General features: G+C 39.3%; 2 protein-coding genes across 6 annotated transcripts in view; one reads left to right on the top strand and one right to left on the bottom strand.

Moving 5' to 3' along the window:
* The first annotated feature begins 60,857 nt into the window (after positions 1–60,857).
* Positions 60,858–248,400, top strand: JPH3 (junctophilin 3). Of its 2 annotated transcripts, XM_074286253.1 has the most exons (6): positions 60,864–62,010; positions 115,528–116,305; positions 222,151–222,275; positions 230,042–230,955; positions 232,720–232,846; positions 246,851–247,060. In XM_074286253.1, the coding sequence occupies exons 1-6, from the start codon at positions 61,629–61,631 to the stop codon at positions 246,916–246,918; spliced, it is 2,394 nt and encodes a 797-aa protein (XP_074142354.1). In that variant the 5' UTR covers positions 60,864–61,628; the 3' UTR covers positions 246,919–247,060. The 2 variants fall into 2 exon arrangements, with proteins under 2 accessions (XP_074142355.1, XP_074142354.1); XM_074286254.1 differs by lacking the exon at positions 232,720–232,846 and having other exon boundaries at positions 60,858–62,010; positions 246,851–248,400.
* A 14,065-nt stretch (positions 248,401–262,465) lies between these two features.
* Positions 262,466–288,358, bottom strand: part of KLHDC4 (kelch domain containing 4) — an 88,377-nt gene continuing 62,484 nt past the window's right edge. For all 4 annotated transcript variants that reach the window (XM_074286255.1, XM_074286256.1, XM_074286257.1 and 1 more), the window contains 5 exons: positions 275,655–275,733; positions 270,758–270,966; positions 266,976–267,378; positions 264,420–264,539; positions 262,466–263,130 (listed from right to left, as the gene is read on the bottom strand). In XM_074286255.1, coding sequence (XP_074142356.1) covers positions 262,955–263,130; positions 264,420–264,539; positions 266,976–267,378; positions 270,758–270,966; positions 275,655–275,733 — 987 coding nt within the window. In that variant the 3' untranslated portion in view covers positions 262,466–262,954. The remainder of the gene's footprint in view (positions 263,131–264,419; positions 264,540–266,975; positions 267,379–270,757; positions 270,967–275,654; positions 275,734–288,358) is intronic.

Raw genomic sequence — 288,358 nt, 5'->3', positions numbered from 1 at the left:
AGAGAGGTAACTTTCCCAAAGTCACACAATTAGTAAGAATCTGAGGATAGATTTTAACTTAGATGTTCTTGACTACAAGTCAGGTCTCTATCTACTTTAATTCCTGCCAACCTTATGCATTATATGCATGCAATTTTAATTTGATCCTTACACTGTCAATTATGCAGGTGTTATGACCTCCCCCTCAGCCCCTTTGTTTTTTGGGTGGGGATAATGGAGAACAGATTTGTGATTTCACTGGTGAGGGAACAAAACATTCTCTCAACTAAAAATTTTCTTTATTTGCTTTGCAGCAGATTAGTTTTAGAATTGCCTGAGGGTGCCAGGGGTTCTTCCCTGGATCACTGCTTTTGCCATGATGGAGGGACCTCTGGAGCTCAATGAAACAATGAGCTAAGTCATTTAAAGTTATCCAAGATGGACAAATCATAGTGGAGAGTTCTGACAAAACATGATCCACCAGATGAGGAAATGCCAGACTTATTTCAATGTCTTTACCAAGAAAATCCCATGGACAATACTAAAATATTAAAAGAGACGAGAACAAAAGATGATCCCTTCAGATCAGAATCAAAAGGAAGCTCAATTGTGGATATATCTGGTGATGACAGGAAAGTCTGATGATGTAAAAACATCAATATGCATAGGAATGCAAGATCTATGATCTAAGATAAGCTGGATATGGTCAAATAGGAAAGATTAAACATAGACATCTTGGGTGTCAGTGGGGTGTCAGTGAACTTCAAATGAATGGGAATGGGCTATATTAATTCAGATAATCAATATAGATATATATATTTCTCATTGTGGGCAAGAATTCCTTAGAAGAAATGGAGTCGCTTTCACAGTCAATTAAAAAAGTGAGAAAAGTAGTACTAGGACATAATTTAAAAAATGAATCCAATTCTTTTTGTACAGTAAAACAACTGTTTGGACATATATACATATATTGTATTTAATTTATATTTTAATATATTTAACATGTATTGGTCAACCTGCCATCTGGGGGGGGGAGGAGGGGAAAAATTAGAACAAAAGGTTTGGAAATTGTCAATGTTGTAAAATTACCCATGCATATATCTGGTAAATAAAAACCATATATATATATGAAGTTACCCATGCATATATCTAGTAAATAAAAACCATATATATATATATATATATATATATATATATATATATATATATATATATATATATATATATATATATATATATATGAAGTTACCCATACATATATCTGGTAAATAAAAACTATATATATATATATATATATATATATATATATAGTTTTAAATCCAAGGCAAGCCATTCAACATTACAGTAATAATATGCTGCAATCACCGAAGTAAAAAAGGTAAAAATTGACCAGTTCTATGTACAGCTACAACATCTTCTAGAAGTAACACACACAAAACAATCTGACTTTCATCACTGGGGATTGGCATGGTAAAGTAGGAAATCAAAAGATAATTGAAACAATAGGGGCAGCTAGGCAGTGCAGTGGATAGAGCATCAGCCCTGAATTCAGGAGGACCAAAGTTCAAATCTGGTCTCAGACACTTAACACTTCCTGGCTGTGTGACCCTGGGCAAGTCACTTAACCCCAGCCTTGGGGGGGGGGGGGAGAAACAATAGGCAAGTTTGACCTTAAATTACAAAATGAAGCAGGGCAGAGATTAATAGGGTTTTGTCAAGATAATGTACTGGTGATAACAAACATCTTTTGACAACCCAAAGGCAACTCTACACAAAGACATCAGCAAATAATCAGAATAGAAATCAGATTGATTATATATTTTGCAGCCAAATATAGAGAAGCTCTAAACAATCAGTTAAAATAAGACCTGGAGCTGACTATGGCTCAGATATTGAGCTTCTTATTGGAAAAAATCAGACTTAAATTAAAGAAAGTATAGACCATATAGTTAAAACCTAAATAACATCCTTTATGAATATGAAGTATGTCACATAGATTTATGGAATTAGATCTGGTAATAATAATAATATATTGGATAGAGGTTCACAATAATGTAGAGGAGGCAGAAACAAACAAACAAAAAAACCCAAAGAAAAAGGGAGCAAAAAAGAAATGGTTGTTTTATGAGGCTTTACAGATAACTCAGGAAAGAAGGAAAGCAAAAGGGAAATGAGAGAGGGAAAGATATTCAACTAACTGAATGCAGAATTCTAGAGAATAGCTAGGAGAGAGAAGATCTCTTTTTTTTCTTACATAAACAATGCAATGAAATCGAGAAAAACAATAGAATAGGTAAGATAATATATGTCTTCAGGAAAATTAAAGATATCAAAGGAACATTTTATGCAAAAATGAGCATGGTAAAAAAATAAAAATGATAGGGATTTAATTAAAACTGAAGAGATTAATAGGTGGCAAAAATATACAAATAACATCACTGACCACAGCCACAATGGTTACTGATTTAGAGCCAGACATTCTGGAGAATGAAGTGAAGTAAGCATTAGGTTTTGTTAACAATATTTCGCTAATACATTAATAACAATACTAAAACATTGCTAACAATAAGGCAGCAAATATGGTGGAATTCTAGCTGAATTATTCAACATCTTAAAAGATGATGCTTTTAAAGTGCTGCACTCAATTTGCCAGCAAATTTGAAAAATACAACAGTGACCAAAATTGGATTGGAATAGTTCAAGTTGTGTCCTAATACTAATGAAGGGCAATGTCAAGAAGTATTCAAATTATTGAATGATTGCATTCATTTTAGACACCAGCAAGGTTATGCTTAAGATTATTCAAGCTAGGCTTCAACAATGTGATTTACAAGTAACTAGAAGCTGATTTTTGAAGAGGCAGAGGAATTAGAGACCAAATTGCCAACATTCACTAGATTATGGAGAAAGCAAGGGAATTCCAGAAAAAGCAAACAGTTAGAACCAAACATGGAACAACTGATTGGTTTAAGATTGGAAAAGGAGTACAACAAGGCTGTATATTGTCATTTATTTAATTTATATGCAGAGCACATAATATGAAATGTTGGGCTGAATAAATAAAAAATATTGACAACTTCAGATATACAAACAATGCCACTTTGATGGCAGAAAGTGAAGAATTAAGAAACCCCTTGTGAGAACTATGTAAATGATGACTTGAAGGTTAACATTAAAAACAACAACAAATCTAAGATCTTGGCAACTGAGCCCATCACTTCCTCGCAAATAGAGGAAGAAGAAATAAAAGTAATGTTAGATTTCATATTCTTGGACTCAAAGATCATTGCAGATTGGAACTACAGCCATAAAATTAAAAGACACTTGATCCTTGGAAAGAAAGCTATGAAAAATCTGGACAGCAAACTACAAAGCAGAGATATCACCTTGCTAACAAAAGTCCGCATAATCAAAGTTATGGTTTTTCCAGTAGCAATGAATGACTATGAGACCTGAACTATAAAGAAAGTTGAGCCTTTTAGAATCGGCATTTTAAAATTATAGTTCTGGAGAAGACTTTTGAGATTCTCTTGAACAATAAAGATATCAAATCAATTATAATTTAGAGAAATTAATTCAACAACTCATTGGGAGGTCGAATACTGAAACTAAAATTTAAATATTTTAACTACAAAATAAGAAGACAGGACTCATTGGAAAAGACTGGGAAAAATTGAAGGCAACCTTGTAATTCCAATTCTCTTGTTAGGTAAATGACTCCCAATCTCTTACCCTTCTCATTCTCTTTCCTTGTCTCCCTTCAGGACCCCATCTAGTCCCCACTTGGTCTGCCTATATTCACTGTGACTTTTGCTCTATACTCTCTGTGGCTTATTAAATTGTGTTTGAAGTATCAAAAAAAAAAAGATTGAAGGCAAAAAGAAAAAGGAATGGCCAAGGTTCAGATGGGTAGGTAACAACATAGAAATGATAAACACAAATTTGGAGAGACTTCAAGAGAGAGTGGAGGATAGAAGGGTCTGGTATACTATAGTCATGAGGTCATGAAGAAACAAGACTTAATGATAATAAAATTGAGGGGTTGAGTGATGTGTAGATTACACTTCCAATACATGTCTGAGCCCAAATTTGAGCACAGATCATCCTGACTGTGATATCACATCTTTATCCACTGCCTTATTAAGCCTCTATTCCCATTTTTGTAGTAAAAAGGACTCAGATTTTGGCTAAAATCACACACAATGTGTAATAAGAACAATTTTACATGGCAGAACTAGACTGATTCTGTGGTCATGGGAACACAACGACTCCAGAGTTCTTTACAAAGAGGATCACGGGATTTTAAGAGTGGAACAAAGTCTTAGATACCATCTGGCCCAATTCCTTTATTTCATAAATGAGGAATCTGAAGCCTAGAGAGAGGAAATGATTTATCCAAGTTAAATAAAAGAAAATGATAAAGACAGATTCCCAACTCACAATTTGAATGCACCTTTTCTCCCTCTAAATCCCATCCACAGCTGGAGAAATGGAAGCAACAGAAAGGGAAGGAATTATTCTAAGATTCCATTAGTAACTGAGCGGGGAAAAAAAATCCAGGACCTCCATGCCTTCTCCAAGACCTTTTCAGCCCCCTTTTCTCCTCTCTATATGGCTTAGTTTTGATGAGGATATCTCAGCTTTGGTTTCCATCAATCCTCATCCACAAAAAGCAAAGCATTTGTAAGTAGCATTTTACTTCAAAGCTGATGGTTAATGTTTGATTTGTTTCTTTCTTTTTAAAAACATTTTTATGACCATTGGAATGGTTCCAGCCAGGAAAATTGCCTCAAGGGCCAGGAGTAAGAGCAGCATGTGCTACAAGCCAATTAAATAGGGGTGAGGCTTGTTGGCTTGGAAAGGAAGTTGTGTCCAATCCTAGGGAAGAGAAAGACAGATGGAGAAATGAGAGCCTTAAGGAATGGCACTGTGGGGGAGCTGGGGTGGAGTCTCATACCAGACCAAGATGAGGAGAGATGATTAAAAAATGCTCTTGCCCAGAGGGTGAGATTGTCAACCTGTTTCTAGCTGCCTGCCTTACCCAGTCTACACCTGCACCAGAGCTTGGAGAGTTTCTCTACATCCTTAAGCAAAGTACTGGAGGAGTTAGTACTGACCAGGGACCTGAAACTAGATGCCTTCTTCCTAAGCTCTCTTACAGTTGGTCTTACTTAGCTCAGGAGATATTTCCAGCCTTGTCTTTCTATGGAGGAAGTTAACCATTTGTCTATAAGGCCTATAAAAGGGTGTCTACTGGACAAGCCAAGCAAAAAGTAGGAGGCAGGGGCCTTGGGTATGATAGAATGAGTTGGGTTGTTGACTTTTGTGTCTTTGTGTTTTGTCAAGAGAAGCCAAAAGGCTAAATCTGTCTCAATGAGACCTTTCAGGCAGTGGGAGAGTGAGATAGACAGACAGAGATGGAGGGAAGAAGAGGAAAAGAGACAGACATAAATAGACTGAGAGAAGGAAAGGAGAGAGAGAAGGAGAAAGAGAGAGAGGAGTAAGAGAGAGAAATAGAGAGACACACAGAGAGAGACAGAGAGAGAAGGGAGAGAGAAGAGAGGCAGAAAGGGAGGGAAGGAGGGAGGGAGGGGAAGAAAAAAGGAGGGAGGGAAAGAGACAGAGAGGGAGAAGGATGGAGACAGAGAGAGACACAGAGAAAGAGAGAGACACTGAGACAAAAGGCAGAGAAAGACAGACAAGAGACAGAGATATCGAATCACATACAGAAAGACAGAGATAGACACACACAGAGATGCAGAAAGACAAAAGGCAGAGAGAAAGAAACATACAGAAAGACAGAGATGGAGATAAAGAGAGACAGAGACAGACATACCCAGAGAAAGACAGACAGACAGACAGACACACACACACACACACACACACACACACACACCACACACACACACACACACACACACACACACACACACACACACACACACACAGGGAGAGATGCTGGGAGGGAGGAGATGATGGCAGGAAGGAGGGAGGGACAAGCTTTGGCCCACATGGGCAGCCCTGCCTCATTTGCGCGTCCCCAGTGAGGACTGGAGGTTCAGCGTGCACAGGCTGCCTGGAAGTCATTACCGCTCCATTAGATTCCAAAGAGCAGCAAGGCCCCGAGCCGCCTTTCCATTAGAGGGCCCGGAGCCCGCTCTCCTGGCTTTCTGCTCCGGAGCGAGCGCTGGCCCACGCCCAGGCCCGGGCTGGCAGCAGGTACCCGGAGGGCCGCGGAAGGCTGTTTCCTTTCAGGAGAAGCTGTCCCTCCCCTTCCTCTTCGGCCGTCTGGGCTTTAATCACGGAGCTCAGCTGTCTCCGCCACCCCGAGCAGCTTTTAGCCTTTGGATTTGGGACAGAGCAGCTCTTTTCCGACACAAAGAAGCGCGGCTTTGGAACCGCAAGGGAGGCCCATGGTTCTGAAATCCAGTGCCGCAACCCTGCCTTTTTTTTTTTTTTTTTTTTTTTTTTTTTTTTAATAGATGAAGAAATTGAGAGATCAAACACAGAGCTCAAGGTGACACAGGCAGGATTCAAAGGCAGATGCTTTGATTCCCAATCCAGGGCCTGTTATTTAGTCACTCCATCAGCATTTATTAAGCACCTACTTTGTACGAAGTACTATGCTAAACTCTACAGATTAAAAAATGTGTTTTTAATCCACAAAAGATGACTAATGGAGGCACCAAATGCATGCAACTATTTCTATTGTTCCATCATTTTAGTCATGTCTGCCTTCTGTGACTCCAATAGGAGTTTGCTTGGTAGACGCTGAAGCGTTTTGCCATTTCCTCCTCTAGCTTTTTATAGGTGTTTTTATAGATTGAGGAGTGTTGCTGTAGAACAGGTAGGTAGTGTCAGAGTCCAGAGTTGAACTCAGAAAGATTATTCCTGATTCCAGGTCCGCCACCCTATCCACTGGGACATCAGCTATTCCTATTATTACCTACGCAACAAAAAGACATCAATAGGATGGATGAGAGCTAGTCACAAAGGGAAGGCACTAATATTAAGGAGCGTCTGGGAACATTTCTTGAAGGGGAGCCAGGAATCAAAGATGAGGAAGAGAATTCCTGATATGAGTGACAGCAAATGAAAATGCCCAGAACTAAGAGGCTGCAAGTCTTGTTTTAGTGTTACTAAAACAAGATTACTGGGGCTCAGTAAGGTGTAAGTAGATGGGAAAGGTAGGAAGGAGCCAGATTATAAATCATACTATCATAGTGGTCTATTCACTGTTCTGCCGTTTTTTATACTCATAGTTAATATCTTGTAAATAGTTAACAACCAGCTCTCACTTTAAAGTTTAATCTGCATTATTACCATTTTCGACATCACTTTCTGAAGATTAAACAATCTACAAAACAATAAATCAAGTCCTTATTTGCAGTGTCTGCCTATTTTTAAGGTATAATTGCTTGTGTTGAAAATTTAATAAGCAACTTTGGTTTACCAAGGGATAAATTTCAGAAGGGAGGAGAATATTGCTAGTGTGGGGGTTATGGTTTGGGAAATAACTGAGAAGTGGAGGGATTGGAGGTCACAATGAAGACAAACAATGGGGGTGGGGGGCTATAAGAAATGGGAAAGATGGAACGATAAAATATTATGATGCCCTAAAGGAATTTCAGAGGTCATATATATGAAAATAGAACTATTTGGATCATGGTGAGATCAAAGGTATGACTATCTCTTTTGTGATTAAGGTAGAGTAGAGGTCATGGGAAATGAGTAAATCCAGGGACAAAGAAATAGTATATTGGAGGAGGCATCATTATGTATGTTGAAGTCATGTGGTATGAAGGAGAAAGAGCTTGGAGTTGACTTCAAGAGAAGGAAGGAGAATGTCTTGGAGGCAAGTAGATAAGAGTCGTTGGATTCTGGATTGAATCCTCTTCAAAGAAGGAGAAGCTACTGAAAGATGGCAGAAAAGGGAAAGGCTGGAAGAGTCAAATTAGCCCATAGAGATATCTTAAGAACGTACTCAAATTAAAGCCAAAGAGGGACAGAGAATGCTCTAAGAGCACAGTGGAGGCAAAAGTGGGAAAAATAACTCTTCATTATACTGTTCTATACCAGGTACCTCTGTCCACTGCTGGTCATATTTGGCAGTCTCAGAGGGAGGAAATAATTTTGAAAGGCCACACAGGCAAACTGTAATCCTTAAATGAATGGTTCTTCCTTATGTCAGCAGTCAAGCAGTATAATATATTTGAGGAAGCTGAGTTAGCAGGGATCTTGGAAGTGGGGGAGTGGTTGGATTAACAAAAAAATAAGAGGGAATTCCAACTCATAAAGTCAGAGGGGGCTGCCCTCTTCACAATCACAAAGCCAAAGGGGACGTTTGATCAAATTTTCACAGTGGACCAACTTTATTGCCGAGCTTAGATCCCCATGGTTGTTATTTCAGTGAAGCCTATCCTAGCACCTTAGAATACCTTGCTAATTAAATCCTAAATCTAGATCACACTTACCAGATGCTTTCTCTGGTACCTCTCTTGGGCTGCCAAGCTGTACTGAAGAAAATCAGCCCACCATGTAGGATTCACACTATGGAATCTCACAGTTATGTATCCAGTGCACTCACATCCTTGTTTATTAGTTCTTTTATTCATTTCTTTTTGGCTCATAATGACTATTTCAAATCCCTTTCATTCTCCTCAAGAGCCCGGAACATTCTACTCTCAACAGAAGATCTTGCCTCCTACTTTTTCCCTTTCTTTTTAGGTTTCCTGGAATCTTTTTTGTTTTAAATTCAATTTTCTTTTATGTTCAGCTTCAAAATCTCCCCCTCCTCATTCTTTCACTCATCGAGAATGCAAGAAAAATAAAGCCCATTACAAATATGTAATCATGGAAAACAAATTCCTATATTAAACATGTTTTTTTTTTTTTAAATTGGAATAAAAGAAAATATGCTTTGATCTGTATTTCTGAGTGTATAACTTCTCTATCTGGAGGAGGAGAGAATGTTTCATCATGAGTCTTTTGGAATTGTGGTTAATCATTATGTTGATCAGAGTTCTTGAGCCTTGCAGAATTGTTTTGTGACAAAATTGTTGTTATTATATAAATTCTTCTCCTGGTTCTCCTCAATTTACTTTGTTCACATAAGCTTTCTCAGGTTTTTTTTTAAATCTTTCCCTTCATTACTTCTTACAGCACAAAAGTATTCTATCACATTCACATACCATAACTAGTTCAATCATTTTCTATATGATGAGCATTTCCTCGCTTTCCATTTCTTTGGTACCACAAAAAGAATTGTTATAAATATTTTTGTACATATTGATTTTCTTCTTTCTTTGATGTCTTTGAGTTGTAGACTTAGTGGCTGCATTGCTATATCAAAGGTATACATGGTTTACTAGTTTTTTGGACATGGTTCCAAATTGCTTTCCAGAATAATTGAACCAGTTCATAGCTCAACTCATTTTATACTTGTTTTTCCATAGCCTCTCCAGTTTTGTCATTTTCCTTTTTTGTTGTTAACCCAGCCAATCTAGTGTGTGTGTAGTGGTACCTCAGAATTGTTTTAATTTTTATTTTGTTAATTATTAATGATTTAGAGCATTTAGAAAATGTGGCTATTGATGGTCTGGCTTTCTTTTTTTGAAAATTGCCTATTCATATCTTTTGACAATTTATTAATTATTATTATGTAAATCAATAAATTATTATATAAATAATAAATAACTAAATAAATGTGTGAATTGAATTATTATTGTTATAAATTTGGTTCCATTTCCTACATATTTTAGAAAACAGAGCTTTGTTAGAGAAATGATACATTCCCCATTTCCTATTTCTCTTTTCATTTTAGCTGCATTGCTTTTGTTTGTACAAAAACTTAAATTATTTTTTTATAATAAAACTGTCCATTTTCCTCTTATAAACCTCTCTATTTCTTGTTTAGTCATGACTTCTAACCCTATCTATAGATATGACAGGTAACATCAATGTTACTTTAATTTGCTTGTGCTATCACCCTTTATGTCTAAATCACATTAAAGCTTATGTTAATACACATTTGTAAGCTATTGGTCTATACCTAGTTTCAGCCAGATTTTTTTCTAGTTTTCCCATTTTGTTGAACAGTGAATTCTTTCTCCAGTACCTGGGATCTTTGTTGCTTCCTACTTTCTAAGTTCTTTCAGTTTTCTTCCTTTCTGCCTCAAAATTCCTCTATACCTTTAACTCATCATCTTTTAATATTACCACCTCATAGTATATAACTTTCTTTCTTTCTTTCTAGGTTTAACATTCAACTTGTACTCTAATTATATTTTCCTTCATCTTATCCCTCTCTTTAATAGCTTTATTCAATATAATACATGATCTTCAGTAACCTTTATGCTATATGAGGATACATAGGCTTCTCTCTCTTGCCTAGATGAAGCTCAATATTTTATCTCTCTTTCTAGATATCCCAGCATTTCCCCATATATCTGAATGCTGGTCCCTTCTTGTATATGCTCTCTGAGAGCCTTCTGTGAATGAAGAAATAGCTTACTTGGGGAAGAAGCTTACATGAATTGCTGCTATAAGAAATGTGATAGAAAAGGAAGATGAAAATTAAGAAGGCAGCCTAAGAAGATTTTTAAAATTGGGTGAAGGCTTTTAAAAATATTTCTTTTTATTTATTTATTATTTCTTTTTCTGAGCATGTTTGTAGATGAAGGAAGGGAAAAATTACTACTGTTAGAAGTGATTGTACTCATGTATATATGTGTATCTATATGGATTGTCTAAATGTGGCTCATGAGTGGCAGGAAGAGATATTATCTGAAATCTAACCTGCCTCTGAAGAGATCCTGGAGCAGAATTTGATCTGCCACCAGGATGCTTGCTGATGAGGACAGGAGCAGCCAGTCTTTAGGAATCCCTCAAGTCTGGGCATTCTTTCCCCTAGTCTCTGAGAGGGATATTATACTAAAATTATATCTATCATCTACTTTAGATATTGCTGGGTTAGAAGTACAATAGGTTCATAGAAAAAGCTATTTTCCTAGTTGCTTTTAAAGGAGAGGACATCCCTAAGTTTATCCCTATTGTTTGGTACCTTCTCAAATGAATTCATTTATCCAAATGAAACAGCAAACACAAATTGGAAAAGTTCTACAAATTAGAATATACCAGAAAACACATGAGTAAACAAATTCTTTTCTCGAAGTGAACTGAGAAGATCTCAGCTCAAACCAAGAATATGACTTTGGTCTCAAAAGGAAAGTATCCAAAGTCAATAGGGAGGAAAGCTGGAAATCAGGGGCCAATTGAGGAGTTGGATTTCCCTACATGTCTGTAGCTTCCAAAGTCTTTTACATCCATCTCACTCACAGAAGGTCTGCTACCATGAGTGTCTCTTTCACCAACTCCATCCCTTACTTAGTTACTCAGAATTCTCTACACCAATATGGAGTCTCTTTTTTCTGATTATGAAGCAGCATTTAAAATTCCTCAGGCTGGGGTGGAATTCTGGTTACACTAGAGTGGTCAACCAATATGGATCCATATACATGGAAGAGCAATGAAGCACAGAACCATGAAAACCTTTCATTAGTACCATGAATCTTGTGGATTGTGTGGGTTCTGAGGGGAGTAAAGACTCACCAGAAGGGAGGGTTGTCTGATGCCTTCCAGGAAGTAGTATATTCTTGATAGTCAAAGGGCTCACACACACAAACTCTCTCTCTCTCTCTCTTTCTCTCTCTCTCTCTATCTCTTTCTCTCCCCCCATAGGTATATGCGTATATATATGTGTATATATGGATGTATATGTTTATATATACATATATAGAGTATATTTGGAAAGCATATATTGGTTTTCGGAACTGGGGCCATGATTAAGAGGGATGGCCGGGGGCATTCCTATTGTGCCGTTAGAGGTGAAATTCTTGGACTGGCGCAAGACGGACCAGAGTGAAAGCATTTGCCAAGAATTGCAAAGGTTTCTTAGGGTGAAGGTACAAGCCAGAGTTCCAAGACTCCAGTTGAGTTTATATCTCAGCAATCACCTTCTCTCTACACTATCCCAATTGTAGTCTACATCCATTTCCTCATGACTCCCACCCACTGTAATGCCTCTAGATGAGAACATAGATTTGGAATTGAGAAATGATCTAATACAAACCCTTCATTTCATAGCTGAGGACATTGAAACCTAGGAAATTATAAGTACCTGAACCAGGGATCCAAACCCAGACTCTGTCAATATTCCTTCTTCTATCATACTGCCATTTTTCCTTCTTTTGGATGTCTCCAACAAAATTATTTTCTTGAAGGTTATCAGTGGCTATCTAATCCCCCCCAAGAAATGATCTTTCTCTTCAGTTATTATCTTTCTTGACATGTTGCTGTTTGACTCTGATAACCAATGATTATTTCTCAAAACTTTCATGGTCCTTGACTTTCATGATACTATAGTCACAACTATAACCCTTTAAAGTTACAACTGAGAAAAATGTAACTCAGTTTTCCTTGGCCAAGAGAGAGGCCTAGCACATAATTTGACAAGGATAGAAACTAGAAATTATTTTTTAACTATAAATTTTATTGATATCTTTTGTTATTTATATTATCATAGTTTCCCCCAGTAATCTTCCCTCTCCTTCCCCCAATGAGTCATTCCATGTGACAAATAATATTTTTTAAAGAAAAAAAAATAGCACAACTGATTGATGCATTGAAAAAGTCCAAAAGCATGTGTGATATGTAACATGTGTGGACCTTCTACCTCCAAAGGAGATGGGTTGAGTATATCTTCTTATATCTCTTCATTCAAGTACTGTTTGACTTTTATAATTTTACTATATTTATTTTTGTTTATTTGGTGTGCAGTTATTTTTTCCATTTACCGTAACCTAGTTATTGTGTATATTATTTTCTTTGCTGTTTACTTTCCTCTGTATCAGTTTATATAGATCTTTCCATGCTTTTTAATATTCATCTAGCACATTTTTTTTTTACAAAGCAGCAATATTCCATTTCGTTCATAAACTGCAATTTGTTTAGCTATTGCCCAATTAATGAACATCTACTTTATTTCCAATTCTGTGCTATCACAAGAAGTGCTGCTATAAATATTTTAGTGTATATGGCAACTTTCTTTTCAGAGCTATAAATCCAATAATTAAGTTTCTAGTTCAAAGGTTATGAACATTTTAGTAACTTTATTTGCATAATTACAATTTTTTCCCCAAATAGTTGTACCATTTCACAGCTCCATCAAAATATATTTCTGTGCCTATTATTTCACAACCTCTCCAACATTGACTGCTGCCATTTTTTTTTTGCCAGTTTGTAGGATATGAGGTATTTTTGGAGAACTGTTTTTTACATCATTTGACTACTTATTTATTCTTTTCTTTTTTCTTTTTTGCTGAAGAATTTGGGGTTAAGAGACTTGCCCAGGGTCATACAGCTAGGAAGTGTTAAGTGTCTAAGACCAGGCTTGAACTCAGGTCCTCCTCACTTCAGGAATGGTGCTTTATCCACTGAACTACCTAGCTGCCCCTGAACATTTATTCATTGAGGAACAATTAATATATATATATATGTATGTATATATATATATACATACATATATATACACACACATATTTATATATACAATACATAGATACATTCACAATATGTGTATATATATTCATATAATTTGACCATTTATTTATTGAGGAATGATTAACAAATAAATTTATATATACACACACACACACATAGATACATGTATTATATAGTTTATGTATCTTAGATAACAAAGTCTCATAAGAGAAAATTTCAAAACCTTTTTTCCCCATTCAACAACTTCCTTTCTTATCCTAGATGCATTGATGTTGTCTATACAGAAAATTTTTAGTTTTCAATAATCAAAGTTATTATTTTATCATTTATAATTATAATAATCCTTGCTTGATTATGAATATATCTCTTGTTCCTAGCTGTGAAAAATCTGTTTCTCTTCTAGTTTTTTTTAATAGAATGATTTTTAATATAAAATCAGGCATTAATTTAGAATCTATTGTGGAATATGATATAAGGTGTCAGTCTAGTTTCTGTCACAGTTTTCTGGTTTTTCTCAGAAGTAAAGCTAGAAATTCTAAAAGAGTTTGCCATATGCCTTTTAACCAGAAAAAATAAGAACTTGGCTCTTGTGTCTAAAGTTTAATGAGAAGCAGGCAGCTATGCTGATAGACTTTACTTGTCCTCTGAAATCTCTTTGGTAAAAATGCTCTGAAAACTCAAAAGTGTTTGAATAAAATTCTGACTTTGTTGCTTGGGGACTGACACATATTCAGTGAGCTTGGTGACAAAAGATGCAGAAGAAATTAAAATCCAAAAAGAGCTAGCACTTATATAGCTCCTCCAATGTACTTATGTACTGTCCAAAGCACTTTACAAATTTCATCTCATTTGATCCTCACAACAGACTTGGGAGGTAGATTTGGCAAAATAAGACTCATGCATAATTCAGGTGCCATTGTTTCCATGAAACCTTCTTTGATTTTTATAGATGAAAATCATTTCCCTTCCCTAAGTTTTCCTAGAATGCTTTGACTTCCTTTTTGCCTTTCTCATGTTATCTTATATTAATCAATGTATCTATATCTATATCTATAGATAAATACATAGCTACATAGATACTCCTCTGCCCCTGTGGAATGAATGCTTTTATTTTTCATATTTGTTTGCCTAGGCTCTAGCACAGTATTCTCTGTACATAGTGGGTAGTTAGTTAATATTAATTGAATAAATAAACAAATTTGTCCTGATTTTAGTGTGGTTGCCAATAAGAAGAGAATATTGAACAACTTCAATTTACAGAGAACAGGAATCTGTTTTGGGACTTATAATTAATTACATTGCCCTATAGATGATAATGGACTTTTCCTTTGGCACTCCTAGAGGTGGGTTCATTGATAAGAATTGCCCCTAAAATGAATTCAATTGGTTGCAGAGGTAAATGTTTAACAACTAGCTTTCTGTGGTATACACATGGCAAACTTTTAAATTTCATTTGCTTTATTAACATTTTTCTCCATCACCTTCTTAAGTCTGGACAATCAACAAAATCATAATTCAGGTCCAGATTTGGAGTTTTTGCTGATTTCTGAAGTGTAAATGTTCATGCTGAAAATTTAGCAATCATCTCTCATGAGCCAGCATGAGCTGGCTCCAAAACACCTCTACTTGGCTCCCATTTTTCTGGGACAAGCTGTCATTGAAGCAGCTCTCCCTTTATGCTCACAGATCTTCCTAATCCTGCTTTCAAAAAATCTACTTCTGCCTTTCTTTTAGAGACACAGTGCAATAGGTCAGAGAAAAGAGTTTTCCTACCCTACTCTATTTATAGCATCTCCGGGATAGATGCATATATAGTTATCTATCTATCTATCTATCTATCTATCTATCTATCTATCTATCTATCTACATCTTTCTCTCTTTATCTCTCTCTCTGTATATATATACTTGCCTGTGTGGTCCAATAAGAGAGGATCTGACTGCTGTCAAGCTCTTGACCTCAGCCTTGCAGACAGTGCCACATGTGGAACTCTGTGTCTCAACTATGTGGCTATGTGGAGAGAAGAGCTATGTGAAAAATTAGGAAGTGATATCACGAAGGGATTGCTTTTCTAACAGACCTAAGTTTGAGGGTCCTATTATTTGGCCTTCCAGACACAGAAGAGGGATTTACTAAGAAGTGCAATATCAGGTTTGAAAGTTCAGAAACATGGCCTTCTATGTGGGGAAAGTGCCTTGGAAATATGTCTCAGTGATGGAAGGAGTCTAAAGTTACCATATGAAACAGAAAGATTTCTGGACTTTTTCTTGTTATTCAGTCATTTTCAGTCTTATATAGTCCTTTGTTACCCCCCATTTGGGGTTTCTTGGTGAAGAAACTGAAGTGGCTTGCTATTTCCTTTTCCAACTCATTTTACAGATGAGGAAACTGAGGTCAACAGGGTTAAGTGTCTGAGGCCAGATTTGAACTCAGGCTCTTCATTCTATCCACTTCACTATCTAGTTGTCCCTAGTGATGTTTTGTTAACTGGGTCTTCAAATTCCTAATTTAGCCATTTTGAGACTGGGTTAAGGGAGGAGCACCTTGCTCCACTAAATCAGTATGTTATCACTTAATAAAAAATGTTTAATTTTCCATTCTAATGAATTTCACTATGATTTTTTTTTTGCTTAGGCAATTGGGGTTAAGTGACTTGCCCAGGGTCATATAGGTAGGAAGTATTAAGTATCAGAGGCCAGATTTGAACTCAGCTCTACCTGACTTCAGGGCCCGTACTCTATCTACCATGTCATCTAGTTGCTCTCTCTATAAATTTCTTTAGACCAATTAGCTTTCCTTTTGTTTTTGACTTGCTTTTTTATTTTATTTCGAACTTCAGAAATAAAACAAGCGTTCCCTTAATATAGTAGAAGAGGGGGAAAAAAGATAATTGCACATGGAACTATAAATCTATTATGTACAACTTATTATTCTTTTAAGACAAATAATAAAATTATCGTGTAACTTCTCCCCTCCTTTTTTTTCTTCTGTACCACCCTAAAGATGGCTATTATTAGACACAAATATGTGTCTATGTATGTAAAATAAATACTTTTGTTTATCATCATTTCTTTCTCTGGATGCAGATAGCATCTTCCTTCATGCATGCTTTGTGATTTATTTTGATATTTATTATTTATTTGGCTTCTGATTTGGACAGTGCCTCCCCTTTCCATCAGTAGGCATTTTCCTTCAGCAATCTTGGTGTTCCCTTCATCATCCACACATGTAGGACCTATGCTGGAGGGATGGACAGGATCACTTTAGGGTATCCTGGCTTATCATGTCTTATCACTTGGGTGGCAGGAACTCAAGTGGGTAGCTGTGAAGATCTTCCTGGGGATAGGGAAGCAGAATCATTACCATTTTGTGCAGTAGATAAAGTCTTAAGGTCAGAGAAGACTCCAGGATGCTCAAAGTACAGGACAATGTTATCAGCCATATTATGAAGATCAATGCTGAAGTCTTTCTGAGAAATGAAGTTGAGAATAATGAGCTGGAGGAGGTCATTGGGAATGGATGGGAGAAGTACCAAAGACTGTCTGAAAGGGTCAAGCAGAGTTAGGACCTAAGGAGGAGTGGAGACCAGAGGTCAGTGGGGCCAGAACAAGTATAAAAACAGTTCATAGAGGTTCAAGAAAGTGTGTCTGTTGCTGTACATCTGCTGTTATATATAATTCTTGTCCTTGCCGTCTTGGTGTGGTGGAGAAAATACTAGTTCAGGAGTCAAAGGACCTGGGTCTGAAACCTGGTTCTGTTATTGATAGTGTAACCTTGGGAAAAGTCATGTCACCTATCTGGACCTCAGTTGACTTATTTGTAAAATGTGATGTTTGGACTCTGCCAGCTAGAAACCCATCATTCTGGTGTGTCAGTAAGGAGCTTATGCATTGTGGTCATGCTGCTCTGACCTCTTCATAGGTCTGGCAGGTTGCCAAGAGGAAGCTGAACTTGGCTATTTGGAAAACTCCACAGGAAACTCATGAGGGCCATGAAAGAACAACTGAACCCCATCAAAAGCCCATGCAGAGTCTTCCAATGGCTCCACTCTATTCTGCAGTGACAAATGATCCCCTGACTGACAATGGGGGCAAAGGGCTTGGGCATAAACAACTGGTTTAAATGATGACAGGCAAGGGGCATTCATTTCATAGGACAAGAAAATAAAGCTCTTGCCTTCTGTGCCTCTGGAGAACCAAAAGGAAGCTTCTTTTTGTTTCTTTTCTTTTTTTTAACAAAATGACAGCATTCTTAGTTTGAGATACTATTTTAATAAAATCTATGCAGATGTATCTAGGAATGCTAAGGCATCTTTAATCAAATAATGATAATAAAATAAAAGAATCAGGGAAGTTTCATGGAATTTTACTCAGGTTTGAAATTCAGGGAAGAATATATACAATCTATAATTTAGAATGTATAGTAAGGAAGGACCTTAGAGATACCTGAATTCTTCTCGCTCCCTCCCTCCCTCCCTCCCTCCCTCCGTTCCTTCCTTCCTTCCTTCCTTCCTTCCTTCCCTTCTTCTCTTCCTCCCTCCCTTCCTTCCTTCCTTCCTTCCTCCCTTCCTCCATCCCTTCCTTCCTTCCTTCCTTCCTTCCTTCCTTCCTTCCTTCCTTCCTTACTTCCTTCCTTCCTTCCTTTTTTCCTCCCTTCCTTCCTTCCTTCCTTTTTTCCTCCCTTCCTTCCTTTTTTCCTCCCTTCCTCCCTCCCTTCCTTCTTTCCTCCATCCCTTCCTTCCTTCCTTCCTCCATCCCTTCCTTCCTCCCTTCCTCCATCCCTTCCTTCCTCCCTTCCTCCATCCCTTCCTTCCTTCCTTCCTTCCTGCCTTCCTGCCTTCCTGCCTTCCTACCTTCCTGCTTGCCTTCCTGCCTTCTTTCCTTTCTGCCTTCCTGCCTTCCTGCCTTCCCTCCTGCCTTTCTTCTTTCTTTCTCTTATAGTCCCAATTCTAGCATTAGCTAGCTATGTGACTTAGAACAAGCCATGTTTTTTTATCTGGGCCTGGGTTTTTTCCATATATAATGAGTGAGTTGGACCAGATAATATCTAAGGCCTCCTTCAGCTGGAGTATTCTAATTCCAGTAGCTCATGTTGGGGGCACCATACTGCAGTAGAAAGGGCAACAAATTTGGAGTCAGAGGACCTGGGTTCAGAATCTACCTTTGATATTGCTTGTGTCATCTTGGAAAAGTAATTTATTCTTTCTGTGCCTCAGTTTCCTCATCTGTAAAATGCATATGTATAGTGATGTTGGACTCCATACCCTCTAAGATCTCTTTAAATTGGGGATCCTAAGATGGCACAGACTCAGATTAGATGTCCCCTGGGGTCCCTTTCCGTTCTAAATGCATGCTTTCTGATGATCCTCTGGCTGCTAAATAAATAATAGCACTGCTCTGTGGGCAACTCCTCGAAACTCCATTGGTCGAGTCTGTCTGTGGTTCATGAGGCTCTGTGGAGTGTGTTTATGTTCCAAGCCAAAAGAATGCATCGGCCCATCTCTTCTTCCTAAGAGTGTGGCTGAGCCAGAGGCTGTGACCACACAGTCTAGACATGGAACCAGCAGGCTGCAGAGGCGGTGGAAGCAGGCCTCCCAGTGGTGGAGAGGGAGAAAGGACGCTCATTTGAAGAAAAAAAAAGACTGCTGTGGCGAGTTAAATTTTCCATCGAGTTGTAAAATTTTCCAGTTGGAAAGGACCTCAGAAACACTTAGTTCAACCCATACCTGAGAAGGAATCCCTTTTACAACAGACCTGACAGGTTTGTATCTGACTTTTACTTGAAGATGTTTGTCTCTGGGGATATATTTGAGTCACTCCAGCTGTTTATATCAAGCCTCGGTTTGCCCCCTCTCAATTTCTACCCATTACTCTTCATTATACTCTCTAGGGACAAGTAGAGTCAAGGAATTGATCAACCAACCAATCAATCAGCAAAGTGGTACAGAACTGAGTAAAAATTCTTATTAATTTTTTTAATGAAAACTTTATTTTCAAAACTTACATATAATTTTCTTTTTTAATTAAAACTTTTTATTTTCAAACATACGTTTAGATAATTTTCAACATGCACCCTTGCAAAACTTTGTGTTCCAAATTTTTTCTCCTCCCTTCTCCTCACCCCCACCCCTAGATGGCAAGTAATCCAGTATAGGTTAAACATGCAATTCTTCTGTTTCCACAATTTTCCACATTTTCCCATGATTATCATGCTGCACTAGAAAAATCAGATCAAAAAGGAAAAAAAAAGAAAAAGGAAAAAAAAAGAAAACAACAAAAAGAGTGAAAATGCGATGTTGTGATCCACACTCAGTTCCCACAGGCCTCTCTCTGGGTGTAGATGGCTCTCTTCACCGTAAGACCAGTGGAATTGGCCCAAATCATCTTGCTGTCAAAAAAGAGCCTTCAGAAATGCTCATTGTATAATCTTGCTGTTGCTGTGCACAGTGTTCTCTTGATTCTACTCACTTCACTGAGTAAGAACTCTTGAGTTCAAGTCTAGCTCCGGATGCTTGCTAGCAGCGTGACCTGGGGCAAGTTACTTAATACCTGCCTCAGTTTATTTCAGTTTATAAAATGAGGATGATAATAATAGCACCTATTTCCCAGAGTCGTTGTGAGGATCAATGGGATAATACTTGTAAAGCATTTAGCACAGTACTTGGCACATGGTAAATTCTAGATTAATATTATTGATGAGATGCAATTAAAATAATTTATTAAGTGTTTATTGGGTGGCAGGCACTCTTTTTTTCTCTCTTTTTTTTTTTTTATTATTATAGCTTTTTATTTACCAGATATATGCATGGGTAATTTTTCAGCAATGACAATTGCAAAACCTTTTGTATCAATTTTTCCCCTCCTTTCCCCCACCCCTTCCCCCAGATGGCAGGTTGACTAATACATGTTAAATATGTTAAAGAATAAGTTAAATACAATATATGTATACTTTTATACAGTTGTTTTAGACAACAGTTTAAAAAACAGTTGTTTTTCTGTACAAAAAGAATCGGACTTTGAAATAGTGTACAATTAGCCTGTGAAGGAAATAAAAATGCAGGCAGACAAACATAGAGGGTTTGAGAATTCTATGTAGTGGTTCATAGTCATCTCCCAGAGTTCTTTCTCTGGGTGTAGCTGTTTCAGTTCATTACTGCTCTACTGGAACTGATTTGGTTCATCTCATTGTAGAAGATGGCCACATCCATCAGAATTACTCATCATACAGTATCATTGTTGAAGTGTTTAATGATCTCCTGGTTCTGCTCATTTCACTCAGCATCAGTTCATGTAAGTCCCTCCAGGCCTTTCTGAAATCATCCTGCTGGTCATTTATTATTATTATTATTATTATTATTATTATAGCAGATAACTGGATAGTATATGAAGCATGATATGTTATAGTCAAGCATTAGTAGAGTGGTGACTCACTTCCTGAGCCATCAATCAGGACAGCACAACCCAAAGGCAGGGTCCTAAAGCTTAGTGGATTTTTTTCTTGCAGGATAGGGAGACCTGGTCTGGTGCCAAATGTCTGGAGAAATATTCTAGATGAGATAGCAGAAAGTCAATTGACAAGAAGCTAAGGGATGGGGGGGTAGGACCTGGTTTCCTTGTGGATGTATAGACAGAAAGCACTACATATGTTGTATACAAATATATTAATGAAATAGTCCCTGCCCTCAAAGAGCAGACTTTCTATTAGGGGAAACTATATAAAATAAACACAAGGTGATTGTGATGGAAGGCAATAGTGGCTTTCTGTAGGAACTAGGTCTTAAGGGAAACCATGGATTCTACTGGATAAAAGTAAAGAGGGAGGGCATTTCAAACTTGGGAGAGGTACAGTTTGGTCAAAGACCTTGTGATAGGAGATTTTAGTATGAAAAATAGCAAATAGATCAGATTAAAAAAATTGATCCTAAAATTTACAAAGCTTAAATGAAATGAGAATTTCCACAAACACAGTAAAATGAAAAAGAGGATTGTAGATAAAACTAAATCTCAATTATGTACAGTTTGATTTTCTTTTTAAATATCTAATAAATGCAATATATGACTTTCCTGTTTATTATTTTTTTTATTGAATGGAAGAGTGGAAAAATATCATGTAGCAATAACAATCATGATTATATTAGATGAAATAGCCAAAAGTTAATTTTTATGTAGCACTTACTATATGCCAGTTACTGTGCTAAGTGCTTTACAATTATTTCATTTGAACCTTATAATTATCTCAATCTTATAGAAGAGAAAACTGAGGTAAATAGAAGTTAAGTAATTTATCCAGAGTTACAGCTAGTAAGCATCAGGAGATGTTTTTGAATTCAGGTTTTGCTGGCTCCAGGCTTAGTGCTCTATATTAAAACATAGTACTCAATTATGTTTAAAGAAACCCTCAAAAACATAGACATAAAAGAGCCTCCTCTAAAATAATTTTTAAAACTTCCTAATCTAAAAGAAAAGCTAGCATTACTTGTAATGGACAAATCTTGGGGCTTTCCAAATGTGTTTAGTGATTAAACAAGACTTTTCCTTTTCCTTTTTTTTTTTTTTAAAGACAATAAGGGTAAAGTGACTTGCCCACTTATCTTATTTATATTATTTGTACATAATGCATAATTATTTGCATATTGTCTCCTCATTAGACTGAGAGCTCCTTGAGAAAAACCATTCCTCCCTCCCTTTTCTTTGCAATATCAACATTTAGCACTGTAGGTGATTAATAAATGCTTGATGGCCTGACCTGATTTTTCTCTACTAAAAGTGTAGTGGGCAACTTGAAAGAGTTAAGTGTCTGAGGCTGGATTTGAACTCAGATCCTCTTGACTCCAATTCTGGTGCTTTATCCATTTCACCTCCAGCTGTCCCAAACAAACCTTTTCCCAGGTCGTTTACAGCTAGCTTAGTGACTGAATGCTTCAGGGCCTGGAGTCAGAAAGACTCAATTTAAATGTTAACTTTAAATACTCACTAATAGTGAATTCTGGGCAAGTCGATTAACCACTGTTTGCCTCAGTTTCCTTAACATAAAATAGGGATAAGAATAGCACCTACCTTCCAGAGTTGTTGTGAAGAATAAAGAGATAATAATTGAAAAGTGCTCAGCACAGTGCCTTGCAGATAGTTGGAGTTGTATTATAATAATAATAATAATAATAATAATAATAATAATAATAATAATAATAATAATAATAATAATAGTTATTATTATTATTATACCAGCTTCCTTCAAATTCCTCTTTCTATCAGAATCCTTTCCCAATCTATCTTAATGCTAGAGCCTTTCTTCTATTGATGATCTCCAACTTATCCTGGATCTATCTTATTTGTACGTAGTGCATATTGTCTCCTCATTAGACTGAGAGTTCCTTGAGAAAAGCCATTCCTCCCCTCCCCTCTCTTTGCAGTGTCAGCACTTAGCACTGGTGTTTAATAAATGCTTAATGATTTGACCTGATTTTTCTGTATCTGTATTTGACATAGTGAGCAGCTAGGTGGCACCATAGTGCATAGAGTGCCAAGCCTAAAGTCAGGAAGATTCATCAACCTGAATTCAAATCTCAATTTACTCTCTGTGTGATCCTGGGTAAGGCTCTGTCTCCGTTTCCCCATCTATAAAATGAGATGCAGAAGGAAATGGCAAGAAATTTCAATTTCTTTGCCAAGAAAACCCCAAAGAGAGTTGTGGAGAATGAGACACAACCGAAATGACTGAACAACAAAACTCTCATGGTACTAGAAATTCTAGCTATAGCAATAAGACAGGAGAACGTTATTAAGGAATCGTGCACTGTCGAGAAGCCCCAAGTATCCCCATACTCAGGTTACCTGATTGTTTACTAGAAAACCAGTGAATAAACTAGTCAAGACAATTAATAGCTTCAGCAAAGTAACAGGATGTAAAATAATTCTACAAGAATCATCAACATCTGTGTATGGCACTAAGAAATATTATAATGAAAAAGGAGAAATTCCATTCAAAATTACTACAAGGTAATTAAAATATCTGAATGTTAATATACCAAGACACATCAACTACAAAACAATCTTTAGATGAATTAATGAAAATTCCAATCTCTAGAAGGGATTTTCAATATCCATATTCAGGCAGCGTCAATGTAATTAAAATGAAAATACTACCTAAACTAATAGGCAGGTTTAAATCAATCCCATTCCAAGGGATTGATTTGAAGAACCAGACAAAATGATATCACAGTTCACCTGAAAGAACAAAAAGTGAAATAAATTTAAAAGGAAATAATAGGGAAAAAAGGAAGAAGTCAAGTATTATTGAGTTTCATATTATAAAGCAGTGATCACAAAAATGAACTTGGTACTAGTTAAAACTAGAGGAAAGCAAGTGAATGAAATAGACTAGATAAGGACTAGGCAATCTATCTAGTCTAAAGAAGTCCTAAAGAAGCAGAGAACTGACAAAAACCAAAGCACAAATCACAACAAACTCAGGAATACAAACTGCTTAGAGAGGGACTCTTTATTGGATAAGAGCTATTGAGTAAACTGGAAAGCAATTTAATCCCTCTTTCATATAACAATCCTTCAAATACTTGAATACCTGAATACTTGTTTATAAGAGAGAAATACATACTTTCCAATCCCAAATGGAAAAAAAAAGATTAAGTAGATATTGCTACTGAGGGAAAAGAAGCATAACAATGTGTGGGCAGTTAGATGGCACCATAATGCATGAGTGCTGGGTCTGAAGTCAGGAAGACTCAGATTTCTGAGTTGGAGTCTAACTCAGACACTCACTAGCTGTATACCCTTGGAGAGTCATTTAACCCTGTTTGCCTCAGTTTCCTCATCTGTCAAATGAACTGGAGAAGGAAATGACAAAGCCCTCCAATATCTTTACCAAGAAAATTCCAAATGGGGTTATAAAGAGTGAGACACAACTGGATAAAAACAACTTCAGAAACACTGGAATGTTTATAGCCTGGACATACCATAAGTGGACCGTGGTTGCAGGAATACTAATTTGCTAAACAATATAAAATTCTTAATTTTTTTAAAAGTGTGTTTGCTCAAACATGAGATTGTGTATTGCAGTGGTTACCAAAATAGAATAATAATAATAGCTAACATTTATATAGAGCTTATTGTATGCCAGGCACATTTATCATAATTTATCTCATTTGATCCCCACAACATCCCTGGGAGGTAGAGTCTATCACGATCTCCATTTTCTAGTTGGAGAGAAACTGAGACAAAATAGGGAAAGTTTCAAAGTAACTTGCCCAGAATCATATAAATAGTTAGTGTTTGGGGCTGAATTTGAACTTGTCTCCATGCTGTGGCTGTACCCACAGCTACCATCTATCTTCCCTGAATAATTAAAAAAGCATTTATTAAGCACTTATCAAGTGATAATAATATAAGTGTGATGAGCATGGGGGATGGAAATAAAAAGGTAAGACAGAATCTGGTTTTTAAGGAATTTACATTCTTATAGGGGGAGATACCATATATAGGCTTTAGTTTCAAGGCATATGGAAAGGCCTGCTGGCCCTAAGGGCAGATGGCATGGTAGTTTAAAAAAAGACCTGTTCATTTTGAGCCCTTCCCTGGTTTTTCTTGATGACTACTCCTTCAGTCTGTTCTTGTGCAATTTAAAAGTATATAATATAAAGTACCCTTTCTGGTACTTGCCTATATGGATTAGGTTTCCAGTAGAACAACTGCTTTTACAGATTCAAAATAGAATTACTTACTCTTAAATCTATGTAGTTCATCAGCCCCTGCCAGTGAGTCCACCTTTAATTGTTAGCTAAGAGACACAATTTAATTAAAAGCAAGACATTCACTAAGATGGGTAGAGGAAAAAGAGATGGACGTGTGGGTAAAATGTTGAAAGAATGGCCTGAAGATTTCATAGAGAAGCCTGGTTCTGATCAAGATAAACTGTAAACTTACCTTAAAGAGTTAAGTAATCTAGGTGCACAGTCCAGGCTGGTACTAAGGGGAAGAGAGATGAGGATTATATCTGTATGGCTATTTAAAGTTTTCAAAGTTCTGTATGTCTTATTTGATGTTCACAACAGTTTTATGAGCTAGATCAATTAGTCAATCAAAATATTTATTAAATGCTTTATGAAATAATTTATTAAAATGCTTTATTAAATAATAAATATTTCTGGCACTATGATAAATCCTAGAGATACAAAGAAAGGCAAAAATGAATCCCTGTCTTCAAGAAACTCACATTTTAACAGAGGAGATAAACTTGAAATAATTATAAAAATATTAATAGAGTAAAACTGGGAAAGTTCTCCAGGAGGAGATGAAATTTGAGATGAGACATGAAGGGACATAAAAATGGAGAGATGAGGAGTGGGTATATTAAGTATGGGGAACAGTTACAATAAAGGCTTGGAGATGGGAGAGGAGGGTTATGTGTGTAGGTCAATGTGACTAGATAATAGAAGGCACAGAAAGCCTTAAAGTAGAAGAAAATTGTGTGAAGAGTTTTAGGTGACCAACAGAGGACTTTATATTTGATCCTGCAAGTAATAGGAAGTCAATGAACTTTATTGCTGAGAATGGGAAGGGAAAGTAATGTGATTGAAAAGTAGACAAATGCTTTAGGGAAAATAATTTTGGCAACTGATTGGAAGATGGATTTAAATGGGGGAGAGACATGAGGTAAAGTAACTAGAAAACTTCCTCGGTAGTCTTGAAAAGGGCTTGAATGTCAGAGAAGAGAAGGGCATTTATACAAGAGATTTTGTAGGGATAAAAATGATAAGATATGGCAATGGATTGGAAAAATGGGTATATGAGAGTGAAGAGAGGAATTGAGGGTAACACCTAGTCTGTGAGCCAGGATGCCTAGCACAGTGACACCCTAAATAATATCAAGGGATTTTGGAAAATGGAAAGGCTTGAGGGAAAAGATGAGTTCTGTTTTGTGTATGTTGAGTTTAAGAAGGCCAAGTCAGTCAATAAAATTAATAATATAATAATAACCAGCATTGATATAGCATCTTAAACTTTGTAAATTACTTGATAAGTGTCTTCTCATCTGATCCTCATAATAACTGGGAAGTAGATACCATAAATCCCCATTTTACAGGTAAGGAAACTGAGGCAGCAATTAAGTGATTTGTCTAGGGTCACTCACCTAAGGAAATATCTGAAACAGGATTTGAACTCAGGTCTTTTGGACTACAGGTATGGTATTCTTTCTTAACTGCATCTAACTGCAGGATGACAGCTATGAGGGATGGCTGAATCAAATGAGACTTTTTTCTTAATTATGGGAGTAGTATGTGTGTGTTTGAGGGCAGCAGAGAAAGAGTAGGGTAAGGAGAAATTTAGAATTAGAGAGAGGGAGAATGTCAGTGAGTCATTTGATGGATAAGATGAATGGATATAGAATTAAATCTGTACAGATTGGTGTTTGCCTTAGAAAAAAAGGTTATCCTTCATATAACAGAAGTGAGGGAAGATGCCAGAGAGGTGTGAAATGAGGAGAGAAAAGGTAAATGTCCTCAGTTTTTCAGTAAAATGTGGATTGAGGTCTTTTGTACAGAAAGAGGGAAATGGAGTACTGATGGAGGCTCATAAGAAAGTTTGGACTTGTCACTGTGAGGAATAAGAGAGTGAATTGATTAGGAAGAAGTAGAATTATGCTTTCCTGCAATGAGGACCTAGTTGAAAATATGAAACATAAATTTGTAGTAGACTCAATCAATCATGTTTTTATGATTTTCTCTCATTCTATTCAACAGCATGTGAGTAGGAGTGAAGGATGGGGATGGTGGAAAAAATTTAGGGCTTAGATTTTGAAGGGCAAGATTGGCAATAGATCAAGGAGGCAGGAGATTCAGGAGTAGAGGTTACTGTTAGTTGAATTGATTCATTAAGGGGTAGAGATAGGGAATACAGAGATAATTGATGGGCTTTGAGTGCATATTGAAGTATATATATATTTTGGCTGGGGCAATTGGGGTTAAGTGACTTGCCCAGGGTCACACAGCTAGGAAGTGTCTGAGGTCAGATTTGAACTCAGGTCCTCCTGACTTTGGGGCTGGTGCTCTACTGTTCCACCTAGCTCCTCTCAGATTGAAGCATATTTTTAAACTTTATTTTTCTTGCTTTTAAAAAATTTTACAATATGGTTAATATGGAAATATATTTTACATGACTTAACATGTATAATGCATATCATATTGCTTTTCTTCTCATGGGTTGGAAAAGATTTAGAGAGAGGGAGAAAATTTGTAACTGGAAATTTTAAAAATGTATGTAAAAAGATTGTGATAAGAAAAATAAATTTTGGAATTTATGAAAATGAAAGTGATGTATTTGTGAGTGATAGCAAGATCAAGTGTATGGCCATCCTTATTTCTTAGTCATATCCTCAATCCCATAAAAAAAGTCTTTTTGGCAAACGTACATTTGGCCTTTGAACAACATGGCCAGCCCAGCAGAGTTATGTTCTTTACAGTAGAGTTGGAATGCTTGGCAGTTTAATTGAAGAAAGGACTTCAGTGTCTGGTACCTTCTCCTGCCAGGTGATCTTCAGCATCTTCCTGAGACAATTGAGATGGAAGCACTTTAGTTTCCTGGCATGGCGCTGGCATACTGTCCAAGTTTCGTAAGCATACAGCAACGAGACCGGCACAATGGCTCTGTAGATCTTCAGTTTGGCAGTCCATCTAATACTTCTTTTTTCCCATACTTCCCCTCAGCACCTGCCAAACATCGAGCTAGCGCTCAATGCAGCCTCTAAAGCCTAGATACAATAGAATATGGATCAGTTCTCTGCTGCTTATGCTAGTTTTGGTCTAATAATTAACACCAAGACAACACAGGTACTACATCAGGCAGCACCACACCATCCATATTAGAACCCACAGCAAATGGAGAAGTTTTAAATGCAGTAGATAGGTTCACTTACCTTGGCAATATATTTTTCAGGGATGTCCACATTGATAATGAGATCCTCAATCCCTAAGGCTGATTGGAGGCGTAGGTCTTAGGAACTTAACAGACTTAGAATCTGCAAAGTTATGGTATTTGAGGAAACATTAGCGTTTATTTTGAATTCCTATAGCAGAAGAACAGGAGAAATGGAGAAGAGAAAGATTATGATCCAGAAACTAAACATCAGTCAGGAGCCAAGAGGGAATGATCAGTCTGATCCTTGTGTAATTCAGTTGGGCTGAACTGGAGAAGTCTCTGGGGACTCATATGATAGCTAGGAGATGCATGATGGAAGTATTGTCCCTGAGACAAGGGCAGCCTTAAAAAGTCTCTTGGACCCACATGTGCAAAAATGTCTGGAGCAATCCTTTTTGTAATGGAAAAAAACTGGAAACTGAGTGGATGCCCGTCAATTGGAGAAAGGCTGAATAAGTTATGGTACATGAAGGTTGTGGAATATTATTGTTCTATAAGAAATGACCAGCAGGATGATTTCAGAGAGGCCTAGAGAGACTTACATGAACTGATGCTGAGTGAAATGAGCAGAACCAGGAGATCATTATATATGGCATTAACAAGATTATATGATTATCAATTCTGATGGATGTTACACTTCTCAATAATGAGATTTGATTCAGATCAGTTCCAATGATCTTGTGATGAAGACATCCATCTGCACCCAGAGAGAGAACTGTGGGAATTGAATATAGATCATAACATAGAATTTTCATTTTTGTTGTTGTTGTTTGCTTGCATTTTATTTTCTTTTTCATTTTTTTCCTTTTTGGTTTGATTTTTCTTGTGCAGTAAGATAAATATAAATATGTATGCATATGTTGGACTTAACATAAATTTTTTTATCATGTTTAACATATATTGGATTGCTTGCTATATAAGGGAGGGGGTGCAGATAAGGGAGAAATTGGAACACAAGGTTTTGCAAGGGTTAATGTTGAAAAATTATCAATGCATATCTTTTGAAAATTAAAAAGCTTTAATAAAAAAGTCCCTTGAGCCCAAGACAGAAGTCAAGAAGCATTCCCTAGGGATTAAGATGGAAATTCTGATATTGCTGGTCATTTCTGATCTCTGAGTGTTATTGATTCCCATTTTTATAAATGAGGAAACTAAGCCTTAGATAACACTCACCTGCAAGACTCCACTGTTAGCTGGAAGGGATATGAGGAAAAAGAAATCCCTGTCCCCGTGCTGCCCTCTAGTAGAGGTGGAGAGATTACACTCTACAAAGCTCCTTACCTGGAATCTTAACTCTCCAGAACGGGCAGGCTTATCTTTTGAAAGGCTACCAGTATTATGTCCAATCTTTAATGAGTTCTTCCAGTTCTATCTGGGAAACTTTTCACATATCTCTGTCTGTTAGCACATCAATACTTCCTTTTCTCTATTATCTGTCCCTTTTATTCTGTGATTACATCTACTGAACAAGATATAAGTGTATGAATCAAATAATACAACAGAATCCATCACTACAAATAATACAACAGAATCTGTCCTGAAGTTTCTGAAATAATTTAATTACTTGCATATGTGCTGTTTGCCCTTAGAAAAAAGCAATATTTATATACTTTCCTTAAATCAGTCTGTATTCTTTTCACAAAATGGTGCAGAGAAAAGCCCACTAGATTTTTTGTATGGGGAAGGAAGTTTTGGTATATGGGCAGAAAGTTAGACCTGGCTTCTATTTCTGATTCTTCTCCAGATTTCAACTGTGTGGCTACAAGAAACCAGAATAAAGTTGAGAAACTGGAACCTTGAACTAGGGACAAGATTAAAGAGCTCTCTACTGCCCCCCAGTGCTGATGTACTCTGGTATATCATTGTTAGTGAGGAAGTCAATTATAGCTATGCCTCTAAGAAGCTCTAAGATTAAGCTCTGACTTTTCTTCTCTGGTCTCCTCTGGTATTGATATGAATGGCTCTTGCTATGTCATCTCTAGGAAGGACACTCAAGCACTCATGTGGCATCTGTAATTTTGGGAAGGTCTTGCGTTGAGTCCTGTAATGTCTGGGAGGCAGGACATAAGAATCTTCAAAAAGGAACCTGAGAAATGATGACACATTCAGCTGATTTGGTCCAAAAGCCCTGTGCTGATTTTTCAAGACTGGCCTCAATCTCCCCAAACCAGGGAGGATTCTCCATAGGTTAGCATCTACAAACCAGGATGTAATTCACTGTGGTTATCTGAACCTCAGTTTCTTCATCTATACTAGGAGGGATCTGAACAACAAGGTTGTTCTCTAATTAATTCTAAGGTTGTTAACTCTAATTCTCTATGACTTTATGATTCTGTACATAAACTCATGTTTCTGCTTTCTCAAAGATTACAACCTTATTGGAGAGATAAGGCATAAATGGAAAGTTAAATAACAATCCAATTTAAATAAAAGAGCATCTATGAAGTGTTCCTATATGTGAGATACTTTGCAGGTGATGGAGATGCAAGGACAAAAACTGCGTCTTTCTGGGACTTGCTGTATATACAGAGCTAAGTAAAAGTGATAAGACAAAAACAACAGTAGCAAAAAAAATCAAAAAAAGAGTTGGGGGGGGGTGGGCCTTGGAGGGACTCTGGATAAACTTCATGAGGGAGGCAGAACTTTACTGAGACAAAGGAAGATAAGGATTTTAAGAAGCAGAGATGAAGAAAGATTGAATTCCAGGCATGGGAGCCAGGCTGGAGGATGTCAAGGAAATGATAAGTTTAGGGAATAGCTATTAGTCCAGACAGACTAAAATGCATGACCTATGCCAACTTGAGATAATAATGAGATATGGTGCAATATAAATGCAGTAGTGAAATATAACCTCCAGGGGGAAAAATCCTTTGTCTTCCGGGGAACCAGATGGTGAAATGGATAGAGTACTGCTTCTGGAGTCCGGAGGACCTGAACTCAAATTTAATCCCAAACTTTTACTAAATGTGTGATCCTGGGCAAGTCACTTAACCCTAATTGTCTCCACAGTAAACAAACAAATAAATAAAACAAAATCCCCATGTTTTCTTATACCCTCCACCTTGGTGACACCTTCCTTCTTGCTTGAATCTCACATATAACATTCTGTCTCCAGACTGGGCATTTTCACCGGCTGTTGTTCATTCCTCTTATTCATTTCCTTTTCCTGGATTCTCTCAAGTCTTAGCCAATGTTATACTTTCTTTGAGAAGTCTCCCCTGAGACTGCTCCCAACCTATCTATTCTCTCTCTCCTCTCTCTCTCTCTCTCTCTCTCTCTCTCTCTCTCTCTCTCTCTCTCTCTCTCTCTCTCTCTCTCTCTCTCTCTCTCTCTCTCTCTCTCTCTCTGTTTCTCTCTCTGTTTTTCTCCATCTCTGTCTCTCTCTCTGCCTCTGTCTTTCTGTCTCTGTCTCTGTCTCCTCTCTCTCTCTCTCTCTCTCTCTCTCTCTCTCTCTCTCTCTCTCTCTCTCTCTCTCTCTCTCTCTCTGGATTAAGTGACTTGCCCAGAGTCACACAATTAATAAATATTAAGCATCTCAAGTTGGAGTCAGGTCCTTCTGTTTTCAGGACTGGTTTTCTATCTACTGGGCCATCTAGCTATCCCCAATCTATATTCTTTATATCTTGTCTTTACGTTGTGTTTGCAAGCACACAATTAGATTATGAACTCCTTCACGGTAGAGATTGTTCCCCCTCCCCACTTCTTTACACTCCCAGTGCTGAGCACAGTGCTTGGCACACAGTAGGTACTTAATAAATGCTAGTTGATTGATTGGAGGAAGTCACATTCCTTTTTTGGACCTCAGTCTTTTCATCTGTAAAATGAGATAACTTCTGAAGTACTTGATATCTCTAATATAATATAATTCTTTGAGTGTATATATATTATTTTGGTTGGGATCCACAATTTCATTAGTGCAAGAATCTCTTCCTCTAGATAGGCTGGAACCAGCTCAAATTAGCTCTTAAGAGCTCATTGTTAATTTTCAGAGTGAACATTTACATTTTGGAAATCGGCAAACATCAGAAATTAGGGCTTGAGTTATCATTTTTCCAAACTTAAGAAAATGATGAAGTTAATACTAACAATGAACAATTAGCTTATGCATTTTTGGAGGGATAATTGTTAAATATTTACCAGATTTCTCCTAAATCTCCCAATCTTGAAACTATCTTTCCAAGGCAGATAAGGAACATGGCTATAATTTTTAATTTTAGAAAGTTACCTGTGGCCTCAAGACTAACTAAATTGGCCACAATCACACAGTTAATATGTGTCAGATTTATAATTTAAATCCTTCCTTCTGACTCCAGAGGCTAGCCCTATGTATCTAGATTCAAGTTGCCTCTATTTCATACCATTGAAAGGAAGTTTCTTAAGATTTTTTTTAAGGATGTAGGTGCATTGAATTGTGGGAGTCAGTTTATAAAAATGATTCATTCCAAATAGTGATGAAAACATCACTTGGGAAAATAAAGCCAGGGTGGAAGATCATTCACTTTGTGCTTCTGAATTCAGCTTATAACTCACTTCTGATGGCAGTTTCATTACTTTTACATGCATACATTCTTGAGTCCTATCATATTTCATTTATTACTAAGGCATTAAGTGACTTGAAGAAATACCAAAGGCATTAGGAAGGATCTAGGCAAGTTTTTCCAAACTCTCAGACCTAGGATTATTTTGGAACCATTGAATCCAGGGACTGGGTCTCAAAAGATATGATTAATGAGACTGGAGCTTAAAGAGGGAATTTAGAGGAACTGAATTACTCACCTATTGTAGTAAAGCTTGGGTCATTTCTTTGCCAGATATCAAAGGGGCTCAACCTTGGGAAAGAAAACAAATGTGATTTCCTATCAATATTGATATAATTTCTATAAATAATGTTGATATTGTTGATATATTTCCTATTGATACTATTGATATATTTCCTACTGTTATTGTTGATATATTTCCTATCAATAATGTAGATATTATTGATATATTTTCTATCAATGTAATTGATATATTTTCTATTAATATTGTTGATATATTTTCTATCAATGTTGTTGATATATTTCCAATCAATAATCTTGATATTATTGATGTATTTCCTGTCAATATTGTTGATATTTTTTAAATAGCACTGTAGCATTTGTGAAACATTTGTCCTACATCTCTGAGAGGCAATTAGTATAGAAATTCTTTCCACTTCTACTTTCCTACTGAAGAACCCAGAGCTCAGACAGCTAAAGTAATTTGCTCAGGGTCCCACAACTAATAAATGTTGGAACTAGAATTTGAACCCGGTTCCTCTGATCCCAAAGTCCTACAGTCACTCCACTATAACATGTGCCTCTCCTGTTGATGTTTCCCTTCTGGATTAAAATTCTAAGACCTTGAATTCTGAAATTTCCCTTCCACTACAATTCAATCCAACTTGATAAACACATTTTTCATACTTGTTATGTGAATGAATAGCCCTGATCTAAGCTCTGAGAACTCAAAGACAAAGATGAAATAATCTCTGTCTTCAAGCAGTTTATAATACAAGCTTGTAATACAATGTGTTTATCAGTAAGTGAATACAAAGGATTTTCAAGGAGGGAGATCCATAACTTGAATAATAAAGCACCTGAACTGTACTTGGAAGAAAGGTAGGGTTATTATGAGGCACAGAACTTTATTATGTACCTACTATGTGTCAGGCACTGTGCTAAACATTTTTACAAATGTTATCTCATTTCATTCTCACAATAACCTCAGGACGTAGATGCTATTATTCTTCTTCTCCAAGTGACACAGTGGATAGAATGCTAGGCCTGAAGTCAGAAAGATTCATCCTCTTGAGTTCAAATCCAGTCTGAGATGTCTATTGGGTGATTTCCAGGAAGTCATTCACCCTGTTTGTTTCAGTTTTTTCATCTGTAAAATGAGCTGAAGAAGGAAATGGTAAACTACTCCAGTATCTTTACCAAGACAACCCCAAATAAGGTCATAAAAGTGTTGGACACAATTGAAAATTACTGAACAATACCAGTTGAGGAAATTAAAGTAGACAGATTATGTCTTACCCAGAGTCACACAGCTAAGTATTTATCTGAGACTAGATTTGAATTCATAAAGATGAATCTTCCTGGTTTCTGTACCACTTAGCTGCCCCCAATACTAGCTAAGGCTAAAAGACTTCTTTAGATTTGTTTGGAAAGTGCTTTCTCACATAAATTCTGTGAATCAGGAAGACCAAGTATTTGAATAGGTGGGAGTATTTTTACATTTTACAAATGAGGATATGTAGGCCATAAGAAATGAAAAGATTTTTTGCCCATCATCACACAGCTTGTAAGTATTGGAGCCAGCAATCCCATCTCCTGAGTTCTTTTTATTAGAGAAAGAACTCTATTTTAACTGATGTAATCAAAAGCATCTGTGCTCCCTGTACATTCCTCCAATCTACCAAAGGAGACCATTTCCAAAGACTGATTGTCTGATCTTGTCTCCTTTTGCTGAGTAAAATGGACATTTATTTTATGCTAATAAAAATAATGAAAACAAGGGGAAAAAAAAACAAGGAATAGTTTTCATGGGATTGAATAATTCCTCCTTCTTCTTTACTATTCTCAATAACTTGACATGTTTGAGTCTGATGTGTTTGAGTACACATTAGATTGGGTCCTAGAAGACATGTCCAGGTCAGGTGTGAATGTTTCTTTTTCCCCCCTCTCTTACAAACCCTCATTTGTTTTATGTTCGTATCTGAGTCTTAAAAAGATTTAGTTCACTAAAAAGCAGGAGAATTCTAGGTCACTGGAATTTATTTAAAAATTAGATGTGTGTGGAGGGAACACCTCCTGACTTGGGTGAATTCTCTGGATAAATTCTCTCCTTGAAATGGAAACTCTTGATTGATTTTCCTTGCTCCAGTTCTGTAATACAAATAGTAAGTCAAACATTAATCCATTTGGATTTTCCTTCCAGTTTGGGTGGGTCTGTGAAGAAGGTTGAATCTAATGGTCCATCAAATAAGTTTTATTTTCTCCTGGTGAAATTTTGGTTCATTTGAGGACATACCCATAAAAGGTATAGGCAGGATCATGTGCCAAATGGGCATCTGACTGTAGGAAGCAAGTAAGCATGTGTGAAGAAAGAGAGATTATCTTATTTCACACAATTAATACCTTATAATAATAATGTATTTCTCTAAAAAGAGGAAAAACGCATAATATAACCCCTTGAAAGTCAAAAGTGAGCCTTGGTCAATTATCCATTGATTAATGCTGATTAAATGGATGTATTAATCCATGCAAATAGCTGTGAAGGTGTTCATTTATTCATTCACAAAATAGATTAAATGCCTACAATGTATAATATATGGCATTCAGGAAACATAGGAGGGGTGGAGAGGGGAAGGGAAGATACAGAGATAAATAAAACAGGTGATTATCTTTGAAGAGTTTTTGAGATATACAAGCATATACACATAGAGGAATATAAGTTACAACGTCATAAGTGCCTAAGAATACAAAGAACTATAAGATAGTAGTATTATTTGGCATTCAACAATCTTTTATTATAATAATAGCTAGCATTTATAACAGTGCTTTAATGTTTGCAAAATTTATCTCATTTTATCTTCATAATAACTCTGTGATATAGGGTCTATTATTACTCACATTTTACAGATGTAAATAAATAGTTCCATACACTATGTAGTTATTCATTCTCAAAGGGGACAATGACATTAGGAAGGTGATCCCATGGCTTGCAAGTGAATTGGATTTAAGAGAGGGAAGGCTAGGTGGTCATTAGCTTCACTCTCTCCTCTGGAACCATTTGGATCTAGTGGCAAGATATATATCAGAAAGAGTAGAGATGGCTCTGGATGCAGCAGAAGACTGGCTTTATATATATAGATATAGATATAGATATAGATATAGATAGATAGATAGATAGATAGATAGATAGATAGATAGATAGATAGATAGATAGATAGATAGATATTGCACCCTTAGCTGTGGGTTGTCTGTCTAAAGGAATATAAATTTTGAATGCTGAAACCTTGGGCAAACAAGATATCTTGGGCCTTAAGGATTCAGTTTCTTTCTTAAGGACTATGATAGACAGAGAGCAGTGAATTGTAAGGAGAATGGGAATATAAGAAGGGCCTTGTTTATGAAAAGCTCTAAATGCCATGGAGAGAAATTTATACTGGATCCTGGAATTTATTCAGTGTGTTGGTGGTAAGGTGACATGAATATCCCTAAACTTGAGAAAAATCACTTTTGGGGGCTGAAAAAAACAGGAAATGATCTATATCTAGGAACTGGATTGAATTACTGAAAAAAAAATTATGGCGTATGGATGAAATGGAATGTCATTGTATCATAAGAAAGTACTGAGAAACCTGGGAAGATTTATATGAAAGGCTTTGGTGTAAAGGAAAACTGATTATGTGAATAATAATAATAACAGCAAAAAATCTGGAAAAATGCAGGGAATAAAAGGAGTTAAGAAGGGGACATGGAAACAATCAGAACAGTTCAAATCTTGCCTCAAACACTTACCAGCTGTGTAATTCTGGGCAAGTCACTTAAGCCTCTTTGTCTCAATTTCCTCATCTATAAAATGAGCTGGAGAAGGAAATACCATTATCTTTGCCAAAAAATATCCCAAATGGGGTCATGAAGATTCAAACACAATTGACTAACAAAAATATTAACTTTAACAAGATAATAATAAAATTGTCCTGATTTTTCCCACCAACACCCTGAATAAATTCCTCTCCAATACTCCTCTATCAAGTGGGGCTTATAAACATGATATGCCTTAGGATCAGTCTAGAGACCAAAGAGTTATTACTGGTGAAATGGGAAGACAGATATTCAGAACTTATTATAAGTATCTGATACAGTACAGTAGAAAATAACAATGAGCATTTTTATAGCTAAGTACTTTACGAATAGCATCTATTTGTATCTAGGAAGTATCTGAGGCTGAACTTAGATTTTCCTGACTGCAGGCCCTGGTGCACCAGCTGCCTTGAAGAATCTGTTTCTTTGGAGACTGTTAGTTTTATATCATCTCCTCTTGTTAGGCATATTGATTTTTTTCCCCTCAAGCACTTTAATTTCTGTTATTTTCTCTCTTCTCTTAATTATCACATTGTTCTTCTGGATGATTATAGAAGTTTTTGGAATTGCTCCATTATCATTTCTGGGGGCTTGGTAGGATTTATTACAATACTTTTATTTTCCTCAGAGGCTTTTGACTCAATTTCCTTCATCACAAAATCCTTGTTCATTGCATTGGCTCTTTCCCTAGGTTATTTTCTCATTTTTCTCTTTTATCAGCTTGTACTGCCCTTGATAATTTCTCTGCTAGTTTTTTTTTTTTTATGGCATGCTTCTAATTATTAGACTTCTTAACTGGTAATCCTTTTTAGTATGTATTATACAGTGTCGAAACAGACTCAAAACTTTTGTTTTCTACATCCATACTGCCTGGTCTCCATTCTATCTAAACTATCAACATTTAATGGAACTGTGGAACTGCACAATGGGGGAAGATTACCAAATGGATCAGTGCTGCAAAGTCTCCAAGAAACCACTTTCCTGGGGCTCTTTTTCATATTTCACAAATCCTATAATTCTGGGTTTCACCTTTCAATGTTCTTCTATCTCTACTCTGATTTTCCTTCAGTTGTTGTTCAGTCACTTGAATTGGATTTGATTCTTTGTGATGTTATTTGGGGTTTTCTTGGCAGAAACTCTGGAGTGGTACACCATTTCCTTCTCCCTCTGATTTGACAGATGGGGAAACTGAAGGAAACAGGATTTGCTCAGAATCACAGCTAGTAAGTGTCTGAGGCTGGATTTGAACTCAGAAAGCTGAATCCTCCTGACTCAAGACCTGGTGCTTTATGAACAGTGGCGCCACCTAACTGTCCCAGTCTTATTTCCTAGGTACAGTCAGATTCACAAAGACAGTGTTAAGAAGAGATTTCTTGCTCCCAGGGGCATTGTTAGGGGCAACCTATGGAAAGCCTTTACCATTGAATTTTTTCACACCTTTATTTCAATTTTCTGGTTGGTTATTTTCTAAACAGAAAAAAAACCCTTTATATCTACATATATATATGTATTATATAATTATATATTAATTTTAATAAGATTAAAAATACCTACTTAACATGGCTATCGTCAACAATGAAATGATTCAGGCCAGTTCCAATGGCCTTGTGGTGAAGAAAACCATCTGCACCCAGAGAGAGGACAGTGGGAATTAAATGGGGACCACAACATAATATTTTCACTCTTTTTGTTGCTGTTTGCTTGCATTTTGTTTTCTTTCTAATTTTTTTTCCTTTTTGATCTGATTTTTCTTGTGCAGCATATTTGTAGAAATATGTATAGAAGAACTGCACATGTTAATATATATTGAATCACTTGCTGCCTAGGGAAGGGGGTAGAGGGAAGGAAGGGAAAAAATTAAAACACAAGATTTTGTAAGAGTGAATGTTGAAAATTATCCATGTATATATTTTGAAAATAAAAAGCTTTAAATTAAACAAAGAAACAAATAAAGACCAAACAAACAAAAAAACCTACTTACATTGTTTGAAAGAAACCCTAGAGAAAAGATATCATATGTCCCTGGATCATAAAATCACAGAATTTTAGAGTTGGAAAGGGCATGAATAGCATTTGTTTGTATAGAGTGCCACCTCCTTCATCTTTAAATTAGTAAATCAATATTTTTGGTGAAAGGAAAGAAACAAGGATTTATTAAGCATCTACTATGTACCAGAAATCGTGCTTGGTGCTTTACAGATATTATCTCATTTGGCCCTCACAATATCCCTAGTAAGGGAAGTGCTATTGTTATTCCTATTTTACAGTTGAGGAAACTGATATAGAGTGAAGTGACTTGCCCAAAGTCACACAACTTAGTAAGAGTCTCTGGAGAGATTTAATCTCAGACTCCAGGCTAAGAGTTCTAAGCACCATACTTTCTGCATTGGAAGCTATAGTTGGATAGCAAATATTCTCTCCCCCCCCCATTAATAATAGCTTTTTATTTTCAAAATACATGCAAAGATAATTTTCAACACTCACTCTTCAAAACCTTTTGTTTCAAATTGTTCTCTCTCCCTTCTCTCCCCCCTCCCCTAGATAGCAAATAATCCCATATGGGTTAAACATGTGCAATTCTTCTATACATATTTTCATATTTATCATGGATTGCAAATATTCTGTAAAATATCTGGGGATTTTTGTGGATTACTAGTTTAATCTGATTCAATAGTGTTATGGGGCCTCTAAGAAAGCTTATGTGATCTTAGACTATAACTCCAACTATATAACTATAACAGAATCTCCTTGGATCTCTTGGTGGGGTCTTTACAGCCTTTCACAAACTAGTCTCAATCTGTCCAGCTTCGGTATCAGGCTTCTTCTCGAGTAGTCCCTTCTTGATTCCTCAAGTTCTAGATCTCTCCTTCTTTAAACTCCCTTTTAATATAGTTTAAGTATTCTCAGGAAAGCAGCTATTTCATTGTCTTTGTATCTTTATCAGCTGGCTCTTTGTATGCACTTAATAAATGCTTAATTTGACTTGATTGATTGATTGACTCCAGGTATGAGTGACAGCCTGTGGAAAAAAAAAACCGGTAGACAGGAGAACATTGATGAAGTAGGCAGCTAGATGATACAGAGGGCAGAGTTTGGAATCTAGAAGACTTGAGTTATAGTCCTACCTCAGAAACTTAAAAATTGTGTAATTCTGGGCAAGTCACCATTATGAGCCTCAGTTTCCTCATGTAGGATGGAGAAATAATAGCCCCTAACTCACAAGGTTCTTGTGAGGAGCAAAGCTAATAACATCTATATCTATATCTATATCTATATCTATATCTATATCTATATCTATATCTATATCTATATCTATATCTATAAACTTTTTTAGGCAATGGGGAGTTAAGTAACTTGTTCAGAGTCACACTGCTAATAAATATCTGAGGTTGGGAACTCAGGTCCTCCTGACTTCATATTTGAAAGAGATCTTGAAGGTTAGATAACTAATTAGATGTATGAGTTTAAACAAGTATCTCCCCAGTGGGGCCTCAGTCTCCTGCTTTGTATAATGAGAGTATGTTAAACTATAACTTTCCACCTCTAAAATACTATGTATATACAGTGTATGAATTTTTTTCCCCAGAGGCAATTGGGATTAAGTGACTTGCTCAGGGTCACACAGCTAGGAATTATTAAGTGTTCGAGGTTGGATTTGAACTCAGGTCCTCCTGATTTTAGGGTCATACTCTATCCACTGTGCCATCTAGCTGCCCCCTCCTTTTTAACTGTTCTTAAAAGCCTAGGATGGCAATAACTTAAAAATTTTATGAATAAGGAATAGAAAGGAAGGAAATAATTATTAAGTACCTATTATGTGCCAAGCCCTATGCTAAGCCCTTCACAAATATTGTCACATTTTATCTTCACAACTCTGGTGCTATTATTATCCCCCTTTTACAGATAAGAAAACTGAGGCAAACAGAGATTATGTAATATAGCCAAAATTAGACAGCTGGTAAGTCTCTGAAGCCACATTTGAATTCATGCTCTATCTACTGAGCCATTCAGCAGTAAAGGAAAAACAAAACAGTAATGAGGTCTAACAATTGAGGAGACTTGTTCAGTTGTTTTTTAGTTGTATCTAACTCTATAACTCCATTTGAGGTTTTTTTTGGCAAAAATACTTAGAGTGGGTTGCTATTTCCTTCTCCAGCTTGTTTTACAGATGAGGAAACTGAGGCAAACAGGGTTAAATGACTTGTCCAGAGACATAAAGCTACTAAGTGTCTGAGGCTGGATTTGAACTCAGGAAGGTGAGTTTTTCTGACTCTTAACTCAGGCTCTCGGTACACTGTGAAGCACTTAGCCAGATATTTGTAAAGATTGTAGAGGGTCTTGTCTGCAGGACCCTCTCTAGAATCATCCTCTTTCCCACTTCCATCTTTTCAATTTCTTAGGAGATTTAAAAACAAAATAATTCATGGTTTATAAGTGCAAAGTCTCAGAATGCTGCTGCTTTTGTATCACCAAGGTAAATTGGGTGGAACTATCCACACATACTCCTCAAGACCATGTGGTCCCTTTGGGACATCTTTTCATCATCAAGACTGTGTATGATGATTATTTTAACTTATAATACGAAAGAAAAACACAATAAAGATGATGGAAGAAGCACTATATTCAAAGTCAGAAGATGCAGTCAAATTCAACTAAAAAATTGAATTCAATGAGCAAAGGATTGTGTTAGACATTATAAATAAAAATCAAACACCCCCTCTTTTATAGGCGCTTTCCTGGGGAGAGGGCATACAACCTACACACAAATAAGTAAAGGCATAGTCCATGCAACATAAAGTCACAAGATTTCAAGAAAGAAAGTTAATGGGTCTGTACAAGAATGTGATGCACATGGAGAATGCCTCAGGTGGAGCTACCTGGAGGAGGAGAATGATCATGTATAAGGACTACATCTTGGAGAGACTATAAAGAGTGGACATTCTGTAAATGGTTCTGGTTGGCCAGCCTTGTGGGTGTCAGGAGCCTTTTCTGATTGACTATAGTGTGGGACTCTTCTCCAAAAAGATCCACATTATTTTTGTCTTTATTTTTATGGCATGATCTTTGGCACACATTCATGTTGGGCTATAAGAATCCATACTGTGAGGGAAAGACCAGGGAGTCTTCACCTCCATATAGTTCCTGAGAAATAGGACCATTTTGATTGCTTTTTTCCTTTCTAGATGCAAAGAGAGCAGTCTTGGATCCGGCTAGGGAGAGTTAGCTATAGGAATCCAGAAAGGAGGAGAGGAACAAGCATTTGTGAAGTACCTACTATGTGTTAGACATCACGCTAAGAGCTTTATTCATATATTTTTACTTGATCCTCATAGGGCTAGTAAGTGTCCAAGGCTGGATTTGAATTAAGTTCTTCCAGACTCTTAATCCAGTGTTCTATCCATTACAACACGTGGCTGTCAGGAGACCTAGAAACTAGGTCAGATGTGGTAGTCATCACAGCATTAATAGATCAAGGGGTCTTTGGAAGTGCTCTTCAGGATCCCAGCCCATGGAAGAGTTAAGTGCTGTAACTTTTGAATATGAATTGGATAGCTATGTAAGAACTGAGCTAAGGTTTGAGCCTATTCTCCCAGAAAATAAAGTAGTATAGGGAGAATATATACTCTAAGCATTGGGAGAAATATTTGTCCACTTCTTGCTTTATCTTTAAATTAAAACCCTTTTATAAAAGCTACTGGTTTTAAGTGGATAAATGGAACGGGGGAAACACAGCTAGGGGGCTTGAACTCTTGACAGATACAGGAGATACCTACTCACACCTCAGGGAATCTAAGAATGCTGAGGGGCAAGGTAGGTGGGGGATCAAGAAGAGTCTCATGGAGGAGGAGATAGCTGAGCTGTGCTTTACAAATGTGAGGAATGTGGATTGAGTACCAGCCCTGAAGTCAGCAGGACCTGAGTTAAAATCTGGCCTCAGACACTTAACATTTCCTGGCTGTGTGACCCTGGGCAAGTCACTTAACCACAATTGCCTCAGCAAAAAAAAAAAAAAATGTGAGAACAAGTATTTTCCAAAGGTCCACGAGTAAAAAGAAGTATAGAGCAAAAAATGAGGATTGTTGGGTGAAAAACAGTTAGCAGCAGAGCAGTTTAATTGGAATATGGGGAAAGAGAAAGAGAAAGAAAGAGAGAGAGAAGTAGACAGAGACACAGAGACAGATACAGAAAGAGATTGAAAGAGAAACAGAGAGAGTTAGAGATAGTGACACACACAGAGAAACAGAAACAGAGAAGAGACAGAGAAGAGGGAGAGAGACAAAGAGACACAGAAACACAGAGAGACAAAGACCAAAAGACAGAGAGACAGAGGCAGAGACAGAGACTGAGAGAGAGAGACAGAGAAAGAGAAAGAGACAAAGAGACAAAGATAGAGAAAGAGACAGAGACAGATTGAAAGAGAAACAGTCAGAGACAGAAAGAGACAGAGAGACACAGGAGAGATAGAGAAGAGGTAGAGAGGCAGAGAGAAATAGAGAGACTGAGACACAGAAACAGAAAAAGGGAGAAGACAGAGACAGGGAGAGAGACAAAGAAAGAAACACACCCAGAGAGACATACACACAGACACATAGAGAGAGATAAAGAGACAAAGTGAAGCACAGAGACAGAAAGACAGATATGAGCACACACAAAGACAGAGACAGACCAAAATAGAGGAGGGAAGGAAAGAAGCAGAGAGATAGAGATGGAGAGACAGATTATGAGAGACATAGAGAGGAGATTATGTAATCTAGCAGGCAATGAGAATGTAGAGCTGGAAAGTTTATGTTCTACTCTTTTAGCTTCTCACCATTAAGACTCAGAACTAGGAAATCAGGATTATTCACTAAGAGGAAGGAAGATTCATTCCAGTTGATGCTTTCCAAAGAACAAAGGATGTGATTTGCCCTCTGCTTCCACTTCTATCTGATAATGGCCAAATGTGGAGTCATCTCATGGAAACAATCTTATCCCAGGCCCCACATTTCCAAAAGCCAAGTCTGATGAAGGCTGGCTCATTTAATTAAAAGAAGCAGCAGCAACCTTAGTTGTGCACAAAATACCCATGTCCAGATGGGGTCTCCCTCGTTCTTCATTCTCTCCCTGGATTCTCTGATTCATACAGAAACTGGTGCCTCCTTACAGAAGACGTTGGAAGAAAAACCCCTTATTTTACTTTATTTCAGAGCATTCAGATCTTTTTCAATAGTAAAAATCTGAAGCTTTCTCTCCCTGCACTTTGCTGTTTCCTCTTATTGCTCTTCGTCAGCCTCTTGATCTCTATTAGGACCTGGGTCTATTTTTAATTCAGTTTGGAGCTGATCAGATTTGCAGTAATTGGCTGGATAAACAGACAGGCTGTATGAAGCAACTTAATGGGATACATTCAGTGACCATTTGGTGAATGCATTAGCCAGTTCCTAGGACAGAGACAATAATCAGATTATTTTACCTCCCCATATCATGAGTGCCACATGCCTGCAGCATGACTAACCAATGAGGGCCGTGCCCCCGGGTAAATAAGTCCATACGGGATTTGCGTCCAATTGAAAATAAATTCATAGCACAATTCTCTACTGATATGTTTGCTTTTACTTGTCAGCCAGAAGAGATAATTCCTTAGTCTAACTAATTAGACACAAAGGCATTTGTTGAAAGAGTATTGTAACAAAAGTTGTAATAAGAGTATTTCCTCCATGAATTTGGAGTTCATGTTTAATGTGTGTGTGTGTGTGTGTGTGTGTGTGTGTGTGTGTGTGTGTGTGTGTGTGTGTAGGTATGTATAAATGCATAAGCCACTAATGGGAAGAGTGGAGATGAGAATGGAACACATTTGGCCAGGTCACATTCATGGAGGACTAACTCCCAACTGAGACACTTTCAGCATGCTCTGCTGATGCCATCATGTTATTCCTGTTTGCTCTCTGATGATCTTGTGGAGCAGATCATCGACAAGACAATGTTCTGCTTGAGCTAGACTTTTCATTTCAGGTGTTCTTTCTTCCCAATAAGAAAAAGAGTATTATCCAGCTTTTAGTTTAGAACTCAGAGATCTAAGCTTCAGTTCTAGGGAGGTGGGTTTTCCCTCTTCTCAGTAGCAGCCAAAGGGAAAAAAAAATACTTCAGCTGCTTTTGTCTCTATGGGTTTGACTTTCCAGAACCTTATCTGTAGGTGGCTTTTTACCCCAGGAAGAAAAATATTTCTTTATAGGAGCCAAGTTCATTTGGAAAACAATTGCCAACCAGTAGCACCGAACAGATATTTATTTAATCTCTCTCTGAATTTGACCTTCCTACTTATCAGTGTCAGAGTCTCTGTAACAAACTTGTTTTTGACTTAGAGTTAGAAAAGCCTTATCAAATTCTGCCTAATTGCTTGATGATGATCCTGTGCCACCAAACCCTTTTCAAGGGAGATGGGAAATTGACTTGACCAAAGAAGCCCAAAGAGAGTTTTACCTTAGCCCATTTGAGTCTCATACAAATGGACAAGAGAGGTAAAAAAGCAAGCTATGAAATTCCTTTAGTTGGAGCCAAGTAAATTGTAGTGAAGGGGTGACTTCTACCTCAATTTCCCCTTTCATGTCTTTATCTGTAATAACTCTCATGGCTTTGACTTGACCGCCACAATATGCTAGAGTAGTTTTTTCTGCTCTGCCAGATGATGTCACAAAGTTCCCTGAAAAGACAAATGTATAGTTAGAGGAGGCCTGCCATCTTAGGAGGAAGGGCTACTTTGTATTTCCCTAAAGTTATGAGACTCTAGAGCTGGGGAAGGAATACAACATAGAATAGATATTGGGCTCTAAGATTCACCATACATTTTTCCTATGTTATTTCATTTTGTCTCCACAACTCTGTGAGATGGGTACTATTATTACTTGCATTTTACAGATAAGGAAACTGAGGCTGGTGATAATTGAGTGACTTGCCCAACTTCATACAACTAGTATCAGAGACAGGATTCAAATTAGGGCTTCCTGATTCCAAATCAAGTACTCTATCTGCTCCACCACTTAAGGATGTCTAAAGATAAGTATAAGAGGTAAGGGATGGTAAGTGCTGATAGTAAAGCTTCTTAGCAAATTGGGAGGAGTCCAAGGAACAGATGCCATCCTCATCAGCTTGACCAAAATCTCCTCACAGCTCTTGATGTTGAATAGTCAATGTCTAATTCAAATAGAAATGGGGCCACTAAACTATACATAAGGATCTCTGCAGGCTGCACATTGATTTAGAAAACCACATAGTAACATTATCTATATTTTACTGTATTTTTATTTTGTTAAATATTTCCCAATTACATTTTAATCAGGTTGGGCTCCACTAAGGACCATATGGTAGTGCGTTTGTAGATTTCCCAGGAGCCTTGGAAATAGCCCAAAGCCCCTACAGCCATGAGAGCTTCTCAGAGATGCAGCCTGGCACCTGCAGGGGCTACAGTCACAGCTACTGAAGGTGCAGAAGAAAGAATTCTTGAATAGAATCAGAAAATATCACAAAAGATCAGAGAACGAGATGCTTTTATCAGGAGAAATGACATCAAAGAAGAGGCATTATCATTTGCTTCACTCTACAGCCTAAGGACATGGGACCTTTCCATTTTACAATTCCTCAATATTCTTGTCTCCCCCATAAAATTGGGGTCTCCCTAAATTTAGGAGGGAACTGGCTCCCTTTTCTGTTTGCATTCCCAGCACTTAGCATAGTGCTTGACACATAGTAAACACTTAATAATTGCTTCATTCATTCATTCATCACCCAGTGTCAATGTAATTCAGTTCAATTTAACAAGAACTTATTGTCTGTTGTGGGTAGAGAGCTGGGATAGGCAATGGAGGGAGATACAGTATTCAATTGAGAGATACAGTGTATCAAAGATACAGTAATAAATGCCTCATTCATTCATTTAGTGATAGCCAACTTCAATTTAATTCTGTTCAATTCAATAAGCATTTATTGTGTGTGGAGAGCTGTGAAAGGAGCTGGAGGGAGATACAATATTCAGAGATACAGTATTTCCGTTCTTCTAGGAATTTATAATCTAGTGGGGGAAGTAGAAACATAGAGACAAAAATCATAGTATATAATATTATAACATATAATATGATACATAATATAAAGTATATATAATATTATGTAACATATAATGTTTCACATTTCCTTTTCATTTGTAAAACAAAGTAACAGATGACCAAGTATCTGTTTGTGTGCATGTGTGTGTGTGTGTCCATTTCCCAGGAAAACAGAGAAAGCTTTCTGGGAGAAGTAGCAATTGATTTGATGAGGTAAGAAACAGAGCAGTATAGTGGGAAGAGCACCTACCATGTTATTAGGAAAACTTGGGCTTGAGTCCCCTTCCAATAATTGACTAGACTACTGTGCGATCTTAGGCAAATCATTTAACTTCTCTTGGATTTTGGACAACTCCTTGGGCTTGAAAGTTCACGTTGATCTCAGGGAAAAGGCGCTGGAAAGTAGAGCATCCTTGGAGTGGGAAGCATTGATTTTGAGTCCCATTTGGTTCTCTTTTTTATCACAAACTCAGAGCTACAAAGAAGGGTTGTCCCAATCGCTTCAGTTACAGATAGACACTGAAGCCCAGAGAAATTAGGTGATGTGCCTAAAGTCACAAAGTTATTACAATGAAGTCAAGATGTAAACTTCTACTTGCAAATCCAGCCACTTTCCACTGTATTTATTAAATGCTTTGTAACCCTAGGCAAGTCATTCTATCTCTCTCCACCTCATCTAGAAAGTAGGAACAATAATTCTCCCCTTGCCAACCTCATGAGATTGTTGTCAGGATCAAATGAGATGATGTCTGGGAATTGATTTGGACACTCTGAGGAGCCATTCACATAAGATAGATGGTTGTTATTGGGTGCTCCTCTAAGCCAGTCTCTGGGATCCTAGCCTTGGGATGACTGCCTATTATCTTATTGCTCATTAGTATGTCACGTGAATTCATAGTTTTGACCTCATTCAAATAATATGATTTCCCAAGTATCAATGACTTTCATAATCTTTAATGCACCAGAAGATTAGAAATCCTTTTTTCCTATAATAGTCGCTCTGTAATCTTCTTTGAGGATAGATTAGTTGGCTATACTGTGGATAAGGAAAAGCTCCAGGAATCCACTAGCTGACATCTTATGAGAGCTAACAAAACTTATTAGCCCTAGGAGGCAGAAAAGGGGGAAAAATAAATAAGGGACTAGGAAGGTGGTTTGAGATGTCTTTGTCTGACTGACATGCTGTCTGCTTAGAGAAACATGAGTAAGTTTCTCCTCCCTAATTTGGAAATACTTTTTCTGTAGTATCTGCCTGTCTAGTAAATGCTTAGTAAGACTTCAAGTCAGTCAGCCAATAAACGCTTCTTCTGTATCTATTATATGCCAGGTACTTTGCTAAGCCCTGGGAATACAGATAGGAAAAAAGAAAGAGAATCTCTGCCCTCAAGGAGTTTATTTTCTAATGGGGAAGACAATATCCAAAAGGAAGTTGAAAAGGAAGGGAGAGGAAGATATGTGGAGTGGGGGCATGTTGCAGAAGTAAGGATGCAACTGGTTGGGAAATAAAGAGATGGCTACCACAAATTCACTCCAGTCAGAGGGCAGAGGGTATTCAGAGGGCAGAGGGTACTGATGAGGAATGGGTACCAAGGTTGTTGCAAATTTGTAGAATCATGGTATTCCTGTAAGGTTGAATAATAGGGAAATCCAAAGGAATAAATGCAAATATGAGCCTATTGATCAATACTAATATTCTTTCCCTGTGGGTTCTATCTCTTGACTAGATTGAGAGACAAGAGACTCTACTCACTGGTCTTTGTGTTCATGGTGAAGTCACATCTTTTTATGAGCTTCCATTTCCCTCCTTGTAAAATAAGAAGGTTGGATGACATTATCTCCAAGATCTCTCTAATGTCTGATGTTTTATGATTCTAGTTATAATTGGACCAAAGAAGCCCTAAATAATAACAAAATGATAATAACAGAAGTACAAAATAATAATAACAAAGAAGTGCAAAATAATAACACTTAACATATCCCTTTACAACTTGCAAAATATTTTACATGTGTTATTTGATTTTATCCCTATAGCAATCCAACATCTCTAGTAACTAATTACTAATGATTATCTAACTAATAACATCTCTACTTTACAAAGGAAGAAACTGAGGACAAAAGAGAGTAAGTGGCTTATTCAAGGTAACACTGGTAGTATCTGAAGCAGAAGGTCTTCCTAACTCCAAATCCAGTGCTCCAACCACTTTGTCACCCAGAAACAGATATATAAAAGTGACTCCTTACTCTTTCATTCACTCATTTAAAAAAAAGTTTTATTTTGATACCTTTTGCTTTTGCACACTCTCACTCAATGAACTTTTCCATGTAAAAAAGAAATTGCAAATTTACTTTATGCTTAAAAAGAAAAGCAAGCTCTACATCAGGGATTCTCAAACTACGGCCTGTGGGCCAGATGCAGCCACTGAGGACGTTTATGCAGCCTGCTGGATTATGGCTGAGGGGCAGAGACAGAGTATGAGTTTTTGTTTTTACTGTAGTCTGACCCTCCAACAGTCTGAGGGACAGTGAACTGGCCCCCTATTTAAAAAGTTTGAGGACCACTGCTCTACATAATATAATCTCACTGTTTCATGTATATCTCCTGTTCTGCAGCATCTAAGGAATTCTTATTGTATTCAATGTTTATTAAGTTCAGAGCTTTAAAAAAACACAAAATCCATCAACTCATTGACTAATTGCTTATGATGTATAATCTGTTTTATACTTCTAATTTCTCACTTTACACATAAGGAAATGAAAGAGGACCATTTCTTCTCTGGTTTTTACTTGCTCATCATTTATTTTTGTTCTAGGTGTATTTTTGTCTATTATTATACAATAATCTACAATTTTTTTTCCCTGAGGCTGGGGTTAAGTGACTTGCCCAGGGTCACACAGGTAGGAAGTGTTAGTTAAGTGTCTGAGACCATATTTGAACTTGGGTCCTCCTGAATTCAGGGCTGGTGCTCTATCCACTGCGCCACCTAGCTGCCCCCAATAATCTACAATTTACTTTTACAATTATCTACAATTTACTTAAGGAACAATCTTTTTTCAGGACTCAGTTTTTTTAAACTTCAAGGACATATAGAGAATCATAGAATCATAGATGTATAGATCTTAGAGATGAGTTAGGTCAATTCCTCATTTTATGGAGGAAGAAACTTTTTTTTTAATGGAGGTAGTCCTCAAACAAGGAAAATTACTTGCCCAAGGTCAAAATACTAGTAAATGGCAGAAATGAAACCTGAACTTGGGCCTTTTGACTGTAAATCTTACTTTCTTTCCAGATATTATCATTATCACCATCAACAATATTTAGAAAGCACCTACTCTGTGCCAGGTACTGTTCAAAGTATTTTACAAATATTATTTGATCCTTATAACAACCCTGGGAAGTAATCACCTTCCCAGGCTCATATAGCTAGTAAGTATTTGAGGTTGCATTTGAACAGAACTCTAGACCTGATGTTCTATCTATTGAATGACCTAGTTGTCTCTGGTTAGACTGATCTAATATTCAGCTTGTCATCATTATAGATCTGGAACTCTGATGGTTAGTTAATCCCAGGCTAATCATGCCCTGGAAAATGGGCTTGTGCTACTCAAACTCACACAAGATAGATAAGTATCAGAAGGCCAATTAATTTACTAATTTACAACCAGAACACTTGTTTCAGTCAGTAGTTTCTATCTCTTCCTGATAGGGACATTTACTTGGGAAACTGAATTAAAATCAGAATATTGAATACTGAACCAGAGCAAGGATGTCCTTAAGGGATAATTCTATCAAACAAGAGTAACTTGACATGTCATCCTTCTTCACTACAGGGATAAACTTGCCAACAGATTAGAATGAATAGTAGTGCTGCTATGGAAGGGTTGAAGACACACATCAATTTTTTTTAATAATATTTTTTTTATTTTTCAAAATACATGCAAATATAGTTTTCAATATTCACCCTTGCAAAACCTTGTGTTCCAAATTTTTTTCTCTCCTTTCCCACCTCCCTCCTCTCCTAAACAGCAAATAATCCAATGTAGATTAAACATGGGCAATTCTTATAAATGTATTTCCATATTTATAACGCTGCATAAGAAAAATAAGATCAAAAAGGGAAAAAATAAGAGAAAGGAAACAAGCAAGCTAACAATAACAACAGCAAAGATGAAAATACTATATTGTGATCCACATTTAGTCCTTATAATCCTCTCTCTGGATGCAGATGGCTCTCTCCATCACAAGTCTACTGGAATTGGTCTGAAGCACCTCATTGTTGAAAAGAGCCAAGTTCATTAGAGTTGATCATCACATAATCTTGTTGTTGCTGTGTTCTCTGGTTCTACTCACTTCACTCAGCATCAGTTCATGCAAGTCTTTCTAAGCTTTTCTGCAATCATCCTGCTAATCATTTCTTACAGAACAATAATGTTCTGTTACTTTCATATACCATAACTAATTTAGCCATTCCCCAACTGATGGGCATCCATTCCATTTCCAGTTCTTTACCACTACAAAAAGGGCTGTTCCAAACATTTTTGCATATAGGTCCTTTTCCCATTTATATGATCTCTTTGGTATATAGATCCAGTAGAAATACAGCTGAATCAAAGGATATGCCCATTTTGATAGCCTTTTGGGCATAGTTCTAAATTGCTTTCCAGAATGATGGAGTTGACACACAACTCCAACAATTTATTAGTACCCCAGTCTTCCCCCACCCTCTCCAGAATTTATCATTATCTTTCCTGTCATTTTAGCCAATCTGAGAGGAGTGAAGTGGTACCTTGGAGTTGTTTTAATTTGTATTTCTCTAATCAGTAGTGATTTTGAGCACTTTTTCCCATGACTAGAAATGGCTTTAATCTCTTCATCTGAAAATTTTCTGTGCATATCTTTTGATCATTTATCAGTTGGGGAATGGCTTGAATTCTTATAAATTTGAGTCAAATCTCTATATATTTTAGAAATGAGGCCTTTATCAGAAGCCTTAGATGTAAGAACTTTTTCTTAGTTTTCTGCTTCCCTTCTAATCTTGACTGCATTGAGTTTGTTTGTACAAAATCTTTAATTTAATATATTATAAAATTTAATTTAATATGATCAAAATTATCCATTTTGTGATTTTTTAGTTCTTCTTTGGCCGTAAATTCCTTCTTTCTCCACAGATCTGAGATGTAAACTATCCCTTCTTCTCCTAATTTGTTTATACTTATGCTTAAACATAAAGGGCAATCTTTATGTTTAAGTCATGAACTCATTTTGACTTTATTTTAGTATAGGACATTAGGTGTTGGTCAGTGCTTAGTTTCTGACATTATTTTTCAATTTTCCTTGCAATTTTTGTCAAATAATGAGTTCTTATCCCAGAAGCTGGAATCTTTGGGTTTATTAAACACTAGATTACTATAGTCATTGACCATTGTATCCTTTGAACCTAACCTATTCCACTGATCGACTACTCTATTTCTTAGTCAGCACCAAATAGTTTTGATGACCATTACTTTATAATATAATTTTAGGTCTAGTACAGATAAGCTACATTCGTTTGCATTTTTTAATTTATTCCCTTAAAATTCTTGACCTTTTATTCTTCCAGATTAATTTTGATATTATTTTTTCTAACTTCACACAGATATTCTTCCTCTGGATCCTTAGTCAGGATCTGTTGACAAGGAGACTTAGAATCAAATTAAGTGAATGACAGGACCCTGTCCTTGTAATGATCAACCTCCATCAAAGTTCAATAGATTTTGAAGAATTTTTAAAATAGGTTTTTTGAAGACTTTAAAGCCTCTCTTAATATTGCTAAAATTATTTCCATTCCATTTTACAGATGAGGAAAACTGAGGCCACAAATAAATAAATAAATGGTGCTGCAATATCAAGAACTTGCTACTTGTGGAAAGCATTTCCAATTTTTGGCAACCCACTCCCTCCTTCACCTAAATTTCTTTATTAGCAAAGTGAAGGAAGTGGATTACATCATTAATAAGATCTCTTCTAGTGCTACTATGGTATAGTCTTGTATCACATAGTAAATTAGGTCTGATTGAGCACCCTACATATAATTCATGTTATAATAAACATTTATTGAAAAGGTATTTGACTGAGAGCTATGAGATGTGAATTCTAATTCTGGCAGACTCTGGCAACTCATTTGTTCAATCAGTACAATACAGTATAAAGAACATAGGCTTTGGTGTCAAGGGTTCAAAGGGTTCAAATTCTAGCTCTGTCACTTACTGTGTGTGAGTTTTGAACAAGTCATTTAATCTTGTTAGACCTCAATTTCCTTATACACAAAATGATGAGGTTGAACTAGGATCCTCTTCCAGCTCTAAATCTATGATCCTATTTAATCTCCTTGGCCTTACGTTTCCTTCTCTGTAAAATTAGGACTTTGGATAATAATAGCTCAAATGTCCTGAGCAAAGAATAGTTTGACAATGAAGAAATCATTTTACTCAGATTTTCCAACAGACTTTCTCATCATCATACCAGAAGACTGATAGGAAATGGGACTATTGGCCCCCCCTCCAGAGCTCATCTGCTACATCACATTTTTCTAGAGTGTTGACAAGATGCCTTTAAACTCTAAAGTTCTCATGCTATCTTTAACAATTGAAGACTGTTTCTAGATTCAAGATACATTGATATAGCAATCTCTTCTCCGATAAGGAGCCCCTTTGCTCTGAACTCATTTGTGTAATTTAACTTGAATTCGTTTTTTTTTAATTATAGCTTTTTATTTACAAAATATATGCATAGGTACTTTTTCAGCATTGACAATTACAAAACCTTTTTTTCTAACTTTTCCTCTCCTTCCCCTTACCCCTTCCCCCAGATGGCAAGTAGTTCAATACATGTTAAATATGTTAAAGTATAAATTAAATGCAATATATGTATACATGTTGGATTCGGTCTTAAGAGAACCTGACCACCTAAAAAGAAAAGTCTGACATATCTTTTACTCTTTGGTTTGTTACATCTTCAGTTTCCCTGGAGAAAATCACTTAAAGATTACATTTTGGTTCATGTCTGGTGTCTCCCCAAAAAAGGAGAATAGAAAGGTACTTAATGTATAATATGAATCAGTTATAAGAACAGTTATTTATTTCCTACATACTAAAAAAATACAGCCCAAAGACCCATGAGCTTACAGAAAACTTTAACAAGAGGCAAGTAACAATTATTATTATGCTTTTCTGGGATTTGAGACTTAAGCAACACACCATGAGGCAGTATCTAAGACTGCTGAATAGATACTGTCACATTGCAGCTTACCTCTGCACTATAACTCTTAAAGTCCATTTGTTCTGGCTACTCAGACCAGTTGTTGGGTTCCTGGCTTCTGGGTGGTATTTTCTTCAGTTCAATGACTTTTCCAGTAACCAATTAGCTCTAACTAAACAACTCAGGTTTTCAAATTTGACAAATTCACAAAATTGCTTCCCAGACTAGACATTTATTTTGGAATCACTCTTCTGTCAATCCATAGTCAGGAAGGAAAACACAGAAGAAAAAAAAAAGACAGCTGTGGGGCTCAAGGCCTAGATTCAGCTCACCTAGCTAAGTCTACTTTAGCTTCCATATGCTAACAGTTTGTCATTTCTCAGGGGTAAAGTGAAGGAAACCTCTCCCCCAACACCAACTCTCTACAGATAGCTGGGTATGGTCCAGATATAATCTGCAAATGAAAAAAGGAGAAAAAACTGAGAGAAGTTAATTTTCTTTTAAAGAACTACTGAGTCAGCAGCTTTTCCTGTTCAGGGGCCAATAAGGAGATTGCTTCATATCCCTAAAGCATCAGTGCTGAGCATTTTAATACACATAGTCAGCCTGAAGTAGGCAGGGAAGCTTTATGCCAACACTATTACAGTGGTTTGAATGATTGATTAATTGATGAGGAGTCTTAATCTTTTGTTTAATAGCATATTTTGTAGCCTACTCATCCATAACATCTTTTGTTTATAGTTTATTTTTTTCTTGATTCTATCTTTCATTCAGCTGCTAAAATAATCTTTCTAATGAATATCTGACCATATTATTCCCATGCTCTCTTGCCTTCATCAACTTCCCATTGCTTGTAGAACACATGATAATTCTTTGGCTAGCTCATTCCAGGTATGCACACCCTCTTTTCTTCTATTTTTTAGAATCCCTAGTTTCCTTTAAAGATCAGCTTATTTGCTGAGTTCTAGAGTAACTGCTGCCATTCCATATGCTCTTCCTCTTCAGGTAATTATATATGTATATATGTATATACATCTCTGTTGTATCTCCCCAGGAAAAGGCGAGCTCCTCAGAGGGAGATACTACTTTCATTTTGCTGAGTACCCTTATCAGCCTAGCACAATACCTTATACATAAGAAAAAAGTTAATAAATACCTGCTAGAATGATAAATCCTATTGTGCCATCTATGCCTATAACTATGAAGTGAATTAATTATGGAAGATATACTTTAATATGAATTTCCATATTTCACAAATAGTCCCTAAAATTTCTGCTTTGATTTTATTGTGTTATTTGAGGACTACGTGGGAGTTTGGGAGGGAGACTTACATGGGTTGGGTGGGTCAGTTTGTATTATGGACAAGGCATCTGTCCCCCAAAATCAGCAGGAGCTGATGTGAAAGTGACATGGGTTGGGCTAGTGGTCCCTATTAGCCAATCACCCCTCCCCAACAGCATCTCTGCTAAAATCCAATGGTAGTATAAGAAGCATTGCTGAATCAGCGAAATGGAGGACGGAAATAAAATGGAGAAAAATGCAGACAGCACAAAAGTATTGAAATGTTTATTCCAGAACTGTGGGCAGTGAGCGATTGATTGCTGTACTGGGAAGCTATCATCACTGCTCTGGGACTGGTCCTGAGAGAATCCACAATCCACCTGCTTTCCTAGAAGTACTGAGGAATGGGAACTACCCCAGCTAGAACAGTCTTGGGGGAGGCTCTCTTGTACTCTTAGGGCCAATAGGGGAGGTCTTGAGGACCTAGCAAACTTTCATTCTTACTCCCTAATTTTTCTATGCCAGAAATTCTTTCGACTTTCTTTTTAAGGGAGTGAGGCTGGAGAGAAGCTGAAATAGATTCATGAAGGTGGAAGAAACTTCCAGAGTCAGACAGCTAATAAATATTTACTAAGCACCTACTATGTGCTAGGTACTATGCCAAGTGCTGAGATACAAAGAAAGGCAAAAGAGAGTCTTTCTCAAAGGTCAAAGTCTAATAGGGAGAGAGAACATGCAAATAACTATATACAGATAAATCTCAGACAGGATAAACTGGAGATAATCATCAGGTGGGATATTAGAATTATGGGGGATGGAGAAAGGCTTCCCTTAGAAAGTGGGGTTTTAGATGGGACTTGAAGAAATCCAGGAGACAGAAGGAAGAAGGGAGGGCATTTCATGAATGGAGCGACAATCAGGGTAAATATCTGGAGTCTGGAGGGTCTTATCTAAAGAATATAAAGGAGGTTGATGTCACTGGATCACATCGTACAATATTGAATGGAGTTGGATGCTTTATTCTGATTTTCTTATTTTTTAGATGAAGAGGCTTGCCTAAGATTACACAGAGAGTAAATGGCAAAAAACAATATGTTTTGTGGTCCTTAAACTCCAAATCTTGTGCTCTTTCCCCTATACCAAGGTCGTATTACACAAGGGGAAACTGAGGCTCACAGAGAGAATGTGACTTGACCAAATTCTTAAAGCTGGTTATGGCAGTGTTGTGATTAAACTGTAGGTCTGCTGACCAAGGCCCTTCATAAAACAAAGCTTCCTTTTTTTATAGATTGTAAGCAATTTGAGGGGGCAACTAGATGGCACCATAGTTCCATAGAGCAACAGTCCTGCAGTCTGAGTTCCAATCTGATGTTACATATTTACTAGCTATGTGACTTTGGGCAAGTTAATTAACCCCGTTTGCCTCACTTTCCTCATCTGTCACACGAATTAGAGAAGGAAATGGCAAATCACTCCAGTATCTTTACTAAGAAAACCCCAAGGGGGATCATGAAGAGTTGGACATGACTGAACAACAACAAATGTTTGGGGGGAAGGAAGGATCTCCTCTTTATTTTATTGCCACCCATGAAGTGGATCTTCCTGCATGCAATAGCTGTGCAGTAAATATTGCTAATGATTATAGAGGAGGAAACAGTCACTTATTCAAGGTTCCCTTCATAAACACCTCTTTGTCACCACACCCAACTAGTTTGAAATTCTACCATTAGATACTCATAACTTTGTATCTTAAAATCTTTGAGACTTTTATGAATATCCTATTACATTATCGATATCTCTTGGAGAGATAAACACTTTACTTAGGTAGCTGACAAAAGAAGAGAAACTGAAAATGTATGAGGTGAGAGATCTTCCAAGACAGTACTGGCTAGTAGGCTCTGCCCAAGGATATACCAGATTGTTGGCTGTCCCAATCTTGTTCACCTTTGGCACTTAGAATCCAAAACCTAAACCTAAATGGGATTTTAGATGAATTACTTCATCTAGCTAATTTTATTGGATAAATGGGAAATCTAAGTCACTGAGAAATGGAGGAACTTGTTCCAGTTGAACTGGATGTGGAACTTAGGCCTTCTGATGACAAATCTACTCTTTCCACTGTAGGAAAGAACAGTCTATTGGAGGCTCATGGATGGTTGTTTCTACAAAGTTCACTCAACATAGGATGGTTCCTTTTGCTCTCCATCTCCATCTAGTAACAGGTTGTGCTTATGTAAGTGCAAATCATCTGGGAGAGAAAAAAAAATGGAAATTTTCAGGGCAGAATGGTATAGCAGATAGAGCACTGGTGTTTTCTCCTGAAGATCTAGGTTTGAGCAGGCAATAAGATTTGTTTCTTCATCTGTAAAATGGATCAGACCTTTCCTGACCTTCCTATATAATGGCTGTTGGGAGGTGCTAATGAGAGAATGTATGTGAATGTTCTTGTTAAGTACTAAATACTATGGGGGAGGTATCAGTCTGAGGTTTCCAAATATCCAGATATTTTGCATTGTGGAAACAAAATGATGTGGATGATCATCTTTTTCACTGTTTTGCTTCACATACACATTGTCTAAGCAAGTGCAGAAGTGTAGACCCAAGTTTAGAAGTAAGACGCAGGTTTCTCCTGAGTTGCTTAGTTCTGGGACTCTTAAGCTTTTTATTTAATTTGTGTATGTGTATCATGGTCTTTATAAGCAGCCTGGTGAATTCTAGTGGCTTTTAAGAATGATGACTTAAAAAAAACTTTTTAAATAGTACATATGCATGGGTAATTTTTTACAACATTATCCCTTGCACTCACTTCTGTTCTGACTTTTCCTTTTCCTCCTTCCACCTCCTCCCCTAGATGCAGGCAGTCTTATATATGTTAAATATGTTATAGTATATCCTAGATACAATATATGTGTGCAGAACCGAATTTCTTGTTGCACAGGAAGAATTGGATTCAGAAAGTAAAAATAACCTGGGAAGAAAAACAAAAGTGCAAACAGTTTACATTCATTTCCCAGTGTTCCTTTTCTGGGTGTAGCTGATTCTGTCCATCATTGATCAAATGGAACTGAATTAGATCTTCACTTTGTTGAAGATATCCACTTCCATCAGAATACATCCTCATACACTATTGTTGTTGAAGTGTACAATATTCTCCTGGTTCTGCTCATTTCACTCATCATCAGTTCATGTAAGTCTCTCCAGGCCTTTCTGAAATCATCCTGCTGGCCATTTCTTACAGAACAATAATATTCCATAACATTCATATACCATAATTTACCCAACCATTCTCCAATTGATGGGCATCCAGAATGATGCCTTTAAATGCACAAAATAAAATATAGAGGATTGCAGAGGAAAAATCATTCCAAAATAAAGATGTAATTTTTGTAAATAGTATCCAAGTTCACAGACACCCTGAAATGTATACAGGGGCCAGACCCCAGGATAAATATCCTCAGTATGGATAAACTTGAGTAGCTTGATGCACAGTTGTACACATTCCTACTAGAAAGAAAACTTGCCTGGGTGCCATGGAATATTCCATTAGTCACCAGAGGGTGGAAGCTTGTCGGAGAGCAGGAGTTCGTGGAGTTAAGATGGGCTCTCCAGGGACTTAGTGGAGGTCTTCTTCATTGTTAAATAAATAATGTATAAAAAGGATTAGGAAGAACGGTGACTGATCTGGCTGAGAAGAAGTGAGGGAAGGATGAGTTGTTAATTGGATGCTTGGGGCTCCTTCTCCTTCATTGGATCAGGCTTATCTGGGTTTCAAAAACCTAAGATCAGGGAACTGGCTTGCAAGAGCTTTTGAAATCCTAATAGAACCCTTCTGTTGCAGCTGCAAATCACAAAGCTCATCTTCTCATCCCCGAAATACAAGACAATTTTCATCCTTTAATTGGCATAGGTTTCCCGAAGAGCTGACTTCTGGGGCTTCCCTGGGATTTATGATCCAGGAAATTCATGTTAAATTGGTCCCCAGATGACCTGATCCAGCCATTGTGTGCAATCTCTTTAGGGGTTTGGGAAAGAGCAAACAGCCCTGTCTAATGCTTGTTGGATTTTCTTTCCAAAGGTGGATGGCATTACTTGTTGTCAGTCTTGGGCCCCTGAATTCAGCGGGAAAATTCTTGGACGACATCTATTATGATGATGATGATGATGATGATGATGATGATGATGATGATGATGATGATGATTGAATTGGGGCAGTACGTTCCCAAAGACCGGGACAGGGTGGGAAATGCCTTCCTCTCGACAAAACTACTTGGATATAAAGTAACCAGGGTTCTCTGTTTTTGTCTCCTGAGAGCCCACTAACGTGGCTTCGCACATAGTGGAGGGAGCTTAATAAAAATGTTCGCTATATTTAACTGAAATTAGTTGAAGACAAAAAAAGATGGATCGCTCGGTGTTCGAAGCCACCCGTAATATTCGAAGTAGGAATCACTCATTGACTGGCAGTGCAGCCAGCCACTCCTGGGAGGTAAATAAGTCTGTGGGAGCTGAACTAAAGGGAATGTAAGGTGTATGTTGGCAATCTTCGGGTCCCTTTTTTATGTAGGAAGTCCCGCTCATTCTGCTGAGACTTTTAGCGCGTCCTTATATGCTTTGTGCCGAAAGCAAACCCCATGGCCTGTTTGTCTGAGATCAGCCTCCAAGTCTCCAAGGCCCGGGTGGAGAGATCTCGCTTTGGGGAGGCTCCTTGTTCCTCAGTTCCTGTCTCTTTAAATCCGAGTGGAGAGAAAGGGGGATGAGAGCGCTTTGGATCTGGCCCTCTCCAGAGAGAGGATTTTCATAAATATTAGGGAGGCAGGGACTAGAGGGAACGGGGGTCCCACTTCCAGGCTCCACAGAAAACGGGAGCCCCCACTTTCCTGAGAGATCTTCCCACTCTCCTTCCCTACCCAACCTCAGGCACGCCTGAGCAGAGCCCGAGTGCCGGAGCGCATTCAAGCCAGCGACGGGAGCTGGGACGGCAGGCAGGCAGGCCACGAGTGAGCTTTGCAGCGGGGCGAGGCGAGGCGGGGCGGGGCGAAGCGGGGGGAGAGGGAGGCAGCTCCCACACTCGCTGTTCTTGTAGGGTGAGGGGCGTGAGTGTCCGTGTGTGTCCGTGTGTGTGCGTGTGTTGTGTGTGTGCGCGCGCGCCCGTGTGCCAATGGGGCTGCGTGTGCGTGTGTGCGCCCTCGCGGGAGTGAGTGCGTGAGAGCGCGCGGCGGGCAGGCGGGCGGGCAGAGGGAGAGACACCCAGCCACCGACTGCTGCATTGCTGCTGAGCCACGACTCGCTCAGCCCCCAATATGCGGCCGCTGCTGCCGCTGCCCCCACCGCCGCCGCCGCCGCCGCTGCTGCCGCTGAGGGGCCCGCGATCTGGTGGAGATCAGCAGCAGAGCGGCGGCTGCAGGTGGAGAGCAGCGCGGTGGGCTTGAGTCGGGTCGGGCTCTCTTCTCCCTCCCCTCCCCTACTTCCCCTCCCCCTCCCCGACCCCCCTCCCCGTCCGCCCGCCCGTTCGCCCGCCGCGGGTCCGCGCCAGGGATTGGCACCGGCTTCTCCCCGACCCTTATTTATGATGCTTTTTTCCTTGGGTGCTCTGCCTGTGATGGTTTTTAGGCGGAGCCGTTTGCACCAAAAACTGTAGCAACTGCTCCCCCTTCTCTCCCCCTCCCCCCATCCCTTCCCTTCCCCTTCCCTCCTCCCCTCCGATACTGGATCAACAGCAGAAGAGGGACTGGTCGGGATCCGCGCAGATAGACAATGAATAATCGCAAGAAATTGACTTGAATTCCCCCGAAGCCGGCGCCGCCGCAGCTGAAGACGGCTCTCTTTTTGCTTTTTTCCCTTCTATTTTCTTCTTTAAAGACAGAGGGAGCGCAAACAAACAATTTGTTTCTTGTACCTTGTTCCTTTTCCCCCCTTTTTTCTTTTTCACCTTTTGGGGGATTTGCAAACCGAATTACATGCATGTCCAGTGGGGGTAGGTTTAATTTTGATGATGGAGGGTCCTACTGTGGAGGCTGGGAGGACGGCAAAGCGCACGGCCATGGGATCTGCACTGGCCCCAAGGGCCAAGGAGAATACACCGGCTCCTGGAGTCACGGCTTCGAGGTGCTGGGGGTCTACACCTGGCCCAGTGGCAACACGTACCAGGGCACCTGGGCTCAGGGCAAGCGTCATGGCATCGGCCTGGAGAGCAAGGGGAAGTGGCTGTACAAGGGAGAGTGGACTCACGGCTTTAAGGGACGCTACGGGGTCCGGGAGTGCACCGGCAACGGGGCCAAGTACGAAGGCACCTGGAGCAATGGATTACAGGACGGCTATGGGACCGAGACCTACTCGGATGGAGGTGGGTGCTGCGCCAGCCCGGAGTGCTCGGGGAGCGGGAGGGAGGTGGGCGAGCAGGGAGGCGGGAGTGGCGCTCTCCGCACAGCCTCTTGCCTCTGGTTTGTTTTATTTGCCCGTGTTTTTCTGGGTTCTTGTTGCTACTTGGGCTCTCGGTGCCCGGTGTCTCGGCAGCGGTGCTGTAGAGGCCCAGAGCTAGCTCCGGGAGGCTCCTGGCCCTCTCGCCACAGGTTGCTCGCTCCATATGTTCAGTGGGGGGTGCAGTGCAGTGGTGCTGCCTGGTGCCCCTCTCGGACCGTGGCCAGGAAGCCCCGGGGAGGGGGAGGGGGGCTCTCACCTCGTGCCTTAGAATTGATCGGAGGTGGAAGAGACGCCGGTGTTCACTGCACCATCATAAACTAGAAGGCAAAGTGGCAGGCAGAGGAGGGTGGAGAGGGCCTACCCCCAGAACCACCGGCCTGGGCTTTGGGCTTGTGTTCTCCCAAGTTGGGGGGGGGGCTCCTGGTGGGTCCCACTGACTGCTGAGTGATGCTCTTGGGGCCCCTGGTCCTTTTTCTTCTCCACCATCCCTTCCTCCCAGACTCCCTGGTTTCAGGCCTGGGCTCAGCGTCCCAATATCTGGGCTCAGGGATTGGATTCTTGGTTTCCTCTGTTTCCAAGGGCCATTGCGGGCTTGGGATCTAACCTGAAAAAAATGCCAGGGAGAATTTTAGAATGCTGTAGTGGAGACTGGGGTGGGGGGGTGAGGCAAGGGAGCAATCCCAGAAAATAACCCAGGCCAATAAACTTCTAGGGGGTTGGACCTAGGCTGATACTGCCAGACCAGGCAGCCTGGGAGGCCCATCTGTTTCCTGGATGCTCCTGGAGCTCTGATTGAAGTGCTTGCATTAATTTTCATCAGGAGTTTGGGAATCTTTTCTTGATCTTATTTCAAAGATGCTACCCCAGTCAGGAGGAGTTCTAAGAGCTCCAAGCAGTGGAGGCTGTTAATGGCTGTTGGTGTCTGTGATACTGCGTACACTTTTTGCATGTCTTCATGCCCTGACACTCTTAATATTCCCCATAAGTAGCACCCGAGACGTACTGAGTGTTGATTGTTTGGGACACAATAAATCTTGGAAGCGAGTTCTCAACCCCCTGTCTCAGTTTTTAAGCTAAGATGAGGTACAGGTAGTAGTTTGGTGGAAAGAGCATGTTTATTTTCTAGGCAGGAGAAAAGCAATTGCAGTGATTTTATGTTTCTTTCTTGGAGTGATGGAGGGAATGGAACACATTTAGATTTGCTTTGGTCCCTTTTGTTCTGGCCAAGTGAAAAAAGCTTTAAACACCTGCTTGACAGTCACATATACAGAGGTGAGGTAGGGCCGGGAAGTGATGATTATTTTGGCTTATGCAACCAAAAGGAAGGGCTCATTATTAAACAAAGAGGAGGAGTCTGGTGCACTTAATTATATAATTCTCCTGCCTATCAAATCCTGCCAAACCCTGATCATGGACCTTGCTTTTGGGGGTGGGTTTGAAAAAATTAACAAAGATGGGGCAAGCTGTACCGATGGTGGGATTGTGAGGGAAAAGGAGATGGGTCGTGGATTGCAAAAGCTTCCCCCGGTTCCTGGGCTCTGTGCATGTGTGTGTGTGGGGGTGATGGGGCTTCAGCAGCAGATGTATGTGGACGGGGGAAGCAGGCAGCTTGCACTTCCCAGCTGGCATGTACCCTGTGCAGAGGGAGGAGTTGTAACCCACGGGGCACCGACTGGAGCCCCATGGGGACCCTTCCCCCAAACAGAAAGCTTAGGAGTGCTACCGAGGCAACATAGGCCGGAAGTTCCCAACAGGCTTCGAGAAAAACTAACCTCCTCCTTAACTCTTCATGGGTCAGCTTGAGATGTGAGGTGAGGGAGAGAGGGAGAGATAGGTAAAGATCCAGACCTTTTATTTGATCAAGGGTCTCTAGAGTCCATCAGGACGAATGATGTAACTCTAGGAGTGAGGCATTATCTCGAGATAACCCACAACTGGGGAAGAAAGGGAGGGTTTTGTAGGTAATCTATCCTTTTAGGAAAAATCAACCCAGATATAAATGACTGGTCTATGTTTGTTAGATACTGCTCAGGAAGTTTGGGGTGCAAAGTGTTAACACGAGAGATGTTTCTTTCCTGTGGGATCGCATAGGATATATTGTTCACACATTACCCAAAGCCCTACATATCTGACCTGGATGTAGCTGAGCCTAGCTCAGGGAGTGGGTCAATGATTTGCACTATAAATCCTAAGGTAGAAAAGCATAAGAAAACTACAGAATTTGGAGTAAAAAATACTTTGAATCCCAGTCCTGTTACTCATTACCTGTGACTTTGGACAAGTTAGTTATTTCTTCTTTGGGATCTCAGTTTCCCTCCCTGACAAAATGCACAAAATGATCATTAAGATTCTCTATGGCTCTCAAAGTATATGAGCCTTTGCACTTTTCAGTTCTGCCCAATAAAAGCAGATGTAGTTGCTAGGGCACCTGGTCTGGGCAGCTTTGTTTTTTCCAAAGGAAAAAAAAATCTTTATAATATATAAAATTTAAAACTGCCAAATCCAGTTGACAGGATTCATACAGCTGTCAATTCAAACTTTGATAATATATATTTCTTACATCCTTTTTTTCGCAATATGATTTAATTTTTCCAAATATATGTAAAGGTAGTTTTCAACATTCATTTCTATAAGACTTTCTGTTCCAAATTTTTCTTCCTCCCTTTCCTCCTCCCTCCCCAAGATGGCAAGCAATCTGACACAGGTTAAATTATGGGCAGCTTTTCTCCCTTTCAATCTAATTCCAGTGTGTGCATCTCCTTGGACTTCCTGTTCTGCAACAATAACCTCCAGATGTGTGGGTCATTCAGCTGGAGAATGTAATTCTCCCCCTCTCATTAGGAAGGATGTATCTACTGAAAATTATCTGCTAGTCAGTAATGCATCAATGTTATCAACTCCATCTCTAAGGGAGACTAGGAGAATCATAGGATCACTGTCTGTCAGAAAGGTGAACTTCCTGTCTAAGGTAAACAACAGTCCCTTGAACCTTTCAGTAATCAACTAGTGGTAAATGATGGCTCAGGCACAGCAGAGTTTGGAAAGCAATGTTCTAATGAATTAATGGTTTTGAAGCGAATCCTGCTTTTCCTTGCATATTAGCTGGAACATCAGGAAACCTTCAACTCCAGTCCTGCTCTGAGTGCTGACTTGGGGAAACTATTTTTCATAAATAATGCACAGATAGCTCATGTCCTCTACATTTAGATGAGATCTGTAAGGCATCCATTTAAAGTGAAGACTTTTTTGACCAGGCTTTTCTCCAGTCTCACTCTTTCCCAGGCAATGACACTCATTCTTTATTGATGTGAGATAAGGTTCACTTGTAGACTATCATTAAGATCTGCTAAAGACTTCACAGAAACCTATGGGGCTTAATATATATATATATAAAACACTCATATGAATTGCTGTAGAAATTGAAAAACTCTCCTCTTCCTAATCTGGGTGATTTCAGGGATCTCTAAGGTCTCTTAGATTGGGCCTTGATTTTATAATTCCTCCCCAAACCCTCTTTTATGTAAACTCACTTGTCTCATCTCTACTTTCTCCCCTCCCTTCCCCTTTCTCCTATCCTCTCCCCTTTCTTTCCCTTTCCCTTTTCTCCCGCTTCCCTTCCCTCCCTTCTCCTCTCCTCTCTTCTTTTTCTCCTCTCCTCTCCCTTTCCCCTTCCATTCTTTTTTCCCCCTCTCCCTTTTCCCTTCTCCTCTCCTCTTCCCTCCCCTCCCTTTTTCCTCCCTTTTCTCCTCCCCTGTCTTCCTTTCCCTTCCTTTCCCTTTTTCCCTATTCTTTCCCCTTCCATCCCCTCTATTCTTATTCCTTTTCTTCTCCTCTCCCTTTACTTTTCCTCTCCTCTCCTCCTCTCCTTTTCCTTCCTCTTCCCTTCATTTCTCTTTCCCCCTCTTTCTCTTTGTCCCTGTCTCTCCTCCTCTTGTACATATATCTTTCACATAAATCCTGACTTTCTCCCCATCCATTTGACCTCCATACCCTTCTCAGGTAAATATTTCCTTTTCAATGCATTGCATACAGGAACCCATCCCTCAGACCCAAAGTCACCCCCTACAAATAAACTCACCCACACCCTGAAAAATGAGTCATCTCACACACACACACACACACACTCCTCTCCCCCTCCTCCTCCACACATACCCGCATACATCTCTCTCTAATACACACATTCTATACACAGACCCAGATTACTCATCCCACACACATCACACACACCCACAGTCAAAATTCAGATACACTTCAAGCACATGTACACATGGGTGTGTGTGGTGCGCGTGCGCACATGCACACCCGTGCCACCTAAAGATATTTTTCATCCCATTAGGCAAAACACAGACACAGGAGCTTCCATTCAGGCATTAAACCTTGTCTCTGAAATGTTCACACCAAAACAAGTGGTTCATGTAAAACACTTTCCCCTAAAATATAGCCCTTTTCCTTCAGAGCCATACTTAAAATCTTTATCTCACCTCCACCTGTTAAAGCTCATCCTTTAAAGCCAACCCAAGTGCTGCCACATCCAGGAAGATCTCCTTGATCTCTCAAATCAGTAATAACCTCTATGCTCTCAAACTCTATATACATTTTTGCTTGCATCTTTCATATGGATTTAATTTAATATATATTACTCTTTCATACAACTCTGCTTTGCTGTACTCTCCATGAGAGATGAAACCTAAGCTGGTAAGTATCTAGCATAGAGCTCTGAATACAACAAGAACTGAATTAATGTTTGTTGAATAAATACAGACACAATGTCCTCGAGGGACTTCAAGTTACTAATGAAATTATGTGATTTGATTTTATTTAAAATTAATGCACTCTAAATAAATCATACCATATATGACTCCTTGGAAATATAGAGTATCAAAAATATGTAACATTGGGGAAAATATTCATGTCATGGTATGTTGCATTTTTCAAAGTCTAGTGTCTAGAAGAAGAAGGTGATAGTCACCTACATATCCTGATCTAGTCATATTCCATTGTAGTGTCACTTTTAGTTTGGGTGCCACAGTTTAAGAGAGACATTGATGGGCTGGGAGATGTCTAGATGGGAGTGACAAAGTGGGTGAAGGATCTGAAATCATGCCTTATGGAGGCTCTGTTGAAGGAAATGGTGTTATTTCATCTACATCAATAAGAATTAGAGAGGAGATGTGATTGCTCTTTTCAAGTATCTGACAAAGTAAATTTTTATGCTTGGTCTCAGAGGGGAGAATTAGGACTTGTGGATGGAAGTTAATTGGGAGACAGATTTTGGCTCAATACAAGGCAGAACTTCTTAACAATTACAGAGACTTCAAAATAAGCCACCTTGTTAGACAGTGATTCCTCTATCACTTGAGATATTTGAGCAGAGACTAAGTAGTTCTTTGTCAGGGATGCTTTAGAAAGGATTCATATATTGGGTAGGGAATGGACCAGATATAATAACTGTTATTGTTAAGTCGCTTCAGGCATAGCCAACTCTGCTTTGCCCATTTGGTGTTTACTTGATAAAAATACTGGAAAGTTTTGTTGTTTCCTTCTCCAGCTCATTTTACAGATGAGGAAACTGAGCAAACAGGATTAAGTAACCTGCTTAGAGTCACACTGCTAGTAAATATCTGAGGCCAGATTTGAACTTGGGAAGATGAGTCTTCTTGATTTCAGACCTGGCATTCTATTCACTTAGCCACCTAGCTGCCTAGAAATAATAATAAATACACCAAATGTTTATTAAGCATCTATTATGTGCCAAGTACTATGCTAAGTGCTGGGGCTGCAAATAAGAAAAAGAAAATCTCTGTCTTCAAAGTGCTTACAGTCTAATAGGGGAGTGCTGAAAACACACAAAATGCTGAAAAATGGAGAAGAGGAGAAAAGGTGCAGATAAACTCTGAAATTCATTCTATATTTGATCTATTTATATTTTTAAAAATCAAAATGTATATTTTTTGAAGTGACAAATCAAATAGTGTAGACACTGCCAATAAGAACTAATTTTAGAAACAGAAAAGGAGGAAACACCCACAATCAAGGAGAAAGGTGGATCCTGGAAGATTATCTTTCAGCTGCTTTTAAAAAAAGAAAAAAAATAGAAAAAATGACAGATAAAAGGGAAAGGAAAAGAAATTCAAGAGTATCCACCTTTTAGTCACCAATTATAGTTGAAAAAGCAGTATTATTAAAAACACTCTTTACCCCAACTCAACTCTAGAGCTGTTTGCCAGCCTTTTCATTAGGAAGCCTCAGGCAGCTAAGTGAAGTATATGAAGAATCAGTATCCCCTTAAAAGAGCTTACCCATTCTAGGAGTGACTAACTCTGATGTTAACAATTAACCTAGCTAACCCTGGGAAAAGCACAACTCAATCTTTACCCTCTCTAGGGAGACCAAGCTAGAGAGGTAAAAGCTTGGGAGAGAACCTGGAAACATTCAGTAATAATAAGAAAGAAGTCTTACTTTTCTACCCTTAAGAACCTTTTGGTTTCTCAACTAAAAAAAAGTAGAAAAAATGTTCCTTTGTCAATCTCTTTATTCCCCTTGCCTCAGTGGGATCTGTCAGCCCAAGTAACAAGAAAGATTGATAAAGGAATGCATTTTGTTTCCCATTTTATACCCGTAAATAACAGAAACATGCCACAGTAATTTTATGAATAAATAAAATTCCATATGACAACAGATATAAGGATCATGAAGGCAGGGGATTTTTCCATTTTGTTTTTGTATGGTCCTGGCCTAGAACAGTCTCTTAACATAACAGATACTTAATCAGATGTTTTAGTTCAGTTGAATGAAAGGCAGTGGGTGGTGTGCTTCAAGTGAACTAGTTACATGACACCGTAGCGAGAACTCTGGATCTGGAATCAAGACAAGACATAAAATTCCAGCTCTGACACTCACTACCCCTGTGACTTTAGACAAATTATCTCCCTTCCCTGGACATCAGTTTCCTTTTCTACAAAACAACTGGATTAGACTAGTAAATTTTTAAGGTCCAGACTGGCTTTACATTTCATAAACAAACAGGTGGTAGAAGGCTCCTGCCTCAGGTGTTTACTAATTGTGTATTCTTGAGAAAGTCACTTAATCTCTGTCTGTCTCATCTGTCAGATGGGATAATAATAGTACATACCACCTTAAAATGCTATATAATTCTAGATCTTATGTCTCTAAACAAGCAAAATGACCCGAGGTATGCATAGAAGACTGTAAAAAACAAGTGTCATGTGTAATAAATTTTCTCCAATCATTTCCTTTCCTCACAAATATCTCCAAGTTGATATTTCCAGGAGTTAAGAATTTTCAGAACTAAATCCCCAAGGCTCTTTTCCTCTCTAAGATGGTGAGGCAACATGTTGAAGTCTGGTCTTCTTAATCTGTTCAGGACCTTGGAGAGTGGTCACCAGATAAATACAAATATTTTTCCTTTCCAGGTTTTCAGTGCATTGTAGGTGCTTCTTTTCATCGACTAAATGACTCAAGACCTCTTAGAATTATCAAACAAAGAAATTACAGGGTAAATAGTTTAGAAATCTGAGACTTTACTACTACAAGAAACTTCATGGAGTATTTGCTGATTTCATTTTATTTATCATTTTTGGTTCTAACATTGCATTGAGATGGTGGAAAGGATCGCATAATTAGGGAAATGGTGTTTTTGCAGTGGGTTCAAATAATCTTATCAGGATTTATGAAAACTGATTTTTGAGGTGGCTTTGTTCCTTTGGTTTCCTTCATTTTCCATTGGGCTTACAGTTGGATTTATGAGCATGTAACTGAAAGTCAGTATTGGACTGATTGATTTTATCCATGGTAGCCAATGGGATGGAGTATTCACCATAGCCTTTCCAAACTTGAATTAAGTGATTAATTGTTACTATAAATAATATTAATAATAGGAATTTTTAACCCTGTCTGTCTTATAATTTACTTTCCTTGTGAGGACTCTGTTACTTAAATGGAGATTTAAAGGAAAGGAAAAATTTTATTAATGTTTCCCTAATCAGATCAGCAGAACTTGCAAAACAGAATTCTTTTAAATAATCATGTTTTGTAGTTTTTTTATCATGGATTCTATTTAATTGCTAATTGTTGGCTCTTCCTCTTGAGTGATTCTTTGTTGAATTTTTGCATGACTAAGGCATAGTTTTTTGAATAATGCTGATAATATAGTAAAAATGGCATAACTAATATTTGGAAAGTGTTTTTAAACATGTTTTTGCTGTTTCTTTGTGTGCTCAGCACAGTGCCTGGAACATAATAATTACTTAATGAATCCTTATTGGTTGATTGATATTATCCTATTTGGTCTTCAAAATAAATTTATAAAATAGTTTAAGCATTATGCTTCCCATTTTACAGATGAGGGAATAGAAGCCAACAGAGGTGAAGTGATGCATTTATAGTCATGTGATTGGTAAGTGAAAGAGCTGGGACTTAAAGCCAGGTCTTCTATCTCTGAATTTACTACCTTTTTCTCTCTATCTTTTTGCCTCTTGAACCTAATGTCTAAGATGATGTTTGGAGGAGTTTTCTATGAATGCAGTTATCTATTCTCTCTCTGATTCCTCTTATCAGTGAAAATGATTTTTGATTGAGAATATGAAATAGGGAAAAAAAGAGTAGAACGATAGAGGGAAAAAGTTAGGTGGTTACTAATTACTAACCTTAGAGTTTTCTCTAGTAGTGGAATTTCCTTTTAAAATTTTCAGTAGCATTTCATTTTTCTAATTACATATAAAGATTATTTTCAACATTCATTTTTGTAAGATTTTGAGTTCCATTTTTTTGTCCCTCCTTCCCTTACCTCTCCCCTTCCCAAGACAACAAGCAATCTGATATAGGTTTTACATATACAATCACTTAAAATATATTTAGGATTGAAATTTCAAAACTAAAATTTGATGTTCACATGCCATGTGTGGCATATATGCCCATGTAAAAACATGCCCCCAAATACTCATGTTGAGTCCCATCAAAGGAAAGAAAATAACAATTGGACAAGAAAGCTCATCAAGATTCCTTCTAGGTTCATTTGTTTTGCTCTATTTTGTCTTGTCTTTTTGATTCTGATGAATGAACTTATCACTCATTCAACAAACATATAACAAACAATCCATTCTGATCTAGGTGTTATGGGAAAGACATATATACATGTAAACCAAAAGGTGTGGTTTCCTGTCTTTACAGAATGTCTTGGAGGGGTGAGTGGGTTCATACACCTTGACCACACCAAATGTTAAGAGGAAAGAGTACAAGTAGCTTTAATGTGCCAGACAGTGTGCTAAGAGATTATATATATTCTCATTTAATCCTAACAACAATCTTGGCATATAAGTTGAGGAAACTGAGGTAGGAAGAGGTTAAATGATTTGTCTGTTTCCACAGTTAGTAAATATGAGGCTGAATTTTAACTTCCTTACTCCAGGTCAGAGGAAGGAGAAGTCATGATAGGCTGGGCGTGGGTCAAAGAAGGCTCCTTGGAAGGTAGACCTTAAAATGGACAAGGGCTTTGCTAGGGAGAGAGGATGAGAGAGGTAGGGACAATAGTCTGAACAAAGGCTCAAATTTGTATAGATAGGTATGCTAAGGGAATATCAGTGGCAGAGACTGGGGAGAGTGGAGGATCTGTGTAGGGGAAGGAGTAAGAGACAAGGCTGAAGAAGAGGGTGGAGACCGAGTTCTGTCTCTCCCTCACTCCTCTGATGCCTTTCATTTAACAACCTCTCATGGGAGAGGGTTCATTTCCCAAGAGGCTCAAGTGCCCACTAAAGAAGAAAAACTACCCAGAAAGCTCTCTGGTGTTTGGTAATAATCACTTCTTGCTCATTAGGCTCTAGTCAGTATCTATTTTAATGGGCTGGAGCTGGGAATCATTTTACAGGTAGAAAAAGCACATCTTTGGGGTAAAAGGAAGCCAGGATTGACACCCCCCTTTTTTGAGAGGGAGGGAAGTAGAACCAGAATAGCATGAAGGAATGCAGAAATAGAGGAGGGGTCAGCTCGTAGCCCTACTAACATTTAACTTTACTGCTCAAAAATAGTGGATTCATCTCTTTGGTGATTGTTCTCAACAAAGTTAAAATTCCAGGTGGTACTTTGTTTTCTTATTCATTGTGACCAGTTTTTGTGCATGTTTTTTTGAGGGAAGGGGTAATGTGTGTGTTGTGTGTTTATGTGTATGTGTGTGTGTGTTTGAGAAATGCAAATTAATTTAAATTAAAGAAAAACACATGTGGGAAATAAATCTACTGGAAAAAAGTCTCTTCAGATGACTTTCAAATCTTAGCATGAATAATTTTTTAATCAGAATAGAATAGTTATAATTGGTAAATATCTTAGAACAGAGAATACCAGAACTCAACTTTAGGATCTAGAATTTCAGAGTTGAAAGGCCTTTTAAAACATAGAATATCAGGGCTGGAAGGATCCTTACAACATAGATTGTCAGGGATGGAAGGGATCTTAGAACATTGGTTATTAGAGCTGGAACATGACCAAGAATATGGATTGTTAGAGTTAGAAGGGATTTTTGAAAATAGACTGTGAACTGGAATGGACTTTAGGACAGAGAGTGTCAGGAACCCTGGAAGAGAGAATATCTGAGCTAAGAAGGACCTCAGAGAACACTACTATCATTTGGAAGGAGAGGAAAGGGAGACCCAGACTAGAGAAAGGGATTACCCAGACCACACAGAAAATATTGGCAGAGTTGGGTCTTGAATTCAGGTCTCCTGACTTTTATCTGGTGTTCTTTTCATTTGACCATGACTACATTTGCTATTTAGGTTGTCCATGCCATTGGTCCCCTTGGAGTGATGTGAACAAACATCATCTGAGTTTGTGTGTTATTTTGTGACTTGATTGTTGCAGGGCACCCCCCCAGGAATAAATTCATTAGTTGCCCACTTGAGAATGGAGCATATTTATAGCAGAGGTCAGTGTTCTGGGATGGTTTGAACAATCCATAGTGAGCCAGCCAGAAGTACCTGCTGAGTGCTCACAGGTGCAGAGCATTGGCTAGGAGTCTGAGTAAAGAACAGAAGGTGCTTACAATCCAAAACACTGACTGGTAATGTGCGTTAGCACTGAGGCCGAGATTGGGGCTCAGGAGACCTCAGCACTATTTCTGGTACCATTATAGTCTCCAAGTGCCCTTGCACCTGTTCTGTGGACCCTCTCAGCTTCAATTTCCTTATCTGTGAAAGGGGGTGGATGAAGCCTTCCAAGGCAAGGTTGGGAGGGTTAATGAGATGATCCATTTCTGTCTTCAGTATACATTGAGGGAAAAGTTGTTAGCATTTTCTCCCAGCAGAAATGGTGTACTGTGAAAGTTTTGTTTCATTCTGGGCTCAAAGTTCCAAGGAGAATACATTTCTTTCTAAACTGTAGCATTTGAGAATTTGGGGGATACTTTGATTTAGTGGAAAGATTAGATCTGGGGCCAGGAATCCTGCATTAAAATTCAGATTCTAACTCTGTGGACATGAGTGGGCAAGTGAGTCTCATTTTTCCCATCACTAAAATGGAGTAGGAGTAGCTAAGTGGCTCAGCAGAGTACAGGCTCTGAACTTAGAAAGACTTAAGGTCAAGTCTGGCTTCAGACACTTACTAGCTATGTGATTCAACGAAGTCACTTAACCCAGTTTACCTCAGTTTCCTCATCTGTAAAATGAGTAGGAGAAAGAAATTGCAAAACTCTCCAGTATTTTCCAAGAAAACCTCAAAGAAGCTTAGGAAGAGTTGAACATGACTGAAATCACTGAACAACATCAGTGAAAATGGGGATAGTAATACTCTCACCACTTTGCTGTGAGGAAAGTACTTTGCAATTTGTAAAGGGAATGTTCACTTAGTTACTCCTCATCTGCTCAGAATCAGGAATTTGGGGAAAGAACCTAATCTCAGAGTCAGGAAGACATATCTTTGATACCCATTGACTTGATGACCCTGGATAAATCATTTAAGAGGCAACTCTTAGATTGCAAGGCAGATGCCAGTTTCTACTTGAAGAGGGAATCCTTCATCCTAAGCATTCTGGATGAAATAATGTGTCCAAATGGGGAAAAATATGTGTAAATGTAAGTTAATTCATTTCAACCACTGTTCTAAGGTCCCTTCCATCCCTGACAATCTATGTTGTAAGGATCCTTCCAGCCCTGACATTCTATGTTCTAAAAGGCCTTTCAACTCTGATATTCTAGATCCCAAAGTCTTTTCTAGTCGGTATGTCCTCTATTACTGAAGATTCAGGCCTCAGGCTCTTTAGCATAATATGTGGCACAGAGTGAGTGCTCAATAATTGCTTATTGATTTGACTAATATAGTCAGAGGCATGGACCTGAGTTCCAGTTTCAACTCTTCACTAACTAGCAATAAAAAAATCAGTCAGATTCCTTAATGTGTCTGAATTTCTGTTGCCATGAAATAAAGAGAACTTAGCATTTGCTCTCTGAGGTCTCTTATAGTCCCAAACATTTTATGATCTTAAGCTTTCCTGACCCATTTATTCTTCAGTAGATTCCCTTTATGAGTTACTATGAGAGGGAAAAGAAATTGCGCCATGGTAGTCAGTATTCTGATAATGAATCTTTCCAATTCTAAAATCATCACATCATAATTTTAAAAACTGGAGAATATTTTTGGGGTCCTTTAGTCCAGACTCTTCATTTTACTTTTGAGGGAACTGAGACTTAGGGAGATATATTTGTTTGCTTGTTGTCTCCCTTATTAAATTGTAAGCTTCTTGAGGGTAGAGATTGTTTTTTTGTATCCCTATAACTTGGTATAGTGCCTGGCATGTTAATTGATTGATTGAAATTGACTCTCCCATGGATATATCAGTTATAAGTGAGATTCAAACATGAAATTCAAACCTATTTCTTCTATTTGTACAATTAGGACTCCTTTTATTTACCTCATTACACTGCTAAAGTGGTCTTAAAATGACAGACCTTTCCAACTTAAGATCTGGGCCCTGAGAGACATTTTAATACTTCCTAAGGTCACCTCCAGATCATAGTGAAGTCTCCTCCTTTTCTTTCCCTTCTTTCCCCCTCTCCTTTCTTCTCTTCCTTTGATATTGGCTTCAACATCCTCCCCTCCCCCACAGATGGTTTTAATTTTGGGGAAAAAAGTTTTCTCTTTCAGCCTCTAGTATCCACTCATTCATTCGCTCATCCGGTCAGGGCCAGAAATTTGGGGAGATGAACATAGTTAGTTATTCATTTTTGAAGGCCTGTTTTCTGACTTTCATTCTTATGAAAGCTGTCATCCTAATTGGGGGACAAGATGAATTTTAAATCCAAGTGGGAACCAAAGAAGAAATAATTCTAATGAGCTTTTATTCAAAAAGCATTTATTAAGCAATGCACTATTCTGGGTGCTAGGGATGCAGAGACAGAGCTAAAATAGTCCTTTGGGAAGAAAGGAGGGGGATAAATATTTATATAAATAATTATATAAAGATATGTACAGAATAAATATGAAACTAATTGAAAGTAGGAGAAAAAGCACTGGTAACATGAGAATTGGGTTCACACAGACAGATTCATAAAAATAGTGGTTTTCTTTTCTTAGATACACGTCATTGTCAGATCTCAGATTTTTTTGATAGATTCTCATTCATTAGACAAAGTGGACAGAGTCCTACTGGATCTGGAGTCAGGAAAATCCCAGTTCAAAAGCTGCCTTAGACACTTATTAGATGTGTGATTCTGGACACTTAACCTTTGTTTATATCAGTTTCCTCCTCTGTAAAATGGAGATGTTAGTAACATCTACCTCTCAGGATTGTTGTGGGGATCAAATAAGGTGATGTTTGGGGCAGTTAGGTGGCACAGTGGATAGAGCACCAGCCCTGAATTCAGGAGGACCTGAGTTCAAATCTTGTCTCAGACACTTAACACTTCCTAGCTGTGTGACCCTGGGCAAGTCACTTAACCCCAGCCTCAGGGGGGGGGAATAAGGTGATGTTTGTAAAATTCTTTGCAAACCTAAAAGTGCTATATAAATATTATCTATTAATATCAATGTATCCACAATGGGAAAATTCTAGAATAGAATTTCTCAAACTAGGTTTAAAGAAGTAAAAGAAGGTTAAGAACACTGGAATATCAGTTTTGAATAGCTATTCTATTAGCTCTCTCTCTCTCCTTCCTTCTTTCCCATTCCTCCAATTTCTGTCCCTTTTCTCTCTTCTTTCTTTCTTCCTCTTGTTAAAAATCATGGCATTGAAGTCATTTTATTTAATCTATACTTGAATAAACATCCCCTTTTCTTAATTTCTCCCTTTATCTGCATGCTCCATCCTGACTAGTCCTAAAATGAACAATGAACAATTATATTTAGCCAGTTTATTGAACCCCTCTTCATATTTAGATACCCTTTGGATAATCCAGATTGATGGTATACTGAAGATCAGTCAAGAGAAAGACTAGAGACAGAATTTCAAACAGTGGTTGTCCCATGAGGGAGGTGGGGTTGCTTGCAAGGCAAACTTTTTTCCCTGAAGGCAATTGGGGTTAAGTGACTTTCCCAGGGTCACACAGCTAGGAAACATTAAGTGTCTGAGACCAGATTTGAACTCAGGTCCTTCTGACTTCAGGGCTGGTGCTCTGTCCACTGTGCCACCTAGCTTCCCCAAGACAAACTTTTAATAACTACAACTGCTCTAAGATTTTTTGGGATACTCTATTTAGAGTTGTTTCTTTTTGGGGATACGGGGTACAAAGGAGAGGGAAAAAATAAGGGAGGTGGAAACAGGAAGAGGAGTAATTTGGAATCATGATAAAAGGAAGATCAATGTACTAGACCCCCATTAAACTTTAAAATGAATTTAAAACTTCTAATCCTTGAATTTCGGCTCAAGGCCTTGGGATGGATTGTTGGTTGCCTTTGTTGGGAATCCCATTGTCTCATTCTGCCCCAGATTTTATTGACAAAATATAACAAAGTTTGTCTTAGTTTCTTTCCTTTCAAATGCCTCTACCCAAAGGGAAATTGGCACTAGCTTTTTGGGCTGGGTCTTTTTTGAAAATGTGGGCTCCTCCTCTTTGTAGTGGCAAGAAACTGGAAACTGAGTGGATGTCCATCAGTTGGGGAATGGCTGGACAAATTATAGTATATGAATATTATTGTTCTGTAAGAAACGACCAGCAGGATGATTTCAGAAAGGCCTGGAGAGACTTACATGAACTGATGCTGAGTGAAAGGAGCAGGACCAGGAGATCATTATACACAATAACAACAAGACTATACAATGATCAATTCTGATGGACATGGCTCTCTTCAACAATGAGATGATTCAAGCCAGTTCCACTTGTTCAGTGACGGACACCCAGAGAGAGAACTGTGGGAACTGAGTGTGGACCACAACATAGCATTCTTACTCTCTCTGTTGTTATTTGTTTGCATTTTGCTTTCTTTCTCAGTTTTTCTTTTTCTTCCTTCTTGATCTGATTTTTCTTGTGCTGCAAGATAACTGTATAAATATGTAAACATATATTAGATTTAACATATATTTTAACATATTTAACATGAATTGTACTATCTGCCATCTAGGGGAGAGGGTGGGGGGAAGGAGGGGAAAAGTTGGAACAAAAGGTTTTGCAAGGGTCATTGTTGGAAAAATTACCCATGCATGTGCTTTGTAAATAAAAAGCTTTAATTAAAAAAAAAAAAACAAACAACCTAGATAACAACAACAACGTGGCAAAAGAAAATGTGGGCTGGTCATCAGAGGGCAGGAGGGCTGTGAAGTGGGTTCCAGTGCCATTTTTCTTGGGGAAGGAGAGTAGGGCTCCTTAGCCATTGGCCTTGACTGCCCTTCTCTCCTAGGCTGGGGCCAGGTGGAATCCCCACTGTGAAAATGCAGCTCTCTATTCTTGCTGTATCATCTGTAATGAGCTTGTTGTGCCTTGGCTCTTACCATCTGCCTTAGAAGGGAGTGAGTCTGGAAGTCAGGAGGCCCCAGATTGACCTGCCTGGGTGACCTTGGGGCTGTTTTAGGCTGCCATACTAGGTAATGGGAGTGGCAAGAATCATTATGGTGAATCAGAAATCAGGAGAGCTAGGCTCTGGTATCAGCTCTGCTCTTAATCGGAATGTTTATTGACTTCTATTAAGGGGTTTAGAAGCTTGGTAGGGCCTGAGCCAATGAGCAGACAGAAAGATGGACAGATTGACCCCCAAAGGCCAAAGAGGCTGATCCTCATACTAGAACCACTTTCTGTCAGCATGGCCCTTCTCTGTGCACTTCAGCCAAGGCCTCAGGTCCTCAGTGGAAAGGCCTTGAGACTCAGAGACAGTTAGGGAGTACACCTATCACCTCTTTGATGTGTTTATTATGCTTCCATAGGATAACACCAGCCTTAACATCAGAATCATCAGGAGCTAATGAAATTCTCAAGGGAGCTCTTGTTTCTTTCCCACCTACCTTTTTATCTAGGGAAAAACCACACCCATTTTTAATTTTCTGAGATTTAGTAGGTCATCTTTGCTTGAGGTGCCCTGTACCATAGTCTGGAAAGGGGTTTCTCTTGTTCACAGACAGACAGGGAAGGGTCCCAGGATTTGGGGATCAGTGTTTTCGTTACACATTCTTCCTTAGAAATCAGGATTATTGGTCCTTAATTTTAATCAGGGGCAGGGATTTTGTCTGCAAATCTCTGACCCTCTGCCTATAATTCATATCTCTGCACCCAAGGCTACTCATTCCTATACAACAATGTGAATCAGAACAAATAGAATCAGAGTTAGACCTGTCCTTAGTAGTGAATGCTCTGCTTGCAACTCTCCAGTCTTTTAGCTCCTGGCCCTGCCTGCTTTCTAGAACTCAAGGTTGTTCTTTTATGGTCTTAGCTCACCTTTTCAGACTTCAGTCTTCTCTGCCTCTCTCATTAAGCCACAGTAGTCATCAGGCCCTTCATACTCAGGTGGACTTCCAGTCTGTGAATTGTATTATTCAACTTGTCTTGTGGATGTTTAATGCCATGGAGGATTTGAACTCTGTGGATCACTCTTTTTATTATTATTATAGCTTTTTATTTACAAAACATATGCATGGTAATTTTTCTTTTTTCTTTCTTTTTTTATTATTTATAATTTTTTTCACAGTATATATGCATGAGTAATTTTTTTATAATATTATCCCTTGTATTCATTTTTCCAAATTATCCCCTTCCTCCCTCTACTCCCTCCCCTAGATGACAGGCATTCCCATACATTTTACATATGTTACGATATAACCTAGATACAATATATGTGTGTAAATCCAATTTTCTTGTTGCACATGTTAAGTATTAGATTTCGAAGGTATAAGTAACCTGGGTAGATAGACGTAGTGCTAACAATTTACATTCACTTCCCAGTGTTCCTTCTCTGGGTGTAGTTATTTCTGTCCCTCATTGATCAACTGGAAGTGAGTTGGATCTTCTTTATGTTGAAGATATCCACTTCCATCAGAATACATCTTCATACAACATTGAAGTGTACAGCGATCTTCTGGTTCTATTCATTTCACTCAGCATCAGTTGATGTAAGTCTCTCCAAGCCTCTCTGTATTCCTCCTGCTGGTCATTTCTTACAGAGCAATAATATTTGCATGGTGATTTTTCAACATTGACCCTTGCAAAACCTTCTGTTTCAACTTTTCCCCTCCTTTTCCCCACCTACTCCCCTAGATGGCAAGTAGTCCCATACATGTTAAATATGTTAAAGTAGTGTTAAATCCAATATATGTATACATATTTATAGAATTGTCTTGCTGCACAAGAAAAATTGGATTTAGAAAGAAGGTAAAAAATAACCTGAGAAGGAAAACAAAAATGCAAGCAAATAATAATAGAAAGAGTGAAAATGCTATGTTGTGGTCCATACTCATTTCCCATAATTCTGTCTCTGGGTGTAGCTAGTTCTCTTCATTATTGAATTTTTGAACTGGTTTGAATCATCTCATTATTAAAGAGAGCCATGTCCATCAGAATTGATCCTCATGTAGTCTTGTTGTTGAAATGTATAATGATTTCCTGGTTCTGCTCATTTCACTCAGCATCAGTTCATATGTAAGTCTTTCCAGGCCTTTCTGAAATCATCCTGCTGGTCATTTCTTACAGAACAATAATATTCCATAACCTTCATATATGTGGATGACTCTTTTGAAAGAAGTTGAAATGGGTTTTCTAAGTTCCTTTGGTTATTCTATGATATCTATTTCCATGACATCTATTTAATGTTCTTGGATCTATCACAAATTCGTTTGTTTGCTATCACTCTTCTTTCCCATTTGAATTCTGTAAGTAGGCATACTTTGGAAGGTTTAAATGTGGTTAGGAAGAGTAACCTTCATACCCATTGCTGAGTAGCAAAGCAGGCTTTTCAAAGCAGGTTTTATAGCTGCAGAGCGTGCTGACTGTGTTGTAATTTGGGACAGCCTTGGGCAAAGGTACAGTCTACAGACCTGTCTGATTATGGTTATTAGAACTCTGTGGTAATGAATGTGCTGCCACATGTATAGAGAAGGTGACAATGATCTTGCCTGAATTAATAGCAGGCTATTTACCCAATTTTGTAATGTACAATTAATCCCATTAAGTTTTTAACAGAGGCCAGTTTGGGCCATTTGGCCCTAATAGAAAGTCTTATTGAGTCTTCTATGTCTATAATAATCTGTGTCTTTTTAAATGATCATTGTCAGATAGGACTAGGGAATGCCAATCAGATCCTGGTTCAGAGAACTTTTTGAAGGGGATAGCAAACTTGAAATTATTAAGAATCTCAAAGATCATCTAATCTAAACTAATATCAGAACTAAATTGTAATTTCCTTGATAACCTTTTTGTTTTTGCTTGAAAGCTTTCAGGGAGGGAGTTTTCATTGCTGCTTGAGATATCCATTCCACTCAGGGACATTTATGATTGTGGGGAAGTGAGGATTTTTAAAGTCAAGCCTAAATCTGTTTTTTTTTTTTGTTTTGTTTTTTAGTTTCCATACATTACAACAGTTTCCCATTTGATGCCCAAAGTTACAACTCTCCAAAAGGCTCAATCCATTTTCTTTTAGACTTGAAAGTCCTTTCAAATGGATCTGGGGGATCCATCAACATAGATAGCCATTCATTCCTGCACACCTTTGTCCCTGCTTTCCCACAAGTTGGATTTGGGAGCTCTGCCCAATTTCCTTTTTTTGGGAGGCTGATCACCGGAGTTCAAATCCCCCATGATATTAACTAGTCACAACAAAGGAGCTTATTCCTCATTCTTACCCTGTGACCCCTCCATCTTCATCCTAATGGTTAATCTATATCTTGCCACTGGATCCACATAATTCTGGAGTAGAACCTTTGATGTTTCCTCCCTGTGTAACTTCAGTTCCCTGTTCTTTAGCTTCCTTGTCTGTTAAGTGATGGGGTTGTTCTCCAAGATTCTCTTCACTGCCCTTTTTTTCTGATTCATTCATGACATTTTCCCTCTGCTTCTCCTTTGTAATACCATTTGTAACATATTATAGTTTACTCCCATTTGCCATGCTCCTGTCCATTGTCTTCTCTGTTACTCATTTTAAGTAATTTGCATGCCATCGTATTCCATGTCTTGTGGCCTTAAAAGTATATTGATGTTAAGTTGACAACCCGCCATTTCAGGAAGAAATTTGAGATCATTTTACAATTTTCCAAAGACCATCTATTCCACTTTCTTCCTCTTGTTCAATTCTGAGCCTAACTCACTGGTCATTTGGAGTATTTGTCTAGCCAAAATTTTGATGGATTATTGTCATGGACTTTCCATCCAACTGCATATCATAATCCAAACAATAGACATTCTTTGACCAGGTTAATAGTTAGGCCAATTCTTTTGAGTCAAAGTGGACCTCATCCAGGAGGATCGGCATTGATCTACGACTTAATGCAAATCATCACAATGGCATCCATAAAAAGGAAGCTTTAGATGAAGGATTCCTAATATTTTTTTTTTCCATCATGGACCTTTGAAAACCTGGGGAAGCCTATGAATCTATGAATCTCTTTTCCGAGCATTTAAAAAAGTGCTCAATTTAAATATATAATATAAAATATAAAAGAAAGCAATTATAAAGAAATCAATTAAAATTAAAAAAAAATTTTAAAAATTAAAAAGACATTCATAAGCCAATTCTTCTTGGAGTTAGATTCCAGGTATATTGATTAAATTTCAAAGTTACTGAAACATTTTTAAAATACCAGCTTTTTCATTGATATTTCTCCATTGGACTCTCATCATCTATACTGATGTTGGAGTTGGAAGATATATGCAGTCCGAATACTTTTAGGCCTGGAGACATCATTTGCTATTTATATGATTTGGGGAAAGTCACTTTATTTCTCTGAGACTCAGTTTTCTTTTCTGTAAAGTAAGAATAATATTTGCCCTGTTAATCTTTTTCCTCTTGTTGTGAAGATCAGATAAGATGCTGTATATAAAGTACTTAGCACTGTAATATGTGGACAAATGTGTGTATGTAAATGTACATATATTGTAAATGTATATGTCCATGAATACATGCATGTGAGTGAACACACACACACAAATGCATACATCATTCAGAAAATGGGTCATCTGGGCAGCTTGGTTTTCACTGTGTTTTCTTAGGTTTTATAGAGTATAATTTTCATTAAGTTAAAAAACAGTTCTTTGCCTTCTTTCCTTTGGTAATAGATACACAAGCCAATGTAGTTCCAATAAGAACAAGATTTATATAATCTTCCATTTAAAATTATCCCTAAATAAAGAATCAGAATCATAGAATTTCAGAATTCAACTTTTAACCCAACCTACTTCTTTTTTTAAAACATTTTTATTGAAGTTTTTTATTTACAAAGCATATACATGAGTGATTTTTCTAACATTGACCCTTACATAACTTTTTGTTCCAAATTTCCAATCTACTTTTAAAAAAGAATCCACATTATCGCATAAAATAACTGGACAATTCTAATTGTTAGGGAGTTTTTTTTTCTGACTCTCTACCAACTTCCTTCCTCCTTCCTCTTTCTTCCTTTCTCCTTCCTCCTTTCTCCTTTTTCCTTTCTCCTTCCTCTTTCCTCCTTCCTCCTTCTTTCCTCTCCTAGATCCTACCTCTTCTGAAGAGCTGGGCATACTTTGCTAAAACAGCAGAGATCTGTAGGATTACTGTCAAGATTGCTAAAAACCTATTTTGTTGTAACCATTTTGTGGAATTTTCATTAATTTAAATGGCAGACTTTCCCAAAACCCTAATGAAGAAAAGTATCAAAAACATGCTAAGAAGTTATATGTGACATTGCCTTTGGTATATATTCAAGGGGAAATTTCAAAGAAGAATTCATAGAAAGACATTCTCATAAATTTAGGAAATTCTTCATTAGGGTTTTAGGAAATTCTGTTAGTATGATTTTACTCGTAATATATGCATTTAATATGTTTTATGTATTTTTATATCTACACACATATATACATGTATGCTAAATATACACATATGTACACTATATGTATGTATAATCAGTTAAAGGGGTGGAATGATGTAAGTTGGTGAAACCTGGTGGTGGAAGGAAATATATGTCGACACACCTAGAGTTGCCAATGTGTATTGATGAACACAGTACTTAAGACTAAAGGAGTTCTTCTCTTGTGTTTAGACATATCTGACCCACTCATGATTCAAAAGTATCTGGGGTCTGCTTACTCCATGTTAGTGCATTGTCAAAGGTCCTAGTTCCCAGCAGAATAAAACCACATAATCCCTAATGGCCTTGGATCACACAGAATTGGTCTGTTATCTAGTTAGAGCCTACTGCCTGGGGTGCAGCTGGGTATGCTAATTTATTTTTCAAAAATAGACAAGATTGGGATCCGGGATGGTGGAGTGGTGAAATGAATGCACATCTTGTCTTGTATCCTTCTTGTAGGAGAACATGTTCCATCCGTGGTTTGCATGCTATCAATAAACCCTGCGGTTAGCATAAAAAATTAATAAAAATAAATTCTCCATGGAGTAGCTATACAACACACTATAAGTCTTCTGGTTCTGTTACTTGTTGGGGTGCCAGTGTAGCAAATTGCCTGTTTATATAATATTCCTCATTCTTAGTACTATCTTAAGCAATTTACTTTGAAGAAGGGATGGGGACAAATCTATCTCTACCAAGGGTAAACATCACATATACTTGATAAACAAATGGTATCCTTATCCTTAAAGATCATTTAAAAAGCATTAGGAGCGAATGTCATGCAATACTTCTTGCTTTTAAATGATATTGTCCACCAGTAGGAAAAAAGGATTTGAGTTGTAGAATTTTGATTTATAAGCATTTAAAAAAATTGGATCTCCCTATCTTACCCAGGCTGAAAATACAGGGGCTTCTCAGAGGACTGATACTATTTGATGGGCAGAGGAGTTTTAATTTGCTGCATTTTTGACCAGGTCTGTTTTGTTTTTCCTTAAGCAAGTTGGTGGCCCCAATCCCGAGGGCTCACCATATTCATGTCTAATTTTGTTTGGACATCAGTTAGCGTATTCTACTGCAGCTCAGAACTCCTGAATGTGAGACCCATCAAGGTTATGGGAATGTTTCACCTCAGTAGATTTGTGGGCATTTTTTCCATTCTTTTGTGTAAAGGGAAGCACAACCCAAGTCTCTGGGGATTGAAAAATGGGACCACACTACTTCTAGCATCCCCCTCCTCCCCCCATCATCCTCACAAAGCTATAGTATTTATCAAATTTCAGGAAGTATCTGTTCCTCCTAATGAATGTCACCTGTTATCTCACACCTGACAATGGTTTCCATTAACTCTCGATTTCTCTTCAGAGACTAAGCCCTTATTGGCCAGCGGAAGTTGATAAAGTCCTCACCAGGGCCCCTCTTGATGATTTATTACTGGCATAAATAGCTTCTAAGAGCTCAATCAGAAAGTGTGATTCCAGGAAGCCAGTCCCCAGATGACAGAATGCAGATTAGCATTCTTTTCCGGGTTTGGATTTCTGCTGTTCCTACCTTTCCTATTCCAGGATGGGCTTAAATGAAAACTGAGAGATAGAGGGAATGGCTCTTAAGAGTTACCCAGGAATTCAGGACTGACCAGATTGGGGGTGAGCATGGGAAGGGAGTGGATGGTTTATGCTCCCTGAAGCCTGACTATTTGGGCATCTGAGGAAAAAGGGGAAACTAAGGTTTTCGTAATATAGTCTGAGTAGTTATGAGAGAAAAAAATCTCCTGGTTTCACTTGAGGAGATACTTAAAGATAGTGGAGGAAGTCTACTGAATGAAACTGGTCATTTCTTTCCTAGTCACAAGTAGATGTTGTGAAACTTGATTAAGCAAGTACTGGTACTAAAAATCCAAACAGTGAATAATTGGAAAAAGGGCTATTTGCCTCATGCTGGTATTGGCAATTTTTCCCCTTCTGATAAATGAACCTTCCTTATTAGGTCTTGGCTTAAGTTAATCCTAAAATGATTTACTTTCCTTTACCACACAGGATAGAGAGAATGCCATTTTGGAAGTGAAAATTGCTTAGTCTGATCTACAAAGGAAAAATGGCATGATGTAGTAAGCAGAGTGTTCACTGTACCATAGGAAGCTCTGGGTTCTGACAACTTCTGATATTTGATAGCTATGTGACCACCAACGCATTCTTTAACATCTTTGAATTTTGGATAGTTCTTAAGATCATAAGTTACTAAGGGGCTCTGATCTAAGTCCCTTCAGGTCATCTCAGCTCATTTTTGTCTCTGTATATCTAGTGCCTTCATGCAATGATGGCACAAGGCAGGAACTTAATCAGTACTTGTCCAATCAAATTGGATTGAAGGGAGTTGAAGATCAAGAAGAAGCTAAGGATTCTAATTATAAACTGTGTACCTGTCCTTGGATAAATAAAAATATTAATTATAGTAATCACTAAAATTAAATATTATATAATTAATTATAGTCATATCTTGAACAATTCACTTTGCTTCTCTGGGTCTCAATTTCCTCTTCTATAAAATGAGGTGGTTGGACTGGGTGACCACTTTCAGATCTAAATCTATGATCCTATGGTTTCTAATGGGTCACATTCTGTCTTGAGCCAATCTTTAATTCATTAAATCAAATGTCCACCCATCCTATCCCAGCTTTTTACAATCTCCTCCTTGCTCTTTCCCTTCTCTTGGTTTTATCAGATCTCCCCAGCTTTGGGAGAAATGCTAACAATGTTCTAAATGGTCATTGGCCATTAATGTATCATCTTATGGAATGTGATTCTGTTGTAACAGACCAAGAAAACTCTTCTAGGGTATCATCTAATTAGGATAGTACTTGGGGTGGGTTAGAATTTCATCACACTTTCCTACTTCTGCCCCATCCTCTCACTCAAATCCTTGTTCCCACCAGCAGTTCCTTTCTCTGGAGTCGGTTTTCTCCCATAAGGAAGGGAGGGACTCTATGAGAAGATTTCTATTCCCTAAGCACTTTGCAAAGTTAGAAGAGCACTTGCTATTTTCTGCTTTTAAAAATAATAGTGCTATGTAATGCACACACAGGTTCCCTTGGGGGTCATCACCACTATTTTGCCAGTGTTATTACCTCATTTTGAGCTACATTGCTTCAGTCAGTATTTGAAGGACTCACTCTCCCTCAAATATCCCACATTTGACTTCATCTCTCCATGTTTATGATGTTTACACCACACCCCCATGCCCTTCTTTTCTTCCTTTTGCATTTCTTTTCTTGTTGAGTCACTTCATGATGTCTTAACTTTTTGTAACCCCATTAGGAGTTTTCTTGGTCAAAATACTGGAATGATTTATCTATTTACTTCTCCAGTAGATAAATAGATATAGATCAATTGAAAATTAGGGAGCAGGGGAGGACATGGTTGGATTTGAGCTTTAGGAAGATCAATTTGAGAGTTTAGTAGGAAAGTGTGTATGGGGAAGATTTGAGGCAAGAGAGATTGGCCAGAAGTCACCAATTCAGAGGTAATGAGGACCCTCACTAGGGCAGAAGCAATGTCAGAAGAGACAAAACTATTTCTGTGAGAAATACTAAAAAGTAAGGGGATTTGGCAGCAGATTGACTATGGAGTATGGAAAAGAGGATGACACTTAGGTTTTAAGTCCAGCTGACTGGGAGGATCGGTGGTCCCCTCCATAGTAATAAGGAAGTTAGGATGAAGGAAGGACTTGGGGACAAAGAGAGAGAGCTCAGTTTTGGACATGTTGAGTTTGAGATGTCTATGAGACATCCAACTTGAAATGTCCAATAAGCAGCTGGAGATCAGAAGGTTGGAGATCAGGAGGGAGGTTAGGATTGAATAAATAAATATGAGGATCATCTGCATAGAGATGATAATTGAATCTACTGAAGGTGAGATCACCAAATAAAATAATATAAATGTATAATATAAATCTACATTAGACATCGGCTAGTCCATCTGCTTTCCAATGGATAGAGTCCGAAACCATTGAGTTCCTATCCAGCCTCAGACATTTCCTAATTGTGTTTCTCTGAGAACCGCTGCCTGCCTCAATTTACTCATTTGTAAAATGTAAAATGAGGATATTAATAGCACCTGTCTCCCAATGTTTTGGTGAGGATCAATTGAGATAATTGTAAAGCACTTAACACAGTGCCTCGAATGTAGTGAGCATTATGTGAATATTAGCTATTATATTATTGATATCAAAGTCAATAAACATTTATTAAGTGCTTACTATGTGTCAGGCACTGAGCTAAGGATTAAGGGAAAGAAGTGACTTGCTTGAGGTCACACAATGAGTTAGGACCAGCACCATATTCAGTCTCTGGGTATGTTGATAGCCTTTACAATTTTCTTTCCATTATGCTTAAATAGGTCTGTGATATTGCTGTAAGCATTCCCTCATTAGTATAAATCACAACATATTCAGCCTAGGCAGGCAACCCTGAGAGGGTCTTTCCAATTTGGAATGTTGGGGAAAGGATTCTCTAGGCTTACTTTTTCTAATGGGTAGTCCTGTAGCACTTGTCCATTTATCTGCTGAGATCTCATTCTTTTTGTTTGTTTTTTAACAGTATTTTATTTTTCTAAATATATACAAAGATTGTTTTCTACAATTATCTTTGCAAAACCTCATGTTCTGAATTTTTCTCCCTCTCTCCTCCCCCAAGAGAGCAAACAATCTGATAGAGGTTAAACATGTGCAATTTTTCTAAGTGTATTTCCATATTTGTCATGCTGTGCACGAAAAGTCCGATCAAAAGGGGAAAAACATGAGAAAGGAAAAACAAACAACACAAAAAGGTGAAAATACTATGCTTTGATCCACATTCAGTTGATGAAAGCTCATTCTCACTACACATCCTTTTTCACAATATCACATAGTTCAAAGAACCATAGAATTTGACAAGGAACCATAGAGAAAACCGAGTCCAGCTTTTCATTTTATAGATGAGGAAATTCAGATATAGTGACATCAAGTGATTTATCCAATTAATAAGTGTCTGAGACAGAATTTGAACTCAGGTCTTCCTGATTCCAAGTCCAGGACTCTGTCCACTATACCACCAAAAGACCAAGCTGCCTTTTGTAATTCTGAAAGACAATTGTTTCTCAGTTCTCTAGATTTTCCAGGGAGATTGGTGCTCATGTCTCTGAAATCTGAGTTTCCAGCTTGTTTCCCACTCCTTTCCTAGTCTGTTCTTCATTTCACTCTGTTCATCTTTTCAGAGATGGATCAATTGTCTTATTGAGCCCCATTCTCTTCCTGCCTTCCTTAGAGTAGTTCCATTTCCTTGAGTTCCATAAGCTCCAACTTTCCTTCTCGAAGGGCCCTCACTAAGTGCCAGGAGAATCTAATCACATGCTGCTTGGGAAGATGAGAACCTGCCCAGTGTAATTCCTCACACCCTCCCCGATTTGTGATGCTGACCTCCCTGCTATGCTATCACTTCTCTCCTTTCCTGGCAGCCTTTTTATGAATAGAGGTGTCATTGGCAACTTTCCAGCCTTTTGCAATCTACTCTTATCCTGAACCTCCACATGACCCTCTAGGTTTGTCTTCTCTCCACTGACACTTCTGAAATCTGGGGCTCTCTGGTATTTGGACCTATCGCTTTGGGGCATTAGGAGCATCCCAACTCAGATGTGTTTTTCCAGTCTCTGCAAGTTCTGTGTGGGGTCTTCCCTCTCAGAGCATGGAGACAGAACTATTTTTCCTCAATGCAATCTTCAACTCTCAGCAAAGAGGGAATTGGGAACTATTCCACACTCCTGCCTTTTTCTGTTATATGTTTCCAATTTTTCAGCATGTTTTCTAAATAAGCTATTATAGGAATATTCCCTCATTTGCTTTTCTATACAGGCTCTCTTGATTTTTCTATGTGTATTTCTCCAAATCTTTCACTTTCTGCTCCTATTTCCCTTTTTTTCTGTCTCTTCTCTTTACCCTGCTTTTTAAATCATGAAGTTAACATCATGTTATCCCCCTATTTAATAAATTCCAGTGACTTCCTCATACTTCTACTAGTATCTACACTCAAGCCCTCCCACTAGTTACCTGTCAAAATGATGTACCTAAAAAGCAGACCATGTCACCATGTGCCCTCCATTCAGTAAACTTCAGTGGCTCCCTTTTACCTTCAGGATCAAATATTTGAAATTTAAAGCTTTCCCAACCTGGTCCTTTCTACCTTTCCAGTCTTCTTGCACTTTACTCTCTTCCATATATTTTAATGATTCAATGACACTAATCTCCTGGCCCTTCCATATATTTTAATGATTCAATGACACTAACCTCCTGGCTATTCCCCACATGAGATGCTCCTCCTAACTCAGTGCCTTTTCACTGACTGTTTCCCATGTTCTCTCTCTTTATCTCTACTTAGTGGCTTTCTTCAAGGCTCAGCCCAAATTCCACTTTTTAAAAGACTATTTTTGGAGGGTAAGGGACTTGGAGTTGTGACTTTCCCAGAGTCACACAGCTAGTAAGCATTAAGTGTCTGAGGTCACATTTGAATTCAAGTCCTTCTGATTTCAAATCTGGTGCTCAATGCACTGTGCGATGTAGCTATACTCCCAAATCCAATTTTTGTATAACATAGTCCCCCTTTTTTATTCCAAAAATTGTCTTTCTTTTTTTCAGGTTTTTTCAGGGAGATGAGTGCTCATGTTTCTGAAATTTGAGTTTCTAAATTTCTTTCCTAGCCTGTTCTTCCTTTTCCTCAGGCTCCTAAACCTTAGGAGTCAATCTCTTCCTGAACCCCATTCTCACCCTGCCTCACCCATTGCTTAATCTTAGAGTGACTCCATTTCCTCGTGTCCTATAGACTCCAATCCCTCCTTTTTGAAAAAGTCATTGCTAAGTACCAGGAGAATCTAATCACATGCTACCATAAAAGTTACAGTGCCTTCTAAAATTATCTCTCATTTACTCTCTGAATATCTAATAATTACACAGTTGTAAGGATATGTGTTGTTTCTCCATTAGACTGGAAGCTCATTGAAAACAGGGGCTATTTATTCACAGTTTTTCTTCATATCCTTCAAGCTTTACTTAGCACATAGTAGGCATTGCATAAACACTCACTGATTTATCCTCAGGAACATGATACTTTTTTTTCCTTATCTTGAGTTTCCCAGGAACCCCAGTTTCCCTGGACTTTTTATTTGTACCAGTGGTCCTCAAACTTTTTAAATAGGGGGCCAGTTCCCTGTCCCTCAGACTTTGGGAGGGCCGGATTATAGTAAAAACAAAAGCTCACACTCGGTCTCCGCCCCTCAGCCCATTTGCCATAACCTGGCAGGCCGCATAAACATCTTCAGGGGACCACATCTGGCCCACAGGCCGTAGTTTGAGAACTCCAGATTTGTACAGTGATTCCTTCCCTTGACTCCTACTCCTCATTTATCCAGAGGTCAGCCCTATGGCCACCTCAGCCATTTAGATCACACTTGTCATGCAGAAAGACCTCTGAGAAGCAAATGGCCATCACAAGCCAAGCCCAAGACAACCTCACTTAGGTTGTTTGTGGAATCTGACAGTGGGTTAGAAGTATATTTACAGTAATGAGAACAGAAGGCAGTGACATGAGAACTGGAGGCACTAAGACAATTTAGCACAAGGGTAAACTTCTGTATCCCCAGTATTGTTGCTTCCTTTAGCCCATGGGCATCATAGTGTTCTGTCGCCCAGTATAAGAAGTGAGTACTATAAAAGGGTCTTTCATCAAGATAGAAAATAGCACTTGGAACTTGCATTCTCTGATTACTTGAAATCTCTCAACAATGAAGCTTCCTCTATTGTAGAGTAGTATCTTCCTGGTAATGTTTGGTTTTAAAGAAAGGCCTAAAATACTGAGAGTTAAGTTATTTGCCCAGGGTCACACAGCCAGGACACACGTCAGAAGAAATTGGACACAAGTCTCATTGGGTTTGATATCAGCTCTCTATCTGTTGTTATTTATCCTTCATTCTGGAAGAGTCCCATGACATTGGGGAAGTGATGCTATGACAGTCAAGTGAACTGGATTGAAGTGAGGGAGGTCAAGGTCCCCTACCTCACTTTCCCCTCCAGAGCCATCTAGGTCCAGTGACCAGATACAGATCAGGAAGACTGGAGATGGCCCCAGATGCACTGGGAGACCTGGACCTTTTAACGCTAAGGTCTTCAACAGGTCTCAGTTTGACTGAGGCAACACCTATTCAGTGATTAAGGCTAAATAGCAACTGAGGCAAAGAATCTCCTCTCTATTAGACCATGGATGGCTCTGGAAAGATTAAATTCTATTCAATATCTTTTGCTTAAAATTTTTTGGGAATATTTTGGAAAGGTTTTCATATGATATGATTAAAATGTAAAATTTTGATTCTGAAAATAAAATGACTTGACCAAGGTCACTCAGCTAGTAAATGTCTGAGGTAGGATTCAAACCCAGGTTTTTCTGATTCCCTGTCTAGAAACAAACAAAAACCTCAACCAGGTATTTTCCCTTCTAGGCTAGTCGTAGACAAATGCTTCATGCAAGGAAAATTAAACTATTAATCCAAATTAAGTAAAATGAACATTGTATTTGGTTGTTAGGGAGATCTAGATTCTAATCTTGGTCTTGCTCCTGATCAACTTTGTCCTCTTGGAACAAGTCATTTTACTTGAGAGGGACTTAGTTTCCCTACCTGAAAAATTATTTCTTTGGTCCCTTCTACCACTAAAGAATATATACTTTCATTTTTCCCAATTTAGATCAGTTTAATGTATATTTATTAAGCACTTACTGTTTGAAATAGCTGCAATGAAAATTATAAATTTGAATAAAGATGACATTGTATTCTTTGGAACCAAGCTGGCTGTATATAAATAAACTGGAGTATCCATCTGCAGATCGATTCTGAACAATAGATTGGTTAGGCAGCTAGATGGTGTGGTAGAGAGGGCAGTAGGCCAGGATTCAAAAAGACCTGAGTTCAGATTTGATCTCAGACCTTGACAAGTCATTTAAGCATATTGTACCTCAGTTTCCCCAGCTGTAAAGTGGGGATAATAACAGTACTTACCTCTCAGGGTGGTAAATATCAGGTGAGATAATATTTGTATTACTTGGCTTAGCTCAGTGTCTGACACATAGTTGTTGCTCTATCAGTGTTTATTTTCCCCCTCCTTCCTTTCACTAGTGACTCATAAGTGTCCGCTGAGCCATTTTATTGGCCAAAATAACCCATACCATCCACTGGCAGCCAGATTATTAAGGGCTTTATAGGCCCAGCCATAGATTTTATTCTCACCATTATTTCTCTTGTAGTTAGCCCATCTAATCGATCAGCTGAAATCTGTGTCAGTAATAATAATAAAATAATTCCCATTTATATAAAGCTTTAAGGTTTGCAAAGTAAATGCTTTAAATATGTCTCATTTAATCTTCATAATTGATGTGGTTGAAGAGAACAATTTCAGCATCAAACGATAGCAAATCCTAGTTTGAAATGATGTTGAGCACCAAGTAATTAGATTTAGGAGGGCAACTGGCACCAAATGCTGGAGTTTGGTCATGTGAAGAATTCGCAATGGCCATTCTCTTTGGCAGAAGGTAAGTTTATTTAGGAGAGGAGGTTACAGACAAAATGAAGAGGTATAATGGACACCAGGAAGGACAAATATGAAATGGAGTTGGGAGAGCATAGAGTTAGGAAGGAAAGAGTTCCGTAGTGGAACTCACAATTAACCAGGAAGAGAGGGAACACTCCATGAGGCTGGAGTTTGCCCTTAGCTGGCAGGCTAAATCCATAAAAGAGTTTAACACTCTAAAAGAGTTAGTTATAAGAAGGAGAAAGACACCATGAGATTTGAGGGCTTGGGGAGGAGAAAGACACCATGAGGCAGAGTGCTGTGGTGAGTTATAACCCCAAAAGGGATTCAGCAAAGATGGCATGGGCCATGGAAAGATTTCTAGGGGAAATTTAACTTTAGTGATTCCACACAACTTGGATTTCTGGCTGAACACAGCAACGTGGTTCTACTTGTGACCTCCATAAATGGTGGGATTATAAGATTGAATTGATCCCTATCAATGCCCTTCTCGGTTTGCCTCAGGGAGTAATTTTATCAGTACTTCAAGTTTTCTCTGGCAATCCCACCAGTAACCCAGGAGCTCATAAAAATAACTCTGGAAGGCAGGCAAAATTACTATTCCTATTTTACAAATGAGGCAACTGAGGCAGACACAGGGCTAAATGACTTGGCCCTGCCTGAATAAAACCTATCTAATCTGCAACTGTTCCTTTATTTTTAAACCAAAAAACACTCCTTACATGTTGTAGGCAGCCCAGTGGACAGAGCACTAGACTTAGTCAGAAATACCTGAGTTCAAAGTTAGCCTCAGACATTTACAACATAGCTCAGAGTCAGGTTTTTATATCTGCTTTTATTTTTGTAAACCATCATTTATCCACTGGCAGATATTTCTATTTAACAGAGAGTACTTTCTACTAAATGTGCCATCTTGCATTAACCCAGTGCCCTGGAGTTCCAAGGATCCTAAAACATTCACAAATGATACAGATCCAAAAAAAAAAAAAAAATACATCTCTGTCTAAGAGGGAAGAATTATCTGTGGACTTAAGAAACCATGATTGGTCTTCAAGTAAACTATTAACTCTCAGGGGAACACTGTAAATAATAATTTACCTAGTTTTTGCCAAAACCATTTGGTAATCTTTCATGATATTTTTCAGATGTATTTGTGTCTTTTAAACACATTTTATTGATGCATTTTCTTATCCTATTGTCTTCAACTTAAAAAAAATCCCTCCCACCCATAAAATGAGTTCTCTACAAGAGAAACATGTAAGCAAAACTGAAAGGATGAGTGTAACTGACAGCAAATGTCTGCCAAGAAGGAAGTATATATCCACATCAGTTCTGAACTAAAAATAAATATTGTAAAAAATCTGAATTCTGGCGACTTTTAATGTTGCTTCAATTTATATTATTTTAGACATAGCTTGGGTGGTTCTCCTGTGTGTGCTTTGTTTTGTATCTGTTCAGACAAGTCTTTCTTTCCACCATTTATTCTTGTGGAAAAGGGAGAAATGTAAGTTAGATCACAGTCTAAATTAAAAGAAACTTGTTAAGTGGCTGGACTCAAAGAATCAACATGGTGGGAGGCATTCAATGGCATGCCCTAGGTGCTTCGCCCTGTTCTATTTGATATTTTTACCAGTGTCTTGGGAAAAGGTTGAGATGGGAGGATAATCAGATTTGTAGATGATCCAAATCAGGGGGAGATGAATAATCCATTGAATGACAGGATTCAGAAAGACGTGATAGGCTGGTTCACTAAGCTAAAACTATTAAGATGAAACTTAATAGAGATAATATAAAGTCTCACACACTTTTAAAAAGTCAGCCTGAAAAGGAGAAGGAGAAAAAGTCTGACTAGAAAATAATTCTGAAAAAGCTGTGGGGTTTTCAGTGGACTACAGTTTAGATGTCAGCAGGTAATATAATCTTTCCATTAAGAGGTGGCTGGCCATGATCAGGGAAGTAATGGTCTCCATGTACTGAAGGTGGGGTTATAGTGGTGATAGCATCTAGAGTATTTGATTTAGCTCTGGCTGCCACAGGTTAGAAAGGACATTGACAAAGAAAACTGGAATAGTGAAGGACCTTGAGACCATGCTATGTGAAAACTGTTCTGAGCAAACATACCCCTATAGATTGAATTATGAAGAGCTGATTCATTTGGTATGATGCTGTTTCCCTTTGTTGCCCACATCTATAATCTTTCCTCTTCTTCCTGTCTCCTCACCTTTCCTCCCATTTTCTCTCCTCTCCTTCTTCCTTTCCTCCCATTCTGGTATTAGAGCAGATAATTTTCTAAGACCCTTTCACAATCAATTGCCAGTCAGAAGTAATTAGCTTTTTAGAAAGGAAATTTAGCTTTTACTAAGCAAGCATAGCAAGGACAGTTATTAGTTGATAAGCATTTATTAATGCCTTCTACATGCCAGACACCACGTTAAGTTGTTATAGAAACATTCCCATGAACTGGGGGCACACTCTGGGGAGGGGGCAAGAATCACAATTCTTGATGATCGTAAGTCTTCTGCTTCCCTTGTAGTTTTCAGGAGCTTGCCCTTGGGTGAAGCTCTTTCCTGAATTCCAAGGGTCAGTATCCTTGTAGAGTCTTAAAGACCTTTTCTTTATTATATTTTATTTATCCTTAAAATATCCATCAGAGTCTTCCATCTACCCTTCACCAAGTGATCAATTCTCAGGGTTGTAGCTACAGTTGATCTTCCACCGGATTGCCCCATTTCTGGGATGCTCAGTTCCAAACTGGCCTGCAGTATTATATCCAGGTCCAGAGATGTCCAATTCTTTCAGCCAATCACAATATAGTTTCTGTCTTTAATGGGATCAGTCACAAACATTTATTAAGCACTTAGAATGTGCCAGCTACTAAGCTAAGCAATAGGGTTACAATGCTGCTCTCAAGGAGTTTACTTTCTAGTGGGGATAACAACAAGCAGGCAACTATCTATCGCTCTTTTTACCCCTCCAAAATTGATTAAGGCCTTATTAAAACATAATTTATATCTTTGATCAATTAATTCATTCAAGAAATCTGAGCCTTTCAAGTTTATGTTAATATAAATAGGGTAGACAATAATTCCACCCAGTTTCCTTGAAGTTCCAGCAAAAATCCCATCTTCCACAGGAAATCCTTTTTGATCCTCATTAAGTTAGTGCTTTCTCTTTGTTGATTATTTCCAACTTATCCTGTGAATAACTAGTTTACACATAGTTCTTTGAATGTTATGTCTCTCTCAGACTGTGAGCTCTTTTAAAAAAAAAATCCTAAGTTGTATCAGGACTTAGCACAGTACTTGGCACATAATAGCCATTCTATAAATGTACATTGACTTGGTCTCCCTTCCTCCTTCCCCAACTTCCCCTCAAATCCTGGGATTTTGACTATGTCTGACAAAATATACATCGTTCTTATGATGTTCACCACTTCTCTGTGGAGAAGGAAGACTATTTCAACCTTGGCCTTCTTGGGACTGAGTGGTGATCATGCTAATCTGACCTAATATTATTGTTCTGCCTTCTTAGTTTTATTAATACCAGGTATCAGTTGTAGGTATTAGTTCATTCAGATCTTTGAATTTTTTCTGTTTCTTGTTTCTTACAACCGGATTTTTATATTTCATTCTCATTGCACAGTTTCTTCAGAAATCTCTCCAATTAATGGCCACCTGCCATTTCCCTCAGTATTTTTGCTACCACAAGTTGTCTGCATATATTTTGGTATATTGAGGGCCTTTCCTTCTGTCTTTGGCCTTGTTGGGCCCTTTGTTCCCTAGCAGTACGGAGAATATCATTTCTCAGGCTGATGTAAAACATTATCTTTCATAAAGCTTCCCCTGCCTGTCTCTCTCACTTGTGACTTCCCTTGGGAGGTCATTAAGTGTTCAGGTCTAAAAGATCTCTTCTAGCTGTGTTTGCATAGTAGAGCACAGGTTAAAAAAAACAGACTAAAGACTCCATGTTACTAAAACATACTTAAGAAGCTATTTAGGGATGAAGTTGACAACAATTATAGCTAATACTTGGGGACTATGCTTTAAAATTTGCAAAATCCTATTCATGTATGACCTCATTAGATCTTCACAATAACCTTGTCATTTTGGTGCTATTTTTACTGCTGTTTTACACCTGAAGAAGCTGAGACACAAAGGGGTTAAGTGACTTGCCCAGGATCACACAACTAGGATGTATATGAGGCAATATTTGAACTCAGATCTCCTTGATTCCAAATCTAGAAGTAATTAATCCATTAGTTTAGAAGGTCATTAACAAGAAATTGCCATTTTGATTTATGTAGAGTGACTGTCATTTGAAAATGAGGGGGTTCTGCTTGATGGCATGTAAGGTATTTTCCATCATTTTACTTTTTTCTGCAGGCTGTGCCCCTAAATCCAGGCAATTATCTCATCCAAAGATGAGGAGGATTTAGGCAAGGGTGAAACACATATTACTTCTGGAAAACCCCCTGAAACATCTCGATCTTTTGTGCTTCATAAGTATTGAGACAGGGGCAGCTAGTTCATATAGTAGATAGAGCTCTGAACCTGGAGTCAGGAAGATCTGAATTCAAGTTCTGTTTGATACTTCTTGGTATTTAGTAGTTACCCTGGGAAAGTCACTTAATCTCTACCTCAATAGCCTCATCTGTAAAATGGGGATAATAATACCTATCTCTCAGGGTTGTTGTGATAATTGAAAAAATATTATAAAATGATAAGTACAGTGTCTATTAGATTGGTACATGAGATAGATTTAGCTGTGATTATTATTAGTGTGCTACTAGGTTGTTCAGCATATACCTGTTGTGCAGGGCCTGGAGTCAGGAAGACTTGAGTTCAGACACTGGCTGTATGACTCTGGACTAGTCAATTAATCCTGTTTGCCTCAGTATCCTCATTTGTAAAATGAGCTGGAGAAGGAAATGACAAACCATTCCAATATCTTTGCCAAGGACACCCCTAAAGGGGTCATGAATAATCAGATCTGGCTGAAAAATGACTAAACAACATTATTGGTGAGTCATCCTTATATAAAATTCCTATGTAATATCCTATATATATATGTATATGTATATATATCCTATATATAAAAAATTACTAAACTGAACTTTTCAGATCCTTGAAATTTCCCATGATGGTAACTACAAATCATATTTATTTAGCATTTGAGATATATAGAGTACTTCTATCACAACCCCATGAAGCATCAGTAGAGCAAGGTTTTTCCACTGCTACAGGACTGGCTGCTGCCAGTGATTCCAGGAATTATGTTTGAGTTAGGACATTGAAGGTTAGGGAGTTAGGGGCTTCAAAATTGCCATTTGGAGGAAATGTCCTAGATTGAGGGTCTTCGAGAGGAAAAACTGGCTTGGGGGCATTGCTATTGATCCCCACTATTTGTGTTCTGAGCAAAAGCAAGAGTTTCTCAGGTTGCAGTATGAAAACAGATTATTTAGGCAAAGAAATAAAACTCAGAGGAGAAATGATTTGCCCAGTTGGGGTCACCCAGCTAGCAACCATCATACTTGGGATTTGAACTGGGATCTTCCTGACTCTAAATTCAGCATCTCTTCCAAAGTGATGTTCTGTGAATAGTGGTTCTGAGAAAAAACTCATTGAAAAACTCAATGCCAGCTATATCTCCCCCTCTAAAATGTTAAATATGAAGCTGCACATAGAATTGGATAAAATTTTCTGGATTCTCCTTTGTTCTGAGGGCATTTCACACTCCCAAACACTACAGACTAGATTTCATCAATATATGTCAATGTAGGTAAAGGACTTAGGAGTGAACTCTTGTAGGACATGATGGATTTTATTTTCATCTTTGTATCCATGAATGTTTTAGGTGCTTAGGTTTTTGTTCAATTTTGTTCAATTCAGTTGTATTAACAATAATAATATTAACAGCAATAACAGCTCAAATTTCTATGGAGAATTAAGCCTTACAAAGAACACCAATAATAACCCTGATAGAGTGGTAGATTTGTAGACTGATAATCTGCATCTGAATTCTAGCTCTTTGATTTACTTGCCTGTGTCATCTGGAGTTCTCATTTGGAAGCAACATTGTGTGGCAGACAATGTTGTTTGAGAGTCAAGAGATGTCAGTTCAGATCCTGGCTTTGTTTGATTGACCTGTGGTACTTCATTCAGTTCTCTCTTGGTCTATTTCCTCCACTTTAAAATGAGGTGAGCAATGCCTTTCATCTCTAAATCTGGGATTCTGCTACTTCTTTTGGCTCTTCTTTAAAGTTAAAGACTGGATGACTTCTAACAATCCGGTTCAAAATCCATTGAATCTCTAAAGCAGTAGTGTCAAACTAATAAAATGGGGCCATCAATTTGTTTTTTTCCTCAATAGTATTTTATTTTTTCAAATACACATATAGTTTCCAACATCCATCTTTGTAAGATTTTGCATTCCATATTTTTCTCCCTCCTTCCCTCATCCCCTCTTCCCCAAGACAGCAAGCAATCTGATACAGGTCAAACATATATAATTCTTTTGTTTGTTTGTTTGTTTTTTATTTATATAGCTTTTTATTTACAAGATATATGCATGGGTAATTTTTCAGTATTGACAATTGCCAAACCTTTTGTTCCAATTTTTCCCCTCCTTCCCCCACCTCCTCCCTCAGATGGCAGTTAGCCAATACATGTTAAATAAAACACATATAATTCTTTAAAATATATTTCATATTTGTCATGTTGTGCAATAAAAATCAGACTAAAATGGAAAAACCACAAGAAAAAAGGAAATAACCAAACAAAAAATGATGAAAATACTATACTTCCCTCCACATTCTAGGACCACTAATTTGTATATGTATATGCTCCTTAACCCAGTGACTGCATATTGACTCTGTTTTTAAAATGTAATATTATCTATGTTATAGTGTAGTTTTACTTTTTTTGTTGAATATTTCCCAATCACATTTTAATCTGGTTTAGGAAGCATTCAGGAGTGTGTACTGGAGAAACACTTCTGCCCTACCTGTTGTTGTTATTGCTATTGTTGTTTCACTGATGTATGACTTTGTGACTTCATTTGGGCTTTTCTTGGCAAAGATACCACTTCCTTCTCTTATTTCACAGATGAGGAAACTGAGACAAACAGGATTAAGTGTTTTGCCCAGGGTCACACAGCTAGTAAATGTCTGAAACCAGATTTGAACTTAGGGGGATGAGTCTTCTTGATTCAGGTCTGGTACTCTTTCCACTGTATCATCTTCCTGCCCTTAGCAGGTAGATTTTATAGATGGGAAAGCTCAGGTGTAGGGAGGTTACATGATTTATCCATAGTCACATAGTCACTGTCAGAGCTGACACTTGAACCAGGTCTTGACACTGAAGTTCAACACCGTTTCCAGTGGCCCACATGGTTCCCTCTCTTCTGTTGCTTCTTATTTACTCACTAATTTAAATGTTTATTCTTTTCCCTTTTTTTGAGAGGCAGTTGAGTTAAGTGACTTGCCTAGAGTCACACTTTTTGGAAGTGTTAAGATTTTAACCCAGATTCTCTTGACTCCAGGGCTGATGCTCTATCCACTGCACTATTTGGCCGCCCCTGTGGAATACTTATTGAGCATTGTTTAGGTATTTGAAAGATACTGCTGAAGATCGGACAGAGACAGGGAAGGCTAAGCTAAGCTAAATGCCTTGGGTTTAGCCACCTTGTAATTTCTGAGAAAGAGACGGTACTGAGGAATAGCAAGCTTACTCAGTGGGCCTCTAGAGCCCGTGGTGCCTCATTGGACAGAGCTGAATCATCTGGTCTGACTCAGGATCAGCATGGAAGCAGGCTCTCCAACAGGTCGATATAATAGATGAGAATCACTGGGTCATCTAACACCCCTGTATTCTCCACCTCTTTGCTTAGGGGAGGGGAGTTCTGTCAGCAGCTTCCTGCCTGAATCCTTTCCTTTCCCCATCAGTGACTGGAAGGTTAAGTGAAAGGATGGGCTTCAGTTCCATGGAATAGTCTACTGCCTACTTGACTTGGAGTGAGAAGAGTTGGGTTTATATTCTACTGTGGCTACTTAACTAGCTATGGGATTCTGCACAAGCCATTTAATCTCCTGTTTCTTCATCTGTAATGTGGGAAAGAGGGAAGGTGGACCTCAAAGTGCCTTTTAGTTCTAATACTCTTGTTCTTATATTCTCAGCCTTCCTTTTCTTTCCTCACATCATATGATTGAGTAAATCAAAAATTCTTTCTCGTGAGTAAACCAGGGTCCCATTTTTTTCTAGTGGAAAATATATGGGGCTGGGGTCAGAAGTTTCTCATTTTATTTCTAGCTTTGTGACTAATTAGCTGTTCCAGTCAGTACTTCAGAGGATTTAGAGCTAAGGTCTGCCAGGGGCGGGGGTGGGGGTGGGGAGGAGACTTTGGAGGTCTCTCATCTTGTAGATGAAGAAACTGGGGTCCAAATAGAGGAAGGAACTTGCCCAAGATGAAATAAATAGCAGATGGTGGAGCTTGGACTTGACCCAAATTATTTTGACTCCTGAAACATTGCTCTTTCAATATCAATTGCCTGATAATTAATGGATGCTGACACTGTCTACACAGCAGGATGCTGTAGGGCCCAAAGGTGGAGGAAAGTAAAATTGGCATCTTTCACTGTCTGTGGGAGGTTTATGAGTGACAGGGCTGTGGGAAATAGTTCGTTGAGTTCTAGTCCTCACTCCAGTTTTACAGATGAAAAACTGAGCCCTACATATAGAGAAAGAGACTCTGAAGATCCTTGACTTCTCACTGAAAACCCAGTGCTTTTGCCATAATACTATATCAGTGCAGTGAAGGAAATCCCAGTGGCACCTCTGTGTGGGGATTTAGGGGAATCTAAGTAGGATGGGACTCTTATTTGAATGGTGAGGCTCATCTGTATACAGAATAGAGCATGTGAATGCAGGAAGAAATGAGTATGAGGGCGTCAGCACTACCCATAGTGTTGGGACTCAAGTCTTTTTATTTTTACTTTCATGGGAAGGTTTTATAAGGGTCTACGAAGGACCCATCCAGAGTTCCCATGCAGGCATACTCTGCAAGTGAAGGAATTAGCCCAAATGATGCTGTGGGCAGATCTAGCCCTGGGCTCTTTGTTCATCTGAATTGTGCTGGGTGAATCTACAAGCCTTTCCCCCTTCCTTGAGGAATGGGTGGGTGTCTCTATGGAAAGTATCCAAATATAATTGATGAATCACTTCCAAACTCCAATTGGAGAGAAATTCCAGAATAATAAAACTTATAAAACACGTTCTGTATATTAATTATTTTGATGTTTGTTGTGTTTTTAGTTTTATCTGTGTCTTTTGTTTTGGATATCACAGTAATTTATCAATAAATCTTGCCTCTATGCACTTTAGCTTCCCCATAACAGCTAAGTTAAACCAATATCTACATCTGTTGTCTTTTATTGCACCAATGAAACAGATTCCATTTTTATAACTATTTTTGCTCCAGAACCCTATTTACTTCCTCTGGTTTCTGGATCCCTCCTTAAACCCTAAGTAGTCTCTGATTCTTAGTTCCTCTGACTCTAAATAAGTGATAGCACATCACTTTCACCTGGATAGGATGGACTATCATCCTGGTCCTCCTCAAAGGGGAGGTCTTAGGCTGATGAAGTAATTTTTGAGTAACCCTCTGCCCAGGAAACAACATCCTCTCATTATAGCTATTCTGATGATTCTCAGAATGTTCTTTCCAGGCGATTGGATTTGGCCAGCAGTTTCCATGCTTCTGGCTCTAGAGCACAGGTTGGCCCTGCCAGGGAGGCTACTGACCGCATAATGGGTGCTGCATCTTCCAACCTGCTCTTGCTCTCAGCCTTGTGTAATTAATGCTGTGAAGCACTGAAACACTCTCATTTATTGATTAGGCAACCATCATTTTAGCCAAGCAGAGTGTTATTGCATAGGCTTTTTGTAGAGGGTGGTATATCCTGAACAAATCACACCCCCAGTATTAAGTAGAATTATATTTCCACTGTCCCCCTCTCCTATCCAAACAGAAACCAAACCCAAATCCTCATTTTCATGTGTATGTCCCAATACTTTGACCTGGAGCATGACTCTCCAAGTCCAGGTGACTCAGGTTGGACCTTTGGTCTAAGAAGGAGGACTTCTTGTCTAGAAGGGTGCAAGACTAGAGGATCACTCCATTTGAGCTGGAAAATAATCTTATAAATCTTATCATGAGGAAACTGAGGTTTAGAGTATATGATTTACACAAGGAGAACTCACAGACTGTTAGGGGAAAAGCCAGAACTAATAATAAAAAACTGATCTTTTAAAATGTGTTTTTTGAAATTTTCAGAGTATTTCTTGTACATTTATCTAATTGGATTTTTCCCTCAGACCTTGTGGGGTAGCTTATTATTGTCCCTACTTTACAACTGAAACATGAAGATGATTGAATCTGGCCAGTGGTTTTCATAGGTTTAGCAAAAGGCCCATGGTTACTTAGCTCATAAGTGTGGAAGATGGGATTTAATCTCCTGACCTCTTTGACTCTTAAAGTCATGTAGTGTAGCTAACTTTTGACACCGTCTCTCATGATTCTCAAGCTGCTTCTCTTTTACTCCCACTCCATTTCTCTTTTATTCCACCCCATGTGGCTCAAAAGGTCCAGTCTTGTTACAGAGGTCCGGACCTCATTACTTTGTGGAAAATAAAAACCAAGAGTGGAAGAGGCTGAACCAGGTGTTCCAGCAGGCTTCCATTTGTATAATTACAGTTTGTTGCTTAATTTCTTATTCTCTTCTTGAAAGGCCCTATTCTTTTCTTCTCTACCCTGAAAGATTGAGATTTGATACTGCTCTTAGATAGCTGCCAGGTTCCTTCCCAGAGCTGTACACAGGTACTAGAGTGATGGATGATAAAGCTGGGTACAGATGAGCTGACATTGAGCCAGAGACCATGCCTTTTTTCTACTCAGTGCCACTTACATTGTCAGCCTTCCGTAAAATTTGAGCATTCACAGTGATAATGCCATGCAGGGTCAGCTTTATGTTCTGATCTTTCTGGATCAAATATGTCATCAAGATGACTCTGAGCACTGCCGCTGTAAAATTACCAGCCATTCAGACTGTTGTAAGGTTTAGAATCTGCTAGTGTACCAGCATGCTGCTGTGGGCTACTGACTCCATCTCACCTTTGTGGGATTATCCAGAAGGGATAGGTTTTTTTCTTTCTTCCAATAAATAATTACAAATGCAACTTTAAAGTTTTAGATTATATGATCTGAACTTGCTGTCTAACTTATCAGTTTTTCAAGTTTGAAATTACTTAAATTGAATCTATTTGAAAGAAGAGATGTAGCAAATAGATTTCTACCACTGTGACAGATTGCAACTTTAGGTGTTCGAGGATTACCTGAGGCTCAGTGATGGACAGGTCCATAGTTACACAGCTATTGTCAGAAGCTGAATTTGTACCTGGATCTCCCTACCTATAGAATGTTACATCACGGTGCTGCTTGAGAAGAAAATCTGAACAAGATTCTAATGAAAAAAACCATAGTGTCAAGATTTCTTATCTTGCTGGTCAGGAGAAATTGAATTCAAATCCAAGGGCTATCATTTACTAGCTGTGTGACCGTGATTACTTCATCTTGCTGAGCCTTTTTCCTTAAATATAAAATTGAAATAACACCACTGTGTTACCTAGTTCCTCCGTTTTCTCTTCCTCCTCCTTGCGACTCGAGAAAAAAATCAAATGAATTAATGTATATGAGGGACTTGTTAACTTTAAGTGCTGTATAAATGTTGTCTACTTGACAAAAGCTAGGTAGTGCAAGTAGACATTGCTGGGCCTGGAATCAGTAAGATCTGAGTTGAAAATCAGCCTAAGATTCTTATTAATTATGTAATTCAGGACTAGTTATTTCAGCTCTAAATGGAGGTGTTAATAGCATTTCCCCCACAGGATTGGTTATGAGAATAAAATGAGGTAATATTTGTTAAAGAAAAAAAAAAGAAAGAAAAAGTGCTCAGCACAATACCTGACATATATAATAGATGCTTAATAAATGCTATTCATTTCCCTTGTCCCTATTAGAATTAGACTTGACTAAGAAAGAATATTATATAGCTTTAGAAAGGACTTTAGAGATCTCTGACTCATAGGCTCATAGTTTTGGAATTAGAAGGGACCATATATACTCCAACCCCTAAATTTTACAGATGAGAAAACAGATTGAGAAATAGGACTTGTTTAAGCTAACATCATTAGGAAGCCACAGATCTGAGATTTGAATCCAATTTGTTTTGTTTTGTTTTCATGTCCTGTATTCATTCCACAGTCCACACTGCTTTATTGTTCCGTATTATTATTTATTTTTCTTCACACTAGAAAACTTGGAATTACTTCTGTACATCTGTATTTGGGCATCGTTGGGGGAAAGTCCAAGAGCCATAAGATCATAGGATTTGGACTTAGTTTCCTTAGGTGTTTCATTTCCCTCATTACCACTCCCATTTTACAAATAAGAAAATTGAACCTGAGAGAGGTTATGTGACTTGTCCAATACCACACAAACTATAAGGAATATACATACAATAAAAACTTCAGCACATTACTGAATGGAGAACTCTACAAATTAACACCTAATGTTGTTTCAATATGAATATTCAATAACGTAGATGGCATTTGTTCATTTAGACACTTATCAAACATTGTATCCTTAAAATGTGTAAGAAGTTGTGCTAGAAAAAGCATGGTAACAAAAAAGTGGAAATTGAAAAATGCCCATCAATTTGGGAAGGCTGAAAAATTGCGGTAAAGCAGACTGATTTCAGAAAAACTTTGAAAGATTTAAGTGAATTGATGAACCGTGAAGTAAGCAGAACCAAGAGAAGAATATATATAGTAACAGCAACAACATTATATAATGATCAACTGTGAATGACTTAGGTATTCCCAAAAGCATGATGATCCAAGACAATTCCAAAGGACTCATGATGAAGAATATTATCCACCTCCAGAGAAAGAACAGATAGAATACTTTTTAAAACTTTATTTATTATTCTTGTTTTTTTTTTAATTTGTGTTTTCTTTTGAAATATGGCTAATATGCTTTGCTTTATTGCAAATGCAGAATTGTCATCAAATCATTTGTTTTTTCAAGGAGAAGGAAAGGGAAAGATAGAATATGGAACTCAAATTTTAAAAAAATTCAATAATATCTTATTTTTCCAAATATGTGTAAAAATAAATTTCATAATTTTTGTAAGACATGGTCTTCCAAATTTTTCTCCTTCCCTTCTTTACCTTTCCCTTCCCCATGACAACAAACAATTTGATTGAGTTTAAATCTATGCAATTCTTTTAAATATATTTCCATATTTATCATGTTGAACAAGAAAAATCAGAACAAAAGGGAGAAAACCATGAGAAAGGGAAAAAACAAACAAAAAAGTGAAAATATTATGCTTTAACTCACATTCAGTCTCCACAGTTCTTTCTCTGGATACAAATGGCATTTTTTAAAAATCCCAAATCTGTTGGAATTGCCTTGAATCACCACATTGTTGGAAAGGGCAAAATCCATTTCAGCTGATTATCACATAATCTGGTCATTACTGTGTACAGTGTTCTCTTGGTTCTGCTTACTTCATTCGGCATCAATTCATGTAAAATTTGGAACTTAAAACTTAAAAAAATTACTTAAAATTTTTTGTTTATGCATAATTGAGAAAAAATAAATTAAAAGCTCAAAAAAGAGGCTCTGCTAGGTTGCTGGACATAATGCAAACTATGATATATATATATATATATATATATATATATATATAAACTTTCTTCAAGTAGCTTGTCTATTCCTTTTCATCCACCCCATATGTATCTTGGGTGTGCATTTGTTGTTAGTCATGTTTGACTTCTTCACCCCATTTGGAGATTTCTTGGCAAAGACCAGAGTGACTAGAGTGATTTGCCATTTCCTTTTCCAGCCCATTTTACAGAGGAGAAAACTGAGGTAAACAGAGTTAATTTGTGCAGGGTCACATAGCTGGTATCTAAGATCAGATATGAACTCAAGAGAAATCTTCATCATCTAGCTGCTCTGCAAATACATAGAAGTTTGCACATTGTCTCTCTTATTAAACCGTGATTCTTGAGATCAGGGACTATATTTTTGCTTTTCTTTGTTTTTCCAGCCTTTAGTCCAGTGCCTGCCACATAGTAAGTGCTTAATGTTTGCTGACTATTACACAGTCCTGCAGCAAAGATCAGGCATGTCCTCCAAACAGAAACAAGTGAGATGAATTCTTAAGAGGGTTGCAGAGAAGGGGCTAAAACAGTTTGAAGGGAGGCAATAGTGATCCCTTCTGTCCTAAAGGCACTCTATCCACTGTACCACCTAGCTGCTCTTAGTAGGGTACTATCTTACTAAATATTGTAAGCACCAAAAGAAGGAGTAAGAAACTAGGTACTCACTGAACAGAGTTCTGGGCTTGAAATAAAAAAGATCTGAGTTCAAATCCAGTTTCAGATTTTTACTAGCTGTGTGACTCTGGACAAGTCACTCTAGTTGTTTACCTCAGTTTCCTCATCTACAAAATGGGGATAATAATAGCAATTATCTCATTGTGAGGAAAATATGAAATAATATTTGTTAAGCCATAGTACCTAGAACATAATAGCTGTTTAATAAATATTAGCTATCTTTCTTAATCCCACCAGCTTCTAGTGCTTCCCTCTCCAAAACTGCCAATTTACTTTGTATATTATTTAGGGGGATGGCATCTTTCCTTATAGAATGCAAACTCTTTGGGGGCAGGGACCATCTCACATTTCTATTTGTATTCCACAGAATCTAGCCTGGCATATAGAGCATTCTAAAAGCCTTAGTGATTTGATAGCCTTAAACTGTTCTAAGTCTTTTGGGACACTATCCAATAGATACTTAATACATTCTTGAGATTGACTGAACAACATAATGATGATGATAACTATTACAATAATAATTAACCTTTTATATTTATTAAGGATCTATAGTTTACCAGGGTGCTCAAAATAAAAGACAAATTAAAAATACTTCCTGCCATCAAGGTGCTTGTGATCAAAGGGTGGGAGTGGGCTGGGTAAGAGGCACCGTGGCTTTCTAAGCAATTTGACTCAGAGGTTCTGGAGCTGAATGCTGACTCTGTTATTTACTAGTCCAGTGGCTCCAGTAGCAACTCTTTTCAAGCCCCACCCCAGCTCCCATTGCTCATTTCTCACCAGGATCTGGATACTGTTCCCTCTCCAACCATAACTATTCTTTTACCCAAGGGAGGTGATGCAGAGTTACTGGATCACTCCAATCTCTGAGGCATTATTGTACTCTTTCCTGAAAGTTTCTGTTTGGGGATTGACCACCATTTGGTTGAATAGGGAGTCACCAGCTACAAATTTTTTGGAAAGAGAGTAAACCATGTGCCATTGTTTCCTAATGTCTACAGGGTCTTGCTTTTATGTCCTCCAGACACCCACACATTTTGTTCATTTGGCCCTATCTGGGATTTTCTTGACAGAGAGACTGAAATAATTTGCTATTTCCTTCTCCAGCTCATTTAATGAATGAGAAAACTGAAGAAAACAGGATTAAGTGACTTTCCCAGGGTCACACAGCTAGTCAGTCTGGATTGGAACTTGGATCTTCTTGCCTCTAGGCTCAATACTCCATCTACTGCACCATCTAGTTATTTTCCAGCCAATGCACACTAACCATTCTTGAACCTTTCCATCTGTCTGGCCTCTGAACCTTAAGGACCTTTCAGTTCCTTGTGTTGTCTTTTCTTAGAGCGTGAGCTTTTTAAGGGTATAGATTGTATCATCTTTTATTTGTATCCCCAGTGCTTAATAAATATTAAGTTGATAATAAATAATTTTAATTCCATTCATTATCTATGTGGTCTTGAATCTTTATATACCTTGCTCCTTCTTCTACAAAAGGAGAAGGTTGGGGTGGATGATTTCTAAGGTGTTTTCTCACTCTAAATACTACGAAATCCTAGGAAGTTTTGATTTGCTAGCATCTGCATTTCCAATTTACCATTTAACTGATCCTAGAGCTTTAGAGGGCATAGGCTGTAGGACTATGACTGATTTTAGTGCTTTGTTGGAATCAATGTATAACTGAAGTAAGTGGTGGATAGAGAGTCAGAAAGTAGGACTCGAATTCAAATCCTGCCTCAGACACTTATTAGTTCTGATCTGGGAAAGGTCTCCTCATTTATAAAATGGAGATAATAATAGCATGGATCTCATAAGGATTATTGTGAGGTTTAAATTATATGTTATTTGAAAAGTGCTTTCCAATTTTTTTTTTCTTAGGCAGTTGGGATTAAGTGATTTGCCCAAGGTTACACAACTAGGAAGTATTAAGTGTTTGAGTCCTGATTTGAACTCAGGTCCTCCTGACTTCAGGGCTGGTGCTCTATCCATTGCACTAAATACCTGCCCCATGCTTTCCAAATCTTAAAGTGACATCAAATGAATGATGAAGGAGAAGGAAGATAATAAGGGGGAGAAGAAGGAAGAAAAGGAGGAAAAGATGATGATGTTGCCAAAGCAAAGAGGTACCTAAAAGAAAATATTTTTTATCTATATAATAAATGCTGTAAGAATAGTATCTCCAGGAGTACTCATTGGGATGGAGAGTTGTTGGTCCTTGGACATGTTAGTTATGTCCTGCTTTATATGTCAGGATCTCAAAGCCACTTACTTGTCAAGAGTAGTCTGCTGACAGCTGTCTGCTAACAAGGGCATTTGCCTACCAACACAATGCCTTGGATAGTTTCAATGAACCAGGTAGTAACTTTTCAGCACCCAGGACAGGTCCCCTAACTGATTGACTGTGACTCAGTCTGCACTTTAATCATCAGCTGAACCTCTTCATGGAGAATCTATATATAAAGTTCCTTCCATCTCTCTTATCCTATGTGATTATGATAATTCTCAGTTATGACAATAACTTATGATAATAGTAATTGGCTCTTATAGCACCTTGAATTTTATAAAGTGCTTTTCATACATAGTAATAATTAGTATATATACATGTATACTTATATAGTGCTTTGAGATTTGCAAAAGAAATTATCTCATTTGATACTCACAGCAACCTTGGGGTATAGGTATTATTATTAGCCCCATTTTACAGACAAAGAAACCAAAGCAAAGGATAATAAATATTTAAAGCTGGATTTGAACTCAGTTGCTTCCTGATCATAGAACTACCTCCTTATCCACAGTAATACATTGCCAGCTGCCTTATTACTTGTTTGATCCTCACAACATGGTGAGATAGGTATTATAAGCACTATAATTCTTATTATAAAGAGGAGGAAACTAAGACCTTAATGGATTCAATGACTTGCCAGTTTTACACAGATAATAAATGTCAATACTTGAACTCAGATTTTTTTTATTATTAAAGCTTTTTAATTTTCAAAAGATATGCATGGATAATTTTTCAACATTAACCCTTGCAAAACCTTGTGTTCTAATTCCCCCCCCTTCTCTGCACTCTCTCTCTTATATAGCAAGTAATCCAATATATGTTAAACATGATAAAAATATGTTAAATCCAGTATATGCAGGCATATTTATACAATTATCTTGCTTCACAAGAACAATCAAATCTTAAGGGAAAAAATGAGAAAGAAAATAAAATGCAAGCCAACAACAACAAAAAGAGTGAAAATGCTATGTTGTGATCTACACTTAATTCCCACAGTTGTCTCTCCAGGTGCAGATGGCTCTCTCCATCACAAGACCATTTGAATTGGCTTGAATCATCTCATTGTTGAAAGAGCCATGTCCATCAGAATTGATCATCCAATAACCTTGTTGTTGCCATGTACAATTATCTCCTGGTTCTGTTCATTTGACAGCATCACTTCATGTAAGTCTCTCCAGGCCTCTCTGAAATCATCCCCTTCTGGTCATTTCTTATAAAACAATAATATTCCATAACATTCATATACCATAGCTTATTCAGCCATTCTCCAACTGATGGGCATCCACTCAGTTCCCAGTTTCTTGCCACTTCAAAAAGGGCTGCCACAAACATTTTTATACATGTGGATCCCATTTCCTCCTTTAAAATCTCTTTAAGAAACAGATCCAGTAGAGACACTGCTGGATCAAAGGATATGCACAGTTTGATAGCTACTTGGGCACAGTTCCAAATTGCTCTCCAGAATGATTGGATCACTTCACAACTCCACCAATAATGTATTAGTGTCCCAGTTTTTCCACATCCCCTTCAACATTCATCATTATCTTTTCCTGTCATGTTAGCCAATCTGAGTATTGCTTCCCTTCTATTCTTGTCTGCATTCGTTTTGTTTATTCAAAAACTTTTTAATATAATAAAAATTATCTATTTTGTGTTCAATAATGAACTCCAGTTCTTGTTTGGCCACAAATTCCCTTCCTTCTCCACAGATCTGAAACATAAACTATCTTTTGTTCTTCTAATTTGCTTATAATATCACTCTTTATGTCCAAATCATAAATCTATTTCCACCTTATCTTGGTATATGGTGTTAGGTGTGGGTCGATGTTTCCAATTTTCCCAGCAGTCTTTATCAAATAGCGAGTTTTTATCCTAAAAGCTGGGGTCTTTGGGTTTGTCAAACACTAGATTACTATAGTTATTGACTATTTTGTCCTATGAATCTAATCTAGCCACTGAAAGACTACTCTATTTCTTGGCCAGTACCAAATGGTTTTGATGACCACTGCTTTATAATATAGTTTTAGGTCTGGCATAGCTAGGCCACTTTCATTGGCATTTTTGTCATTAATTCCCCTGAAATTCTTGAGCTTTGTAAATTCAGATCTTTGTGGTGTTTAATCCAGAATTCTATCTTCCTTGCTTACTTTAATGTGGATGTAACAGTTCAAGGGCAGAATTAAGGATAAAAGGGGTACCTACAGAGCTAAGAATTGCCACCATAGGCAACATAGGAGATTGGTAGTCCTCATCATGGTAGAATGAGTAGGATGAAGCCATGATGATTTTAGTGGAGAGAGAATTCACTGAGACAATAATGTCTAAAGCACTTTGGGTACTGAAAGTCAGGAGAACTAGGTATTAGACATAACTATGCCATTTGTATGACCCAGGGCAAGCCATTCCCCTCTCTGTGCCTCAGTTTCCACTTCTGAAAAAAAGGAGTTTTATTAGATGACATTTAAATTCTATGATCTATCTGTATTCTTCCTTTGGGAAAGCTCACAATCATCAATCAATCAGCTAACAAGCACTTATCAGGTATACACTACGTACTAGGTACTGAGTTATGTAAGCTAGGTGAAAAACATACATAAAAATTGGAATAACGAGCTCACATTCTATAGGGGAGAAAATATTTATGATATGAACATACAAAACATACAATGTATATATATATGTAGTATATATGCATATATGTGTGTGGATATATATATAAATACAAAATAAATTTTTTGAAGGGAGAGGCATTAGCAGCTGGAAGCATCAGGAAAGACCTTATGTAGGAGGTCATGCTTGAGCTAAGCTTTGAAGGGAACTTGGAATGCTAAGAGGTGGAGATAAGGAGGAGGGAATATATTTCAGAGATGGGAGATGATATATCATATGTTAGGAACTGCAAGAAGGCCAATTTGGCTAGACAGTGGAATACTTGAAGGGAAGAATATATAACAAGGCTGGAGAGGCAAATTGGAGCCAGGTTGCAAAAGGCTTTTGTATAACAAACACAAGCATTTATATTTGACTCTGGAAGTAATGGAGAACCATGGGAGAATATTGAACAGGAAAATGATATGAACAGATCTGTTCTATAGGAATACTACTTGAGTCACTGTGTGGATGATTGATTGAAGAGAAAAGAGATATGAAGCAAGGAGACCAATAAGCTGTAACCTTGGTAATAAGGCCCTGTGAATCAAGAGAAGAGGGCTGGCGTTGTGAAGGTGGAAATAAGATTTGGCAACTGATTGGAGATCTGATATGAGGGAGAGTAATGGAGTTGGAAACAACAGCAAGGGTATTTACTACTGAAGACTTGTGTATCTTATGACCTTCTCTCACTAACGCTGTCTTCTGTTTACCTAAAACTCATGGATACATATTCTATGCCTTAGTTCCCTTATGTGTAAAATGGGTATAATAACATACAAGCTTCAGAAATCTCTTTGTAGACCTTAAAGTCATTCTAGATGTTGAATTATTGCTTTATAAAAACAGGATTTATCCCTTCCCATCACCTGCTGATTTTTATGCTCTCTTGTTTTGATGATGGCAGGCTTGGAAGATGACCATGTTACAGAGTAAACCTTGGTAATTGGAAGGTTTTGGTTTTGCTTATTTTTTTTTTAAATACTCAGGATCTGTCTGTTATTTCATTGGTCCACATCCTCTGTTGGGGAAACTCAATCTACTAATACAGTTGGCAATTTATAATCTTTTAAAAATTAATTTATTTCATTTTCAGTTCTAAATTTTCTCCCATTTTTCCTCCCCTATTCATGGAAAAGGCAAGAGAAATAAAACTGATTAAAAATATTATGGACATATAAAACAACTTTCTGCATATTCCAAAAAATATAAGAAAAAGGAATTTGTTATATAAAACTAGAGAAATTATAGAATATTAACTGTTGCTGCAATCATTCCATCAAAAAGCATTCATTAAGGACCTACTATGTGCCAGGCACTATTGTGCATGGGAGATAAAATGATAGAAAGAAACCAGTCCCTATTTTTTTAAGGAACCTCTTTTCCAACTCTAGCTTTAAGGGGAATAGAGAACCATCCATCTTTATTTCTGCAAATTTCTATTTCAGATATAGTCTCCAGTTATTGTTTTTTTCCAGAGCAAGGAGGATTATACTACCTAAGAGTAAAGGGAATATAATTGTATCACTTTGACAATAATGTGACTATGAATATGGAGCCTTGTCATAGACTCTGTCTATTGTGTAAGGACTAGCCTAACTGAACTCAGAAAGGCTTGTCCCACCTGGTTGGTCATCATATGATTAATTTTCATTTTCACATTAATTTGTAATTCTACTACAAAGAAGGGCTGTGGTGGAGGGAGCGTCCATGCTGATGGAATCTTTGAGAAGAGACAGTGGTGGAAGATAGAGGTTGCAATTCTGCCTCAGTTTACCCATTTGGTGACCTTGTACTAGTCACCCTCTAAACTCCAGTTTTCTAATTTGAAAGAAAAAGGTGACTAGATGAGTTTAGAGGTCCTCATGATATGTTGAAAGCTGTGTGGAAGTTGGTTGGCATGGAAAGAACACTGGATTTTATAGTTCTTCAAGCTCTGGTCTTACCTCTATTCCTTATAATATCTGTGTGACTTTAGCAACCTCTCTGGGCCTTCCAGATCGAAATCCTCTGACCTGACGTTTTTGCTTGTATTGGATCTATGATTGCATTGGAATGGGGACTCCCCTCTGTTCACACCGGATGATCACCTACACAGTCATTTATATTGCTAGCAACTTAGGGGGAGGAGGAGAGAAAGGGAAGGGAATTGAGAGGCTAAGTGATTTGTTCACCATCTTCACAAGTCTATATCAGAAGCAAGAATTCTGATTCCATTATTGCTGCTTCTTTCTATCTACTGTGACATATACCTCTCATAAAATAAACACAGATGATATGTGGGTCTGCCAGTCTATTCAATGGCTATTTTTGACTGGCCAGGCTGAGAAGTTTATTCAGATGGTTGATTTTTTTCCCTTGTGATTTGTCTGAATCCATGAGATTTAGGGTGGGAAAACCTTTGTGTTGGGACTAGTTGCAGGGAGAGGTCTCATTTTTGCAAATGCGGGGAGATATTTTTGCTTCTGGAAGAAATGAGATCCCAGAAAAAATAGCTAAAATAAATAAATGAATATAGCTACTTCTTCCCATCTCTCCAGAACATGCTTGCTGATGGAGAAGGATTTTCTTGTTCTTGGAGGGATCACTCATGAATCTGAGAGTAGCTGTAGCGGTGCTGGTTCTCCAGCCTTCCACACTGTCACCATCTTGGGCTAGTTCTCTGTTAGAGTATGAACAAAGTTACTTGGAATTCCCCAAATTCCAAAAGGACAGGGAACACACCGCTCTGGGTGGGGCAGAAGTCCATGGATTGATGCTATATTGCAGAAGATATTGACTGCCAAATTATGGAGTTAGGATTCATCTTGTGGATAGTGAGGAGTAACTGAAGGTTTTTGAATAGAGGACTAAGATGATGAAAGATCTCCACTCTCTGTCCCATTCTTCTTTTTTCTAAAAGTTGGTCTCCTTTTGGGAGGATTTTCTCTTGCCATAACTTATCTTATACATATGACTGAAAGAACAGCTCACTCATTTGTCTTCTATCTTTTCCAGGGACTTACCAGGGTCAGTGGGTTGGTGGAATGCGCCAAGGCTATGGCGTCCGGCAGAGCGTCCCGTACGGCATGGCTGCGGTCATCAGGTCACCCCTGAGGACGTCCATCAACTCGCTGAGGAGTGAGCACACCAATGGCACAGCACTGCATCCAGACGCCTCACCCGCTGTGGCCGGCAGCCCTGCGGTGTCCCGGGGGGGCTTCGTCCTCGTGGCTCACAGCGATGCCGAGATCCTCAAGAGCAAGAAAAAGGGGCTTTTCCGGCGGTCCCTCCTGAGCGGCTTGAAGCTGCGGAAGTCGGAATCCAAGAGCAGCCTGGCCAGCCAGAGGAGCAAGCAGAGTTCCTTCCGCAGCGAGGCTGGAATGAGTACGGTCAGCTCCACTGCCAGTGACATCAACTCCACCATCAGCCTGGGTGAGGGGGAGGCGGAGCTGTCCGTCATCGAGGATGACATTGATGCTACCACAACTGAGACCTATGTGGGCGAATGGAAGAATGACAAACGGTCTGGCTTTGGGCTGAGCCAGCGCTCAGATGGACTCAAGTACGAGGGGGAATGGGCCAATAATAAACGTCATGGCTATGGGTGCATGACTTTCCCGGATGGCACGAAGGAGGAAGGGAAATATAAGCAGAACATTCTGGTGAGCGGAAAGCGAAAGAACCTGATTCCATTGAGGGCCAGCAAGATCCGGGAGAAGGTGGACCGAGCTGTCGAGGCAGCCGAACGAGCAGCCACCATCGCCAAGCAGAAAGCGGAGATCGCAGCTTCCAGGTAAGGGTGGTTTGGCGATTTGGGGCTGGGGCGCAGGTGGGGATGAGGGATATGGAGATTCCAAAGCTCTGGGGCTGTTGGTCATCTGCTGGGTCACCCAGCATGGTTAATGCCTGGCCCAGGGTAGCGCAGGGAGCAGAGGACACCCTGTTCTTGGGGATCCTGAAATTGTGTTCAGCAGTCTGTCCAGAACAAGAAGAGTATCCCTGGACCTTTCTTTCCTCATCGAGGGTAAGTGAAGACAAGTTTGGCACTTGTGTACAAGTTAGCATCACTCTACAAATATAAGATGGGAAAGGATAGTTATTCTCAAAAGGATTTAGGAGTTTTTAATGGACTTGAAAGCTAAGCTAAACTAAGCTAAGACTTAAGCTTCTAGGAAGAGAGGAGTTCCATTGTACTTTGCCATTGTTAAGCAGGGATAGCTCTTGGTTAAGATTTTGTGGTTTTGATTGAATCTTGATACTTGAAAAATGAGCCAAACAATGGTTATTAGCAGAACATGCAACATAGAGGATAAGATTTTAGAGGGAAACATCCTAAAAACCAAGGTTCCAATCCCAATTAAGTATGGAGTCCAAAGAAGAGGTGTTCCCAGAGTTCAGAAAAGGAAATGATCACTGTGGACCAACCAGATTTGTCAAAGACTTATGGGAGATCTCAGGTAGGACTTGTGGATTGGTAAGCATTCATTAAAGACTTTCTATGTACCAGGCACTGTACTAAGCACTGAGGATACAAAGAAAGACAAAAGACAGCCCCTTTCCTCGAAGAGCTTCCATTTAATGGAAAAGCAACCTATATTGAAAGGATGAATAAGATTAGGTAAAGAAATGGGGACTTTAGGATGGGGATCAGTGTGAGGCAAAGATGGGGAATTGGGAATGAAGTGTATAAGAACAGTGAGGAGGCTAATTGGTTTGTAGGAGACTGTGTGCTATGAAGCAGGGAAATGGGAGATTGACTGGTGAAGTGGGATCAGATTGTGGAGGGTCTTGAAAGACCCACAAAAGAATCTGGACTTTGGTTTGTAGATAGTGGATTTTTCCTACCAAAGTTTATTGTGGGAGGGAGAGGAAGGGGAGATGAGGAAGTCAAGAAGGCTTCCTATAAAATTGAAGTCATCTTGATCTGTGTTTCCTTTTACAACATGGCTCAAATGGAAATATATTTTGCACGAGTGCAATGTATAAAGCTATATAAAATTTCTTGCCTTCTCAAGGTGGGATAAGAAGAGGGAGGGAGAGAATTTGGAACTCAGAATTTTTTTAAAAAGAATGTTAAATTGTTTTTACCTGTAATTGGAAGAAATAATTTTATTTAAAAAATATTTGTAGTATTCATCACCCACATAGGAGGGGATGAGGATTTGGTTAATGTTTCTATATGATATATTATGGCCAAAAAAATAAAACTTCCAGATAGTAAAGAGTATGAGATTGGGTCACAAAGTCAGAGAGAAAGGTGAAACAGCTCATAAAGAATAGAATAATGCCTTTCATCAGCTGTATGTAGAAAGGGGTTAAGGTCTTTAAAAGAAAAGCTTCCAAATCAGGATGGAGAAGGGAAATGATATGAAAACATGAAAACTATGAAAACAATTGGATATAAATTTTATTTTTAACAATATCCAGAAAAAACTGTTGATTAGAATTGAGGTGGAGATCAGAATTTAGAAGAAAACAAAAATAGATAAAGACTGAGCTGGCAGAGAAACTGATAATTAGGGGAGAAAAGATACCTTGAAAGGATTCCACAAATAACATGTGATTTTATAGTCTTATTTTCATCTCACCTTATTGGGGGCATTGTATACAATAACTGTATTATATAGATTGCTCTTTTCCTCTCTTCCTTCTTTTGCTCAACCCATAGTTGAATTTATTGAAGTTAAATCTGGTATGGTGAGTGAATTCTTGGAAATTAAATGTGGTATGATGAGACTCTATTGTACCTCTTTTTGTGTCTGTAGTAAAACTACCTCCAATATAATGTAGAAGCCTGAAGGATATGCGTTTACTTCTAAGCTTGACCAGATTTTTCCCATCCCTGTCTCACCAGAGCCATTAACCCCTCCACTACACCCTCCCTTCACGACCAGTCAAGTCTTTAATGAATAAAGTGAATCTCTCTGTAATGACCGAGATCACTGTGTTTCTGGTAAGGTAGCACCTACTTCATTGGGCTCTTGATGGAGATAACATTTATAGTGCTTTGCAAATCTTAAAAAAAACCCAATACTTACAAATGCTAACTATTATTATTGGAAGAAAACATGAAAACAACTAGATATATACAAGGTAGTCTCAGAAGAGAGGGAACTAGCATCTAGAGGAGGAGCAGAGGAGGCTTCCTTCAGAATGGGAGATTTGATCTGAATATTGAAGAAAGTTAGGGAAGCTAGAGATAATGGAGAGGGAACATTCTATGCCGAGGGGTATGATGGGAAATAGAGTGTCCTGGATAGTCATGTTAATAGATAAGTTGTCTTTTGTTGTTTAGTTATTTTTTTAATCATGTCTGACTCTTTGTGATTTCCATTTGGGATTTTCTTGATAGTGGTGCAACAGTGGTTTGCCATTTCTTCCCCTATCTCATTTTACAGATGAGGAAATTAAGGCAAACAGGGTGAAGGGACTTGCCCTAAGAAGTATCTGAAGTTATATTTGAACTCAGGAAGATGAGTTTTCCTAACTCCAGGCCTGCCATTCTGTCTGTTGTTCCATCTAGCTACACTAATAGATGGGAGGAAAGCATAAAAGGATTCTTAAAAGTAGGAAGGGGCTAGATTGTGAAGTTTTTAAAAACCAAACAGAGGATTTTATGTTTGATCTTTCAGTCATTGAAGTTTATTGAATATGTTGTGAGTGAGGGTGGGGAGCTGGGACAAGGGTACTCATGTGGACAGCTCTTTGATTTAGAAAAATCACTTTGTCAGCTGAGTGAAGGATGGATTAGATGGGAGAGAGCCTTGAGGCAAAGAGCCTAGTTAAATGACAAATAGCAATAGTCTATTCTTGCAGTGACAAAGGTCAGAATTATGGTAGCAGTTATGTCAAAGAAGAAAAAGAGAAGCAAAAAAGAGAAATCCTGAAAGTAAGAATGAAGATTTTATAATAGAGTAGATGTGGGAGATGAATGAGAATGAAGAGTTGAAGTTTTAACCCACGACTGGGAAGAGGGTCGTGCTCTCAATAAAAATAGGGAAGTTCAGAAGAGGAGGATGCTTGGAGAGATAGAAAATGATAGCTCTCTCTTGGACAAGTTGAGTTTGAAAGTGCTATAGGGTTACTGGTTGACAATTAGAAGTGTTTAGTTTCAAAAGCAATGCCCATAAACTTTGGATAGAAAATGCCATTTGTATTCAGAAAAAGAACTATGGAGATTGAATGTAAATAAGTACATGCTGTGTTCACTTCTTTTTTCTGTTTTTTTCTTTATCATGGTTTTTCCCTTTTGTTCTGATTTTTCTCTCCTAACATGATTCAGAAAGCAATGTGTATTAAAAATAAAAATAAAAAAAAATTTAAAAAGTGTTTAGCTTGAAGTTCAGAGGAGTTGTGAGAGCTAGTTGTAATTTTTTGAGGGGCAATTGAGGTTAAGTGACTTGCTCAGCATCACATGGCTACTAAGTGTTAAGTGTCTGAGGCTAGATTTGAACTTTGGTCCTTCTGACTCCAGAGCCAGTGTTCTATCCACTGTACCATCTAGCTGCCCTGCTAGATTATATTTTAAGGGATGTTGTGAGGAAGGAAGATTTCTATTAGCTTTGTTGGTTCCAGAGAGCAAGAGTGGGAGCAATTGGATATTAGGAAGTTGTAGAGGGACAGATTTTTGGTAATATAGAGAATACTTCCCAATAGGGAGAGCTGTCCAACCAAGGAATGAGATGCTGAAGAGCTAGTGATTTCCCCATCTCTGATGACTTCCATTTGGAGGATGCATGACAGGAGTAATTCCTGGATTGAGGTTGTTTCTAGCACAGTCAGTGATTTTTCTCGCCATTGAGTCTTGCTTCTCTGAGGAAATAAGAGGATTTAGGATCATAGTATTCAACGCTAGGAGGGCACTTAGAATATAGATTTTTACTTTGGAAGGCACCTGAGGCACCATTGATTCCAAGCCCCTCCTTTTCCACATGAGCAGACTGTGACCCAGAGAGGGAAAGGCAATTGTTTCCCAGAAGTCATCTGTGGACATTCATCAACTTCAGGGAGAAGCCCATTCATTACTCCCAGAGGGAGCTCCTAAGGAATGCCACCCAATGCGATGCCAGAGCCCTTTGTATAACATCTGTGCTCTGGCCCCTGGCTTACCTCTCTGGAGGCCTGAAGCTGCTAGGAGAGGATGATAATTTAATGCCTTCTCTTTTCAAAAAAGAGGTCCCAACATATTGGGAGCCTAAATCATGTTTATATTGGGCACAAAGGGGTAGCTTCTTCAAGGAACATAAACATCCCTCAGGACCTCAGAGGCTGATTCAGATTCTGCTTCAGATACTGACTTCCTTTGACCCCAGACTGATTTTTTTCTTAGCCTCAGTTTCCCCATCTGTAAAATGTGGGAAAGGTTGTTGTGAAGATCCAGTAAGCTAAAGTTGTCAACCAATTTGCAAACATTAAGGAACTTAGAATCACTGGATTTAGAGAAAGAAATTTTAGAACATAGATTTTTTTTTAAGTTTGAAAGTACTTGAGATATTTTCAGTTCCAATGCTTTCTGTTTCCACATGAATAGTTTGTGACCCATAGAAGGGAAGAGGCTTACTAACTATCATTATAGTAGCCATTATTATTCCTCAGACCAGGCAGGCGAGGCCAAAGGTACAAAGGCACAGGATTTTCTAGGACACATTCTCTGCAGAGCTCTCCACATTCTCCAAAGTTATAGATGTATCCAAACCAGAACTCACCATCTTTGCCCCAAACCCTTTCCTCCTCTCATCTTCCTTGGTCCTGTGGAGAACATCGCCTTCCCAGTCCTTCAGAATCACATTAACAAGAGTCATTCTGGACTATTTGTTATCTCAACCTCCATATCCAAGCTATTGTCAAGACCTGTTGATTTTACTTTTGCAATATCTTTCAATTGTGTCCCCTCTGTCTTCTGACACTGCCATCCCCCAATGCAGACCCTTGTCACCTCACACCGGGATTATTGAAATCATCATTGGTGAGTCCGTCTGCCTCAAGTCTTTCCCCACTACAAGCCACCCTCCATTTCACCCTAAAGCAATTTTCCTAAAGCCCAGGTCCAATTATGTTACCTTCTTACTGAATAAATTCCAGTGGTTCCTTAACACCTCCACAAGCAGTTCTCTGTTTGATATTTAAAGCTCTTCACGACCTATCTGCTTCCCCCATCTTTCTAGTCTTTCTCTATCTCACCCCACTTTGATTCGGTAGCATTGGTCTGTTTGCTGCTCCACAAACAAGTCACTACATTTCTTTTTTTTTTTTTTTTTTCAATTTGTTGCTAATATCAGGAATGTTCACCTTTCTCATTTCTACTTCCTGATCTTCCTGGCTTCCTTTAAGTCCCAACTAAAATTCTAACTTCTATAGGAAGCCTTTCCCAATCCCTATTAATTCTAGTGCCTTATGTCTTTTAATTATTTCTGATTTTCCCTGTATGTTGCTTTTTTGTACATATTTGTTTGCTTGTTGTCTCCTTTAGACTGTAAGTTCTTTTAGGGCAGAGCATATCTTTTGACTCTCTTTATATCCAGTACTTAGAGTAGTGCCTGACATATAAGTTATGGTACAAAGCATGGAGGGCTGTTCAGTCACTTGATTATGCTAGATCTGGATAGTTAAGTCATTGGCTGGCTCCTCATTGGGTGCTTCATGATGATTTTGTGGATATAGCAGAATATTCTGGGTTTCCCCATTTGTCTTTGTATAATGGTGGTAAATTTAAGCATTTCTTCAAAATATTTCAGAACTTTTTCAGAATTTTTCCAACTTTAATTTGCAGAAACCAAATTCCATTAATGCAAACCAGAGTAATGAGAGGATGTGGTGGTGATGGAAACCTTATAAATATATTATAGATGTTTATCAGATTCTCTTTGGGTATTGATGATATGTTATGGGGCATGGAAATACAGGGATAAAAAATGGATCCTATGATCCTATAGTACAGGAAACTTCCTAGGTGAGGAAATTTTCTCTTCCTGAGAACTTTCTGCTACTTACTTAGAGAATTTCCTAGAGAACTGGGGATTTAAGTAATTTGCCCAGGTTCACAAGCCAGTATGTGGCAGAGAGGAGAACTTAAAGCCAGCTCTTTTTTGGCTTCAAAGTCAATCTCTCTATCCATTCTGCCATGCTTTCTCAGGTGTATAAATATGTATGTGTATATGTATTGCAACATATAAGACACATGCATTCATGTTTACATGCATGTACTTGTATGTTCATACACAATGCAATATCCTAAAAGTTATAGTGTAATTTTAAGCTTTTAATAACAGAAGGCCATCCTAGTATATACTTCTTTATCTACAGAATCTATTCTCCTCTTCACTTTTGCCTATTAGAATCCCTGGCTTCTGTTGAAATTCATCCTAGGGGCCTTTTGTGAGGCCTTTTCTACCTTCATGAAATTGCTAACTAGTTATCACCTCTGCAAATTGCCTGATACTTACTTCATGATTATACTTATATTTGTGATTTTAAATCTCTTTGTATATATTCATATATGTACATATTATCTCTCCAATTAGATAAATGCTTGGGAGCAAGGGAGTTTTTTTGTCCTTGTATCCTTAGCACTTAGTAGGGGATTGAATTTCTGATAGTGCTTGTTGATAAATGGGTTAATTAATTGATTGATATGTGGATAGACATTGGACAAGGTGAATAAGCATACCCATAAGGCAGCAGAGAACCTCAGGGGAGGTGTGAGCAGACAGAAACAATGCATCACAAAGAATTATGGAGAGAAAGTAGAGCAGACGACGTTTATAAAAAAAATGTAGTAGTGAAAAAGATGAACTGGTTACCTGGTAAGAGGGAGAGATGATACATGGATGGACTGATGTCCTGGGAATTTCAAGCCCATCCAGTGACCCTGCTATAGTGAATTTATGGGATTTGAAGACAAGAGTCATATAGTCTAGGCAGTCATGGATGAGTGTAATTGCATTATTGGAGGGAATACTTATAGCGATGAGATCAATGAGATTCACTTAGATGTTCAAGTAAGTAGTAATTACAGTATAAGTTTTTAAAATTTGCCTTAATAATCTCATTTGATTCTTCTACCAACTCTGTGAGGTAGATACAACTATTATCATTTTATAGATGAGGAAACTGAGGCAGGCAAAAGGTATTTGATCAGAGTTATATTTCTAGTGTGAGTGAAGCCAGATTTAAACTCAGATATTCCTGACTTTAGGTTCATCACTTTATCTACTTTGTTATCCAGCTTCCCAAATATATTCATATCTTGTAGATATTTCCTTTCTTCACTGGCTCTGTGGTCTTGTCAATGTGAACACTCCCTTCAGTGGTATACCTCCTTATTTTGTATGGCTCTTGTTCATCTTCTCTTTAAATTTTTCTACCTACTGTGTCATCTCAGTGTAACACATGGATTTGCCCTTTTACATGGTCATATTTTTTCATATATCTTTTTGTGAAAATAGTATACAGCACAAAACCAAGTCCATTTGTCACCTATCTGTCCATTTGTCCTCTTCTCTTTCTTTTATATGTAAGTAGTCTCTAACTTGAAAACAACCTACACCTATAAATGACTACCTGGATGAGATTTAAAGACTGGATGAATACTGGAGACCCCAGGGTCTAGGGAAGGGCACTGAGATATAGGGCAAAGTGCAGAAAAGGAGATGAGGGAGAGCCAATGGCAAATTCCACCGATTTTAAAATTTTATCATCTCCCAATGACAAATTTCCCTGATTTCAAAATTTTATCATCTCCCACGAATCAATTCTTACCTCAAAGTGGATAATTCTTTAGTTCTATTTATCTAGCCCTAATCTCTCTAATCTCTAATCTCCCCAGGCTCACATCAATAATTTCTTCTCAGACATTTGAAACTGGATGTCTTCAGACATCTCAAAGTCAGTATGTCCAAAACAGAACTCATCATCTTCTCTCCAGACTCTTTCCTCTTCCTAACACCACTATCCTCCCAAGTCATCCTTGACTGTCTACTCTCCTTTATCCCACATATCCAGTCTTTGTAAAAACCTTACTGTTCTCATGCCATCTCTTGTGTAGGTCCCATTTTCTTCACTGCTAGAGCCACCATCCCGGTGCAGACCCTTATCACCTCATACCTAATGTATGCAACAGTCTGGATTTGTCTGCCTGCCACCATCTCTCCATACTCTAGGACAATCTTCATTTAACTGCCAAAATATTCTTCCTAAAAACCAGATGTGATCCTGTCATCTTCTCTCATCCCCCATAATAAACTTTAGTAGCTCCCTATTACCTCAAGGATTAAAAGAAAACCCCATTTTTCATTTAAAGAACTTCACAACTTGGCCAATTCCTATCCATTCAGTCTTCTTACATGTTACTCTCTTCTACATATACTCGGTGATTCAGTGACACTGACCTTCCTGGTATTCCTCCTACCTGATACTCCCATCTCCCAACTCCATGCCTTTCCACTGACTTTCCCCCATAACTGAGATGTTCCCTTTCTGCATCTCTGACTCCTGGCTTTCTTTAAGACACAACTCAAATCCTAATTTGTGCAGGATGTCTTTCTTTGTCTTTCCCATTGCTAGAACCTTCCCATTGGAATTGCCTTTGATTTACAGTGTTTGTGCATGTATATACACATACATATACTCATACACATATACATTATATACATTACAAATTTATATACATATATACAGTGTCTCTATACATGTTTATACATATACATATATGTTCTGTATGTACATAGTTGTTTGCATGTAGTCTCCTCATTAGGATGTGGGCTCCTTGAAATAGGGACTCTTTTGTTCTTTTCTTTGGATCTTCAGCAATTAGAACAATTCCTGGTATGCAGTGAAAACATAAGAAAATAATTATTGACTGACCTCCCCCCCCTACTTAATAGTACTTTTTTTCAATTACATATAATTTTAAACATTCACTTATTAAAAGATTTTTGAGTTCCATTTTCCTCCTTCTTCATCATGTCATCTAATCCAAGATGGCAGTATAAGTTTTTTAAATTTGCCTTAATAATCTCATTTGATCCTTCTACCAACTCTGTGAAGTAGGTGCAACTATTATCATCTTACAGATGAGGATCTAATCTAATATAGGTTATACATATATTTTCTATCATGAGTCTTTTGGACTTGACTAACTTTTTCATAGGATTGCTGCTTGCTGTTGAGAAAGGGGATCAAATGCTCCTTGTATTTTCTTACTTTGGGGTTCATTAGAATTCAGTTGTGTTCATCAATATAGGCCAGTAACATTGTGAGTTAAATATTCTGTTTTCAGGGTAGCCTAGGAACCCGTCCATATATAATGCCATTTCTACATGGAAATGTGTTTGAAAATCTTACAAATGAACTTTGACAACACAACTCATTTATCCACAGGGGTCTGTGTATATATTTAAAGCTATTTTGATGGATTTGTGATTTCACCAATAAATAAGAATTTTTATTAAGCATCTGTTATGTACTAGGCATTGTACTCGATGATGAAGATGTAGATACAAACCTAAGGGTACTTTTTCAGAAAATATAGATCACATATCATCCATGTTTACTTATTTTGTATGACACTTCTCTTATTTAATTAGTTTATAAATCATTATTTTATCATTATCATTTTAAAAATTCTTCGTACTTGATCTTTATTGAGCAATAATAATTATTCCATTACATTTATATGTCATAACTTTATTTTCTAATCATTGCACATTTCATTTGTTTCCAGGTTTTTTTTCTCTTGGGGTTAGTGCTAGTACTAATACTTTTTTTTTTTTGCAAATTTTTTCCCTCTTGTCACTAATATTCTTAAACTATCCACCTCCTGGAGGCAGCTGGGTAATGCAATGGATAGAGCATTGATCCTGGAATCAGGAAGACCTGAGTTAAAATCTAGCCTCAGATACTAACTGTGTGACCCTGGACAAGTCACTTGATCATGTTTTCCTCAGTTTCTTTATCTGTAAATTGAGCTGGAAAAGAAATGACAAACTGTCTTTTCTAAGAAAATCCCAAATTGGATCACTAAGAGTTAAACATGACTAAAACAACTGAACAGCAAATCCATGTCTTGGGGACTCATAGGATTAAAGGGCATGGATGTGTTTGTAATTTTCATCATATAATTCTATATTGCTTTTCTAAAATTTTGAACCAAGTACTAAATTATCATGTGTTAGTTTTTGACTGGCATGGAAGCTCTAAATTTTATCATCTTTTATTATCTTTGCTGATTTAATGTGCGTAGGTTTGAGGATTGTCATGATTTGCATTTCCCTGATTACTGAATATTTTGAACACTTTTTCATTAGTTATTTTGCAATCCAAAGGTCAGTCAATAAACATTTATTGAGCATCTATTATGTGCCCTGTACTGTGCTAAGTGCTGGGGATACAAAGAAAGGCTAAAGCACTGTTCTCATTTTTCTTTCTTCCTTCAAAAACAGCCTCTATATCTTTTGATCAATTAACTTTTGGAAGATGGCTCTTGCTTTTATAAATCTTCAAGAATTCCTTGGTTTATTTGTGTGTCAGAGTATAATTAGAAAATGCTTAATCCAAAGATATTTTCCCAGTTCATATTTTGCTTTTTATTCCAGATACATTACTTTCAGTTGTAAAAGCTATAGGGATAGGGACTGGACTGGATCAGTGCTTTCATTTGTTACAGGGAGCTCCCATATGAGGAAACTCTACTAATGCAGATTGGTATCTTTTCTGTAATTTACCTAGTATTAGAATTTCCCAAGATACTGAAAAATTAAGTGATTGGCTCAGGGACATACTAATATGTAACCAAAGTGAGACTTTCCCTAGGTCTTCCTAACTCTTAGATAAGTTACCCATTCTCTTGTATCTTCCTGATACAGGAGGGAGAAATATTTCATGATTTATTCTCTGGCACTAAAACTGATCATTGCTTTTAACATGAGTTTAGAGGCCTTTTAGCATTTTCATTTGAATTGTTATAGTTATTGCATATATTATGATCCTTAAAACTTTTTTTTTCTTTTTGGATATGGGATATATTCATGTAGAGGTATACAGCTATTGCAATGTGATGCCCATGGCTGGGCATATTTTCTAGGTAATGTAGGGTTGGAGAAAAGCACAGCTAATACCATTTAGAGTCAGAGCTCTAGATTGGATCTGGCGACAACTTTTATCCCATAGCTGATGGTGCAGTCTATAGTGCCCTGGGCATAGAGTCAGGAAGATCTGAGTTCAAGTCCAGTCTCAGACATTTCTTGACTGTGTGTTCTTGAGCAAGTCACTTTCCTCAGTTTCCTCACCTATAAAATAGAGATCATAACAGAACTCAAGGTTGCTGTAAGAAACAAACAAGAAAATTCATAAAAATGCTTAGTCCATAGTAAATATTACAAAAATGCTAATTCTCTTTTCTCCATTTAATATTCTAATTCTAGTTAGTAGGGGTGAGTTCTAGAGTAGCACAAACCACAGTCCTAGATAAACTTAGAGAGCTATGAGTAACCTTACTCACCACAGTTGTGGCACAAGGAAAGGATGGAAAGATCTAGGATTAAATGATGTATCCCATCATTCTACCCCACCTAGTCCCACCACAAACAGTCCAGTGTCATCTGAAATATACTAGTCATCTTTATATCATTTGATTCCTTTCAATATAGGACAAGGCAGCTAAATGGTGCAGTGATTGGAGTTGCCAGGTCTGGAGTTAGGAAGACATGAATTCAAACTCTGATACTTCCTAGCTGTATGAACCTGGCAAGTCATTTAATCCTGTTTGCCTGCATCTCCTCATACGTCAAATGAGGAAGGAAATGGCAAACCACTACACTATCTTTGCCAAGAAAACCCCAAATGAAGTCATGAAGATTCAAACATGACTAAAAAAATGACTGAACACAATAAAATATTAGGTCACTTAGTCATCATTTGGTTTACTTGTTTCTCCTTTCCTGATTGGGTACAGCTCTTGGGGAACCTCCCTGCATTTGTCCTTTCTTCTGTCTTTGGGATTAATTATTCTAATAACAGATCCATTAGTAATGAATCTACCAACAAACATTTATTAAGCACCTACTAAAGTGGACTATCCAAGCCTACTTTCTATCTGCTCTGTGTTTATCTTATATTTGCTGATTTATTTGCATATTATCTCTTCTATTATGATAAAGCTCTTTGAATATAGGAACCATTTTGGCTATTTTAATTATATCCTAGCATTTGGTACAATGCCTGACACAAAGTAAGTTCTTCATCAATATTCATGATTGATTGATTTTCAGGAATTGTGGAATACAAATATAAAATTGAGATATTTCTGCCCTCAAGGAGCTTATATTCTACTGGGGATATATAGTAATTACATAGCAGCACCTTTCTCCTAGCAGCTTTTGGAAGAAGATGGTAGAGAAGTAAATACATTTCCATTTATAAATTTTAATGGCTTAAAACTACACTAAAACTTTTGAAAATGTCCTGTATATTCAAAATAAATAGAAAGCAGATTGGGGCAGGGTACTAACAACTGGGAATGGGGGATGTAGTGGGAAGAAAGGCATATTGTTTATGGGAAACAGCAAGCTAGGGAATTTGCTTATAATGTACAGTACATGGGGTGGGGTGAGGGAGGAGGAGTAATCTATGATTTGTCTGTAGAGATGAGCTGGGCCCAGATTGTGGAGGGATCTAAATGCCAAAGGAGTTGGCATTTTGTTTTAGAAGTAATAGGGAGCTTCTGAAGGTTCTTAAAAATGGATTTAGTAATACCAATATGGCTGCCATGTGGGGAATGGATTGGGAAGGGGACAGAATAGATTCTGGGAGACTAAGAAGGAGATTATAGCAGCAGACCAGACAGATTTGAGGAATCTCTAAGGCAGTCCACTAGATTAGCAGCTGTCTTAGGGATCAAGAAGAAAGACAGAAGGGGATTGCACCAAATAGGAGCCTGAGTTGACCTGCTGAAATATCCTACAAATCCAAGAGTACAAGCTGAGGTTTCTTCTCTGTTTTCTCAATGAGCTTGACATTCAAAAAAAATTATCTACAGTAGCAATGCTGATAGACTAATGGTTAGTTTCAAAATTCACTCCAGAAGCAAAACCTGAACTTTTCTTTGAGAAGACTTGAGTTTCCCTCCCTCGTTTGAAATGTGACTGAACCTTGCTGGCCATTTTTATAATCCTACATATTTCTGTTGTGGTGGTGGATGATTGGTGTAGCTGAAGGGACTGCAAACAAAGCAGAGAGGTTAGCTGAAGAACTCTGGGGCTTTCCTTTTGTCCACAGTTGATTTCATAATAATACCTAATATTTCACAATAATAATTGATTACAATAAATACCATATAATTACAATTGTAATAATTTAAATGAAGCAAATGAAATTTAAACATTTTTAAAAATAAAATAAGAAAAATTCATAATAAATACTTCAGGCCAAACCAGCAAGTCAGGAATGATGGCCGAAGAAAAGATGTGAATGAAGGCAGAGTATATATTCAAATCCTAGATGTGCTACATATAATCAATGTGACTTTGGACACTTAACTTCCCTGGGCCTTAGTTTCCTTAACTACAAAATAAAGGGATTATATGAGAGCAGAGGTGTCAAATTTAATTCCAAATGGGAACCACTAAACTGTATATGAATATTCCTGTATAACATTTATTTAGAATTTCTAATTGACTTAGAAAGCCACATATTAATGCTATTGGCATTTTATTGTATTGTATTGTAATATTTTATTAAATATTTCCCAATTACATTTGAATCTGATTTAGACAGCACCCAGGAGTGTTGTAGGCTATAGCATCATTGCCACCTCTGGACCAGATATCCTATAAGGTATATATTCCTTCTTCCTCCCCATCCTGCTCTTCTCTAAATTGTTGAATTTATGCTCCTCATTAAAAAGGCCAATGGCAAAATTGTGCTGCAGTCCCAGGAGTCTTGAGTTCCATGGCATGGGGTAATGGAAATCATCTTGGTTGTAAAGCCAAGGGTGCTTAGTTCAAATCTCCACTGTGATGTTTATTCCTGTGTGATCTTAGACAAGTCCCTTAACCACTCTGGGTCAAAGATGCTGGAGTGATTTGCCATTTCCTTTTCCAGAAAGTTAAGGGATTAAATTCCTTGCTTAGACACTCACGGTCAGTAGGTGTATTAGAGCCTGAATTTAAATTCAGGCTCATCTGACTCCATGACTGACTTTCTGTCCCCTTCTTATTTTGAGTTTGGGATCACAGTACTTTTGCTTTGTTTTCAAAGTTTGTTGCCTTTTGTATTTCACACCACAGTATTTCCCAATAATAAGCTGCCACTCCTCCCCAACCTTACCTTAGGAAAAAGAAAAATAAGAAACAATATTGACATTACAACTGTGTCTGATGATTCAGCATTCCATATCCACGAACCCCCACCTCTCTCTCCCAAGGAAAGGGAAATATAGTTCATGAACTGTTCTCTAAATAAAGGACAAATGGTATTTAGGACTGAGGTTCATTAATAGGGACAGAATCGAATCAGAATGAATGTTTCTGCTTACATTTGTGGGCTCACAGCCAAGCAGGGCAGTGACAGAAACAAAGGGAATTGTGTAAGCTGCAAATGTACTGTTGAGATGGACTCCACCCCTAGTTAAATCTTGCTCAATAGCCACACAGGATATTTCCCAGAAGGCTGAAAAGAGCCTGGAAGACATAATAATTCATCAGGGATAGGGACCAGGATGAAATTGGAAGAATTATGCCTGGCACACTGTAGGAGCTTAATTAATGCTGAATTCTTAATTAGTGGTATGTGTATGGGGGAGGGGCTACAGATCTATGGTCTTGGACATAGTGACTTTCCTCAAAGATCTCACCCAATTTAGTATTTGAAAAAGGTGAGTTTGCATGTGCCAAAATGTTTGTGGCAGCCCTTTTCGTAGTGGCAAGAAACTGGAAACTGAGTGGATGCCCCACAGTTGGGGAATGGCCAAATAAGTTCTGATATATGGATGTTATAGAATATTATTGTTCTGTAAGAAATGATCAGCAGGATGATTTCAGAGAAGCCTGGAGAGACTTACAGGAACTGATGTTGAGTGAAATGAGCAGAACCAGATCATTGTACACGGCAACAACAATATTATATGACAATCAATTCTGATAGACGTGACTGTTTCCAACAATGAGACGATTGAGGCCAGTTTCAGTGATCTCATGATGGAGAGAGCCATCCACACCCAGAGAGAGACTGTGGGAACTGAGTGTGGATCACAGCATAACATTTTCACTCTTTTTGCTGTTGTTTGCTTACATTTTATTTTCGTATTCATTTTCTTTCCTTTTTGATCTGACCTTTCTTATACAGCAAGATAATTGTAGAAATATATTTACATATATTGGATTTCACATGTATAACATATTGGATTATTTGCCATATAGGGGAGAGGGTGGGAGGAGGGGAAAATTTGGAACACAAAGCTATGCAAGGATCAATATTAACAAATTATCCGTGCATATGTTTTGAAAATAAAAAGCTTTAATAATAATAAGAAGAACTACACTATAAACAAATAAAAAGAAAAACTTAGAATAAAAAAAGAAAAAGGTGGGTTTTAATCTGAGAAAAAGTCAGGAGTGGGGCATTCTTTTCTAGCAGATTCACTTTATTGTATTAGAAAACTATCTCTTGCGCAAACTCATGTTTAAGGGAATTATCAACCCCATCCTACCAAAAGAGGGTAATGATAATTATCCAGTGGCCTTTTTTTTGTACTTCAATCCCTAGTGTCTAGTACAATGAATGATAGCACATAGTAGGTGCTTAATAAATACTTATTGATGGATTGATTGACCATTCTGTGTGCCTTCGAAAAAGAGCCCTGAAGTTTGGGGTACAAATTGAGGAATGTACATAGGCAACATGGGAATCTTTGTGTGTGCTTCTGTCTATCTGTTACACAATTTTGTTTTTACTTTTCTTTTCTCAATTTCAGTTGGGAGTGTGAGGAAGAGAAAATATTAATTGCTAAAAGGATTAAAAGAAAATAATAGTTAATTGATGAAAAATTTAAAGAAAAGAAATTTGTTTCTCATGCCATCTTGAGAATATATATTAGAAATTGCTAAGCTCTGCGTTGGACTACATTTTCATATTTATTCTAGAATAATTTAGTGGATACTTGGCATAATGTGAATAGCACTTTTCCCTGGAGAAGGGAATCATGAGATTTAGAACTGGAAGGGGCATAATTTTTTAGATATAGATACAATCAGGTGGTACAGGCCTGGATTCTGAGTCAAAAAGCCCTAAATTCAAAGCTGAATTCAAAAATCTACTAGTTGTATAACCCCAGTCAAGTCATTTAACTTCCCTCTGTCTATCTCAGTTTCCTCACTTATAAAATGGGAATAATAATGGTACCCTACTTCATGAGTTCTTATAAAAATAAAATGAGATAAAATTTGTAAAATATTTTACATTTAAACCTTAAAGCACTATATGGATATTACACTTAGTAGTAGTAGTAAAGTACTTATAAATGAGAGGAATACTGGTGTTTGGGGTAAGATAGGTTTAGGAGATTAAGAATCATAGATTTAGATCCGAGACCATCCTGTGTTAAGTCCTTCATTTTAGAGGTGGAAAAACTGAGATTCAGAGGTAGCTTACCCAAGTCACACATTAAGTCTCCCAAAAGGCTGAAAAGGTTTGTTGAATTTTAATCATGTCTGACTCTGTGACCCCCTTTGGGGTTTTCTCAGCAGAGGTACTGCACTAGTTTGCCATTTCTTCCTCCAACTCATTTTACAGATGAGGAAACTGAGGCAAACAGAGTTAAGTGACTTGCTCAGGCTCACACAGCTAGAAAGTGTCTGAGGCCAGATTTGAACTCTCTCCACCCAGTGCTATGTGCAATATAGTGCCACCTAGCTGCCCTCACCCTCAAATAAGTCCATGCAACCTCAGAATCAAGCCTATGTGGGAAAGATCTAAGGTATGGAAGGACTCAGGAGGTCCCCACTGAGCCCTGCTTCCCAAGGAGGGAAGGCCTCTGCTTATTTCCCCCCAGTATTTCCAACAGGTTGTACCTCTATTTTTGGAGGCAGCTTTACCTTTAACTTACTGAAGACCCAATGTTCTTCTTTGGGTGGATTATTCTCACTATAAATGATTGACTTGTAGTGTGTTGGGTCTTAAAGCTGCAGGCGGCCTTCTTGCTTGGTTTTGCTCTATTCCGGTCTGGACAGCTGAAAAGCCTTGACTTGCCTTGTGGAGAATCCACCTAAGGTTTCTCTTTGGGGCGGATGGCCTTGGTAAGTCATTTTTGTGGGAGGGGAGACTCAGCAACAAATTGAGAAAAACAAATCTTAAGTAGGATTGTTGGAGCTTTGTTACTGACTTTTGTCTTTCTTGGTTCAGGAACCTCCTCTGCTGAGATATCTTGATTGAGTGTATGGCATTCCCCACTTTCCACTGTGCTTTTCTCATAACTATAAAAGGAGAATAGGACTTGGGACTGGGCTTGTATTTTCATTGGCCATTATAAAAATAGCATCAATAAAATTATAGGTGAGAGGCATTGTGGCCTAGCGAATAGGCAACTGGCCTCTGAATCAAGAAGATCTGGATTCAAATCCTGCCTGTGCTGTATGACTAGCCAACTCGCTCTTCTGGGCAACTCTAAGACTGTAAATTGTGGGGAAAATTCTGACCTAATGAGTTTCCTTGTTTGCTGTTCAGGCATTTTCAGTTGTGTCTGTCTCTCTGTGACCCATGGCAAGTATGTTGGATTTTCTTCTCCAGCTCATTTGACAAATGAGGAAACTGAGACAAACAAGATGAAATGACTTGCCCAGTGTCACACAGTTAATAAGTGTCTGAGGTCAAATTTGAACTCACGAAGATGAGTCTTCCTGTCTCCAGATCTGGCGCTCTGTGTACTCTGATGCTCCCTATCTGCCCTCTTCCTCATTTGAGTGCTCTTTAGATGAGTGAGCTCCCTTCTTATCTCTTGTAATAGCTGACATTTATCTAGGGCTTTTACGAAGGCATAAGAGGCCACAATGATGCACCATGATCTTGGAGGATTGGTGAGGAAATAGATGATCCACCCACTGACAGAGATGATGCACACTGAGATTCACGTTTGTGGCCATGGCCAATGTGAGAATTTGTTTTGTTTGATTATTCTTGTTGTTATAAATGTTTTTGTTTTATCTTGTTATCTTCTCATGTGAAGGAAAACAGGGTAAAAAAGGTTTGGAAAGTACTCTGTATCCATATCCGTATCACCTACACATCACCTGGAATATAGCAGACAATAATACATTTTGATTGACTGGTCATCACATCTAAGCTTTGTCACTCTCCATAGCTATAGGTAATGTCATCTCAATCTTATAGATGAGGAAACTGCATTTCCCAGAATGCCAGTCCGGTGAGTGCTGGACTGCCCCTAGAGAGAGGCACCAGGATGCCAACCTTGGCTTACCGCCATCTTGAGGCCAGGCTATAAGGCTCTGTAGATGTGGCTGTATGTTCAGCTCTTGGGAAGACAGACTCTCTTGCACCCAGGGTGTTATTGTGGCTTCCTGCCTTGTGGGCTGCTTGATGAAAAAGGCCTCTTTGTGGGAGCCTCAGCCATCTGTTCTGGCTCTGAACTCACAACAGGAGAATAAACAAAATAGGAGGGGCTGACTTCGGGGAGGGATTCCTGGGAAATCAGCCAGTTCAGGTCCAAGGAATGGGGGTTTGGAGAGAGATGGGCTGATAAAAGGGGAAGTGGACAGAGAGGAAGTTTTTCTCCCATTGTCTCTCACCCTGCTTCAGTCCCACACTTTGAGGGAGGCTGTGGAGCCTCCTGGGAGGAGGCAAGGCAGCTCTTAATTGGAGGTCTGTTTTGAGCTTTCTCTCTGTTACCTTTCCTCATGGGGAGAAGCCTCCAGGCCTGCTGGACAGTCTCTGGACTAGTCTTCCTTCCCATACCTCTGCTGTCTCTTTTCCTTCCCCCTGTGTGGTCTTGCCCTTACTGACAGGGTCAGGAGATACAGGCTGTCTTCTGTGATTAGGATCAGCGCCCGCTTCTCTCTTGCCCTTATCTCAAAACGGGCCACTTGTCAGACTGGGTAACACGGGGTGCCTCTGACTCATCCTACTAGCAGCTTTTCTGCCTCTTGCTTGGGAAAAATTCTTTGAATGACAAGAGCTCTTGAGAGGCAGCCCTGGGCTCAGATGCATGTTCAGGAGACACCTGCTTAGAAAGTCATGGGGCCTGGAAGTGACTCAGAGAAGTCACTTAATCCAACCCCCTGCTGTTAGGCAAGATCCTGCTTCAAACAACTCAGAGTCGATTTAAAAATGTTTTTATTGATATCATTTTCTCCTGTATCATTTCATTCCCCGTTGTCATTACCCAATAAGCCAATCTTTGTCACAAATAATAAAAAAGGAAAAAAGTAATTTGGTAAAACCAAATGACATATTAAGTATGTCTGGTGAGGTATGCAGTATCCATACCCATAGTTCCTTGTTTGTATACAAGATTACAGGAACATTTTCTTAATTAATTTTTTATTATCTTTCTTTCTCTTAGAACACAGTAGGTATTTAATAAATGCCCATTGATTTGACTTCTCCTAGTCCAAGTTGCATCATTATAATTACACAGTATCCAATTTCTTTTTGTTGTGGTTCTTTCTGTTTACATTGTTATAATCAATGAATATATTGTTTTCCTAGTTCTGCTTGCTTTACTTTGTATCAGTTCATACATGTTTCCCATGCTTTTCTGATTTCTTCAGATTCATCATTTCTTATGTAGGGTTATAATCAATTATGCTTATATGTCATCACTTATCTTTGGTCTACATGATTTTTTTATAAAGTATTTTATAAACCTTAAAATGCTATATAAATACTAATTGTTATTATTATAAATTATAACCCAAATCTCCAGGTTGCTTCATCATCCTATGTTCTTTTCACCACCCAAGCTGCCTTGGGCTATTTTCCAAGACTGAATTAAGGGATAGTTGAGTTAATAAAGAAATTTTCATCACGGGGAATGCCCTGAATAATCAAAATCATATAACTGTTAAAAAAAAACACCAAACCTCAAACAAAACCCCCAAACTTTATGGATTTGTAAATGTATATATTATATACACATACATCTATGTGTGTATGTATATATGTGTATACAAACATATATGTAAGTGTGATATATATATATATATATATGTGTGTGTGTGTGTGTGTGTGTGTGTGTGTGTGTGTGTGTGTGTGTGTGTATAATTAAGGCAGCTCAGTGTGGATAATTGTTGAACTTGGAGAACTGTTGTTCAGTAATGTCTTATTCTTCCTGACCTGTGGACCATATTGTCTATGAGGTTTACTTGGTGAAGATACTTCTTTAGTGGATTAAGGAACACAGGGTTAAGTGGCTTGCTCAAGGTCACATAGCTAGTAAGCATCCGAAGTGTTGAACTTAGGTCTTCCTAACTCAGTGCCTAATACTCTGTCCACTGAGCTACCTAGCTACCAAGAAGACAAATTCAAATCTTGACATTCTCTAGCAGTATGATCCTGGACTAATTATTTAAATTATCTCTGCCTCAGTTTCTTCATTTGTAAAATGGGGATAATATTGCTTCACTATACCATAATTCTACTTCATAGGGTTGTTATGATGATCAAACATGTTAAGCAACTTTGTAAAATTTTCAAGTGCCATGTAAATATTTGCTATTATCTCCATTTTACATAGGAAGATTCGAGGAATTAGAGGGAAGATGTCAGTTCGTGTTAGAACAGAGGCCACTCGTGGTTCCTGATAAGTGCCCTTTGTATTATGATCCATGGGCCAAGGTCAGTGTTAAGTGTCTGTGTCTGGATATGTGCCTTCTCCCTGTAAGCCCAGGGTGTTCTTTACTTTCAGGAAGGAGAATACTAGCTATGAAAGCTAGGAGTTTTACATTTTAATAATTATCTCTTCTAATTAGAAATCCTGTATGATAACCAGAGAATAATATTCTAGTGGTAGACATATGGGCAGCAGGCTATTTTCTGGGGAGTCCTGGCAGCTTTTTGGACTGTACCAGTTAAGTCCAGCTATGGTTTAATATGCTTTTCTCTGACCTGAAAAATGTGGTTGAGTAGAAGCTGGTAAAATGAACATGAGCAACAGAGCATTACTGCTTCTGCTATTACTTCATTTTGGAAGCCATTACACACACACACACACACACACACACACACACACACACACACACACACACACTGCCCATTGCTTCTCTCCAGGGCTAAGAATGGTCCTTCAGGAGACGTTTTTGTTTTGGCAGATTCAAACCCCAGGCTGCCATTGCCTAAGTGGACCTCTGTCCCCCTAAGTGATTGATGGCACTTTTCTTCATAGCTCATTGATCCTCAAGCTGAGATTTGAGCTTTGATATCATGGACATAACTATGGATCAGGAGTCAGGGAGCCTGGTTTTAGTTTTAGCTCAGTTTTTGTATGATTTTGGGGAAATCATATAATGTCTTTGGACCTCAGTTTCCACATCTGTTGAATGAGTATGATACAGTAGTCTACACAAATTTAGCATCAGAGGTCCCTGTATTTGCTATTTTTGCTGCTTACAACTTGTGTGGCATTAAACAAATAACAACCTCTCTGTTCTTCATTTTCTTCATTTATAAAGTGGATATTTATAAAGTAGATAGGCCCATTATAGCTCTCACTCTGTCATCTCCTCAGAGCTCTGTTTCCTCCACAAGAAAGTGGAGAGAAACAAAATGGATTAGCAGAAAGAACACCAAATATGGAGTCAGAAGATGTGAGTTCAAATAGTAAAGGGGAAATCACTGTTCTGAGCCTGTTTTCTTATCTCTAAAATGGTGACAATAAAGTAGCAGCACCGAACTTTCTCTAAGATTTCATGATGAAAATACTTTGTAAACTTGAAATCAATATAGAAACGAGTACCCTACAGCTGAGCTTAGTCCTGGAGCTCACTCACCTCCCTCTATCTCCTTGTAAGCCCTCTTCTACTTTAATTTTTTTTTCATATTCTTCTTAGAAACCTACATCATAGCTTCGTATTTCCTGATGCCTAAATTTCAATATCTATCTAACTTTCAATGTCTTTAATAACCTGGCTGTATCTTATCTTTGTTATATAGTCATTTCAGTTATGTCTGTGTGACCCATTTGGATTTTTTTTTTGGCAAATATCCTTTTTCTTCTCCTGTCCATTTGACAGCTGAAGAAACTGAGGCAAATAGGATGAAGTGATTTGCCCAAGGTCATATGGCTAGTAAGTGGATTTGAACTCAAGAAGATGTTCATGAGTCTTGCTCTATGCTCTATCCACTATGGTGGCACCTAGCTGCCCAGGTACCTTAGTGAACTTCATCACTCCCCTTTCCCCAACAGACTGTCTCTATCAAGCCAATCCCTTCCTAGATGGCTGCTTATTCAGACTTATTTGCCTAAAGAATCCTTCCATTCTACTCACTTGAAATGTCTCCTCATCCTCCACCTGTTCAGATGCTGCCCTTCATGGTCTAGCTCAAAACCCTGTGAAGTGTTCATTGACTTCTAGATCTCTTTCCACTCTAAATTCCCAGGGCATGCAAATCCACTTTTACACAGCTCATCATTTCACTATCTTGAATTGCCTGATAATGGCTTTATAACATGTGGGTTTATGTGTAAGGGACAAAGGAAATTTCTGGAGAAATTGAATCAGAATAATAAAAGCTAATACCTATAGAGCACTTTCCTTATAACAACTCTACAATCTACTTTCAAAAGAGCTAGTTGTGTCAAAATAGATATACCAATCCAGGTTTCTGACCTAGTCCAGAGCATATTCCACCATTAGTGAAATATTGGTTGTTTATGAATGGTAGTGTTAGGTACTCTACCCAAACACAGGGGGGAAAAGACTCTTTGTCTTTAAGGAGCTTATATTCTAATGAGGAAGATGACATTGGAAAAGAACTGGAAGGAGAGGTGGGGAAGACTCTGAGCTGGAAAGGATGCTGGGGCGGAAATGGGATAGTCTTTAGAGGATGAGCAGTAAAGCAGTAAGAATCATCTTTGAGCCAGGGACCCACCAATCAAAAGAGAACCTGGGGTGAAGTCATCTTCAGGGTGGGAAGGATTGTGAGATGATCTGGAGATTTAGAGCCAGCTGAGCTATTATGTGGTTTCTCCAACTACGTGGTAAATTACTTGAAAGAAAGCATCATGTTTAATTTTTCTGCATCTTATCACAGTGTTGCATATCCCTTAGTTGAGATCTAAGTGGGGCAGTAGATAGAAGATTGGGCCCAGAATCAGAAAGACTCATCTTCCTCGGTTCTAATTTGACCTCAGATACTTATGAGTTGTGTAATCCTGGACAAGTCATTTCACCCTGTTTACATCAGTTTTCTCATCTATCAAATGAGCTGGAAAAGGAAATGGCAAACCACTCTAATATCTCTGACAAGAAACCCCAAATGGGATCATAAAGAATCAGGTGTGACTGAACAACAAATCACTTTAGTGGATGCTTAATAAATCCTTGTTTGATTGAGGGACACAAAGATTAGAAGGAAGAGTAGGGATCCTGGCTCTTAGCTTTAAAAGATTTTTTCCCTCCCACTGCCTTGGGGGCCTTCATTGTAAATGGGAGCCTTGCTGTATCCAGGTGGATTAGCTCATTGGTGGAATTACTAGCTCGGTGCTGTTCTGTGTGTCTTGGGGCTCTTTTGAGAGCAGAGCAATTACTGTGGACAAATAGGAGCCGAGGTTATACTCGGTCTGACAACATTAATCATTTTCTTCTGTACTCTATAGCACACTGTGGAAATGGCATTCTTTATATTCCTCGTACCGCTTTCTTGAAATCCAGAATGATGGTGCTCAAGAGAGAGGTGCTATGGCTGACCAAAAATAATAAAGTGGTGGCTGGTCCTATTACCTGATTTCTGCAAAGTGCTGCCCAGGGTGGAGAAATGGATATGGTCCCTGTGCTACCCACTCGAGGCTGAAAAGACAAAAGAGAAGGAAACCAGGGAGAGGAAGAGAGAATGAGCCCCATAGGAGAGAATTGGTATAGGATCACAATATACCTGAGCTGGAAGAGACCTCAGAGAATATTGGTGATGTCAAGAGATCACTGTCTCTACATTCAGAGAAGCAGACTTCAAATCTTTGATCTATCGGTTTCCCTCTATGTGATCTGGGGCAAATCAATCTTCTAGACCTGTTTCCTTTTCGTAAATTGAAGCAATGGGGCTAGATGACATCTGAGGCCCCTTTTAGTTTCAAATCTGTAGTCTACCACTGATTTTACAGATGAGGAAACTGATTCACCAAGAAGGAGAAAATAGCTTCCCCAAGATCTCATAGGGAGTGTGTAGCAGACTCAGAGCTCCCAAAGCTAGATCACTGTCCTATATGACTATATGATCACTTGCTTGATTAGGTGGCAAGCCTGTTTCTTGTTCTCACTAGCACATCTGTCTTTGCTATCTTTTAAGGAATAGCTCGACCTTCTAGAGTACAGCGGTATACCATTGAGATCCAGATAATGGTGGACTCTCAGAGTGATAAAAGCAGAGATTTTTCATTAAGATTCCCTGTGTTTCTACTCTTATATCCCCCTGGGGTTGCCACAAAAGCAATATTCCAAGATTACCATATCTCATTTCCTTGTTGAAGAACCTTCTACAGTTCACTCTTATGCCCTTCCCACTTGGAGTCAGTAATTAAAAAAAATTAATTTCTTTAGTGCTTTAAGGTCAGTTGAGTCCTTTCCTTACAACCCTATGAGGCAGGCTGTATCAGGACTGGTTTTTCAGGATGTGGAAACTGAGGCTGAGGCAGGTGATGTGATTTACCTATGGTTTTGCCACTATTTTGTGACAAGATTTGAGTCCAGGTATTTTTTTTAATCTCTGAGACTAATGCTCTTTCTACATCAGGATGACTTACACATTTTCTGTACCTAAAGTGGTCATTGAAAACATTTTCTATTCTGTAATTCAGTGTCCCTCCCCCATTTTTTTTACCAGCATGCCCATATTATAAGAGCCTATTTGTTGAATGATGTCAGAGAGGAATCAGATTTTATTCTACTTGGTTCTAGAGAGCAGAATTAGATGGATGAAGCTGAAGAGAGGCAGATCTAATTGTGATATAAAGAAAAAAAATGGCTAAGACTACTTAGGGGAAAAATGAGCTGCCTCAGAAGGTGATAAGTTCCTCTTCAGGCAGATGCTGGACAGCTATTTCTTGAGGATGTTGTGCTGGGTTTTTCTGTTCATTTATGGCTTGAACAGAATTTCCTTTTAGGGGGTTCCCTCCAGGTCTGAAATATTCTATTCTTCGAGGTTCAAAAGGAACAAGCTGGTGACTGCAGGTTGTGATGCTCCTGGGGGCCAGAAGCTAGTGAGCACAATGGAAAAATGATCGCTGGAGAGGGGGGACACAGTTGGGGAAAATGTAAAAAAAAATAATGTGGATGATTTATATACCTTTGAATGGCAGGAGCTGGTAGCACAAGCTGTGGCTTCCTCAGTCCTCTCCCTCCTCCTTCTTCTTACTTCCTCTTCCTTTTCCTCCTTTTCTTTCTCCTCTTTTTTGTCCTTTCTCCTTTGCTTTCTCTTCTTTCTCTTCTTTTTCCTTTTTTTACCTTCTTGTCTTCCTCCTCCTTTCTCCTATTTCTCTTTCTCCTTTTCATCCTCTTCCTCCCTTTCCTCCCTTTCTTCCTCCTTTTTCTTCCTTCTCCTTGTATTTCTCCTCCTGTTTCTCCTATTTCTTTCTTCTTCTCATCCTCTTCTTCCCTTTCCTCCCTTCTTCCTCCTTTTTTTCTTTCTTCTCCTTATCTTCCTCCTTCTATTCATTTTCTTCTCTTCCTCCCCCTTTCTCCTTATCCTCTTCCTCTTTCTCCTCTTCCTCCTCCTTCTCTTTGTCTTCATTCTCTTCCTCTTCCTCCTCTTTTACCACCACCTGCTACCCTCTGCCTGATCAAAAGGCTGCTGTTTGTGCTGGCAGTGATCATCTATGTGTCTGATTTCTAATCACAGACTGTCAGAGTTTGAAGGGAAGTCTTGGGTGACTAACTCAGGGCCTTCTGCTTGGGGGTTGGCACCATAGCTGAGCCAGTCTGCCATCTCCTCCCCAATCCAAACTGGCTAACCCATTTTAATCTAATGATCCTTTTATTAGTTATTTACCCAGCAGGGCATCTTGTCGGGCTATTGCCTCAGTGGAGTAATTACATGAAGCAGCAGAATAAGGGAGCCGATTACTTAACCTTTATTATTACTTGTTATTGAGGTAAGGAACGCTATTTGGCAGCAGTCAACACACAGATGAGGTATATCCTCATTCATTTAGGCAGCTAGGCACCTGACTGAATCAGCAATTCTTGAGTTCAAATCCCACTTCAGGGCTTACTAACTGTGTGACCCTAGGCAAGTCACTTAATCTCTCTGCCTCAGTTTCATCATTTGTAAAATTGGAATAATAACAGCACCTAATTCACAGGAAGCTTATATCTAACTCACAAAGATGTGAGGCTCAAATCAGTTAATTTATGTAAAGTACTCTGAAAACTTTGAGGTGCTATATACATGTTACCTATTATTATTTTAAGTTAATAAATGTATTTGTAAATTATATTTAATAAACCCTATGAAGAACAACATATTAGGCAGGCAATGGAAGAGAGCCAAGATTTGGATTTTTAAAGAGTTCACAATTTAGTGTGGAGAGGGACAGACAGAAGTACTCTGGGTAGGATTGGGATTGTCCTTCCTCAGAATCTCTCTGAGCTTTAGTTTTCTCATCTGAACAATGGAAATGATTTTTGTTAGGCTCAACTGAGAGAAGGTATGTAAAGTGCTTTGTTCCCTTTAATATACTACATATATGTGAGCTATCATTGTATGTAGGATTAAATAATATATTCACATCTTTGTCCCCAAGAGTGCAACTCTGAGAGGAATTGAAGGAACAAAGCTTGTAGTATGGGAATAATAGGATTCAGAGCAGGATCTTAGAGATATAGAAAGGGTGCTAGGTCTGGAATCAGGAAGACCTGAGTTCAAATCTAGCTTCATATACTTACTAGTTATGTGACCCCAGGCAAATCAGTTAAACTTTGTTTGCCTCAGATTCCTCAACTTTAAAACGAGAATAATAATAGCTCCTACTTTAGGAAGATCAGATGAGATAATATATAAAATCTGGCACATAGTAGATGCTTCATAAATGCTTGTTTCCTTACACCATGATACATTGGGCAGAGTATTGGGTTTAGAGTCTAAAGGTTTAGTTCTGTAGTCTACTTTTCATTTCTCTAGACATTTCCCTTTTCTGGTGGTAAATTTCCTCAGCCAAAAAAGTCAGGGTTGAATTTAGCTAATCTCTGACTGTATTGAGTATGGCTGGTGAGATTGCCCTTCTAGCTTTATTATTCTTCATCCCTCCCCATCTGGTCCACCCTGTTTACAGAGAGGGAGTCATTAGTTGATCATCATCATTCCAGTTCTTTAATAGAACTTTGATTCTTCTGGACCCTTGGTGTTACTTTCCTCATCACATGGTCTTGATCTATTCAGTGGAAGAAGAGTTATCCAATTACTTTTCCTGGACTTTCTACCAAGAAGGCAGCTACTTCCACTTTGTAGGGTGTTTTTTTTAAATTTATTTTCCAAGCACTTTCCTATTCTAGTGCCCCAGACACTTAACCCTGGCCAGCTGTCTCTTAATGTACGCTGCTGGGCAAGAACAGACAGGGTGAGAAATGATGAATTGTTTAGTGCAAACTGAGTTTCACCACTGAGAAAACTCATACCCTCTTAATGGTGAGTTTATGCCATCACCTTCATGACCCAAGACCTGCGTTATTTCAGTATTGTATTAAGAGCTCACATATTGTACATTTAAAGAGGGGGCCCTCTCTCTCCAAAAGAGCTCATTAATCCAAGATGATTGTGGTCTCCTGTGCCTGTGTGGGAGAGAATGAAGGCCTAAGAATTTATCCCAAATATCCCAAGTGTCCAAGGACCCTGAACCCTGGCAAGAATAAGAAAGGTGTTATCCTTCACTTCCTGAGATGGGTAACAATGCAGAACCCTGTGGTGTTGTGGAAAGAGTATTGCCCTCAAACTAGAAAATCTGGGCTCTCTCTAGTCCTGTTTCTACCTCTAGTAACTGGGTTAAAGGGCTTACATGGTCTTTCCATGTCTTAGTAGTCTTTGCTATATGATTCCAATTTGCTGTCTACAATATTTGGACTTCTATCTTCAGCTCCACTAATAATGTACCACCATACCAGACAGCCCCTCTAACAATTATCACTGTTTCTTTCTTTGTTTATTCCTTTCTTTCATTCATTCATTCTTTCCTTCCTTCCTTTTTTCTTTCTTTCCTTGTTTCTTTTTTCCTTCCTTCTTTCTTTCTTTATCTTTTTTGTCTTCACTCCCCCCTCTCTTTCTCCCTCCCTCCCTTCTTTTTTTCCCTCCCTCCCTCCTTTCCTTCCTTCCTTCCTTCCTTCTTTCCTTCCTTCCTTCTTTCCTTCCTTCCTTCCTTTTTTCCTTCCTTCTTCACTTCACTCCTTTCTTTCTTTCCTCCTTCCTTTCTTTCCTCCTTCCTCTCCTCCTTCCTTCCTTCCTTCCTTCCTTCCTTCCTTCCTTCCTTCCTTCCTTCCTTCCTTCCTTCCTTCCTTCCTTCCTTTCCTCCTTCCTTCCTTCCTTCCTTCCTCCCTTCCTTCATTCCTTTCCTCCTTCCTTCCTTCCTTCCTTCCTTCCTTCCTTCCTTCCTTCCTTCCTTCCTTCCTTCACTCCTTTCTTTCTTTCCTCCTTCCTTTCCTCCCTCCTTGCCTCCCTCCCTCTCTATCTCCTCTCCTCTCTCCCTCCTTCCCTTTAAGTCATTTTTGCTTTGGGCAAGCTGTTTAAATTCTTTGGTCTTCACTTTCCTCATTTGTAAAATGGAGAAAATACCAACTCTGTCTGTCCCACAGGTTTGTTGTGAGAGTTCAATGAATGAATGAAAATGTGAACACAGATTTTAAGTATGAAACACTCTTATTAGTCTGAGACATAATATGATGATAGCATCCATTAAAAGTCTGTTTCTGAGGCTTCACTTAGTCATGTAAGTGAACCTTATTCCTTAAGGGCATTCCAGTGGGATACAAATGCCAAGCTGGAAAAGTTTCAGGTATGGCAGCTACCTCCATGGCTGATAGGATGTTGAACCAAGCCTTTTTCAAATACTTACTGCCCAGGAGGGACACAACTATGTATGTAGGAGGGCATGGAACTTGTGCCCCACCAAGAAGGAAGCATCACTTCCAGGAATTGTACCAATCTTCATTGATTTTATGGCACTGAGTCTGATTTGCCTCCTGCTGGCTACATCTCTCCTTTCCAATACTCTCCAAATATCCATCCTAGTAATTTTCCAAATCAAAGTATCCCTTTCTGGGCACTATTCCTTTATATGGATTGTCTCCCCCTATTTAAGGAAGTAAATTCCCTGAAGATAAGGATACCCTCAGCCTCTAAAAAGCAGTTAATGTATGTTTTTTTTTCATTCACTTATTCATTCATTCATCTATTATATTGTAGAAATATAATCTGTGTATATGGAAGAGGAATATAGGCCCCAAAGAAACCATGGATCATATGGTGTGGAAGCCTTATTGTGCTGGAAGGGGGATGGATTGTCAAAGCTATTGCCTGGCCTTGAGTTCCATTGGAAAAGTTAATCAAATCTAACCCAGAGAGCCAGAAGGAAGCTGAGGGAGGTTCAGATGGAGGAAAATGCAAAGACAAAATGAATGCAGAAGCAAACGTGAGCCTTAAGGGGATCCCGCTTTCTGATTTAGGAGGAAAATTCTCACCAAGCAGGGACGAGACCAGCTACCAAACGTTGAAATGAGTTTTCATATTCTTTATATTTCTGACAAGTTCTCTGTCTAGTGACGGACTTTGTCGTGGGTGCTGCTCTCTGAAGACTACAGGATATCTTTGGACACCGGACATTCCTGACTCCCGCTGTGCTATAAATGTGGTCAGAGCAGGAGCCTTTGATTTTTTTTTGAGTTAGGGACCAATTGGGAGAGCATTTCAATCTTGAGATTGATCTTGACATTAAGGGCCAACAGGTGAAGAAGTAGAAGGAAGCAATTATATTCTCTCTTTGAATGGCTATCTCTGTCTTTCTGTCTCTCCCTTAGTCTTTCTGCTTCTGTCTCTTTTTTCCTTTCTGAATCTGTGTCTTTCTTTCTTCTTCTTCACCTTCCCTGGCTATTTCTCTCTTCTTTCTTCCTGATCTATGTGTCTTTCTCACTTTTCCTCACTGTCTCTATCTCTCTTACCTCCTCCTCTCTCTTTTTCCTTTCTGCCTCTGTCTCTGTCTCGGTCTGTATCTGTCTCTCTGTTTTTCACTCTCTCTCTCTGTGTCTGTATATCTCTGTCTCTTCTCTCTGTGTCTTTCGATGCTCTCTGTCTCTGTGTCTCTTTCTGTCTCTGTGACTGTGTCTGTCTGTCTCTCTTACCTCCTTCTCTCATCTTTCTGCTCTTTCTGCCTCTGTCTCTGAATTAATCTACATCTGTGTCTCTTTGTGTTGGTATATCTCTGTCTCTGCTTCTCTCTGTTTTTGACTCTGTCTCTGTATCTCTTTCTGTCTCTGTTTCGTTCTTTCTCTCTCTGACACGTACACTAAAGTATGTGCTAGGCAAGAGAGGACCACACTAATAGGGAAATGTAATTTTCATCTCCCAAGAGGCCCTTGCAAACAATGGAGAGTAAGCACCCTCCCAACAGAATCTGACAGTAGAGCTCCAAAGGCAAGGATTTAATTGGCTTTCTGCCACAGCTGCCTTCTAGAATTTGGCTTCTCCCATGTCACGCTGGGAGGGGGTGGTGGGGTAATGAAGCTGGAGCGAGAACAGCAGCCCAGGAGTCAGGGAATAGGCTGGGGAAAGCTGAGAAAGGGGAAAGGTCAGACTCAAAGCCAGAGGAGGTGTAATGTTTGCATTTATCCTCATGTCCAATCTGTTGTTAAGGCTTGTTAATTTTATCTCTGCAACATCTCTCAATTAAGCCCCCTTCTCTCCTCTGACACTGTCCACATCCTGGTGCAGACCCTAATCACCATATACTTGGATTATTGCAATAGCTGCCGGTGGATCTGTTGCCTCCAATCCATTTTCCATTCAGGCATTAAAGTGATTTTCCTAAAGCACGGACCTGACCATGTTCCTCCTCCTCCTTCCCCCTCAAACCTTCCCCCCCCCCACATACCCACAGTAAAGCTCGGTGACTCCCTGTTGCCTCCAGATCAAATGCACAGGGCTCTGTTTGGCATTCAAAGCCCTTCATAAGTTGATTCCATCCTACCCTCCCAGCCTCCTTCTATCTTCCTCCCCAAAATGTACTCTTCAATCCAATGATACTGATCATTGACCGTTTCTCGAAAAAAAAAATACTCCAGCCATTTTCACCGATCTTGCTCCATGTCTAGAACCGTCTCTCTTCTCATCTCTCTCTTGGTTTCTCTGACTCTCTTCAGTTCTCAGCTAATGTCCCATCTTCTTCCTGATTCCCCATTAAAAGGAATGCCTTCCTTCTGCTGATTATTTCCAATTTATCCTGTATGCATCCTGTTTATACAGAGCTGTTTTCATCTTATTTCACCATTAGACTGTGAGCTCCTCTGAGGAGGAAATGTTTTGCTTCTCATAAGTCCCAGTACTTAGCACAGTGTCTGGTACATAGTAGGTGCTTATTAACTTATTACTGACTGGCTTCTCCAAGGTGCCACATTTAATAAAGACCAAAGCTGAGACTTGAACCAAGTTCTTCTTACTTTAAGTCCAATGATCTTTCTTAGTATATGCCTAAGATATCCTTCTGAGTCTAGGAGACTTTGCTCTAATTCTAATGTACAATAGAGCCGGGAGATATGGATTAATGGAATTCTGGGTAAGTCACTTAGTTTCCTTAAGCTTCAGATTCTCTTTTGTAAAACAAGGGCTAGATGTCCTCTAAAGAGCCTTTTACCTCTACTCTGTGACCTCCTAATCTTCTTTTGGGCCAATTGATTGTCAATACATAGAGGTTTGGTGGTCTGAAGAAGAGACCAAGGTGCTATTTGGTTCATAGAGACAGTGGTCTTTGCTTGTTTGTTGTTGTTTTTGCCCAGGGTTACATCGCTCTCAGTAAGTGAACCTGGTGCTTTTATCCACTATGCTATATAGTTGCCCCTTTTTTCTCAATAGTTTTTTATTTTTTCCAATTACATGTAAAGATTGTTTTCAACATTAATTTTTGTAAGATTTTGGGATCCAAACTTTTTCTCCCTCTATACCTCACCTCCGTCTTCCCTAAGAGAATAAGCCATCTGACTTAGGTTATACATGTGTAATCATTTTAAATCTATTTCCATATCAGTCATGTTATGAAAGAATCAGAACAAAAGGGGAAAAGCCACAAGAAAGCAAAATCAAAAAGTGACAACAAAAAAGATGCTTTGATCCACATTTAGTTTCCATAGTTCTCTCTCTGGATGTGGATGGCATTTTCCATCCCAAGTCTATTGGATCCCCATATTGCTAAGAAAAGCTAGGTCTGCCATAATTGACCATCACATAATCTTGCTATTACTGTGCATAATTTTTGAGCCAGACTCCCCATCTCCCACAAAGTAGTTTATATAAAATATCCATCTCTTGAAAAAGAAGTATCTGCTTTAAGGTCTTTGTGCAAAGGTTAAGGTTGCTGGCTGTGTCATTCTCTGTATAATTTGTGTAAAGGCAAACCTTAACTAGGCAAGTAGAAATGGAAGACCCAATGCAAAATGAGAGTGGTTTACCTGGGCCATAGATGCCGCTAGATTGGAGAGAAGTGAATAAATGGATGAATGAATGAAAACCAGTTCTTAAACAATGAGGGTATAATCTGTTCCATATAAGTGTGAAATCCATGACTCTGACTTTATTAGCACAATGCTCTGAGCTAACCAGGTAACAGCAAATCAGAGAAGTGAAGGTGAGAAGTGAAGGAGATGGAGAGGAAGGGGGAAGAAAGAGAGGAAAAGGAAAGAAAAATAGAAAGAGGGGAAGGAGGAAGTGAATGAGGGGGAGAGAGTAAGAGACAGAGAAAGGTAGGCAGAGAGAGAATTGAGAGAGGAAAGAGACAGAGACAAAAATTCTGTGCCATGTGGGGATTTGTCAGTCACATGTCAGTCATAGTTGATCATCACGTAATCTTGTTATTACCGTGTATAATGTTTCACTTGTCAATCACTTTGCTAAGAGCTTAGGATATAAGCAAGGATAGTTCTGTCCTCAAGGAGCTTACTTCTTTTTAAAAATTTTTTTTCCTAGTTAAATATGTACATTCAATTTTTATATACATTTCTTTATGAATCATGTTGGGAGAGAAAAATCAGAACAAAAAAGAAAAACCATTAGAGAATAAAAAACAGAAGAAAAAGAAAAAATCATGAACATAGAATGTATTGATTTACATTCCGTGTCTATAGTTCTCTCTCTGGATGTAAGAAGCTTACATTCTTAATGAATTAACAGCTCTTATGGGACACTGGTAAACAACTAAAAGAGAAGCTTGTTTGCTCTAAATCAGGAGTAACATCACAGACATTCTACTCTTCAGCTCTCTAGTAAGTTTATGGTTTTATGTTGGATCTTTAATTCTGCCTTTTTATTGTTTTTAAAGATAAATTTATTTATTCATTTTATGTGCATTTATAATCAGTCCCTTTTACTGTCTCTCTCCCCCAACAAAAAGAATAAAATGAAAATAAGACTGCTCTTTATAGACATGCTTAGTCCAGCAAATCAAGTCCCCACATGGTACAGAATTTTTGTCTCTGTCTCTTTCCTCTCTCAATCCTCTTTTGGCCTCCATTTCTGTCTCTCTTACCCTCTCCCCCTCACTCACTTACTCATTTCCCTCTTTCTATTTTTCTTTCCTTTCCCTCTCTTTCTTCCCCTTCATCTCCATCTCCTTCCCTTCTCATCTTCATCCCTCCTTCTCTGATCTGCCTTTATCTGATTAGCTCAGAGCATTGTGCTGATAAAGTCAGAGTCGTGGGTTTCACACCTATATGGACCAGTTTACCTTGGACACAGATTATTGTCTCAGCATCTCCTCTCTGGCTAATCATCTTATGGCTCTTCTGTTGTAGGTGGGCACTGTGGCAGAGTGGAAAGAATGATAGATTTGGAACGCAATATTTACTGGCCATAGGATCTTGCCCAAGTGCCTTCACTTCTACAAAATAATCATGTGGCCTTAGATGATCTTCCACCTTTGATTCAGTGATTTAGTGATTTCTTGTATAATATTCTTTACCAATTTTTTTGGTCTGGACCCTTTCATTTATACAAGGAGCTCCCAGGCAAGAAAATTTCCTTTCCCAATGCAGATTACCATTATCTCTGCTACTTAAAAGTCTTAGAGAATTGCTGAGAGCACAAGATTAAGTGATCTTCCTAGGACTACACAGTCAGTTTGTGTAAGAGTCCAGATCTTCCTGGTTCAGAAGGTAACTCTATCCACCTTGCTAAAATGCCTCTCTAGCTGCTCTCAGCATACCCATTTTATGGATAAAGTAATTGAGACTGGAAGTGGTTCAAGCTATATTGCCTCTCTATTTGATTTCTGCACCCACAGTTTACAGTTGAGATCACTGAGGCTGGGAAGGACTCAGAAGATTGCTCAGGATCACAACAGTAGTAACAGTTTAATGCAGAGACTGAACTCAGAGTATATGACTCTTAGTATATGTTTTATCTGAATTGTTAACTTGTCCCCCAACTATACTGAATTCTACAAGGGGGTCTTATTTAACTCTCTTCTCCCTCACAGTTCCTCTCGTAGGGCTTTGCACTTAGTAGGTGATTAATAATTAAATAAAAATTAACAAATACATACCAGTTTTTTCCCATGGTAAAGTGGTAAATTTTAGTGAGTCCATTTACAGTGGTCTAGGAGCAATTGGTAATTCTGAGGGAGAAAAAAAGCTTGCATGTCTGCTCTGGGAGCCATAGTACAAGTCATCTTTCCAGAATCCCAAGATCCATTAAATTTGTGTCATCCTACCCAGATTGTCTCTCCTTACCCCCTCCTGTCTTTCTAGGACTCCTTACTTCAGTCAAAGCAAAGGGAGAAAGAATTTATTTCATTTTTGAGGCAGCTAGGTGGTGCAGTGGTCAGGAGGAAATAAATTCAAATCCAAGCTCAAACACTTACTAGCTATGTCACCCTGATCAAAATCACTTAATCCTGGTTGCCTTAGAAAAGAATTTATTCTATCTTTTTAGGTCTTCTTCCTTCTGTCTGAACTTGTTCATCTGATTTCTTTAGGTCATAGTTCTCAGTATTACCCAAAGGCTTAAATTATCAAGATGAGGCAAAAGGTGGGGGTTTAGACTCGAGATTCCACTACTGGCCCTGCCACTAATTACCTGAGGGATCTTGTGTGACTTCCATTCCCTTGTTCAAAAAATGAAGAGGTGCAAGGGGGGGGCGAAAGATGAAATGATGAAGAAAACAAAGGTTCGATAATCTGAATGTATCTATTAAGTAATGAGTGCTGATTGTCTAACAAACTGAGACCAAACCTCCTCAGCTCAGGCCTGGACCCCAAATGCAGGGGGAGACAGTCTATAATCAATTAAATAAGGCCACTTAATTAAAAGGAAATAATACAACATTAGGCAATCAGATTCCCAATTTTATGAAAGAACTTTCCCAGTTGGGAAGGGGAGAATGAATAGGTTTAGTTCCCTGAAATCAGAAAAGGAGGTAAACAATCGAAGGTACATGAAAACAATAATTGATTATCCAGTACAGGGCCATTTTTCAGATAAGACATATGGGTTCCTTGAAATGTATATTTGTGAGAAAATTCCTTACAACAGACTTTGAATCTGCCAGGATTTCTGACCAGCATAACCCAGATCCTTAGTTAAGGGTCTCTAAACAATAGGGAGAGATGATCCAGCTTCCCAGCCACGCAGAGTTAGGTTCAAAGAATATAATAAGGTTTACTCCCAATCCTACAATTGAATAAAGTTTTCTCACAAGACAGAATTTGGACCAGACCCATAATTCAATAGAAAGGGAACTAAGCTAGCTCCAAATCGAGTCAAAAGATGGAGTCAGTGTGGTTCACTCAATTTCTACAGTTAACTATTCGTTGTCCTAATCCCCTCAATCTCCTCAGTTTGAATATATGTCCTCTTGCAATCCCTTTCAGCCCCACAGTGGGGCTTATCTTGTTATTTTCCAACTAGAAAGAAACTCCTCCAGGTGAGGAGCTGATCTCCAACCCTCCTCTACAATCCCCACAATGAATTTATTGGCTGTGGTGGGTATTGGGCTGAGGAAAGGAAGAGGATACTCTGCCTTAGGGATTCAGGCAATTCAGGTCCAAGGGGGGTCTTCTCAGAGAACTCTCCTGGCAAATTACTGAGATGTAAAGGGCCTTTCTTCAGGATCAGAGCTCTTGGGTTTCCACTACCAACTGCCAAGTACCGTAAATTACCTTACAGAATAGCCAAAGGTCATATCCTAATGGGACTTGGGACACTTATGGAGTCTCTCTGGGATTCAGCCTGCTTCTGTGTCCTAAGTCAATGGGGTTTGAATATATATCAAAGATGGATCAAAAATAGAGTGTTTTACTCAATTAGTCAATCAAGAAGCATTTCTTAAGTGCTTTTATTATTAAAATATTTATTATGATTATGATTCCACTTATTATGACATGCATTTAAAGGTTTGCATGGTGCAGCTAGGTGGTGCAACAGATAGTGTACTAGCCCAAAAGTCTGGAGGACCTGAGTTCAAATCCAGCCTTAGACACTAGCTATGAGACCCTGGGAAAATCACTTCACCCTGTTTGCCTCAGTTTCCTCATCTGTGAAATAAATTGCAGAAGAAAATGGCAAACCACTCCAGTATCTTTGTCAAGAAAACCAGATGGGGTCACGAAAAGTTGGACCTGGCTGAAAATTATGGAACAAAAGGATTGTACAGCACTTTATAAATATTATTATTATATTATATTATAAATAAATATTATTATTATATTATAAATATTATTATCCCCATTTTACAGATGAGGAAAATGAAGCACAAAGCAATTAAGTGCATGTGAGGAATAATATACTTACCAGTGGCAGAGATGAGATCTAAACCCAAGGTCTCTGCTGGTGTTTATATCCCCATAGTGCCTGGCACATAGTAGGCACTTGAGATATGCTCGCTCCTTACTTTTATTTGAAGTTCAGAGTTTTACACTAGACCATCGTGTTGGGGAAGAGCATATATAAGAGCCAGAAAACTAAATAGTCATCTAAAAGTATATTAGATCCAGATTTATCTCTGTTTCTCTTTCTCCATAAGTTTTCAAGTCACCTGAACAAACCATTTACTAGGTCATCTTTCCAAACTCTTTCTGGGTCCTGGGGATCCAAAACCAAAATTAAACATTCTGCGCTCAGTCCCTCTCCCCAAGACCTTTAGGCCTACATAATTATCCACTTCTCCCTCTCTGCTTGAGTTGCTTCATTCCCCAGACTGGGCCTTGCATCTGACAGGTCACAGAATCCAGCTGTCCAGCCCTTGGTTCTGGGGATGGCTCCACACTGATGGAACATGGCAGCTGTTTCCCACAATCGCCTATGGCAGCTTTGGGACTGGACTCATGTTAGATAGGTCCCTGTGGCTTTGAAATTCTGATCTCATTCTTGGCTAGCCACTTCCCCTGAGTTATGGAGCCCTTGTGCTGGCCCTTTTGGGTATTTCTTCCATTGGGCGCACACTTATACCTGAGTCAGCTTCCTCTGCTGGTCCAGCACTTAGTTCTGGAGATCTAGTAATGGCTGTTGAACTTTCTGGACAATGAGAGAAAAAATCCTTGGCATTGTGCTCCCTTAAAGCACTTTCCAATCTCCCTATTTCACCTCCTGCTCACGCCTTGCCTTCAGTCTTCCTGAAGATTGAGGAGAGAGAATTCGTAGAGATTCAGGGCCAAAATCATAGGTAGATTTTTCAGGCCCCCATCTTCTTAACTCTTTCCCTCCCCCCCAAAGTAGTGCAGGTTTTATGAATGCATTTTATTTAAGCCTTCTCATGTTCTTTAGTTTGGTTTTTTATTCTGCCTGGAAAGATGGAATTTTCACTTTGCATCAGTAAACTGAACTGTTCACACTCCCTTAAATAGGGCTCGTTATTGCCCATAAGGCAGGGTCAGAATCATCTAGGTAGAAATGCTCTTAGAAATTATCTGGCCTAATACCAGCACTTTACAGATGAAGAAATTGAAACCCAAGAAATTAAAGTGGCTAGTGAGTTCTAAGAACTAAAAGGGGGCCTCTGGGGATCATCTGAAAGAGCCCACTATTTTCTTCAGAAGAGGAAGAACTGAGTCACAGGAGAATTAAGTGATTTGTTCAATGCCATACTGTTCATGTCAAATCGGGATTTGAACCCAGGGCCTTATTGATTCTCATGCTTGTTTGATTGTATCATACTGCCTCGTAAGTGATAAAATTTTAAGGGACATAGAAGGCTCATAATAAAAACTATTTGTTATATATTATTCTGTAATTACACAGTGGATACATGTCAGAAGCAGTAGCTAAACATTGCTCTTCCTGACTCTAAGATTCATGCCTCTTAACGCGTACCCCGGAGGTGAACCCACTATCCCATTCTGTTCTTTAGCTGCTATGATTTTTTTTGTTCAGATCTGTTATTTCATTTCTGTTGGGGAGTTTCCAGTGTGGAGACTTCTTTCCCCAAATACTGTTTATTAACTCTTCGGCAATCACAGCCTTGCCAAAAAACTCCTTTCTACAAGCAGCCTTTCCTGATCCCCTCTCAATACTAATATTTCTCTCCGTTTATTATTCCCAATTTATCCCATTTGCTTCTTGTTTGTACATAATTGTTTGCATTAGCCTATGAATCTTTGAGATCAAAGACTGTCTTTTGCTTTTCTTTGTGTCTCCAGCACTTAGCCCAGGGCCCGGCACATCTGTGCTTAATAAATGCTTATTGACCGAATGAATGACCTGTCCATAGTCATATATGTTATAGGTGTCAGAGGCAGGACTTTCTGTCTCCATGGCCAGCTTCTATCTGCCATGATAGAATGCTTAAATAATCTTTTCAAGCCAATGACTTGTATGTGTAGCTGCTATCTCCAGGGAACTGCAAACCCTCTTACAAACATCTCATTAATACTCCCCATGGTCCAGAAAGCAAAATTCACTGTAGTTCTGCGTTCAAAGAACTGAAAAATAAGCATGAAAGCCCAGCTCAGCATCTCTGGGTGCTGTGTTTTCTCTTTCTAAATTTGGGGCTTCAAGTAACTCATGGCACATCAATTCTGTACATTAGGAAAACTTGGTTACTATTTTCTCTTCAGAGACATGTGGAGGGATGTTGGGGAAGCAGTTTGCATCCTTCTTTCTTGCTCTTAACTGAAACTTGGTTCTCCCAAGCAGGTAATTAGGGGGCCAGACCAATATGCTAGGCGAGTGAGAGCTGTGGGGAACATTGAAAAACGAATGAACCCCCACCTCCAGTCCCAGCAGGAAACAGAATGGTAGGAGGTGCAGGGAGATACTAATGTCAGAGTGATTCAAAGTAGATCCTTGGTTGGTGGGGGAGAGAGAGTGTTGGAGGAGAGTGGGTGAGGCTGTAATTCAACTCTGAAGCTGAATTACCTAATTCCTGCTAATACTGGAGCCAAGATGGCTAGAGAAAGGGGAGGGAAATGAGTCATGGAATCATAGAACCTCAGTTTGGGGAGGGTTCTCAGAGGCCAGCTAGTCCAAAGTAAATGGAAACCTTTTCTATGATATTCTAGACAAGGGATCATTCGTCTTCTACTTGAAGTCTTCTAGTGATGGGGACTCCATTGAACTTAAATCTCAGGCTTTCTCTCCCCTGCTCCTAATTCTGCCCACCGGGGCCAAGCAGATTATGACATGATGAATAAGTCTTCAGTTGTCTGATAACTGAAGTTGCCGATTATTGCCTCCCTGAATCTTCTCATCACAAAACATCCCTTTTTTTCAGTTGATCTTCATGAGATATGGCATCTAAGCATTTAATAATCCCCTTTCATGTTCCACTCTGTCAATGCCCCTTTTAAAAATGGGATGTCAGGTGGGGAGTAAAGTATGGTAGGACTTGAGTAGTATTCTAAGACTTTCATCACCTTCATTCTGGTCTTTTTTGTCTCTAAATTCAAGTGATAACGAGGTGATATAGTGCAGAGAAAACTCTGGGCTTGGAGTCAGGAAAACCTGAATTCAAATCTGGTCTCAGATATTTATTAGCTTGGGACTCTAGGCATCCTGGTATGCCTTAGTTTCCTCAATGGGAAAATGGGGATAATAATAATATCTATCTCACATGGTTATTTTAAAGATCAAATAAGAATTGTAAAGTGCTTACACTTATTGCTAATGTACTTAATTAATACTTATTTCCTTCCTCCCTCCTTTTCCCTTTCTCTCTACTTCCATCTCTCTCTCTTCCTCTCCTTTACTCCTTCCTTCCCTTTTTGCTTCCTTCTTCATCCTCCTTTCACTCCTTCCTCCCTTCCTTCCTTTCTTCCTTCCTTCCCTCCCTCCCTTTCATTCATTTTCCTTCCTTCTTTCCCTTTCCCTTCCTCTTTTCTTTTCTTTTCCCTTTTCCTTTCCTTTTCTTTCACATCCTTTTCTCTTTTCCTTTCTTTTCCTTTCCTTTTCTTTCACATCCTTTTCTCTTTTCCTTTCTTTTCCTTTCCTTTTCTTCCCTTTTCTTCCCTTTTCTTTCATTTTCTTTTCCCCTTTCCTTTCCTTTAATTATTCCTCCCTCCTTCCCCAGAGGTTCTTTAAGGGAGTGTTTTTTTATAATTTGAATCACATTTTTAATTTCTCATATGGTAAAATCTTGATAGATATAACCCACATAAACAAAAGCTTTTTTGGAAGTTCCCCAGTAATTTTGGTGAGTCTAAAAGAGTCCTGAGGCCAAAAAAATCTGAGAACTGCTGATAGAGCTTATCTCATTTCATGATGACAGCTGTCCTCATCTTCTACTTCCCCTCTCCCTGCTCCAGTCCCCCATTCCTGAATATCTTGAATATATATCATGCTTCCATCATCATCCTCCAATATCTTAGCTCAGCATTTCTACAACCCTCTGCTCTTCCTTCCCCGCCCCCATCTTCACACAGTCCCCCCACCATGGAAGGAATGTTGGATTTGAAGTCAGAAGACTTCAGTTCTGCCACATACTTGTGTGAACTCTGGGACTCAATTTACTCATTTTTAAAATTAGAAGTTTGGATCCCATAACATCTAAGTTCTATTGTAGCACTAAATCTATGGTCATCTCATTGATTTCCTCCTCTTTGTCAGCCTTCTGGGCAGCTAGAGGCTTAGGCTGTGTAGTCCATAGGAGCCCAGGACCTGGTGTGAGGAAGATCCAAGTTCAAATCTCACTTAAGGGGCTTACTAAGTAAGTATATGATCATGGACTAATCTTTTATCCTCTCTGCCCTTAAGCAAATCTCTAAGATTTCAAGTTGTAGACATTTGAGGTCTGTGTCCTCAACTTTAGTGGGTTTCCATATTAAAGAATGTGTCCTAGCTATTGAGTTTTCACTTGAGTGCACACTCACGTTTCTCTTTGCAGGACTCTTAAGAGGTCTTATTTCTCCCACCTTACGTGTTGGTACTGAATCCTATCTTCCCTTATTTCCTCACCATGCTAGTGATGACTTATCCACCTCATAAGTTAGGAAGTTTCTATGGTTCAGAAATGCTTCCTTTTGTAGAAATTCTACATTTAGCAGGAGTGTCTCTAAGGTAGAAGGTACATGGTAAAAACAATTATTGAATTTAATTGAATTGAGTTAAAATAAATTAAATGGAGTTGAGTTAAATCAGATTTCAACCATTGGAAAAGAAAAAAATATGACCGAAAAAGAAAATCAGAGAGGAAACAGAACTCCCCAGGATCCTCTTCAGTAGCTACAAAAAGATTCCATCCAGTATCATCCTTGCCATTTCTGGGTGGGGACCCAGAAATAAAAAAACAATGCCTTGGGCTTTAATTTGGTTTATTTTCCTTTTATGGTTCTCCTTCATTGACATGTACACAATTAAAGGTAAATATAGTCCTGTTCACCAACCTGTCTGCCCTCACAGAAGAGAGAGCGTTGAAAGAACAGTCACCAGCATTAGCCCCGTATTTGGACCTGTTCAGTTGGGTACCTTGGCTACTCTGCCACCAATGTGTTTGCCTGGTATTCTTAGGGGGTGGGCTCTGGGTTGAGGGGATGTAGCCAGAGTGAGAGGGGCATTATGCATATTTTAAACATAGGGATGCATCCCCAAATAGGAACTGCAAATATTGGGATGGAGAGGTGTAATAAGGGGAAACATTAAAGAATATTTGAAAGCCAATTGTTTCAGATGGCCTGAAGTTTTAATGAAGGGAAAAAAAAAAACCCTTGGGTTGTCATGGTGACAATTATGGACCACGTTTCTTCCTAGCAGACATGCAATGCCCTGTACTTAATAGGGAGACAGTCTGGCCAATCCCCCCCCTTTTTTTTTTGTCTTTGGTTGCAGGCTGGTGGCTCTGGGCTGAGCAGTGTGCCCTGTGATAAACAGAATTGTATTCTGTTTATTATATATGTTATATTCTCTCTCCATTCACACTCTTATCTCTCCCCTGGCTTTCTTCTCTACTAGGAAAGACCTCTATATTTCTAGGTACCCAGATGAAGGGGAAGAATTATGAAGTGTTTACAGCAAATCATTGATCATGGAATTTTAGAATTGAAAAGGACCCCAAAACTTATTTGTTCTAAACTTCTCATTTGCAGATGAGAAAATAAAAGCTCAGGAGAGACACTTGTCCAAGACTACATAATTATTAAGGGGCAAAAGTGGAATTTGAATCCAGATTTTCTAATTCTATATCCGCCGCTTTCCTTATAGGATTGGAAGGGAAAGGAGAGTCATTTGGGTGGGAAGAACACAAAAAAGGACTATTGAGGCTTCCATTCAATAGATACGGTCCAATTGTGCCCGGACAAAAGAAGTGTTCTAGTGTCCAAAGTTTCCACTCATTAAGTGATGTTGGCCCAGGATTGGCCTGTGAAAGAATTTTCTACATTGGTTGTTTCTTTGAAGATATTTACTCTTTTACTATGGATACCTAATCTCTGGTTATTACTGGGTTTTTGTTTTTTTTGTCACAGGTTTTCAAGAATAGCTTCAAAATGGTTGTACAAATGTAGCCCAACTTGTAGGATATTTTCTCAAACTTGTAGCTTTAGTTCCTGAGGGCAGCTACTACTTCAGTACCTAAAGGTAATTAAAGTATAATTCACGAGCCCCCACTAGTGTGATTCCAATTAATAGTATCTGTTCATAGAAAGACAATTCACAGCAAAGATATTTATTCAAATGGCACAATAATAGTAGTAACTACAAAACAACAACAAAGTTTTAGTGTATTTTTATACGATGTGCAAAAAGTGGTCATAAATATAGTGAATGATGGAAATGAATTAAATATGTAGGCAACATGTGAGCCAAGACAACACATAATTCCAGAACTGCAGGTCCTGAAAACCCTTTCTTTCCTCATACAGGTTTTTCTGTGGCTTTACTTTTATGTCCAGAATTATTTCTCTTTTGAGTCCATAGCTACCTCTTTTCTGTTGTTGTCAATTGTCAAGCTCTTTGAAGCTCCTTCCTTCCTTAGGTGACTGTACCTGTATTTTTATCTATCTTGAGTATATGCCTCTCTGCTCCCTGCCACATAAAATATCTCCTACTATATCTCCCTGCTGCATAGTAAGCATAGTCTTTCTGGGGAGGAGAAAGAAATCTCTTTCTTCTCCCCAAGAATAGCTCTCTTTCAGAGGTTTCCTCACTACTTAGTTTGGATCTTCTTCAAACTAACCATATTCACACCATCTTATCCAGGGTTTAGCTCTTAAAACCTTACAAAGGTGTGTCCTTTTTATTTTTGTTTTTTGCTCATTCAGGGAAGTGAACTTGCTTCTTTAAATTTTGTCAGAAAAAGGAGGTCACATAGGATCACTGGGTACAGCCACGCTTTTACAGTTAAATACCTGTTACTACTCTAAAACCTACAGCTATTCCCAAATACTGTGACTGTATCAATTGAGTTGGAATAAAAAGTCACATTCTTTCTCGCTGACAAAATAACCCATAATGGTGGATAGTGACTTTTTTGGGCCAAGTACTTTCATCCAGAGAAACGCTAAGACAAGCCTCTTCTTGGCCAATTGTTAGGTGCTTTAAAGATTCAGAAGTGTGGACAGTCAGCAACTCTGAGCTTCTTGGTATCCTTCAAAGCCAAGAAAAATGCTCTAATGATGGAACCTCAAGTTTTGGCAGCAAACAAAAACTCTGTGACTTAATTTCTTCCATGACGCCATTGTGTCTCCAAGTTAGCCAGGCAACTTCACACTGGCTCCTTTTCTTTTGCCTTCTTTGGCTTTCTGCCCCCTTTTCTCCAACAAGACTCTTGGATAAAAGATTATAGGAAAAGAGTGAAAGGAAAGGGAGAGGCAGCTGAAGGAATGGAGTTTAATCAGAGTTTCCTACATCAGATTATCTCATAGTTGGTTGATGTCAAGGAGCTATACTCTTTATATTTAGATGTTCAGAACAAGTCTGGTATTCTTTCGAGATATCCTGGTAGAGTTCAAGTTATTGGGGAGTCATCTCACATTTTAAAATGAACTAAAGTTATCTTTTAAGAAATCTCATTGATATTCCTTAGAATAATCAGGAGTATATATTTAAGACCGTCAGTAAGCATAATATGCAATAGAAATAAACTGCAACCTTTCCCAGTAAGATCAGGAGTGAAACAAGGTTGCCCACTATCACCATTACTATTCAATATAGTACTAGAAACGCTAGCCTCCGTAATAAGAGCCGAGAAAGAGATTCAAGGAATTAGAGTAGGAAATGAGGAAATTAAACTGTCACTTTTTGCAGATGACATGATGGTATACTTAGAGAACCCCAAAGACTCTGCTAAAAAGCTACTAGAAATAATTCAAAACTTCAGCAAAGTGGCAGGATACAAAATAAATCCACATAAATCCTTGGCATTTTTATATATCACTAACAAAATGCAACAGCAAGAGATACAAAGAGAAATTCCATTCCAAACAAATGTTGAGAGTATAAAATATTTGGGAATCCATCTACCAAAGAAAAGTCAGGAATTATATGAGAAAAATTACAAAACACTTGCCACAAAAATAAAATCAGATTTAAATAATTGGAAAGACATTCAGTGCTCTTGGATAGGCCGAGCGAATATAATAAAGATGACAATACTCCCCAAACTAATCTATTTATTTAGTGCTATACCAATCAGACTCCCAAGAAACTATTTTAATGACCTAGAAAAAATAACAACAAAATTCATATGGAAGAATAAAAGGTCAAGAATTGCAAGGGAACTAATGAAAAAAAACTCAGAGGAAGGTGGTCTAAGTGTACCTGATCTAAAGCTATATTATATAGCAGCAGTCACCAAAACCATTTGGTATTGGTTACGAAATAGACCGGTAGATCAGTGGAACAGATTAGATACAAAGGACAAAAAAGGGTACATCTATAGCAATCTAATCTTTGACAAACCCAAAGATTCCAACATTAGGGATAAAAATTCATTATTCGGAAAAAACTGTTGGGAAAACTGGAAATTAGTATGGCAGAAATTAGATATGGATCCACACTTAACACCATATACCAAGATAAGATCAAAATGGGTCCATGATTTAGGCATAAAGAGGGAGATAATAAATGGATTAGAGGAACAGAGGATAATCTACCTCTCAGACTTGTGGAGGAGGAAGGAATTTATGACCAGAGGAGAACTAGAGATCATTATTGATCACAAAATAGAAGATTTTGATTACATCAAACTAAAAAGTTTCTGTACAAACAATACTAATGCAAACAAGATTAGAAGGGAAGTAACAAATTGGGAAAATATTTTTAAAAACAAAGGTTCTGACAAAGGTCTCATTTCCAAAATATATAGAGAACTGACCATAATTTATAAGAAACCGAACCATTCTCCAATTGATAAATGGTCAAAGGATATGAACAGACAATTCTCAGAGGAAGAAATTGAAACTATATCCACTCACATGAAAGAGTGTTCCAAATCACTACTGATCAGAGAAATGCAAATTAAGACCACTCTGAGATACCACTACACACCTGTCAGATTGGCTAAGATGACAGGAACAAATAATGACAAATGTTGGAGGGGATGTGGGGAAATTGGGACACTAATACATTGCTGGTGGAGTTGTGAAAGAATCCAGCCATTCTGGAGAGCAATCTGGAATTATGCCCAAAAAGTTATCAAACTGTGCATACCCTTTGACCCAGCAGCGCTACTACTGGGATTATATCCCAAAGAAATACTAAAGAGCGGAAAGAGACATATATGTGCCAAAATGTTTGTGGCAGCTCTTTTTGTTGTAGCTAGAAACTGGAAGATGAATGGATGTCCATCAGTTGGAGAATGGTTGGGTAAATTGTGGTATATGAAGGTTATGGAATATTATTGCTCGGTAAGAAATGACCAGCAGGAGGAATACAGAGAGGCCTGGAGAGACTTAAATCAACTGATGCTGAGTGAAATGAGCAGAACCAGAAGATCACTGTACACTTCAACAACAATACTGTATGGGGATGTATTCTGATGGAAGTGGAAATCTTCAACATAAAGAAGATCCAACTCACTTCCAGTTGATCAATGATGGACAGGGGTAGCTGCACCCAGAGAAGAAACACTGGGAAGTGAATGTAAATTGTTAGCACTAATATCTGTCTGCCCAGGTTGCATGTACCTTCGGATTCTAATGTTTATTGTGCAACAAGAAAATGATATTCGCACACATGTATTGTACCTAGACTATATTGTAACACATGTAAAATGTATGGTATTGCCTGTCGTCGGGGGGAGGGAATAGAGGGAGGGGGGTAAATTGGAAAAATGAATACAAGGGATAATATTATAATATATATATATATATATATATATATATATATATATATATATATATATAAAAAAAAAAGAAATCTCATTGACACAGCAATTAAATTGGTTTGGTTTTTGTCATCGTATGGGTACAGGGGGAACATGTCCCACTCTTCTTGGGGGTGGACTCTCTCCTGGATTTCCTCCCTTAGAACTTCTGTCTGTAGTGAGATTGAGGCATTCATATTTCTTCAGTAGTAATAATAAGAAGAATAACTCACATTCCTGTAGTGCTCTAATGTTTACAGGGGGCTTTCACTATAATAGTCTTATGAGGTAAAATGTTCCCATTTTACAGATGAGGAAACTGAGACATTGAAAGATTAAGTGACAAGCTAGGAAATATGTGTGGTGGGATTTGAACACATGTCTCCTGATTCTAAGCTCAGTGCTTTCCCCACCATTTCAGGCATGGCTTTATTAAAAACCCAATTCTCATTGTTCCTATAGTACCCCTGTTTGATGTTTTAGTGGACTGGAAGTTAAAAGTCTACAGCAGGGCTGCAATCTGAATTCATTATTTTTTTTCCCTTTTCACCTCCAATCCCTTGGGGGTATCTATATTTTTCAGGAGTGAACTTCATGATCAAGAATCCTCATATGTGTGTAGGCAGCATGAATTTAATTATATAATTAGTTACATTTAGCTTCAGTTATCATTACTAATTGACAAAAGCCTGTTAGCATGACACCTGGCAGCAGGAAGTTATACAACTGCATGGGGGCCTGGTAGAAATGGCCTGTTGGCCAACTAATTAGATTAAAATTAAATAATTAGATTAAAAGGGTTCGGTTTTTGTTGTTTGTTTGTTTAGGCTAAAAGTCTCAGGCACTACTTATCCTTCTAAGGAGCTATCCCTAAGAGACTTCTCTAATTCAGAGCATCAAATAGATCCTGGTTTTCAGATCCATGAGCTGCTGTTTCTCAGCAGCCTTCTACCTGTTTTAGGATTCGGATCACTCAATCAAGCATTTGTTAAGCACTGATTATTATATCACAGTCACGGTGCTAACTTTCAAGTGCTTTGTGAATGTCATTGCAGCTGTTTTATTTATAATTGTTTTTGTGCTGAATCAATATTTGTAAAGGATGTTATATAAATGTTAGCAATTTTTGTGTACTGTAAACCTTAAGGCTCTATATAAATGTTAACTATTATTATTTTTTCACTTAATAGCATTTTTCCAATTACATGTAAAGATAGTTTTCAACATTCATTTTTGTAAGATTTTAAGTTCAGAATTTTACTTATTTTTCCCTACCCTTCCCTAAGACAACAAGCAATCCGATATAGGTTATCCACATACAATCATGCTAAATATATTTCCATATTGGTTTTGTTATGAAAGAAGAATCAGAACAAAAGGGAAAATCATAATAAAGGAAAAAAAAGTGAAAATAGTATGCTGTTATCTGTGTTCAGACTGTAGTTCTTTCTCTGGATGTGGATAACATTTTCTGTTCTGAATCTTTTTAGAATTGTCTTTGATCACTGTGTTGCTAAGAAGAAGTGTCTGTCATGGCTGATCATTACTATTATTATGTACAATGATCTCCTGGTTCTGCTCACTTTACTCAGAATCAGTCATATAAGTCTTTCCAGGTGTTTTTGAAATCTGCCTGCTTATCATTCCATTACATTCACATACCACAACTTCATAGGCTTTCCCTCAATTTCCAATTCTTTGCCATCATAAAAAAAAAAGTTGGCTATAAATGTTTTTGGACCTGTGGGTCTTTTTCTCTTTTTTATGATTTGGGAAACAGATCTCGTAGTGATATTGCTGGATCAAAGGGTATGCACAGTTTGGGCATAGTTCCAAATTGCTCTCTAGACTAGTTGATCAATTCACCACTCAACTAACAATGCATTAGTATTCCAATTTTCCTACATCCCCTCAACATTTATCATTTTCTTTTCCTGTTATTTGCAAATCTGATAGGTCTAAGAGGTGGTACTTCAGAATTGTTTTAATTTGCGTTTCTTTAATTAATAGTGATTTAGAACATTTTTTTCATGTGATAATAGCTTTTATTTCATCTAAAAAGCACCTATTTGTATTCTTTGATCATTTATTAATTGAGGAATGACTTGTATTCTAATAAATTTAATGCAATTCTCTACATATTTGAGAAATTAGAATCAGAAATACCCATTATAACAGTTCCCCAGATTTCTGTTTTCCTTCTAATCTTGGTTGCATTGGTTTTGTTTGTGCAATTGGTTTTTGATTTAACATACTCAGAATCATCCATTTTGAATTTCATAATGTTTTCCAATTCTTGTATGGCTATGTCTTTCCTTTGCCATAGATCTGACAGGTAAACTACTCCTTGCTCTCCTAATTTGCTTATGATATTCCCCCTTTATGTCATAATCGTGTAACCTTATCTTGGTATAGAATGTGAGATATTGGTCTTATGCCTTGTTTCTGCCATCCTATTTTCCTGTTTTCCTAGCAGTTTTTGTCAAGAAGTGAGTTTTTATCATAGAAACTAGTCTTTGAGTTTATCAATCAGTAGATTACCATGATCATTGAATTCTGTTTTATATACCTTGCATACCATTCCACTGATCTACCACTCTATTTCTTAGCTAATACCAAATAATTCTGGTGATTGCTTCTTTATAATATAGTTTTAGATCTGATATGGCTAGGCTTTCTTCTTTGAATTTTTTTTCATTATTTCCCTTGATATTCTGAACATTTTGTTCCTCCAGTTGAATTTTATTATTTTTTTAGTTCTATCAAATAACTTTTTTGGTAGTTTAATTGTTAAGGCATTGAATAAGTAAATCAATTTAGATAGAATTGTCATTTTTTTACTATATTAGTTCAGCCTATCCATTAGCAACTAATATATTTTCAATTGTTTAGATCTAACTTTATTTGTGTGGAAATTGTTTTGTGATTGTGTTCATATAGTTCTCAGGTTTCTCTTGGCAGGTAGACTCTGAAATATTTTATAATTTATATATATTTATATAATCATTTTAAATGGAATTTCTTTTTCTATTACTTGCTGCTGGGCTTTGTTGATAACATATAGAAATGCTGATGATTTATGTCAGTTTATTTTATATTCTTCAACTTTGCTAAAGTTGATCATTGATTCAAGTAGCTTTTTAGTTGATTTACCAGGAGTCTTTAAATATATCATCATATCGTCTGCAAAGAGTGATAGTTTTGGCTCCTCATTACCTATTCTGATTCCTTCCATTTCTTTTTCTTCTTTTATTGCTAAAGCTAACATTTCTAGTACAATATTGAATAATAGTAGTGATAATGGGCAAGCTTGTTTCACCACTGCTTTTATTGGGAATGCTTTTGTCTTTTTCCCATTATTATGTATAATGGCTTGTCATTTTATTTTTCTAAATTCTAAATTTCTAAAATTTGTCATTTTAAGGAAAAATTCATTCATTCCTGTGCTCTCTATTGTTTTTAATAGGAATTGGTGCCATATTTTGTCAAAACCTTTTTCTTCATCTATTGAGATAATCATGATTTTTGCTGGTTTTGTTATTGATATTGTCAATTATGTTGATAGTTTTGCTAATATTGAAGCTCTGAATTCCTGGTGTAAATCCTACTTGGTCATAGAATATTACCCTGCTATAATCTTTTTTGTTAATATTTTATTTAAGATGTTTGCATCAATATTCATTAGGGAAATTGATCTATGATTTCCTTTTTCTGTTTTGGCTCTTTCTGGTTTAGATATCAGCACCACAAAATGAATTTGGTAGGACTCCTTCTTTGTCTATTTTTCCAAGTAATTTATATGGTATTAGAATTAATTGTTCTTTAACTGTTTTGTAGAATTCACTTGTAAATCCCTCTAATCCTGGAGGTTTTTCTTAGAGAATTCATTCACATCTTGTTCAATTTCATTTTTCTAAAATTGATTTTTTTTAAAAAGTATTTCATTTCCTCTTATTTTAATCTAGGCAATTTATATTTTTGTAAGTTTTCATTCATTTTACTTAGATTTTCAGGTTTATTGGCATACAGTTGAGCAAAATTACCTCCTAATTATTGCTTTAATTTTCTCTTCATTGGAAGTGAATTCACCTTTTTCATTTTTGATACTGGTAATTTGGTTTTCTTATTTCTTTTTAAAAATCAAATTAACCAATGACATCCATTTTACTGGTTTTTCCTTATAAAGCCAGCCCCTTCAGTTTTATTTATTAGTTCAATAATTTTCTTACTTTTGATTTTGTTAATCTCTTCTTTGATTTCAATTTTTTTGATTTGGTATTTAATTGGCAATTTTTAATTTGTTCTTTTTCTAGCTTTTTTAGTTGTATGCCCAATTCATTGATCTCCTCTTTCTCTATTTTATTCATGTAATCATTTAGACATATAAAATGTCCCTTAAGAACTGCTTTGGCTGCATCCCATAAGATTTGGTATTTTTTTATTGTTTTTTTTTCTCTGATGAAATTACTGTTTTTATGATTTGTTGTTTGACCCACTCATTCTGTAGGATTAGATTATTTAATTTCCAATTAATTTTTATCTGTCTTTCCATGGCCCTTTAGTACACATCATTTTTATTGCATTATGATCTGAAAAGTATATATTTAATATTTCTTTCTGTATTTGATTGTGAAGTTTTATAGCTTAATACAGGGTCAATTTACAATGCTATGTGCCACTGAGAAATAAGTTTATTTACTTTTTCTATCCCCATCCAACTTTGTCATATCTAATTTTTCTAAAATTCTTCTCATCTCAATTTCTTTGTTTATTTTGTAGTTAGATTTATTTAGTTTGAGAAAGGGATTATACAAATCTTAGTAATTATTATTAATATTTTCTGGAAATATTAAGGCTCTTTATAAATATTAGCTATTATTATTTAAATTATCTACAAACTTTGAGGTTCTATGTAAATGCCAACTACTATTGTTCTTTTTATAGTTTGGTCATTTTCAATTGTGTCCAATTCTTTGTATCCCCATTTGGGGTTTTCTTGGTAAAGATACCAGAATGTTTTATCATTTCCTTTTCCAACTCATTTTACAGATGAGGAAACCAAGACAAATAGGGTTAAGTGACTTGCCCACAGTCACCCAGCTAGTAAGAGTCTGAACTCAAAATGAGTCATTCTTTTTCCTTCTTCCTTTGGTGATTGGGATTAAGTGACTTGTCCACAGTCACATAGCTAGGAAGTGTTAAGTGTCTGAGGCTAGATTTGAACTTGGGTTCTCCTGATTTCAGGGCTGGTGCTCTATCCACTGCACCACCTAGTGGCCCCAGCCTGTTTATTCTTAAGTGGAATAACAATCTCACACAAAGTGGCATCTAAGACATAGCAGAACATGTACTTATAGCCAAGAGACCTGGCACTGAATCCTGATACTCCTCCTTATGATGTTGCTGGAACTCTTGTCTTCCCAGAAATCAGCCGGAGTAAGGTAATCAAAAGTCTTTATTCTTGGTCTCTTGAGGTCGCAGTCAGGGAATTAGATCTAGTAATCTCCACAACACCTTCCTCCCTCTCCACCGCCAGGAGAATGGCTCAATTTCCTCCTCCTACTCCACCCACACAAGTCACTTCCCCCTCTTTGTCCCACCAATCAAGTCAGCACAGAACAGCTGGGGAGGGTCAACCTTCAAACATGTTAATAGAGAACCATCCAATTGGCAATTATTCTCACGTCCTCCATTATCCAAGTGCATTTGCTTGGTTCTAGCCCTTTATATCTCCCGCTTTCTTTTGTCTTAGACCACAGGTGGTCGTGCCATCCCTGACTTTTCAGGGAGATGAGAACCCCAAAAAGGAGGTGATCACTCCCCCCCCTGACTTCTCAGGAGGGGAGATGAAAGCACTAAAAAGGAGATAATCACGCCCTCCCTGACATCTCAGTTGGCAATTAGTCTCACGTGCTTCATTATCAAGTGCATTTGCTCAGTTCTAGCCCTTTACATGATGCTGGTCAAGTCACATAACAAGTGTAATAATAAAAGCAGACTGGCTGTGGAGTAGCAGGCTAATGGTCTCCACTATAAGGGAGGCTGAGGATGGCAGATATTTCAAACTTAGTTCTGAATGTTGGGGAACTCTGGTGATTGAATGTTCCCACTAAGTTTGGTATTAATATGGTGATCTAGGTTCCTGAGGATGGGGAAAATGGTCTAAATTGGAAATAGAGCAGGTCAAAGCTCTTGTGCTGATCAGAATAGGACCAGATCTCTGAGCAGCCCATCTCTTTCAGCTGGGCCAGGTAAGGACATCTAGTAGTCATCAACATTGTCAGGGACGTAGCTAATATTTATATAATTCTTTAATTATCTATATCTATATCTAATTTAACTTTGGCATATGAAATCATTGCCAGACACTCTGGGCTCTGATCTATTAGTCAGGGCAGGTAGGTGGTGCAGTGGATAGAGCACCAGCCCTGAAGTCAGAAGGACTTGAGTTCAAATGTGACTTCAGACACTTAACACTTCCTATCTGTGTGACCCTGGGCAAGTCACTTAACCCCAATTGTCTCAGCAAAACAAAATAAAAACCTCTATTAGTCTAGGACTCTTCTCCATCCCCACTCTGGGGCTGGGTATAGCCTTGCCTTCCCATTGGCAAAGGGAAGGGTCTCACTTGTCATAGATGATATTTTTACATCCTTATTATAGGACAAAAGGAAGTGATAACATCCCAACACATTAGATTGTCTCTCCAAAATGTACACTAGGTCACTTCTCATTCTGTGCATCTGACCTCGGCTTAGGAATGAAAATTGTAACGATAATACCTAGCAATTCTGGAATGTCTCTCTTGGTTTTGTAACATCCTCACCTAAAGTACACACTCTAGAATGAAAGTGCTTTATTGGCACCCAGGAATTTGGGGTAGATGCTCTCTAAAACCCTTTCACTTGGTTCCATGAATCACTTAGAGTGCTAGACTTTGAACTGGGGAGACCCAAGTTCAAATGTTGTTTAGACACTTATTAGTTTTGTGATGTGGGACAAATCACTTGACCTTCCTCTGCCTCATTTTCTTTGCTTTATGAACGATGGGGGTTTGTAGGGTGCTTTGTCAATTCTTCTAGTTATTCCTGCCTCTTTTTCTTTTCTTCTCTCATTCTTTCTGCCCTTCGAATCAAGAAGCATTTATAAAGTGTCTGCTCTGCTCAAGGCCCCATGCTAAGTCTTGGAGATCCTTGTTGTTATTCAGTCATTTCAGTTATTCCATTGGGTATTTTCCATCTTCCCTCTCTTAATCAGTAATTTGCTTGTTGTTCTAATAGCTTCATTATTATATATACCATATAGATGGAGATGACCCTCTCTTCCCCTCTTGACCCAGATATTAATTATTTTATGGATAATATGTGCGGAGCTTACAACTCACCCACACTTTGCCCAAGAGCTGTAAAAAGAACTCTGACTAACCTGTTCTCCGGGGTCCTTGCAGAATTATGTGTTTCCTAAGGATTTAACCTGAGTCCCTTGTACAGTCAACAACCCTAAAATAACTCCAGTATTTTTAAATCAGCTTACCATGAGAGCAATCTAAAAAAAAACAGGTCTTCTAGGCAGCCAGTTGTGGAGGTGGCATTTTCTAGGCTCTTCGACTGTGCAACAGGCAATGGAGAATGCCCACAGGATAGCTTATGGGGGCTGGGGACCTGTAGGAGTGGCTGAGATTGGAGAAACAGCAGCAGCTTCTTTCTGTCCCAAGACAGAAGAGAACAGAAGTACTATGGACATCTATGAAGCGGCATTCCGGGGCTGTATCTCTCTCCTCTGCCCCATCCTACCACTGAGTGTTCAGAGGGACCACCCTCAAGCATCTTCTTGAGAAATGGTGTGATTATTTTATTATTAACATTATTAGATATTATATAATAATTATTATATTAATTATATTATATTATAAATTATGTTATATATAATAAATATATAAATAAAATATAATGCATATTATATAATATTTAATAATATTATACCTATCATATAATATTATTAACACGTTATTAACATGGCTTTTCATCTTCCTTCCCTGATTCTGTGAGTCGTTGGTTAAACATTCACTCATCCTTGGCCCACTCCTCTCTTCCTTGGATCTCCCCTTAGCTTGACACAGTTCTCTCTCCCCCTGCTATCACCCTCTCCTCCAGCTGGTGGAAAGGGGATAGAGCTGGCTTTCTGTCAGAACCTTGCCAGAGGTTCTGTCAGAGAAGGCTTCTGTCAGCCTTCAGTGTTTCACAATTTATCAAGACCAACAAGGTGCAGGACATGGCGTGTTCTTGGAGAAGATATATATTTCATGCCCTGCACTGAAGCAGGCCTCGTAGACAGAATAAATTCTGACACATTTCCAGTGAAAATGCTACATTAAAGTTGGGGATCAGAGGCAGGGCAGTATGGTGGGAGAAAGCATTGGGTTTAGACTTGGGGAACTTGGGTTCAAACCCCAGCTTTGTCAGTCAACTAACACTAATTAAGTGCCCAAAGGAAACTGAGATGTGCAAATTTAGAGACATCTCCACCTCAAATGTTCACATGGACTGTTTGTGTCGGATCAGTGGTAGAGCCTTCTGAGCTTGTGTTGGTCTGATCAGCCACAGGTGGACCTTCCACATAGTGATGACATTGAGAATGAAGGATGACAGCCCATTAGGTATGTGTCAGGCACTGGGCTCAGCACCAGAGATACCAAGAGAAAACTGCCCTTGAGAAGCTTCCAGTCTAATGAGAGAGACCATGAAGATGTGTACTGGACAAATTGAGTCAAAAATCACTTCTCTATGCATATAAAGATTAGATGATCTAGGTCCTTTTGGGCTTAAATCTACTTTTACGATAATTTTAACCTCTCTGACTTCATTTTCCTCATCTGTAAAATGGAACTAGACCAGAACAGGGCTCCTTAAACTTTTTTCCACTCGTGATCCCTTTTTGCCCAAGAAATTTCTACATGACCCTGGTGTGTGTGTGTGTGTGTGTGTGTGTGTGTGTGTGTGTGTGATATGTATATAAACTAGGTATCCAAATTAAATGTTTACTGATAATAAATCATAATTTCATGGCCTCCACATTAGTTACGAGACAAACCACAGTTTCAGAGCTGGAGACTAGATGACCTAAGTTGTAGGCTCTAAGTCTGAGGCCCTGGGAGTACTCTTTCTGGTCTGTTTTCTCATCTACAAAATGAGGGAGCTGATCACTAAGATGCCTTCAGCTTTAAAGATTCTGAACCTGGCTGTTGTTAAGGTTCAAAAGAGAGAATACAATCCTTGACCTGGGTGACAACCCCATCCTCCCTGGCATCTGGCACTGCTCTCTGCTGGGTATTCCAAGAACCTGAATATCATAATGCTGGGCATTTCCTGTCTGCCGTGCCCTGGCCTTGCCTGCCAGTTCTGTAGACTTTAAAGCCTTGTATAATTGTAACTTATTCTGATCATACTGCTACCCAAAAAATAAAAACAGCAGCCTCCTCCATTTGCCCGGGATAAATTGCCACTATCCCTGGACAGATAGGTGAATCACAGGGTTCAAGACTAGTTTGCCTTCAGTCAGTCCTTATACGCTTCTAAGAACCTACAGAAACCTCAGTCATAATGACATACAAGCATCTCATTGGATCCATTAGATTGTGAGCTCCTTGGAGACGGCGTTGTCTTTGTCTCTTTTTGTATCCTAATTATTATTTTTATTTTATTTATTGCATCATATGTGCCTGACACATAGGAGGAGCTTAATAAATGTTGATTGATTGAATTCTGAAAGGTGACAGTATTAGAGATATTATCTTGCCAGAGGAGGAAATGAAGATTTAGAGAGATTCTAAGTAACTTATCCCTGATCACATAGCTTGTGAGAGCCAGAAATGGGATTGGATCATGTCAACGCTAAACCTCTTTTGAGTAAGCCATAATGTGCCATTCATATAAAAATGAAAGAGAGAAACTGATCCACAGAGAGCCGTTGGGAGAATTGGGACAGTTACCAGATCCTGTTGTAACCATCAGGCTACCTATCCCAGAACCTGAGACAAATGGCTTGTGTTAAAATGCCCCCCCACCCCTAGCACCTTTAACCCACTCTATGCTTTCTCTTTTCTTCACATTTGGTTTCTGACCAGATGGTCTGGATGAGAAACGCCAAGGATTGGTCAGGAGCGAGCCAAGAAGGGAGGGATACTGTGGTCTTCCAGCTCCTCAAAGTGTTGGCAGTTGGAAAGGCAGCGCTGTGTGGTGGTGGGTTGAGCCGCTCTATGGTCTGTTGACAGGTAGGATCCAGGTGAGAAAGCAGCCAGAATCAGATCAGGTCTATCCTCCCGGGAGAGAAAGGGAGGGATGCTCGGGAGCGGGCAGAGCCAAGGAACATGCGAGTATCCAGGCCTTGGGGAAAGTTGTAGCTCATTCACAAAGCCAACATGGGGCTTCCCCTGCTCCTCAACCCCCATGTCCTTAAAACGAGTAGGACTGGAGTTATGGTGGGAGCTGACCAGGCTGTAGCCCTCATTGCTCACTTTGGTGGCCGTGGCTTCCTCCAGTCCTTAGAGAGGGGTAGAAGTGGAGAGTATGTGATTAGCCAGCTTAGCTAGCTCACCTGAGCCACAATCTATGCTGGGCTAAAAATAGTATGGAAAAAAAAGAGTGAACACATTGGTTTTACCCATCTGGAATTACTATATAATTAAACATTAACGGGGAGGGGAAGGCAAAGGAAAGGAAAGGAATCAGGCCCTTCCCACTCAGGACCCCTAACATTCCCCACCATTAGTGTCAGGCTCTATTTACAACAGCAACCAGGCCTTAGGAAATCTTTGGAAAGAGTCTCTCTCACTGGCACTTAAGGACGGGTTTTATCCAAGCAATAAACACCTGGTGGGAAAATAACAAGTCCTTTGTTATAAGCTGCAAACCCCCTGATTTCCAAAAGCAGCTGAGTCTAAATTGAGTGGTACTTTTCAGCCTATCCACAGCCACAAAAAAAAAAATAGATTTTATATAGTGAGGCAGGAGGGCAGGGCAAAGCTGAGGAAGAAGAGAGAGCACTGAGAAGTGGAAGGGACCCTAGAAAGATTCTCATCCCCCCCTTCCCATCTTATTTTACCTATAAGAAAATGGAAACAAGCCCTGAATGGGGGAAGGACCTTACCCAATGACATCACACTGGAAGTCGGAATTTGAACGTAGATTTTCTAGCCTGATTATTGAGTTTTTAAAGGCATTGTTTCTCCACTTCCTCATCTCCAGCATGTGCACATGCACTCGAACACAGAGCATTTCAAGTGTCTAGAGGTCTGAATTTTGGGATCTTTTATTATCGAAAGAGGTGGAGATGATCAATAAACATAAGTGCTTACCCTGGATACAGTTAATAAAAGTAAAGTCTCTGCCCTCGAGGAATTTACAATCCATTGGAGGGAGACAACACATGAGAGGAGGCAGGAGGGTGATAGTTGGAGGGGGGTCACCAGGGTTACCCAGCTTCTGGGCAGCTGGTTCTGGGGAATTGAAACCAGTTGAACCAAAAAGTCCAGTTTCTGCCCACAAAGGAATGCATTGGGAGGACTCTAGTATTATTCCCCAGTCAGAGGGGAGAGGAGCTGAGGGAGGTCAGCTATAGTGAGGAGATTCAAGGTGATGGGCTTAATCTGGGAGAGGGGCAAAGCAACTAAGTGAGGTTAATTCCACTGGAAAGGTGATTGATGGCTGGAAGGAGGGACTCCAAGAAACAATGGGAGGTTGCTCCATCTTTCAGAATAGAAGACCCTGGAGAGGTCTCAGCAAGTGCTTTGTCAGTCAGTCAGTGCAGAAACACTTATTAAGGGTTTGCTCTGGGCCAGGCACTGTGATAAGCTCTGGTGTTATAATGAAAGGCAAAAACCTCCAGTCTCTGTTCTCAAAAGGCTCACACGCTAATGGGGGAGACAAGACAGAAACAGCGATGTGCACAGATATGGAGTAGAGGGAATGAAAGTCTTTCCCCCTGATCCTTCAGGGGTTTGAGTCACCTCAGGGGCCTGTGGCAGGCAGCCATCAGAGGGCAGTGCCAGAGCATCTGCCAGCAGGTGCCAGTCTCTGCATGTGGGTCTCTCTCCCAGATTTTAGCTTAGCTCTGGATAGACAAGAAGGCTTTGGAAAAGCAATCTGGAGTGTGTGTGTGTGTGTGTGTGTGTGTGTGTGTGTGTGTGTGTGTGTGTCTAACCAGCTTCCACCCCGGAAAGAGGTGGGGGTTGCCATGGCAACTGAAGAAGAGAAACTTGTTTTCTGGATGCTCAGTGAGTGGTTGTCCCCATCTTTTGTTTTTCACTCCTCCGTGAGATGATTAGGAAACCTGGCTTCCTTAGGAGTCTGCTGGTGGGGGATGGCTAGGGACTTGCCTTGATGTTCTTATCCTTGCAAACCCAGTATTATTGAAATGGGTTGGAGCAAAATAGAGCTTACAATTCTGTGTTTCTTACATCCAAACAATTCAGTTCAACAAGGATTTATTAAGTGCCTACTATGTGCCAGGCACTTCAAGCATTTAAAAACAAAACAGTTAAAACAATCCCTCCTGTGAAGTAGCTTACATTCAACTGGGAGGAAAAATGGAGGTAGAGAAAAAATTCTGGATTTGAAGGAGCTGGATTCAGATAAAACTCTTGGTGTGATGGGGGGAGGGGACGTTCTGTCAGATACCTAAGCTATCAGATATGAAAAATAAAGACCCCTTCATCTAGGGGTCATTGAAAGCCTGGGTATTGCTGTGTTGGAAGTTGGGCTTGGAGTGTATACAATTAGAATAAATTTAAAGGAAAACAACAACCTCTGGGAATTCAGCTTATTTTAGCCATTGATTAAAACAACAAATTATAGCACCAAACAAGAATAGAAATATAGTCCTCTGGTTTCTTTGCTTCTTGCATCCCTGCCCTTGTTTTTTATTATTATTAAATAAACCCTCAATTCTTGGTCTGAGCAAACATCTTGGCTTTGCTTTTAAAACTAAATGCCCAGGAAGTCCTTTTGTCTGTCCAAAGCTATCACAGGGTTCTTTCCTCTCTCCAGGATGTAGATTAATGCTTCCTCACACTTCCTCCCCATCTCATCTTCTCCAGAGGCCCATAACCATCTGAAAGATTGATTGGCAAGTCATTAGATTGCTAAAGGTTTGGGGAGTGTCTCTAGCCCTGGACTGGAAAAGCTAAATACCCATTGGAAAGGGCTGGAAAAGTGAGGTGGGCGGGCCAAGACTCAGCAGGCAGGATATGGTGGGGGGGTGGAGTGGGGGAGAGCAGACAGATGGTCGCTTAGTAGGGGATCTGGTTTCCCCTAAGACGACCTCTTGCTCTGGGGCATCAGTCTCAGCGTTCTCAATTAGCATCCGCAGGGGCTATCTAATATTCTGTAATGGAGTCTCTGAGAGTAGAATAGTTGTAGACTAGGTCTGATCTTTGTTCTTGTAAACTGGGAAGAAATTAAAAGAATGAGCTCCATAGTTATCCAAAAATATGTATCTAATTTAATTACCTTTTATTAAAAGTGTCTGTCCCCTATAAGGCTCCGTGCTGGATGCCAGGTGGTGGTGATACAATGAGAAAAATGAATCCGTTAATCAATAATTATCTATTAGCAGTCATTTAACACAGTATTTCTTAAGGCCTTTCTTCTTCTTAGGTACTGGGGGATATAGACACAATCTAAATCTCAAAACCTTACATTCTACTCTGGAAGACAAGACAAAACCTGCTCTTGAGAAGCTTATAATCTTAGTGCCTTCCTTATGAAACTGTTCCCAATTTATCCTGAATTACCAAGTGTTCCAAAAGTCTTAATGCAGCTAAGCTTTGATCTCTTAAAGTCTCAGACTTTTGGGACAGCCTGTATCTTGTTTGTACAGATTTGTTTGCACAGATTTCCTTATTAGACTCTTGAAGGGAGAGGGCTTCTTTTTGTCTTGCTTTGAGTCCCCTACAGTTAGCACAGTGTGTGCCTCACAGTTGGTGCTTAATAGGTGCTTGGTGATTGATCAGCTCAATAGGCAGTAAAGGACTCTGGGCTTAGAGTTTCAATATAATCTGATCGGGCACAAAGATCATCTCTAGGGACAGGGATACAAAATGATTTAAGACAAGAAAGATCACTTTCATCTGAGGAAATCAGGGAAGGCTGGGCCCTCTTATCTCCCTGGATGCTATTTCTCTTGGTGATCTCATCAGTTCTCATGGATTCAATTATCATTTCTGTGCAGCTAATTTTCAGAACTATTTGTCCAGCCCCAATCTCTCTTCCGACCTCCAGTATCAAATTTCTAATTGCCTATTGAACATCTTGAATTGTTGTTTGTCTTCTGTTTTCAAAAAGAACGGTGATATCATAGGTGATATCTTGACTTGAGTTTGAATTGGATTTAAGTGAGGGCGAATTGCACAAAGTTGTGTCTCACTCTTTCTTCCAGTCATTGGGAGCCAGTAGTAAGGCAAAAGGCAGGATGACTGGCAATGTCCCAGAATGTAATGGATGACTTTGGTATCTTCAGTGACTGACTGAGCCCTAAGTGCTCCAGCTGTCTTTGTGGCCACTGGAACAACTATTTTCATCTATCCATCCCACTAGGGGAAGTCTTCATATGCTTGGGATAAACATACTCCAACTCACTGATGGGTTTGAGACCATCAGGCACCCCCAACCTAGTATAGCCCATGTACAGAGACAGTTTTACTGGTTTGGGGCCACTGTGTATTTTACAGCTTCTTGCAGCCATGGCTAAGAGTTGAGTGTCAAGTAGACCCCAAAGGTTGATGAGCAGCCCTGAAAAAGAATCCTAACAGCAAACCTTTACAGAAGAGCTGCTAGTTATTTTTGAATGTGTCATAAACCACGCCATCTTGAATTAGATGCCCTGTAGACATCAAGATATCGAAAACAACTTAACTTTCCCCCAAGATCTTTCCCTTTTTGCTGTCAATCATACCCTCATCCTCTCAATTATACAGAATTTAAATCTAGGTTTCATCCTCAATCCTCATTTTCTCTTAGCCTCTTCCTTCTATCTCCAATCATTTGTCAAGGTCTTTCATTTATATCTTCATATATTTATACCTTCACATACTTATATTCCCTTCTTTTCTCTGACACTATTACCACCTTAATGCAGGCCCTTATTATCTCATACCTGGACTATTTAAATAGCCTTCTGGCTCATCTTTCTGTTTCAAATCTCTCCCCACTCTAACCCATCCTTTACTCAGTTACCAAGGGATCTTCCTAAAGTACAGTTTTAATCATGTTACTTCCTATTAACTAAATTCCAGTGGCTGCTCCTTATTAGGAAGCTTCTATTTGATCCCACCAAAATGAAAAAAAAAAAGTACTCTGTGGATTTTAAAAGCTTTTTATAGCTTGGAGCCTTCCTTTCTTTCAAGTCTTCTTATACTTACTCCCATCACACTGGTCTCTTTATTCCCAAACTCTTGGTATTTTCACTGGCTATGTGTATGGAATTCTGGAATTCTCTTCCTCTTTATCTCAGCCTCCTAACTTCTTTGACTTTCTTCAAGTCCCAGCTCTAAAAGCCTAACTTCCAGGAAGTCCTTCTCAATTTCCCCATCTGTTTGTTATCTCTCATTTATCCTGTATAAACCTCTTCTGTATATGGTTGTGTACCTATGTATCTATGCATCTATGTATCTAGCTATCTATGTATCTATGCATCTATGCATCTATGTATCTATCTATCTATGTGTGTATGCACACACACACACACACACACACACACACACACACATATAAGTATTGTCTGACCCATTACATTAGGAGTTTCTTGAGCCCAGAGACTGATTTTTGCTTTTCTTTATATTTCCAGCACCTAATATAGCACCCAATATTTATTAGGCACTTAATAAATTCTTGATTTGAAAGGAATCTTCTGAAATGAAGTAGCATAAGAGCTGGGTCTTGAAAAAAGAAAAGGATGTTATCAAGTGGAAGATTGAGGAAGGCAAATATTCCATGCATAGGGATAGCATCAGTAAGTGGGCATGCCATAGACTCCTGTTCAAAGGTCTTAGTTAAGTAGCTTATATAAAGCCTAACTGGATGGGAGAATGAGCAGGGGAGCTCATATGACAAGAAGATATATGAATAAATGAGTGAAAAAGTATTTACTATGTTCCAGGCACTGTACTAAGGGCTATGATATAAATCCAGAAGGCATGGTGGTCCCTGCTCTCAGTGAGCTTATATTTTAGTAAGAAAGAGAAAACAATACATATAGACAAGATGGCCAGATAGGTATGTTTTGATCTGGGAAATCCAAGGATGATGAGAAGAATCATAGAAAAATTAGTGTCATAAAAAGAAGATGACCAGAATACTTTGTGGTGAGTCTAGGACTGGCTAGATGGGCAAAGGGGGTACAAAAACAGAAGGTTTAGCCCAGGAGAAATTCATCATTCAGATCCTAGCAGAATAAGCAGAACAAGGCAGTTACTAAATACTGTATATTAGTTGAATAAATGAATGACTATTGGATGTTCTGTACATGCTGAAGGAGACTGATAGAAGCTGCCATTTGTAGCAACAGAGATCAGTGTCATGTTAGCAGAGGGACCTTAATTCTGGGAAATGTTGGAACAAGAATACAGACAACAGAGACACACATACATATACACATACAGGGAAAACCACCACTACCACTATCATCATCCATCCTTCTCTGCTCTGAGTCTGGAAGTCTGATCCCTGTTCAGTGAACAGTAAACTCATTGGCCTTCCATATTGGAGAGAGAGAGGACATAGAGTTAAACAGCAGATTCTATTGTTATTTGTGCATAAATTTATTTTCATATATATGTATGAAGAAATCTATATCAATAGAGTTATAGAAATGCTTTTTGTGGTATCAAAAAATTGGAAACAAAGTATGGACCCATCTATTGGGGGAAATGGTTAAACAAGTTGTGGAACATGAATGTACACATGAATGGGAATAATTCAGAGAAATATGGCAAGATTTATACAGAGTGAAGTAATCGGAGCTAGGGAAGCCCTTGGTATACAACCATTACAACAAAGTAAATGGAGAGAACAATAAGACAAAACTGAATACTCTGTCATTAAATTGATAATCTAACACTGGGAAATTGTCTCCCTCCAGTGACTGTAGATGTGGAGGACAATGAGTGTGGAATATTATATATACTGTCAATTGTTGGCAGACACTGTGTTAATTAATATTGCCAAATTACTTTCCTTTTTCCTTTTCCTTTAAAAATTTTTATTACAATGGAAGATTTTCTGGATAGTGGAGAGGAGCGAAATATATTCAGGAAAGCATGTAATGAAAAACAGGCACCAATAAAATTTTAATAGAGTTGCTAGATTTATACTTATCAGTGTTTATGAATGAATGGATGAATCAAAGCATTTATTAAGAACTATGTACAAAGCACTGAAGCTGAGCGCAAGAGATACAAATAGAAAGACAGTCAGTTCCTCCTCTCAAAGAGTTCATATTTTAATGAGGGAGCCAACATACATGGAAGGTTTGCAAGTCAGATGGAAAAATCCCATGGTGCTTAGGGTGCAGTAACAACACAGATGGCAATGCTGCTTCTTTAAAATCATTCCCACTGATAAAATCATAGCAGCTTCTTAGATGGAACCGATTCATGCACCAGAAAGTTTGGTGGTAAGAAGTATCTTTTTCTGTCTATTCAGTAGCTGCTGCTGGGATATCCATGAGAGAAGTAGCCAGGGTGCATCTTATGGTGATGGCTGAAGACAATGGGCTGGAGCCATTGCTATTTCCAAGGCCCTTGGATTTAGGGTCCTGGGGACAGGGGACATGCAGTCAAGGTTGCGGTCAAAGTGAGAGCATGCTGCCTCTGCTCCCACCCTCAGGGGACTTTGGTGTTTCATTTAGGTAGCTTGCTTGCTTTGTGTAGCAGGTGATGGGCAGTTGGTGAGAATATCTGGCCCTTCCTCCAACCAATGGTGCAGAGATATATGAAATCATTCAATAGAAGCAATTGGGCTTAGCTGGTGAAAGATTCTGAAACAACCAGGAGGGACTATTCTACCAGGAATTCAAGCACTTCTCCCCAGCTATCAGTCATTTATACCTAATGTCTCTTTAAACAGCTGTCTTGCTTCTCTTGGGGTATTTGTGCTGTAAGCTTTATCTCCTGTAGGTCAAGATTTAAACTCGAAGAACCTTAGATTCTCTCATTCACTTCCCTCCTTTTAAGGACCAGGAACATTGTCTTGCTTCTCTAGGGTTATTTGTGTTTTAAGTTTTATTTCCAATTGTGGTTCAGGATTTAAACTCAGAAAACCTTAGATTCTCTAATTCGCTCCCCCCTCTTTTACAGGACCAGGAACATGGAGTCTAAGGTCACACAAGTAAATAAATAGAGCCAGAATTCAAATCTAAATCAAATCAAACGTTCTGATCCCAAATCCAATGCTTTTTGTATTGTAATATTTCTTCTACCTGATAAAACAATTTAAGTCTTCATTGTCAAGTAGGCAGATGAATTATTTTGAGAGTGACATATAGGTGTGATCAGAATGGATTGAATTCAATTGCATGAAACAAACATTTTCTATCCTTATTGTGTATAGTTCATTATTCTAGGCTCTAGAAAAATACTCTCCTTCCCCTCATGGAGGCGACAGTCTAGATTTTAGGACTCTTGCACGTTGGCAATAACAATTCTGAGAAGTTTTAAGAAGTGGGCATGTAAGATCATTTTAGCAACTAGGTGTAGGCTTAATTGAAGGGAAGGGAGCTTGGAGGCAGAGAGGACCCAGACTAAGGAATCAGCAAAGAGAATAAAAGAGGAGGGATAAATACAGTTAGGTTATTGTCATAAGGAGCAGTAAGTAACTGGATGTGGGAGGTGTCAAAGATATCACTACAGTTGAAGGCCCAGAAAAATGAGAGAGAGGATGGCACTCCTAGTGTTGAGTGGGAAACTGGGCCAAGGCCAAAGAAATCAGAGAAAAAGTCAAGGAATTTTGTCTTTGGTGCCATTTTAAAAGAATAATCAGTAGCATGACACATCTGGGTAGCTATTTAAGGATACCAAACTACCCAGAGAGAATTAAAGTATTATCACCCCCATTATACAGATGAAAAAACCGAGAGATATGGGAGAATAGTTAGTGAGGATGGTCAGATCAAAGGAGGGGTTTTAAGGATGGGATAAGACGTCAGTGTTTTTGTAAGCTGCAGTGAAGGATCCTGGAGATAGAAAAAGAATATATATTAAAGAGAGTCAGAAGACGCTTTCTGGTACCTCTGGGTGGGTTAGCCTGAGAATAAAAAATTAGGCTGTTTTCTACTGAAGGCAGTTGTGCCTTTGGTTCTTCTAGAGAAGGGCTGTCTATATAGTGAAGGGACAGGAGACCAGGCTACGTGAGGAACTGGAGAAGGAAAACATGTAGAGGCCAAAGTAGCAAATATCAAAGGGCTGTCACTCGGGAGGTGGATAAGCATATTTACTGGACACAGCTCATAGCAATGGGTGGAGGCAGCAGAAGGACAGGTTATAGTTTGATGTGCAGAAAAATTTCCCAGGGATCAGAGATGTCCAAAAAGAAGATGGTAAAGGAAGTTATAAAGCGTTTCCATCTATTGAAAGACTTCAAAAGAAAGCTGGATGACCACACGCCAGGGATATGGTCAAAAGGGTTCCTGTCCCTTCCAACTATGAGAGTCCATAATTGTTTGACTCCCAGAATAAAGGAGAGCTGCCATGGGGATATGACAGAGCAGGAGCTCTGGGTCATGGATAAATTACTAGGATCCTGTGAATCTGAATAGGAAAAAAGGATATCTTTATTTTCATTAATCTCTCCCCAAAATGTAGCATTTCTTCAATTCTGAATTTTTAAAATGCCATTCTTCTCTGAAGTGCTCTATAGACTTTACCAATCTGCCAAAGGGGCTTTGGGACCTCAATAGTTAAGTCTTTTGGATTGGAGTTATAGAATCTACTTGCTATAATTGCTATAACTACAATGAGGTTGCATTTTAAATTGGTGACGGAGCAATAAAAAGATCCTTCTTTTTGTTCTTTCCATCATTTGGGATTTGGAGGAGGCTGAAGAGACTAATGGTGAAGGAGAGGATCCACAGAGTCTATCCACTGCTCCATTATGAAATGTGATGTCAGAAGGCTGGGAGAGCCTGCTATGGAGGTGATGTGATGTAGAGAACTGGTCTCAGAGTCAGGAAGGATCAGAGTTTGAGTTCCACTGTTATAACTACTGATTGGATATCACAGTTCAAGTCACTGAAGGTTCAGTCCCCCAGATAAACCTCTAAGACTAAGTGGAGGAACAGGCACTGATTTGCCCTAGTGAAGGGAATTTCCCCACCAGAAGCTCTTCTTTGCTGATAAAATCACAGGCTTAAGAAAATCTCTAGCTTCCCCCTTCAGGCCTAGTTGCTCACTAATGCCTGCTAATTGCTCTAATGGGGACACAAATCTTTGATTTTATAATGAGAAATGAGACCAAAAAATAACATCCTCTGGGATTTTACTCATTCACTTAAATTCCTGTTTCAGTGAATTTTTATCTCATGAATGTACAGATCAAACCCCATCCATACCTTCTCATTCTGTTTAATTATTGCCCAAGTTCTTTGTTAGAGGAGCTCTTCAGTATGCTGGAGACCTGGACCTAGTTTTTTTTAATGTGTTACGAGTACTAGGTCATTATTTGGGTTAATATGTTGTATTTTTTTTTAGGCAACTGGGGTTAAGGTACTTGGCCAGGATTACATAGCTAGTAAGTGTTTGAGACTGGATTTGAACTCAGAAATATGAGCCTTCCTGATTCCAAACCCATTATATCACCTAGTTGCTATACAAAATACACAAGGATTCTGAGTGGAGGTGATACCAATCATCTGGGGAATCTGAAGACATTTCTTGAACAAGAAGGTACTTATGTTAATTCTTGAAAGGAATCTGGGGTTCTAAAATGTGGAGACAGAGAAGGAAAATATTCAGATATGGGAAACAAAGGCCCAAGTGTGGGAAACAGAGCATTGTATTTGAAGAATATAGAATCCACAAGGTGGAAAAACAGCTTTAAATCCAGCGAGATGAATCTACATTTGGTCCTAATGGTAATTGGGAGCCAGTGAAGTTTTGACAGCAGGGTAGTATCATGCTCATGCCCATATTAGGAATATTGATCTAGCAATTATATGAAGGATGATTAAAATGGGGAGAGACTGAAGGCAGAGAGAATAATTAGGAATCAGTTTTAATAGTTCAAGTAAGATGGGATGAAGGCTTGAATTAGAGTGATTGTGGTATAAATAGAGAGAAGGTGACAGACATAAGATATTGATGAGGTAGACTTACTGGTACAAGATTTGTTGGGTAGCAACAGGAGTAGTGATAGTGATCCTCCAAAGGGAAGAATGGTGGTACCCTCAATGGAGTTAGGAGAGTTAGGGAAGAGAGGAGTAGATTTTGGGGGAAAGAGAATGAATTCTGTTTTGAATGTGTTGCATTTGAATTGCTTCTGGGAAATCTAGGTAGACATGGCTAGTAAATAGTCAGAAACACAAGATGGGAGCTCAAGAGAGATGACAGCAAGATACGTAGATTTCCGAGACTCCTGCATCGAGGGTCAGTTCGTAGTATCTTAAATTTGGAAGTTCCCTCATTTTAAAGTTGAATGAACTGAGGGATTCAGAGGAAGCAAGCGGTTTGTCAAGGGTCATAAGTGTCTGAGAGAGGATTTGAATTTGTCTTTGGACATGTCTTCCTGACGTCATTGAATCCATGCAAGTTGATAGGATCCCTGAATGAGAAGATGATGGTTTTGGAGAAGAATACCCAGAACAGAAGTATTACCCACACCCAGGGGGCTTGGGGTCTAAGTGGTTTACAAATCTTTGGCTTTTATATTTATCAGGCTGAGCCCTTTTTTTCCACATATGTTACTAGAACACTTTTTTAGTGACACTTCCATGGGCCAACCTTCAATCAACATTTGTTAAACGCCTGCTCTGAGCCAGATAATGTATTAAATGCTGAGGTTCCTGCCTTCAGGGAGCTTACAGTGCCATAGGGGAGATGATAAACAAATATGTACAAACAATTTATATACAACATAAATAGGAAATAACTTCCAACGAGAGGCTCTAGAATTAAGATGGGTTGGGAAAGTCACCAAAGAGAATTTGCATGTTCATCTTCATATAATATGTTTTGTCCTGTAAGTTGTAATGATCTTCATGGTAGCCATTTTATCTTTGTTCTTCATAAACACTGCAAGACAAAATGACCAAGTGTTCCATAAAATCATGTTTCTCCTTGTCTTTGAGTCATAATAAAACCAACTGCAGCAACTCCTTCTGTCTCCAGGAAAAGCCTATGAGCTGCCCTTCAGTTTTGCTGCAAATTATTTTTGCCTTCTGGCTTCCAGTATCACAGCCAGGAGGCGGCAAGTCATTAATTAAGCACTTACTACATACCAGGCACTGTGCTAAATACAGGGCCAACAGGAAGAGTGATGATGCACTACATAGAAATAGAGAAGTTACGATTGGGGGTGCTGTGTTAGAGGGAAGGATAATGAACTCTCTTTTGTATGTGTTGAGTTTGAATTAGCTGGTTGACATCTAAGTTGAATAGGAATAACAGATGCTGATTGGTCAGTGTAGGATTCAGAGTACTGATAGTTAAGATTCATGGACCATATAAATCATGGTTGCTCAATCTCGAGTCTGTGAATTATGATAATTGTATTTCAACATCACTAATTTCTTTTGTAGTCCTATCTATTTTATTTCACACATTTAAAATTATTCTGAGGGGCAGCTAGGTGGTGCACTGAAGTCAGGAAGTCCTGAGTTCAAATTTGGCCTCAGATACTGGGCAAGTCACTTAACCCCAATTGCTTTAGGGAAAAGAAAAAAGAAAAAAAGTGTGTATATATATATATATATATATATATATATATATATATATATATATATATATATATATATATATATATATATATATATATATATATATATATATATATATTCTGAGAAGGGATCCAGGGATCCATGGGCTTTCCAGACTTCTAGAGAGAGCAAAACATAAAAAAAGTTTGAGAACAGAAAATTAATTAGTTGATTACTGACATCTTTTGTTCCAATTTTTGCCACTACGCAGTAGTCACTGAGGAAGCAGAAGTGACCACACAGCACAGAGGGCCACTTGTATTTTTCTCTGTTTTAGTGTGTGCCATAGTCAAAGATGGCCATGTGGTTGCTAAGGAAACTACTGGATTGGGAGGTAGAGAACCTGGCTGGGCATTCTACCTCAACCACTTCCTTGCATGATCTCGGTCAAGCACCAAACTCTCATGGTCTTCATTTCCTCATATTTAAAATACAAGGATTGGATTACTCAGCATTTTAATAAATCACCAATAAAATGCAATAGCAAGAGATACAAAGAGAAATTCCATTCAAAACAAATGTCGAGAGTACAAAATATTTGGGAATCCATCTACCAAAGAAAAATCAGGAATTATATGAGCAAAATTACAAAACACTTGTCACAAAAATAAAGTCAGATTTAAATAATTGGAAAGACATTCAGTGCTCGTGGATAGACTAAGCGAATATACTAAAGATGACAATACTCCCCAAACTAATCTATTTAGTGCTATACCAATCAGACTCTCAAGAAAAAATAACAACAAAATTCATATGGAAGAATAAAAGGTCGAGAATTTCAAGGGAATTAATGAAAAAAAAAGCCAGATGAAGGTGGTCTAGGTGTACCTGATCTAAAGCTATATTATATAGTAGTAGTCACCAAAACCATTTGGTATTGGCTAAGAAATAGACCAGTTGATCAGTGGAACAGAATAGGTACAAAGGACAAAAAAGGGTACAACTATAGCAATCTAGTGTTTGACAAACTCAAAGATACAAATGACAAAAACTGCTGGGAAAACTGGAAATTAGTATTCCAGAAATTAGATATGGATCCATACCTAACACCATATACCAAGATAAGATCAAAATGGATCCATGATTTAGGCATAAAGAATGAGATCATAAATAGATTAGAGAAAGATTTTGATTACAGCAAACTAAAAAGTTTCTGTACAAACAAAACTAATACAAACAAGATTAGAAGGGAAGTAACAAATTGGGAAAATATTTTTACAGTTAAAGATTCTGATAAAGGTCTCATTTCCAAAATATATAGAGAACTGACCCTAATTTATAAGAAATCAAACCATTCTCCAATTGATAAATGGTCAAAGGATATGAACAGACAATTCTCAGATGATGAAATTGAAACTATATCCACTCATATGAAAGAATGTTCCAAGTAACTACTGATCAGAGAAATGCAAATTAAGACAACTCTGAGATACCACTACACACCTGTCAGATTGGCTAAGATGACAGGAACAAATAACGATGAATGTTGGAGGGGATGTGGGAAAACTGGGACACTGATGCATTGTTGGTAAGAGTTGTGAAAGAGGGAAAGGATGTTGCCTTTGGGAAAGAATAAGAATTATGAAAGGCAGACTATAGCTGATAAACATAAACAATTTCCTCTTCAGTTTCATTTAGGACTGAGCCAGTGACATATAGGTCAGTGCTGAGATTCACAAAGAAATCATATAAGTCTGGTGTCACTTCTGCAGTTCTGGGCTAGGAATCAAGAGACTTGAATTTTGTGTTCAGGTTAGCTCATGAGCAAATCATTTGACTTCTCAGTTTCCCTGAGTAATGAAGGCATCATCACTGACACCTGCACCCTTCCTCCCCTGGGGAAAATGGCAAGGACTAGTTAAATTGAATTATTGTATCTCTAGGTGCAAGGGCGGAAGGTGTTACTGAGAGGAATTCTTCCACACGGGGGTTGTCCAGGTACCAAGGTCACAAATCAGAAAGATATTTTTAGTTTAGCGATATTTTCAGTGTTAAAGTTTTAGGATCTATGTCCCTGTTTGTTCTATATCCTGAAGCAGGATTGCTGGGTGAGATGTTATGATGTGAATGCACCAAGTGTTAGCATTTCATGAATTCATGATTCTAGAACGTGTCTGCCCATTCACCGATTGGAAATGGCCATGCCCGGAACGTATCACCTCAATGGCCAGGGCTCCTGAAAAGGCCCATAATATATGCCCTATTCAAGTGACATAGACACTTCCCATCCCAGGGGTACATAAAGATGCAGCTTTCCATTACATATTAACCTGAGACAGACACCAATTCCAGTGGAGCCACTGTGGATTCTGAAAAATCCTAGACATTTCATAATCTCCTGTGAAGTCATTTTTTCCCTAAATGGCTTGGCGGTTGTCCAGATGCCCTAGACAGACTGAATCTTCTCCTCAGGCCCCAGCTTCAGCAATCATGCAGCAAGCACCTCACTGTCTCTGCTCCTAATATTTTAGTGAAGGCTTTACATCAATGTGGGCTGTGATATATGTGTGTGTATATACATAATACATATTTGTATCATATAGACACAAATGTATGAATATACACATAGAAATATACATATATCTATATTTGTGATCTAGACAATCTCTCTGTATTTATATCCTATCATATATATTTATGTCTATATCATCTATATTTATATCTATGTCATCTATCCATATTTAGTTTTATCAAAATTCTCTATATGAGAAATTTCTATATCTATATAACAGATCTATATCTGCTATCTATCCAGATCTATATTTATATCTATGCCATCTATCCATATTTAGCTATATCAAAATCCTCTCTCTGTATAACAAATTTCTATATTTATATAACAGATCTAATCTGCTATCAATCCAGATCTATATTTATATCTATGTCATCTATCCAAATTTAGTTATATCAAAATCCTCTAGCAAATTTCTATATCTAAAATAATAGATCTATCTATCTATCTATATATCCAGATCTATATTTATATCTCTCATCTGTCTATATTTATATATCATCTATCTATATTGTATTTCTATATACCCATATCTACATCTATCTAATTCTCTCTATATATATCATCTATCTATCTATCTATCTATCTATAGCAGATCTATATCTGCTATCTATCCAGATCTATATTTATATCTATGCCATCTATCCATATTTAATTATATCAAAATCCTCTAGCAAATTTCTATATCTAAAATAATAGATCTATCTATCTATCTAGATCTATATTTATATCTCTCATCTGTCTATATTTATATATCATCTATCTATATTGTATTTCTATATACCCATATCTACATCTATCTAATTCTCTCTCTCTCTCTCTCTCTCTCTCTCTCTCTCTCTCTCTCTCTCTCTCTCTCTCTTTCTCTCTCTCCATATATATATATATATATATATATATATATATATATGTATATATATATATATATATATATATATATATCAATCATCTGTCTGCATATGTCTACAACATCTATGTATATCTTCATCTATATTTACATTATCTCTATCTCTATAGGGGTAGATGAGGGATTAGAACTCTGACTTCATGGATATACATAAGTCTCAGTGAGGAATATGCTCTCTATCACCTGTTCTACAACTTTTGGTATTAGATGATTCTTTAGATATATTTATTTCAGTACCTTGCGAGCTCATGACGTAGTCTTCCTTAGTCAGTTTAGAAGAGATCTATTGGGTAGTATCATTAAATTTAGACTTTCTAATAAAAGATAATTTGACCTAAAATAGGAAGTGTGTTAAATCAGAATCTTCAATCATAGGTCATGGGTTCAAATTCTGACCTTGAAATATGATCACATCAGGTCCCCACCTTCAAGGAGCTTACAGTCTAAGTAGAAAGGCAACATGCAAACAAATATGAACAAATAAATTATAAACATGATAAGTAGAAAATAATTAATGGAGGGAAGGCATTAGAATGAAGATAAATTTAGAAAAGCTTCCTGTAGAATGTGGGATTTTAGCTGAATCTTGAAATCAGGGAAATCAAGAGATGAATAAGAGAAAGGAGAGAATTCTAGGCTTAAAAAAACAACCACAGATTATACCCAGAGGCAAGCGATGGAGTGTCTTGTTTGGGATATAGTAGGGAAGCCAATGTCACTGGAGTGAGGAGAATGTTAAAGGGAGAAGTATAAGAAGACTAAAGAGATAGGAGGCTGATGGGTTACAAAGGGTTTTGAGTGCTAAACAGGACTTGATAGGGAGTTCATTCAGTAGGGGAGTATATGGTTATACCTTAACTTTAAGAAAATCATTTTGGTAGCCGAAGGGAGAGATGTGAGGGTAAAAGGTCGATCAGTCAATAGCCAAGGTTTGAGAAGATAAGGGCTTGCATTGGAATGATGCCAGTATAAGAGGGCAGAAGGGGCATAGTCCAAATATGTTTCAAAGGTACATTTGACAGACCTTGGTGACAGAATGGATATGGGGGCTTAGAGCAAGGATTCAATGATTATACATAGATTATGAGTCTGGGAGACTGGGAAGATGATGTAGGAAATTGACAATGTAGGAAAATTTGGAAGGAGAGAAAGTTTAAGGGGAAAGGTAATGAGTTCATTTTTGGACCTGCAGAGTTTAAAATAACTCATCCAATTCAAGATGTCTAAAAAGCACTTGGAAGTGTGAGTCTGGAGATCAACGGAGAAAGTTATGACTGGACAAGTAGATTTTAGAATTTGATAATCATCAGCATAGGTATCTAAATAATTAAATCCATGGGAATTGAAGTGGTATAGAAGGAGAAAAGAAGAGGGTCTAGGACAAAACCTCGTATTTAGGGGGGTTGACCTAGATGAAGATCCTACAAAGAAGGCTTAGAAGGAACAGTAGACAGGCAGGAGGAGAACCAGGAGAGTGGTTTCCCAAAAATGTACCAAGGACGAAAGAGTGATGACTTCAGAGAGATCAAGGAGAATGAGGATTGAGAAAAGTCCACTGGTTTTGGCAATTAAGAGAAAAATGGTACCTGAAGAGAGAAGTTTCAGTTGCATGATAAGATCAGAAGTTAGATTTGTAAAGAGTTAAAAAGACAGTAGATCAATGGATAAGAACCTTCTATTAGATCTCTATTTTACATGGTACTAGTGTAATGCATGGACTCCCCATATATAAATTCCATCCTTGTACCATATGACTGGCCCAGCTTCTTTTCCATTACATCACACTTTATATATTTTTGCCATCTCAGTGTAGTCATTATTGTACTATACCCTATTTATACTCGTCATTCTCTCCATTCCCCTTGGATGATCTACAATTTTGAATTTTGGAATTTGTGGCATTCCATGTTTTGCCACCATGGAACATATCAGAATATTACTGGTGCTAAATATGATTGTTGTTTCCTGGGAAAACTTGAGATCATTTCAAATGTTAGTCAATTTTAATCATTAAGTTCTTAAGCTCCTGTGCAATCCCAGACACAACTCACTATTTAGCTATAGTGCTTATGCAAGATCTGTAAGATTCGCTCAAAAAACTGTCCTTTCAATTGCATATTATGATCTGAATGGTGACTATGTGGATTGTTAGACCAATACTTTCAGTGATTTTGAATCATATTTAGGAGGCCCTGCAGTACTCTGGGGCTTGATGTCATCAGCACAATGCTACCATCCAGCAGTATCTGGAGGACATCACCATCTTCCATTTATACTCTGAAGTGGACATCTTCCATGGCAAATGCCATCGCCAGTGACACATCCCTCTGTTTTTGCCTTGCTTAATTTTAATCAGATAGTCATGGAATAAAATTATCTGTTTTGTGTCTATCAAGGAATCTTGTATGATCTTAATATAATCAAAACTTTATCAGAAGAGAGCCCTTAAGGTTACACCTTGGTCTATCAGATCAAATTCTTTTTTATAATCAATAAGAAGTAAATACAATGGGCTCTTATGTTCTGTGCACTTTCATTCAACTGTTAAAAAGATAGGCTATATGGGAGAAAAAAGCCTATCTGTTCCCTTCTCATTTCAAGGACAACCTTGATAGATGCACAGATCATGCTCATATTGATTTTATGAAAATGAGACATATTGATCAGTAATTATTTTGTTATCTTGACATTTGCATTTTGAAATAGTAATATTGCGTATATATTTTTTCAACATTCATTGAACATCTAGAACTTTAATGCCACTTCCAATGCTGGTGGCCTTTGTTAAATTTGACTAATAACTTTCCTTCTTTAGGTCTCAGATATCTCATCTATAAAATAAGGGACTTTGATTGAGATCTCTGAGATTTCATACAGTTCTAAATCAATGATCCCATGATTAATACCTTCATGGGTCCACCATTTTCTCAAAATTATGTCTACTCTACAGGGGCTTCCTTTGTGTATATTCCTCTAGTCCGTTTCTTCTTCCTTTCACTTTCTATAGCACCATTCCTTATACAGGACATCAGGGACTGATATCTTAGAATCCAAAGATAGTAGGTCCATTGTAATTATTAGTAACAATTGAATCTTATGGGAATGTGGAGAAATCATTTCCCCTTTTCTTCTATTGGTCGTCATTCCATTTATTTCCTAAATGTATTTGGAGATGATCTGGCTATATTAGGTCTCATTTCAAGCTTTCTGCAAATTTGTCTCTTGTGTCGTCTGTTGTTCATTTGTTTTATTAAGTAATACTGTTCATAATATTTTTCCATCCTCATCTAGAAGGTTTTATAAATTAGTGTATATTTACTTCTGCTTGTCATGACTCTCTGCTTGGCAAGGTGGTCAAAGTGTTTGATTGGCTAAAGCAATTTCTGGATTCTTGGATCCCTTGGAATGATGATTCTTTTAACATCAGTCACATTTTGGCAGGAAAATTGGAATAGTTTATATTAATGAGGGGGAATCTAATATCCATTTCCCATTTATCAAGTCAGTAGCTTGATAGGTTAGGTTGGAGCCATTTTGATTATGTACTTTATCTTCTCTTTTTAATCTTCTAATTTTGTATATTTTTATCTTTGTTCTAGCAAATCAATGAATAGCTTGATTATATGCAGATGGCTATCTCAGAAATTGACACACCCCCCCCAACTTGGACAGATCATCATTTACTTCCTATCCATTAAGATATGCTGGTTTCATTTTTGTGACATTATTTGGTGCTCAGCATGTCCGGGTTCTTTTTTGTAGAAAGTATTCATAATAGCTAGAGTTGAGACTTCTTTTATTTTTAATAGTATTTTATTTTTCCAAATATATGCAGATAGTTTACAACATGCACTTTTGCAAAATCTTGTGTTCCAAATTTTTTCCCCTCTTCCCGCCCCAAGATAAAAGGCAATTTGATATTGGTTCAACATATACAAATCTTCTAAACATATTTCCATATTTTGGCATGACACTTTTATATAGTCTGTTAAATCAGTCAGTCAGTATTTATTTATTAAGAGTATTTATTTATATTTATGTTTAATTTTTATATTTATATTAAATACCTACTATGTGCTAAGCACTGTGAACATATATACACATTTGTTAAAAGCCTGTTATGTGCCTTACTGTGCTAAGCACTGGGTATACCAAGAAAGACAAAAGATGATTGCTGCCCTCAAGAAGCTTACTATCTAAGGATAAACCTTTGGTTGTTTTCAGGTCTTGATCCCAATTAGCATTTTCCATTATGTATTTACTGTCCTGCCCTGTGCCCACCTTTTTATTTAAGTTGCTGAGTACATATTGATTTGATTTCTAGTCTCTTGTAGAATTCTTCCTAGAATTTCTGTATCCCTTCATCTGTTGCAGAAAAAAGTTGATGCATTAGCTATAATTATCTTAATAATTTTATCTCTTATATAGCATTTTTAAGTTTTCAAAGTGCTTTACATATATTATTTGATTTTCACAATAACTTTGTGAAATAAGTGCTACAATTATTTCCATTTTACAGATGGGAAGACTGACACAGAGGTTGTGATTTGAACTTGGTTGTATAGCTATTAAATATCTGAGGTAGAATTTGAACTCAGGTCTTCCTGGCTCCAAGTCTAGCACTCTATCTATTACATCACATAGTTTGGTCATACTGGTCATTCTGTTTATGCTCCTTATGAGAATTCCAAGATGAGTTGGCCAAGTTTCCATGAAATGATCTTAGTGCTTTTGCTTTCCTGGTAGAAGATGTCTCCATCAACTCCTTCATTTGCTTTTCCAAGGAAAACTTGTAATCCATCTCTCTGGTTAGCTACAATTCCCTTATGTCTCCTGGATTTCCTTATAGCAAAGCTGTGAATAATGATGCAATTCAGGTTCTCAAACATTGTCACTGTGATGTTAATTAAGCAAGTCTCTCACTTAAGAGCTGTTGGTCAATTTTGTTTGACTCTTTATGAGCCCATTTAGGGTTTTCTGTAGCACTTTTCCATTTCCTTTTCCAGATCATTTTATAAACTGGGGCAAATAGGGTGAAGTGACTTGTTCAGAGTAATACTAGTAAGTATCTGAGACTGGATTTGAACTCAGTCCTTCTTAACTCCAACACACACACTGTGCATTATGGTACCAACTAACTGCCTACTCTCATTAAGAGCACCAGTTATCAAATGCTTTGAAAGTACCTAAAAATTGTGTGATTCTTACTATTTTTTACCCTTCTTCCAACTCTCTCCCCTTGTCACTGTGGAACTGAAGGAGGACCACACAGAACTGAGGGTTATTTTGCATTTTAAAAATTTCTTTGTCCAAACAGCTTACCAGCTCATATTGCGCCTACTGGTCATGATTCGCTCCATATTTAGCTAAGCTACTCTTTGGGGAGCAAACGTAGTTTTCCACTGGAAATCTACCCAAAGTCTTTCCTGGAGGATTGACCCTGAAAGTGCTGATTTTCCACTGGCCTAGCCTTCAAAAGCCCAGGGTCATCTCCCCACATTCCTAAGGGCAGCTATGATGGTGCATTGGGGAGAAAGCTGAGCCTAGAGTCCAGAACAAGTCATTTAATCTTTGTCTCCCTCCATTTGCTCCACTATAAAATGGGTATCATATTAATACCTAACTCCTAGGGTTGTTGTAAAGGATCAAATAAGATATCTGTAAAGTGCTTTGCACAGTAACTGGCTTACAGTGCACGTTTAATAAATGCTTATTCTCTTCCCCTCCCTCTTTTTCCTTTCCTGAAGTATGAAGATTAAGTTTTTCTCCATTCCCCACTAATATCCAGTGATTTATTTAGCCATATTTTTGGCTCCCAGCACAAGTCATTGTAAAGCAGTATATTCCATCCTGTTGACTCCCGCCATCCATCTTTCCATCGTCCTGTGGACCCATGATTCTGATTCCTGGGAACTGGTGATGACCTTTGGTTGTCGAAGACAACACCAATAGATAATCTGAAAGGTTTTCCCAGTTTGCATCAGTTTTGTGTGTGCCCGGAGTAGTGGAAATAGGTAAATCCAGAGGCTTCATGGTCTTGTAGGGTCATTTTTTCAGTCACAGCAACTTTCATGAACTGTCTTATCCATTCAGGGAAATATGAAGAGCTGTATCAGTGGAGAAAGTTTTGACAACCATGAATCACAGATCTTGGATGTATTAAAGTATGACATATACACATATATGTATATACACATATGTGTATGCATACACAGTGCTTAGCACATAGTAGCTGTTTAATAAATGCTGATCGATATATTTCCTTATATCTGCTTAGCTATTTCAGGTAGACTCCAACCATGTTTTTCTTTCTTCTGTAATCTTCCACCATCTTCTTCTGGGACCAGAAACCACGCTCTGGAGATCTGAACCAGTTTAGTTTTAGAATTCCTGCCTTGGGCTCTCCCCTTCCTCCTTTCTCCAGCCCTCATTGCTGAGTGCCCCCTTGGTCCAGTCAGGCCCAGCCAAATTTCATTTTCTTTTCTCCTCCCTGCTCATTTTCCCTCCAGCTTTCTAGTTCTGGAACTATAATCAAATCAATACTTCCCTCATTCTGAAAAAGGACCTGTCAGTCTCTTCCCCCATAATACCTCTCACATCCCTGGAATTTTCCAAAGCAAAATATCCTTCCCTGGCTACCAGTCCCCTGGATATGTTGTTTATCTTGTTTCTTGTGGACAAGGATCATTCATTTTTGTATTTGTATCACTGGTGCTTAGCAAGGCCCTGGTACAGAGTGAATATTTAATGATTGTACTTTCATTCTTTTATTCGTGTGTATTTATCTGTGTGTGTGTGTGTGTGTGTGTGTGTGAGAGAGAGAGAGAGAGAGAGAGAGAGAGAGAGAGAGAGAGAGAGAGAGAGAGAGAGAGAGAGAGAGAGAGAGAGAGAGAGAGAGAGAGAGAGAGAGAGAGAGAGAGAGAGAAACAGAGACAGAGAAAGTGATAGAGACAGAGAGAGGGGGTGGGGAGAGAGAGAGAGAAGGAAGGAGGGAAGAAGGAGCAGCATAGAAGAGTAGAGATCTGACTGTGGAATCTGAAAACTAAATCAATAAGCATTTGTTAAGCCCTTACTACCAGCCAGGTATTGTGCCAAGTACCTTGATACAAAGGTGAAAAGTAGTTTGTGTTCTCATGACAGTTTAATGGTGGATACAACATGCAAACAACTGAGCAAGCAAGCAAGGTAGCTACAAAATAAATTGGGGATTATCAATAGAGTATGAAGGGGGCCCAGGAAAAGCTCCTGGAATCATTTTGGCAGAGACTTGAAGGACACCAAAGAAATTGATGTTGGGGCGGGGGGAGTAAGGAAGAAGAAAACTGCAAGTATGGGAAGAGCTCATGAAAATGAATAGAGTCTAGAGATGGAGTGTGATGTGGCAAGAGCAGCCAGGAGGTCAGAGTCACTGGATTATAAAATATGTGGAAGGGGTAAGGATAGTATCAGAAGACAAGAAACGTAGGAAGGTTATAGAGGTTATTGAGGGCTTAAAAGCCAAAAAAGAAGAAAATTCGGGTTCAAATCCTGTGTGCAACAGTATGGTTGTATGATCTTGGGCAGATCACTTAACTTGTTAATACCTGAGGCAGCTATGCAAGACTAAAAGTCTCTGTTTGAAGGAAAATTCTTTATTAAGAGCTTGAAACCACATATTTTATATATGTATGTACATGTACATATATACACATATGCAAAGCTTATATGTTTATGCATATGTTATATAAATATACAAATATTAATGGTTTTATAAATGTATTTATTATTTAAATACATGTTACAGATAGGTAGATTTTAATTCAGTCTAAAGAATAACTTCCAAAACCCCCCAAACTGTCCAGAAATGGAGTGGGCTGTCTTAGAACGTAATGAGTTCTTCATCCCTAGAGGTCTTCAAGCAATGTCTGGAAGACCATTTTCTGGGGATCATAATTTAGAGTTAGATGAAGTTTTAGAGATCATTTAGTTTTTCCACATTTTACAGAGTAAGAAATTGAGGCCCAGAGGAGCTGGCACAGAATCACACAGGTCCTCTGATTCAAATCTAAGTGTTCTCTTCTCTAATTCACAAATGTAGAAGAGATTCCAGCTGAGCTTGAGATTGGATGGATGATCTCTAATTTTTTATTCTCTAAGGTCTCTCTGTCCCCAAGTAGCTGAAAGGTCTTTGAAAAAGGAGAGCTCATTTAAACTTCTAGATTCAAGTAGAATTCACTGTGATTGACTAGCCTGCCTGCTGATCAGACAGTAATTGATTTTCTGCCTGCCAAGAGAAGTGACCGTGGTGATGAGAAACGACTTTGGTCATGTAACCTGAATGTTGGGAATGTGCTGCTCTTGGAAATGATGAGTTCCTGAAATGGCCCACCCTCTGCCCTTCTTCAGCATTGATGTTCAGAATTCTAACGTTAGTGTAGCTCTGGCATTATAGGCCAGGCAGGGAAAGATGAACATTAGGGCAGGTGCCCGGTATTTCAACAGAAGGCAAGTTTTGGTTTTTGGTCCAAGGCAATGGTCAGCCATAGCAGACACTGGAGAAGATTCATACTGGACCGTTAGAAATATTGCACTTGTCTAGGCTATATTTGGAATTCTTTTCTTCTTCTGGTTCCACATACAGATATAAAAAACCAGGAGCAAGGAGCCCATCATTTGAGTCTTCATGACATGCTGGTATAGGGCAGGGGCCCAAAAAAGGAAACAACTTGTAATCATCCCATTTAGGCCACTGGCAAAGCAAGAAGGGATTGACTTTATCAGAGCCTTGCTTCCCAATGGCTTAACATTCTTAGTTACCTGATCTATTTCTTTAGTAGAAATATGGTCTGTTATTTCCCATGAGATTCAGAATCTGGGAAAGTCCAAGTCTCAGCTAGAATCTTATGTTCTGCAAAAAGCCTTCCTTAATCCCCCTTAATTCTCAAACCTTCCCTTGTTGATTATCTCAAATTTATCAATAGCTTGTTTGTATAATTGTTTAGAGCATCTTTGTATTTAATTGTCTACATAGAATCTAGAATAGACTGCGAGTTCCCTAAAGATCAAATAGCATTTTTTTTTGGCTTTTCTTTCTCTCCCCAGTACCTTTCTTTCTTTCCCTAGTAAGTTCTTAATAAATTAGCTAACTAAAAGTCAAAGCACCAGGGAGCAAGCAGGTGGACTCAAAGAGACTTACAGCCCCCTCTGTATTACTTCCCAAGATTCTTGGCAACCTCACAACAATCTGAGAAAAAAAATCGCATGGAATCCCATCTCTGGGTGATCTTCTGACATTCCCGAAAAATTCTTCTTCTATTCACCCTCATTCCTGGTTTTATTTTCACTTTTTATCAGCAGCAGGTGAGAGAAATGAGCAGAGAGGCTTCTGCCCCTTCCCCAGCAACCCGATCAGCATCTGCATCCCAATTCGAAAGGGCCTGCAGAGATTTCAGGAGATGTATTGATTTGGCTGGCTCTGGACTTTTTTCCTTTCCTGGGTACCGTGTCTGCCAATTTTGCTAGCTGCCTGATAATAATGATGGAACTAGCTCAGCAGAAAATTTACCTGAGCCAGCCCTGAATCTGGCTCTCTGAGCCTCCAGAAAGGAGCCTCAGCATATGTGCCTTCAGAAGCTCCCAGTGGTTCAAGCCAGAGAGGCGACCCCTGGCAGTGATGGGCTTGGTACATGCAGGAGACGGTCCTAGGGCAGAGCTAAGCAAACCCTTGAATTCTGAGCCATCACAAGCACCCACACCGGCACAGAGCTCATCTGTGATCAGTGACCCTTGGGTGCATAAAATAGAGTTGGAAAAGGAAAAATGATAGAGGCAGAACAGGTAAGGAGGGAGGAAGGAAGGCAGGAATAGAGGGGGAAAAGAGGGAGCTTCAGTCCAAGCGTACATTTCTCAATAATAAATGCAGTGATAATTGTGGAAATCTGTATGGAAGAATTGTACATATTTAACATATATTAAATTACTTGCCATCTAGGAGAATGAGTGAGGAGGAAGGGAGAAAAAATCTGGAACACAAGGTTTTGCAAGGGTAAATATTGAAACTATCTATGCATGGATTTTTAAAATTAAAAAGCTTTAAAAATAATAGGTGCAATGTTTAACATATATTGGATTACTTGTCATCTAAGGGAGGGGATTGGGGAAAGGAGGGAAAAATTTGGAATACAATGTTTTGCAAGGGTGAATGATGAAAATTATCCAAGCATATGTTTTAAAAATAAAAAAAAAACTTCAATTAAAAAAAATAATAGGTGAAGAATGAGCAAGGAATTCTCATTTTTCTGTTAAAGGAGGCCTTCTATCTGAGGGTAGAGAGTAGTGAAAGATATGCCCCAAAAGAGCATCAATGAAACACTTTGCAATGTGCAGAAAAAAAAATTTTAAGGTGCAAAAGAGAATATAAACAAATAGAACAGCTTTATCACCTCATGAAATTATATATGCATCTATACACACATTTCTTTAGAACAAACCTCACATAGCAGAAATTAATGGTTTCTTGTGCAAACCTATTTTTGTTCTTTTAAAAATATTGAAGTGTTTGTTGATGATTGTTATGTTCTTGATAAAAAAAATTTAAATTAAAATTATTGTACTTTATGGATTTAAAAGCACTTCTAATTTGACCCTTAGAACATTTATATGATTTGGTATCTAAGTGAGGATTAGAATCCAGGCCTTCCTAAGCCCAAATCCAATTTTACCATCTTTCCTCATATAGAAAGCACTGTACAAAGCACTCTGCTGGTGCTGAGCACAGTGCCTGGCACACAGTGGGTTTTTAATACATGTTTGTTGACTTGAATGAGAAATGAAAAGAACATAGTAGAAGGAGGATAAGGAGATGCAGAAAGAGAGAAGATGAAGGAGGAAAGATATAGAAGGCTAAGGGGAGAGGGAAGAGAAAATAGAGAGGGATTGGAAATTTGTTGGGGGGGAGGCAGTCCAGATTAAGTGACTTGCCCAGGTTCATACAAGTAGAAAGTATAAGGCTGGATTTGAATTTGGGTCTTCTTGATTCTAGGGCCTGTGCTCTCTCTACTGTACCACCTACTTGCTCCTAAGAATGGAAAATTTAAAAGGAAAAAGGGAAAGAGGAAGAAGATACTAGGAGAAGAGGGGGAGAAAGAATGAAAGGAGAAAGAGAAAAGTGAAGAGGAGGAGATGGAGGTGGAAGAGTCAGAAGAAGCAGGAGGGGTAAAAATAGAAGGGGGAAAAGATAGGAAAGGGCAGAAAAAGAAAGGAGAGAGACAGAGAGAAAGGAAGGAGGGGAGGGAAGAAAGGAGCAATAAGGAGGGAGAGAGATAAAGAATGAAATTTTTTTTATTATGTTTGATTGGATTGATCCGTCTTTGGACAGGTTGATTAAAAGCATCGTTTGTAGTAAGCTTTCCTGCAAGTTGTCTGCAACTGTAGTAATACTTTTGGGCTTTTTTGATTTTTTTTTTAAGCACAGGAGTTTAAGACCAGATCTATATTTTTCTGTCTAGAATTGAATTGTTAGTAGTTAGTCAGAACTCAGACTTTGTTTCTTCCATAATAACATTTATGGAGTCATTAAAGAATCAGGTTCCTTACAGAAAGATGGGAGAGTAGAAATCCTAATTGCTTCAGTGATTGGATTGGGAATTCTACCCCAAATAGGGCCAAATTAAAGTCTGTGTTGCCTTGGAATCTCTTCATCCCCTGTTGAACTGGATGTAAGCTCAGAATAGTGCACCAGCTACAGAGCAGATTTGGAAATATAAGTCCATCTCTGATTCACTTAAAAGTATCAAAAATCAGCTTACCTTTTAGAGCTAGAAAAGACCTACGGTTCCTTTAGACAACTCTTCCCCCCCCCCCCCATTTGATTGATGAGGAAAACAGCATTTGAAAAGGAAAACTCACCTGCCTGAGGTACTTACACGGTAACAGAATATTAAATTTGGAAGGGATTTTAAAGAGTGTTGAATTTTACAGATAAGAAACCTAAGGCCCAGAGAGGTTAATTAATTTGCCTAAAGCCACACAGCTAATAAGTAGAAGAGCTGAGGTCACATAGTTAATAACTGCAGAGCCGGGACAAGAAGACAAATTCTCTCCTGCCAGTCCTGTGCTGTTTCCAACGCCACAGTCTGGGTGTCTCTCTGTCCCATTCCCAGTAAATGTCATTCCCTACAGTAAGCCCTGTACATTTAAATTCACCATTAAGAAGTCATTGCTTTGGGCTGAATATTATCCTTGTCCCTTCGCTCTCTTTTTGCTGATGCAAATGCCCTGAGGCCGGGGAACATAAGTTATAAATATTTTAGTATGAATTAGCCTTATTCTAGAATCATAAAATTTTGGAGTCGAAAGGGGCCAGAAGTGAGTAACCAACTGCTGCCTAATGCAGGGTTCACAAGCTCCTAGCTTTGGAGTTAGAAGGGGCTTTAGGGGGTCACTGGATCTTGACCTGCTTATTTTAAAGATGAAGGAAATGAGACTAAGAGAGGTTAAGAGAATTACCTGAGATTATGTGGTCCTGATCTATATCTGGCCACTGGACCCAGATGGCTCTGGAGGAGAACTTGAGGCAGGTGACCTTGCCCAGCCCTCCCTCACTGAAATCCAACTCACTTGCCTGTCATGGCATCACCTTCCTGATGTCATGGTCCCCTTCAAGAACAAAGAACAAACAACAATTAAGTGTCTGAAAAAGGATTCAAACTCAGATCTTCTTGACTTGAAACCCAGTGTTCTTTCCATTCCACTACCAGATTGCCTCTGGCTTCAGTTGTTCCTAGGAGGCTGGAATAAATGATTCTCATGGTTTAAAAACTCTTTGCATCTCTTGTAGTTCCTGTGTCAGCCGCTTTTACTATTCACATTGAAAAAAAGAGTTTTATGGTTTATATCTCACATGCCTCAGTTTCCCTTTTAGTATGATGTTTTTTAAACAAAAACTTGGTTCTTTAAAAAAAAGTTAGCTATCACATTATTAAGTGTTTTATTTTTCCAAATACATGCAAAGATAGTTTTCAACATTCAACTCTAAAATCTTGTGTTCCAAAATTTTCTCCTTCTATTCTCCTCTCCTTCTCAAGACAGCAAGCAATCCAGTACAGGTTAAACATGCACATTTCTTCTAAACATACTTCCATATTCATCATTCTGTGTAAGAAAAATCAAATCAAAAGGTAAAAAACATGAGAGAAAAAAATCCAAGCAAACAAACAACAACAATAAAGGTTAAAATACTATTTGATCCACATTCAGTCTCCATAATTCTCTTTCCAGATATGGTTGGCATTTTCCATCCCATGTCTATTGAAATTGCCTTGAATCACCTCATTGTTGAAAAGAGCCAAATTCATCAGTTGATCCTCACATAATTTTGTTGTTACTATGTATAATATTCTCCTGTTTGTGCTCACTTCACTCAGCATCAGTTGATGTAAGTCTCTCCAGGTATTTCTGAAATCATCCTGCTGGTTATTTCTTATAGAACAATAATATCCCATAATAGTCACATACCACAACTTATTCAGCCATTCTCCAACTGATGGATAGCCACTCAGTTTCCAGTTCCTTGTCATTATAAAAATGGCTGCTACAAACATTTTTGCACATGTGGGTTCTTTTCCCTCTTTTATGATTTCTAGTAGCTTAATTCTAAAAGCTGAGATGAAGCATCTCCTTTTCCCATTGCAAAAAATTACAGTACTTGGGCATTGCTAGGACCTCAGAGGCCATCTAGCCAATCACATCTACTATGTGTTCCTTTCTAAACTTCAGTTTTCTCATCTGTAAAATAAGAGAATAAAAGGTAAGCAAGTCTCTAAGATCCTTTCTAGCTTCAAATCGTTGTTCCTCTAAGAATGTTCTCTACACCATTCCTAAATGGTCATCCAAGCATTTTTTGTTACATGACCCATTTGGGGTTTTCTTGGCAAAGATACTGGAGTACTTTTCCATTGTCTTCTCCATCTCATTTTATAGATGAAGATACTGAGGTAAATAGGTGAAGTGAGCTCTTTGAGGACAGGGATTGGATCATATACCCTAGCATCTATCACAGTACCTTGCACATAGTAGTTGCTCAATAAATGTTTGTTAGAAATGAATTGATTGTTTGTAATCTGATGTCCCTAGTTGAAAGTGAATTAGAAGATTCTGTAATTCTAAGTGTGAGATTATGATTTTGGATTAAGATTGACATCTATTATTAAAAAAATAATAAAATTCATCTGGGAGAACAAAAGGGCAAGAATATCAAGTGAATTAAAATTAAAAAATACAAAGTATGGTGGCCTAGCAGTACCAGACCTAAAGTTCTATTATAAAGCAGCTGTTATCAAAACCATTTGGTTCTGGCTAAGAAATAGAGTAGTGGATCAGTGGAATAGGTTAGATACATATAATACAATAATCAATGACTAAAGTAATCTAGTATTTAATAAACCTCCAAACCCCAAATTCTGTGATAAGGACTCACTAATTTCATAAAATTCCTGGAAAAGTGGAAAATAATATGTCAGAAACTAGGCATAGACCTACATCTCACACCCTGTATTAAAAGAATGCCAAAATAGGTACATGATTTGGGTATAAAGGATGCAACCATAAGCAAATTAGGAGAGCAAGGGATCTATGGAAAAGAAAGGAATTTATGACCCAAGAAGAACTAGAGAATATTATGAAATGCAAAATGGACATTGTTGAGTACATTAAATAAAAAAAAAGTCTGCACCAATAAAACAAACACAAACAAGATTAAAAATGAAGTGCAAAGCAGGGAAAAAAATTTTACAGCCAGTGTTTCTGATAAAGGCCTCATTTCTAAAATATATAAAGAACTGTGTCAAATTTGTGAGAATACAAGACATTCCGCAATTGATAAATAGTCAAAGGATATGACCAGACAATTTTCAGATGATGAAATTAAAGCCATCTAAATCATATGAAAAATGCACTAAATTACTATTGATTAGAGAAATGCAAATTAACACAACTCTGAAGTACCTCCTCGCACCTCTCAGATTGGCTAAGATGACAGAAAAGATAATGATAAATTGTATAAATTGAAGGGAATGTGGGAAAACTGGTACACTAAGGCATTGTTGGTAGAGTTGTGAAATTATCCAACCATTCTGGAGAGCAATTCAGAACTATGCCCAAAGGACTATAAAAATGCCAATATCCTTTGACCCAGCAGTGCTACTACTGGGTCTGTATCTTCAGGAAATCATAAAGGAGGAAAAAGGAGCCACATGTGCAAAAATGTTTCTAGCAGCAGTTTTTGTGGTGGCAAAGAATTGGAAAAAGAATAGATGCTCATCAATTGGGGAATGGCTGAATAAGTTCTGGTATATGAAAGTAATGGAATATCATTGTTCTATAAAAATGATGAACATGCTGACTTTAGAAAAACCAGGAAAGATTTACACAAATTGATGCTGAGCAAAACAAGCAAAGCCAGGAAGACATTGTATACAGTAACAGTAAGATTGTGCAATGATCAACTATGAAAGACTTGGTTCTTCTCAGTGGTTCAATGATCCAAGAAAATCCCAATAAACTTTGAATAGAAAACGCCATCTGCATCCTGAAAGAAAACAGTGGAAATTGAATATAAATCAAACATGATATGTTCACTTTTTTCTGATTTTTTTCTTTCATGTTTTTTCCCTTTTGTTCTGATTTTTCTCTTCCAAAATGATTCATAAAGAAATGTATTATTTTTAAAAATATGCATGAATAACCAGAAAAATAAGACAATTAATAAAAAAGGTTGACACCTACTAGTAACCACTTCCTAGGTCCCCAGGTCCCTAGGTCCCTGGGTATTATTCAATCAAGGAGTTTGGTGCAATGACCTGTATTCCTACTGTAGACTACAATTCAGATATATCTATCCTCTACCCTGTATGTATGCCACTGATTCTCTGACATATAAAAAATAGTATCTTCTGGTTGCTTACAGATGAATTCAATTATTCTTATATTGTCTGCAAAGAACAACAACAATGATCTCTTAGGTACTGGTAGATGTGTAGCCAAAGACGAAAGAGTGGTTTATAACCATTAGGGAATAGAGAGAGTGGTGAGGGCAAGGAGAGGAGAAAGAGAGACAGACATACACACACAGAGACAGACTGAGAGGAACAGAGATAGACACAGTCACACACACACACACACACACACACACACACACACACACAGAGAGAGAGAGAGAGAGAGAGAGAGAGGGGGGGGAGGGGGAGGGGGAGGGGGAGAGGGAGAGGGGGGAGAGGGGGGAGAGGGGGGAGAGGGGGAAGAAGGGAGAAGGGAGAGGGAAAAGAAAAAGAGAAATCCTGGTACGTTCCTGTATGATCTCAGCAATCTAATCATAACATATGACAAACCCTTATGGAAAGGACATATTTTTAATAGGGATACTCCTCATTTTCCAGTGCAGACAGAATAGGTATGTACTTATCATCTGAGGACTGACAGACCAGACAGTTAGCCTTCCAGTGAAGTGGGAAGGGTTCTTCTCTCCCTCCTCTCCTTCTGTATGTACTGTATTTGTATTATAGCATGAATAATGATGCTGGTGAACTAAAACAAAGACAGTAATACTAAATACTAGCACCATGGACAGAGGAAATCCTGCAGTCAGATTGATATTTGGTTCTCATAGGCTTCAGATTCAGAAAAGACCTTGGAGATTACTAATAACATTTTCATTTTATATATGAGTTCCAGAGATGTAAACTGACTAAAGTACTATTGGTGTTTAAATTCAGGTTTCTGAGATTCAAAATCCAGTGTTCTTTCCTCTGTGCTATCTGATATATATATCCAGTCTACCTCCTCTCTTCATTTTACAAGTGATGTTACTCAAAACTCAGAAAAGAGCATAACTTGTCCAGAAGTAATATATATAGCCAAACACTCTATTGCTACATACATATACTTCAGTGTACATAGAAAGTCCATCCAATTGGGCTTACATAGGAATGAGTTTGAGACCCTGTCCTTTGAGACAACATTTTCTAACCAGCTCAGTTGCCTGGCCAAGAGCTACCACATCCATTTATTTACTTTGGCTATTAGGGTAGCTGGGTTCCAACCAACTTAGTTGGATCATTTAGGTTAGATTGTGTTCATAAACAGAACTTGAGCCTGAGGTTCTCTTTGGTCATGTCATCACTATGGGAAAGATAAGGAACATATAGTGACATATTTGGGCAGGTAGATACTTACAAAGGCTCTAATACACTTAAAAAATCCTTCTTCTGTATGATACTCTATTTCTTACTTTTTCTTTCATGTGTTTATCATTGCAATCAAAATAAACTACTAGTTACCTCCCCTTTCCTGTAATGCTTTCTAATACCTCTGTGCAATGATGAGAACTTAGAGTGTACTTCTTAATTATCTCTAGGTATCAAATATTTTATTAATTTTATAATTATAAAATTTTTTGACAGTATATATGTATGAGTAATTTTATAACATTATCCCTTGTATTCATTTTTCCAGATTTTCCCCTCCCTCCCTCTACTCCCTCCCCTAGATGACAGGCAATCTCATACATTTTTAGGTATCAAATTTTTATTCTTCAAAGACTGGATCAGCTGCCTCTTTCTCCATGAAATCTTCCCTGATTCCCACTACATCCCTAGCCATCAGCTGAAAACTTTCTGGGGATTTTGGTGGGTTTCAAGCTCAATATGATTTAGCAATTTAATGTTCACCCCAGAGTCACTTTTGACAGTCTGCTGGGTCATAAAAACTGCAGAACATGCTGGGGATAAAAAGGGAAAACATGAAAATATACCTTGCCTTCATTCTTTTGGGGTGGCGGGCAGAATAACATGTTTACAAGTAAATAATCACAAAATATAAAGTAAATACAAAATAATTTGGGGTAACTACTAACAACTATCAGAATCAAGAAGGACCTTGTGTGGAATCTGTCACTTCAGTTAGGCCCTGAAAGAAACTAGAGATTTCAAGAGATAGAGATAAAAAAGGAGTCATTAGGGAACCAGCTGGCTGCCTCCATGCAAATGCATGAAGGTAGGAGAAGAGAGAATGTCATATTTAGGGAATGGCTAATAAGTCAGTTCATCTGAAATATGTGAGGAGCAGTAGCATGGAGGAATCTTAGACAAATAGGTTGGAATCATCTTGTAAAGAGTTTCAAATGCCTAACAGAGAAGTTGATACTTCATTCTAAAGACAATAGGGAGCCAATAAGGCTGGAGAGTGACATAAAGTAGATTTTAGGAAAATTGATTTGACAGCTTTGTGGGTAATGGAGAGGAGAGGAGAGACAGACTAGAGACAGGAAGAGCAATTAGGAAGCTAATGTAATAATGATCAAAAGTAATAAGGAACTGCAAAGTAGGATTATGTCTGTGTGAGTAGTGATAAAATAAATTAAGGAATATATTGGAGTTTAGTCAATAAGATTTGGCAAGTTGGTTGGCTATTTGGGACTGGAGAGAGGGAAGAATCAAGGATAACTCTAGGGTTATGAATTAGAGAGATTGTGCTACCCTTGACATATATGAAGAAGAGGAGAGGGATCAGGGAAGAGTTTGTGTTAGACATAATTGAGATCTATAGCATATCTAGATGCTGAGATCCAGCAGATAGTTGGAGATATGGCATGGTAACTCAGGAGTAAAATGAGAGCTGGATATGTAAATTTAAGAATCATTTGTATAGAGATGATAATTACCCCCTTCCACCATGGGAGTTGAATTCATCAAGAAAAAAAATATAGAAGAAAAAGATCACTGGAGAACAGATCACTGGAATATACCCATGCTTTGGAAGAGAACGACATAGATCACGAAGTAGCAAAGGACCCTGAGGTACAATCAGACACATAGGAAGAGGACCAAGGGAAAAAGGTATCTTAGAAATTCAGGGAAGAGTGGGTGATCAAGTGTGTCAGATGGAGAACAGAGGGGAAAATTGGATTTAGCAAACTAATGCAATCATAATCTGTATTAAGTGAGGTATAGTATCTAGCATGAGGCAGATACTGATAATGTTGTATCCTGTGTTGATCAGACTATACCTGGAATATTGTGATTAGTTCTGGGCACCATGTTTTAGGAATCATATTGATAAAATATACATAGAAGGAAAACCAGGACGGTGAAGAGTTTTAATAATAAGTTCAATGAAGAGCTATTGAAGGGATAAGAGGTATTTAGTTTTGAGAAGAAACAATTGGGATGAAGGGAAGGGGATGAGAACTATTTTCAATCAACTGAAGACCTGTCACATGGAAGAGGGACTAAATTTATTCTTTTTTCTCAGAGAATAGAACAGGGATCCAAGTTGCATAAATACCAGTTTGACTTCAGGAAACTTGCAACAATTCAAACTATCCCAAAGATGACTGGCCCAACTTAGGAGGGAGGCCTTGTTCTTTTGAGACTTTAAAAAAAGACTAGATGGTTACTTGTTGGGTATGTTGTAGGGAGAATTGTTGCTCAGGCTGGATTAATAAAGTCCCTTCCAGCCCCAGTATTCTTTGAATTACTCCTTTCTTGGACTTTCCTAAAGTACTTTGTAGAGATTTTTCCTTTGCTCCTAATAAAAATAATAGTTAGCATTTTAAAATTTTGTTCAATGTGCTTTTTCCCCCCAAATACATGTAAAGATAGTTTTCAGCACTTCTTTTTGTAAGATTTTGTGAGCCAAATTTTTCTCCCTCTCTTCCTTAAATCCTCCCTCTCCAAAACAGCAAGCTACATTTATATATATACATATATATATAAATTATATATATACTTATAATAAAGCTCAAACATGTGCAATTCTTTTAAACATATTTCCATAGTTGTCATGTAGTACAAGAAAAATCAAAACCCCAAGAAAGAAAAAACAAACAATAAAAAAGGTGAAAATGCTAGCTTTGATTCACATTCAATCACCATAGTTCTTTTTGGATGCAGATGGCATTTTCCATTTCAATTCTTTTGGAATTATCTTGGATCAGTGTAATTCCTGAGAAGAGTCAAGTTCATCACAGTTGATCATCATACAATGTTGCTGTGACTGTGTACATTGTTCTCCTGGTTCTGTTTCCTTCTCTCAGCATCAGTTCATGTAGATTTTTCAGGCTTTTCTGAAATCATCCTACTCATCATTTCATACAGAATAATAATATTCCATTATATTCATATACCACAACTTATTCAGCCATTCCCACCTGATGGGCATCCACTCAATTTCCAGTTCCTTGCCAGTACAAAAAGGGCTGCTACAAACATGTTTGCACATGTGGGTCCTTTCCCTTCTTTTATGATCTCGTTGGCATGCAGACACACCAGTGGCACTGCTGGACCAAGGGGTATGCACAATTTAATAGCCCTCTGGGCATACATAGTTCCAAATTGCTCTCCAGAATGAGTGGACCACCAACAATGCATCAGTGTCCCAGTCTTCTCATATCCCCTTTAGCATTTCTCATTATCTTTTCCTGTCATCTTAACCAATCTAACAGTTAGCATTTATCTAATATTTGAGATGTATTTGAAATCAAGCCTTCCTGATTATAGTTCTGGTATTTTATCCACATTACATTGTATCTTATAGATAATGGATTACTTATTTGAGTTTCATGTCTTATTAGGTAATAAACTCCAAGACCATCTTTTTATCTCTGGAAATTAGCTTAGGATTTGATATACATAGTAGATCTTTAATAAACGTTTGTGGTATTGCAGTTCCTAGAATCCCATCATTAACATTTCTTTCCTTTTGTTTAAAGCTGGAAAGGCAGTCAAAATGCATGTTGGGATTGGGCCAGATGGATTTAAAAATGCATTCTATCAAACAGTTAAAGAGTAATTAATACTTATGCTACAAAAATGATTCTCAAATAAAGAGAAAGAAATACCCTCTGAAATCTTTATGAGGCAAATATCCTCATAAGACAAAGGAGAGACAAAGCAAACAAAAGAACCAATCTCACTAATGACTACCGAAGCATAAATTTTCAATAAAATTTTTGTAAGGAGACTATAGAAATATATCCAGAAGATAAGTAACTATAACCAAGTTGGATTCATACCAAGGATACAAGGATAGTTCAACATTAGGAAAACAGTTAGCATAATTAATTATAGAAACAAGAAAGAACAAACCCCACATGATTATTTTGATAGATGCAGAAAAAAATCCTTTGACAACATTCACCACTCATGTACTTTTAAAAAGACTCTAAAAAGCATAAAGATAGAAGGACCTTTTAATAGAGTTAAAGACATATATTTAAAACCAAGAACTATTGGGGAAGAAAAACTAGGAACATTTCTAGCAGAAAATAATCAAAGCAAAAATACTTTAACACTAACCCTAATTTGTTTTTAACCCACTAGCCTATGATTTGACAAACTCTAGAAATGTTAGCTATAGCAGTAAAGCAGAGAAAGCAAATCAAAAGTATAAATTTATACATAAATAAAGCATAGAGGAATTAAAACTATCCTTATTTGCAAATGACATAATTGTGAGCTTAGCATACCTTAGAGAATGGGAGAAAAAAACCTAATGAGATGACTAATAGCTACATAACAGTTGCAGGATTCAAAATAAATCCACAGAAATCGTCAGCATTTCTATACAGTCTTAACAAAAATCAGAAATAAATTATAAGAGAAATTCCAGCTCAAATTCATAGAGATAGCTGTTAAGACATACAGAGGTCCCCAATGTTTTATATTTTAATAGCTTAAGAATTATGAAACACCCCGAGTAAATACAAATATGGAACTTTCCTTTTTGACAAGACAATTGAGGTTAAGTGACTCACCAAGGATCACACAGCTAGAAAAGTGTTAGGTGTCTGAGGTTGGATTTGAACTTGGTTCCTCCTGTGGCCAGGACTGGTGCTCTATCCACTTCACTCTCTAGACCAGTGGTCCTCAAACTTTTTAAATAGGGTACCAGTTCACTGTCCCTTCGACTGTGGGAGGGCCGGACTATAATAAAAACAAAAACTCACACTCTGTCTCCGCCCCTCAGCCCATTTGCTATAACCTAGCGGGTGGCCCGCGGGCTGTAGTTTGAGAACCCCTGTGTCTAGCTGTTCCTATGGAATACTCTAAAAAAATAGCTTTTTAATTTCCAAATACATACAAAGATAGTTTTCCACAGTCAGCCTTGCAAAACCTTGTGTTCCAAATTTTTCTCCCTTCCTTCCCCTCGCCCTCCTCCCTTAGACAACAAGTAATCCAATATATGTTAAATATGTGCAGTTATTCTAAAAATATTTCCATATTTTATCACGATATACAAGAAAAATTAGATCAAAAAGGGAAAAATGAGAAAAAAGCAAGTAAATAATAGCAAATAAGGTGAAAATACTATGTTGTGATCCACATTCAATCCCCATAGTTCTCTTTCTGGATGCAAATGGCTCTCTCTATCACAAGTCCATTGGAATTGTTCTCAATCACTTCACTGTTTAAAAGAGCTATATGCTATGGAATATTCTTGATAGAAATAAAGAAGAATTTAAATTATCATGACATGATCACTATTTATGATGCAGCCATGGCAAAATGAACCATTGAGACACAGTAGGTTAAGGCCTGGAGTCAGAATCAAGAAACTCCGGTTCAAATGCTACCTCCATCATCCACATTTAATTTTTCAGTGTTCCTGGGAAATGAGTGTAAAATGTTAGCATTTTTTGTTTTTCTCCCCAGGTTATTTTTATCTTCTGAATACAATTCTTCCTTTGCAATAACAACAACAAAATTTGGTTCTGCACATATATATTGTACCTAGGATACACTATAAGATATTTAATATATATGGGAATGCCTGCCATCTAGGGGAGGGGGTGGAGGGAAGGAGGGGAAAAATTCTGAACAGAAAGGAGTACAAGGGATAAAATGTTGTAAAAAAAAATTACCTATGCATACGTACTGTCAAAAAAAAGTTATAATTATAAAATTAATTTTTAAAAAAGAGTACAGTTAGGTTCTGAAGCTATGGAGAGATATTTTCATATAATAGGTATGATTTATTGATATAATTAATCTAAACTTTTCTCTTAAATGATATTAGTTATCTATGTTATGCTATATAATTTTATGTTGTTATATTGTATAAATAAAACAATAAACAAAAAAATTTCAGTGTTCTAAAACAACTGTGTGATACTGTAGAAAGTTGCAGGCAAGGTGCTGACCCATGCTAGTAGAAGGGATTTCCTCACTAGAGAGTCTTCCATGCCAGGGAAATCACAGGTTTAGCCCTCATCTTGTTCCTGCTATTTAAATTAATTTTTATACTTAGTGCAGTACCAATCAAATTAATTACCCAGCTATTTCTTTTTGAACTAGATGAAAATTATTTAAAAGTTCATTTGTTAGAGATAAAAGTCTATAAACTTAAGAAAAACAATGGAAGTGTGAATGAAATCAGGGCATATCATTACCACCCTTCAAACTCTATTAGAAAGCCATAATCATGAAAGTATTTGCTGCTAGTTAAAATGCAGAAAAGTGAATCCGTGGAACATTAAATAAGAAACAAAAATGATGAAAAAGAGAAGTACAGGATTTAAGAAACCTCAGAATATCAATTACCAGAAGAAGCACTCCCCCTCCACCACCACCACCCCTTTTTAAGTAAGAACTGCTGAGAATACTGGAAAGTAGTTTGGCTAAAATTAGAATTAGACCAAGATCTTATACCACATACCGCAAGAAGTTCAGAATGGATACTTGATCTTAATATAAAAAGTGACACAATAAAAAAGTAAATATTAGAAGAGGATGAAATCAAATAGCATTCACAGGTATGTCTAGGGGGAAAAGTAACCAAACAGTAGAGAGAGAAGGGAGGAGAAATTATAAAAAAATAACACCAAGTTTTACTTTTTTCCTTTTTCTCTTCTTTTTTGACTTTATCTTTTTTTTTTTATCTTTGTCTTTTTCTTCTCATCTTTCCTCTCCTTTTTGCTCTCCTCCTTTTCCTGTCCCTCTTTATTCTCTGCATCCCACTTGGCAGTCTTATTGTTGATGAGGTTGTTTAAGGCAGCAACCATTTGGACTACATTTCAGAACTCCAGTTCATTTCCCATTCAGCCATCAAACTCATCTTCCTAAAGTGCAGGTCTGTCCATATTATCCCACTATTCAGTAAACTCTAGAGGTTCCCTATCACTTTCTGGATCAAATATAAAATCTCATGTTTGGCATTTGAAACCTTTCATGGCTTGACCGTGTCCTATATTTCCTGTTTTCTTTCACCTTACTCCTCCATTACATATTCTGATAATCAGTAACATTAGCCTCTTTGCTGTTTCACAAACAAGATGCTCGTCTCCCATCTCCTGGCATTTTCATTGGCTATCTCTCATCTTGGGAATTCCCTGCCTGTTTATCTCTACTTCCTGCCCTTCCTGGCTTCCTTCAGGTCTCTACAAACATATCATCCTTTGCAAGAAGGCTTTCTCATTCCTTCTTCATTTTACTTCCTTTCTCTGAGACTATCATTAATTTATCTTTATTTGTACGTACTTATTTGCTTCTTCTGTCCATTAGACTGTGAGCTCTTTGAGGACAGGGATTTTTCTTTTTGCCTTTCTTTGTATCCCCAGCATATAGCACAGTGCCTTGACCAGAGTAGATGCCTAATATGTACGTATTGACTTGAAATGAAAATTTAAAAGCTTTTGCAAAAATAAAATCAGGGAGACAGGATTAAAAGTAAAGGGAAATAGAATAAAAAGTCAGTGAAGCTTGATATCTAATATATATAGGAAATTGACACAAATATAAACACCCAGATCTATTCTCCAGCAGATAAACAAAGGAAATAAAGAGGTTTGGGTTTGTTTGGATTTTTAAAAAGATTTCTAAACTATAAAGGATCATATGAGGTCATGCTTGAAATCACTAATAGAAAGAGGCAAATTAAAACAACTCTGATATTTCACACACACACACACACACACACACACACACACACACACACACACACACACACACACACACACACACACCCTCTCCACACAGATAGGCAAAGATAAAAAAGATGGGAATTGTCACTTTTGGAAAGACTGTGAAAAGGCAGGCGCATTGGTCCCTATTGATGGAGCCACAGAAAGCTTCAAACTTCCTTCCTTCCTTCCTTCCTTCCTTCCTTCCTTCCTTCCTTCCTTCCTTCCTTCCTTCCTTCCTTCCTTCCTTCCTTCCTTCCCTCCCTCCCTCCCTCCCTCCCTCCCTCCCTCCCTCTCTCCCTTCCTTCCTTCCTTCCTTCCTTCCTTCCTTCCTTCCTTCCTTCCTTCCTTCCTTCCTTCCTTCCTTCCTTCCTTCCTTCCTTCCTTCCTTCCTTCCTTCCTTCCTTCCTTCCCTCCTTCCTTCCTTTTCTCCCTCCTTCCTTCCTTTTCTCCCTCCTTCCTTCCTTTATGTAACTAATTCAGGATCACACAGCTAGCAAGTATCTGAGGCTGAATTTGAACTCAGGTGTTCTTGACCCCCAGGGCCAGTGTCACCTAGCTGCCCTGGCTTCAAACTTTCTTGATTACATTTATCATTGTGATGGAAGAGATATTTTATAAAGAATGACTAAAAGTTCCATACTTTCAAGGCAGCAAGGTAGCACAATGGATAAAGATGGATAAAGTTCAAAGAGAGATAGGGAGACCTCAAGTCTGCAAGGCCTGAGTTTAAATCCAGTCTCATATACTTACTAGCTGTGTGGTCCTGGGCAAGATGCTTCACTTCTTTCTGCCTCAGTTTCCTCATCAAAAATGAGAGTAATAATAGTACCTACTTCCGAGGGTTGTTATGACAATTAAATGAGACATTACTAAAACATTCTACAAACCTTTAAGTGCAATATAAATGCTAGTTATTATTAATAATAGTTCTCTTACCAGACATATACCACAGAGAGTCAAAGACAGGTTCATTACATGACAAAACATTCATAGCCATACTCTTTGTGACAACAAAGGAAATAAAACTGGTGCCCATCATTTGGGGAATGATTTAAATGATGCAGTGGAATATAATTGGACAGCAGAAAATTATAAATATAAGGGATTCAGAGAAATGTTGGAGCATCTTCATGAAACTAGGCAAAACAACCGAACCAAGAGAATACCATGTACCTTGATTGCAATAATGTAAATGAAAGATTAGCTTAAAAAAAACTTGGGGAAAATTCAGCATAGTCCTGGGAAAGAGCACACCTATTCCATCATAGCAGAGAGGTAGGGGACTTCTAGAATAGAATAGTGATTATAAGTTGTCAAACAAAGTTTCAGTATTGGATTGTTTTTTTGTTTGTTGTTTATTTTCTTTTTTCTGAGGCAATTAGGGTTAAGTGACTAGCCCAGGGTCACTCAGCCAGGAAGTGTTAGTGACTGAGGCCAGATTTGAAGTCAGGTCCTCCTGACTTCAGGGCTGGTGCTCTATCCACTGCGCCACCCTAATTGGATTTTTTTTCTTAATCATTTTTCTTCATCACAAGGTAGATTGAACAGAAAATAGTCTTTAATTCTACCTACCTCTAAGTCTTTAGTTTCACAGATGAGAAAACTCATTTATAGTAGACTAAAGGAAGATTTGTCCAAGGTCTCATGATTTCTCAGAAACAATGTCAGATATAAAATCCATGGCTTCTGACTCCAACATTCTGCCTTCCTTATCAAATCATGTTCCTTTGAAACTTGGCATGAGCCATAAATTGGAGAATGGCTGAATAAATTGTGGTATATGAATATTATGGAATATTATTGTTCTGTAAGAAATGGCCAGCAGGATGATTTCAGAAAGGCCTGGAGAGACTTCCATGAACTGATGCTGAGTGAAATGAGCAGGACCAGGAGATCATTATATACTTCAACAACAATACTATATGATGATAAATTCTGATGGACGAGCCCCTCTTCAACAATGAGATGAACCAAATCAGTTCCAATAGAGCAGTAATGAACTTCAGCTACACCCAGGGAAAGAACTCTGGGAGATGATTATGAACCGCTACACAGAATTCCCAATCCCCCTGTTTTTGTCTGCCTACATTTTTAACTTCCTTTACAGGCTAATTGTACACTGTTTCAAAGCCTGATTCTTTTTGTACAGCAAAATAACTGTATGGACATGTATACATATATTGTATTTAATTTATACTCTAACATATTTAACATGTATTGGTCAACCTGCCATGGGGGCGGGGAGGGGAAGGAGGGGAAAAATTGGAACAAAAGGCTTGGCAATTGTCAATGTTATAAAATTACCCATGCATATATTTGGTAAATAAAAACTATATATATATATAAAAGAAACTTGGCATGAGGTAGCAAGAAAATCCCAGGGCTGGACAGAGGAAGCAGAAGAAGAGGGAAGAAAAACTGAGGCAGGGGAAAATGACTTCTATTTGACCTCTATAATAAGGCTGTGCACCCTAGATAGGGCAAGGTAATGAGACTAGGATCATTTGGGGTCAGGAATACAGGGGAAATCATTTGCCTAGATTCCTTCCAATGTAAAGTTCTGATACTGCTCCTACTAGATTTCTTATCAAAAGGAGCCTTCTTTTTGGCAGTTAAAGTCCTTTGCAACCTGTGCTCTGCTTGCCCATCCTTCCAGACTTTTCATACCTGATTCTGCTCCATGTTTTCTGCAGTTCAGCCACACTGACCTACTTCTGGTTCTTCAGACTCCACACTCCTCCCATCTCCCATCATGAGCCTTTATTTTGACTGCCCTTTGCCTGGGTTGCTTATTTCCATCTCATCTTAATTTCTCTGACTTCCTTCAAGACTCGGCTCCAATCCTAGCTTCTGTAAGAAGCCTTTCCTGGTCTTCCCCTTGCCCTAAATGCATCTCATCCCAGCTACTAGAACGTCACCTTTTCCAAATAACTTTTGATTTATCCTGTATGTAGCATATATCATATACCTGGCCATCTCGGATTTAGCCCATCTATAACTTGTCTGTACAGAGTTGTTTTCATGTTTGTCTCCCTTATGAGCGTCTTGAGAGTAAGGATCTTTTTTTTTTTTTTTTGCCTTTATCTATTCCCAGAACTTAGGGGATACAGTAAGCACTTAATAAATGCATGTTGACTGAAAAGACAAAGGTTAGTAGAGGTTTTGTCATAGTGAGCCCTTAGAAATAGCTACAGCACCCAAAACACTGTATGTAATTGGGGTCAGAATCTGGAAGCTAAGGCTCTCATGCCTCCAAGTAGGTGCTGTTCCAAATGTAATAGTTTCGGCTCCAGGCTTATTGGGACAGAAGGCAGAGAGGGACATCCTGTCCGGGCTTTGGGAGCCATGCCCACAGTCACCTGTGGACTGCAGGGAGTAGCTCTGTTGGGCCTGGCTAGGGCCCTCCTGGGAACCTGCCCTGCCGAGCATTCTGCTACTTCTCATTCAGGCAAAATTACAGGAAACTCAGAAAAACAACACAGGAGAATGTTTTTGTTGTTATTCCCAGAAGGTTTCCCAGTCAGAAATGGCAGCCTATGTTGGAGTGTCTGCATTTCTTTAACTCAATGGCAAAGAAGCTGAATTCTTCCAAGGAACATCAGAGGGAGCAGAACAGACATGTATAAGGCAGGGCAGGCCAGGATTGGTACATGAGTAGGGGGCTGGGTGCCAGTAAGCCTTATTGTGTCAGCCTATGTCCAGAAACCCTTTCCAAGAATTCATTTGCCCATTTTTTGGTGAGGATAAGGGGTAAGTTATATTTTGTAGAAATATCTGAGGGAAAATGGAAGCTCTATTAAAAAACCAAAACAAAAACAAACAAAAAAACAACAATAACAAATTTCGTCCTCTTCTATTAGACAATTCAATTCTACATATAATACCAGTTAATTAGGTTATCTCAAGCCAAGTCTCTCTACTTCTCTGGATTTCTGATTCCTGCTTTGGGAAAGAAAGAAGTTTTAAGATTGCTTTTGAGTTCTTTTCCAGTTCTAATTGTCTCTTGATTGGATTCTCCCAGCTCTGACATTGTGGTCTAAGGGCCCTCCCAGCTCTGATATTCCATGTTCTAAGGGCCCTCCCAGCTTTGGCATTTTAAATTAGAGAAAACAGAACCCATAAGCAGGCTAGAATGGCGAGGCTTTTCCTGGATTGCTTCATGGAGGTCACACTTATTTGAGGTAGCTAGGTAGTACAGTGGATATAGCATGAGACCCAAAGCAGCAAAGATCTGAGGTCAAATTTGACAGACATTTTGCTAGCTCTGTGACCTTGGCAAGTCACTTTATTTCTGTCAACCTCAGTTTCCTGATCTGTAAAATGGTGATCATCCAAGTACCTGCTTCTCATGGTTATTGCTAGAATAAAATTTGAGTATTTGTAAAGTCCTTTGCTAACCTTAAAGCATTCTGTAAATGCTGGCTAGAATTATTTTTTATTAAGCATGGGCATTGAAAAATAGGTGGGACTAGAATAGAAAAGAAGTAAAAGGCACCCCATGGGAGATGAGGATGGGGAATGCAGAGGACTTACATCAGAGTGCCACCAAAGCAGGAACGGGTCCGGTCCTTGCGTATTTGGGGGACAGTAACTAGACTAGACGGGATGCTGCCAGGATCTCATGCAGAGTTAGTATAGTGGAAGATAATAATGGAAAGTGGACCAGCTCATTTTATCCTCACAACAACCTGGGCATGTTGAGAATGATGGTTGCGGCGGTGACGGCATCATTTCATGCATCTCACGCACTATTAAGGCCCCTAAAGAGAGCCATCCCCACCCACCCAGCAGCTCACATGTCCAATCTGTGCTCCTTGCATCTCTGAGGCCGTGCTCAATGAAAACTGGACTTAGGGGATGCTTTCCCTCTGACCTCTGCCTGCTGGCTTCCTTCAAGACTCAGCTCTGATCTGCAGGAGCCCTTGCAAGGTGCCCTGCTGCTGCTGCCTTCCCTTATGAGATTCACTTCCATTTAAACTGTGTGTGTGTGTATGTGTGTGTGTGTGTGTCTGTGTGTGTGTGTGTCTGTGTGTGTATAAATGGGGGAATAGGAGGTATATATGTTACGTAATATATGGAAATTATATGTGATACTGTCTATATATCACATAGTATATATATATATATATATATATATATATATATATATATATATATATATATATATATATATATATATATATATATATATATATATATATATATATATATATAAATTATATTGTATAAATATATGTAATACTATATCTCTTTATCACATGGTATATATGCAATATATATACATTATATATGTGCTATATATACACAAAATAATATGTATGATATATGATATATAACATGCTGTTATATATAATTCTCATCTATATATACCATATGCCACATGTGTGTTAACACATTTTCATATCAAAATATCATATATATATATATATAATACCATCATGTGTGTGTGTGTGTGTGTGTGTATATATATATATATATATATATTATATATAATATGCCAAAGCTTTTTAAGCTGTGGGTCATGACCCCATATAAGGTAATGTAACTGAATATGGAAGTTGTAAAATTATTATTAATTCTTAATATATAATAATTATAAATATTAGTATACATATTTCATATATCTATATACCCCGAGTGACATAAACATTTCTTGGGTGAAAAGGAGTCATGAGTGGAAAAAGTTTAAGAAATCTTGATATATACCATGCTATATATGTATGTATACTATATATGCCATGGTGTGTGTACATATACATATACACACAAATTTATATACATATATGCACACACATATATGTCACTATGGTATATATTATATACACATGCATGTATAGGTGGAGGGATAGGCAGGTAATAAAGATACATTGATGAATAGATTGATAGATATATAAAAGAATGATGGATAGATTGATAAGTGAATGATGGGTTGATGGATGATAAATAGATGAATAATAGGTTGATAGATAAGCATAGATAGCAGATTGATGGATGGATGAATTGATTGATAGATAGATAGATAGATAGATAGATGGATAGTATATGAAGTTATCAGCATGTTATCTTCCCCTTTAGAAAATTAGGCCTTTTGGGGCAGGAACCATGTTTTTACTTTTTTTTTAATCCCTCTTTCTCCATCTTAGCACAGCCTCTGGCACAGAGTGAGCTTAATGAATGCTTCTTGCCTGCCTGCCTGCCTGAGAAGCTGAGCTCAGGCTCCTTCTAGCTTGGAATCTCAGATTTCAGTAGCCCTCAGTCCTCAGCAAATCTTTGGAATATCTCCCAGGAAGTCTCTAGGGAAGGAGACAGCACCGTCCTGGCAGAAAATCTGTCCTGACCTTTGCAAGAAGAGTTCATGGTCTCTTCTTGGAGTGGGTCTCTCCCTGCCCCAGGATCACCAGCAGCAAGAGCTTCTGTTTGGGTTCCATAATCAGGTTCAACCTGTTCATGGACATGCTGAGGGGCAGAGAAACAGTATTGGACATTTACTATCTGTGTGACCTCTGGCAAGCTCCTTCCCCTTTGTGCCTCGGTTCCCTCCCCTATTAGATGGAGTTACCTCAGTTCCTTCCAGTTCTCCATCTATGGTCTTCCTTCCCCCCACCCCTTTCTCTCTCTCTGTCTCTCTGTCTCTGTCTCTGTCTCTTTCCTTTTTGTAAAGCATTTCGTAAATGCTAATGCATGAGATCAATGTTAGCTATGATCGTTATTGGGAGAGAGGGAGTAGGGCAGTGTGATATAATGGATAGAATGCATCTTGGAATCAGGGTTCTGGGTTCAGATTCTGCTCCTGACACTTACCAGCTGTGTTATCCTGGGCCAGTCACTTAAATTTTCTGAGCCTCAATTTCCCAACCTATAAAACAATGATCTGACTCAGTGACTGTGCTCCAACCCTACAGAAGTGTAGGGTTTTCTTTGTACCCATTGGCATGTAGGTAACAGATAGATAGTATAGTGGGTGGTGGGATTGTTCCATGGTGGGAAAAACTTCCTAAGTGGAACAGCCACTACTGAGGCTGGGAGATTCCTCCCTGGCAGGGGCTGGATGCTTCTATGGTCTACAGGGAATCCCTGCTCTGCCCCAGGCTAGACTGTGTGCATGTTTGCGTGGACTAGCCACCTGTGAGTTCCCTCCCCCTCTGCAGCTCTGAGACGCGCTTCACTCATTTCCCTTGTCTCTCCCACTTATGTAGGACCTCGCACTCCCGGGCCAAGGCGGAGGCAGCCCTCACCGCAGCTCAGAAAGCCCAGGAAGAAGCCCGGATGGCCAGGATCACTGCCAAAGAGTTCTCACCTTCCTTCCAGCACAGGGAAAATGGTGAGTTGGCCAGGATTGGGATGGATTCAGGGGCAGGAGGCTGGACCAAGTGGCCATCTGAGAAGTCACCAAAACATTGGCCACCCAGGACGCCCTCCTCATCAGCCATGATACCAGGCTCTGCTAAACCCACCATCTGTGCTCTGCTCTTAGACCCTTTTTCACTCTCCTGCCTCCAAAGGGTATTGCAGACCATGTGGGTGTGTGCACATGTATTCATGTACATTCATGTGTGTTAGTGCAATGTGTGTGCATGTGCACTTTGTGCATATATATGTATGTCAGTGCATTGCTTTGGATGCAAATGTGTTTGTGTATGTGTGTGTACATGTGCATTTGCTTGTGTACTGTGCGTATATAAGTACAGTGCTTTGGCATGCAAATATATGTGCATTTATATATGTGTGTGTATTCATGTGTGTGCTTGTGCACTGTGTGCATGTGTATGTGTGTTAATGCATTGCTTTGCTGTATGAATGTATTTGTGAATTTGTGTATAATATATGTGTGTACGAGCATATATGTGTGCATATGTGCACTGTGTGTGATAGTGCATTGCTTTGATGTGTTAATATGTCTGTGCATGTGTACAATGTGTATATGTACATACATATGTGTGTGCATACATGATCATGTGTGGGTGTGATAGTGCGTTGCTTTGGTGTGTGAATGTATTTGTGTCCAATGTACCGTTTGTGTGCTTGTGCACTGTGTGAATGTATATTGTGTATTGCTTTGTGTGCAATACAAGTGTGTACATACATATGTGTATGCATACATGTGCTTTGCACTGTGTGCATGTGTATGTGTGATAGTGCATTGCTTTGGTGTGTGAGTGTATCTGAGCATTTGTGTACAATGCATATGAATGTATGCATGCATGTGTGCATGTTAGTGCATTACTTTGGTGTGCAAAAGTATGTTCGTGTTTGTGTGCACATGTGTGCTGCATAGCTTGTATTACATACTTTGTATTATATAAGTATCATGCATGTGTACACATATTGTGTATCGAGTTTATTCATGGTGTGTTGCTGTGTGATATGTATGTTAGTGCATATGGTCTTGTAGTGAGTGTATCTATTTCTGTGTGCATATGTACACTGCTGTGTTTATGTGCGTGTAGGCATGTGTGTGCATGTAGAGAACATTTGTGCATTGTTGCACACATTTATGTGCATGTATGTTGTGTATGCACATGTTTGTGAGTGCATGGGTATGTATTTGTATTGTGTGCGTACTTCTACATATATGTAGTGTGCAATACTTTATATATACATGATTATCTTTCTGTGTGCACATGCATGTTGTGTTTGTGTGCATATGTGTGCATGTGTGTGTGTTTATGTGTATAAAACTCTACCTTGTCATTATCACATCTGGCCCCTGATTTCGTTCTGTGTTGCAGAAAATTCTTGTTCTCACAGAAAAACACAGAATTGTGGGTCTGTCGAACTCTTTCTGTCAACACCTTACACTGACATTTCTAATTCCTAGGTTGGGAGTGAGCTGGTGTTCCTCTCCCTGGATTATTATAGCTGCTCTGGCCCTCCTCTTCCTCCCTCCCCCTGTCATATGTGTGTGGATGTGCATGAGCCCACATGGCTGTGCTTTTCCACACTCTGGGAGGAGATGCCCGGCCTCCCTCCTTTGAGCTCCTTGGTGAGGGGGATGGCTGTGTAGGGAGGGAGGCAGTGCTATACAGCTGCGGAAGCAGTGGCGTTGGAGGCAGAGTCTGCCTTCTTCAATTCCTCCCTCTGATAGTGACGACTGTGATCCTGGACAAGTCACTTCATCTCCTGGGGCTGCAGGTTCTCAGGGAGGGCTTCCAAGGCCCCTCCCACCCAGATCTGTGCGTGACTTTTCCTCTACCTAGTGAACATCAGTAATGCACAGTTTCAAGATTAGCCCATTGTCAGGGCAGCTAGGTGGTGAGGTAGATAGAGCACCAGCCCTGAAGTCAGGAGGACCTGAGTTCAAAGGCACTTAATACTTCCTGGCTGTGTGACCCTGGGCAAGTCACTTAACCCCAACTGCCTCAACAACAGAAAAAATTAGCTCACTGTCCTAGGATTGCATGGGGGCCCTGAGATATTACGCAATTTAACCATACTTAAGGCTGAATGTATCACAAGGATGTGGCGGAACTTGAACCCAGAACTCTCCTGAGTCTAGGGTTAATTTTTGATTATGATCTCTCCAAGATGTCTCCATTCCCTAACCTGACAGTCTCATTCCTGGTTCATCAAAGACAAAGGGCTTTCTTCCACCGTTCTCTAGGGCTCCCTTCCTTCCTCCTCTCAGCACTAACCCCTGAGCCTCACTCCTTTGTGTTAGGAAATGACTTGGGCTCCCAGAAACAAAGTTTCCAGACACAGCCAAGTGTCCGAGGCTCCCCAAGACACCCTCCACCTGCCTGGGCTTTCTCTCAGTGGGCAGCTTGAGACTCCCTGTTGGGGACTGGCCCCCGGGCCTGCACTCCCTTTGCAGAGTCGAGCATTTCAGCCCCAATGCTTGTTCTTCTTCACTCTTTTATGAGGAATTTGACAAGCATTAAAAAGAGGCTTTAAATACACAGAAAAGAACAAAGAACAGCGGAGGAGACTACCCAGTGCTCTCTGGTTCTGAAAAGTGAGCATTAAATGTAGCAAGAGAGTAACCAGAGGAAGCCTGTTTATTTGTATCCTCTTTGTGAAGTTGTTTATATTTGTGTGTCTTTACTTTTAATGATTATTTTTCTTTTCCTTCTCTCTTTTTTTCCTTTCCCCCCTCTTCTTTTCTTCCTTCCTTCCTTCCTTCCTTCCTTCCTTCCTTCCTTCCTTCCTTCCTTCCTTCCTCTCTCCCTTCCTTCCTTCTTTCCTTCCTTCCTTCCTTCCTTCCTTCCTTTCTTCCTTCCTTCCTTCCTCTCTCCCTTCCTTCCTTCTTTCCTTCCTTCCTTCCTTCCTTCCTTCCTTCCTTCCTTCCTTCCTTCCTTCCTTCCTTCCTTCCTTCCTTCCTTCCTTCCTTCCTTCCTTCCTTCCTTCCTTCCTTCCTTCCTTCCTTCTTTCCTTCCTTCCTTCCTTCCTTCCTTCCTTCCTTCCTTCCTTCCTTCCTTCCTTCCTTCCTTCCTTCCTTCCTTCCTTCCTTCCTTCCTTCCTTCCTTCCTTCCTTTTCCCCTATTCCTCTGTACCCTTTTTTCTCCTTTTCTTCCTTCCTTCCTCCCTCCCTTCATTCATTTTTCCTTTCCTTCCCTTTCTCATTCTCTCCCTTCTTTTTTCCTTTCCTCTTTCCCTTCCTCTTTCTCCTATTTTCTCTCCCTCTCTTTTGCCCCCTCCTTCTTTCCCTCTCACCCTCTCTTCTTTCCTCTCTCCCTTCCTTCCTTCCTGCCTTCCTTCTTTCTTCCTTTCTCCTTCCTTTTCTCTTTCTTTCCTCTTCCTTCCCTCTTTCCTCCTCTCCCTCTTTCCCTTTTCTTTCTTCCCACTTAATCCCAAGCTCACCTCTCTCTTATAATTCCCCCCAGCTTCTAGCCCAAGTAGTTTAACTAGATCTCACTTCTACAACTTTCAAAGATACTTGGGGTCTCTCCCATAAAGCATCTTCTGCTCAAAGACCTTTCTAATTCTCCATCACCTCCTGAAAGTCATGTTTTAGATCAGATTTTACATGGCCTCCAAAATATAGATATATAAAACAGGTATGCAAATCAAATATTTGCTTATAATTATAATTTTGCAACCCCCACATTCAGTTATGAGACCTCACATAAGGTCATGAACCACAGGTTAAGGACCTGGATTTTAGAGATTTCATCATTATCTTATGTTTAGTTTATTCCTTGTTTGCTCTTTGCACTCTTAGTGTCTTTTCTGTTTCTCTTTAGAAGCCTTTGCAAGGCCCAAAGCTAATGTTGAGGGGTTTGGCTGGTGGCAGTAGCGTCACCATAGTGTGGACTTTGGACCACAGCAGCCCTGGACAGGTTGGGCCTGGAAATAGGGTGGCGGACAAATGTGGGCACCTGGGACTTGATGAAATATCATGACAAATATTGAGTCTCTTATGTTTGTTGGGAAGCCCAGCCCACTTTTTAGAAGTGTGGAGGGTCCTGATTGAATGGGCTTCCTCTGACTCAGTGACCCTGCCATGAGGGAACACTATCATTTCTGCCTAGGTTAGGAGTCTTGGGAGCCAGGATGGGCCATTTTGCTTCTAATTTTCACAGAATGTATCCTCCCCTCAATCCCTTCGGCCCCTGAATGAGGTGATCAGCCTGTGGGTGCAGGAGACGGGCAGGGAGAACTAGCCCTGGGACATGAGAAGTCCTGGGAAAGGAGTAGAGAAACAAAGACATTGGCATTAAAGCGTAAAGGCTGTGTGTACTGTTTTGCATTTTAACAATGATTCTTCCAGGAATATCACATGCTTAGGAACTAATTTTAGCCAAAGATCATTTCCCAGCTGGGTGAGCTGCTCAAAGGCAGGATTATGAAGATGAGCGCTATGGCATAAGGCTGCCACCAGCACTCTCCCACAGGTACCACATGGGTGCCCTCTCCAGGCGCTGTCACCAGCGCCCACTTTCAGGGACTCTCATAGGGCTCTGGGCCTCTGGCTTCCATGCCTGCCTGGGCCTCGGAGCCCAGTGGCAGTGTGGCAGAGTAACCCTGTGCCACCACCTGTGGTGTGCCAGGGCCAAGCAGCAGGTTTAAAGACAAAGGCCATTGTGAGCAGGTGCCTCTTCCTCTCCTGCCCCCTGGAATTTGGCAAGGGCCCATTGCACTTGTGATGAGGAGGGCAGTAATGGAGAAACAGAAGCATACTTACTTGGGGTTCTCAGATCCTGAACAGATGGTGCAAGGCTGGGGCAAGGTGAAAGGCTCGGCTAATCTGTGGATCTAAATAAAATACGTGGTGCTGGAGTGAAGGCTGGACTGGGCCCAGGAGGGGCCTTGGAGGAGAACAGAGAGCTAGAGGGTATAGCTGGGAACGGGAAGGTGTCTCTGGGGCTACTTGTGATGGAATAAGAAGATAGGATCACAGAAAGCAAGAGAATGAACTTCAAGGTCAGCTTTTTTATTTCCCAAACTTCCTCTGGGTTTAGCTGTTGGCGGGGTGGAGTGGAGGAAAGGTCAAGACGGGTGTGGCCGGGACCAGCCTCTAAGGCACTTCTTAGAATGGTCCAGATGTTTCATTCATTCGCTCTGCAAACCTGGTTCAATCCATTAAGTAGCCAAGAGGTAGTGGGAAACAGGAGGAAGAACCACATTGGGAAAAGAGTATGAAAGAGGCCCTGTGGTGGGCATCTAGGGAGCACTCAGAGCACTCTGCTGCCCACTGTCTGCATCTGGGCCGGTCATGTCCCTTCTCTGGGCCTGTTTCCCCATCTCAGAAAGAAGGTGGTTAGGTTAGATGATTTTTAAAATCTGCTTCAACCATAGAGCTTCTGACTGTGATGTAGAACACTGATTTGTCAGTTAAGAGCCTACTATGTGCCAGGCACTGTGTTAAGTGTTAAGGATGCACGCATGTGCGCGCGCGCGTACATACACACACACACACACACACACACACACACACACACACACACACTCTTTCCCTCTCTCTCTCCCCTTTTTTCTCTCTTCTTTCAATCTTTTCCTCTTTCTCTCTCTCCTTCCTTCTTCCTGTATCTCTCTCAATTTCTCTCCCTTTTTCTTTTCCTTTCTTTTTCTGTTCCCCTTTCTCTCTCCCTCCCTCTCTATTTTCTCCTCCACTTTTCTTCCTCTCTTCATTTAATCCCTTCCTCTTTCTCTCTTTTCTCTCCCTCTCTCCTTTTCTTCTTTTCTCTCTCCTTCCCTTTTCCTGTATCTCTGTCAGTTTGTCCCCCTTTCTCCTTATGTTTTTTTTTCCCATTCCCCTTTCTCCCTTCCCCACTCAAACTCTTTCTCTGTGTGAATGACAGCCCTTGAGTCATGAGGATCTGAGTTCAAATCCAGTCTCAAACACTCACTAGCCATGTGACCCTGGGCAAGTCACTTAATCCTGTCTGCCTCAGTTTCCTCATCTGTAAAATGAACTAAAGAAGGAAATGGTAAATTACTCCAGTGTCTTTGCCTAGAAAATCCCAGATATAACTGAAAAAAAACAAATCTCTCATTCTGTAATCTGTATTCCTCTCCTCTACTCCTATAGGGTCAGCCCTAATAATTCCTAATCCTTCTCATCATTATAATCCTATCCTTCTTATTTTTCCTTTTCTAAGATAAATAACCCCAGTTCTTTAATCTTTACTCAGAGAACCATCAGCCATCCCCCTTGTTTTTCATTGTTTTTCTCTGAATCACCCTAGTCTTGAAGCCTAGAATTGAAGAATACTCAAGGAAGGAGCTGACCATGCTAAGTAACTGAGTGGTTATAGAAACTCTCCTTTTAGGTCTATACACCTACCTTTTTATTGTTATTGTTATTTATTTATTTATTTGGTGAGATAATTGGGATTAGGTGACTTGCCTAGGCTCACACAGCTAGGAAGTGTTAAGTATCTGAGGCCAGATTTGAATTCAGGTCTTCCTGACTTCAGCATCCATTCATTTTACATATAAAAAACTGCAGAGATTAAATCCTTTGTTCAAAGTCACATAGGTAGCAAATGTCAGAACCAGGATTACTTCAACATCCCTTGGTTGTAAATCCAAGTACTCACTCCTGTTATACCATTTTGCACCTTAATTTTCTCACCAATGAAATGGGTATAATGATACCTGGTCTCCCTCGTGGCATTAATGGCAGGGTCAAATAAATATGGAAAATGGGTAAGTATTTTGTTTCTTTTAATAGTATTTTATTTTTCCAAATACATGCAAAAATAGTTTCAAACATATACTCTTGAAAAACCTTGTAGTCCAAACTTTTCTCCCTTTCTCTTCCTACCCCCTCCCCAAGATAGCAAGCAATTTGATATCAGTTAAACATGTGCAGTTCTTCTAATCATATTTCCATATTCATCATCCTGTGCAAGAAAAATCAGATGAAAAGAGAAAAAATATGAGAAAGAAAAAAAATAAGCAAATAATAGCAACAAAAACAGTAACAACAAAGGTGAAAATACTATGTTTTGATCCACATTCAGTCTCCATAGTTTTCACTCTGGATGTGGATGGCACTTTCCATCACAAGTCTATTGGAATTGCCTTGAATCACCTCATTGTTGAAAAGAGCCACATCCATCCCAGCTGATCATCACATAATCTTGTTGTTACTGTATACAGTGTTCTCTTGGTTCTGCTCACTTCACTTAGCATCAGTTCATGTGAGTCTGTGGGCTTTTCTAAAATCAGCCTGCTCACCATTTCTTAAAGGACAATAATATTCCATTCTATTTATGTAGAATGGATAAGTACTTTGAAGAATTGAAAGATGTTGTACCATTTTAACTATATCTCGTTTCTTTCTTTCTCCTTTTCTGTTAATAATTGATGGATTCAGAGAGGATGAATCAATGGCTATCAATGGCTAAATGGCTAAATAATTGTTTGGGGGTCAGACACAAAGCCCTGGCATGGCGAAATGGGCAGGAAAAAGCCATCATGTGATGTTGGGGCTTTTAATGTGGGGAGATTGACCAGTAGGTTGTTGCTAAAATCTTGTCCTAGATAAGTTCTTTGTCCCATTCCATCCTTGCTTTCAGCCCTTTGTAATCTCTTATCCTCCGAGTCCACATAACTCAAGCTTACCCACTTAGAACCCTGTGCCCCCATAATCTCTGGGTAACCTTGACATTGTGTTTCTCCTTCATATCTTCCTCTATAAAGGACTTGAATGCCAGAGGCCAAAGCGTCAAAACTCAAGCGATGACATCGAAGTGATCTCCACAGGGACCCCGTTGCAACAAGAAAGCCCTGAGCTGTACCGGAAAGGCACAACCCCTTCCGACCTCACCCCTGATGACAGCCCCCTCCAGAGTTTCCCTGCCAGCCCCTCTATCACACCACCACCGATCCCTGCCTCCCGAAACAAGAGTGCTCACTTCTCCCGGCAGATCTCTGTGGATGAAGAGCGAGGTGGGGAGATCCAGATGTTGCTGGAGGGCCGGGGTGGGGACTACCTAAGACCCAACAGCTGGGGCGATGAGAAGGTAGGGGGGTCGAGAGGGGTGCGGAGCGGTGCCCTGCGGAGCTGCCAGCCTGGGGACGACTACCGCGGCCGCAGCTCGGGTCACAAGCACCCGTCGTCCTCGTCGTCGGGGAACCACAAGCCCTGGGAGAGGTGGGCAGATTCCCCCACCCCGTTCTCATGGACTTCCCACCACCGATCCAACAACCACAGCTCAGGGAATCCCAAGCTGCTGGAGTTGGACGAGAAGCTAAGCAATTACGAGATGGAGATGAAGCCCCTCATGAGGATGGATTCTTATATGCAAGAGGTGCACACCCAAAAAAGACACTACAGCAAAGCCGGGGCCTGCCGGAGCTTGGTGGAGGATCACCGCTCCGACGACCGGGCCTTCGGGGTGCAGAGACTGAGGTCCAAGTCCCAGAATAAGGAGAATTTCAGGCCGTCGTCTTCTGCTGAACCCACAGTGCAAAAACTGGAAAATCTAAGGCTCGGGGACAAAGCCGAGCCCCGGCTACTGAGATGGGACTTAACCTTCTCCCCACCCCAGAAATCCTTACCTGTTGCACTAGAATCTGATGAAGAAAATGGGAATGAGTTAAAGTCCAGTACGGTAAGTGAGTATAGCATGTCTCCTTTTCTTCAGCTTGGGGGAAGGGCTGGGCCATGGGGGTGCTCTCAAGATGGCAGAGGTCCTCCCTCGAGGATTGTGAATTTAGAAGAAGGGACCTCCCCAAACCCCTCTTTTTACAGATGAGGACACCGAGCCCCAGGGAGGGGAATTTGCTTACCCAAGGTCACACAGGTAGAAAGCATCACAGATAGGATTTGAATCCAGGTCTTCAGACTTCAGAATCCAGGTCCCACTGTATCATATAATCTTTCCATTATCAGGGTCTTAGGTTTGGGGTTCTCCAATAGATGCCCCCAGTGGCCTAATCGGGACTCCCAGTTGTCTTCATCACTCCCAGGCACACTTCCTAATGTGTGATCAATTGTGTCTCCTCCTTTCCTCCCTGCTGGAGGTGGGCTGGATCTGTGAGACTGAGTAAGGAGGGCCCAGGTAAAGGAAATGAGTAAAGAATGGCAGCCACACGGGGTGGAAAACATATTGTTTTCAATAGGAAATTGCAAACTGTTGAACTGCTCAGTGGGCAATTAAATAAATATTAAGCACTGCTATGTACAGAGCCCTGTGTTAGTGAATGGGGGAGATTCAAAGTTTGGATAAGGTTGAGTTCTTGCTTTTATTTGATTCAATAAGCATGTAATAAGATCCTACTGTATACCAAGCTATGTTCTAAATGTCAAATATATACAAAGATGAGAGAGAGACAGAGGAAGAGACAGAGACAGAGAGACAGAAAGTCAGGGAGAGACAGAAAGAGAAGGAGACAACATTTATTCTATTGAAGGAGACAATATTTACATCTATAAGGTAGTTAAAGAAGGGAGGACACAGCAATTGAGGGGGACCAACCAGTCAACAAACATTTTTAAATGCCTACTAAATGCCAGGCACTGTGCAAAGTGCTGGGGATGTGAAGACAACCAATGGGAGAAGAGAACATGGGAATGAAGCATGAAGTCCAGCAGGGCAGCTAGGTGGGCAGTTAGGAGATGGTTGCTCTGAGCACTCTCCTCAAGCAGAGGATCTAGAAAGTGCTCTCCACTCTTCACCTTCTACCTTCTCTAATCAGAGGGAAACTCTGACTTAAGGTCAGAGGGGACTGAGGAGGTATGAATTTCAGGGTTGATATGACCTTGCAGGAAGAAGAGAAAAGACTTTGAAGGCTTATTGTGGAGAACATAGTGTTCAAACTGAGTCTTGAGAGGTGTAAGGAATTCTGTAAGGTAGAGGTGAGGAAGGAGTGCCTCGGGCGTGGAGAATGGCCCCAGCAAAAGCACAGACACAAGAGATGGATTTCTCTGTGTGAGGAGTCTGAAGAAAGGCAAGCGCTAATTAAGTGTCAGATTAAAATGAAGTATCCCCTGCCCTCAAGGTGATTACATTCCAACACTAGTATGGGAATATCACAGACACAGCCAATTTAACACAGAAATTAGGGGAGCATAAACAGTGGCGGGAAGCAGAGAGTCTCCTTGAAGGAGGTGAGCCTCAAGATCAGTGATGGGAGTCAAGAAGCAGAGACGGGGAGGGGCAGATTGAATGTGAAGAACTAACTCTCCAACAGAACTGCAGTGTGGCGGTCTGGTGGAATGAGTGCTGGATGTGGAATCGGGGGACCCAGGTCCAGATCCATCCCCTAACAGTCCCCACCTGTGTGACTATGGGCAAGTCGCTTACTTTCTCTGAACCTCGGTTCCCTCATCTGTGAAATGGGGAATAATAATACTTGCACTACTTACCTCTCAGGCTTGTGCCGAAAGCACTTCACAAACCTTAAAACCCCATAGAAATGGGAGTTATTCTTCTCAAGTGTTCAGAGGATGCATGGATGCATTTGGCGTGTCCCTCCATGGGGCTCAGAGAGAGATTGGAGGTAAGTGGGATGGTTTGCACTTCAATTGGAGAAATGAGGAGGTGGGATGGCTTACCCCTTGGTGTAGTCTTGAAGGTAGTGGGATGGTTTACACTTTGATTGGATCAATAAAGAGGAAGTGGGATGGCTTATTTCTGGGTACAATCTGAAGGTAGTAGGATGGTTTGTATTTCAATAGGAGAAATAAAGAGGTGGGATGGCTCATCTGTTGGGATAGTCTTGAAGGTTCGTTCTTAAGTCAGCTCAGTAAGGAGGTGAGATGGTTTATCCATTGGTATAGTCTCGAAGATAGTGGGGTGGGTTCATACCCTATCAGAAGTGGGAACAGCATTTAACCTCATCTTGTTCCCTATATCCTCCCCAGTTTCAAAGACTAATTCCATAAAATACATCAAGATGTGGTCCCCGGGTCAAAAAACAATAGTAACTGGCATTTATGTAGTGCTTTAGGGTCTGCTCAGGACTTTATCCACATCATCTTATTTGATCCTCACAGCATTGTGAAACCAAATGTGAAAGATGTTATTCTCCCCATTTTACAGATGAGGATACTGAGGTTCCTTCTTGTTTTTGTTCTGGGCGGGGCAGAGAGGAGGAATTGGGAGAAGGACTTGGGTTCTCTGGCCAGATCTTCACAGATGTTCCCATTTCAGCTGCCAGGGAGAGCTTCCCCATTAGTTCCTTGGCCATATGGAGAACTGATAACAGATTCACTGGCAAACTCACAGCTTGGCAGTGAGATTTGTTTTAGCCAAATACAGGGTTTCTGAGGCTCAGAGAAATTAAGTGACTTGCCTGGAATCATACAGCAAAGAAGTCTAAGAGGCAGGTTTTGAACTCAGGTCTTTCTGAATGCAAAGCCAGCTCTCTACCCACTAATACCACTGAATGCCGGCTCTTGAAAAGGAGGAAATTGTGACCTGCATATGTTCTGGCCTCTGCCTCCCTACGTTTTTATCACTTACACTGCAGTTACCCCAAAGTTCATAGTCCCATTTATCCAGAATATCCACAATCCAGTATTATCACAATATGATAGATTATGTTGTGCATATAATTATATATTATAATGAATTGCTATGTTACTATTATTACCTTTGCTACTGCCAATCATAGTGTTATTTCTATCACACTGGGCTGCAGCCCCTGTAACCCATCTGAAATACATCTGTGTTCCTTCAGCGGACAGCTAGGTAGAGAAGTGGCTAGAATGCTAGACTCAGAAGCAGGAAGATCTGAATTCAAATCCTGCCACAGACACATGCAAGCTGTGTAATTTTGGACCAGACAATTAACCTCTATTGACTTCAGTTTCCTTATCTGTAAAATGAGGTTAATAATAGGATCTGTTTCACAGGACTATTATGAGAATCAGATAGTTTCCCATATATAAACTGCTTTTCAAACCCTAAAGTACTATTGAAGTTCTTGTTGTTGTTATATCAGCAGGATACCTCCATATCCTGATAGGAAAGTTTTCTTTTTTTTTCTTTGTTTCTCTTTCTCGTTGTCTCTGTCTCCATGTCTCTGTTTCTGATTTTCCATCTCCCTTTGTCTCTTTAGCTTTGTTTCTATCTCTATGACTCCCTCTATCTCTATGCTCTCTGTCTCTTTGTTTCCTGTCTCTGTCACTGTCTCCCCCTCTGTCTCTATGTTCTCTCTATCTCTGTCTGTTTCTGTCTGACTGTCTCTCTCTCTCTCCAAGTGAGACTCCTCTATCTCTCTCTAAGGAAGTCCCTCTTTAGCAGGCCATCTGGGGGAATGAACATGTCTCATTTTCACATAGATGCTGCTACATCCATGAAATTTGTCCTGTCGCAAAGCAGCACTATTTTTGCTTCTACCTGAAGTCTCTGTGACCATCTGTCATTCTTGCCAGTTGGCTGATTCTTAAAATACTCCTGCCCCCCCCACATACTTACACACAAAGATGCAGTTGCCCCTCCTTTCCCCTTCCCTCTCCCCCATGCTGGGACCAAAATACCAGCTTCCACTTACAACTTTATTTTCCTCATCAGAGCAGCTAGGATATATATGTTCCTGAGATCGTGTGTCTGTGTGGCTATTTTCAGACAAATCCGATGATTGGCAGGGTGAAGGATGAAGAAATATATTCTCTATTTGGGTGTTAAAAAGCTTCTTGGATTCTCTAGGTCACTAAGACATGTTTGAGTTTATATAGGAAAATACAAGGTGGGGATCAGGGGAATGAGAGGCAACCTTAAACCTATCAATAAGTATTTATTAAGTGCCTCTGTGTGCCAGGCACTGTGCTAAGCTCTGAGGATGCAAAAAAGGGGGAAAGACCATTTGTACTCTGACGGAGCTCACAGTCTGAAAGGGGAAAACAGCATTTACAAAGGAACTGGAAAGTTTTTTGGTGGGGGAGAGAGAAGAGAGAGGAGGTGTCCTTCAGCCAGCTGCCTTGGTCTGACTCCCTAAAATCAGAGATCTAGGGAGAGCTCCCAGGTGTCCACTCACCGTCCTCTCTAATCAGAAGGAGGGAGGAGGTCCAGGGGGGGACTGAGGAAATGTGAGTTTTAGAATTGATGTCATCTTACATGAAAATGAGGCAATGATGAAATCCAATATGGCACCTAGAGTCAGAAGGCTGTTAATCGGAGGCTCAGGAAGTTCTTCTAGCGCACCTCCTTCACAGAGGACACAGTTAGGGTCAAGGCGTTTCATTGAAGGTGCCGATCCCTATGGAGGGTAATGCTTGATATAGAGAATTGGGAATATTTGTGTAGAGATGGTAATTGAACCCATGGGAGCAAATGAGAATAACAAGGGAGAGAACGTAGAGGGAGAAGCGAAGGCCCAGAACAAAGCAGCTCTGATCTCCCTCCCCGAGTCCTGACCCTCATCTCCGATGCCTCCTGGATAGCTCCAACCTTGTTTCTTATGGACATCCCACACTCAAATGTTCAGAGCCAAACTCATCGCTTTCCACCTTGAACCAACCAACCCTCCTCCAAATTTCTCTCCTTCTGTTGAGAGCAATACCACTGGCCACACCCTCTGCATTCGAGCCTCAGAACTGCCCTGGCTCTTCCCTCTCCGTGGGTCATCCATTGCCATACCTCGTCACTTGTAGTGCCATATAATCATCTGATGCCCCTTCTCTGCACTCACAAAGCCTCTCATGTGACTCAGATCCTTTTTCTCTCTTTCTTAAATTATTCTAATAGCCTTTGTAATTTTAAAAATTATATTTATGAAATTATTTACAATATATATTAATCCTATACATTATATTAATACAGGTATAATGATAATAATTGTGCTTATTTTAAATTATATTTATAAAATAGAAAACATTTATAAATATTTATATCATATAAGTAATATCTTTATGAAGATATAAAATTATATTTATAAAAATATTTGTTATGGCCTATATTTCTCCTGTCTCTCCCTAATTCATCCTTTTTTGGGGTCAGTCATTTCATTAGTGATTGACTCTTTATTACCCCCTTTGTAGTTTTCTTGATAAAGACACCATAGTGGCTTTTGTCTCTCTCCTCTCCTCCTCTCTCTGTCTCTTTCGGTCTCTCTTCTCTTTCTGCTTCTGTCTCTGTCTCTTTCTCTCTCTTCCCTTCCTCCCTCACTCTCTGACTGTCTCTCTGTCTCTTTCTCTCTTCCCTCCCTCTGTCTCTGTCTCTGTCCGTCTCTCTGTTTCTGTCTCTTTCTCTCCCCTTCCTTCCTCTCTCCTGTTTTTCTCTCTCTGACTCTGTCTGTCTCTCTATTTTCCCTGTCTCTGTCTCTTTCTCTTCCTTCCCTCCCTTTGTCTCTATCTTTCTCCCCTCTCCTCCCTCCTCTCTTTTGTCTCTCCACCTCTGTCCCTGTATCTGTCTCTGTTTCTCTTGGTGTCTGTTTCTGTTTCTGTCTCTCTCTTCCCTCCTTCCCTCTCTCTCCCCCATTTGTCCCTCTCTTTTACCCCTCCTTTTCCCTTCTCCCCCATCCCAGAGCACTTTGCCTATTCTTTTCTTGGTTCCATCACCTCCCTTCCCTCATCTTTATACATGTCATCTCTTCTAACAGACAATAAGTGTCTTGAAGGCAGGGGCTGTTTCATTTTTGTTCGTGTGTCCCCAGGACCTTGGAGAGAGTTTCACGCATAGGTGACTCTTGATAAATGTTTGTCCTTGAACATCCTGGGCAGAGCCACCAATCAAAAGTGCATATAAACTGGGGGCTGCCTCTTCTAGAGGGAAGTCTCAAAAAGTGTTTAAGAAGCCTATTCCGATGTTCCCGTTGGCACACTGTGGTTGAGAAGGGAGAGTGACTTTTAAAAGGCAGACACGTACATTATCTCATTTATTCCTCATAAGAAACCCTGGGATGTAGGTGCTCTTATCACCCCCATTTTACAGATGAGGAAACTGAGTCTGAGAGGGCAATGCTGACAACATGATGATCGCATGTGAACAGCTGTTCACATTTGCAGAGAGTCAAAACTCCATGTGCCTGGGGACCTGGGTGTTTACTGGAGTGAGAAATATGTTTGTGTGTCCACTCTACATGAGAAACTCAGGGAGCCAGATGGAGCAGCCAGAGTGGCCACGGCTGCCTTACTTGCCGGCCTCCTCAGGAGGACTGGGGCTAAAGCATTCTCTCTCCTGCTGGGGGACCTCCAAAGGAAGGAGCTTCTGCCCCCCCTCCCAGTCCCGCTGCAGTCACGTGGGGTTTTGAAGCACCGTTTTCTCGTCAACAGACAAATAACTCTTCCCCAGCCCAGCCAGGTTCCCCCGGGAGCACCGTCACAGAGAAGCAACCTTAGACCCTGTTTATGAGCTCTGCCATTGACAGCCCAGGCGGGCGGCAGGCATCCCACCCCATATCCCTGCTGCCTTGGTGTCCTGAAGTGAGCGCCTGGGGGTGAGAGGGCTGACTGAATTGTCACTCCATGGCTCCTTTTTTACTCTTGGCTGAACAGAACCCTGGGGGACGCTGTTTGGTGGGTCCCCAAGGAATGCTTCTAGGCAGTTTCCATGATACAGTCAACAAAGGCTCCATCTTATTATCAGCCGTCACCCGTCAGGCTGCGCAGCCTCCCGCCCTGGTGCCGGTGATCCCCAGCAGCTTCACAGGCCTGTTTTATAAGCAGATGTAACCAGCCAGGCCTCTGGAGACAGACTGAGTGACAGATCTGACCCCACACTCTGTGTAGGATGTGAAAGGGCTCTTATGGCAGAGAGTGGGTCAGCTGGGGTTAGAACCGGCGTCCTTCATCCTGCCCCAGCACTAGTCTGGAGCTTCTTGGAAAAGCCCTTTCTGTCTGTGAGGCTGGACGGCCTCTCGAAAATAGTGCCTCGAATGGGCAAGAGATCGGCGCCTCCGTCAGGCGGCCAGGTGCCATGGGGGATGGAGCCCGGATCCAAGTTCAAGCAGCACTTCAGACACTTGCTAACTGTGTGACCCCCTGGGCAAGTCACTTAAAAATCTGCCTCAGTTTCCCCACCTGTAAAATAAAGATAATAATCATACCTATCTCAGGATTGCTGTGAGGATCAATGACATGATTGTAAAGTTTTTTTTTTTTTTTAACATAATGCCTGGCATCATCTTCCTCCTATTCCTCCTGTTTCTCCTCCTTCCTCTTGTTCCTCTTGCTCCTCTTCTTTCTTCTTCTTCTTCTTCTCCCCCTTCTCCTTTTCCTCCTCCTTCTTCTGCTGCTTCTTCTCTTTTTTTGTCTCCTTCTCTTCTTTCTCTTCTTTCTTATCCTCCTCTTTTTCTACTACTTTTTCTTCTACTTTCAGTTTATTCTTTTTCTTCTTCTTTCCTTCTTCCTCCTCCTCTTCCTCCTCTTCTTTTTCTTCTCTTTCTTTCTTTCTTCCTCCTCCTCCTCCTCCTCTTTCTTCTTCTCCCTTCTCCCTTCTCCTTCCTCCTCCTGCTCCTCCTCCTCCTTCTCCTTCTCCTCCCCCTCCTCCTCCTCCTCCTTCTTCTCCTTCTCCCTTCTCCCTTCTCCTTCCTCCTCCTCCTCTTCCTTCTCCTCCTCCTCCTCCTCCTCCTCCTCCTCCTCCTCCTCCTCCTCCTCCTCCTCCTCCCCCTCCTCCTCCTCCTCCTTCTTCTTCTTCTTCTCCCTCTTCCTCCTCCTTCACCTTTTCCTCTTCTTCCTCCATTATAATTATTATTAGGCAGTCTGAGAATCGGATGATTATAATAGTCTTTATATATTGCTTTTAAGATTTACAAAATGTTTTATAAGTATCTCATTTGTTCCTCACCACAGTCCAGGGAGGGAGGTGCTTTTATTAACCCCATTTAACAAGAAACAGGTTGAGAGAGGTTACTTGCCTTGTCCAGGGTCCTAGAGCTAGAAAAGACAACAAAAGCAGGGCTCAGGTCTTTCTGTCCCCGAGCACAACACTCTATCCACTGAGCCACCTCCATAGCCTGCCTGGGTTCAGCTGGGGAAGCAAGAGGCTGGAGAGGTTAACTTTCCTGCCTGGTCATGGACCAGATCTATATAATAAACATCTTAAGAACTTAGCCTCAGCTCCATCCATGGAACCCCTGTTTCCAAGAAGAAGATGGTCTTGGGGACCTTTTCTTTTTTCTGGAAAATGCAAAAGATTCAGCTAAGTAAGAGGGTTCCCAGCAACAGGCCCGTGAGGACTCCACTCATTTCTGGCCCAGTTCCCATTTAATGAAGACACTAATGGCTTCATGATCCCACATCCATCGATATTGAAAGAAGCCATGTTTGCTCTCTGAGTCTGCTTCTGAGGCTGGGGGTTCTGGCTTGGGCACCAGATGTCATGTTTCCTTTTACTAAGGGTTTACCAAACACCCCATATGTACAAGGCTTTGTGTAAGGCATTATGGGAGATAGATAGGAAGTTGAGCTGAGAGGCTTTTTATCCCTTGGGCCATTTATCATCTGGTTAAGGGAGCATAGTGCAAGCACACACAAAATAAATAAATAAATATATAAATAAATAAATAATTTTTAAAAATTATAAGGTAAAAGTAAGAGATCCATGCATATGGAGTGAGAAGTTCTGGGTTCCAATCCTGGCTGTGTTTTTCACATTCTCAAGGCTCTAGGGCCAAGTTCTTTTCCTTCCCTAGACCTCAGTTTCCTCCTTTGTAAAGTAAAGGGTTGAACAAAATGATCTGTAAGGGCCCTTCTGGTTCATGATCCTATAAGACGTCATAGGATAGTGTCCAGTTAGTCACCAAATGAGTCACAGACCGAGTGTGCTATGAATTCAGGAGGAGAAAATGAGTGTTATGGGCTGGCCCCGAGACTGCCGTGGCCTTGAATTAGACCTCCGAGGGATGAGCAGGATGGACAGGTGGTAAAAGGGGAGAAGGCACCCCAGACAAGGGGAATGGGATGGAGGGGCAGAGGGAGGAAATTAGGAAGTTTGACTCGCTCAAGAAGATTTACATAGGGGAACAGTGAGAGGGGAGATTAGGCTAAAGGGGAGGTTTGATCTTTGTAGAAAGTAAGAGTTTGGGTTTTGTCATAGACAGTGGGAGTGAAAGTTATATTTGGGAAAGATTCATCTGGCATTCAGTCATGTCTGACTCTTCATGACCCTATTTGGGGTTTTTTTGGCAGAGACACTGGAGAGGTTTGCCATTTCTTTCTTCAGCTTATTTTACAGATGGGGAAACTGAGGCAGGGTTCAATGACTTGCTCAGGGTCACACAGCTAGGAAGTGTCTGAGACTGGATTTGAATTCTGGTTTATGGGCCTGCTGCATTCACTAGTCACTCAGTCACCAGTCTGCAGTGATGGTGTGCAGAGACTCCTAGAGTAATGGGGGAGTAGAATGGGGGAAGAGCCTGGAAGCAGGGAGAGCAGTTAAAAGATTCTGGCAGGAGAGCCGGTAAGTGACTTATCCAAGATTATGTAAGCATGGAAGGCAGGGTTTGAACCCAAGTCCTGTTTCTGAATCCAGCGCTCTTTCCATTATCCTCATTGTATCAGCCACTGGAGGAACTAAAGTTCTGTCTGCAAAATGGCTCTGAAATGACTCCCCAGAGATGCTGCTCCAGAGAAATATGGGGACTTAGGAGGCAGCGTCTCTGAGCATTTGTCTTCCTGTTTCCTTTCCTTGGTGGGAGAGGGATTTGTAAATGAAGACTGCCTTCAGTGGTTCATTCGTGTGTCTGTCTTTCTGCCTGTCTGTCTGTCTCTCTCCCTCTCCCTCCCCACTCTTTCTTTTATCTCACTTTGTCTCTCTTTTATCTCTGCCTTTTTATCTTTTTCTCTCTTTTATTTCTGTCTCTATCTGTATCTCTTTTATCTCTCTCTAGCTCTTTTAAAATATATAAATTGCTTTACACACATAATCTCCTGTGCATCCCATCTGACCCTTTCTGTCTTATCCCCATTTTATGGATAAATAAAGTGAGGCTCCACAGGTTGTGGGACTAGCCTAGAGCTGCTCACATGGATAGTAAGTGCCAGTGACAGGATTCTTCCCCTCTCCAAATGTATGTATCACCTAGCCCCTGCATCCTTCGAGACACTTGTTAGTATTTGTTACTTTGGAGAGCAGTCGTCTGTGCATCGGAAATCAAGAAATTCCAGTTACATGAATTGCCCGTGAACCTGCTTCTCCCGGTGGGTCAGAGATCTCTGGCGGAGATCTGTTCTGGAGATAGCACGAGGACATCCCCCCACTTTGAGAGGGAGAGAGAACTCCTGGAAAGGGGCTCCAATCAGCCTCTGCTTCCTAACTCACCACAGGATCCTGACCAAATCACCTCACGGTTTTCTTATCTGTTAGATGGAAGTAGCAGTTTCCCCGTTAATGATGTTGGGGAGGGAAAGGAAGGCTTCGAGGCCTTAGTTTTGGAAAAGGAAGCTTCCTGATTTGGGGACAAGAGAGTGTAAAAGGAAATTTGTGTCTTAAAAGAGAAAGGTATGAATATAACAGGGAAGGGAGGGTAGGAACAAACATTAAGAGCCAGCTGTGTACCAGCACTGGGCTAGCACTTTATAGATATGTCTCACTATGATTTTTACAAAGTGCTTTACATATATTATTTCATTTGATGAATGATTATAAATGATGAATGATAAAGCCTTTATTAAGCACTTACAGTATACCAGGCACTTTATTAAACACTGAATAAGAAGGAAACAATCCACTATGTGCCAGGCACTATACTGAGCCTTGGGGGATACAAATATAACACAGAAGGGAACAAGCATTTATTAAGCACCTATTGTAGGTCAGGCACTTTACAAATATCATCTCATTTTAACCTTCACAACAATCCTGGGGGAAATGGGGAAACTGAAGAAGTCACAGGCTAATTGACATGTCCAAAGCCATACAACTAACTAGTAGATGTCTGAGGCTTGATTTAAAGTTGGAGCTTCTGGACCCCTGGCCCGGCGCTCTACCCACCGCGCTACTCGTCTGTCTCTAGACAGGTGCCTTACAGTTAACCACATATAAAGGGGATTAGCAGGGGGGAGGGGCACATGATCTCTTATTATCCCCCTCTCAGACCAGGATTTGGCGGGGAGGGAGGTGGAGAGGGTGGAGCCCCGGAGCAGGTGACAGCCACTGACTCAGTACAAGTCAGTTGTTCAGAGAAGTCTCCTGGAGACGGTGTCCTTACCTCCCAAGGAGAGAAGCCTGCAATGAGTGCTTCCCGCCTCCGGTCCTCCCTCTCTGGAACCATGGGCAAATCACCCTGGCTGCGGGGCAGCTAGGGGCGCAGTGCATGGAGCACCAGCCTTCAAGTCGGGAGGACCTGGGTTCAAATGTGGTCTCAGACAGGTAACACTTCCTGGCTGTGTGACCCTGGGCAAGTCACTTAACCCCAATTGCCTCAGCAAAAAAAAAAAAAAAAATCCCCCTGCCTGGTTCCCGACACCCTCCCCCCACCAATAGCTAGCATTCCCTTGTCGGCGCCCGCCACCAAGCTCTGGGACTTTTTCTCATCCCTCGGATTTCTCCCTAGGTCTCGGACACCTGGAAAATGAACAGTTCACCTCCCCGTTACTGGAGGCCCTTCCAGCTCTGGGACTGCTTTTCCCTTCTCGGGTTGGGGTCCCCGGGCCCACCCCCGCTGCAACAGCCCGGCCTGCCCAGTGCTTTGGGCTTCAGGGAGGGGATGGCCAGAGCAGCGTGCTGGAAATCATAGACTTTTTCCAGCACAGGAGGAGGAGGGAGGAGGAGGGAGCGGGAGGAGGGCTGGGGAGGAAGGAGCTTAAAAAGGGGCCCGGAACGCCAGCAGACACAGCCCATTTACCAATCCAGGCCAGTTACCTGGCTGCCGGCAGAGGCTCGGAGAAATCCTGCCCTCTGGTTGGCTGCCCTGACCTTGTTGCTATGCAACCACGTAAGCCTTTCCACCAGCTCCGAGGCTTGGGAGACAGCTCTGTCCCCCCCCCCTTCTCCATCCTTCCCTCCCCCCCAACGAACTGAGTCAGTGAGCTCCAGAAGAGGAGATGCTAATAGGGCCAGTGTGGAGGCTTCTTTAAAATAGATCAGAGGGATGAGACACAGACTGAACGCTGCCCAGTGACACGGCCTCTGCTGCAGAGCTCATGCTGGGGCCTGGCGCAGACTGGAGACCGTCTGGGAGGTTCTAGAACCCTTCAAACTGTGCTGGAAATAGTGATGATACTTAGAACATAACTGGTCAGAGCTCAGATACCCCATCTAGAACCCTCAGTCTGTGCTAGGTATAGTGATGATACCCAGAACATAACTGGTCAGAGCTCAGATACATCCTCCCAAGAGTGGAGCCAGTCTGGGAGATTCTAGAACTCTCAGGCCAGGCTGGAAATAGCGATACCTGGAACATTCCTCATCCGAGTTCCGGCCCCGGGTTTAGGACAGAATATAACAAGAGTCAGTCCGAGAGCTCCTCGACCCCCTTCGATGGAGGCCGGGGGAACACAAAACGTTCCTCATGAAAGCTCGGGTCCCAGGCAGAAGAGATTCTGGAGCCTTTTCAGGCCTGGTGAGATACGTGCATGTATAAGATAGTCTCCATTAAGAGGCCTGGACTCTGCTGTCCGACTCAGGGCCCCAGTCTCACAGACCCAGGCGTAACTTGGAGCACGCCCTAATTTTTCATTATATTTCATTTAATTTTTCATCTGGTGAAAAGTCTTCCCTCCCTCCCTCTTGCTGATCTGTCTCTGTCTCTCCTCTCTATTTCTTTGTCTCATCATTTTCTAAAGAAATCTGTTTAAAAGAGAGCAGATAAAATAAAATAAAAGCCAACTAAGTAGAAATGCAGCTGAATAGGGACCGTGCCTCAGTTTACCCATTTTTATCTGCAGAGCTTGGGAAGGGGCTGGGAATAGTGGGGGTTCTCACAATCCCTGGAAACCGAAGCCAGGCCTGCAGCCCCGGGCGTGTCTGTTCTTTGCTGCAGCCTGTGCACTCGCAGCCCTCCCAGTTTTGATTCAAGGAGATATGGGGGTCAGGGCCTTCTAGTCAAGAACCACCAACCCGAGAGCTCGGCCCTAAGGTGCCAGGCTGAGCCCTTCTCCCTTGCTGCTCCGGCATATGTTTCCCAGAGAAACCTCCAGCTACAGTAGTGCATGGGGCCGGCCCTTGGCTTAGAGGGTTCTGGGAAGAGTGGGCCCGGCCCCCCAGCCTTGTCAAAGCATCCTGGCTCGGCCCTTCCCTCCATCTCCTCCTCCTCCCCCATCCCCTCCGCCGTTCGCACTCCCGGCCAATGCAGTCCACCCGGGCCGGCTGGAGGGGCCGGCGGGGGGAGCTGCTGCGGCTCGCCAGGACTCTCACTGCAGATTTCCTGCACGCGAGGTGCGGCAGGGACGCTGATTGGCTTCAGCCAGATCTTGCCCAACAACAGCAACCGGGGAGGAGGAGAGGCTGCTGTTAGAATTCCCTGGGCTGGGGGGGACTGTGACAAAAAGGGGATTGGGGGTGGGGAGGGGTGGGAAGAGCCGGAGAGCCCCAGGACCAAGCTGTTCTCAGGTCCAAGATTGATCAAATTCTTGATCAAAACAGGGATTCAGCATTCTAGGATTCAGGGAAGAAGCTGAAGAAAATGTGAAAGAAAGACAGACAGACAGACACACACACACAGAGGGGGAGATAGGGAGACAGAGAGACAGATAGAGACGGAGAGAGTCATAGAGACAGAGATGGGGGAGGGGAGAGAAGGAAATAGGGGGAGAAAGAGAGAGAGGGAAATGGGGAGAGAAAGAAAGAGACCTCTTCCTTTAATAGGTTAGTTTTAACCTGCAAAGTACTAAGAATAACTAGCACTCCTATAGCAAATCATTTTACAAATATGATCTCATTTGATATGCTGGGAAGTAGGGGCTATTATCACCCCCATTTTACAAATGAGCAAACTGAGGAAAATGGAGGTGAAGTGACTTGGGCCAAATTTGAACTCTGGATTTACTGCTGTGGATAAAGCCCCAGATCTGGAGTCAGGAAATTCAGTTGTTCAGTCATTTTCTTTCAGTCGTGTCTGACTCTCTGTGATCCCATTTTGGGTTTTCTTGGCAGAGATATTGAGGTGGTTTGCAGTTTCCTTCTCCAGCTCATTTTACAGATGAGAAAACAGAGGCAAACGTGATGAAGCAGTCAGGGCCCGGCACTTTAGTCACTGAACCACCTATCTGCCACAGAGTCAGGAAGACCCAATTTCAAATCCTTCTTCCTACATTTATTAGCTGTGTGATGCTGGACATGTCACCTCTGTTTGCCTCGGTTTCCTCATCTATAAAATGTGAGGATCAAAGACATTTATAAGCCTTAGCGTGCCATATAAATGTGGGCTTCCATTGTTACACGTTATCCCCATTGGCCCTCATAACAACCCAGTGGGGAAGGTGCCATTATTAACCCCATTAGGCAGAGAAGGAAACTGAGGCAGACTGAGGTGAAATGACTTGTCCGGTAGAGTCATATGGCTAGAAAGTTCCTGACCGGAGATCTAAACTTAGGTCCTCCCCTTTCATCCAGGGCTTTTGAGTAATAGGAGTGGGGAAGGAGGGAGCTAAGTGGTGCCAGAAACTCCAGGACTGCAAAGCGGATAGGAAAATGGTTTATAGGGGGGAAGCAGCTTCTGTGCATGATCTTGAGGAAGCAGGAATCTTTATTTTAGCAGAGCTGTGTGGCAGTGAATTTCAAGGGTGAGGTCTCCTAGAATCCAGCTTCTTAAACTGTGGCTTGTGACCCCATATGGAGTCTTGTAACTGAATACGGAGGTCACAGAATTATGATTTATTATCAGTAAATATTTGATTTGTATACCTATTTTATATACTTATGGAAAAAAATTCACAGGCGAAAAAGGGGTGGTGAGTGGAAAAAGTTTTAAAAGCCCTCTCCTAGGCCAGTAGTTTTCAAAATGTGGTCCAGAGGATCCTGGGATCTCTAAAACCTTCTCAGAGGGTCTACAAATTCAAAGTTAGTTTTTATTTTTAATATAGTAAATATCTATCTATACGTGTAACCCACACTCTTTGGACAGATCCTTGATTTTTAACTAATATAAAGGTACTGAGGATAAAAGTTTGAGAACCACTGTTTTAGAGTGTAAGGTAAGTGGACAACATGAGTTATTCTGATTGGCCACCAACAAGGACATCCAATATTGTGGCCCATGTATGTCTGCCTGGGTCATTGATCATAATCCACAGGAAGGCTTTCCTTTGTCTTCCAAAGGTGTAACCAGAGAAACCCGGAGTCCGTTCTGTTGAAGTCATATCCTAAGTAGTACTGAGAGCCATCACTCCAGGTAGAAAATGAAGAAGCTCGAGTATTGCTCCTTATCCTACTTGCAAATCAGCCACTGATGGGCCCAATGAGAGAGAGATCTACACTCTCTGCTTTCACCTGATTTTCCTGACCCTTCATCTTCTAGTGAAATGTGGACATTCACCCCACTGGTCACTAAACTGTTGGCAATTTCCTTTTGATTCCCGGTGGTTTGATTTATGGGAAAGTAAGATCTGTCCAATAAAGAGAAAGTTATGTGTTTATCATGACTGCAAAATTCACCTCTCCTTCTTTCTCTCCGTTCCAGGGCTCAGCTCCTATTCTCGTAGTCATGGTGATCTTGCTAAACATTGGAGTCGCCATTTTGTTTATTAACTTTTTCATCTGATGAGATTGTCTTAGCAAAAATAACAGTTCTACATACAGACGGGGGAAAGGAGAAGAAAACAAAACATAAAACAAAACAAACAAAAAAAAAAGGGAATGAACGTAACTCTGACTGTCCAACAACTTCCAAGTCTTTTCACAGAAGAACAACATGATTGGGTATCACTCACAGTTTGCCTTTTTTTCTGGGTAATGTTTTTTGGATTTTAGCCAAAATTCTTTGCTTGTATAACACTATGCTGTGTGACATGGCAGAAGGTGGCCGACACACCGGCCCTCCCAGCTAGACACGGAAAGAGAAGAGAAGGGATCTCGGAAAATCAACAGCAAAAAGTCAAATCACCTTTGTCATCATCGTCACCATCACGACAAGGAGGAGGAGGACAGAAGCGGCGGCTGCAGAGCAAAGTCCCAGGGGAGCGTCTCATTTCGAGCTGGGTCAAGCAAGGAGAAAGAAGTAACTATCTCCAAGTCACCAGGGTCAGGGTTGGGAGATGGAAAGAAAGGTGGTTCATACTTTCTTTTCATTCTCTGCTCTGAGAAATCCTGTGACGAGCATTTATGGGTATGGAGCATAGGGAAAGAAACTGTCTTTTCCCACTGGGAAGAGAAACTAGCCCTTTTTATTCTCTTTAAATGGGTACACACACACATATATATGTACATGAATATATCCTTATATACATATATATGTATATATGTGTATCTATATGTGTGTGTGTGTGTTAAAGGGTGAGGGGGGAAATACATCCCCCTTTTCTACCCATCTAAATTAATTAATCTTATCATTTTCCAATACTGCCCTGCTGGCTTTCTCTGAGAAGGCTAAATCCCAGTCATACCTGGGATGGGTACAGATGCATCTGGACCAGCGGTCATTTTCCTTAATTTGGCATCAGATCCCCCAACCCCAGCGTTTTCCCTCGCCTCCTTGTGACCCACACACCAGCTCCCAAGGGAAACCACCCGACGGAGGTCCAGGAGATGGATTCAGGTACAGACTGGAGTGTCTAGATGTGAAACCAGGGCAGTTATTCAGAAGCGGAATGAATGCAGTCGGTGTGTCTGGTACATCTTGCCATGGACAGTTTCTGAAATCATGCTTGGGCTCAGAGCATGTGGTATTTTTGCACTTTGTATGCAGGATGTATATTCAGGCTTCCAACATGTCCCTTGTACGCCATCATTGGTAATGACAGCCCCTTAAGGATGTATTGTTTTCTATGATATATGTCACTTAAGTTCATTGATTTTACCATCTTTGTAATAATGCCTGCCTTGATTTCCCCACTGGTAGATATGCATAGTCATTAAAGATGCACTATCCCTGTTCTGAAGCTGTTCGGGTCCCAATGACAGGATCATGTTTTAAAACTCAGTGGCTTTAAAAAAAAAAAAAATTCCTGTACTCATTAAAAAAAAATCTCTACCTCCCCTTTTCCCTAACCCCCCCCAAAAAAAACCCCACAATGCAAAAACATACAACCCGAGTGTTGTTTCAGTCAGCCCAGGAGGTGCAGTGTTTTTCTGCTTACTCTGCCAGCGTGGCTTGATGATCTGACCCCAGTCATAGGCTAGCCCGCCACGTTTGACTGTCCCTCTCGGATCAGTAGTTATTAGAGCCTTTGACATGCCCTTGCGTGTGTGTATGTGGACAGGTTGAGTGTGGACAGATCCATAGACAAACACCTCAGCTCCACATTGGCGAAATCCCTTTGAAAAAAAGGATTCCACATACAACGTTGTTGGGTACAGCCCAGACTTCCGGACTCTGCTTTGCTTCTCTTTAGCTGTTTTTCTGCTCTGTTTGAAGCAGATTTCTTTATTACACTGCACTGGATTGCTATATTTTTAACCAGAAATAAACTAAAGATTAGAGCATGTTCCATTTAAGTTTAGTTCTTTTCCTTACACACTCACACACACACTCACACACCACCCATCCTTCTCACAGTTTTGTTTAGTTCAAGGGTCTTTTTTGGGGGAGAGGGTGGGAGGGGACATAGGAGGAGAGAGCATCAGTAATACAAATACATTTCTGACAATTTGCTTTCTAAAGGGATATTACATCTTTTGTACATCTTAATTTTCTGTTCCTCTTTTTTAATATTGAGTGGTTGCTGCAGAACCTAAAGTGAACCAAATAAAGATTCTTGTTAACTTGCAGCTCTGAGAATCCTACATGCTGGGATACGTGTTTTGTAATTCTGTTTGCAACTCTTTGTAAAGATTAGCAAGACTTCTTTTGTACATTCCAGTAACTGCATGCCACAAAATGGTACCTACAAATGCAGGTTACATTATTTACATGCAAACACCATACAATATTTAGATATGTATAAAAAAAAATCGACAGCACAAAAATGCCTATCATTAAATACGAGAACTAGTGGTTTCATGCCTAGGGACTTCTCACTGGTGACTGACTGTTTTCCATGACCACCATTCCTGGCTGCCAGCCAATTAAATTGTGGGGGGCCCCCCAATGAATACCCCCCGGGACTTTTGTTTTGGGGGTCATCATATTCACAAGACCCAACCGTTCATTTCCTCTCATTCCAAAAAGAATGAAAGAGCTGACTGACTCAGATCAAGGCTGTAAAGAGACTGCTTAGGTCTGAAAGACACCTGAAGAGTAATTTTAATTGGTTTCCAAAACAATGTGATTAAAAGCAAGGATGACTTGATTAATTGTTGCAGGTTGAGCACTTGAAGACAGCACCTGCTTGTCACACCTTGGCCAGAGTCTCACATTTCCCCAACAGCTACATCACGTGTTATTTTCTTCCACCAACATTTACAGACTTGCTTCTCTCCATCTCTTGCCTGAGTACACACACACATGCTTATCTCACTGGAGGAAGGTAAATGGGAATTACGGGGTAGGTGGGGCAGTATGGAAGCACTCACGCTAGCAGCTATTTCCCAGTGGCCCAAAGCATTTAGACATTTTTTAATTAATACCCAAAGCAATCCTGTAAGAAAGGTGCCGTTGTCCCTATGCTGCAAATGTGAAAGCCGAGGCACAGAAAAGTGAAAGATTTTCCTAAAGACACCAAATCGAGGGATGGAGAGGGGGGGGGGGGAGTTGAAGAGGAGGCAAATCTTACCGAATCATTCTTGGAAACCTGGTTTTCTAAACCAGGGTTTCTCAAATTTTTCCCACTGGTGACCCCTTTTCACCCGAGAAATTTTTACGCCACTTCAGTTATGTGGATATATAAAATATGTACACAAATCATTTACTGATAATATATTATAAATGAGTGACTCCTACATTCAGTACAAGACCTCTTATGTCATTACAAAACTATAGATTCTGATATGTCGGTACAAAGCCTACATATTTCAATGACTTAAAAAAATATATTTTTTTCAAAGTGCATTTAGTAAGAAGCTTGGAAAATCACCAATCCCAGTCATCCTAAAAACAAAGTATTTTACACTGGTCCTTTTAGTTATTCGCTTGACACTTAGCTAAGCCCAACTCTCGCCTGACCCCAGATTAGTCCAAAATATATAAAAAGAAAACTCGGGAGGAAATGAGTCCTTGGTGAAATCAGGTGGAGGAGTACCTAGGAAAGGATTTGCTTTTTAAAGGGATTTCTTATGGGATTTTGTTGAGTGGTTTGACTTCTCTGTGCCTCGGTTTATCTATTTTTCTTACCTAAAACTTGAGGATTTTCATGATTTCTATTTCAGATTTATTTGTGCCTTTTGAATTTGATTTCCTGCATAGGAAATGTCTGAATAGTTGAATACCTAAAAAATGTTCCTTATCATTCTCTGGGACTTGTATGCTGCAGTCTTTGACCAAGATTATATGAGTGATGTGATGTTTATAAGGTAGAGTATGGACACGCAAGGCCTAGAGCCCACAGGTCAGTGTGGCTCCCAGGAAATGACAGCAAATATAATTGAGCAGCTCACTAAGGGAGAAAAATCCCAGAAATACAAGGACTGATGGATTTTTAAAAAGTGACTCTTATCCCTTTCAAACAAATATCAACATCCTCTTTTTTGCTTTATTTTTTGAGTCAAACCTTCTGAGCATGGTATGATCTCAAGCCAATTCACTGAGGTTTCCCTTAGCCACTGCAGCAGAGGCATGTGGTGAAATCACCAAGACAAGAGGCCATTAACTCAATTCTGGCCTCCAGATGTTCCGTCCTCTGCCTTGTGAGGGCAAAAGAAATTATAGGCCATCTAGTGTGGAAAACGACCAAATAGAGCCCCGGTGTTGGATTGATTGTAGTGGGTAGGTAGCATTCTTGAAGGGATGCATGAGCTGGAGTTGTTTGTCATTCAGTTATGAAAAAGACTTTCCATAAAACAGGGATTAACATGTTATGTCTCAAGTAGAGCTTTTGTCCTTGAGATACCATCTGTAAAAATGGAAAGAGGAAACCTTGCAAGGCCTACTAGTTCATCTCCTACCCTCCAATAATATTAGCTAAGCCATTTGAGATGGCTCATCAGAGGTGACCATTTTGATATTTCACTTTGTTTCCCCAGATCTCATTTCAAGTGTCTTTATGGTACACATGTCTAGCTTATTTCTTCTTAATCTGCCTTTTAAGCACAGATGGAACTAAAGGTTATCATCCTTTGTGCAGTAATTTGTATTTCCTCAGTTAAATCCCATTTCTTTAACTTTTTTGTTTTAATAAAATCTGTCTTCCAACATTTATGCCTTCCTTTAGTTCAGGGAAAGTAACTATGGGGAAGATACCTCTCTAAAATTGTGCAAAATAGCCATTCCACTAACTTTAACCAACTACTTGACCTGGTGGAGAAGAAATGAATACCAGCATCTTATCATACCAAGTTAGGATAGAGAAGGGTTCTCAACCTTTGCATCTGTTGTAAGACCCCTTCTCAGAACAACACTTTTAAATGCCTCAAATAAACATGGGATTACAAAGGAAACCAAAGGTTAGTAAGAATTTAAATGTTTTCACAGACTCTTGTAGGTTAAGAAACTGAGAAGATTGATTCTTATGATAGATATTCAACAATCACACCCTGGAGCAAAGAATTTGCCTGTTATTCACTTAAGAATAATGGTCAAAAATCCAGTTAAAGGAAAGTATATAGAAAGCTGAAGATCAGCGTAAGGTATTAATAATATTGCCTCACATCTGGCTGTCAGTGTTACCTAGATATTACCCAGAATTAAGAGTAAACAAATTAATCCTTTGACACTTAAGTCCTGAGCAGCATTGCTAAGACTGCCTTAAATGATGCAAGGGGGAGAAAAAACCATGCAGTTGCCTTGACTTACGCAATGCCCTTGAAAAACATATCCTTTTCAGGCATGTAGAAATATAGGGATCCATATAGACTTGGACACTTGGGGAGATGAGAAGCAGCAGTTGTTCTTATGGCTTTGTGACCAGGCAGGATGGGGAAGATTTTGGAGGGCTCTCTGCAGCTGAAAATTTTGAGAAAAAGTGGCCACCACCATCTTAGAGAGTTGATTCTATTGCTTGATGGAGACTTCCAGGTTAAAAATCCCTTGATGGGCACATGGGTAACAAGAGATTATTTGGCTCTTGTGTAAATGGTTTAATGCCTTGCCTACAGAGAGGGACTGATTGTATTGCAAAATTCGGCCCTGCTTGAGAGAAGCAGATAGTGTTTGTTTCAGTGCATAGTACCAGATTGGAAGCACCAGAGGCATTATTTTTTTCTGAGCCTTTCCTATGCCAGTCTTTGTGAGCAGATGGAAGAGCCTGAAATCAGGCACAGACCCAGTACTTTGCAAGGAAAAGGCCCTGGCTGTAAGAGTCAGCTTAACATCTCAACTGCTTCTCCTGCTCTATTCAATCCAATACTCTCCAATTATTTACTAAATGACTGTTATTTGCAAAGTTCTGGCCAGTGTCTCAGACCCACAATGGAATGGGTGCGACTTTACATCCCTACCTCATTTCTTGCTATTTTTCTACTGTTGGTTGGCAAAATGAAGATCTCGATTCTGGAGGGAAAAAATGAGATTTTAGTAGATTACAGAATCGGGGGGTCCACATGAGATATAGCAACTCAAAGAACTCTCATGAACTCAGGCTGTAGTGAAAAGCATAGAATCACACTGCCCTCTATCTTGATCAGTCCACACCTGAAGTACTATGCTCAGTTCTGGGTGCCATATTTTGAGAAGGACATTAAAAAGTTAAACTGAGTGTTGAGGAGAACCTCAAAGTTCATGCCATATTGAGCAAAAGTAGGATGGGTTGGTCTACAGAAGAAAAAATTTAAGAACCATTAGCTGTTTTTTGGAAGGAAGACTAGTTTGCGAGGCTCTGAATTAATGGATTCTATTTACAGAAGAAGATTGAAGCTCAGTTTAAAGATAAATGATTGCAAATAATTAAAGTTGTTCAGTATATCAGGTGAATTTCCTTATAGTTAAGAGTAAAGGTTGCTATATCTATCTATCTATCTATCTATGTTAAACACAAGGTTTTGCACACAGGTGAGATGGCCTCTGAAGTCTCTCTTGTTCTCCTGGGGAGGGTATACTAAATTTCCTCTCACTGGAGATGTTCACCGAGGAGAGATGACCACCTCTTGACATGTAGAGATAGATTATTCTTCAGATATGGGTTGGGCCCTCCGAGATCCCTTCTAACTGATACTTACTGACTCATTTCAGGAAACACTTTCATCACCAGTCACATATTCACAGAGTAAAATCAATAGTCTCCTTGAAACAAAAGTTTGGTCATTTTCTTTCTGTTTTCCATACAAAGAGACTTAGTGGGGCTGAAGAGAGCTAGGGATTCATGACATTTTCCTTAGCATCTTTCTTCACAAGATTATTTTCTACTTCCCATCCCTCTCCTGTCAAGTTTATGTGGGTTTCCACCAACCGCTCTTGTAAACTCTTCTGTGATGTCTAAGATTTTTAAGGCAGCTAGGGGAGTCTTGACCTGTATATGGTGCATAGTCTCTTCCCCTAGACAGATGCTGTCCCCTCCATCCTGACATCTTGAAAGCTTTCCTTTCTAATATCACAGTAATCCACCCCCCCCATCTCATTCGTAACAAATAGCACAGAGACTTCCTCTTTCTTTGTATGAAGACCCCACTAAGGATAGCCCACAAGTTCTAATCTTCAGTTGTGAGAAGCTCCCATGTCCGACTTCTCTCCATATCGATAACATTTAGAAAACTAAAGATTGTCGGGAGTCCTATGTCCAACATTCATTGGAGTCAGAGGAAAAGAAATTTTCCCTCTGAAATTCATACGGATGATTCCTAATGTAAGGAGATGTTCTTCAGATGATTTCTAACTTCAATAAATGTCCCATGACAGAGCCCATATTCTGTGGCTGGAAGGGAAAATCTCTAACCAGCCAGATGGCTTCTCTCAACAGTAGGGTCAGCCTCAGGGGAGCGGACAGTTCATCGCCCATATGAAGTGACAGAGATGTCTGAAGGAGAAGCAGCCGCTTATCTTTTCCTTAGAAAGGATGGAGCTGCTCACTTACACAGCGGCTGGATGTCACCACTGTCGAAGCAGCGGACATCATATAATCTTCGTTTTTTGCTGCAACAAGACTCCAAAAGCCAGAGCCTCCACCGTGTTAGTGAACCCTGCTCAGCCCATCCCTCTGTTTCTCTCTCCAGCTCTGGAATGTCAGCTTTCTCACTTCAGATTTTCCAGAAGCAAGTGAGACCTGCCCAGTTTAGCACTGTCACTGCCGTAATCAGAAGAGCTGTGACCTGCACTTCCACCTACTGCTGGGTCTTCCTGGGGAGAAGAGAGGTCTGGGGCAAGATGGGAGGGAAGGGGGCAAACCAGGGCCCAATGCTGCAGATTCAAGTCAACCCTTTTTGCCTAGTTCTATTTCTCATGCACATTTGCCAGCTCCTATTCCCCCGCTCCTATTCCCTGGAAACAGGGACTTCTTCTTAATATTCATGGCAACATTTCCTTATTTCTGGTGCCTACATGACTTCTGAGGTTCAGACTAGCACCCTACTGGACACAACTTATTTAGCTGTGTTTTTGCATCATGTGCCCGCCCAAAGTAACTCGATCTAAAAAGAAAAACCCAATCCTCCTTTTGGAAAGCTGCATATGAAAACTTGATCATACACTAGACATGAAACCACTAACCCTTACATGGATGCCTTTTTGTGACTCCTTAAGTAAACAGTCTAAATCTGCATTTTTCTTTTTTATGGTTCTGTTCTTTTTTTTTTTTCCCCCCTGGTGCATGTAAACTGTTTGCTGATACAGTGCAATTATTTTGTGCATTGACAAAAAAAAAAAAAAAAAAAAAAAAAGGGAATGTTGAATATATTCTGATTTTTTTTTCTCATTGATGAAGTGGCTAAAAAAAGTTATACCTCGGCCTTTTTTCTTTTCTTTTAGCTGAAAGAAAATAGCTTGGTTACTTAAAAAAATGATAATAAAATAATTTTCTTTAATGAATGTAATTGCTTAAATCATCCCCTTATTCTGCATTGAACCACATAATGGAAGATGATGAAGGGACACTGTCAAGATGGAAAGAAATCTTTTGCCCACTTTGGTAATAAATAATATAAATTACACCAAATTTTGAGAAACTGGAATCTTTTTCTGATGACCAACAAGCTATTTCCTCACTGCCTTTAATTCTCTGCGACCTGCTTTTGCTTTGTGAGGAGTTTTGCCAGTGGTCCATGTCAAGTAGATGGCACAAATTTGTCCTCAAAAGATTGAATCTGGATTGACAGTGTCCCTTTAAAAGTCTTTTGGAAAATGTCTAGATTTCCTGAAGGAATACTGCAATAAACATTTAGCTAAGAAATAGTAGATGCCATCTTTACTTCGAAAATAGTGACCATTTACATTTACAGACATTGATGGAGAATTTACTGCATTCAAGACACTGCTCCACATGACAGGGCAATATAAAATGAATGATAATAATAGTTGATAATATTAATATTAGCAGTGTCTGGCACACCATAAGTGCTTAATAAATGCTTGTTTCCTTCCTAACACTTTTATGATCATAGGTTACTTTTCTATGCCTCAGTTTCCAAATTGTTTGTAAAAATGGGGATAAGATACCACTTATACCGTCTACCTCAATTATTGTGAGGAAAGCACTCTGGAAACTTTAAAACACTATGGAAGGGACAGCTAGGTGGTGCAATGGATAGAGCACCAGCCCTGAATTCAGGAGGACCCAAATTCAAGTGATCTTGGGCAAGCCACTTAACCCCAATTGCCTAAGCAAAAAAAAAAAAAAACACCATGGAAGTGGAAGATATTATTTAGCTTCTTAAAGGTTAAAGATACCATGTAGAGTAAGGTTATTAGGAAACACATTTTACAGATTTATTCACTTGGCAATATTAAGCACATACCACCAACAAGACTAGGTTCTAAATTCAAATTCTAAGTTACAAGTCTGAAAAAAAAAAAGACCTAGTCCTCACTACTCCAGGAGCTTATAATTGGAGGGGATTCAACATGAACACAAATATAAAAGATGGTGAATGATGCAAGAAAAAAAAAGGTCAGTGTTTAATTTGAAGAGATTAGTAATAATAGCTTTATCATTTACAAGGTGCTTTAAGGTTTGCAAAGTTTTTATATTTATCTTATTTGGTCCATATGATGGCCCTAGGAGGTAGCCACTATTATCTTTAATTTACAAATTAAGAAACTGAGGCAGACCAGCTTATTGTCCACGATTATACAGGAACTTCAGTGTGTGAGGCAGAATTGGAAACTTTAGGCTTAGTGATCTCAGCAAAGATCAGAGGAAGAAACTAAGGGAGGTCATTATGTCTCATGTGGCTCCTTACTCTCAAGGAGCTACACCCATTTTCATTTTAAGTGGATCTCATCTTTCATTTGAAGTGATTTCCTTCCTAAGAGAATACATCTTCCTCATAGGATGGAGAAGCTGTCTTTCCTCCTGCACCTCCCACCAGACTGTTTTAAACAGGCCCCCAATTTTGTTTTTCTTCTGGGTAATTCTTCCTGGGGCATACTGCACAGAGTTTCAAATCCCTCTCTGTGCAGAAAAGAAACTACCTATCTTACCAGATTCTCCTTTTCCTATGCCCTTAATTTATGTCAGCTAGGAATCTCATCTGATAAGCAAGAAAAGCCTCATGCTGCCAAATTCAAATTCACAATAATTTTTTAAAAATCAAATAAAAACATTTCCTGGGCAGTTATTCAACAGGCACAAGGATATAGTGCTAGGGCTCGTTTATATTTTAAAAGCCACACTACAGAGGGTGGGGGGAGTCTTTATATTGTACCTATTCTGTGCTAAGTGACACTTACAAATAATATTTCCTTTCACCTTCACAACAACCCATTTTTACACTTAAGAAACTAGAAGTAAGAGTTAAGTGACTTGTCCAGGATTATAGTTAGTGTCTGAGGCTGGTTTGAATTTAGGTCTTCCCTACTGCAGGTACAGCTCTCAGTCCACTGCAACCCCAGCTAATAGGGCCTTGGAGCAAGCTGTACTTATTCCAGGCCAAAGCCAGTGGCTCAGGTACTCCCACTTTCCACTGAGGGGCGGGATTATTTCCTGATCTTTATCAGGAAGGGGGAAAAAAAGGTCAAGGAAGAGGAGTATTATTAGGTCTAAGCAACTGGGAAAGACAGGGTGGTTTAGGATGGAAAGAGTCCTGGCCTTGGATGCAAAAGCCAGATTTGGAGTCTCAATCCTGCTATTTATTTGCAGAGACTTTAGGCAAGACTCCTGCTCAGGTCTTAGTTATTTTCTTGTCCTCCACATAATTGGTATTTGCATAGCTATGCTTTAGGGTTTGCAAAATGCCAGCAGATTACCTCATTTTATTCTGTGAAGGTATTATAATTTTACAGAAGAAAATGAGGTTAAGTGATTTGCCCAGATACTTAAGTATCAGGGGAAACAAAGCTAATAAGTATCTGGGGAAACTTACAGCTAATAAGTATCAGGGGAAACTTACAGCTAGTAAGTGTCAGGGGAAACTTATAGCTAATAAGTATCTGGGGAAACTTACAGCTAATAAGTTTCTGTTCAATTCTATCTGACTTTATGACACTTGGCGAAAATAATTTAGTATTTTGCCATTTCCTTTTCCAGCTTATTTTAAAGATGAGAAAACTGAAGGCAAATAGGACTAACCTAGAGCCTCACAGCTATTAAGTGTCTAAGGTCAGATGAATCTGAACCCAGACCTCTATCCACAGCTGCCCCATTTGAAAATATCTGAGAATACTTATAGCTAATTCATTTCTGGGGCAAGATCTGAACTCAGGCCTTCCCAGCTGCAAGGTCTACATGCTATCTACGGCACCCTCCAGCTGACATATAAAACTGCAGTCCTTTCCAGCTCTGCACTTTGCCTCAAAAGTTCATTCTCTCAAAAAAGCATTTCACCACAATGAAGAGCACCAACATCACAGTGTACAAGAGAGTCATTTTGTAGGAGGGAAGGGAGGATATATTTCAGTGGTGGTTTGCCCTGCTTCAAGATCTGGTTTTTGATACATTCAGGTGATGAATTGTTATTTTATTATGTATTTATATTATCATTATAAATGATAATTTATTATCAGATCATTGTAAATGACCATTTATTTTACTTCATTTATTATAATCAATAACTATCCAATTGGTCCGACAAATAGCTAATTACCTTATATTAAAAGACTGGTACCTATCTATGATCCTTGTAAAAATAAGGAGTTTTTCTATATATAGCATTGACTTCCTGGTTTTAAGACACCTAAGGGAAATGAATTCTAGTAATCATTAGGACATGGAGCCATTATTTCAAATAGGTATTCAGAACAAGTAATCTCCACTCCTCATGAGAACACAAACTATTTGAAGATTTTTCTCATTGAAGTCTCCAGGCTAAATATTCCCTGGTCTTCCTTGTTGATCCTTGGATGACAAGGCCTTTCCCCACCTGATTTACTTTCTTTCACCAGTTGATGGTTTACTAGTGGATTCTTTGGAGTTGTTAGTTATGTTCTATGAGTTATGCTAGTATATAAGATTAATTTTCTAGAACTGGAAAAGACCTGGGAAAATCACCTAATCTGACTTCCTTATTTGACAGATAAGGAAACAAAGAGGGAAGATGTTTTGCCCAAAGTTGAATAAGGGGATGCTGATCAATGTTTAACAATCAGCACCCCATCCCAATTATACTTTAAGCAAACCTTCAAGTTTAACTGGTGTTATGCTGTATCCATCACTTTCTCAAAACAATAAAATAAATCCCAATTTGTAGCATTTGCTGATTTGCAACGTAAAAAAGCTCACATGAAAATTTAACAATCAATATGAGTTGGTACATCTTTAAGATATTGAGAAGCAAATTTTGGCTCCATCACATCACAGTAGATTGATATTGGGGCCTAGAAGCAAGAAGATCTCACTTATTAGACAAGTCACTTAACTTTTGTCTACCTCCATTCTCTCACTTGTGAAAGGGGGATGAATAAAAACGATCATCTCCTAAGGTGGTTGTGAGGATAAATGAAGGGAAATGTTAGCTATGATTACTTATTACTAAAGCTGTCCCAAAATGGAATGGACTGCTGGATGACCACTTGCTAGGAATATTTAAGAGAGTTCTATCCAGCTACGGATTGGAGCACCTCCAATTCTGAGGGCTGAGACTCTGCGCCAACTGACATGAATCAAGCTTCTCCCCTTTTCTCCTTACATCAGTATCTGACCATGCGGGTCCTTTCTTTTATCCTCAGGCCATTTTTTACATCAACTCATATCACAATGACCAAATTCAGATCTTATTTTATGCTAATTATATTTTAAGCTGGGTGTCTACTGACCTGACCTGAGGAATCTTCTGGAAACACTTCTATCCCCCCAAAGTTTGACTTACTATGAGGTGCCCTTTCTCCTACATAGGGTAATCCCAAACCTCCCTTCCTCTAACTTATCCCCTACATTTGGAGAGCAATAACCCATTTACTCTATCTACGGACTTCATTTAAGAACTCGTTGAAAAATCTGAACAGAGATTAGAACCTGCCATGATCAATCCTACTAAAATAAAAGATCTCTGAATAAAAGATATTTCCAAATCTTAGCTAGTCTATTTGATTTATTTCAAGAAAAAAATTTCAAGAAAATTACAACTACAATTTCAGCCCAATCAAGTGATTTGAATAATCACTTGGAATTTATTTTAATAGAATTTATTCTACGTAATCAACTTGATGTGTTTGCTATTGTGAGCCAGGGAGAGAACTGACATCCATCAGTTGTTCATTCACTTCATGAATCCTTTGCAATCTTTTCTGACCACACCTTCCAAGGGAGGGGCTGACACGTGCCCAAGGGGCTGGTCTGTATTTAACTTCTCTATGTCCCTAACTACACAGATAATGCCCCAAAGATGAGGAATGGGAAAAGAAAAGAATATAGGTTCACAAATATGATAATTAACAACCGAATGGGATTTAGGAGAGGCGGGTACAGGGCAAAAATGCTAATAATTACCAAGATGAACCAAATGAGCTGGACAGGGATGTAAGCTTAGCCTGAGTCTCCTCGCTGGCACTGGGCATGGCCACTTAAAAAGCAGAAATCACTTTTTAGTAATGGCATAAGATGAAGGAGTTCTTGGCTTTTTTGCTGGTTATTCATTACCATGAACCACTGATTGAGCATTAAGTATATTCTGCTTGGCAAACCAACCCACTGATGAGACAAAATAAAAGACAGCACATTTTCTGCTGCTCCTTCACTGAACACTACGGATTCTATTCTTGGCTATCTCACAACCCCGTATAGTATTTTTACCTCTCCCCTGCTGTTTGCATTTAAGGTGCTTCTTTATCAGGGATGTTTTAATCATGGCAATTAAATGGTACAGGCAGCTCGTTTTATTGAAGCTTGTTTATTTAATCTTCATTGGGTCCCAATTAGCCTCTTTCAGTCAAAGGGACAGACTCTCTACTAATAACCTCACAGAGAGGAAAGAAAAGACACTGCCGGTACCATTTGTACAATAAATGTGTCTTATAGCGTGTGGCTCTTGTCTGTGTTTGATATGGCCGACTCCATAAAAGCCTTTTCCTGCTCTGGTTCTTGCGGAGAAAAGAACCACTCTGCAGGAAGAAAACATGTCTCTGACTGATACAGGGAGATCAGTGCCCAGGAATGGATCCCAGTGAAGGGTCCCTCCCTCACCAGCCCCCAGATACATTGCAACAAAAAGTAAAAGATTTAATCATCCCTGGCCTGCCTAGGGCTGCTGGGAGCAGCCAAGTAGTGACATAAAGGCTTATGGATGGTAATATTATTATGGGACAGCTAGGAATCAGGACTACCTGGGTTCAAATACAGCCTTAAGACACTAGCTGTGTCGTTTAATCTGCTTACCTTATTTTAATTAATGATGGGGATTCAAAGAGCACCCACTTCCAACTACTACTAAGTGTTCATATCTAGAGAATAGATCTCGTTACAATGAGGTTGACATAAATAAATATAAATATAAATGAATAAAATCCTACAGAATGTTAAATGTTGGAAAGGACCTAAGAGTCCCTTAGTCTATCTACTCATTCTATAAGTAGATAAATAGACTGAGGTTAAAAGAATTGATTTGTCCAAGGTCCCCGAGACAGAGGGCAAAATGCAGTCCTGATGCAAGCACGTGGCAATGGCCATCTTGTCTTAAATGTGTGGGGATTGCTATTGAACAAGTCAGCTGTGCTATTGAACAAGTCGGCTGTGATCTGTACCCCTGAAGCCTGACTCTACTCGGGCCCTGAGCTGTGTGGGCAAGTACCAGTGAAGCTAGAGCTGGACAGCTGGGCAATCCTTGGGCCTCCCCAACACTCTATTAGGATATGGGTATGACCCTGGATGAGATGACCTCTATGTTAAATCCTCTTCCAACTCTGCCCTATGAAACACTGCCCAGAAACTTGGCCACAACCTCCAGCATTCACATTTTTAAAATCCCTGTCTTAGGCCTAGTATTTTTCAAAATGCTTTTCTGCAACAAGTAAGACGACTGCTGGCTAATAAATGTGACTTGCTATTAAAGATTATGAATTCTTACATGGATGCTCAAAAAAAAAGGTTCTATTATTTCACTCCTAATGCTTTCACATCAATTATGCAAATAAAAATGGCGCTGCTGTCACTGACCTAATGTTAACTGTATCCTAATGGCACCACAAAAGCTCTTACACGCTTGTGATGGAATGTCCTGTTCTTGTGAGAATCCTCAGTTAGCATTTATGAAACACCTACTGTTTACTAGGCTCTGTGCCAAGAACTGGATGGAAATAACCACCAATTCCACCGGATCAGTCTTTCCCTTGTGGGGGATTATACAATGTCATCATCATTCAGGAAAATGGGACAAGCAGCAGGAAAGGATCCTTTTAAAGGAATAACTGGGAACAAGAAGTAGTTGAAATAAAAACTGAAAATAAAGTTTGAAACTGTGGTAACCACCAAAGCACATGACACCAAGAAAAGTTACGAATGTGGCACCAAAACACAGTTCAAAGAAAATCAAGAGAGCGAACCAAACAAATCGCTTTATTTTGTGGACAATTATTAGAGTCCAACCAACCTTGGGTCTGCTTCCTGAGGATTCAGAGGTTAAATGTGTGGAAACCTCCCGGTTTCTAGAGAACTGAAGAATAAAAGTGTTTCCCAGTACAAACTTCTTGTTTCTATAGCATGAGAATACCCAAAGGTTTCCTAGCCTCCTTATGGCCCCTTAGGAGCTTTTCATCATCCTTCTTCCAAACCTTTTAAGTACAAGGTCTGGCTCTCATTCCCGGCCAATGGGAAATCTGCTACTCCATGCACAGCCCTGATCCCAATTGCCACAGGAGAGCAGCTGAGTGACCCAGAAGTGCTGGTCCTCCCAGGGCTTTACAAGGACTTTGTAAGCCACTTAGCAATGGGCCCAGTTTATGTAGAAATAACATTTTCAAGAATGTTAATGACATCAGTTGTATTTTGCTATTCTGAGAAGCAAACACCAATTTTTGTCCTTAAACTGCATCATCATAAAAAGTCTTGGCCATGGCATGGGCAACTTTGATCACCTTCTTCTCCTTTGCATCGGGCCCCATGTTGTTCCGGGCGATCCTGACCCAATATTCTTCAGTCCGAGGCAGATAGTCGATGTATTTTTCATTAGGCTCAACCGCTGGGTGCTGATCGCCTTCTGACAATAAAGAAGAGGGAGGAAGAAAGAGGGTTCAGTTGGTGAAGAGCAGGTGGCAGGCACTTGGGCAAAAGTCCTGAGCACAAACTGAGTCACAGAGCATACCAGGGCTGCAGGGAAGCAGGGCAAAGAGGAGGAGGTCTTGGCCATCTCCTCTGCTCTTGCCAGACTATGCCTGCAGAAACTCTGCACTGGGAAGAACATTGGTAACGTGGACACTGTCTGAAGGAAGGCATCCATCAGAAGTGTGGAGACCTCACTTCCCTCCAGGACAAGGACAATGGAAGAAGTCGGTATTTCTAACCTGCAGAAGTCTGAAGAGGAATGTGACCACTACCTTCAGCTAATGGAATTCTGGTATCAAACATCTTCTGGGGTCAAACATATTCTATTTGGCCAAGAGGGTTGGGAGCTAGAGAAGCAAATTTAGAGACTCCACCTGAGGAAAAACTTAGGAGCCACTGAGAGGTGCCATAGTATACAAGGCCTGAGGTGAGGAAGACCCAAGTTCAGATGAGGCACCAGCTCGGTGACCCTGAGCAAGGTCCTTCACCCCGTCTGCCTCAGTCTCCTATCATAAAATGAGCTGGAGAAGGACATGGCCAAGCGCACTGGGATCTCTGCCAAACGGGGTCAGAAAGTCAGAGGGCAGGACTAGAATGGCTGAACACAAGCAGAGCTATCCAGAAATGGCTCTAAATCAGCATCCTGGAAGTGACAGGCTTCCCCAGCCTGAGAATCTTTTAAACCACAATGGGGTGACTCTACAGAGGGGATTCTTGCTTTCCTAGGGATTGAGCTAGACTGACCTCTCAAGTTCCTTCTGGGTTTCTGAGCTCTTCACTTTCCAAAAGAAGACTACAGAACTTTCTAGATAGCCAGTTCTTTTCTAGTGCACTTTAAATGATCTGTTTTTAAATCCCCTTTTATGCCCCATTTTTGAGCAAAATGTCTATTGCAAAAAAGCTAAAAAAAAAATGAAGTAACAATTAAAACCAACATGGACAGCCCTCTCTCCCAGTCTTTTTTTTTTTTTTTTTTTTGGCAAAACAGTATTGCATCTGTTTCAGGCTGTGCACAAATTTCTCCTGCTTTGGCGAGTCTACCAGGAGCAGCCACACAAAGTCCTGATCTGCGGGCTCAGCCAATATGTCTTCACTCCTTGCTCTGCAGCGTTTCCAAGAAGGACCCTCATCCCAGCAATATCTTGTCCCATCTTTAGGCAGCCCCAGCCAACCCTATCCCCAAACACCAGAGGCTTCAAAGATGAATAAGCACATCCCTATTACCTTCATCCTCTTCACTTTCTTCCTCTGTTTCCTCATCGTCCTCTTCGTCCTCCCCCACTCCTGCTCCTTCTAATTCATCTTCATCTTCAGAGTCACTTTCCTCCAACCATTCTTGAGTTTCTTCAAAAGCAAAATCAATCAATCAATAAACCAAGTGATCAATAAAACAAAGACCCAGGAATATAAAGGGAAAACTGCAATACATACTCTCAACAACTTATTATTAAGGAAATAAATGATTTCAAATCTAACCCTCCCATCTTTGACCACTACCTCCCTTCACCTCCCAGACTCTGACTGTTCAGCGTCTGATTAAATGAGACCAGGATAGTGAAACATGGGGACACTTATGTGAACCCTTAAAAAGAGCCCAAAACAAAATGCAAAGATCAGAAACGAACAGGTATCAAACAGCAAATTCATAGCTTGGATGGGAAAAGAATATTTAGTGTAAAGGTGACGAGAAGCTTCTCTGCTGGAACCCCAAGCCTGCCTGCTTGCTCTGACATGCCACAGAGGAACTCTGCTTTTAGCTAGCAGCAAAGGAACAGGAGGGAAGAGGAAAAGGAAAGGAGGAAGAAGAAAAAAAGGGCAATTAAAAAAAATAAATTCTGAGGACCAAGTCCATGTACAAAGACCTAGATTCATAGAGAAGGCAATGGGATGAGCTTTCAGAAGTTAATAAAGAAGCAGGTGGGTACCCAAGGAAAGTGTGAATCGTCCCATCTAAAGCTAATCCTCATACCTTCCCCTGATTCCTCAGGCAAAAAGGAGGGCCTCGTCCCTAAAGGGAATAATGTTGCTAATATTCCAAAGGGAAGAATTTGTTTTAATTTAATTTTAAGGGTTTTTTCCCTCCCTTAATGATCTTCCATTAATTTATATAGACTTTAGAGCTCAGAATCTTTTAATAGCACTAACTCCAGGGAAATGAAGTCTGAAAAAGCTGACTTGGCTGGTCAAAATTAGAGCAGCTTTGTTTTTTTTTTTTTTTGTTTTTTTTTTAAAATATACACTAGCACAATGACCATTCCACAGACAAGTATGTAACACAGCTGAATATACTTCATAAGTTCCCATTCTCCATAATATTATTATGTTAGCCACATGCCCAATCTTCCTGTCCATCCATGGAAGGAGGAGGAGGGGATATCCTGGCCCACTTTCTGTTGGGGGGTCTGCCATTGATAGAGATGTGCTCCCCATATCATGGTGAATAACAACTGCTCTATGCTACCCCAAGCCAAATAACAGAAACATGTAAGGGAAGAGAGTCTGAAAGCAAGGGTCACTACAGCACGGTGCAATGTTCCAAGTGGGATTCTCAACTCCCCGCAGTCTACCACCAACTTTCAGACAGAGAGAGTGAATGATCCACGGGGGGGGACAATGTAAGCTGAGTTCCTGGGTTATAAAATAATTGACCTCATAGCCTGCTGACTTTGTTACATTTCTTTTCCTCTCAAAATAAGAGATACAACTTATCTTCCATCTTTCAGTTCTCCCACTTACACACTCCAATACCTTCCCCTCTCCAATCTGACTGGCCCATTCTAAGCTCTGGGGACTGACTGCTTCCATAAGTTTGCCTTCTCATTATCTGCTATGTTCAACTGCAATGACTTTAAATTTTTCATTATTAAAAAGCAGGTGCTTTCAAGGCCCCCTCTTTGCCACATTCCATCTTCTACTACCCACATTTCCTCAGGATCCCTCAGTTTTTCAGGCTCTCACTACGCTAGCTTGTTGCTCCCCTGACCAAGGAGGTCGGTTTCCCATTCTGCTGCCCATTTGCCCTTTCTCATTCCAGGTAGGAAGGAAGAGATGCCCTCTCTATTGATTTTTCTTCATTCTTTAATCCTGAGTCTCACACAGGAGTAGTGAGCTACCTGAATCCTGGACAATTTTCTTCTAGAAAAAGGTTAAATGGAAACATGAACACTGATGAGTGGAGGATTAGGAGACATTTCAGAACTGACAATAAAGAAGTCAAAGTTACAAGTATAGAAAGATTGCTGGAGACTAATCTTTGTCAAGTATAGTTCTTGTGCATAAACACGGCAAGTGTCTGACAACCTAAGGCAGGAGGCCCCAGCTAAGATCTGCTCCTGTCAGCCAAGGCCCAAAAGGCCACCGCTCATTCAACAAGTCTGATCCGCAGTTAACAATGGTCCTGCCATTTTACTAACTATAGCTATCTAAAGATACCAGAAGATGGAAACTGAAATTTTAAAAAATATATTCCACTCTATCAGTCTGTCTGTTCCTCAAGCTTAGACTGTTGACAGATGAAGGAAAACTGAATAATGATGTATTGGATTATGGTGGGGAATGAGTAATAAGACGCTGCTAGAAGGATTGGGATAAAAGCAATCCAAAGGCCTTCAAGAAGCCTGTCTCTCCCCACCATCATACCCCCTTTCTGTCTCTCTCCATCACCCCCGTTTTCCTTCTCCACTATCACCCCTTCTTTCTCTCTCCATCATCACCCCCTGTCTCTCCCCACTATCACCCCCTCTCTGTCTCTCCCTCTTGTTAATCTTGACCCAAGCTTACTGGGATCCATCTCTACTAAGACCTTCCATTCTTCCATCTTGTGCAGATCAAGGCAGTAGAAATCATTGAGAGTGAACTGGCGGTCGCCTGCTTCGAACATGCCCCCGTAGACGTAGAGCATCCCTTGCTTCACAGCCAGCATGGCATTTGAGCGAGCACAGGGCTCAACCACAGGGCCGCTGGCCTCGTCGGAAGCCTCCTCCTCTTCAGATTCAGACGCTGCTGACACCGCAGGGACAGGGATCACTTGTTTAATGGTCATGACGGTCCCATCCTCAGCCACCACTTCTCTGATCTCCTCTTGTGGCCCCTGCGCAACGGCAGCCTCCCCACCCTGGCTCTCGGCACTCTTGGGCTCTGTCTTTTTGCCTCGTCGGCGTTTTCTCTTCTCTGCCTTAGGGCCCTATGGGTAAGATGAGAGGAAATCTCGTGAATGGAACGCACCAAGCTTTATAGTTGTACACGAAGCAAACAAGGACAGACCCAAACACCAGACACTTCACACCTTCGGGCTCCTCCATGTGGATACACTGAAAACCTCAATGACTAAGGCCTGTGTTTAGTGATAGACGGGGACCAACGGCACCAGACAGTGAGGAGCTGGCCCTATTTATTCAGTTTCCATGGTGGGAAATTGGAGGCAAGAGAGAGGAACCTGCTTCCCCACAGAATTGAGACACAACCAGCGAGTGCTAACTTTGGTCTGGGAAACACCTCACTCCTTTGGAGGCTGGAAAGGGAAAGCATCGATTCAGAAAAAAGTTGTGGACTCTCAAAGAAAATCTCTCTTGAATAAAAATCAAATTTGGTTCTTAGGGCCAGCTCAGACTAGGGGGGGAGACTCAAGCTAAACCACACCCGCTTCTCTTGCCTTGTCCCCATCACAAGCCAGTTTTTGACACAAGACAAGTCAAGCAATGGAGGCCCATGGACCGGTGACACATGGCCTACCACAACCCCTCCCCTCCAAAGGTTTTCCCAGATGAAAACTATATTTAGGTTATTTTCCTATGGAAAGAAAGCATCTAAAAATTATTCCATGTATTCAATCCTTTCTTCTCCTCCCACATGATGACTAGTGTTGCCTGGTAACTTTACATGATAAATTTGCTGCTTTCTCTAACTTTGCATTGCATGTAGATTGAATCTAGGTTATTTCATTTCCTCCAAGTGTGAGCAATGTAACTTTGGGCAAATCATTAAAATCCTCGGTACCTGTTTCCTCATCCCTTTGTGGGAAAGGAATTGCTTCTTGTATTCTAGGGGCTTTAAGAATCTCCTAAAAAGGGGAGAGGAGAAGACTTTGAAGAGAACTCTCTAATGTGAAGTGTTCCTAAGAACATCTATAAGAAATCAGGCTTCTTCAGAGGCTGGATGCCAGTCTCTCATCTGAGCCTTTGTGATTAGGCAATAAATAAATATCTTCTATAAATCTTCATTTTGGCTTAAATGGAAAGAGGCTCATTTATAACAGTCCAGTGACTATGTTCACCTGGAGGTACAGACACCAAGGAGCAGAAATATACAAAAAGATGAAAAAGTAAGAAAGAGAAAGGAGAAAGGGGCAATAGAGGTCATTACAATAGCCTATACTCAGTGGGACAGAGAGGCCATTCACAAAAATCGCTGAATTCCCCACATGGTGATGGCTTTCTAATAAACTCTTGAAATGAGTAGAAAAATCAGGAAGCACAATTAAAGAGCTCTAAGTCTAAAAATGCCATAGAGCATTTCCTTAATGAAAGAATCCAGCATCAATCATCTTGGTTTTCAAATTTCCCTCCATCTCAATCATCAGGAACAATCCAGCCCAAGCAAGTTTCCCTTCTCCCTGCCTCAGCCTGATGCCTGCCTTGGTCACCTCCCCCAACTCCAGGCTTGGGATCCCACTGCCAGTCTGGACTACCTCTCCTGCTCTAGTCCTGGGCTCCAAGACCGCTCTTTCTAGCAGGCACAGAACTGAGCTCTAGATTTCTCTGGCCCCATTCCCTGCCCCTCAACTTGTCTTGTCTCCTGTTCTCTCAGAACTTGATTCACAAAAGTTGTGAATGTGATAAAACTAATCCAAAGCATTCACGAGCAGTGTTAGTCACTAACACAAGTTCTCTTTTTCCCTAGCTACATACCTGCATTTTAGAGGAAGTTTCCAGGGCACTTAATAACTCAAACCAAAGGAATGATTCTAGCTGAGTATTTTAGACTCTAAGGCAGCTCAATGAGAGAAATATTTGTGGGCAAATAACCTTTTATTGCTATTAAAATGTCAAATGTGTTTCAAGTTGTATCCTAAAATTAGATCTCTTCTTTTTCATGCCCTAAGTTAACAATAACTAAGATATAAATTCTGACTGTTAACAATGATTTTAAAAGAATACATATATTGTGAAGTATTCCTATCCACATGAAAGGGTGTCCCAAATCACTAAGAAAAAGAGAAAAACAAATAAAAACCCTGACCTGAAGTTTTACCTCACACCCCACAAAAATGACAAAAAAGGTTAACAGCTAATGTTGGAGGAGTTATAGAAGGACAGGCATACTCATATGTTATTGGGGGAGCTATGAAATGGTATAACCATTTCTGAGAACAATTTGGAACTGTGCAGATTAAGTCACTAAAATGTCTGAGCCCTCTGAACCAGAGACTCCAACATTGAGTTTTTACCCCAAGGAAGCCAATGACCAGAAAAAAGTTCCTATTAGTTCCCAAAATACTTATAGCAGCACTTTTTTTGTGACAGGAAAGAATTGGAGGGGAAAAGTAGCTGTCTATCAACTAGGGAATGGTTAAACAAATTGTGGTTGGGAAATGAAATGGAATATTTGTGTGTGATAAAGAAATGATGCATGTAATGAATACAGAGAAGCCCAGAAATATGTACACAAACTGATGCATCAGGAAGTCAGGAGAGCCAAGACTACAATATATGGTAACTATAATGATCTAAATGGAAACAACAATTATACAATGAAAAATCAAATGTAACAAATATAACACAAGTATCAAAATCAAGCAGGTACAGGAAGAGAGAAGAGGATGCGATTCATGAAATGGGAGACCCACTGAGGTCACACACTGCACAGAGTTTCATACTTCGCCAATGCAACAATCAGTTGTGTGGACTTTTTTTCCTCTCTTACAAAATGCTATTTGTCATATGGGAGAAGCTCTGGGGGAGAGGGAGAAAGAGGGCTACTGGGGATAACTATGATGATGTAAGAAACAGAAAATATCAATAAAGCTTATTTTTAAAAAAATAGAATGCATGTATCACTATTAAATCCTCTGGAAACATCCTTTTTAAACAAATGAGCCCAGGATAGGGGGAAGTTCTGTTTTTTTCAAGGCAGGTCTGAGAGCTGAAGAGGTGGGGATGACTGAAGCATGAGGGCCTAGGTCTGGCTCAGGGAAACTTCCTGTTAACAAAGTCTAGTGATCCAGGATTGTCTCATTCTACAAGGCAGCTTGGTGGTGCAGTAGACAGAGAGCTATACTCAGGTATAGTCCAGACAGTCCTGAGTTCAAATATGGTCTCAGAGTTAGTAACTCGTTACTGAGCAAGGATTAAACTACCTGCCTCAGTTTCTTCAGTTGTAGAATGGTGACAATGAAGGGACCTACCTCCCAGAATGAGGTAAGGTGTGAGACAATAAACCCCACTGTCCCCCAGATAAATCAAGAGGCAAAGAGAAGGAATCTCTTGTCACAAAAAAATGTGTCCCTGGTTATTCTATTATAATTTGTAATTCTTTAGGGTAGGGGAAAGAATTCAAGGAAGTACCTTCAGCTGTCCTGTAAACCAGCGGTTCTTGGCGATATCATAGAAATACAGGTCATTGAAGAAGTCCCCCTCGATGCTCTCTTCTTCTTCTTCATCACAAACTCCCCCAAAAAGCAGCGTTCGACCACTGGGAGCCATGGCCACCGAGAACCCAGATCTGGGAGTGGGCTTTACTCCTGAGGGGCTGACACGCGTCCACATCCATTTGTCTGCACAAGCATCATGGAAAGAGAGAAAAATGGGCCTTTTTCTATCCAGTCATGGAACCCCCCCCCCCGACCTCGTCCAAGGCACAAAAGAATTCATATTAAGAGAAGAGAAAAATTAGAGAGCTCCTTCCTTTGGCTAGCCACAATAATCTTCTACAGGGATGCTGGCTAAGAAAACAGGCCAAGGTCTGCATGTTCTTTTAATGATTTACAAATTCTGAAACTTCAATACATATATGATGGAATATTAACAAACCTCTTGTCAAAAGATCCCTTATATCTGATCACTGTCCCAGTTTATTTATTTAAGTGTAAAAGATAATGAGTCAACAAGAACGGATTAAATATTTACTATGCACTAAACACTGGGGATACAAAGAAAAAGCAAAAACAGTCCCAGCCCTCAAAGAGCTTACCTTCTAATGGGGGAGAAATGGAAACCTAATTACAAGCTACATAAGACAACATGAATTACATCTAAATAAAAAAAAAAAGAATGATAATACTAATGGCCCCTGATGTCTACAGACAGGAGGCACATAATCAGGGTAGTATTAGCTAATGTACGTGTATCGTGTGTACACAAAACCATATGCACATGTGTATAATGCACATACGTTACATTGTGTATGTGTGGGTTTTTTTGAGATGTGCCAAATGGTTTCTATACATTCTATCATTTAATCCTCATAATAACGCCATGGAGCAAATGTTACCATTAATCCACATTTTAGTGATGTAGAAAACAAGTCGGAGACTAAGGACTTGTCCAAAGTCACAGGGCTGGTCTTGCTGGCTCTTAGGACTATAGGGCACATTAAACCTTGGATCTTAAAGTTAACTTAAAAGTCTAGACCTCATACATATCAGAGGTTGATGATTGGGAAGGGAGGTTGATGATTGCTTTAACTATTTCCATGTCTTTGTGACTTTTTACAACGTTGTTTGTGATTATTTATACTTGCTAGTTAAATAACCCTAAAAATCCATGTCCTTCTTATCCTTCCCTTAAAGTTTCAATTATGTGTACTAATATAATTTATAGCACCCCCTCAATCTTCACACTTCAAGGTACATATTTTAAGTAAGAGACAAGTCAGTCAGTCAACAGAAATGTATTAAGCACCTACTAAGTGTCAGGTACTGGTCTGCAAAAAGAAGCAAGAGGGAGTCCTGCCCTCAAGCAGCTCCCAGTGTAATAGGAGAAACAATATGTAAACAAATATACACAGATGTGGAATAAATAGGAAGTAATAGAGGAAATGTTCTGCAGTTAAGAGGGGTAGGAGGTGGGGGGCAGCTTTATAAAGAAGGTGGCATTCTAGTTGGGACTTGAAGGAAGCCAAGAGGGTCAGGAGGGAAAACATTCAAGGCATGGAGCACTGACAGAGATCCATGTCACCAAATCAAAGAGTAAGTGTTGGGCAACAAGGTTTAAGAAGCCTGGAAATGAGGAGGGGGCGAGGTGATGAAGGACTCTGAATTCCAAGGAGAACATTCTGCATTTGATCTGAAGGCAATAGGGAGTCACTAATTGACTGAGTAGAGATGGTGACATGTCAGTTAAGTTCAATGGACTCAGCAGTAATCATGGAAAACTGTCTTTGAATCATGGGACAAGGGATCCTTTCTCTCCATATCTGGTAACAGAAGAGCCTCACTTGGTGATGTTGAGTTTTGTTTTGTTTTTAATTAATTTTATTATTTTACTTTTGGACTGAAACTTTATTGCACATAAAACTGTAAATCTACTACATACAACTTGTTGTTTCTTCTAAAAGTACAACAAAAAAAATTGTGATTTTTTTTTTCCATCACAAAACAAGTCTTAGAAGCAACCACCAAAGGGCCTGCCTGAATATCCCCTTTACAGCATTTCAAAAAAGTGGTCTTCCCAGACCTCTCACTGAGAAGTCCATTTCAATATCAGAAATTCAAACTGTTTAGTTTCTTTTTCTCACAAAGAACCAAAATTGGCCTTTGTGTCACTTTCACATTCTTCTCTTAACTCTATATTCTAGGGTCAAACAGAACAAATTATATCCAGGAAAATTCTTCAAGTTAGGGAATTCCAGTAAGTTTAAACAATGAAGCTGACAGAAAAAAAAAAAAATAAATAAAATAAATAAATAAAACACCTTTCTATTCTAATTTCTTCCATTCTACTGAACTGAGATGAATCTCTGGAGTACTACCATTTCAGGAACCTTTATTCAACTATCTTATGTGTGACATAGCCCAGTGATTCAAGCAAAATACAAACAATCAATGTGAAGAGGCTGAATTTCCTTACTCAGATTTTTAAAAGTCTAGCACACCCATTTATCCAATCTAATTATCAAACACCCCACCTTTCCTCTCTCCACAGAAAGGAAAAGACAAAAATCAAAGAAGAAGTAGTAATTCTTAGATGTGTAAATCAGTAAAGAAAAATTCAAAATATTTTATTGGAAAGAAATTATAAAAGACATATAATAGAAAATAAAGGCTGGATATTGTGAAATAATCACAAAGGAATAAAAAAATGAAAATTTTCTGATACTTGAGAATAAGCATATATAAATAAAAGTACAACAAAAAAAATCACAACAAATAAAAACACACACAAAAGGCACAACTAATACACACACTAAAGTCATTCTAGAGTAAATCCCAATTAGAATCACTTGACATTAGTACAGCACTGTACAGCTGATGTTCTAAGTTAATACCACTTTTGTTATCAACCTCAGCATAGGAGAGTTAGGTGGCAGCACAGGTTCAAACCCAACCTTAGACACTTAATAGCTGAGTGAGCATGAGCAAGTCATCTAATCACTTTGTCTCAGTTTCCTCATCTATAATACGGGAAGGATAACATCACCTACTTCCCAGAGGTGCTGTCAGAATCAAAGGAGTTAATACCTGTAAAAACACATTGAAAATCTCAAGGTGCTTCAGAAATGCTAGCGCTAATATTACTTTTAGAAGTGGTCATATCTTATTAGACACCAAATTAGATTTTGGCATCCTCCCTTCTCCTACTCTATAGACACATCCCCTTCCTGTTACAGAAGGTAAGCTGCCCAAAGAGACTAACTGCTTTTTGGTACCTATATCTCAGCACTGGGTTTATCAGACTAACTCGAATTAAAGTCCAACATATCCAAACAAGACGGTAAGTTGAACATGCTGTCCTCCAAACCAGATCTTTTACATTAATAATAATGCGGCGAGCAGACATACTTCTCCACAGCTCTTTACATGTGTAAGAGCTCTACTTGCATCAGGACATCTTATGAAACAAGCACCACAAACACATCTGCCAGAAGAAGAAAGGAGTTCTTGGCAAGCCCACATGACCTGTCCGTGATCATACAGCCACAAGAGGCCAAAGGAGGGATTTGGACCCAGGTGTTTCCTGCCTTTGAATTCACTGCTCTAGCCATGTTACACCTGACTGCCTTTAACAGTTTAGAGAGGGTCCTGCCCGGAGATGAGGAGGCTTGGAGAGCCCTACAATCTTCATCAGTGAGTGCCTGACTATATACAGACACCATATAGCCTCAAACCAAATGGCAGAATCCTGGAAAGAAGAAGGTTGTCTGTGAGGAAGTGTTCCCTGCCACAGCTGGGGCCCCTGCATTAAGTTGTGTTCTAAGGAGACGTGGAAAGCTTTCTAGTCATGGGGTGAAGCCCCTCCAAGGCACCTTCAGAACCAGCTCTTCCCTTTAAAAGAAGAGTGAAAGATTACTTAACACTACAAGGTGAGGCCCTATTCATCACAGTTTTCTATATCACTTAAATGTGTGAAACACTATGAAAGGGTTTGAACCTGATCTTGAAGAAGAAAGAAAAAATTAAAGTATAGTTCATTTTGTTGTTGTTAACATTAAAACAGATTCAAGGATAGTTTTTAGGAGCTGCTGACCCAGAGCTGAGAACATGGAAATCTTTTAATCCAACCCTCTCATTTTAGAGATGAAAAACTTTAGACCCAAAGAGGTTCAATGACTAATCCAAGATCACACAGCTGGTCAGTTGGTGAGAGTGCTACAACTGGAAAGCCAGTCTAGGAATGGGAGTCGAAATCCTGGCTCAGATCTCTGCCATCCTGGAAAGGTCCTTGGGGCAGCCTCTTCATTTTTAAATCATTGATTTAAAAAGAGACCCCTTTGTCTTGTGGAGCCTGTGGCCTCCTTGGGTCCAGGATTGTACAGGGACAGAGGGACAAGCAGCGGGGACAGGGCCTCTAAGTCAGAAGGAAAGCCCCAGAAAAAGGCTCTAAACTCCAGCATCAAGGTTATGGAAAATGCACAGTTCTGTATAAACTCATCCATAGTGGACAAGCAGAACCAGGACAATAATTTAAACAGTTATGACAACACTGTTCAAACAAAGTGTGGTAGAAGTAGTTGGGATTCTGAATGACATGAGGATCACCCACACTGCAGAGGGCAGGCAGAGGAGGCTTTTCTGGCACGTGGGCCGTATGCATTTATGAAACAGAATGTTGTTGTTCCTTCACTGAACTCTGATCCCCCACTTGATCTTGTGCTTGGCTTCTGACTTGGCCCACCCTCATGCAAGCTCTGACAAGCCCTCCTCATTATCCTTCATGGGTGGGGGAAAAAAGATGACTTGGCTTTTAACAGAGGTCTGGAATCAGGGCTGGTATGAATGGCATCGGGTGCCAGCAGGTACTGTACCTTCTTCCTTGCCTTCCTCACACTTCAGCAGGAACATGTCTGAATGCAGAGTGCCCTTGTCAACATCCTTCTTCACTCTCTGCAAAAGGAAAAGGGAGACTCAAGTAATCAGCACTGACCTCTACGTCCAAATTAACCACCCAGTGCATCTTCATAAGAAAAGGAGCTCTTAAAATTTGTGTGTATGTGTGTCACACACACACCTCTCAGGCAGATGGGTGATTGTTATAAGGCCAGAGCTCTGAACTTGAAACAAGGATTCTTACAAGGTGCTAACGTGGTGGAATTGATAAGACAATGGTTATCTAGTTTAGCATGTGAGTTCTCTAGTTCAGTGTGACTGAATTAATCTTACAACAAATAATGGTTCTCTAGTCATATAATGATTGGCTTATACTCAGCATGATGATTTAACTAATAGAGTATTTAAGAGGCCAGAGTCAGACCTAGAGAGGGACTGAATAGGATTGGAGACAGACTTGGAGAAGACAGAGGGCTGCAGGCTGAAGCACAAGCCCTCAGACTGAGAGAGATTTCAAGACAGAAACCGTCGTGGTGGTCCTCCTGCCTCCCCCACAGAAACCAAAGCCCATTCTGGAGGACCTCCAGAAAGCTAGCCGAGCTGGAGACAGACTGTGAAGGAGATAATAAAGTATTTGGACTTTATCACCTGGCTATTCTCGTGGTGATTACTGAAAAGAAGGCTGCCCCAAAGACCTCCAGAAAACTAACCAGAATACTACAGGTGAAGATAATGAATTGCTCCCTTCTCAAAATCATCAAGTTTTTGTTTTGTTTTGTTTTAATTAAGGAAATGCCAAATTTACATTAGAAGTTAGTGAAAATTAAACTGTAATTTTTTTTTTACCCCTATCCCAGTTCTAGTCTCTTTAGAAATCTCTCTATGAGATGGTGAAACACTTTAGACTGAGAGGGAGATTTAGAGCTGGAAGGGACTGTTCCCCCTGTTTTGTAGAAAAGGAAAGTGAGTCCCAAAAAAGTTAATCAACTAGTATTAAGTTCTTTTACATCTTAAGTGTCAGAGTTGGAATTTGAGCCCTGCTATGGACCTTGCTGCTTCTATTTAACCACGTTATCTATCTGAGCAGTCAGGTTCATCTTGGGAGATATTAAAAAGCCTGATCTAAGGAGGAGCTGCCCTAAATGTTTTGGTCTCATTTGTTAGAGACCAGCTCTGGAGCTCCCCATAATGTGAGCTTGCTTTTCTTGTTCTTTTTCTTCCATGCTGGATGAGTAGATAAAAAATGGATTTATTTTAGTAAGTGATCATCACTTCTGTACCTTGACTTTTGAACACATTATCTCAAAATTAAGTATAAGACTGACAACTCATTCTCTAATTAAGAATGGAGAGGGGAGAAAAAAGTGAAGAGGAAAAAACCTGACAGCTCCGATTACCATATGTTCAAGCTTAAAATATCTTCCTCCCGCCCTTCTTCTCCCAGGAGCTCCCCACAGTGGCTTTCACCCGACTTGCTCTATTATGAGGTAGCACCATTCAGAATCACCACAGGTGATGTTTTTTTCTTTTTAGAAAACTGTTTTAACTCCATTGACAGTATATACACTCAGATATATGAGAATCAAAGAAGAGTAAAAGCAAAAGCAAAAACAACAAGCAGGAAATAAACATCTAAATAAAGCCAATCAGAGCAAAAATAAAACCAAAATCAAACTGCAAACAATGAACACACATACACACACACACACACACACACACACACACCACCACCACCACCACCACCACCACCACCACCACCACCACCACCACCACCAAACCAAACCAAAAAAAACCCCACCTCAATACCAAAGGATCCCAATACAACCTCACCTTTGATTATCTACTGGTGGATAAAAAGCATGGGGATCTTACAACCTAGGTTCCATCCCTTTACACCAGGTTTCTTGTTTACTTGTAATTGCCACCATCTTATAAAGGTTAAATCCAAGGTTAAGAACCCTGGGTCTTTGATTTTTTTTGTTTTTAAACATTTTGATAATTGTGTTTCAATAAACTTGATTTTCTGTGTAATCTATGTCTTTGAGGACTATGAGCTTCTCTACATGTCCTATGAATCCATGATATAAAAAAAGGTTAAGAACACTCATTATAAATGGAGATTCAACCTATGGACAAAGGATCAAATTAATACTTCACTAAACAACTGGCCATTGAAAAAGAAATTAATTAAATTATTTTGGAAATGATGTCATTTTCCAATACTGAACTGATGTAATATGAAATCCTAAAACTTTTGGTTTGGGAGTCTGCCTCAGGACTCCTACACCCACTCTGAATGATTCTGAATAGATTACTCAGTTCATTGCTGACTGATGATCTGGTGAGTGATACTCAAATTTTGGAGAATACCCTCAGTTCATCAGGAAATTACTCCCTAGCCTTACCCTTGAGCCATAGAATTAGCATATCTATGGTAGAAGCTGGATACTTCCCTTACAATTTAGTCTACTTTCAATAAAATTTTGCCCCTTGACTAGGAGATGGATTCAAGCTTGCTCTTGAGACACCTCATGACCCAGTGTGGAGAACTTTTGAGGTCCCTTTTCCCAATCTCAATAGAACTACTCTAGGACTTTAGGTATAACTAAGTGCAGAATTATTTTATGTCTTCTTGTGTCTACTCTAGTGTTATCACCTTAACTAGGTTTGGTGCCATCACAGAGAGAGCTTTTCACTTCTAATCTCTGCAAACATCATAAATCACCACTACAGTAGAAGTAATAGTAGTAGTGATGATGATGATGATGATGATGATGATGACGACGACGACGATGACGACAAGGAGTACACTGCAGTCCTAGAGTCAGGAAGACTGAGTTTAAATCCTGCCTCAGATACTTCCTAGCTGTGTGACTTTGGCCAAGTTTCCTCATCTATAAATGAGGATGATAACAGCATTTACCTCCCAGAATTACTATGAAGATCAAATGAGATAACATTTATAAAAGGCTTAGCAAGCATATTGCCTGGCACACAGTAGGCAGTTAATATTGCTTATTCCCTTCCATTCCCAAATCCCTAACAACTTTCAGTTTTAGGGATTCCTTATTTCCTTTTGTACCAATGTCAGACAGATTACAAGTGCTCGATATTAGATGGAACTATTTAAAGTCCACCAGCTTTTTTTTTTTTTAGGATGCCTCCTTTTTCAATAATGATGATGACAGTTTCTAATTATTGTATTTTGAAGGTTCACAATACACTTTACCTGTGTTAAATTAGCAAAGAGGGCAAAAACCAGCAATACTCTATTTGGAGGGGTTTGGGAAATTAAGGCCTAATCATGTATTGCTAGGAGGCTTTTCAATTAGTACAACCATTTTGAAAAGCAATTTGGAATTAGGCAAATAAAGTTGCTAAAATGCCCATCTTCTTTTTGATCCAGAGATTCCATTTCTAGGATTGCATCCCAAGAAGGTCACTAATAAGAAAAAATTCACCACATACACTAAAATATTAGAAACTACTAAAATCGGAAACTGGTCACATCGATAGTCAGATACAAGAAAAACAAATTTCAAAGGCGGTTTTTTTTTGTTTGTTTGTTTTTTGTTTTTAATTATTTTTCCATTTTAAATGATCTGGGCCATTTGTGTGATCTAGAGTGTTACTTAATTTTATTTTGCCCAAAGTGGATCTAGGTGACTAAAACCACATGGACAGAATCTGCCAGTGACTTTGGAGACCAGAAAACAGAGAGGCTGAGGAGCAGGCTTCTGTGAGAAGGGATGGGGGGGTGGGGTGTAGCCATGTGAAAGAATGGGAGGCACAGAGTGTTAGGATTACTAGGTGAATTCTCACTTTGTCATTGTCCAGACAATCTGAGTTCTCACCTAGTAATCCTAACAATGGAGGGCCTCTAGGAGACTGGCCTCAGCCTCAATGACAGGGTATCAGTAACGTCCTTAAAAGAAATAAGCTGCCTGGAGGAGAGAAAGGTTTCAAGGAAAGAGTAGGACCCTGAGGTGCTGTGCCCAGGAGGCTGTTACCAGAATGAGACTGGAGTGCAGGAGAAAGAGTAAGATTAAGGCTACTGAGAAAGATCTGGGAGTTACAGCATAAAGATAACTCAATAGAAGGCAGCTGATGAACTAGCCAAAGGTGGGAAAGGAATAGTCGCATATGAAGCAATTAATGTCAACAAAAACAGTATAACCAGAGGAAGGTATCTGAGAAAAAGGGGTGCCTGATGAGGAAATCAATTCCATGAGGCTTTTTCTTGCTCATGGAAGCCCTCCTCTTCTCAGCTGCCACTGCAGTGATGGTGGCCGAGGAAAGATCCAGGAAAGATGGGACAAACAGACCGACTCTACTTCTTGGTCCATCCAGCGCACTGGGGAGCATGAAAGGAGGAGCAGCCTGAACTGGAGATGGGAAGAGATGGATGAAACAGAATTTCTTAATGGAGTGGCTGTGCCAAAGAGCCCCATGGGAGCATCCAGGGGGAAAGAGACATGATGGGCTGGGCCAAGGTGGAAAGGGATGGCAGGAGGGAGAAGCAGCAGAGGAAAGATGCTCTTAACATAGCAGACCTGAAAGACACGGCCCAGTGCATCCAGCGAAAAGCCCCATCTCAAGCAGTTCTATCCTGACTATGACACTGAAACAACTGAGTGGGGTGTCCATAGACTGTCCCAGAGCATATATAAAGTTCTGGTCAGGTAAAAATGGTCAGTGAAGTCCTGGTGCCTGGTCCTCAGGGTCCTTGGCGCCAGTTCTGCAGCCCCTCCCAAGCTACGGATGATACGTGATCCGCTTCTGGGTTTCTAGACTGGGTTCACTTGGTAGGTCTGAGTCCTCAGGGCTGGTGATCAGGGCTCTCAGCCCCAACCCATACCCCCATTCCAAGGCTGTAAGAGACAAAGCACCCCCAGAAGAACCTGCACTCTGGTACCCTTCCCTTGGTGAGGCAGGTCCTCAGGTGACAGAGGTACTGTCACTAGGCCCCTCCCAGAAGCTTTTCTGGCTTGGTTGGGCCATCTTCATGCCAGAAGACTTTGGTAGAAACATGCTGTAACAGATAGTAACCGATTCTATCTACAGTGGCAATTCTCTGCCCAGATGGAAAATCAAAATGTAAAACAAAACCCCAAACTAAAAAACGTTGCCCTTCTGAACTCAGATTTCTAAGTGCCCTTAAATTCAGTTAATCTACATAAAGAAAATGAAAACAATTTCCAGAAAAATATTATATACTAATTGTTTGTTCTACAATTTTTTTTGGGGGGAGGGAGAGTTGCTCTGGTTGCTTTAAATTGGAACCGTGAGTGGGAGATAAATGTGTGGGTGTAGATATGAAGTAGGGTGGGGTGGGGGAGAGGGGCAGAGGACGAGAGAGAGAGAGAGAGAGAGAGAGAGAGAGAGAGAGAGAGAGAGAGAGAGAGAGAGAGAGAGAGAGAGAGAGAGAGAGAGATCTGCTGGCAGCACAGCTGCTTGCCACAGAACTCAACGAGGTGGGGCGGGGAAACCAGACTGAGCACAGAGTGCATAGCTGAGTGCTGTCAGCTCTCAAGTCATGTGGAGCTTGTCAAAATAATTGTTATCATTCATACGAGAACATACATAGCCAGCACAAGGGGCCTTGATCACACTCTGCTTTATTGACCAACAAAAAGACAATTCCAATCCAGACTGAGGGTCTGTAGTAGAAATTCAAGGAGAAAGTACTTTTAAAAATTCCAAGGCACCTCTCCATTCTGCTATCTAAGTAGTTATCAGGATACACAGCCCAGTTTCAGAAGAACCTTCCTGTTTTCTTACTAACCTGTCAATGCTATCGATCTTCCTCCAGAAATATTCCTGTTAACTAAGATTTAACAAAGTCCTTCTTCTTTACTGTTCTGTATTTTCAAGAGTAATTATTTCATTTCTATATTTTCTATACAGACTGAGTTACCTTAAGGCAGAGCAATATGGTGTAACATTTCCATTTCACTGCTTTCTTTTGAACAATGGATCTGGAGCTGGGTTCCAATGTGGCCCTTGCATGCTGATCCCTGCATGGTCTCTGCTAAGTCACTACTCACTCCGAGTTATCTGTTTCATCCGGAAGCTCTGGTCTATAGAACTTCCCAGGTGATTTGGAAACTCCAGTGTAAAGCAGGACATGTGTACTGGGCGTTCCCATGAGCATGCTGCTGTCATGAGGGAGGAGGCCGGAACATCACAGGATGGGATACTCCTGGTCTGTATCCCAAACCTCATTTCCTCCTCCATCCACGCGGCATGGATGTGAGTCCTAGGTGATTTCTCCTGGTGAAGTACAAGGCGATTAGTCTCCTGACATCTCCCCAGCTTCATTTAGTGGTCTAGTCAGGCTCACTGCACGGGTTGCCTAGCAATGCTAAGCCCTCATTACTTTCCACAGCTAGGATGCAGCTGCTGTGGTTCCATCTTTTAAAAAGATGGGGGAGACAGGATCAAGGGAAAACTTGCACTGAGATCAGAAAACTCTGAACAGGTAACCTCATTTATCCAACCAGTGTGTACATGTCACAGAATGTTGCACCACAGGAATGTGTCAGACTGGCACAAAATAAGCATTTGTAGATTATATTGCCAAGCCTACCATCTCTTCCCAGCTATTCAAGTGGGAAGCATTCCCAATGAAAATTTATTTTTCATGTTCTTCTGGTAATTTCTATAATCTTTTCAGCTAAAATAACCACATAAGGAGCCAGTTCTCATTCTTTGTTGCAAAAGTATAATCTCTACTCAGTGCCCATTTTGATAAAGTGAAGAAATATTCAATCTGACAGTCTCAACTCATTTCCATCTTAATGGATGGCAATACCAGACTTCCACAGGGAGGAATCCAGTCCCTGCTATCCCTTCCAGTCACCCCCTGGGCCTTGCTCTTCCCAATAAAATCCTTTTCTTAAGACATGACCACTTGACAGAGCCCCATTTCCTATCAGAAACTCTTAAACTCGAAGCTAAATTATTTCACCCAAGAAGGGTGTAATGAAAGAGTTTCCCTCCTCATTTCATCCAGGAAATATTAACGTCCCCTTGAAAGGGGGTGTGTTTGCCAAACCCCCAATCCTCAGAATTGCAATAGTAGGTAACTGCGCCATGGAGAGTCATCAGCAGATGTCAGGAGGCTGCAGCACATCACTGAAGATGAGACACTTCTTTTTTTTTTTTTTTTTTTTTTTTTAATTATATATATATATATATTTTATAATATTATCCCTTGTATTCATTTTTCCAAATTACCCCCCCTCCCTTATTCCCTCCCCCCGACGACAGGCAATACCATACATTTTACATGTGTTACAATATAGTCTAAGTACAATACATGTGTGTGAATATCATTTTCTTTTTGCACAATAAACATTAGAATCCGAAGGTACATGCAACCTGGGCAGACAGATATTAGTGCTAACAATTTACATTCCCCTCCCAGTGTTTCTTCTCTGGGTGTATCTACCTCTGTCCATCATTGATCAACTGGAAGTGAGTTGGATCTTCTTTATGTTGAAGATTTCCACTTCCATCAGAATACATCCTCATACAGTATCGTTGTTGAAGTATACAGTGATCTTCTGGTTCTGCTCATTTCACTCAGCATCAGTTGATTTAAGTCTCTCCAACCCTCTCTGTATTCCTCCTGCTGGTCATTTCTTACTGAGCAATAATATTCCATAACTTTCATATACCACAATTTACCCAACCATTCTCCAACTGATGGACATCCATTCATCTTCCAGTTTCTAGCTACAACAAAAAGAGCTGCCACAAACATTTTGGCACATATATGTCTCTTTCCGCTCTTTAGTATTTCTTTGGGATATAATCCCAGTAGTAGCGCTGCTGGGTCAAAGGGTATGCACAGTTTGATAACTTTTTGGGCATAATTCCAGATTGCTCTCCAGAATGGCTGGATTCTTTCACAACTCCACCAGCAATGTATTAGTGTCCCAATTTCCCCACATCCCCTCCAACATTTGTCATTATTTGTTCCTGTCATCTTAGCCAATCTGACAGGTGTGTAGTGGTATCTCAGAGTGGTCTTAATTTGCATTTCTCTGATCAGTAGTGATTTGGAACACTCTTTCATGTGAGTGGATATAGTTTCAATTTCTTCCTCTGAGAATTGTCTGTTCATATCCTTTGACCATTTATCAATTGGAGAATGGTTTGGTTTCTTATAAATTATGGTCAGTTCTCTATATATTTTGGAAATGAGACCTTTGTCAGAACCTTTGTTTTTAAAAATATTTTCCCAATTTGTTACTTCCCTTCTAATCTTGTTTGCATTAGTATTATTTGTACAGAAACTTTTTAGTTTGATGTAATCAAAATCTTCTATTTTGTGATCAATAATGATCTCTAGTTCTCCTCTGGTCATAAATTCCTTCCTCCTCCACAAGTCTGAGAGGTAGATTATCCTCTGTTCCTCTAATCTATTTATTATCTCCCTCTTTATGCCTAAATCATGGACCCATTTTGATCTTATCTTGGTATATGGTGTTAAGTGTGGATCCATATCTAATTTCTGCCATACTAATTTCCAGTTTTCCCAACAGTTTTTTCCGAATAATGAATTTTTATTCCTAATGTTGGAATCTTTGGGTTTGTCAAAGATTAGATTGCTATAGATGTACCCTTTTTTGTCCTTTGTATCTAATCTGTTCCACTGATCTACCGGTCTATTTCTTAGCCAATACCAAATGGTTTTGGTGACTGCTGCTATATAATATAGCTTTAGATCAGGTACACTTAGACCACCTTCCTCTGAGTTTTTTTTCATTAGTTCCCTTGCAATTCTTGACCTTTTATTCTTCCATATGAATTTTGTTGTTATTTTTTCTAGGTCATTAAAATAGTTTCTTGGGAGTCTGATTGGTATAGCACTAAATAAATAGATTAGTTTGGGGAGTATTGTCATCTTTATTATATTCGCTCGGCCTATCCAAGAGCACTGAATGTCTTTCCAATTATTTAAATCTGATTTTATTTTTGTGGCAAGTGTTTTGTAATTTTTCTCATATAATTCCTGACTTTTCTTTGGTAGATGGATTCCCAAATATTTTATACTATCAACATTTGTTTGGAATGGAATTTCTCTTTGTATCTCTTGCTGTTGCATTTTGTTAGTGATATATAAAAATGCCGAGGATTTATGTGGATTTATTTTGTATCCTGCCACTTTGCTGAAATTTTGAATTATTTCTAGTAGCTTTTTAGCAGAGTCTTTGGGGTTCTCTAAGTATACCATCATGTCATCTGCAAAAAGTGATAGTTTAATTTCCTCATTTCCTACTCTAATTCCTTGAATCTCTTTCTCGGCTCTTATTGCCGAGGCTAGCGTTTCTAGTACTATATTGAATAGTAATGGTGATAGTGGGCAACCTTGTTTCACTCCTGATCTTACTGGGAAAGGTTGCAGTTTATTTCTATTGCATATTATGCTTACTGACGGTCTTAAATATATACTCCTGATTATTCTAAGGAATAATCCATTTATTCCTATACTAAGATGAGACACTTTCAAGAAAGGGGAGAAAAAGGGACAATCCTGGAGACAGGGGATACAAAAAGGCAGCAGGCTGGAATTGTGTACAGAGGAGGGGGCAGAGGATGATCAGTGGGCCTGAGCACTAGGTGGGCTGTTCACTTGTTATCAAAAAGCCAAGAAGAAAGCCTGCTGGGCACTGGAGAGCTCTCAGGGGGGACGTGGATAAAAATCACACAAGATGAGAAGATGTGGATGGGCCGAGGGCTACAGCACTGGCCAGAATACCCTCATGCCCAGTGTCTAAAGGCTGGGCCATGACAGAAAGTCTCTGTTTTCTGGGATCTAGGAAAGATGAAGTCAATTACAGGACAGAGTCCTTCCACTGGCAGGTGAGTGTGCGAGGATGTGCTCCAAGTCAGAAACAGATCGTGTAAGAGGGGATGAGGCTGTTGGCCCCCTGTGAGCCTCACGGCTGGGGGCGGTGGGGAGGGAGAGGAGGGTCTTGCTTGTTTTAGCAGTTCCTGTCCAGCTCTGCATTCTCAACTGGCTGTGTATCACTCAGCTCGCAGCCTTGGGGGAGACCAGTACCCTTTTCCTGCTTTTTGACTCAACTGCTGAACCTACAGCAAAGCTGAAATGATGGTTTGGTGTAGGACAGCCCAGCGTGGATCTGTGGATCTGTGTTGAAACAGGAACACAGCTGCATTTCAGAGGGTGGAACAGTTGTGGCGGCACTCCCCGTGTTCTGTTCACCATCATGATGGATCCAGGATGGGGAAAGAGACCCAAAGCCAAGGGCAGAAGTTGAAGGGGAAAGGCAAGAGGCAGAAGAGCAATCAGTACAACTATCAAAAAACACTGATTATTGCTTCCTCAAGGCACTGGGTGTTAAGAGCTGGGGACACAAAGGCAGGCAAAAACGTGAGCCCAGCCTGATGGACCTCGGGGTAAGGGCTTTAAAGACAACATGTACACACAATATGTATGTGTGCAATGCAGTCCGAGAAAGCAGAACACATTATCAAACCAGGAGACAGGGAAGCCGGAGGCAGAAGGGAAGGGGAGGGATGGCTACACACCAGAGTTAGGGGACAGAGAAGCAAGAAAGTCAGTGTCCCAGATGCTAGAGGGTCTGGAGGAGAGCTACTGTACTGAAAAATGGACCTCTGGGCCTAATATTACAAATCATTATATACAGTACATTTTGCAATAGTTTTTAACCAAATTCCAAATCAAATTTAAAAATATCTGTTTTATTTTGTGCTAAAATAATCCAGAAAGGGTTTATCAGCTTTAAGCCATCGGCAAATCCATTGGCAAATTGGCTCTAGAAAATGAGATGAGTTTGAAACTCTCTAAAGAAAGCTCAGTCTCTGATAAACCAACCCAGAAAAGGCCTGGATTCTACCAAGCTACAAACTGTCACAAAGGGGCCTCCACCGCTCTCCCTGCCCACAGACTCACATCTGCTCCACAGTTCTAACTGCTCTCCAGTCTCTGAGGGAAGTAGCAGCTAACAAAAATAGTTGGTATTTATATGGTGCTTTCACGTTTATAAAATACTTTTCATGAAGAATGTGCTTTGACCCTCAGACACCATCATTCATATCATACATATATACGTAACAGCAGTTAAGTAAATGATCTGCTTAGGGTTAGTTATACAGCTACAAAGTGTCTGAGGCGAGATCTGAACTCAAATCTCTCTGATTCCAAGTGCTGCACTCCATCCATTGCACCACCCAGCTACTCTGGCAGAATAAGGCCGATGGTCATGGGAGTGAGGCAAGATGCAGGACACTGTCTGAATTGTTTAAAGAAACGTGCAGCCACAAGCAGATGCATTTCCCCTTGCTCCCAATTCTCTGCTGCCAAGGCTGAAGGGACACATCTCTACGGCCGCCGGCCACCCCAACCCAGCCCTGGGGCCGTCAGTCTAACACAACCGAAGACACAATGCCGACAGGGACACTGGGGCCACCAAGCACAAAGCCAGGCAGAGGAGATAAGTTTGGCAGCCACAAAAGGTCTCCAATGACTTTCTGAGCTCCATTACTCTGACAGCTCTTGCCTTAACTGTTTAAATCACGTGCAGAATTAGTATATATTTTGCTACATGTTTATTCTCATTGATTCAAGATTATAATTATGTACAAATGTCAAATAGGTCCATGTGCTTTTCCCAAAGGGAAAAAAAGCTCACTCAACATCTGGAACATTGCCTTTAGATGGACCAAGATGTGGTAAAACATCTCAATGCTGAAGTCAGGAGCACCTGAGATCAAATCTGGTCTCAGACACTTAACACTTCCTGGCTGTGTGACCCTGGGCAAGTCACTCAACCCCAATTGCCTCAGCAAAAAAAAACAAACCAAAAAAAAAAAACATCTCAAGGCAACATCAGCCACTCTGTACTCCTGGAGCATCCTGGACGCATTTCTGTCTCCTCACCTCTGTCCATGCTATTCACCCTTCCTGGGATGCCTCCTTCCTCCCTGGGGATCCCAGCCACATCTTAAGGACCAGGTTCCACTTCCACCTTTTGTGACAGACAATGGGGGCTCATGACAATCTCTCCTTCCTCTGCACAATCCATCTGTTCTCTCTGATGTTTAGGACACGTCACCATGAGGCTAGCATGTTCATTTCCTAGCGGCCCCTCTCCTCCCTCCCCAAGATGGCAAGCAATCTGACATGGATTATATAAAACATCATTTTTAGAATGCTAATGAACTTTCATTTGAATACTGACATTCTCTGTGTGAGATTATACAGTGACCATCCCACGGACTTAGCTAGAAAGACTGAGCTATCTCAGTCCTGGTTTGCTGGCTAAAGTTCAGAAGAAAGAACACTGCATCTCAGGGGGTTAGCTCACAGATCCTCTGGACAGGGACAAAGAAAGGACCTTGCAAGGGGGTTTTGTAATATGCTTAAAAGTGAAAAGAAACCTTTATTACAAGCTATCTGGTCATCACATATTGCAGTTCTAATGATATATATTTGCAATAAGGCCACCATGAAAGCAACTGTAGCTAGGTACCAAAGAACTTGAATGAGGTCCTCTAAATTTAATCCTTATGCACTATGACATTGGCGATTTCAATGCAAAGGTGGAGAATTCCCAAATGAATGGGAAAAGACCTGGTTTAGGAGAAAGGATGAAAGCTGTAGATTATATAGAAGATTCTCTTCAAG

The sequence above is a fragment of the Sminthopsis crassicaudata genome, chromosome 2, assembly GCF_048593235.1.
Source record: "Sminthopsis crassicaudata isolate SCR6 chromosome 2, ASM4859323v1, whole genome shotgun sequence".
Taxonomy (NCBI): Eukaryota; Metazoa; Chordata; class Mammalia; order Dasyuromorphia; family Dasyuridae; genus Sminthopsis; species Sminthopsis crassicaudata.
The sequence above is the reverse complement of the archived record's forward strand: the minus strand, read 5'-3'. Positions and strand labels throughout refer to the sequence as shown.

Bases quoted from the DNA above. Each gene is read 5' to 3' on its own strand.
- JPH3 (XM_074286253.1), top strand. From the start codon at position 61,629: ATGTCCAGTGGGGGTAGGTTTAATTTTGATGATGGAGGGTCCTACTGT. The intron at 116,306-222,150 runs GTAAGGGTGGTT...CCACTTATGTAG, and splicing joins GCGGAGATCGCAGCTTCCAG to GACCTCGCACTCCCGGGCCA. The intron at 230,956-232,719 runs GTAAGTGAGTAT...CTTACCTCTCAG, and splicing joins ATGAGTTAAAGTCCAGTACG to GCTTGTGCCGAAAGCACTTC.